This window comes from Urocampus carinirostris, chromosome 14 (genome assembly GCF_059441175.1).
Source record: "Urocampus carinirostris isolate Australia breed hairy pipefish chromosome 14, RoL_Ucar_1.0, whole genome shotgun sequence".
NCBI classification, from domain to species: Eukaryota; Metazoa; Chordata; class Actinopteri; order Syngnathiformes; family Syngnathidae; genus Urocampus; species Urocampus carinirostris.
This window is the reverse complement of record NC_142362.1, coordinates 4,579,514-4,840,163: the sequence shown is the minus strand read 5'-3', so window position 1 is coordinate 4,840,163 and position 260,650 is coordinate 4,579,514. Positions and strand designations below refer to the sequence as shown.

At 41.1% G+C, this 260,650-nt stretch overlaps 18 protein-coding genes and 1 pseudogene across 18 annotated transcripts; 3 read left to right on the top strand and 16 right to left on the bottom strand.

Annotated features, from left to right (window-relative positions):
* Positions 1-34,339: 34,339 nt before the first annotated feature.
* Positions 34,340-65,932, bottom strand: pgap1 (post-GPI attachment to proteins inositol deacylase 1). The gene is made up of 26 exons (XM_088352456.1): positions 65,645-65,932; positions 60,782-60,935; positions 60,512-60,687; positions 58,219-58,390; positions 57,996-58,156; positions 56,863-56,915; positions 56,733-56,799; positions 56,561-56,666; positions 55,205-55,263; positions 53,688-53,771; positions 53,565-53,614; positions 53,422-53,473; positions 50,275-50,352; positions 48,255-48,330; positions 48,115-48,188; positions 48,000-48,051; positions 47,858-47,927; positions 47,680-47,785; positions 43,684-43,722; positions 42,572-42,756; positions 41,391-41,621; positions 38,962-39,097; positions 37,826-37,876; positions 37,568-37,749; positions 35,730-35,834; positions 34,340-35,652 (listed from the first exon to the last, which is right to left on the bottom strand). The coding sequence occupies exons 1-26, from the start codon at positions 65,834-65,836 to the stop codon at positions 35,514-35,516; spliced, it is 2,850 nt and encodes a 949-aa protein (XP_088208582.1). The 5' UTR covers positions 65,837-65,932; the 3' UTR covers positions 34,340-35,513.
* Positions 65,933-66,052: 120 nt separating this feature from the next.
* Positions 66,053-105,646, top strand: wdr75 (WD repeat domain 75). Its single transcript, XM_088352454.1, has 22 exons — positions 66,053-66,178; positions 66,343-66,462; positions 69,292-69,421; positions 70,499-70,564; positions 70,695-70,785; positions 76,098-76,222; positions 79,040-79,110; positions 79,197-79,313; positions 79,389-79,477; positions 81,034-81,189; positions 82,681-82,740; positions 83,374-83,489; positions 84,210-84,385; positions 86,225-86,382; positions 87,916-88,096; positions 95,111-95,205; positions 96,455-96,550; positions 97,800-97,969; positions 98,043-98,102; positions 100,734-100,880; positions 101,143-101,234; positions 105,339-105,646. The coding sequence occupies exons 2-22, from the start codon at positions 66,377-66,379 to the stop codon at positions 105,568-105,570; spliced, it is 2,514 nt and encodes an 837-aa protein (XP_088208580.1). The 5' UTR covers positions 66,053-66,178; positions 66,343-66,376; the 3' UTR covers positions 105,571-105,646.
* A 12,935-nt stretch (positions 105,647-118,581) lies between these two features.
* Positions 118,582-141,803, bottom strand: slc40a1 (solute carrier family 40 member 1). The gene is made up of 8 exons (XM_088352465.1): positions 141,457-141,803; positions 141,300-141,367; positions 137,414-137,573; positions 134,473-134,588; positions 127,894-128,020; positions 127,531-127,779; positions 126,148-126,780; positions 118,582-125,515 (listed from the first exon to the last, which is right to left on the bottom strand). Exons 1-8 carry the CDS (start codon positions 141,488-141,490, stop codon positions 125,205-125,207), a joined length of 1,698 nt encoding a protein of 565 aa, XP_088208591.1. The 5' UTR covers positions 141,491-141,803; the 3' UTR covers positions 118,582-125,204.
* Positions 141,804-155,480: 13,677 nt separating this feature from the next.
* cops8 (COP9 signalosome subunit 8) lies at positions 155,481-171,498 on the top strand. The gene is made up of 7 exons (XM_088353042.1): positions 155,481-155,631; positions 156,891-156,961; positions 157,035-157,083; positions 157,474-157,606; positions 168,736-168,843; positions 168,909-168,971; positions 171,372-171,498. Exons 1-7 carry the CDS (start codon positions 155,560-155,562, stop codon positions 171,449-171,451), a joined length of 576 nt encoding a protein of 191 aa, XP_088209168.1. The 5' UTR covers positions 155,481-155,559; the 3' UTR covers positions 171,452-171,498.
* trim63b (tripartite motif containing 63b) lies at positions 161,751-163,169 on the top strand. Its single transcript, XM_088353041.1, has one exon. It carries the CDS (start codon positions 161,852-161,854, stop codon positions 162,887-162,889), a length of 1,038 nt encoding a protein of 345 aa, XP_088209167.1. The 5' UTR covers positions 161,751-161,851; the 3' UTR covers positions 162,890-163,169.
* Positions 171,499-184,461: 12,963 nt separating the features above from the next.
* col6a3 (collagen, type VI, alpha 3) lies at positions 184,462-259,862 on the bottom strand. The gene is made up of 43 exons (XM_088353493.1): positions 259,696-259,862; positions 246,897-246,981; positions 239,635-240,228; positions 237,798-238,421; positions 235,689-236,279; positions 208,952-209,563; positions 207,255-207,875; positions 205,199-205,795; positions 203,486-204,097; positions 202,657-202,991; positions 202,506-202,584; positions 202,240-202,385; positions 201,859-201,951; positions 201,736-201,789; positions 201,557-201,628; positions 201,453-201,479; positions 201,325-201,369; positions 201,192-201,245; positions 201,048-201,110; positions 200,867-200,932; positions 200,080-200,133; positions 199,975-200,010; positions 199,839-199,901; positions 198,302-198,364; positions 198,129-198,191; positions 197,837-197,899; positions 197,706-197,756; positions 196,505-196,540; positions 196,208-196,270; positions 195,911-195,973; positions 195,798-195,830; positions 195,678-195,714; positions 194,679-194,690; positions 194,111-194,604; positions 193,813-193,915; positions 193,006-193,707; positions 191,987-192,092; positions 191,852-191,907; positions 191,447-191,713; positions 189,693-189,773; positions 187,303-187,362; positions 187,038-187,223; positions 184,462-185,144 (listed from the first exon to the last, which is right to left on the bottom strand). The coding sequence occupies exons 2-43, from the start codon at positions 246,979-246,981 to the stop codon at positions 185,104-185,106; spliced, it is 8,103 nt and encodes a 2,700-aa protein (XP_088209619.1). The 5' UTR covers positions 259,696-259,862; the 3' UTR covers positions 184,462-185,103.
* LOC148352515 (5S ribosomal RNA) lies at positions 195,006-195,115 on the bottom strand (annotated as a pseudogene).
* On the bottom strand, positions 209,915-211,192 carry LOC148352514 (collagen alpha-3(VI) chain-like). Its single transcript, XM_088353472.1, has 2 exons — positions 210,673-211,192; positions 209,915-210,555 (listed from the first exon to the last, which is right to left on the bottom strand). Exons 1-2 carry the CDS (start codon positions 211,190-211,192, stop codon positions 209,915-209,917), a joined length of 1,161 nt encoding a protein of 386 aa, XP_088209598.1.
* Positions 211,324-212,574, bottom strand: LOC148352513 (collagen alpha-3(VI) chain-like). The gene is made up of 2 exons (XM_088353471.1): positions 212,055-212,574; positions 211,324-211,943 (listed from the first exon to the last, which is right to left on the bottom strand). The coding sequence occupies exons 1-2, from the start codon at positions 212,572-212,574 to the stop codon at positions 211,324-211,326; spliced, it is 1,140 nt and encodes a 379-aa protein (XP_088209597.1).
* Positions 212,694-213,955, bottom strand: LOC148352512 (collagen alpha-3(VI) chain-like). The gene is made up of 2 exons (XM_088353470.1): positions 213,436-213,955; positions 212,694-213,322 (listed from the first exon to the last, which is right to left on the bottom strand). The coding sequence occupies exons 1-2, from the start codon at positions 213,953-213,955 to the stop codon at positions 212,694-212,696; spliced, it is 1,149 nt and encodes a 382-aa protein (XP_088209596.1).
* LOC148352511 (collagen alpha-3(VI) chain-like) lies at positions 214,075-215,351 on the bottom strand. Its single transcript, XM_088353469.1, has 2 exons — positions 214,817-215,351; positions 214,075-214,703 (listed from the first exon to the last, which is right to left on the bottom strand). Exons 1-2 carry the CDS (start codon positions 215,334-215,336, stop codon positions 214,075-214,077), a joined length of 1,149 nt encoding a protein of 382 aa, XP_088209595.1. The 5' UTR covers positions 215,337-215,351.
* On the bottom strand, positions 215,456-216,715 carry LOC148352510 (collagen alpha-3(VI) chain-like). The gene is made up of 2 exons (XM_088353468.1): positions 216,196-216,715; positions 215,456-216,084 (listed from the first exon to the last, which is right to left on the bottom strand). Exons 1-2 carry the CDS (start codon positions 216,713-216,715, stop codon positions 215,456-215,458), a joined length of 1,149 nt encoding a protein of 382 aa, XP_088209594.1.
* On the bottom strand, positions 216,830-218,157 carry LOC148352509 (collagen alpha-3(VI) chain-like). Its single transcript, XM_088353467.1, has 2 exons — positions 217,578-218,157; positions 216,830-217,464 (listed from the first exon to the last, which is right to left on the bottom strand). The coding sequence occupies exons 1-2, from the start codon at positions 218,095-218,097 to the stop codon at positions 216,830-216,832; spliced, it is 1,155 nt and encodes a 384-aa protein (XP_088209593.1). The 5' UTR covers positions 218,098-218,157.
* LOC148352508 (collagen alpha-3(VI) chain-like) lies at positions 218,217-219,478 on the bottom strand. The gene is made up of 2 exons (XM_088353466.1): positions 218,959-219,478; positions 218,217-218,845 (listed from the first exon to the last, which is right to left on the bottom strand). The coding sequence occupies exons 1-2, from the start codon at positions 219,476-219,478 to the stop codon at positions 218,217-218,219; spliced, it is 1,149 nt and encodes a 382-aa protein (XP_088209592.1).
* LOC148352507 (collagen alpha-3(VI) chain-like) lies at positions 219,598-220,919 on the bottom strand. Its single transcript, XM_088353465.1, has 2 exons — positions 220,340-220,919; positions 219,598-220,226 (listed from the first exon to the last, which is right to left on the bottom strand). Exons 1-2 carry the CDS (start codon positions 220,857-220,859, stop codon positions 219,598-219,600), a joined length of 1,149 nt encoding a protein of 382 aa, XP_088209591.1. The 5' UTR covers positions 220,860-220,919.
* LOC148352506 (collagen alpha-3(VI) chain-like) lies at positions 220,979-223,693 on the bottom strand (the record flags this gene model as incomplete). Its single annotated transcript, XM_088353464.1, has 4 exons — positions 220,979-221,607; positions 221,721-222,308; positions 222,395-222,988; positions 223,102-223,693. Coding segments are annotated over 4 exons (2,403 nt in total), but the record flags the coding sequence as incomplete, so codon positions are not given.
* On the bottom strand, positions 223,741-225,002 carry LOC148352505 (collagen alpha-3(VI) chain-like). Its single transcript, XM_088353463.1, has 2 exons — positions 224,483-225,002; positions 223,741-224,369 (listed from the first exon to the last, which is right to left on the bottom strand). The coding sequence occupies exons 1-2, from the start codon at positions 225,000-225,002 to the stop codon at positions 223,741-223,743; spliced, it is 1,149 nt and encodes a 382-aa protein (XP_088209589.1).
* On the bottom strand, positions 225,134-226,353 carry LOC148352504 (collagen alpha-3(VI) chain-like). Its single transcript, XM_088353462.1, has 2 exons — positions 225,834-226,353; positions 225,134-225,753 (listed from the first exon to the last, which is right to left on the bottom strand). The coding sequence occupies exons 1-2, from the start codon at positions 226,351-226,353 to the stop codon at positions 225,134-225,136; spliced, it is 1,140 nt and encodes a 379-aa protein (XP_088209588.1).
* Positions 227,210-235,612, bottom strand: LOC148352503 (collagen alpha-3(VI) chain-like). The gene is made up of 6 exons (XM_088353461.1): positions 235,608-235,612; positions 235,019-235,560; positions 232,224-232,767; positions 229,085-229,707; positions 227,919-228,497; positions 227,210-227,835 (listed from the first exon to the last, which is right to left on the bottom strand). Exons 1-6 carry the CDS (start codon positions 235,610-235,612, stop codon positions 227,210-227,212), a joined length of 2,919 nt encoding a protein of 972 aa, XP_088209587.1.
* Positions 259,863-260,650: the final 788 nt, after the last annotated feature.

Genomic DNA, 260,650 nt, shown 5'->3' with positions numbered 1-260,650 from the left:
CCTCTTATTCTTTTTTTTTATTTATTAGAGCGCCACTAGTGGTGGAAGTGAACAACTACAGTTTCTATTGCACAATTGTTTTTTTAAGTAATGTGGAATTCTTTGAGGAAATTGGTGGAGGGACGACGTTTCGAGAATAGTCTAATCCAAGTACTTAGTAACGATAATAATGACATTTCGATTGATCCACTCACCCCCATGTTCAGCATTTGGTTCTGTTCAATTAGAAAGTATCACATTTTTGTCACGAATCTCTTTATAGATTGTAAACATTTTTTTTCAGTTTTTGTTTTTCAAAATAAAGTGGCTGCATCTCAAATACTGGTGCAGTTCAAAATTTGGAAAATAAAGTAAATTTTACTGTTAGCATATTGACGTATTTGCTTTAAATAAAAACAGTGAACAAATAACGACAAAGAAATCCGGCTCGAAGGACCAAAAATAGTGTCAGGTTTTTTACCTGAATATGGGAATAAAACGCACGATGAGACGCCGATTTCAGCTACCAGTTTCCGAATGAGCTTCCTGAGACCGCAGACGACAAAACAAAAACATTTTGTGTCGGGGCCAAATCTTTGTGGAGCACCTTGTTTTTGTTCTGCGGGGAGGAACTCCCTTCATTCATATTTTACATGCTAATGTCTTTCGGGGCTCGGAGGGCCATTAGCTGCTAGCGTTGATGCCGTGCCATCCCCTTGTTTCTTCTGAAGCACTTACACGCCGACGGGTGCCCCTCCTGAACCTATTTACTCTGCAGTACATTTGTCAAATGCAAAAAATTGGAAAAAAAATCCCGTTTCCCACTAGTCCTTTGTCTGGCAAGGACTGAAAAAAATAATGGCTTTTTACTAACTGTGATTTTAAATCACCAATTGGAACAATGCAAGGACTGGATAACAACTCAATGACAGAGAGAGCGAAAGAAAGAGCGAGAGCGAGAGCGGGAGCAAGAGCAAGAGCAAGAGCAAGAGCAAGGGCAAGGGCAAGGGCAAGAGCAAGAGCAAAAACATCGACAGAGAGAGCGAAAGAAAGAGCAAGAGCAAGAGCAAGAGCAAGAGCAAGAGCAAGAGCAAGAGCAAGAGCAAGAGCAAGAGCAAGGGCAAGGGCAAGAGCAAGGGCAAGGGCAAGGGCAAGGGCAAGGGCAAGGACAAAAACATCGACAGAGAGAGCGAAAGAAAGAGCAAGAGCAAGAGCAAGCGCAAGAGCAAGAGCAAGAGCAAGAGCAAGAGCAAGAGCAAGAGCAAGAGCAAGGGCAAGGGCAAGGGCAAGGGCAAGGACAAAAACATCGACAGAGAGAGCGAAAGAAAGAGCAAGAGCAAGAGCAAGAGCAAGAGCAAGAGCAAGAGCAAGAGCAAGGGCAAGGGCAAGGGCAAGGGCAATGGCAAGGACAAAAACATCGACAGAGAGAGCGAAAGAAAGAGCAAGAGAAAGAGAAAGAGAAAGAGAAAGAGAAAGAAAAAGAAAAAGAGCAAGAGCTAGAGCAAGAGCATCGACAGAGAGAGCGAAAGAAAGAGAAAGAGAAAGAGAAAGAACAAGAACAAGAACAAGAACAAGAACAAGAACAAGAACAAGAGCAAGAGAAACAGAAAGAGAAAGAGCAAAAGGAAGAGCTAGAGCAAGCGCATCGACAGAGAGAGCAAAAGAAAAAGCAAGAGCAAGAGCAAGAGCAAGAGCAAGAGAAAGAGAAAGAGAAAGAGAAAGAAAGAAAGCATGAATGAAAGAACATATGAAGACTTTAATTCGAACATTATAAAATAAAAACAGGACAAAAACAATGACTCAACAACAAAATAATGTTAATTTAAAGACAGACAGACAGAAAGAAAGTCTATCTCGTCCTGTTTGATATTGGTCTCCAGTGTCTGGTATCGTTCCCGTCTATCTCGTCCTGTTTCATATCGGACTCCAGTATCCGACTCCAGTATCCGGTATCGATCCCATCGGTCATGTCCTGTCTAAAACCCTGCTACAATCGCCCAGTCTTGTACCTTGCTACAATCTCCAGTATCGGGTATCGTTCCAGACTATCTCGTCCTGTCTTATATCGGACTCCAGTCTCCAAGGTCTGGTGTCGAGCCCGAGTGTCTCGTCCTGTGTGATATGTCTTCAGTCTCCTGTGTCTGATATCAATCCTGTCTATCCTTTCCTGTCCGGTATCGACCCCGTCAGTCCGGTATCTGCTCGTTAAACTAGTATTGATCCCGTCTGTCTTGTCCTGTCTGATACCTTGCTACAATCTCCGATATCTGGTATCGATTCCGCCTAACTCATCCTGTCCGATGTTTTTCACCAGTCTCCTGAATCTGATATCAATCTTGTCTGTCCCGTTCTGTCCGGTATCGACCCCATCTGTCCGGTATCTGCTCGTGTAACTAGTATCGATCCCGTCTGTCTCGTCCTGTCTGATACCTTGCTACAATCTCCGATATCTGGTATCGATTCCGCCTGACTCATCCTGTCCGATGTTTTTCACGGGTCTCCTGTATCTGATATCAATCTTGTCTGTCCCGTCCTGTCCGGTATCAACCCCATCTGTCCGGTATCTGCTCGTGTAACTAGTATCGATCCCGTCTGTCTCGTCCTGTCTGATACCTTGCTACAATCTCCAGTGTCGGTTATCCTTCCTGTCTGTCTCGTCCTCTTTGATATCGGTCTCCAGTATCCAGTGTCTGGTATTGTTCCTGTCTATCTCGTCCTGTTTGACGTTGGACTCCAGTCTCCAGTGTCTGGTATCGATCCCGGCTGTCTGGTCCTGTCTGATACCTTGCTACAATCTCCAGTCTCGTGTATCATCCTTGTCTATCTTGTCCTGTTTGATATCGGTCTCCAGTATCCAGTGTCTGGTATTGTTCCTGTCTATCTCGTCCTGTTTGATATTGGACTCCAGTCTCCAGTGTCTGGTATCGATCCCGGCTGTCTGGTCCTGTCTGATACCTCGCTACAATCTCCAGTATCGGGTATCGTTCCTGTCTATCTCGTCCTGTTTGATATTGGACTCCAGTCTCCAGTGTTTGGTATCGATCCCGTCTGTCTCGTCCTGTCTGACACCTTGCTACAATCTCCAGTATCGGGTATCATCCATGTCCATCTTGTCCTGTTTGATATCGAACTCCAGTCTTTAGTACCTGATATCGATCCCGCCTGTCCGATATCTTTCGCCAGTCTTCAGTATCCTGTACCGATCCCGTCTAGCTCGTCCTGTCCGTTATCTTGCTCCAGTCTCCTGTATCTGCTTTCAATCCTGTCTGTCCCGTCCTGTCTGGTATCAAGCTTGTGTGAGAAACGTTACGCGTCTGGGTCCTCCTCCTGTTCTGTTTCTGACATGTTCCTTCAGTGTTGTTCTAAATGTGAGGGGTGTGCTCACTTTTGTGACATCAATATTTCGACATACATAGGTACCTATTCACCCACGTGTAGTTTGCACGTGTTTTTTACGGAACAGCTAGCATTAGCCATTAATGAGCCTAAACGGGCAGCCGGCACCCATTTCCATGCCAGGGAGTGTGTGGGCGTGGCGGTGGCGGCAGTGGAGGCGTCTTCCTGCTCGCCCATCTGGAGATTTGGCAAACTCACCGATCTTCTTCTGTTTTTGCGCCTTTTATTTGAAGGTTGCATCGCTCGGAGCAGGGGTCTCAGGACCGCGGCCCGGGGGCTGATTGTGGCCCCCAGGATGATAGTTTGAGGCCCCTGCCTTGAGATGAAGGTTAAAGGGACAGTGTGTATTGTTTGCCCACGAGATGCCACTGTATTCTGTGGTGCCGTTGGAAACGAGTGCTAAAGCTCGACAGAAGAAGACAAAATACGGGGACTCAGAGTGACCGGAACACACCTTATTCATTTTGAAAAGAGAAATAAGAAGACAGCAGAGAAATAAAAGAAAAAAAAACAAAAAAGAGAGAGAAAAATGAGAAAAAAGGAATAATAAAAGAAAAAAAAATAAAGAGAAAAAAAGAGAAAAAAAACGAGTGCTAAAGCACGACAGAAGAAGACAAAATACGAGGACTCAGAGTGACCAGAACACACCTTATTCTTTAGAAAAGAAGAGAAATAATATGAAAAAAAGCAGAGAAATAAAAGAAAAAAAGGACAAAAAAGAAAGAGAAAAATGAGAAAAAAGGAATAATAAAAGAAAAAAAATAAAGAGAAAAAAAAGAGAAAAAAAACGAGTGCTAAAGCACGACAGAAGAAGACAAAATACGAGGACTCAGAGTGACCGGAACACACCTTATTCATTTTGAAAAGAGAAATAAGAAGACAGCAGAGAAATAAAAGAAAAAAAAACAAAAAAGAGAGAGAAAAATGAGAAAAAAGGAATAATAAAAGAAAAAAAAATAAAGAGAAAAAAAGAGAAAAAAAACGAGTGCTAAAGCACGACAGAAGAAGACAAAATACGAGGACTCAGAGTGACCAGAACACACCTTATTCTTTAGAAAAGAAGAGAAATAATATGAAAAAAAGCAGAGAAATAAAAGAAAAAAAGGACAAAAAAGAAAGAGAAAAATGAGAAAAAAGGAATAATAAAAGAAAAAAAATAAAGAGAAAAAAAAGAGAAAAAAAACGAGTGCTAAAGCACGACAGAAGAAGACAAAATACGAGGACTCAGAGTGACCAGAACACACCTTATTCTTTTTGAAAAGAAGAGAAATAAGAAGAAAAAAAGCAGAGAAATAAAAGAATCCCTCGCCTTCCATACTTGTTAATGTTAGCAAACATTGTAGAGTCCTGTGATTCTGACTTTTTCCACGGTTTTCTTCTCTAGCCACTCATGTTAGGCACTTGGTTGTAAGCTATGGCTCGCTGCTGTTTTTGTTAGCTGTAACTGCTTGGTCCTTCAGAATCGCTCGCCTTCCATACTTGTCAATATCAGCAAATATTGTAGAGTGCTGTGATTCAGATTTTTTTTTCCCCAGTTTTCCTCTCCAGCCACTCATGTAAATCACTTGGCTTCAAGGCTATGGTCCACTGCGAACCGCTATTGTCATTGTTGGATGATCTTTCTTCGTCCTTCAGAATCCCTTGCCTTCAGCAAACATTTTAGGGAGTCCCGTGATTCAGACTTTTTTTTCCTCGTTTTTCTTCTCTAGCCACTCATGTTAGGAACTTGGCTGTAGGCTATGGCTCGCTGCTGTTTTTGTTAGCTGTAACTGCTTCGTTCCTTCAGAATCCCTCTCCCTCCATACTTGTTAATGCCAGCAAACATTGTAGGGTCTAGTGATTCCGTTTTTTTCCCCGGTTTTCCTCTCTAGCCACTCATGTTAGGAACCTGGCTGTGGGCTATGGCTCGCTGCTGTTTTCACTAAATGCAACAGCTTCGTCCTTCAGAATCCCTCGCCTTCCATACTTGTTAATGTCAGCAAATATTGTAGAGTCTAGTGATTCCGTTTTTTTCCCCGGTTTTCCTCTCTAGCCACTTATGTTAGGAACTTGGCTGTAGGCTATGGCTCGCTGCTGTTTTTGTTAGCTGTAACTGCTTCATCCTTCAGAATCGCTCACCTTCCATACTTGTTAATGCCAGCAAATATTGTAGAGTCTAGTGATTCTGTTTTTTCCCCCGGTTTTCCTCTCTAGCCACTCATGTTAGGATCTTGGCTGTAGGCTATGGCGCACTGCTGTTTTTATCAGCTGTAACTGCTTCGTCCTTCGATGTCACTCGCTTTCTAGAGCTGGTGGTTAGCGCAAGTCGACAAGTACTGTGAATCAGGAATCTTCAACTTTTTTAACCACTGTTTCTTTTTCTAGCCACTTTTATAAAAAGGTGTATCCTATTTTATCTATTATCCCCACCTTTCTTCCTTCAGTGTTACTCACCTTCCAGAGCTGGTGACGCTAGCAAACGTCACTGAGTCTCGTGGTTGGGGCATCCTCCACTTTCTTCCTCTGTTTCCTTCTCTAGCCCTCTCATGTTAGCCAGTTTTGTGAAAACTTAAATCGTTTTTTTTAATCTATTATCAATTTCTATGTGTAATCTCACAATGTTGTTGATAAAAAAGTAATATTTTAGTTGCATTGAGTTGATGGAGGCCAAAATGTTCCTTATTAAAATTAAAGCTACAGAGCTGCTGATGGGACATAAAATGCTACTCATAATTATCCTGATTAGGGTTTATGATCTATAAATGTACGAAAGGATTTTCACACGTTCCCAAAACGTGCACGGAAACGGAAAAAAAACCAGCAAGTCAATCATGATCCCGTGTTATTTTCGATTGTTCTCAGTTATTTTCGATTGTTCTCAGCTTAGGGATGCTGCTGGAAAAGTGAATTTCCCTTCGGGGATGAATAAAGTATCTATCTATCTATCTATCTATCTATCTATGATTTTTTTCGCCACCTTCCCCCTCGATCCTCGCAGCGTCTGCGTTAGCTAGCTAGCTAGCTACGTGTCGCTAACGCGTGGGCTGTCGCTAATTTGTGCAGAGTGGGAGAAAGATTTTTTGGTGTGTCGCTAAAATGTATTTTAAGATTTTAAAGCCAAGAAACAGGATATCGAAAATAAACAGGACAAAGTAGACGGGAACGAAAACTGGAAACCGATGGGACGGACAGGGTGGATATCAAAACAGGATATCGAAAATAAACAGGACCAACTGGACGGGAACGAAAACTGGAAAACAATGTTAAAGAACGGGACAGACAGGGTTGATATCAAAACAGGATATCAAAATTAAACAGGACAAACTAGACAGGAACGAAAACTGGAAACCAATGTTAAAGAACGGGACAGACAGGATTGATATCAAAACAGGATATCAAAATTAAACAGGACAAACTAGACGGGAACGAAAACTGGAAACCGATGTTAAACAACGGGACAGAAAGGTGTGATATCAAAACAGGAAATCGAAAATAAACAGGACAAACTAGGCGGGAACGAAAACTGGAAATAGATGCTAAACAACGGGACGGACAGGATTGATGTCAAAACTGGTATCAGAAGTAAACAGGACAAACTAGACGGGAACAAAAACTGGAACCGATCTTAAACAACGGGACAGACAAGGTTGATATCAAAACAGGATACCAAAAATAAACAGGACAAACTAGACGGGAACGAAAACTGGAAACCGATGTTAAACAACGGGACAGAAAGGAATGATATCAAAACAGGAAATCGAAAATAAACAGGACAAACTAGGCGGGAACGAAAACTGGAAACCGATGTCAAACAACGGGACGGACAGGATTGATATCAAAACAGGATATTGAAAATAAATAGGACAAACTAGACAGGAATGAAAACGGGAAACCGATGTTAAACAACGGGACGGAAAGGATTGATATTAAAACTAGATATAAGAAGTAAACAGGACAGACTAGACGGGAACGAAACTGGAGATCGATATTAAAGAACGATACAGACAGGATTGATATCAAAACAGGAAATCGAAAGTAAACAGGACAAAGTAGACGGGAACGAAAACTGGAAACTGATGGGACATACAGGTTTGATATCAAAACAGGATATCGAAAATAAACAGGACAAACTAGGCGGGAACGAAGACTGGAAACCGATGTCAAACAACGGGACGGACAGGATTGATATCAAAACAGGATATCGAAAATAAACAGGACAAACTAGACAGGAACGAAAACGGGAAACTAATGTTAAAGAACGGGACAGACAGGATTGATATCAAAACAGGATATCGAAATTAAACAGGACAAACTAGACGGGAACGAAAACTGGAAACCGATGTTAGACAACGGAACAGACAGGGTTGATATCAAAACAGGATATCGAAATTAAACAGGACAAACTAGACGGGAACGAAAACTGGAAACCAATGCTAAACAACGGGACGGACAGGATTGATGTCAAAACTGGTATCAGAAGTAAACAGGACAAACTAGACGGGAACGAAAACTGGAACCGATCTTAAACAACGGGACAGACAAGGTTGATATCAAAACAGGATACCAAAAATAAACAGGACAAACTAGACGGGAACGAAAACTGGAATCCGATGTTAAACAACGGGACAGAAAGGAAATGATATCAAAACAGGAAATCGAAAATAAACAGGACAAACTAGGCGGGAACGAAAACTGGAAACCGATGTCAAACAACGGGACGGACAGGATTGATATCAAAACAGGATATCGAAAATAAACAGGACAAACTAGACAGGAATGAAAACGGGAAACCGATGTTAAACAACGGGACAGACAGGATTGATATCAAAACAGGATATCAAAATTAAACAGGAAAAACTTGACAGGAATGAAAACTGTAAACCGATGTTAAACAACGGGACAGACAGGATTGATATCGAAACAGGATATCGAAAATAAACAGGACAAATTAGACGGGAACGAAAACTGGAAAGGATAATAAACAGGACAAAACTAGACCGGAACAAAACTGGACACCGATATTGAACAGGACAAAATAAACAGGAATAATACCAGACAGGAAATACAAACAGGGAACAGAATTGAGTCAAAACCCACGTCTTGCAGGGCAGAGGTTCGTTGATGGACTGACCAAGGAAGAGTGAGAACACTGAGCTTAAATAGACAAAAAGACAATTTTTCAATGAGCCTCAGCTGGCGCCACACGGGCGGGGCCAATTGGCCGCCATGGCAACCGTGACATCATATTTTTTTTCTTAACTACATGACTATTATTACACACAAACCTACTCAAGTAAATGTAACTGGAAATAACATGTGAAAGGGCAGCAGACCAATAAAAACAGATTGTCCGGGGTTGCTAGGCGCTATTTTCATCAGTGCACGCTATGATTAATGCGTAGCAGTAGGACGGCCCCGCATTCAATATTCAATATGCATCTTGGAATTTGCTCAGCCTCCTGTCTTTGCTTTTTTTTGCAGTTATCAATTATTTGATTTAGCAGTTTTGTTCCTTTTTTTACTTAAAACACACCCAAAGCATGATGCTTCCACCCCCATGCTTCACAGTAGGGATGGTGCTCATCAGATTGTACTCTTCATTTTTCTTCCTCCAAACACTCTTTGTGGAATTATGACCCAAAAGTACTATTTTTTGTCTCATCTCTCATCTACAAAACTCTCTCCCATGACTCCTCTCCATCTCCATCTCTCATTTTTTGTCTTTTTTTCCGTTTCACTCACCCCTCTTTTTCACACTTGTTTAATTCTTTCTTTTTCTTACACTCTCTCTTGTTTCTTTGATTATATCTATCTCTTTTACATTTTCTCTCTCTCTCTCTGTCTCTCTCTCTCTCTCTCTCTCTTTATCTACCTATATTTCTCTCTCTCTTTTTTATCCAACTATCTCTCCCCCTCTCTCTTTTTATATATACCTATCTTTCCCTCTCTCTCTCTCCCTCTCATTATCTACCTCTGTCTCTCTCGCTCTGTCTACCTATTTCTCTCTCTCTCTCTCTCTATCTCTCTGTTCCGCTCTCTTTACCTCTCTTTCTGTTTCTCTCTCTTTCTTTACCTGTCTCTCTCCCTCTCTTTATCTACCTATCTTTTTACCTCTCTCTCTCTCTTGTACTCTCTCTCAGTTCACTTTTCTTACTTTTTTCTGTCCCTCACTTTTTTCTTACTTTCTTTTTCTCTCTTTATCATTTTATGTCTTTCTCTTTCTCTCTCTTTCTCTTTCCGGTTCTCTCTGTTGTTCTATTTCTACCAATAATCTACCAATCAGGGCCTTGTGAGTGTTTTTTTCTCCTCTCACTCTCTTGTTTCTCACTTTTTCTCATTTTCTCATGTTCTCTCTCTTTTTTTCTCTTTCTATTTCTTTTTTTTCTCTCTCTTTTTCTCTCTCTCTCTCTTTCTCACCTTTTCTCACTCTCTGTTGTTCCCTCTTTTGTTCCCTCTCTGTTTTTCATTTTCTCTCTCTCTCTCTCTCTCTCTCTCTCTCTGGTTCTGTCTCTTGTTCTCTCTCCCTCACTTTCATATTTTTCTCTCTCTCAGGACAAAGGTCTCCATGGCAACCAAAACAAACAAAACGCCAGACACGCCATCTTGGTTTTTGCACGCATTTCGATATTTCCTCGTAGAAGTATAAAAATATAAATCTAATACTCAAATCTATTTGATTAACTCTGTCTCGCTGTCTCTCTCTCTGTCTCTCTCTTTCTCTCTACCTATCTCTCTCTTCATCTACCTATCACTCTCTCTTTATCTACCTCTCTCCAGGCTCTCTCCCTCTCTCTCTCTCTCGCTCTCTGTCTTTCTCCCCCTCTCTCTCTTTATTTACCTCTGTGTCTCTCTCCCAGCCCCTCTCTTTTTATCTACCTTTCTCTCTTTCTCTCTCTTTATCTACCTATCTCTTTTCTCTCTCTCTCTGTCTCTCTCTATCTAATGCTCTCTCTGCCTCTCTCTCTTTATCTACCTCTCTCCCCATCTCTTTCTCTCTCTCTCTTTCTCTCTCTTCCTGTCTCTCCCTCTCCATCTCTCTCTGTCTCTCTGTCTCTCTCTGTCCCCCTCTTTCTCTCTGTAACTCTCTTTCTCTCAACCTAATTCTCTCTCTCTTCATATACATATCTCTCTTTTTATCTACCTCCCTCCCCCCTCTCTCTCTTTTTCTCTTTGTCTCTCTCTTAATCTTCCTATCTCTCTCTCTCTCTCTCTCTCTCTCTCTCTCTTTTATGTCTACCTATATCCATATCTCTTTTTTATCTACCTCCCTCCCCCCTACCACTCTTTATCTAGCAATCTCTCCCTCTCTCTCTTTATTTACCTTTGTGTCTCTCTCCCACCCCTTCTCTCTTTATCTACCTTTCTCTCTTTCTCTCTCTTTATCCACCTATCTCTTTTCTCTCTCTCTTTCTCTCTCTATCTAACACTCTCTCTACCTCTCTCTTTCTTTATCTACCTCTCTCCCCATCGTTTTCTCTCTTTCTCTCTCTCTCTCATCTCTCTCTGTCTCACTGTCTCTCTCTGTCCCCCTCTTTCTCTCTGTAACTCTCTTTCTCTCAGCCTAAATCTCTCTCTCTTTTTATCTACCTCTTTCCCCCTCTCTCTCTTTTTCTCTTTGTCTCTCTCTTAATCTACCTATCTCTCTCTCTCTCTTTTTTGTATACCTATATCCATCTCTCTTTTTTATCTACCTCCCTCCCCCCTCCCACTCTTTATCTACCAATCCCTCCCTCTCTCTCTCTTTATTTACCTCTGTCCCTCTCGATTTCTGTCTACCTATCTCTCTGTCTCTGTTTCTCTCTCTTAACCTCTCTCTCCCTCTCTTTTTTGTTTTTCTTTCTCTCTCTACCTATCTCTCGCCCTCCCTCTTGCTTCATCTACCTATCTCTCTCTCTATCTACCTATCTCTCTCTCTCTGTTTTCTCTTTCTTTCAACCTCCCTGTTTTTCTCTCTCCTCCTCATTTTCTTTCTTTGTTTTTTACTCTAGTTCTTTTACTCCCTTTCTTTCACTCCCTCTTCACTATGCTTGTTCTCACTGTCTCTTTAATCTACAAATTCCAGCTCCCGTAAGCATCTCTTCCCTACCATGTAGTTCTAGAGTCTAGACATTTTCTTTCTAGACAAACAAAAACAAACCCACGAGATCTGATGCCGAGCAAGCCGCGATTGGCAAAGAGAGAATTTGGCTGAGAAACCGACTCGACCGATTGGTCCGTACGGTCGATCGTCCAATCGGACGGCAAGAAAGGACGAGCGCTATTAATCTCCGTATGAGAGATCGCCATGACGACGGGCAACCTGTCCGGACCCAGACCGGCCGGTCTGGTGCATCAAGACTCCTTCCGTGCCAACTGTGCCATCCCGTCTGATAAGTCGCCCTTCTGTTCAAAAGGGAAGAAGGTGCCAGAGACTATTTTGGTCTGGTTCATTCCCAGGGGTCTGATACTCAATTCCCCTGGGGGCCAAGGCCGAAAACAGTCCTTTACGCCTTAACGCGGAAAAAACTGAAATGTTGATTATTGGTCCAGCTCACTGTCGTCAGTTGTTTTCAAACACTACCCTGAACCTAGACAAATGTGATATCACCCATAGTGACTCGGTCAAAAATCTAGGTGTTATATTTGATCCTGTAAGATTCTGTCCCAATCAGATGCAGAGGTTTTAATTCATGCGTTTATTACTTCTCGGCTTGATTACTGTAATGTATTGCTTTCTGGTCTCCCGATGTCTAGCATTAAAAGTTTGCAGCTGGTTCAGAAGGTAGAAGCTAGACTTTTCACTAAGACCAAAAAGTTTGAGCATATTACTCCTGTATTGGCCAACTTGCACTGGCTCCCAGTCCACTTAAGATGTGACTTTAAGGTTCTCTTATTAACATATAAATGTTTGCATGGACTTGCACCCTCTTATCTCTCCGATTTGATTTCCCCCTATGTTCCTGCACGGAGTCTGCGCTCGGAAAATGCCGGTCTACTCGTGACTCCGAGAGCCAAGAAGTCTGCGGTATGAGCGTTCTCCATCCGGGCCCCGGTGTTATGGAACGCCCTGCCTCCGGAGATAAGATCTGCAACCTCAACGGAAGTTTTAAAATCGAGGCTTAAGACACACTACTATTCCAAAGCGTATGATTGATGCCCACCTCATATTCTGTTTTGTCCTGTCTTTTTCCGACGCCTGCCTGGTGGTGATACGAAGGAGAAGAGATGAGTCAGCGGACCAGTGTTTGACCTGATGCATGTGAACGCCTGCAATGGACCAGCTGGCAGAGATGGGAAGCTGCGTGGTGGCCGTCATAGACTTTCTGGACTGGTTTGCAGGCTGGGGGCGTCGCTGCTGTCATGCACTTTCCGGACACATTTTCAACATGTTACCTAGTGTTTACTATGTTTGTGTACTGTAATGCGAAATATAATTCACCCTGGTCAATCCTGGAAGGGGGATTACCACATGTGAGGTCCTTTCTCAAGGTTTCTCTTTTCTCCTCACACTGAGGTTTTTGAGTTTGTCCTTGCCCGCATGCTGGTTTAAGATCAGGTCATTGTGTCATTTTGTAACTGTAATCCTGTGCAGTCCTTTGAGACATTTTTGTGATTAAGGGCTATATAAATAAATTTCACTTGACTTGACTACTACTATGCTACAACCACAGTACTACTCTGGTACTACTATGCTACAACCATTGTACTACTATGCTACAACCACAGTACTACAATGGTACTATAATGCTACATCCACAGTACTACTATTGTACTATAATAATACAACCACAGTACTACTATGGTACTACTATGCTACAACCACAGTACTATTATGGTACGACTATGCTACAACCACAGTACTACAATGGTACTATAATGCTACAACCACAGTACTACTATGGTACGACTATGCTATAACTATGGTACTACTATGCTACGACTATGCTACAGCCACAGTACTACTATGGTACGACTATGCTACAACTACAGTACTACTATGGTACTACTATGCTAAAACCACAGTACTACTATGGTACTACTATGCTACAACCACAGTACTACTATGGTACTACTATGCGACAACCATTGTACTACTATGCTACAACCACAGTACTACAATGGTACTATAATGCTACATCCACAGTACTACTATTGTACTATAATAATACAACCACAGTACTACTATGGTACTACTATGCTACAACCACAGTACTATTATGGTACGACTATGCTACAACTGCAGTACTACTATGGTACTACTATGGTACAACCACAGTACTACTATGGTACGACTATGCTACAACCACAGTACTACTATGCTACAACCACAGTACTATTATGGTGCTACTATGCTACAACCACTGTACTACTATGGTACTACTATGCTACAACCACAGTACTACAATGGTACCATAATGCTACTTCCACAGTACTACTATTGTACTATAATAATACAACCACAGTACTACTATGGTACTACTATGCTACTACCACAGTACTACTATGGTACTACTATGGTACAACCACAGTACTACTATGGTACGACTATGCTACAACCACAGTACTACTATGCTACAACCACAGTACTATTATGGTGCTACTATGCTACAACCACTGTACTACTATGGTACTACTATGCTACAACCACAGTACTACAATGGTACCATAATGCTACTTCCACAGTACTACTATTGTACTATAATAATACAACCACAGTACTACTATGGTACTACTATGGTACAACCACAGTACTACTATGGTACGACTATGCTACAACCACAGTACTACTATGCTACAACCACAGTACTATTATGGTGCTACTATGCTACAACCACTGTACTACTATGGTACTACTATGCTACAACCACAGTACTACAATGGTACCATAATGCTACTTCCACAGTACTACTATTGTACTATAATAATACAACCACAGTACTACTATGGTACTACTATGCTACTACCACAGTACTACTATGGTACTACTATGCTACAACCATTGTACTACTATGCTACAACCACAGTACTACAATGGTACTATAATGCTACAACCACAGTACTACTATGGTACGACTATGCTATAACTATGGTACTACTATGCTACGACTATGCTACAGCCACAGTACTACTATGGTACGACTATGCTACAACTACAGTACTACTATGGTACTACTATGCTAAAACCACAGTACTACTATGGTACTACTATGCTACAACCACAGTACTACTATGGTACTACTATGCGACAACCATTGTACTACTATGCTACAACCACAGTACTACAATGGTACTATAATGCTACATCCACAGTACTACTATTGTACTGCGCATGGATACATGCTTGCGGCTCGTAGCTCTCCAGCTAACCTTCTATTTATTGCTGTTCTCTTGTCTTTTTTGCTTTCACTTTTGGACACATGTGTGGCTAAAACCACTTACAGTAGGGACGAACTTATTCGGTTGGGTGAGCGTCTAAATTTCGACTTTTCGGGCACTTTTTATACCGCTCATGATATACCGGCACAGTTTCTGAGCTCCTTGAACTCCTTCCTGAAGCAGTTGCGTCCTTTCCTAAATACACTGGCTCGATTGACTCACTCACGAATGAGTTCAATACCACCCTGACTAGTGTGATGGATACCATAGCGCCCTTAAAACTAAAATCACGTCCTAAAAGACGCACACCTTGGTTTACTGATGAAACTAGAACCCTTAAAAAAGAATGCAGGAAATGGGAGAGAAAATGGCGCGCTACCAAGCTTGAGGTTTTCCATCAAACCTGGTGTGATAGCTTGTTAAAGTATAAAGCGGCCCTTGCCTCTGCAAAATCGGCCTACCTTTCGAAGGTGATTGCGTCTCAAAAGAACAACCCCAAAGCCCTTTTTGACACTGTAGCATCGCTTACAAGGCAACAGACTACCGCTGATAGTTCGACACACTCTGCTCAGGACTTAATGGTCTTCTTCACTAAAAAGATTCAATGCATACAGGAAGAAATTGCTAAAGATACTATTAGTACCACTCATATTAAAGAACTGAAACTTACAGATGCACGACAGGGTGGCTGCCCAGGGAAAATGGCCGGTTTTAGTGAACTGCCACTTGATGATCTCAAACAAGTGGTGACTGCGGCCAAACCGACAACTTGCCAGTTCGACCCGCTCCCAGGTTCACTTATTAAAAGTCTTTTTAGCGTCATTGGGCCTTCAGTTCTAAATATTATAAATACATCACTCTCCTCAGGTGTAGTTCCAGCAGCTTTTAAGTCCGCCGTTATTAAACCCACACTAAAACGACCCAACCTTGATCCAGAAATCTTAAGTAATTACAGACCTGTGTCAAACCTACCTTTCCTCTCTAAAGTACTCGAAAGAGTAGTGGCACAGCAGCTGAATGCTTTCATATCTGAGAACAACCTTTTTGAATCGATGCAATCAGGATTCAGGGCTAACCACTCTACTGAGACAGCGCTGATCAAGGTAACAAATGATCTCCTAATGTCAATGGATTCTGGCGCTTCATCACTTTTGCTGCTGCTGGATCTTAGTGCTGCTTTTGACACAGTGCGCCACAATATCCTACTAGAACGGTTGGAAAAATGGATTGGTCTCTCAGGAACCGTCCTCTCGTGGTTCAGATCCTACCTCTCAGATAGGACGCACTGTGTGAAATATGGTGAAACGACATCTGAGCCCTTTAATGTTACCTGCGGTGTTCCGCAGGGTTCTGTGCTCGGCCCCCTACTTTTCAACATTTACATGCTTCCATTAGGTGATATTATCCGCAAGTACAATATCAGCTTCCACTGCTACGCAGACGACACTCAACTATATCTTCCGTTGGAGGAATCTTCCACACTAAACTGTGGAAATTTGGAGGCCTGTCTCACTGAGATAAAAGAGTGGATGTCACTCAATTTCTTGCGTCTTAACCCTGAAAAGACCGAAATGTTAGTCATTGGTCCTTCTAAATGCCGTGACTTCTTCTCAAAAACTGCTGTGAACCTTGACAAATGTCACATCACACAGAGTGACTCAGTTAAAAATTTAGGTGTCATATTTGACCCTGATCTATCATTTGAGATGCATGTAAAGCAAATTACTAGAACTGCCTTCTTCCATCTTCGCAACATTGCTAAAATCCGTTCAATACTGTCTCAGTCTGATGCGGAAACAATAATTCATGCATTTGTTACCTCCCGTCTCGACTACTGTAATGCACTACTTTCCGGTCTCCCGAAGTCCAGAATCAAGTCTCTTCAGCTAGTACAAAATGCCGCAGCGAGGCTTTTAACTAGGACAAAAAAGTACGATCACATAACACCGATTTTGGCTAACCTGCATTGGCTCCCAGTTAGCCAAAGATGTGACTTCAAAGTTCTCTTAGTACTGTACAAAATCATACATGGACTTGCTCCCTCTTATCTTTCAGATCTGATCTGCCGCTATGTCCCGGTCCGAAGCCTGCGATCTGAGAGTGCCGGTCTTCTGGTGATCCCGAGAGCAAAGAAGTCTTCTGCTGGTTCGAGAGCGTTCTCCATCCGGGCACCGGTGCTGTGGAATGCTCTTCCCCCTGAGATCCGATCTGCAACCTCAGTGGAAATGTTTAAATCTAAACTTAAAACTCACCTCTACTCTATTGCATACGAATAACCTACTCCTCTTGTCGGTTGACAATAGTCTGTGTAATATAGTGTAACAATCTGTGAAGCCCTTTGAGACTCTTCGTGATTTAGGGCTATACAAAAATAAATGACTTGACTTGACTTGACTACAACCACAGTACTACTATGGTACTACTATGCTACAACCACAGTACTATTATGGTACGACTATGCTACAACTGCAGTACTACTATGGTACTACTATGGTACAACCACAGTACTACTATGGTACTACTATGGTACAACCACAGTACTACTATGGTACGACTATGCTACAACCACAGTACTACTATGCTACAACCACAGTACTATTATGGTGCTACTATGCTACAACCACTGTACTACTATGGTACTACTATGCTACAACCACAGTACTACAATGGTACCATAATGCTACTTCCACAGTACTACTATTGTACTATAATAATACAACCACAGTACTACTATGGTACTACTATGCTACTACCACAGTACTACTATGGTACTACTATGCTACAACCATTGTACTACTATGCTACAACCACAGTACTACAATGGTACTATAATGCTACAACCACAGTACTACTATGGTACGACTATGCTATAACTATGGTACTACTATGCTACGACTATGCTACAGCCACAGTACTACTATGGTACGACTATGCTACAACTACAGTACTACTATGGTACTACTATGCTAAAACCACAGTACTACTATGGTACTACTATGCTACAACCACAGTACTACTATGGTACTACTATGCGACAACCATTGTACTACTATGCTACAACCACAGTACTACAATGGTACTATAATGCTACATCCACAGTACTACTATTGTACTATAATAATACAACCACAGTACTACTATGGTACTACTATGCTACAACCACAGTACTATTATGGTACGACTATGCTACAACTGCAGTACTACTATGGTACTACTATGGTACAACCACAGTACTACTATGGTACGACTATGCTACAACCACAGTACTACTATGCTACAACCACAGTACTATTATGGTGCTACTATGCTACAACCACTGTACTACTATGGTACTACTATGCTACAACCACAGTACTACAATGGTACCATAATGCTACTTCCACAGTACTACTATTGTACTATAATAATACAACCACAGTACTACTATGGTACTACTATGCTACTACCACAGTACTACTATGGTACTACTATGGTACAACCACAGTACTACTATGGTACGACTATGCTACAACCACAGTACTACTATGCTACAACCACAGTACTATTATGGTGCTACTATGCTACAACCACTGTACTACTATGGTACTACTATGCTACAACCACAGTACTACAATGGTACCATAATGCTACTTCCACAGTACTACTATTGTACTATAATAATACAACCACAGTACTACTATGGTACTACTATGGTACAACCACAGTACTACTATGGTACGACTATGCTACAACCACAGTACTACTATGCTACAACCACAGTACTATTATGGTGCTACTATGCTACAACCACTGTACTACTATGGTACTACTATGCTACAACCACAGTACTACAATGGTACCATAATGCTACTTCCACAGTACTACTATTGTACTATAATAATACAACCACAGTACTACTATGGTACTACTATGCTACTACCACAGTACTACTATGGTACTACTATGCTACAACCATTGTACTACTATGCTACAACCACAGTACTACAATGGTACTATAATGCTACAACCACAGTACTACTATGGTACGACTATGCTATAACTATGGTACTACTATGCTACGACTATGCTACAGCCACAGTACTACTATGGTACGACTATGCTACAACTACAGTACTACTATGGTACTACTATGCTAAAACCACAGTACTACTATGGTACTACTATGCTACAACCACAGTACTACTATGGTACTACTATGCGACAACCATTGTACTACTATGCTACAACCACAGTACTACAATGGTACTATAATGCTACATCCACAGTACTACTATTGTACTATAATAATACAACCACAGTACTACTATGGTACTACTATGCTACAACCACAGTACTATTATGGTACGACTATGCTACAACTGCAGTACTACTATGGTACTACTATGGTACAACCACAGTACTACTATGGTACTACTATGGTACAACCACAGTACTACTATGGTACGACTATGCTACAACCACAGTACTACTATGCTACAACCACAGTACTATTATGGTGCTACTATGCTACAACCACTGTACTACTATGGTACTACTATGCTACAACCACAGTACTACAATGGTACCATAATGCTACTTCCACAGTACTACTATTGTACTATAATAATACAACCACAGTACTACTATGGTACTACTATGCTACTACCACAGTACTACTATGGTACTACTATGCTACAACCATTGTACTACTATGCTACAACCACAGTACTACAATGGTACTATAATGCTACAACCACAGTACTACTATGGTACGACTATGCTATAACTATGGTACTACTATGCTACGACTATGCTACAGCCACAGTACTACTATGGTACGACTATGCTACAACTACAGTACTACTATGGTACTACTATGCTAAAACCACAGTACTACTATGGTACTACTATGCTACAACCACAGTACTACTATGGTACTACTATGCGACAACCATTGTACTACTATGCTACAACCACAGTACTACTATGGTACTACTATGCTACAACCACAGTACTACTATGGTACTACTATGCGACAACCATTGTACTACTATGCTACAACCACAGTACTACAATGGTACTATAATGCTACATCCACAGTACTACTATTATACTATAATAATACAACCACAGTACTACTATGGTACTACTATGCTACAACCACAGTACTACTATGGTACTACTATGCTACAACCACAGTACTACTATGGTACTACTAAGCTACAACCATTGTACTACTATGCTACAACCACAGAAAATGCTACAACTACAGTACTACTATGGTACTACTATGCTACAACCACAGTACTACTATAGTACTACTATGCTACAACCACAGTACTACTATGGTAATACTATGCTACAACCATTGTACTACTATGTTACAACCACAGTACTACAATGGTACTATAATGCTACAACCACAGTGCTACTATTGTACTATAATAATACAACCACAGTACTACTATGGTACTACTATGCTACAACCACAGTACTACTATGGTACTACTATGCTACAACCACAGTACTACTATGGTACTACTATGCTACAACCACAGTACTACTATGGTACTACTATGCTACAACCACAGTACTATTATGGTACGACTATGCTACAACTGCAGTACTACTATGGTACTACTATGGTACAACCACAGTACTACTATGGTACTACTATGCTACAACCACAGTACTACTATGGTACTACTAAGCTACAACCATTGTACTACTATGCTACAACCACAGTACTACTATGGTACTACTATGCGACAACCATTGTACTACTATGCTACAACCACAGTACTACAATGGTACTATAATGCTACATCCACAGTACTACTATTGTACTATAATAACACAACCACAGTACTACTATGGTACTACTATGCTACAACCACAGTACTACTATGGTACTACTAAGCTACAACTATTGTACTACTATGCTACAACCACAGAAAATGCTACAACTACAGTACTACTATGGTACTACTATGCTACAACCACAGTACTACTATAGTACTACTATGCTACAACCACAGTACTACTATGGTAATACTATGCTACAACCATTGTACTACTATGCTACAACCACAGTACTACTATGGTACTATAATGCTACAACCACAGCACTACTATGGTACTACTATGCTACAACCACAGTACTATTATGGTACGACTATGCTACAACTGCAGTACTACTATGGTACTACTATGGTACAACCACAGTACTACTATGGTACTAGTATGCTACAACCACAGTACTACTATGCTACAACCACAGTACTATTATGGTGCTACTATGCTACAACTACGCATCAGCTATGGTACCACTATTCTACAACTATGCTACAACAATGCTAGTAGTATACTACAACTATGCTACTACTATGCTACCACTGTGCTAGTACTATGCCAGTACTACACAACTACTACCATCATACAACTTGACTACTATGCGATTATTTCGAGTTGACCCAAATGGCAATGGCCCGGGCTACCACGATGTCTACGAGGGGCCACCTGTTGCCCACGGACCCCAATTTGGTGACCCTCGGAGTACCGTTCCTGATAACCAATCAAACGGGGCCGTGTTATCCGTGACAATTTTTCTATTCTTTGTTGAGGGGCCCTCCATTTTGTTTTGGTGAGGGGCCCCCGTTTACTCGCAGTGTACAAAAGAGGTGAGGGGCCCCCTTTAAATCCATGTTTACAACAGAAGGCGCTTTGTGGAGATCATCCATGCCACTGAGAGGGGCAACAGAGATAATTGTGTCTAGAAATAGATCTATTATCCCCCCTCTTTAAAAAAACCTTAAAGTGACAGCATGTGTTATAGAGTGACCTCTAGTGGTGTTTGAAATACTTCATTTGTTTGAAAGAAGCACTTTTCATTAAACTACTATGCAAAAAAACATATGTGATATCTCAATGACCGTTTTTTTTCTCAGTTTCCTTCTCTAGCCACTTGGTTGCAGATTGGGGCCCTCCGCAGGCCGACATAGTTATCGCTTCTATCTTCAGTGTGACTGTCGTGCGAACGAATGTTGTCAACGTGTGCAAGTCAGGCATTGTCTGCATTTTTTCCACTGTTTCTTTCTCTAGCCACTCATGTCACAAAGCTTGTTTCGTGCTTCAGTTTGATACTCTTTTTCCACTGCTTTCTTTTCTAGCCACTCATGTTGGCTACTCTTTCGTGCTAGAGTCTTGTACATTTTTCCACTGTATCCTTCTCTAGCCGCTCATGTTAGCCACTTGGTCGCAGGCTATGGCTTGCTGCTAGCCACTATTGTTAGCAGTCCTATGTAAATAAAGCTTCTTTCGTGCTAGAGTCTTCTACATTTTTCCACTGTTTCTTTCTCTAGCCACTCATGTTAGCCACTTGGCTGCAGGCTATGTCTCAAAGCGCTCGACTATTGTTATTGTTACCTGCTCTGTGTGAACAAAGCTTGTTTCGTGTTTCAGTTTTTAACCTTTTTTTCCCACTGCTTTTCTTTTCTAGCCACTCATGTTGGCTACTCAACTTGCCGCTAGTCGCTACCTTTTTTCCACTGTATCCTTCTCTAGCCGCTCATGTTAGCCACATGGTCGCGGGCTATGGCTCGCCGCTAGCCACTATTGTTAGCTGTTCTACGTAAATAAAGCTTCTTTCGTGCAAAGGTTTTATACATTTTTCTACTGTATCCTTCTCTAGTCATTCATGATAGCTATTTGGCTACAGGCTATCGCTCGTCACTTACCGCTATTGCTAGCTGCTTGATGTAAATACATCTTGTTTGTCTCCATAGTTTTATATTTTTTTCTACCGTTTCCTTCTCTAGTCACTCATGTTAGCTATTTAGCTACAGGCTGTTGCTCGTCACTGGTCGCTATTGTTAGCTGCTCCATGTTAATAAAGCTTGTTTGTCTCGACAGTTTTATACTTTTTTTCCACTGCTTTCTTTTCTAGCCACTCATGTTGGCTACTCAACTTGCCGCTAGTCGCTACCTTATTTCATACTTGTTTTTTTACACTGCTTCCTTCTCTAGCCGCTCATGTTAGCAACTTGGTCGCAGGCTATGGCTTGCTGCTAGCCACTATTGTTAGCAGTCCTATGTAAATAAAGCTTCTTTCGTGCTAGAGTCTTCTACATTTTTCCACTGTTTCTTTCTCTAGCCACTCATTTTAGCCACTTGGCTGCAGGCTATGTCTCAAAGCGCTCGACTATTGTTATTGTTACCTGCTCTGTGTGAACAAAGCTTGTTTCGTGTTTCAGTTTTTAAACTTTTTTTCCCACTGCTTTTCTTTGCTAGCCACTCATGTTGGCTACTCAACTTGCCGCTAGTCGCTACCTTTTTTCCACTGTATCCTTCTCTAGCCGCTCATGTTAGCCACATGGTCGCAGGCTATGGCTCGCCGCTAGCCACTATTGTTAGCTGTTCTACGTAAATAAAGCTTCTTTCGTGCAAAGGTTTTATACATTTTTCTACTGTATCCTTCTCTAGTCATTCATGTTAGCTATTTGGCTACAGGCTATCGCTCGTCACTTACCGCTATTGCTAGCTGCTCCATGTAAATACATCTTGTTTGTCTCCATAGTTTTATATTTTTTTCTACTGTTTCCTTCTCTAGTCACTCATGTTAGCTATTTAGCTACAGGCTGTTGCTCGTCACTGGTCGCTATTGTTAGCTGCTCCATGTTAATAAAGCTTGTTTGTCTCGACAGTTTTATACTTTTTTTCTACTGTACCCTTCTCTAGTCATTCATGTTAGCTATCTAGCCACATGCTGTGGCTCGCCACTGGCCGCTATTGTTAGCTGCTTCATGTAAACAAGCTTGTTTGTTCCATCAGTTTTAGACCTTTTTTCCACTGTATCCTTCTCTAGTCACTCATGTTAGCTATTTAGCTGCAGGCTATGGCTGGCCACTGGTCGCTATTGTTAGCTGCTCCATGTAAATAAATCTTGTTTTATATTTTTTTCTACTGTTTCCTTCTCTAGTCACTCATGTTAGCTATTTAGTTACAGGCTGTGGCTCGTAACTTGCCGCTATTGTTAGCTGCTCCATGTAAATACATCTTGTTTGTCTCCATAGTTTTATATTTTTTTCTACCGTTTCCTTTTCTAGCCACTCATGTTAGTTACTTAGCTGCAGGCTGTTGCTCGCCACTGGCCGCTATTGTTACCTGCTCCATGCAAATAACGCTTGTTTGTCTCGACAGTTTTATACTTTTTTCTACTGTATCCTTCTCTAGTCACTCATGGTAGTTACTTAGCTGCAGGCTATGGCTGGCCACTGGCCACTATTATTAGCTGTTCTATGTAAACAAAGCTTTTTTCTTCTGACCGTTTTAGACATTTTTTCCCACTGTATCCTTCTCTAGTCACTCATGGTATCTATTAAGCTACAGGCTGTAGCTCGCCACTGGCTGCTATTGTTAGCGGCTCCATGTAAATAAAGCCTGTTTGTCTCCACAGTTTTATACTTTTTTTCTACTGTGTCCTTCTCTAGCCGCTCATGTTAGCCATTTGGCTGAAGGGTAGGTGTTACCACTTGCAGCTATCATTAGCTGCTCCATGTTAATAAAGCTTGTTTGTCTTGACAGTTGTATACTTTTTTATCTACTGTATCCTTCTCTAGTCACTCATGCTTTTTAGCTACAGGCTATGGCTCGTAACTTGCCGCTATTGTTAGCTGCTCCATGTAAATACATCTTGTTTGTCTCCATAGTTTTATATTTTTTTCTACTGTTTCCTTCTCTAGTCACTCATGTTAGCTTATTTAGCGACGGGCTTTGGCTTGCGCTAGGCAATTCTTGATGAAATTTCAAATTTCTTTTCACACGACGTAGACGATTTACCTTTATCCGGTCGAAATGTTTTCCCGAAAGCATCTCTGTCGGGTCGGATAAACGTTCCCAGGGATTTGCCGACGTTAGCGTGCGTCACACGACTAGCGTCAGCGTCTTACAATCGCACTTCTATGCGAGAAGCGCTAGCCGGGCCGCACGGATGCTCATTAGGGCGAATATAAGTCCCCCTCCTCCTCCCCGACCACCCCGGAACCCGGTGCAGCCATCCGAGAGCGACTGTGAGTCCAATCTAGGCCGACACGGGGCAATCTGTTTATGTTTCGGGCCCGGGTGGCCGACAAGAAACCGCTCGGCTAGAGCTATTCATCGAAACACCCATGCTAATTGTAGAACCCAAAACACAGTTTGGGTTTGCCAGTTTTCCTGTCTGGAAACGGGCAAGGATTTCAGGCGAAAACTACGCAGGTTCCCTCTACTGTATTTTAAGCGCGGTGTTTTGAAGTCAATGTCAGAACGAGATCGAGTAAATGAAAGCAAGTGTGTCTGAGAGCTGGAGTTTTTCCGCCAGGAGAGAGGGAGACTAAAGAGGCGGCAGGGGGCAATGGAGGAAATCACTTCTTTTATTAATTATTATTATTGTGTTATTTTTTTATCACTAAGACATTAAAATATAGAGAGACAAGTGTGGTTTACTATAATTATCGCCAGCACTGTTAGACGACGTCAATGTTGCCACGCAAGTTTCCCTCTTTTTTTGAGAGAAGCGGCTCTTTTGGCTCAGGTCACTCAAAAGAGCCAGTTCTTTCGGCTCTCAGATTGTTTTTGTTGCTTTCATCCATTTATAACCGATGAGTGTGCAGAAAAGGACTTAAGTAAGACAAAAAAAAGAAAAGAAAGAAGTGGAAAAAGAAGCCAAGGAAAATAAAAAAAGAGAAAAAGGAAAGAAAAAATGATAAATAGAAAAAAGGAAAAGCAGGAATAATAGAAGAGAAGAAAAAAGTGGAAAAAGAGACCAAAGAAAATTAAAAATGAGAAAAAATGAGAAAAAAAGATAAATAGAAAAAGGGAAAAACAGGAAAAATAGAAGAAGAAAAAAGTAAAAAAAAGAAACCAAAGAAAATTTTAAAAAGAGAATTAAAGGAAAAAAAAGATAGATAGAAAAAAGGACAAGCAAGAAATATGGAAGAAAAGAAAAAGTGAAAAATGAAACCGAAGAAAATTAAGAAAAAGAGAAAAAAGAAAAAAAAAGATAAGAAGCAGGAAAAATAGAAGAAAAAAGAAGAAAGCGAGAAAAGAGAAGTAAAAAAAGAGAATATAAAGTGACAAATAAAAGACATGTAAGAAACTGGAGGACAAAATAAGAAAAATGCAAAAAAAAGAAGTAAAAAGCTAGGAAAAAGTAACAAAGAAAAACTAAGAAAACTAAGAGAAAACTGGAGTTACCAGGAATTCAGAAAAATGTAACTTGATTCAGGTTTTGCCAAGAATTTGATTGCCGGGGTTGCTTACTGTTTTCTCTCTTCCTTCATCCTTCTTTTGCTTTTTCCTTCTCTATTTCCTCCTCCTTTCCTCTCTTTTTGTCACTTTTTTTCCTCTTCATTCCTTCCTTATTTCTTTTTCTCTTCTTTCTTTCTGTATTTCTCGCTTTAATCTTTCTCACATCCTTTCTTCTTTATCTCTTCCTTTTGTCCTTTCTTTCATTTACTTTCCTCTTGTCCTTTCTTTCTTTCTCTCTGCCTTTTGTCCTGTCTTTTTTCTCTCTTCCTTCAGTCCTGTCTTTTTTTTAGTTCTCTCCTGCTCTTTTTCTCTTTTTTCCTCTTAATTCCTTTTTCTCTTTCTTCTTTCTGTATTTCTCTCTTGCTTTGATCTTTCTAACTTCCTTCTCTTTTCCTTCCTTCCTTCCTTCTTTCTTTCTCTCTTCTTTTTGTCCTTTCATTCATTTTCTTTTCCTCTCGCCCTTTCTTTCATTTTCTTTTCCTCTCGCCCTTTCTTTCATTTTCTTTTCCTCTCGTCCATTCTTTCTTTCTTTCTCTCTTCCTTTGCCCTGTCCTTCTCTCTTTCTTTTGTCCTGTCCTGTCGGATGACCTGGATGAAGTGGCTGGGGATCGGGAGGTCTGGGCTTCCCTGCTGAGGCTAGATAATGGAAATGTATCATTTTGTAAACAATACCACGCGGTAACGATAAACAGCAGTGACAAACATCTCATTTGCACGACTCGGCTTATAAATAATTGAAAAAGTGCCTCCTCCGTCTTTCCTGCTCTAATTGAGTATCAATAATTCAGCCGGCGGCGTCGATACGTGTTTTGCTTTATTTAAATTCGATGCCGACTTATTTCCTCAATCACTTCACTCGTAAGGACTGGAAATCTGGAGACAATTTTGAGTGTCACAAACTAACTCCGAGGGTCTTAAAGGAAGGCTGAGTCAACGTGAGCAAGTGAGAAAAAGGAAGTGACACTGTGATGTTCCAAGGCCAAGTGCATAGAAAAAGGGAAAGAAATGAGACAAGAATGTGGGGACGGTGACATTGGGTCGAATATAGATTAGAAGAAAAAGACAGAGCGATAGAAAGAGAGAGGGGGGAAAAGAAAAAGAGAGCAAAATATAGAGAGAAATAGAGATACCAAAAAAGATAGGGGAAAGAAAAAGAGATACAGGGATAGAAGAAGGGGAAGAGAAGGTCGGTGTGGAGAACGGGTGTCAAATTTTAGCTCAGGTGGGTTAGGGCATGGTAGAAAAAGAGAGAAAGAAGGGGGAGAGTGAAAAAGAGAGAAAAAAAAGAAGAAAAAGAGAAAACGGGAAGGGTGAAAGACGGAGAACAGAGAGAGTGAGAAAGAGAAGGCAAGAAAGAGAACAAAAGCAAGAGAGTCAGAAAGAGAAAGAAAAAGGAGAGTGAAAAAGAAAATGGAAGTAGATTACCACTTGTGCTTTAACGGATACATGCTAACAAGTTATGCTAACAGCTACATGCTAACAAGTCATGCTAAAAGCTACAATGCTAACGTGTCCTGCTAACAGCTGCATGCTAACTGCTACATGCTAATGCAAACAGCTACATGCTAACAAGTTATGCTAACAGCTACATACTAACGGCTTATGCTAACTACTACATGCTAACTGCTACATGTTAATGTGTCATCCACACGTTAGCATCTATCATTTGCTCATGGGTTCCTTTCATGTGGGACAGTGACCGACTTGGGCCACCCCTAGAAACTTCCTTGGTTACCACGGCGACCCATTGAAATAAATGGGCCACATGCATTCATTTTAAATGGGCCTGTACAAAATGTTATTACACGGTGTAATAACAGTGACTATGTTATCACTATGACTGATTTTTAGACTGTCCCTGAAGGCATCATCTTGTTGCTATCGACATATCAGCGACAACATGCTAACAGCTTCATGCTAACGGGTTATACTAACTGCTACATGCTAACTGCTACAAGCTAACACGTGGATGACGTGTTAGCATCTACCATTTGCTCATGGTTACCTTTCGTGTGGGAAAGTGACCCACTTGGGCCACCCCTGGAAACTTCCCTGGTTACCGCGGCGACCCATTGAAATAAATGGGCCCCATGCATTCATTTGTGGGCCCGTTCAAAATGTGATTACACAGTGTAATAACAGTGTTATTACTATGTTATAACTACGGCTGTGATTTCTAGACCGTCCCTGAAGGCATCACCTTATTGCTATCGACGTGTCAACGACTACATGCTAACAGCTTCATGCTAACTGTTACATTAACTTCCAGATCTCACAATTACCGAGGAAATCGTCTAGTTTATATACTATTTTATTATGACTTACTTTTTGAATTCATATTAGATGTTTGTATGTGCAAAGACACTCTGTAGCTAAAGTAGCTAAAGTGGCCCCGATAGTAAGCTAGCCCTAGCGCAGGAAGCTAGAAGGCGCCATGAATAGAAGTCATTAACGTGACATGTCCACAAACAAGGACGTCTTTCCGACTGCTAAATGAGTTTCGGGATGGAGTTCAAAGTCGGGGCCGGGGGGGCCCCCGAGTTTATTGTTGGTGTTGCGTTCACGGACCATCGACTTCAGGGCGGAAATTTGGCGACGATTAAAATTTGCCTTCTCGAGTGTGACAAGTGTCTGTCTGAAAAGCAACGATTGGAAAAATCAAATGTTTGTTTATAAGTGGGGGTTTTACGTTTGGGTGAGGAATTGTCGCCCCCTATCGGGAGAGAAAGGTATTTCGCAGGTTTTACAAACAAAGGCAGATTTTCGAGGACAGGAATTAAACATCTATGTTGTTGTTTCATACACTTATTTTGCAAAAAACGGATTGTCAAACATAAGATAAAGAAATAAATATATAAATAAAATGTAAAAGGAGAAAGGGAGAAAGAAAGAAAAAAGAAGGAAAAAAAGAAAAATGAAAGAAGGAATAGGGAACAAGAAAAAAACAAAGAAGGGAAAAAAAGAAAAACAACGAAAACAGAGTATGAAGAAAAAGAAAGCAGGAAGAAAGAAAAACAAAAGAAGAAAAAAGAGAAGGGCGGAAAAAGGAACAAGAAAAAACAAAGGGAAAAAAGAAAAACAATGAAAACAAAGAAAGAAGAAAGGAAAAGCAGGAAATAAAGAAAGAAAAATGAAAGAAGGAAAAAGAGAAGGGAGGAAAAAGAACAAGAAAAAACAAAGGGAAAAACAGAAAAACAACAAAAACAAAGAAAGAAAAAGAAAGGAGAAAATAATAAAAGAAAAATGAAAGAAGGAAAAAGAAAAAGGAAGAAAAGGGAACAAGTAAAAAACAAATAAGGGGGAAAAACACAACAAAAACAAAGAAGAAAGAAAAGGAAAGCAGAAAATGAAGAAAATTGAAAGAAGGAAAAGGAGAAGGGAGGAAAAAGGAACAAGAAAAAACAAAGAAGGGAAAAAAAGAAAAACAATGAAAACAAAGAAAGAAGAAAGAAAAAGAAAGCAGGAAATAAAAGAAAAATGAAAGAAGGAAAAAGAGAAGGGAGGAAAAAGGAACAAGAAAAAACAAAGGGAAAAAAACAAACACAATGAAAACAAAGAAAGAAGAAAGAAAAAGAAAGCAGGAAATAAAGAAACAAAAACAAAAGGAAAAAGAGAAGGGAGGAAAAAGAGCAAGAAAAAACAAAAAAGGGAAAAAAAGAAAAACAACGAAAACAAAGAAAGAAGAAAGAAAAAGAAAGCAGGAAGGAAAGAAACAAAAACGAAAGAAGGAAAAAGAGAAGGGAGAAGAAAGTAACAAGAGAAAAAAAAGAAGGGAAAAAAGAAAAACAAAGAAAACAAAGAAAGAAGAAAGAAAAAAGAAAGCAGGAAATAAAGAAAAAAAACAAAAGAAGGAAAAAGAGAAGGGAGGAAAAGAACAAGAAAAAACAAAGAAGGAAAAAAAAGAAAAACAAAGAAAGAAGAAAGAAAAAGAAAGGAGGAAATAAAGAAAGGAAAAATGAAAGAAGGAAAAAGAAAAGGGAGAAAAAGGAACAAGAAAAAAACAAAGAAGGGAAAAAAAGGAAAAACAATGAAAACAAAGAAAGAAGAAAGAAAAAGAAAGCAGGAAATAAAAAAAATGAAAGAAGGAAAAAAGAGAAGGGAGGAAAAAGGAACAAGAAAAAACAAAGAAGGGAAAAAACAAACACAATGAAAACAAAGAAAGAAGAAAGAAAAAGAAAGCAGGAAATAAAAGAAAAACGAAAGAAGGAAAAAGAGAAGGAAGGAAAAAGAGCAAGAAAAAACAAAGAAGGGAAAAAAGAAAAACAACGAAAACAAAGAAAGAAGAAAGAAAAAGAAAGCAGGAAGGAAAGAAACAAAAACGAAAGAAGGAAAAAGAGAAGGGAGAAGAAAGTAACAAGAGAAAACAAAGAAGGGAAAAAAAGAAAAACAACGAAAACAAAGAAGAAAAAGAAAGCAGGAAATAAAGAAAGAAAAATGAAAGAAGGAAAAAGAGAAGGGGGGAAAAAGGAACAAGAAAAAACAAAGAAGGGGGAAAAAGAAAAAGAACAAAAAGAAAGAAGAAAGAAAAAGAAAGCGGGAAATAAAGAAAGAAAAATGAAAGAAAGAAAAAGAAAAGGGAGAAAAAGGAACAAGAAAAAACAAAGAAGGGGGAAAAAGAAAAACAAAGAAAACAAAGAAAGAAGAAAAAGAAAGAAGGAAACAAAGAAAAATGAAAGAAGGAAATCAATCAATGTCTAGATAGATGGATAGATGGATGGATGGATACTTTCTTCATGCCCGTACAGAAATTCACACTTCCAGCAGTATCCTTGTGTTGAAAAATAAAAGAATAAAATAAAAGATATAGAATACAAAAATACCCAATATAACGTGTTGATATAGAGTATTTAAATAGTGCTACGGAAAATACACACTGTCATAAAAATAGGGTAATATGCAAATGTGGGGGTGGGCTTTAATGTAAGCTTTTACTCCCCCGGGTGGAGTTCAAAAGCCTCATGGCATGAGAAGGGAATGATTTCCCTGGGAAGGGAACAAGATAGGAGGAAAATAAAGAAGAAAAGGAAGATAGAAAGACAGACGTAGATAAATATTATATGAAAATATATTATCAAACTTTGAATAGATCACCACCCGGTGGTCAGTCCTCGTCACTGACAATTAGCGACTGAAGATTTTCCTAAAGGAAGAAAAACATATTTAGTTAGACAAATAACACTTCCCTTTTTTTTTTCTTCTTTTTATTCAACATCAGCTTCAAGTTATTTCCCTGTGGGTTCTTAAAGGGCATCACCATTTTTTCTTATTTAATTCACAAAACTCACAAAATGTGTCACCGACAAACACCATTGCACAAAAAAATACACCCCAACTGTTGGCCTTTCACTTTGCTTTAAGCACTTCCTGGTTTCTAAAGCTCAATTGACACAATCGGCAGAAATTGAATAAAAAAAATTTTTAAAACACCATATTTAGTACTACCCGATAAAACATGACGATAAAAACCACTTCACACAGGCACTGATACGGAAAACGGGAAAAAAGTTGGCACAACATCGTTACAGCGTGAGTTAACTCATTGGAAATTCGTCTTATTATTACGTCGTTGTCCAAAGAGGCACTTGAAAATAAATTCAGTGGAATGACCTTTTACGATCGACGTCGGAATGGGCCAAATGACGGTATTTTTCATAGATGGTCGTTTAAAAAACATTGAAAAATCATTGGATTTCCTCTATTTCGTTACGACAGTCCCTCGGCTGGATTTAGCAAATGTTTTTGCTAACGTAGCCGCTAGTCGCATTAGCGAATCGCGTGGCTTTGGGGGCTAGCCTTGCCTTACAAAGCCAATATAACGATATTAAAACCATGAAGGAATTTAATAAGATTGTGAAATACTTGAGTTATATTTTTTCTGTTTTGGCACTCCCTGGCCTAGATTTAGCACATTTTTTTAGCTGGTGTAGCTGCTAGCCACATTAGCAATTAAAATCACAATGATGGCTACCTTGGCTTTAACTAATTAGACGATATAACTATTTAAATCGTAAAGGATTTAAAGAAGATTAAAAAATATTTATATTCTGTTCTTATGGACCTGGATTTAGCGCATGATTTCTAGCATAGCAGCTAACCACATTAGCTATTAACATCACTATGGTGGCTATCTTTGCTTTAGCTAGTTAGGTATAATAATGATAAATAATCCAAAAAATTGTTAGATTGTCTCTATTCTGAAGTACCAGGCCTGGATTTTGCGTTTTTTGTTTTGTTTATTAGCTAGCGTAGCCGCTAGCCATATTAGCAATTAAAATCACAACGTAGCTATCTTAGCTTTAGCTAATTAGGCAATATAACAATAAAATTGTGAAGGACTTAACTAAGATCTTAAAATTAAAAGAAATATATATATATTCCCTAGCTGGACACATTAGCGGCTGGGCACATTAGCGCATAACCTCACATTGGTGGCTAGCCTAATTTTAGCTAATTGGGTGACAAAATGATATCAAAATCAGTAAGGAGTTAAATAAGATCTCAAAATAATGTAAAAACTGTTAGATCATTTCTATTCGGTTCCAGTTGTCCCTGTCCTGGATTAAGCGTGTATTTTTGCTAACATCGCTGCTAGCCACATTAGCAATAAATGTTGGGCGAAACAAAAATATGAAAATCGTGAAGGATTTTTTTTAAAATGTAAAAAAAAATAATAATTATATTGTCTCTATTGTGTTCCGTAAGTACCAGGCCTGGATTTAAAGCAAATGTTTTGCTAACGTCGCCGCTAGCCAGATTAGCAAATTCAAATCCCACTGGTGGCTATCTTGGTTTTAGCTAATTAGCCGATACAGCCATATAAAAATCGTGAAGGACTTAAAGAAGATCTGAAAATAATTGACTGAAATGGTTAGCGATCATTTGTATTCTGTTGCCTGAATTAAGCGCATCATTTAGCTGACATAGCCGCTAGCCACATTAGCGAATAACAGCACTTTGGTGGCTAGCTTTGCTTTAGCTAACTGGACGATATAACACTATTACAATCATGAAAGCTTTAAATAAGATCGTGAAAATTATTTCATAATTGTTACATCGTCTCTATTCCGTTTTGGCAGTCCCTGGCCTGGATTTAGCGCTTGCTGGTGTAGCCGGTAGTGACATTAGCAATTAACATTGCGACGGTGGCTAATTTGGGTTTAGCTAATTAGGCGATAAAACTATATTAAAAGTGTGAAAGAATCTTAAATAAAATCGTTACATTGCCTCTGTTCTGCTTCAGCAGTCTCTGGCTTTATTTAGCAAATATTTTAGCTAACATAGCCACATTAGCGAATAGGGTTGCTTTGGTGGCTAGCCTCGTTTTAGCTAAATGGGGGTGAATAACAATATTCAAATCGTGAAGAACCTCAATAAAATTGTAAAAATATATTACTTAAATAAAATCGTCTTTATTCTGTTCCGGCAGTCCCTGGCCTGGATGAAGAGCATCTTTATGCTAACCTAGCCGCTAGCAACAGTAGCGAATAACATCGCGTTGGTAGCTAATTTCGCTGACACTAACAGTCACTGTCAACAGAAGAAGAAGAAAAGTAAAAATCCAGGAATGTTTTCAGTTCGAAGAGCATTCATTCAAAGTCTGAAGGCATCTGGTGTCCACAGACAGAGGTCATCTGATGGAGGTTTTCTCTTGAAACAGACATTGGCTCCTTTTTTCTTGATTTGAAATATAAGTTTTTCTAACGCTCGTACACGCAAAGAAATACTTTACTGCATGAAGTCGAGTGCAGGTCGACTTTTAGTCGGAATGCATGACGATTGGCAACGAAGGAGGCCGGGCGTCAACAGTCTATCGGTAAAGGCAGTGTAGGACTTTCAACAGTGAACGGGATCACAACAAAAAAACTGAAAAATCAAATATATATATTGCCAAGTACTGTAATCCCTCTTTATCGCGGTTAATGGGGACCAAAAACCCCTGCAGTATGCCAAAATACGCAAAGTAGTCCCCCCAATTATTAATACGCGCTCTGTTGGCCCCATTTTGCAGATAGTCGAGAAGGGATAATGGATCACGGCCACACGAGTGCTGCTCATCTTAGGTAGGAAACACCCGGAGGGAGCCAGCGCAAATGACACAAATTTACTTTCACGGCCCCTGCTTGCAGCAATAGCTGAGCAGGAATAATGGGTCGCTGCCACACGGGTGCTGTTCATTTTAGGCAGGAAAGACTGGAGGGGAACGAGCCGGCCACATAACACAAATTTGCTTACAAGGCCCCTGACCTGGGATAATGGATCGCGGCTGCATGGGTGCCACTGATTTTAGGTGCAAAGAACGGGGAAAATGGAGCAGCCACATATGAAACAAATTTTCTCTCTCCTGCCCTCAACAATAATCCATTGGGGATAACTGATTACCGCCAATTAGGTTCATTAGGCGCATCACAATGACACGCTTCAACGGCCCAAACTGAAAAATATGCAGCCTGCAGCTCACTGTCAGCGAGTCAACCAGGGATAATGGATCACAGGGTGGCAGTAGCTTAGGGGGTAAACCGCTTGACTTGGGACCAAGAGGTTACAGGTTCAGTTCCCGGCTCCTCCTAATGCCCTGATAAGCAGGTAAGCCGCAAATGGTGAGTTAGTGTGAATGGGTAAGAGTGAAGTACATTGTAAATCGCCACGGGAGGCCTTTAAGGACTTGAACACAGTCCATTTATATTTATCGCAGCCAGAAATGTGCATTTAATATTAGGTGGTCCGCAACAGCACAGCTCCTGACTAAAGGGCCTTGCTCTCATAGTCAATTGGGGATAACGGTCCACAGTCAAAACAGTGCAGTTGATTTTAGGCAGTTCATATTGGTCTGCTTCAGCAATGAACCAAACTCAAGAATAACGGCGCTCTGCCAGCCCCTGCCCTAAGCAATGGATAACCAGGCATAATGGATCGCGGTCAAAACAGTTCAGTTCGTTTTAGGCAGGGCACAAAGGTAAGTCCCCCATAAAGGTGCTTGATGTCGGTTCCTGTTTGCAGTAGTTTGAGTTCGGGGATATTGGATCACGGCTGCACAAGTGTAGTTCATTTCTGACGGAAATACAGTAGCAGCAAAAAAAGAGCAAACAGACCTGACAAAAATGCACTTTGCCGGTCCCCGCTCTCAGCGGTGCGCCCTGTGTGGTGTTAAACACAAAAATGGAACCAGCTACGGAGACTGCTCCTTTAAAACATGCGCCCTAAGGTTGTGAAAATACAGTAGTTTGATTTTTGTCTGTCTGTGTTGCTGCACGGTTTGTGTTTAAATCGGAAATATTTGACTTCTACTGCCGTTCTAAACCAAAATATGTATATTTCTTTTCTTAAAATGACTTAAAAATAATCTTCTTGGTTTAAAGTCGGCCGATAATACGTTACGATATCGACGATCCGATTTCCTTATTCCGTCTTTGGCATTTTTGCGAGGCGCCACTGGCGATTGGCCGAGTAATGCGAAAAAAAAGAAAAAAATACAAAGTGTTGGGCGATACGAGAAGCAAGGCTCGTTTAAAAATAAAGAAATGTAATAAAATAAGCTAGCGTCAGAGGAAGCAACATAACGCTAACGGGATAAAAGCGCCCAATAGGAAGTACGTCACTCTGTAGAGGTGCAGTGGGCAGAAGATCACCATGGCAACCGAAAGGGGAAGCGGTAGAAAGGACGTGAGGTGGAGAAGTTTGCTAGAGGGAAACACAAAACAGGAAAAATGTTGGTAGAATACAGGAGCGCGAGTGGGTTTGCCGGAAGGTGCTGCCACCTGTTGGTGAGGATCTGAGCGTTGCAGTTGGTGAGTTGCAAGTAGACTATGCACACAGGTACGAAAAAGGGCCAGTAGGGGTCCGGATCCAGACGAGCGGTGTAGCTGTAAAATTGAAAGGAAAAATAAATGGGATGATGAAGACTGTAACAAAAATGGTTTATTTTGAAAATGTTTTGCAATAAGCAATTATTTTTCATAGTTTTTTTTCTTCCGAAAAATACCAGCAGATTTTAATTATTTGGATATTACACATGTATTTTTAAAGAAACGATATTTTTTCACTTGAATTTCACTAAAATTCTTATATCAAAATATAAAATATAATTAAGTAAAATAATTATACCTCCAAGGGAAACTAATCAGATATTTTTGCTGATTTTTTAGGATTTTCAAAACATAAAATTAATAAAAAATGTCATTCGAACAACAGTTAAAAAACGTATTTTGAGTTTGTTTTATTTAAATAATCCTAGTTTGTAGTGATACAAATATAAGAAAAGTATTATCTCATTAAAAGTCTACAAATTAAGGAACATAGAGGAAAAAGTAGCAAATTAAGTAGAATAAAGATTTCTCTTAGTAAAATGTGTTAAATAAAAAAAAAAATCAGATAATTTTGCTGATTTTTAGTACTTGCCCAGGACACACCACAGGAAATGGGGCCCCTACGACCCATCTGGTTAAGGGAGCCAACCAACCACCAAAATACAAAATACAAAAAGTCTAGTCAAGTCATGTTTCATACACCATCCCCTGATCTAAAAAGAAAATCCTGATTATTAAACTATTCATCATTGAATATTTATTTCCCTCCAAATAAAATTTTCATTTTATTGATTTAATTTAGCAGGTTTTTTTATTCTAACATTTTTAAATTCTAAAAAAAATATTATTTCACTAAAATCCTTAAAATGAACAAAATGTGAAAACAGTAAAAAAAAAGTAGTATGATAAGAAAATAATTGGAAGTGACATGCTGTATTTAGGCAATTGTTCGTGGGTGTTGCAGCACTTTGCTCTGAAAATGCTGGTCTACTAGTGATCCCAAGAGCCAAGAAGAAATCCACAGGTTGGAGAGCGTTCTCCATTCGGACCCAGGGGCTGTGGAATGCTCTTCCCCCTGAGATTCCATCTGCAACCTCACTGGAACTGTTTAAATCTAGGCTTAAAACACACTTCTATTCTATAGCATATGAATAACCTAAATTTTATGTTGACAATATCTGTGTATTAATTATTAATGCAACATCCATTCCAGCCTGGTCATCCTGGAAGGGGGGATTTACCTCACGTGCGGTCCCTTCTTAAGGTTTCTTCATTTTCCTCATGTTGAGGTTTTTGAGTTTTTCCTTGCCCTCATTTAGGTTTGAGATCAGGGGATGGTGTCATAATAGTTTGTAATAATAGTCTGTGGTCTGTGCAGCCCTTTGAGACTCTTTGTGATTAAGGGCGTCACAAATAAACATGACTTGACTTGAGGTTTTGGAGTTTTCCCTTGCCCTCATGTAGGTTCTAGATCAGGGGATGGTATAATATTAGTCTGTGGTTTGCAATAGTCTGTGCAGCTTTTGAGTCTCCTTGTGATTAAGAGCATCACAAATAAACATCACTTGACTTGAGGTTTTTGAGTTTTCCCTTGCCCTCATGTAGGTTCTAGATCAGGAGATGGTGTCATAATAGTCTGTGGTTTGCATGTCACCAAAGCAGAGGCTACAATGATGATTTCAGCCAGGAGATGGCGTCAGCGAGTGATCCATTTCCAAATTGCGGAGACCATTTTGAGCAACCCACTTTGAACTGGAAAAGCAGGTTAACATTAAATGAATATTTGCTACCTCATGTTGTGGCTCCAGTAGGCGAGCGAGGGCGAGCTGAGGATGAGCGGCACGGCGAATAGCGCCGAAAGACACAGATGGATCTGCAGATCGTCTCGGACTTCCCGTAGAGCGAACTCAGACAGCAGCGGAGCGCCATTACATTCTCTGGCCTCTGAATCATTCTTGTGCTTCGGGGGTGCCTGTCATTTGCACAAAAAGTCCGGGACTTGGAAATGTTGTGTGGGAGGTGAGTGATGAGCATCATGTTTCACGTACCAGATTGAGAATATGACTCAAGGACCTTTCTGTCATCTGGAGTCTCAGGACCTGGATATACAATCGTAAAAGCGGTCAATTTGATGCTTTGTTTTATCTACTCAACTATATTTATACTGTAATCCTTCGTTTATCTCAATTAACGGGGACCAAAAACCCCGCAATATGCGAAAATACGCAAAGTAGCCTTATTTTTAACATGCACTCTGACAGCTCCTGCTCACAGCAATAGTTTACCGGGGATAATGTATCACAACCGCACAGGTGATGTTCATTTCGGGCAGGAAGAACAAAAAAAGTAAAAGCAAAGTTTATCTCTCGGAAATAGTAGACTGGGCATAATGGATCATTTTAAGCAGGCCACAATGGCACGCTTTAAAACAGAGAAAAACAAATGCATTCTTGGGGATAATAGATTGCAGCGACCACCATGCTTTTAATTTAAAGCAGTCCAGAACGATTTACCCAAAATTGAATGAATTAAACTTACGATTCGTATCAAGTAGTAAGCCTGGCACCGTCACGGTTGCCATGGCGCCCAATTGGCCCCAGCTCCAGCTCGTTGACAGATTGGCTTCCCGTCTATTTAAGCTCAGTGCCTTCACTCAACCTTTGTCAGTCCGTCAACGAACCTCTGCCCCGCAAGACGTGGGTATTGACTCGGTCCTGTTTCCTGTTGGTATTTTCTGTCCAGTATTGTTCCCGTTTGTTTTGTCCTGTTTAATATCGGTTCCCAGTCTCGTCCCCGTCTAGTTTGTCCGGTTTAATTTAGATATCCTGTTTTGATATCAATCCTGTCTGTCCCGTCCTGTCCGGTATCGACCCCATTTGTCCGATATCTACTCTGACAGTTGGTAACGATCTCGTCGGCCTCTGGCTTCCTGTCATTCCACGCCAGACTGCTACCTAACGTGCATGACTCCCCATTTACCGTAAAATAAAAGGCATGTGCGAGAAACGTCACGCATTTGGGTCCTAATCCTGTTCCGATTCATTACGAGCACGTATTTAAAATCTCAAATTGCACCTTTCTTTTTCTCTTTCACATTCCAGCCAGTGTTTCCCATTTTCGGCCCCCTAGATTTTCCTTTCGATGCGTCCCCGATATATATGTTAAAATGCATTCTCTGACTCACTCTGTACAAATGAATGAGGAAGGCGATCGTGATCGACAGCGCTCCGCAGGTGTTCCAGCCCAAGATGGTCAACAACATCATGATGAAGATCCTCATCCTCAGGCCGATAGTGCCGCAATTTCTTGAGACGGACGATCTGAATCAGGGGTATAGGGCTCATTTTATCTCGGGGGCCACATGGTAGAAAAAAACACTCATGTATTAAAAAAAGGGGTGCCTTAACTGTAGAGCAGGGGATCTCACAATTAGGATTCAGGAGTGTAAGACTCATTTAATCAATACAACATAATATCGAGTTTCTTTGGGTCTTTTATGTTATTGGAGTCACTAGTGATAGAATTATAAGTTAGGAATGCCATTTTTTCCCTTTGTGGAGCATGATGCAGTTTTCCTGTTTTTATTGTGAATATGTCTTCCCTGGAAGGAAAAAATGGAATAAGGGTTGCTTCACCTTCAGCCTACTCCCTTTATGCATTGTACAGCTGTTTTTGTGCAAATAGTTTGTTTCCTTTTGTCAAGTATGATTGATGTTTTCTGTGCCGTGCCTGAATAAAATGCCCCAAACAAATAGCGTGCAGATAGACATGCACACACCACACCTGAGTGCAATTGTATTGCCTTAAACGGCCAATCTGTGACTTATTGTAAGTGAAGTAAAATTGGGATGTCATTTCAAATGTTCTCTGGTTGATGAACAGTAGTCAGGAAATAAGAGCTAAAGTGGGTGGTTTGCAAGTAGCACCGGGATTTGGCGACACCCAGTGGCCATATGTAAAACTGAAGGTCAATGTCGGACACAAGGCTGCTTGTTTTTCCTCGTGTGCTTCTTTCAGCAATGCCCCACCGGCCACATAACATAATGTGGCAGGCCCCAATTATCCCACAGACAATTAGTTCGACACTAATTGCGATTTTAAAGACCAGTGTTGCAATGTGAAAAGAAAATTACATTGTCTGAGTTTTGTTTTTTCTTAAGTACTTAAACCTTGGATGCATGACGGACCATTACCTACACTCTTCCATGAGTGAGGTTGAAAATTAGTGGAGAGAAAAACAAAAATGCTAATGGAATGTCATAAACATGTTTTATGAGGAATACCTGGAATATGACAATATTAAGTTTTGTCATACAGGCCCATTAGGCTAATGCTGACTGTGGACCGTAAAAGAAAACCTACTATTGGCTGAGAAAAGTGTCAATCAACGGGTCAGACCCTCACTAACATATTGGGAATAATTTTACGAGTCTGTTTTTTTTTAAAGGGGAGTTTTGAAGCGAAACAAATGGATTACTCCAAGGAACGTCCAACAAAGCAGAAATGCTTTTAGGCGGATTTTTTTTTTTTAATCTGTCGTCATAATCGTGTGTCTAGGAGTAAATATTTTACACGGATGGATTCTCTGTATTGTCCCGGCTGTAACAAAGCCTTTTTTGCGTATGGATATCATGACGGCCAGGGGACGTAATTGGTGAGTTACACCAGCTTTACAGTTTTCTGGTATGTTGTTTCAGACTGAACATGTTTCTGTGATAGGTATATTTTGAAATATTTTGAAGGGTTTAAGCTTTCCAAAGATATGTGGCATGACGTATTTCAGAGACTGGTGACATCGTACAGACACCACTCTGTTTATCGAAACATTAGGGCACAGGTGTCAAACAGGCAGCCCGCGGGCCAGATCAGGCCCGCTAAGGCATTGAATCCGGCCCGCGAGACAACACTCAGAGAAGCGCAAGAGAAAAACGAGCTGCAGGTAGAAAAATGTCAACTTGATGTTGCCAAAGTTAGGTGCCTTGAACAAAGACACTGTACTTGTATTTCTTTTTCTCTCTCTCTCTTCTCCACCCCTTTTCTCCCACTCTCTGTCTCTGACTCTTTCACTCTCTGTTTCTCTTCCTTTGTTGCTCTGTCTTTTTCTCTCTCTGTGTCTTTTTAACTTCTTTTGCTCTAACTTTCTTTTTTCCTTTTCTCTCTTTTTTCTGTCTCTCTTCCTACCCTTCACGCTTTCTTTTCTCTTTTCTCTCCTTCTGTCTTTCTATTTCTTTCTTCCTCTCCCTTTTTTCCCCCTTTCTCATGACTTTTTATCTCAATTGTTTCTCATGCTCTCTCCCTCTCTCTCTTTTTCTTTCTTTGTCCTGCCCTCTCTCCTTTTTCCTCCCTCTTTTTCTTTCTCTTTAATCTACTAGTCCGGCCCCCGACAGAATGTTTGTTCTATCGTGTGGCCCCCGAGTTAAAATGAGTTTGACACCCCTGCATTAGGGAGTTAAAGATTTTATATTAATTTTCTCAAATATCGACACCCTCATTAAAAAATTAAAGCCATTTTACATACTTGCCTATTTTTTTCAAAATATTTCTTCCATAAGGTCGTTTTTCATTTCAATGTCGCACTCTTGGGTTTCCATAAAACCATGAAACAGTGCGTACCTGTGCAGGACGGCCAAAATCAAGGAAAAAATGCGGGTGCTGACTCGAAGAGTGGCGCTTCCCCAGTAGGCCACGGATGCGCCCATCACGTAGAGCAGCGGGTGCAGGAGGTAAGGCCACTCGGCGCACGGCACCGTGCCGTCGTAACGCACCTCATCGGGGAAAATTGGCGGAGACACGTCCATCATGGGGAGGCAAAGCAGCGACCAGGTATTTTTCACCCAGCTACAACTGTCGAGGAGAGGAGACCAGGTTAAAGCAATGGTGTGTTTAATATAATATAATAATAATTTCCTTGTATTGTCATTCTGTGTAACAATGTACACAGAACGAAATGTCGATTGCACCTGACCCGTTGTAGCGAGCCGATGCAGCCGCAGCCAACAGAGGGCGCCGCCGACCACTTTTTAAGTCTTAGGAATGACTCGGCCGGGGCGCGAACCACCGACCTCCCAGTCTCAAAGCGGGCGCCTTACCATCTAGGCTACTAATTCACCACCAAAGGGTGTTGTAGCTTAAAATGGAGCTAAAGTATGTACATTTGAAGAGGACACACTATGGAAACTCGAATGATCCACTCAGATAGATAGATACTTTATTCATTCCCGTAGGAAAATTCACACTTCCAGCAGTATTCTTTTGTTGTGTATTAACAGATTAACAGGATGGCCTCGGGGTGCTGTGTTGTAGTTTAGCCACAGCGGAGTGGATGACGTCACACGCTAGGCCAAAAGTTCGACGTCCCTGCAGCAGATGGAAATCTTTGTGCCCAGGGTTACACCACCTCGCGTTTACATAGATAGCGAGTCCGCCTCCTCTCCGCTTCACGCAGGCTTTTGTGTCTCTGTCCCTAACAGCGCTGAAGCCGGGTAGCTCCAGATTGCTCCGGGTTCACCCGACTTGGCGACCATTGCATGAATGGCTTAGCTGTGTGTAGCAAGTCGCTGTTGAGTGCTAAAAACAGCATCGGGTCAAGCTAAATTTGCAAAAATCCTCCTTCGGGCTTCTGTAATAGTAAGATGGCGGCCAGAAATGTCAGCTTCTTCAAGTTGTGTAACAGAATTACACATTTCTAAACACATGTGTTTGTGCACATTATTTAAATCTATATTGTTTAATTGAAATGAATCATGTAGTGTAGCACCACAAGGGGTCACTATATAACACACAATAGGGCTTACCTAAAAAGGATGTGCAGGATGTAAACAGAGAGGTTGACAACATGTGGTTGGAGGCCTTTGCGGAGCACGGAGCTCATGGAGGCCGCTCTCCGCGATTTGCAGATTAAGGACAGTTGACCACCGCAGGCCAGGAGAAGAGTCACGGTTGTGTAGACTGGCACCATGGGCAGAAAAAAGCGAAGGATCTGTTCGAAGAAATCGAGAGAAAACAATTAGCGGCAGATGGAAGCTCAGATTTACTTTGATTTTTTAGCTTTTATTTTATAGTGAAGCAATGAGGTAGGTGAAAGTATGCAAAATTGACCAAATGTAGGGTGGGAAAAATAATTGTGTTGCATATTACTTTCTGTTATATTAAAAATAAAATATATATATAAATAATAAATAAATTGATTTTAAGCATGAACTATATATCTAAAAATATATAATGTAAACATATAATGTAAAATATATAAGAGCATAAAAAAATAAATACCGGTCGGTAAAAATACAACTTAAATATGGATAACCTTTTATATGAAATCAGCTGAAATCAAATAAACAATAAAAGTAAAAAAAGACATTAATAAAAATACAAAGATATGATTAAAAAAATAATTGTATAAATAAATAATAAATAAATAGATTTTAAGTATGAACTATATATCTAAAAAAATATAAGCATAAAAAAAAAATACTGGTAAGTAAAACTACAAAATGAATATGGAAAGCAGATATTTTACTAAGTCATATTTTATATGAAATCAGCTGAAATAAAAAAAACAATAAAAGGAAAAAGTTACATTGATAAAAATACAAAAATATGATTAGAATTTTTTTTTTAAATAAATAAATAGATTTTAAGTATGAACTATGTAAATATATAATATAAAATTAATATATATAAAATGAATATGTATATAAAAGTATAAATCATAAAAAATAAATACTAGAAGGTAAAAACACAAAATGAATATGGATAACAGATATTTTACTAAATCATCTTTAATATGAAATCCACTGAAATCACATAAACATTAAAAGTAAAAAAAAAAAAGGAAAGGTAAAAAAAAAACATTGATGAAAATACAAAAATATGATTAAAAAAAAAAAATAATATTAAAAAAACCTACCTGTCCTAATACTTTGGGTAATGATGTCCTCACAGATACCTGAAAAATAAAAACATAGATTAGAGCTCAATTGTAAATAAAAACTTTATGGAAAGTCTCAAAGTGATTTTTTTTTTAATTCAAGAAAAAAAGGAAAAAGTATTAATTGCAATTACATTTACTATGCAGGTAAAACAATTTTTTTTTTAGAATAATTAAAAAAAAAAGCATTCAAATTATTAAGAGATGATGGATTTGGAATTTCTGGTCTAATCCATCATTTTAGAAATAGAAATATGGGTGAATAACGTGCTGAATTTGTTGGATATTCCAGTAAATCGATTTTTCACTGGCATAAAAAAATATTGACACGATCGGTCTCCATAAACAAAATATCAATGATTCCCTAATTCATTACAAATTTACCCTATAATTTATGTACTGTAAAATTCGGACTATAAACCGCTAATTATTCTCAAGTCTTTAACCCTGCGGTTTACGCAATGATGCTGCTAATTTATGCATTTTATTAACCGCCGCCAGAGGGCGCCCGAGCATTTATGGTAAGAGTGAGACTCGTGGAATATATGTGTCGAGGACGACACAAGTTTATTGTACTTTCACGTTTGTGCATGGATAAAACTAGCATGAACCTCATCATGGAAAAAGGGAAGGTTAACGACCATATTGGGAATCATTTTACGAGTCTGTTTATTTGTAAACAGTTATAATGTGGCGAAACCAGCGGATTACAAGTACTGTATTTTCCGCACTATAAGGCGCACCGGGTAATAGGGCGCACCCCGAAAAAATATTTTTTGGTCCTATATTTCACATACATAAGGCGCACCGGATTATAAGGCACTACAATGGGAACGTCGACAAAACAGTCAGCTAGTTCAGTCCAACTTATTACCCCCTTAACATTCCCAAAGCTTGCAAAGAAGCAAATACGTGTCGTCGACACGTGCGGATGCGGTGTCCGAACGATGTCACTCAAATGCATCGTTCCAAATATCATTCGGAAGGTTAAAGTCTTGGGATTCAAGAAATGCCAACCATTCCTTAGTTTCTATTTTCTTTTTCGCTCGCAACTTTACTGTGTATATGACACTTGGAATTGAGTTTAATTTAAAAAAAGACCCATCACAGAAACATCGAAATCACTCTGAAACAAGATACTGGGAAAATTTATAGCCGGAGTAGCTCACCGAAGTCGTTGTGTTCAATAATAATGTGCAACCATGGTCCTCTTACATCCATGAGTGTAGTAAATCCAGGAGAGTAAAATATTTACAAATACAGTAAAGAAAAGTAAAATACTGTTTTTTCTATGCCGTCAACCCAACATGCTATTCACATTCATCTTTTTCGGCCAATTGCAGGCTTTGTTTTGCCCCTTTAGCCTATGCCAGCCTGTAAATGATTAAAAGGATCCGCCCTCTTTACCTCCGAATAACTTTAGCCAATAGTAATCGATTCAACTGATGATTGACACATCTTTTTCGGCCAATTGCAGGCTTTGTTTCGCCCCTTTAGCCTATGCCAGGCTGTAAATGATAAAAAGGATCTGCCCCCTTTACCTCCGAATAACTTTAGCCAATAGTGATCGATTCAAATGATGATTGACACATTGGTTAGCCAATGAAACGCCGGTATATAAATCCCAGCATACACTGCGGACTACTCGCGCTCGGGGGAAAATCTAGTCGGCGGCTGCTTGGATTAGTTGCAAGACTTTGTGACTTAATATTGATCCATAAATAAGGCGCACTGTATTATAAGGCGCATGGTCAGCTTTTGAAAAAAATAAAGGCTTTTGGGTGCGCCTTATAGTGCGGAAAATACAGTAAGCAAAGTCCAACAACGCATAAATGTTTAAGCCGGATTTCTATTTATCTGTCAGCATTATCATACGTTTAGGGATAAATATTTTACACAGTTGATGGAACGAAGCCATTTTCGCGGACATTCGAAGAAATTGGAGACGGCCTGGAGACGTAATGGTAAGTTACGTGACCTTTAATGTTTTCGGGTATCTTGTTTCAGACTGATCGTGACGAGTATATTTTGAATCCCAAGACTTTGCACTTTCCAATGGAAAACTCACGTAAAAGTTGCAGGATGTGCAACCTGTCCATTAGCAGAGATCATTTTACCTGTGGAAAGTGATGGGTTCTAGGGACTCGGATGCTCAAAAATCTATGGGTCCCAACCAATGTTCCCTGTAATTTTCCAGGGTCTGAGCGTTCACACAAAGTCGGTGAGCAACACTTGAAACAACAGGGAGCAACCATAATCCCAAGTGTGGCAAGATAATTAATCATCAAACATGTCCAAAACTTGACATCAAGTTACATTTTTTTCACACTTTTTTTACACTTCTTTTTTTTCTCAGCTTTTCACTACTTTTTCATTTTGGTATTTTTTTATTTTTTGTTCTATTCCCCGCTTCTTTTAAGTCATTTTGTGCATAATTTTACATAATATTTCGTCATGTGGGGCAGCACGGCGGCGCAGTGGTTAGCCCGTGTGCGGCACAGTTCTGAGGTCGTGGGAACCTCCTGCGAGGGTTCAAATCAAGCTACCAGCCTTACTGTGCGGAGTTTGTATGTTCTCCCCGTGCTTGCGTGGGTTTCCTCCGGGCACTCCGGTTTCCTCCCACATTCCAAAGACATGCATTTCAGGTGAATTGGCCGGACAAAATTGTCCCTAGGTGTGACTGAGCGAGTGAGTTGTCTGTCCACGTGTGCCCTGCGATTGGCTGGCAACCAGTTCAGGGTGTCCCCTGCCCACTGCCCGGAGATGGGCTCCAGCCCCCCCGCGACCCCAATAAGGATAAGCAGTGCAGCTAATGAGATGAGAGATGAGATTTGGTCATGCTGGGACTAAAGAAGCAAAAACAACCTGAAGAGCCGTTTAGGACCCGAAAGAGCCGGTTACTTTTAGTGAGCCGAGCCGAAGAAGCCGGTTATCAACTTCTTTCTTACTTCGACTCGACTTCAAAATACCGCATTTAGGACACAACGTCAGGGAAACTCGTGTATTTTTACCTTAATGCATTGTAACTTTGACTTAAATCGCTTTTTAATTAGTAATTTTGAGCCCTCATTTTTGTGCGCTGGCTAGATTTTCTTGTGCGCTGAGAATGTGCGAGCAGTGCGCAATTGCGTACGCGCGCAACTTAGAGGGAACACTGGTCCCAACAGAGATCTACGGGTCCCCAAAATTTTGTGTTATCGAGGTTGAAATTGTAAATCGGTGACAAATATATAATAAAAATCTATATATTCATTCAGTTTTAATCATCAAATTATGAATTCATTTTCTGCATCAAATTATTGTTGGTAATATACCGATTAAAGGGATAACCACAAACCTGTCTTTTTTTTTCATTTTCTCCTTTTATACTTCCTTTTTTTCTTAACTTCTTTATACAACATAATCATTCGTCATATAAGGCATCAAAACAAGTGAGCCGTTTGAGAGCCAGCTCTCTTGAATGAGTTGAGCCGAAAAAGCCGGTTCTCTAAAAAGAGACGGACTTCCTTTCACTACACAACTCGAGATCGGGGTGCAGATGAAAACTCGAACCGCGAGACCAAAACAACAATGGCGGATCAGCGTGATGAAAAGTTTGGAGTGCGGTAAATCTTTGTTTAAAAAAAATGTAATCGGGTAATAATGACAATTTGGTGTCAAAAAAGTTGCGTCCCGGGGACGCAGGTTGATTTGAGACTATGCGTCCCCAGCAAAAACGATGCGTCTAGGACCCTAGGACGCGGGCAAACCAGAACACTGGGGATGTGCAACCTGTCCATTAGTACATTCGTTAATTCATTAAGTGTGGAAAAAAACTCATCAAAACTGTAATTTGATCTGATCTCAAGTTTTGGACATGCAGGATTGATGTTGCTCACTATTGTTCCAAGCGATGCTCACAAACTGTGTGTGAACGCTCAGACCTGTGGAAGCATAGAGGGAACGTAAATCCCCATTGAAATTTGAGCTATTCACCTTATATCGACAGTTGGGAGCCGTGTGGAGCTGCAGGACAACATTGGACTCGTTGTCAGGACGATTGGTGTGGAGCACCCCTGAGATTTCCGTCACTGACGGGACACTTAAGAACCCAAAAACTGTCAAACATGAACATGGACTTCAATTTGTCATGATAAAAGGAAGGAGCACCAACCTGGCTGTGGTTAAAAAATCTTCCAGGAACCATGGTACCCTCATTCTGTAGACATCGCGTGGTCCACCGACTGACCCGTTAAAAAAAAAACAGGTACCTTTATTTTGTCCTCACTCTAAAAACTTAAAAAATCGTATCTTACCCTTTTGCACCTTACACTGACTCGCAATGTTAATTCTGAAAGCCTGATAGACCTAAAAACAATAAACACAAAAGATGTCGCAACGGCAAAATGAAATCCAAGGAATATGTCTTACCTCATGAAAATCTTGCAGCTCGACGGTATGGAACAATCCACTAGAGGTCACTGCGACCTCACTTGATGTCAAACCTGAAGAAAAACAATGAGAATGAATTGTCAAACTAAAATTGCATCAGGTTTACTAACAAAACTCACCTAAAGACATAACGTGTGGCACGGAGAGTGAAAGAGCGAGGGATTGCTGTCTTTGCCATTCGCATTCCACGGTGAACTGAAAAGCAAAAATGGGATTCAATCAAGATCAACAACTAAGCAGAGAAGAAAGAGAGAGAGAGAGAGAGAGAGAGAGAGAGAGAGAAAGAGAGAGAGAGTACAAGAAAGAGAAAGAGAAAAATAAAGAGAGAGAGACACTTTATTCATTGAAAATTAAAATAATAAAATAAAAGGAATAGGAATACAAAAATACCCACTATAACGTGTTGATATAGAGTATTTAAATAGTGTTACGGAAAATACACACTGTAATAAAAATAGGATAATGTGCAAATGTGGGTTTGGGGTTTTAATGTGGGCTTTTACTCCTTTGGGTGGAGTTCAAGAGCCTCATGGCATGAGGCTTATTATTATGGCATTATTATTCCGCTATGATTTGTATAATCCAAGAATCTGTTAGATACCCTTTGGATGAGAAATCCTTAGAATTTCATTTCATCAAAATTAAATATTCAACAATTTCTATTTGCTTTAACGATAGACAAACAGATTTTATTTTGATGTGATTGGAAAATAAACATTTTGTTGATATTCTTTCTGAAAAGTTATGGCCACCATTTTTTTAATCATTACGAACTTTTGGCCTAGCGTGTGACGTCATCCACTCCGCTGTGGCTAAACTACAACACAGCACCCCGTGGCCATCCTGTTAATAAACAACAAAAGGATACTTCTGGAAGTGTGAATTTCCCTACGGGGATGAATAAAGTATCTATAAATCTATCTATCTATCTATCTAACTGCGGTATATCATGGATAATTCATTACATCCACTACACAGCATCCCCTCCAACAGAAGAGCAGCTTCAGCAACAGACTGCTATCACAGTCTTGTTCCACGGACAGACTGAGGAGATCATTTCTTCCTCATGCCATGAGGCTCTTTAACTCCACCCGGGGGAGTAAAAGCCCACATTAAACCCCACCCCCACATTTGCATATTACCCTATCTTTATTACAGTGTGTATTTTCCGTAGCACTATTTAAATACTCTGGTCAGCCCCCATGTTTTTTTAATATTTCTTTAATTTGTTTGAACATAGTATATTAGAGTTTTCTGGGTTTCTTTGAGGTTTTCTGGAAGGGATTCCCACATAAAATGTATATTTAATATGTATTCTACAAATATGTTTTCAACAATAGAAAATATTAGTTTCTGTCTAATTTTTCCTTCAACAAAAACTTTTCTTTTTTAAAAACTGTCTAGCTGGCCTCTAGGGCGGCGATAAAGAGAAATATAACTTATTGGCTGCAGGCTATGGCTCACTGCTAGCTGCTATTGTTAGCTGTTCCTGCTTCATCCTTCAGTATTTCTCGCCTCCCACAGCTGAGTCCCTTGAATTAGGTTGTTGTCATCTTTTACTTTTTACCCACTGTTTTCTTCTCTAGCCTCTCTTGTTAGCCACTTGGTTGCATACTATGGCTTGCCAGTAGCCGCTAAAATATTAAGTATATATATATAAAATAATTATATATATATTCAGGCATCCCGGCGACCCTTCTGAGGATGAGCGGTGCACATAATGGATGGATAGATATTCAGTCATCCGGCGCTTGTCATACTTTTTTTCATTGTTTCCTTCTCTTGGCTCTTACGTTAGCCACTTTGTTGCTGGCTCGGCGCTACCTGCTATAAAGCCGCTGAATTTATTGTGGCATGATTTCAGAGTCACTCGCCTCCCATAACTGTGTCTTGTCATTCTTTGACTTATTTCCCCAGTTTCCTTCTCTAGCCACCCATGTTAGCCACTTGGTTCCAGACTATGGCTTGCCAGTAGCGGCTATACTTATTGTTGGCTGCTTTGTTAAATATTCAACAATTTCCATTTGCTTCAATTAGATTTTTACTGAACTGAGACTTTGGAATCCATGGTTTGAAACGGAAACTTTCAGTGTGTATCAAATGAATCGATTATTCCGCACAATGATCGCTGGTTCCCACCTGTTTGCTGTTAAGGTTCGAGGCCGAAACCACCAGGTGAGTGTACTTTGTCAAGTCAGCAATATCCAATGTCAACACCTGAATATGACAACAGACAAAGCATATAAAAATCAGTCCCAGTTAAAGGGATGCGCACATTCTAAAACATGCTAAATGTGACAAAATAGTACACGTTTTTTGCATGATATCTCTATGTATCTCATCAGTATATTCCAAATATTTTCCAAGATAATGCAGACCATCACATTTTTGACAGTCACCGTATTGGTTACGTGTTAGTCGAATAGGTTTTGAGTGTTTTAAGCAAAGTTTTGGTAGTTTTTCTTGAGAATGCCTTGGTGTTGTGTCGCAGGTGGGTGCAGTAATGGTACAACAAAAGGTAAGCAGCCAAAATGGGGCTAACCCACAGAGAGCTGACAGGGGCTAACCCAGCTGGGACACGGCAGGCCAACCGGCTGATAAAGAGTGCTAACCGGAACCGATCAGCAGAAAAACGGGAGGCTGGCCAACTGAAAACATGCAGTAAGCGGCCAGTCTATCAAGGAACCAACAACAAAAAATGGCTACGGCAGAAACCACAAAAACAGCAGTAAATATACCATGATGATTACGGCAGGCCAGCCGAATGCTAAAGAGGGCTAACCGGGCCCGCTTGGCAGAAAATCGAAAGACTAGCCAACCAAAAATATCCAGTAAACAGCCAGGCTATCAGGGAACCTACAACAAAAAACAGCTATGGCAACAAACACGAACCCAGTCGGGAAAAAGCAATGGGCAGAGCAGGCTAGCCAGCTAGCCGACTGCTCGCGGGGCTAACCTGGACCAAACGAAACTGAAAGAATTCGGCAGCCCAGACGCTAAGCCCGGGGAGCTATCTGGACAATATTATACCAAATGCAAGACACGCGGCGAAAAACACAAAGGACAAGTCACAATTGCCTGGAACGCACGCTTTACATGATGGCAGGTAAACTTAGCTCATACAGCTATTGGTGATTGAATCACACAACTCGGACAAAACAGTCAACAGTTCCCCAGCGACACGGTAAGCAAAGTTCAAAATTTTCTAGGCAAATATTAGCTCTCCGCAATCACTATTTACTACAATCTGCATCCGTTGATCAACGGGATCCGCCATTGTTATGAGTTTTTATTTTCATCCGGTGACGTCACAGCTCTAGATGGGTCAACTTTGGGACTACGGTTCCCTTGTCCCCTGGCGCGTGGAAAAATTTGCAACATATCTGCAGGACTGTGGGGAGAATCAATAAATGTTCTGTGACTAATTTAATAAAATGGTCTTTTATGATGCCTCTAAGACAGGGGTGTCAAACTCATTTGAACTCGGGGGCCACACGATAGAACAAACATTCTGTCGGGGGCCGGACTAGTAGATTAAAGAGAAAGAAAAAGAGAGATAAAGAAATAAGAGAAAGAGGGAGGGAAAAGGAGAGAAGGTGGGACAAAGAAAGAAAAAGAGAGAGAGGGAGAGAGCATGAGAAACAAAAGAGATAAAAAGTTGTGAGAGAGGGGGAAAAGAAAGGGAGAGGAAGAAAGAAATCCAAAGAGAAATAGAAAGACAGAAGGAGAAAAAAGAGAAAAGAAAGCACAAAGGGGTAGGAAGAGAGAAAGAGTAAAGGAAAAAAGGAAGTTAGAGCAAAATAAGTTTAAAAGACACATAGAGAGAAAGAGACAAAGAATAGAATAGAATAGAATAGAATATACCTTTATTGTCATTGTTACAAAATGGGTTAACATATTGTGACAACGAAATTGGGCATGACACTCCAGTTTTACACATTCATAGTGAGGTATGAGCGAAGAAGATAAAGGAACAGAGAAGATAAGGTTAGAAAACAAGGGGGATAAGGCTATAGTTATCATTTACATGGTATTTACACAAGAAATGTCAGCATGTGGGATGTTACATACAGTGTTATCATGATACCGTTGGTATCGTAAGGGTTGTGCAATATTGCATTTGGTGCAAAGAGCAATAAAGGAAGATAAAAAAAGACACAGAGAGTGAAAGAGACAGAGACAGAGAGTGGGAGAAAAAGCGTGAAAAAGAGAGAGAGAGATACAGAGAGTGGGAGAAAAAGGGTGGAAGAGAGAGAGAGAGACAGAGAGAGAGAGAGAGAGAGAGAAAAAAAGAAATACAAGTACAGTTACAAAAAGGAAGTTTGAGCAAAATAAGTTTAAAAGACACATAGAGAGAAAGAGACAAAGAGCAATAAAGGAAGATAAAAAGAGACACAAAGAGTGAAAGAGACAGAGACAGAGAGTGGGAGAAAAAGGGTGGAAAAGAGAGAGAGAGATACAGAGAGTGGGAGAAAAAGGGTGAAAAAGAGAGAGAGAGAGAGATCCAGAGAGTGGGAGAAAAAGGGTGGAAAAGAGAGAGAGAGAGAGACAGAGAGAGAGAAAAAAAAAATACAAGTACAGTTACAAAAAGGAAGTTCGAGCAAAATAAGTTTAAAAGACACATAGAGAGAAAGAGACAAAGAGCAATAAAGGAAGATAAAACGAGACACAAAGAGTGAAAGAGACAGAGACAGAGAGTGGGACAAAAAGGGTGGTAAAGAGAGAGAGAGATAGATAGATACAGAGAGTGGGAGAAAAAGGGTGGAAAAGAGAGAGAGAGAGATACAGAGAGTGGGAGAAAAAGGGTGGAAAAGAGAGAGAGAGAGACAGAGAGAGAGAGAGAGAAAAAAAAAATACAAGTACAGTTACAAAAAGGAAGTTCGAGCAAAATAAGTTTAAAAGACACATAGAGAGAAGGAGACAAAGAGCAATAAAGGAAGATAAAAAGAGACACAAAGAGCGAAAGAGACAGAGACAGAGAGTGGGAGAAAAAGGGTGAAAAAGAGAGAGAGAGAGATACAGAGAGTGGGAGAAAAGGGGTGGAAAAGAGAGAGAGAGAGAGAGACAGAGAGAGAGAGAAAAAAAAAAGAAAGTACAGTGTCTTTGTTGGAGGCACCTGGCTTTGGCAACATCAAATTGACATATTTCAACCTGCAGCTCATTTTTCTTTTGCGCTTCTTTGAGTGTTGTCTCGCGGGCCGGATTCAATCCCTTAGCGGGCCTGATCTGGCCCGCAGGACGCCTGTTTGACACCTGTGCTCTAAGACAACAATGACACTGACTGACCTTATACGGAGGAAGCAGCTCAGTCCCCTTGGACAAATCCACCATGTGCACACTGTGGAAAGAAACATTTCTACTATGCTACAAGACAGTGACACTATTACAAGTGGAATATTTTAGCGCTTGGAGTGTGCACGTACTCTTACCATGAAGAACCGTTATGCTGCAAGCAGCCGTATAACCAGCTCGTCATTTCCTAGATAACAGAAACAGAGATTAGATTTCCTTATGATCCATGACGATGGTGATAGCAACAATATCAAACGTACTAAATTGCTGCTCCGACAGTAGAAATGACTGTAAACTTTCCGGCGACTTGAAAGGGCGAACACAAAGTATTTGATCTCTTCTACCTGAAAGCAGAGCGGTAAAAAAAAACTCATAGTTAAACAGAGAATATCGAATGTAATGAAAGCAAGGAACGAGGAAGGAAGCAAGCAAGGAAACAAGTAATTAAAGAAACAAGGATGGGAATAAGTGAGGAAACAAGGAAGGGACCAAGCAAAGAAGCAAGAAAACAATCTAGAAGAGAGAAAGCAAAAAAGGAAAGGGGGCAAGATAAGAAAAAATAAAGAAGACTAAGTAAAGGGGACACGGGAGGAATAAAGCAAAGGAGCAAGTAATTAAGGAAAAAAAGTGGTGAAAAAAGAAAAGAAGCAAACAAGGAAGGAAACAATCAAGAACGCAAGAAAAAAAGGAAGAGAAAAAAGCAAGAAAAGAATGAAGCAAAGTAGCAAAGAAGACAGGAAAAAGCAAGGAAGCAAAGAAAAAAACAAACAACAAGCCAGGAAGGAAACAAGGAAGTAAGGAAACGAAGAAGGAAAAAAGGAAGGAAGAAAGCAAGGAAACAAGTAATTAAGGAAACTAGGAAGGAAAGAAGTGAGGAAACAAAGAAGGGACTAAGCAAAGAAGCAAGAAAACAATCTAGAAGAAAGAAAGCAAAAAAGGAAAGGGGGCAAGGTAAGAAAAGATAAAGAAAACTAGGTAAATGGGACACGGGAGGAATAAAGCAAAGAATCAAGTAAATAAGGAAATAAAGAAAAAAAATTAAGGAAAAAAGAAAAGAAGCAAACAAGGAAGGAAACAATCAATAAAGCCAGAAAAAGGGAATAGAAAGATGCAAGCAAAGTAGCAAAGAAGACAGGAAAAACAAACCAGGAAGGAAACAAGGAAGTAAGAAAACAAAGAAGGAAAAAGAAAGGAAGAAAGCAGGGAATTGAGGACACAATAAATGAAGGAAGCAGGCAAGAAGGGGAAACAAGCGAGCAACAGGGAAGTAAGCAAGGAAGGGAGCAAGCAAGGCAGAAAGGAAGGAAACAATGAAGCAAAAAAAACATGGAAGGATCCAGCAAATAAGTAAGCAAGAACTGATGAAGAAACAAGGTAGGAAACAAAAAAGAAAGCAAGACAAAATATAGAATCATGCAACGAATAAGGCAAAGTAGGAAAGAAGACAGGAAAAAAAGCACGGAAGCAGAGAAGAAAACAAACAACAAGCCAGGAAGGAAACAAGGAAGTATGGAAACCAAAAGGAAAAAAGGAAGGAAGAAAGCAAGGAATGGAGGACACAATCAATGAAGAAAACAGGCAAGAAGGGAAACAAGCTAGCAACATGGAAGTAGCCAGAAAGCAAGGAAGGAACCAGCAAATATGGAAACAAGAACTGAGGAAGCAATCAAGGAAGGAAACAAACAAGGATAGAAACAAGGAAAGAAACAAAGAAGCAATCAAGGACGCAAGAAAGGAGGCAAGGAAGGAAACAAGCCTGGAAGGAAACTCGTAGTACTTTTGTGGTGCTGAATGCCAGCCGCAAAGTGTTGACTTCACTCCATGCCTCGGGAACATCTGAAAGCACACAAAAAGGCTTCAATTTGTTACAAACGCAAGTGATAAATATGGAGTAAACAGTTAATGGCCTGCATTCATATAAGCTTAACCAGTCACTGAGGACCTCCAAAGCGCTTTACAATACACTTCACACTTTACCCATTCACACACACACACACTCACACCGATAGCAGAGTTAGCCGTGCAAGGCTACCACCTACATATGGTAACGTGGAGCTACCCGGAGCTATCCAGAGCTACCCGGCTTCAGCGATGTTAGGGACAGAGACACAAAAGCCTGCGGGAAGCGGAGAGGAGGCGGACTCGCTATCTACGTGAACAGGAGCTGGTGTAACCCTGGGCACAAAGATTTCCATCTGCTGCAGGGACGTCGAACTTTTGGCCTAACATGTGATGTTATCTACTCCGCTGTTGCTAAACTAAAACACAGCACCCCGAGGCCATTCTGTTAATCTGTTAATAATCAACACAAGGATACTGCTGGAAGTGTGAATTTCCCTACGGGGATGAATAAAGTACCGATCTATCTATCTCTATCCATCTATCATTAGGAGTTCAGTGTCTTGCCCAAGGACACTTCGACATTGGACTTGGAGGAGTTAAACAATATAGGAGTATACAGTGTTCTCGTTTGCCCGCGTCCTAGACGCATCATTTTAGTCTCAAATCAACGTGCGTCCCCGGGACACAACCTTTTTGCCACAAAATTGTCATTACCCGATTACTTTTTTCAACAAAGATTTACCGCACTCCAAACTTTTCGTCAGGTAGATCCGCCATTGTTGTTTTGGTCTCGCGGTTCGAGTTTTCGTCTGCACGCCGATCTCGGCCAACGAGATCTCGTTGTGTAGTGAAAGGAAGTCCGTCTTTTTTTAGAGAACCGGCTTTTTTGGCTCAACTCATAAAAAAGAGCCGGCTCTCCAACGGCTCACTTGCTTTGATGATTGATATTACGAATTATGTTGTATAAAGAAGTTAAGAAAAAAAGGAAGTATAAAAGGAGAACATTAAAAAAGACAGGTTTGTGGTTATCCCTTTAATCGGTATATTACCAACAATAATTTGATGCAGAAAATGAATTCATAATTTGATGATTAAAACGGAATGAATATATAGATTTATATGATATATTTGTCGCCGATTTACGATTTCAACCCCGATAACACTACATTTTGGGGAGCCATAGATCTCTGTTGGGACCCATAGATTTTTGAGCATGCGATTCCCCGGGACCCATCACTTTTCACAGCTAAAATGAACACCGAGTATATAAAATATATACATATTTATGTACCTTGCATGGAGGTGGAGACATCCTGATTGTCTCCCAACATCCGAACAGGATGTCTGATGAAGTGATGGTTGAGCACAGCGTGCCTCTTAGCTCGGTTATTTGTGAACTAAAAAAACAATAAAATACTTAAAATAATAACATTGAAAATGAAATTAAAACAGTAATGACGGACTTGTCTTGTTTCAGGATCAAGAAGGTCGAAGAAAGCCCTGAGGGTAACCAGAACAAGCTCCCTGCACCTAAGAAAATAGATGTCTTTTTGAAATGAAGTGTGTTAAATGGTTTTGTAAATATATTTTTACCAGACAATGGAGAGGTGGTCAGTGGAAACCCAGGTCCTTGGAACAGCAGTGGCCTTTTGGGGGAGGAAGACCAAAGGGGAAAAAGAAACTGGTCAAAAAATTTGACGAATATTGGTATTGGCTTTTTTATTTTTTGGACATTAAGAGTATTTAGGCTCAGATATAGCCAAGCCTTTCCCTCCCCCTCTCCTGCCTTCTGTCTGACACGCTATCCACCCCGTGCCTACTGTTAGGAATTAATACATTAAAATGTACCGTTTACCAAGTTGTTCGAATTAGTTGTCTGACTCCATTAACCAAACACCACCTAACCATGTGCGCTATTTTTGGGAGAAGATGGACAAGAATAGCCGACATTTTCACACGGGGGCAGATTTATTTTCTTAAAGTATTTAACTAAGTGAACTCCATCGAATTAGCCAAATTAGTGTCGCTCGGGTCTTCGTCGAGCCTCCTCTTTCGATTCTCCCTCGATCTTCTCCCGGCCCGCGCCTTTTTCCGCCAGCTGGTGCGCCAACTCCTCCCATGGGCGGGCCAGAGACTCCCCACGTGGGCTCCACCTCGTCGCCTCGATGTCTGGAACCCGAGCGTTCCTGCGTCACGAAGGCCCCTCTTGCGTCGGGAAGGGCTGATTATCATATCAGCCCTATCAGCGCAATGACCTGCCCCACAGCTCAGCCAGTGAATATCTTTTGCATTTAAAAGTAATTTGTATTTGATCGTACAAAATCCCTTATAGTCAAATGTATAAAATTCTTCAATACTGATTGGATAACCAAACAGGGGCGGAGCCATTAGGCAGTAAAAATAAGGTTAGAGCGAAGTGAACAGTGGCAGTTCAACTATCTCCTGAGTCCCGATATGCCTGTGAGCCAAGACTGCTGATAATATCAGTAGTAAACTTTTTTTAGGGAAGCACGTTAATTTAATGTGTGGTCTGTCGAGTCAAGATTGTCGAGAAACATGGCAAAAAACATCAAGCCTTTGCGAGCGCATTAGCTTTTCCCGGACCTCGAAACGCAACATTAAAATTGAAGCATTTTCCCAGATTTCAAGCACCCGTACAAAACCTGTTTCCAGTATTCCGGATGATTACAGTCTGTGTTCCCGTGATTGCGCAACAATCCACTCACCACCAATGACAATTTGCTGGGGTCTCCCGGAGCGTGAGGGAGGGAGACCAGACCGGATCGGACTTGGTAATCTCGACACCCGCCTCCGATGGACAATACGGTGACGTTCCTCAGCTCGTATGCTTGCTTCACCCACTTTCTCCTCAGCGAAGAATAGAAATCTGGGATAGGAACAGACTAGAATTAACAATCCACGTGACTCCATCGACTGCATTCGGGTTACCTTGAAGGTACTGGTCCAATACTAGAACGGGAGCCACGTGAGGGGACGCCTGGGTGACGATGAGCCGGACCAGGTCGGGCTTGAAGTTGGGCAAGGTGAAGAGGGCCCGGGCTACCACCCCGCCCATGGAGTGGCCTACCAGGACCACGCTGTCGGGGGGTGTCTTCAGGTGCTTAAGATAAGGAGGGGAGGATGTCGATATATAGTGACACCTATTGGTATATATATTGTTCAAATAAAACACCATTGATTCAAATAATAAGTTTGTACATGTACTAGCTCATAAACCTGGTTTTAGGTTTGGAAATTTCAGTTAAATAACTTCAAGGAGCTGACATGATTGGCCGTTATCTTGTTACTACGGAAGCCCATTTGGCCAAACTAGCTTGTCAAAGTGGTGCTTTTAGTATAAATCGGCCACTGAGGGCACACAGCTGAGCCCTGCATGTGATGGTCGCTGAGTCCCATGATTCAGACTTTTTTTTTTTAAAAACCTTTTTTCTACTGTTTTGTTCTCTAGTCACTTAACTGAAAGCCGTTTTTAGTGTTAGCAGCTCCTGCTTTGTCTTTCAATCTCATTCATTTCCACCGATAAGTCTCATGATTCGGACATGTAGCGCTTGGCAGCTTCAACTTTTTTACCCACCGTTTCCTTCTTTAGCCATTTATGTTACTCTCTTGGCTGCAGGCGATGGCTAGCTGCTATTGTTAGCTGTTTCTGCTTCATCCTTCAGTATCTCTCGCCTCCCATAGCTGAGTCCCTTGATTTAGGTACTTGTCATCTTCGACTTTTTTCCCCACTGTTTTCTTCTCTAGCCTTTCTTGTTAGCCACTTGGTTACATACTATGGCTTGCCAGTAGCCGCTAAAACATATAATATTTATATATATATATATATATATATATATATATATATATATAATTATGGGCAGCACGGCGGCGCAGTGGTTAGCGCGTGTGCGGCACAGTTCTGAGGTCGTGGGAACCTCCTGCGTGGGTTCAAATCCAGCTACCGGCCTTACTGTGTGGAGTTTGTATGTTCTCCCCGTGCTTGCGTGGGTTTCCTCCGGGCACTCCGGTTTCCTCCCACATTCCAAAGACATGCATTTCAGGTGAATTGGCCGGTCCAAATTGTCCCTAGGTGTGACTGAGCGAGTGAGTTGTCTGTCCACGTGTGCCCTGCGATTGGCTGGCAACCAGTTCAGGGTGTCCCCTGCCCACTGCCCGGAGATGGCTGGGATGGGCTCCAGCCCCCCCGCGACCCTAATAAGGATAAGCGGTACAGCTGATGAGATATAATAATTATATATATATTCAGGCATCCCCGCGACCCTACTGAGGATGAGCGGTGCACATAATGGTGGGGATAGATATTCAGGCATCCGGCGCTTGTCATACTTTTTTTCATAGTTTCCTTCTCTTGCCTCTTATGTTAGCCACTTTGTTGCTGGCTCTGCGCTAGCTACTATATAGCCACTGTATTTATTTTGGCTTGATTTCAGTGTCACTCGCCTCCCATAACTGTGTCTTGTCATTCTTTGACTTAATTCCCCACAGTTTCCTTCTCTAGCCACTCATGTTAACCACTTGTTTACAGACTATGGCTTGGCGCTAGCTGCTGCATAGCTGCTGTATTTATTGTGGCTTGCTTTCAGTGTCACTCGCCTCCCATAGCTGTGTCTTGTCATTCTTTCACTTTTTGCCCAAAGTTTCCTTCTCTAGTCACTCATGTAAGTCACTTGGACTATGGCTTGCCAGTAGCCGTCATATTTATTGCTGGCTGATTTGTGTAGATAAAGCTTGCTTGGTCCTTCAGAGTCGCGTCTTCAGCTTATTCCCGAGATTAGGGCATCTGCCCCCTGTCACCTTCAACTTTTTTTTCATTTCCTTCTCTAGCCACTCACGTTACCATTTTGGTTGCATACTCTGGTTTGCCGCCAGCTACACTATTTATAGTTTGCTGTTTTGTGTGAATAATATTATTGTGTAAATAATAATATTGCTTGTTCCTTCAGTATCACTCGCCTCCTGCAGCCGAGTTCTCTGATTCATGGACCTGGTGTTGTCATATTCATTTTTTGTTCCACTGTTTCCTTTTCTAGCCACTCATGTTATCCACTTGGATGCAGGCTTCGGCTCACCGCTAACCATTATCTTTATGGTTATCAGTGTCTCCTTTTTCCTTGTGGTTAAAAGTTACATTGTTACTATAAATCACGGTCTTTGCCTACTTTATTTCAACCATGATGCTAAAATAAAAACACAGGAAAAATGTAAGGGATTCAAGCACCACCTTGTAAAGCCTCAGGATGGCCTTGATGCTCTCGTGCAGGAACTGTGTTTGCTTCCGTAAACTGCCTCCATACAGGGCCACCAGTTCTTTGTTGAAGTCCACGCTGAACACGTTGAAATGAAGACCGCCCTCGACATTTTCTGCCTTCCTCAAGGCCACCGAGCCCAGGGAACGCACTTCCCATAGACGATAACAAAATGTCAACTCTGTAAACATCCCTTCGAGCCTGGAGATGGAGTCAAGTTGAAACGGATCAATGACAGCTCTTACCTTGCTTGTAGCTTCCAGCATTTCCATGCAGGAAGACAACGGGGGCGCCAGAGAGCTGAAGCTCTCGGGTCTCCTGAGCATATTCGCCCTCGCCGTAAAGATAAAGGCCGTAGGTCGGGTACAATCTGCTCACATGGCGACTTAATGGCACAGGCTGAAAAACATAAAACAGCAAAGTTGTGCATCACTAAAGTCATACTACAGTATTTTAGACAAATTTTTTGTTCCTTTGTCATTTGAATTGCAATCCCATCGCTTTAAAATTTAAGAGGACAGTGTACATTATTTGGCAGCATCAATTGGGGAACGGATACTCAATTACTGTAATCCCTTGTTTATTGCATTTGATGGGGACCTCCCCAAGGATATAGCATTTCGTTTTTGATATACGGTCTACAAGTCCCCACTCGCAAGAATAGACACCTAGGGATAACGGATCACAGCTGCATAGATGCAGTTTGTTTTAGGCGAAAAGAATGGAAAAAAAGAGAAGCCACGCATGAAACAAATATGCTCTCAGCAAGAGTTGACTGAGGATAGAGGACCACGGCCAAAACAATGCAGTTAATTTTAGGCTGGCCACAATGGCAAGCTTTAAAGGCCTGAATCGAAAAAATAAGTGCTCTGCCAGCCCCTGGTCTTTGTAATGGTCGACCTGGGATAATGGATCATGGCCGCGAACGTGCATTTCATACTAGATGGGCCAAAAGTGCTTTTTGTCCCTGCTCGCACCAATATAGGATTGGGGATAATGGATTGCAGCCACGTGAGTGCAGTTCAGGAGAAGAGCTGCCAATCCAGACAAAAGTCTGCTTTATCTGGTCCTTGTTGCAGCTAGATGTGATTAAGGATAATGTATCGCAATTGCACAAGAGCAGTACATTTTTGAGTGGACAAAACAGCAAAAAAAGAGCTTTAGAAGCCACTGTTCGGCGGAATTTGCGATCAGGATAATGGACCCTGTGACACATTGAGATCGCAAAGTACAAAGAGCGAAGTAGCGAGGGATTACAGTACTTCAAATGGTTGCAATATTTTATTTTACCACTGGATGGCACTACTTGTGACAAACTTTACTTTGAAGTGCTGAAAAAATAAGTATTAGCTTGTTTATGAATAATGCACCTTTTAAATGTAATGGTGGGTTTTAATGCAAACTGGAAAGTCGTTGTTTTCTTAAAGCAAGCTATGCGTTAGATTTCTGAAAACTGAAGCTTCACCATGACCTAAAGTTGATTGCACTTTACTAATGAATGCTATTTTACTTGTTTTTCTTGTCACGCGACACCTGAAAGAAGAACCAGAGAGAGTGCAGTTACTTAACAAGAAAAACTCCAACCAAACTAGCTTGACAAGTTTTTTTTTTGTTTTTTGGAGAAGAAAAGTTGTTCTCCTTGATAAAAGAAATTAAATGCCAAAGTTCATGAGTGATCAAGTTTCTTGTCACCGTTGGTCGCAGTTTAAAATGTAGGTCACCAACCTTTTTAAAGCTGGGGGCTACTTTTTTGTTACTGGTTAGAGCAAAGGAGAACCAGTTTGATATAGCAACTTATCGTATTACTATGTTATGTCATGACCGGGTTATAATTATTAATAATTAGGTTAAAATGGTCTTAGGCAACCAATAATTCATCTGCCTTGTATACGTGATTATCATAGATAATTTGTTTAATTTTCTTAATTTGGGAGTAATGATCATTTACTGAAAGACAAGTCAAAGATTTGCTAGCAGCATAATTGTGCAAAAATAAGAATAAAGACGAAAATATTAATATGGATTTTGCTACCTGGCATGTTGGTGAACTTGGATCTAACACAATCCCGGCATAAAAATCCTGTTTATATCCTTGAATACATAGTAGGTTAATGTGCCAATTCTAGATCTTTTGCACAAATGTGAGGGGGCTTCATTGCTATGAAAACACAGCTTTGACGTGTTCATTGAGACCCAGGCTTCTTGTTTGATGTACATTTATCAGGGTTCCTACAAATTAAATTCAATATTTTTCATTGCCTTTGAAAAAATTTTTTAAGACTGAGTCAGCGAAGAAATCAAAACACAATTGAAATGTTATTGCAACATCCATTTTGGCCTGGTCATCGTGAAAGGGGGACTACCTCATGAGCGGTCCCTTCTCATGGTTTTTTCATTTTCCTCATGTTGAGGTTTTGAGTTTATCCTTGCCCTCATTTCGGTTTTAGATCAGGGGATGTGTCATAATTGTCTGTGGTTTGCAATAATCTGTGGTCTGTACAGCCCTTGAGACTCCTTGTGATTAAGGGCGTCACAAATAAACATGACTTGAAACAAATAAAGCAAAAACCATTGTAAAAAAAAAAAAAAAGAATGTTTACAGTACTTTATGGATCCTCAGTCAGATGACTACTAATTTGAAAAACCATTTCTGAAAAAGCTTTCTGAATGTAGCAGTTTTCTGCTACATTCAGAAAGCTTTTTTTTATCATGATGCATAAAAAAATGACTTTTTGCTTCAGTGGAAAAACATAACTGTGCTTTATTCATGACCAATTTGTAGCATCATAAAAACACATGCTTGGATGTGGACGATTGATAAATTCTACTAAATCTAGGTGCTTACATTTTTAGGTCTTTCGAAAATGGAATTGAAGACATTTTAATGCCAATTTAGGCCTTATTTTTAAAAGACTTTTCAAGGATCTTAGGAGGTAATACTTATAATTGCATGTGGCTGCTAATGTCCTCAAATACAGTGTTTTTCAACCAGTGTGCCGGGGCACCCTAGTGTGCCATGAGACCTTATCTAGTGTGCCGCTGGAATTTGCCCAATTTTATCTTTCCCAAAAATCAGGCCATTATTCAGTATTTTTGCACTCTTCAGATGAGGAACTGAAATAGTCATCCATATCAGTAGGTGACAGTAGATTTTTATATATTTTTTAATTTACTAATTATCTGCTCATGCGGTAGCACAGTACATTTAATAACATAATTTGTTTAACTAAGTGGTTTAAGATTGCACTGTAAAAAATAAAAACATAAATAAAGCAGATCGTTCTTTTTCAAGTATTATTTTCATCTTTTTATATACTAATTCTCTGCATATGAGGTAGTGAAATATTTGAGATAACTTCATTTTCAAACATTTTCAACAGACGGTGTGCCTCGAACTTTTTTATAAATAAAAGTGTACCTTGGTTCAAAAAGGCTGGAAAAACACTGCTCTAATAGATATAATTTAGGCCAGTCTACAACCATACATTTTCTATACCGCTTATCTTTCTAAGCTTGTGGGAAAGTCTACAACCAAAACCTTGCAAATACTGACAAACTTTCCTAAGATTCTTCTTTTTATCTTCAATTCTAATTCTAATTAAAATGGCATGGTGCTTTATGGCTATGAAAACACAGCTTGTAATCTTTTTTCATTCCGAATTAGCTCACTACATTTTTTTCCAATGGAAGTTATGTTATGTTTATTTGAATAGCCCTTAATCACAAGGAGTTTCAAGGGGCTGTACAGACTAGAGACTATTATAACACCATCCCCTGATCTAAAACCTACACGAGGGCAAGGAAAAACTCAAAAACCTCAACATGAGGAAAATGAAGAAACCCTGAGAAGGGACTGCAAATGACATAAACCCCTTCAAAATATGAAGGGAAACAAGTTTAAATATTCAAAAATTATACTAACTTTTGTTGGCTACTACATAAGATAAGTTTTTTTTCATTTAATATACAGAAAATGTAAGGCTTCTTTTTATGCATTTAGTATTACTGTCACGACCAGAACAGAAGTAGGACCCAGATGCGTAACGTCACTCACAATTTTATTGAATTATAGAGGAAAGGCAGTGCCAGCGATCCAGTGCTCGCCGGCCGCGGGAAGCAAGCAGCTCACGGGATCAAAGCGTGTTCCGAAAGCGGAAATAGATCTTCCGGAGCGGGAGATCGTAGCGTAGTTAGAAGGAAAAACAGGTCGTTAGCCGGGACGGGAGATCAGAACGTGGTCGGGGTCAAAAAACGGGTCGTTTGTCGGGACGGGAGATTAAACGTGGTCGGGGTCAAAAAACGGGTTGTAGCAGAAGACAAACGGGGATGACCCATTTTCCCCCTAAATGTATGACAAAATTCTATTTTTTTTGGTGTGTTTTAGAATAGTCTTAATTTTCAATGATTAAATTACATAATGGGCAGCGCGGCGGCGCAGTGGTTAGCGCGTGTGCAGGCACAGTTCTAAGGTCTTGGAAACCTCCTGTGTGGGTTCAAATCCAGCTACCGGACTTCCTGTGCGGAGTTTGTATGTTCTCCCCGTGCTTGCGTGGGTTTCCTCTGGGCACTCCAGTTTCCTCCCACATCCCAAAAACATGCATGTCAGGTTAATTGGCTGGTCAAAATTGTCCTTAGGTGTGAATGAGCGAGCAAGTTGTCTGTCCCTGTGTGCCCTGCGATTGGCTGGCAACAAATTCAGGGTGTCCCCTTCCCACTGCCTGATGATTGCTTGGATGGGCTCCAGCACCCCCGCGATCCTACTGAGGATAAGCGGTGCAGCTAATGAGATGCGAAATTACATAACATTGATTACAACGAGATAAGACAAGGCACTCTAGGATACACATGCAATAAAGACTTAAGAGAAAAATGAGGTACAAAAAGAATATTAAATAGAAGATTAAGGATATTTTTATAACAATATCTATTGCTTTACTATGGAGTTTCCAGGAGATGGTTTATTACAATTTATTATGATTTATTAATTGGAAGACATGGAATGGCGGCCTGTTGTTGTTTACACGTAAATGTTCAAAATCCCCCTACATAATTGACTCATGACTTTGACTAGTAGCTTTAGTAATCGTTAGTAAAAGTTAATTACCTACCCGGTATTCAGGATACTGGTACATAAAGGTCATACTGCATCGGTTCTCCTCGAAGCCAGTAAGCCACTCTCTCAGGCCGAGAGCCACCAGCCCGATACCGAAGCCATAAAAGAGTAGCGTGGCAAACTTCATGGCTCTTCCCCACTTTCTTGACAAGTTGCATATTTTCGCCAGCCGCTTGTCAGTTGTCATGTTGCCGGCTCGACTGCACCCGGCGCCGGGTTGACGTGCAGGAAAGCCGCTGAATGACACGGAAAGCAACTGGCACCATGACGACGGCTAGCACCTGCGAAGTCGCTTCCGGGGTGGGAGCGTCACTTCCGCTGTTTGGCGGAAGTGATAGAGAAGACGTTTCTTGCTCCCCCTCAAAAGCTACTTTTATTGTATTTATTTTTTTCTAAATGTTGTTACATTGTTGACACAAGACGCTTGTTTTTTCTGTATGCTGATATAATATTTTCGCCCACCCATATCCACCAATTGTTACTAAAGAGATTTAATTTAGAGATTGAATTTTGGGCCTGAAATCACAAGGTAAAATTATGGTCTGAACTTACGTTTGCGTGGCACCAAATATATGTAGTTCAAACATATGTTAATTAATTAATCCTATGACAAATTATGGTATACAGCATAAAATACAGTATTGTACTGTATTTTGTTTTTGTGTCAATTTTGTCCCTTGTCTTCTTCCATAGTTGACGGGGTCAAAGTTGAACTTCAAACGAAAACATGGTGGAACACGCTGATGTCCGCGTGGTTAGACGCGGAGGGTGTAAAATCAACTTTCGAGCCCCGGTGATCACGCGTGATTCCAAGTAAGTGCATTTTTGATTTATTTTGTGTGTTTAACTGCTCCACACGGGAAGTTGAACAACTTTTGCGTTTGTCAACTCATTTGCGGTATAGCCCTGATGCTAGCCAGCTAGCTTAGTTTGGGGATCTCATGTAGAACACAAACAACAATAAGTGTTTGATTACATTAAAAGTCATGATCTCATTTGCATGAATGACCAATTCGTAGACCGTAAGTCAGTGGCATTAACTATGTTCCCACTAAACTTTGTTTTGGAACATTAAAATCCGATTGATCCCAGGAATACGACACAAATCCGTTATGAGATGTGGATCAATAGATGGAAATGTATGGCGGCGGTTAGAAACCTATGGTAATATCTAACGCATTCCGGTATCCCAGGTAAAAATGTTAAAAGTGTACATATAACACTAAGGTTAGCAATTCGGTTGCTTTCTTTTTATTGATCATGGCAAGCTTTGTTTCTATGCCTACATTATTGCTTCTTCCTTTTAGCATAACTGCAAGCCGTGAGACCCTTAAAGTTTTTGTAAGTGATTTTGAATTGAATAGAAAGGCATTGTTGGAGGTAATTCAGCCAATAACAAATCAGCATATTCATGATCCAGTGATACAAGCCAGTTGCAGACCTGCATGTTATATGAAGCCTACCAATAGCACACAGGCATCTTCAGGTTCACACTGCAGAGATTAACCTAAATTCCGATTTTTTTGGGGTGTTATCTGATGTTTTCGTGAACGTGTTGACATTTCCAACTTATCTTGACTTGTCTGAGACTTGAATGAGACTTGATCTTCCTGTGTGAACGCCACAAGGGTCACGCATTTGCAGAAGAGGACACGTGACGTCAATCATAATGCACTCATATTTGCGGAAGTACTCATGGATGTTAATAGTGGAGCGTTGTCCCCCTAAATATTAATTCAATCCAAAAACTTGCTTTCCCCCATTGAATGCTATCCGTGTGGTGGGATTTTAATGTAAATCCTATATTGTTTTCTACCATTAGAGTAAAACCTAAAATAAATCAAACTAGTCAAGTCATATTTATTTGTAGCCCTTAATCACAAAGAGTCTCAAAGGGCTGCACAGACCAAAGATTATTGCAAACCACAGACTATTACACCATCCCCTGATCTGAAACCTACACGAGGGCAAGGAAAAACTCAAAAACTAAACAAATAATGAAAATATAAATACAGTTTGTGCTTTACATCCAAACTTAAACTTTGTTTTCCATTAACAATATTCTCCGTCAAAACAATACAACTTCAAAAGGGGAAAACAATGGGAATATAAATAAAATTTGTGCTTTTCACATTGGGATTTTGTGTATCCTCATATTCTTTTTAACCTATTGTATCTTCTGCTCTGCATTCAGTTTTTTCAGCTGACTATGATGTTTTGTCATGTAGTGCCGTTTTGCATTAAATTCCTTAATTGCGACCACATTAGCTCCACAAAGAAGACATACGGGTTTACCTGCAAAGTCAGTAAACAGATATTCTACCTCTGATCGGTTTTGAAAGGCTCCGTTTTCCGATTCTACTCTTTGCCCGGCCATTGTGAGGGTTAAGCATCCGTGTAATTCACAGCAACAGAAACGTCACCCTGCTTTTCTCCGTTTAGCCCATCGTTACAATGTGATCGATAAAAGCTCGTTCCCGGGCGTCCCGTCTCTGCTTCCTGAGACTCCTTTGCACATCTGTTCTCCTCTGCACTATCGTACTCCAGTGTTATTGTTATTGTATAGTGACTTGTTTACCTGACAGCCCATTTTGCACATCTGGTTAGCTGCTCCTCTTGCACTCTTTGCACTACTGTATAATACTATACATAGCTATAATTATTTAGTATATTATTCGTACTTCAATACTCCAACTCAATACAACATTTTATTTATATCTGTACATTCAAGGAAACTGTGTGGGTCAGATGTATCGACATTTCGTTCTGTATACGCGTGTACAAGAATGACAATAAAGTATATCTGAATCTGAATCTTAAAGTGGCTGCGCTCGTCAGGCTACAGCTAACTCGATTGATGCGGGAACATTTCCAGGAAGTCTTGTCAGCAACTGAAGCGCTGCATTGTGGTATCTATAGTCTGAGAGTTCTCAGGGTTCCATAGAGCTGGGCCATTATAGTAGAAGTATATAAAATGATTTCACAGGCTGGATATAGTTGTATATACAATTGCCGGATGCCGTGAGTTTGACTTATATGCACTAGACTAGAGGACACTATCGCATTAAGAATGAACTCGAGCGACATGTTGTGAATCCGTGATGTGATGTTACAAGTGTTCATCTTCCATGAACGTGTGATTTAATGGCACACCGTGGTTTCGTCGGCCGTGGTTGTTGATTTCCTCCCGTCTGGTTGAAGGCAGAATAGTGAGACCTGCCGCTTTTCGATAATGCACAGTCCGCAGAAAGGCATCTCGACATTTCACCCAGCATTCACATTCTAAAAGATGAGACCACATATGAAAGTGGCCTTGGTCTGGTGTGAGAAAAGCGGATTTTTTCCGATGAGGCAGACTTTAAATTGTACACGTTTCTTGCTCTTGCAAAATACTTTGTTGTGGATGACAAATAATGGGGAAAATGCCGTTTCGAAAACATAGTATTACACATCGTAATGTGAAAACGTCTTAAGGTAGGGGTGATGTAAATCTTTGGTCTACTTTATTTTGTTGGGTAGTGTGTGATCACAGATTTGCTCCATTATCCCTGGTCTTCACCATATAACCTCATCAGTGGACTCAACCATTTGGCAAATGGTAGCACCAAACTCCAATAAATCTCTACCTGTGTTTCCCCACAGGTTCCTCCTGTGCCCCTCTGGAGAATGCGTGAAGGTGTACAGCACGTCTACCGAAGAATGCATTCGTGACTTGCAGGGTCACACTGATCTGGTTACTGGGGTGCTGCTCAACCCTTCCAATCACCTGCAGGTTATTATAGTTCCTTCATACTTTTTTTGTAGTTTATCGTATTCTTTGTACTTTTCACTACATTTTCTTACTTTTAGTTGTTTACAGTTTTTTTTCAGTACCTTAAATTGCACTGTTATTCTTTTCATTGTTAGCAGAACTGTTTAATACCTTTTAGCATAATTTTTATACTTTTTAGTATTTTTTTGGGTGGTTTTACATTCTTTATAGTACTTTTAACTGCTTTATTCTTTGCAGTATTTTTTAGCACGTTTCAGTACTTCTATTATTTGCAGATTTTCTTTCAATACATTTCTTATATTTTGGTTTTCAACCTAAACTGCCTTGCTTGGTTGAAGGATAGTGGCAAGAAAAATATTTCGTAAGGTATGAAAAACATGCTGAGGGTAGGTAGAGAATGACTGCCCTCTAAAGTGTAGTACATTATATATTTCAACAATTTATTACATTTTGATTGATTATGTATAGCTCAGGTAGCTGCTACGTGCTTAAAGTGACTAGGGCAAAAACAGTCCACTATGTTAATGTGTTTTTATTTTATTTTTCTCAATATAACATCCTGTTTTAATAAAAAAAATATCAGTAATTGTAAAAGTCCCCAGGAGCAGGATTTTAAATAATCGTAAGAGTAGGAAAACAGTTATCATGCATCCCTAATTATTTTTCAGAGTTGAGTTGTCAAGTTTAAAACTTGAGATTGTAGTAGAATAAGGAAAATAACACACTCTGAGTCGGAGATTTAGGTTTTTGACAACCCTTCCATCAGAGGGTGCTTCCAGAATCTGCTCGGGGAGGAAAAAACACGCTCTGCCTATGGCTAGGGGCTCATTTATTGGAAAACACAAGAATGAAACAACACATCTGATTGGCCTAAGCGAGATCACATAAATTCATGAAAGAATCTGATTGGTTTAGACAGGACTCGCATGTTTAAATGCAGTTTATAATGTTGGTCGCTAGATGGCGTGCAAGTATAATAAATGAGCAATAAAAAGATAAGAGTATATAAAGGTATGAGTATAAAAAGCACATTTAAACCATAAATTCCCTTGCAGTGTAACTACGTTTTTGTTGCAGGTGTATTCAAGCTCTAAAGATGGCACTGTCCGGCTTTGGGACTTTGCAGATGGAATCCTCATTAAGGTAATTAAGTATTTTTATTAGTCCATTTTTGGGGAGCACACTTCTAAAGGACGTACTCTGAAATGGACCCATACGTTGTATGTTTTAGATGACATTCTTTCAACTCCGAATCATTTCTGATCTCTCCTAGTCTTACTTTGTGGGACATCCAATCCACGCCATTTATGCCTCGGAACATCACCAAGGAGTCGTCTTCATTGTTATTCCGGATAAAAGAGTCGGTAGGCAACATGTCATGATATTCACTAGATTTCTTTTACAACAATAACAAAAAATAATCAAAGAATACAGTGGAACCTCGGTTCTCGACCATAATCCGTTCCAGAACCCTGTTCGAAAACTGATTTGTTCAATAACCGAAATCGTTTTTCCCATTAAAAGTAATGTAAAATCGTTTTAATCCGTTCCAACACCCTGAATGTTTACCATGAACGTAAACATGAAGCTAACCCAGGCTAATCGTACGTTCGCGTTAGCGTAATCTTCGGAAGATTACGCTAATATAAACGTGTAAAAATTTAAAAAAAGGATTATGAATAGGATTTCTTACCTCTGTGGTGGACGGTGGGGAGAGAAAAATCCTCAAAAGTTTTTCAACCTCTTCCAAAACTTGCGGCAGTTGCTTGCTTATAGCGCCAACTTTCTTAGCCGCATCACTCGATTTCACAGCCTCCTTATTCTTTAGTATCGTACTGATCGTAGATTTAGCCATGCTGTATTCACTAGCAAGATCGGAAATTCATACACCTCTTTCATATTTATTTCATATTTATTATTATGTCTTTCTTAAAGGCAATAGTTGGACGAACAACTTGTCTTTTTTCACCTGTCCTGCTTGCACCGACCTTCTTCGGAGGCATAATTAGGGGCTAAAACACCCGTACGCCGTAAAGCATCGCACCCTAGCGTACCGGCGTTCGAACTCCGACTTTTTGACAGAACAGCAAAGCAAGAATTTCTCGAAATTTTTGGTCGAACACCGATTTGTTCGAACTGAGAGGCGTTCGAAAACCGAGGTTCCACTGTATACAGTAGACCCCGGGATGCGATGCCCCTGCCTTTCGACGTTTTCACTTTAAGGTGTGGGAAAAGAAGTTTTTTGTGCCCCTCTTTATGGCATTTTCCTCACTGTACGACATCAACAAATTGTTTTTTGTACGGTAAAACTACAAAAAACTACCCTAAAAATTCAAACTTTGCAGTCTTTGCGCGCATTTGGTTTCTAAGATACCTGTGTTGGTATTTATGAGCATCATTGTTATAGATGAGGCTCTTGTGTAACATTTTTTTCACTAACAGGATAATCTAATTTATTTTTTTCCTACGTTAGAAAGCCAGTGTTACTGACAGTTTGGTACAAATCAGCATGTTGTTGACATAAGTCTATGACAGAGTGTGCTGTCTTTTTGTTCACACGGCTCTCATTCAAGCTTTTCCTCATGTTGAGGTTTTGAGTTTTTCCTTGCCCTCATGTAGGTTTTAGATCAGGGGATGGTGTCATAATAGTCTGGTTTGCAATCATCTGTGGTCTGTGCAGCCCTTTGATAAAGGGCTATACAAATAAACATGACTTGACTTGACTAACACGGCAGCCATATACAAATAACACAAACTAATGCGGTGCGTGCGTGCTGACGTCTCACAATAAAGTCCTAGAGTAAGAGCCCTATAAAATTCACAATACTTAACATCTCATTTGGGGAAACTACTGTAGGATCCTTTTTCAGCGGTTCCTGTGTCTTTAAACACTACTTGCTCCAAAACTCCAGCTTTCTCCTCATTGAGAGAAGTCTTGTCAGCTATCATAGACAGACAGAGATAGAGAGAGGTGGAGGATACAGATCGAAGGAGAGAAGGGAGGGAGTGAGACGGGAAGAGAGAGGGATTGGATAGTCACTTTATATTGTCTTACTGTTGACTTTAGTTGTGAACAAAATATTTGAAGTTCAGTTGCTTATTTCTACTTGACCAGTTTGTAAAAGTTTTATTTATTTTACACTGCAGTGTTGAACACACTTTATATTGTTGCACCGTTTTCCTTGGGCTGCGTAAAAATACTTGAGGTATACCAGCATATGTCTACTTGAGCAGTTGTCTGACTAGAACTAGCGATTCATAAAGTTACAATTTTTAAACAAAAATACATGAAGTATAGTAGGCTATGTCTACTTGACCAGTTGTCTCAGGTTGTGAGAGATACATTTAATTTATTAAACTCACTTTATTATTGTTTACTGCTGTTTTTATTTAATTATGCTGCTTATGTTGGTTGAACTTCCAAGTGTAGGATAAATCTGTTTTTGGTGAGGTGCCATAAATATTACAACGTTCCATAACACAACTACCTGTCCTTCTCCATTCAACTGACTCAAATATTGCTCAGAAAATTTCAAATTCTTTGACATACAACTATTTTATTTTAATCCAACAGAAATAGTTACTTTCCCTGGTAATTTATTACTTGTAGAGTAATTCTGTTTTTATTTCAGTTACTATCTGGAAGAAGTAGTGAGTAACATTAAATAATAAACATATTAAATTAACGTGCCCAATATGGTTTTGGCTGAACTATTTCCTAGAATGCCTATCTCTCTTGCTTCAGATCAGAATCTCGAGTGCTTTGTGAAAACTTTGGCAAGTCGTCCATTTTTTGTTCTCCATTTATAAGGTATGGGTACAATGACCTACAGTGATGCTAAAGGGAGAAGCAAAAACATGAAAACCATGGAGACAAAGCCTGCCATTATCAAGAAAGAAGAAGGCGCACTCTTGTTAAGTTGTATGCCCAGTAGACAAATGAGACTATTATTAAAAACAGTGAGGCAATTAAAGGGAGTCTTCTAAGGGTATGGCAATCCCAAGTGAAAGTGTTCATTTTTAATCCCCCATCAAGTCAAGTTGAATCATGTAATATAAGACCCTGATCTAAAACTTACATCAGGGCAAGGAAAGAAACAAAACTTCAGAATGAGCAGACCATGCACAGATATCAATATCAAACATAGGTAATAACACGGTACAATTGACAGCTTCCTGAGGTCAATATCATACACAAGCTGTTGAAGAGGAATGTGTTTTAAGCCTAAGCAAAATAATTTCCGTCTTATAATATTTTTATAAAGGTTATTGGGGGTTCAAATACATTGGAATCCGGTGCTTGTTATCTTTGACGTTTTTTTTCTCCACTGTTTCTTTCTCTAGCCACTCATGTTAGCCACTATGCCCCTGCTCTACAGAAGTATTACTTTGTGATCCTACCTCAGAATGGATTAACTTGGTGTTCCAGGGGTCTGATGCAATGTTCCCTCTAGGCTGTGCGCAATCGCGCACTGCCCGCACATTCTCAGCGCACAAGAAAAACTAGCCAGCGCAAAGTTCCCTCTAAGCTGCGTGTGTGCGCAATTGCGCACCACCCAGAGCTTTTCCGCGCACATGAAAATCTAGCCAGCTCACAAAAATCAGGGCTCCAAATTGCTAATTAAGAAGCGAATTAAGTCAAAGTTACAGTGCATTAAGGTAAAAATACACGGGTTCCCCTGACGCTGTGTTCTAAATGCGGTATTTTGAAGTCAAGGTCGAAGTAGAACAAAGTTAAGTAAAGTCAGTAGAGTCTTTCGAGAACCGGCTTCTTCGGCTCGGCTCACTAAAAGGAACCGGCTCTTTCGGGTCCTAAACAGCTCTTTAGGTCGTTTTTGCTTCTTTTATCCCTATATGACCAAATATTATGTAAAATTATGCACAAAATGAGTTAAAGGAATAGGGGAATAGAACAAAAAAGAAAAAAAATACCAAAATGAAAAAGGAGTGAAAAGCTGAGAAAAAAACAAAACAAGAGGAAGAGAAAAAAGAAGGAAAAATTCAGAAAAAAGCCAGAAAAAAAGAAAAGAAAGAAAGGAAAAAAGTAAATAGAGAACAAAAAGAAAAAAAGTAACAGCTATAAAACATAAACACAATGAGATTTTTTTTTTAAATGAATTTTAAAAAAATATAGAAATATATAGTGAATCTTGTTGCCAACATTGTACTTCCACTCAAACATGTGATTAAATACAGTTCTGTATCTTGCAACCGACTCAATAAGCCTCCAAAATGTTCGTATTATGCGAGAAAATATACCAGGAAAAAAAAGAAATGGAAATCTTGTGAAAGAATTGTAAAAACAAATGACGTTTCGAGGCCATTTGCAATAGTACATTTGTGAATTCATTCAAAAGTGAAAAATAATTTTGCATTGCCGGAAACTCAGCAAAATCTAACTTGATGTCAAGTTTTGGACGTGTTTGATCATGACTAAGTTGCCACACTCGGGATTGCCGTTGCTCACTGTCGTTTCAAGCGTTGCTCACCGACTTTGTGTGAACGCTCAGACCCCTGGAAAATTACCAGGAACATTGGTCTGCTGTAGAGCTAAGATTTATGGCCCGAGCCCGAACCCGAACCCGAGGCAATTTCGGGCCGGGTCGGGCCTGAAATGTCAGTCATACGGTCGGGTCGGGTCGGGTTCGGTCCTGCTTTTTTTTTTTTTTTTTTTTTTTTTTTAAATTAATTCATAATGTGTTAAATGTTCATTAAAAATATATACTTAAACTATGTATGGATACTAGACCAAGGAATACTTGTTATAAAATAAATAATTTGGATAAAACGGAGAAGGAGCTGTAATTGCTTTTAACGGAGCCAGAGCATGCTCTGTGCACGTGACGTGACGTGAATGCTGTCCTCTTAATAATCTTCCCCTCCGCAAATTCGCGTGATTTTGGCCTGGTATCCCCGATATGGAGTCGGACCAACAAGAAGTTAAGGATAAACTCAAAAGAGGAGAACTGACGAGGAAAACGCACTCTGGTAAGAGTCAAGTGTGGAGCAATTTCAAATTGATATTAGAAAATGATACACAGACTTGCGTTGGCTTCGCTGAGTGTCAATGTGGCAATTTGCTCGCATACGATAGCAAAAAGACTGGGACCTCGACGCTGATCAGACATTTAAAAAGCTGTCCTGGCAAAAGTAATGAACGTCAGAGTAATGATCAAGTCGTCAAAATGACGGACGCCCTTAAATGTTTTCGCTACCTCGAAAAAAAACCCGTCAATGACAGATTGTCGCTTAATGTGACATCTGCAGTGCAGACACAGAAATATAAAAGATGTAAATGTTTATACAGTTTTATTTAACTTAGGCCTAGATGTTGTAACAAAAGGCAGAGTTTAATTTGTTATCATAAATCACCCCTCCTTATAAATAAAATATGTAATTTCGGGCCCCTCGGGCCGGGCCAGCAAATCCAGTTAATTAGTCGGGCTCGGTCCGGGTCGGGTTTATTACCCCTCGGGCCTGCGTCGGGCTCGGGTGCTTTTTTTGGGCCCGATCTTACCTCTAGTCTGCTGTATCTTAAATGTATATTTGGGTATTTACCACTCTGTCCCCGCTAGGTGGTGCCAAAGAACAATCAGTTATACTAAGTGTGCTTTTTTTTCCTTTTTGTGAAAGAGGTAACGAGGTAAAAGGTTACAATTTGTGTGTGTGTGTGTAGAGCTTTTCGAGCTGGTGGCTATGGAACTGCCGCAGAGCGGAGAACAAAAAGTCTACGGCCTGGAACTTTTGGCCGTTCTCCCAGATGTCAGCACCAGTCCGGAATCCATTGCCATTGGCAGAGGGGTGCGTAGGCGCTTTCTCAGAGTTTTTTTTCCCCTCTTTTTTTTTTCTTCTTTTTTTTAACGGTGTAAAAGCGTTTCCAAGTGTGTCAATGGAGTCTTTGTTTTATTGTGTAAAACCGAGACTGTCCGAACAATTGCTACTTTAAATAGTTGATGGATACAAGCGGCTATTTTCTATTTTATTTCTTTAGTTTGTGTTGTTTAAAAGCATACATGTTAAGTTAGAAATTCAGTAGACTCTCAAAATGAGGAGAGAAGACATCAATGGATTTCGAGCTTGTAAGGAGATCAAGGAGAGAAGCTTTCAGATAGGAAAATAATAATAATAATAATAATAATTTCCTTGTATTGTCATTCTGTGTAACAATGTACACAGAACGAAATGTCGATTGCACCTGGCCCGTTGTAGCGAGCCGATGCAGCCGCAGCCAACAGAGGGCGCCGCCGACCACTTTTTAAGTCTTAGGAATGACTCGGCCGGGGCGCGAACCACCGACCTCCCCCGTTCATTGAATCGACAAGGTTATAAAAATAATGTTTGGGAACCTTCTGCGTGGGTTCAAATCCAGCTCCAGATTTCCTGTGCGGAGTTTGTATGTTCTCCCCGTGCTTGCGTGGGTTTCCTCCGGGCACTCCGGTTTCCTCCCACATTCCAAAAACATGCATTTCAGGTGAATTGGCCGGTCCAAATTGTCCCTAGGTGTGAATGAGCGAGCGAGTTGTCTGTCCCCGTGTGCCCTGCGATTGGCTGGCAACCAGTTCAGGGTGTCCCCTGCCCACTGCCCGATGATTGCTAGGATGGGCTCCAGCACCCCCGCGACCCTACTGAGTACAAGCGGTGTAGCTACTGAGATGAGATTGGGTGAGGAAATCAAAGAACAGCAACATGATTGGCCGATAGCGACAATGATGTAATAGTCGAAACAACGAACTGGCATCCAATAGAATCTTTGCATTTGTCCAAAATTGCTAATAATTCAATTCCCAGTGTGTAATATATTGCAACCCTTTGTGTTATAAAAATCTTGTATTCATTTTAAATAACACTACCGATTTAAATGATAAGCATGCATCTCACAATCATTTTAGAATTCTATCACACCAAATATAAAAATTAGAATAGTCTGCCATCTTCCTTCTACGGAAGCCCAAATGACCATTTTACTTGTTCCAGTGGTCGAGCTGGCAACATGCAATGAAAATATGCAACATGGTAGCTTCTTCCAGTGGTTCTTTTTTTTTATTTATTTTTTTTAAGGCCACTTACCACACTGAACCCTACATGTGAGAACGGCATCTTCAACACACGCACACACACAGTTTCCTTCTCTAGTCATTTTGCTGGATACTATGGCTCACTGCTATTGTTAGCGACTCCTGCTATGTCCCTCAGTATCACTCGCCTTCCACAGCTGGTCGTGTAGGCAAACCTCACTGAGTTCTGGGTCCCTGTTTTGGGCTCAAACCAGTTTTGGTCCTGAACCCAGACTTGGTCCTACTTCTTATCAAAGTTACATTCTTGCCCTTCTTTTCTGCTCTAGAAATACGAGTTGAAATCTTTTTATGTAGTGGGGTGGGTGGGTTGTTAAGATACCTGAACCACTAGGGTTGTAAGGGCACCATTTCCTGTGGTCTATCTTGGGCAAGTACAGCCTGATGGCACCCATCCCTCTTCAGGCACACAAAGTAGTCACCCAAACACACCCTTCCTCCTCCTGAGTCCTCACAAACAAAATTGGATTAGGACTCGGGTTGGTTCGAGCTATACTACTTGCAGGTTAGATTTTTTTTTTTTTAGGCCCCATCAGTTCTTAGTTTTAGGCGGCTTCTGCCTTTTCCCCACTGTTTCCTTCTCTAGCCACTTATGTTAGCCGCTTTGCTGTAGGTTAAAGCTTGCCTCTGCTTGTTAGTTTTTGTTAAACTTAAGTAGCTTCTTTGCTAGCTGGTAAAGTTACCCACTGACACCACCTCGGGCCAACCTCAACTCTTCACTCTTCTCAGCTGCTCCAGGTTTATCCAACTCGCTCAGTCTTTTATTGTCGCTAACAGGGATTCACACTAGCTTTTATGTCCTGTCTCTAACTGACGTACACTAGGATATGTATACCTGAGCAGTTGTCTGACTAGAAATTGTGATTTATTCAGTTTTTACAATTTATTTTTGTTGTGAAGTATCGTAGGCTATGTCTACTTGACCAGTTGCCTCAGGTTGTGAGAGATAAATGTAATTACTTAAACTCTCTTTACATTGTTTACTGCTGATTTTTATTTCATTATGCTGTTAATGTTTGTTGAACTTCAAGTGTTTGATAAATCTGTTTCTGGTGAGGTGCAATAAATATTGCAAGGTTCAATAACACAACTACCTGTCTGTTTTTCTCCATTCAACTGACTCAAATATTGCTCAGAAAATTTCAAATTCTTTGACATACAACATCTTATTTTTTTAATGTGACGAACGTCACTTTTTCCCCTACTGTTTCCTTCTCTAGCCACTTCTGTTAGCCTCTTATGTCCTGTCGCTAACTGAATTTCACACAAGAAAATATGGAAGTAGGTTTTTAAATTTTGCCAAGTACGATCCTCCAGCCTTCCGTAGGGTGTCTTCTTCGAATGCACACAATCTCGCTCCATTCTAAGCTACAACCACTTTTAATGGTGAATTATTACTCACTGTCACTTTAATTTGCATTTTGGATATGTAACCGTTTTCAATGGAGAATTTTCAGTACACGCTACAAGAAATGATGTTCCGGGGCCTCAAATTGCGCCCAAGCAGCAGTTTGAACTCCACTGATCTGAATATTTGTTGTTACAGGGAGAATATATCGCTTCAGTCAAAGATTTCCACCTAAGTGTGTATTTCTTCAAGGAAAATACTGTCTTCAGGTGAGCTTCAGAACAGTTTTTGTGTTTCTTTTTGAAACGGTGTCGTGAGTCAAGACCACCTTTGGTGACTCAATTGTTTTCCAAAGTTTTCCCCTGAATCGCGAAAAGAAAAAGGGAGCTAAAAACAGCTTCACGTGCGTCGCCTGTCACCCCAAAGAAGACGTCATTTCTACAGGACATCAGGATGGAAAAATCCGCTTATGGTAAGTCGGGCAGGACAAAATCTATGAAATGTGAATTTAGATTGTGTGTTTTTTTTTTTTTTTGTGTTTATTTAGGAGAAACTTCAAGGACCAGAAGGAGTACACACATACTACACTACACTGGCACCACGGTGCCGTCAGTTCGCTGTGCTACACTCCCGAAGGCATGACTTCTTTATTTTGTATTAGCGATGCACGATAACTGAATTTTTAATCCCCGCTTTCAGAGACCGACACAGATGTATTTGTATTTTTTTGACCTCGAGAAAAAAAAGAGAAAATACACTCACATTAGCATGCTAAACTACAACACAGCACCCCGAGGCCATCCTGTTATTAAACAACAAAAGGATACTAATGGAAGTGTGAATTTCCCTACTATCTCTCTCCCTATCTATCTCTCTATATCTCTCTCTATATATCTCTATCTCTCTTTATATCTCTTTCTCTATATCTCTCTATATCTCTATATTTCTCTATCTCTCTATATCTCTCTGTCTATATATCTATCTATATCTCTCTATCCCTCTATATATCTCTATACCTCTATCTCTCTTTATATCTCTTTCTCTATATTTCTCTATATTTCTATATCTCTCTATGTCTATATATCTATCTATATCTCTCTATCCCTCTCTATATATCTCTATACCTCTATCTCTCTTTATATCTCTTTCTCTATAGATCTCTATATTTCTCTATATATCTATATCTCTGTCTATATATCTATCTCTCTCTATATCCCTTTCTCTATCTCTTTTTCTCTTTCTCGCTCTCTTTATCTCTATTACTCTATCTTTCTCTCATTAAAAGGTAGAAAGGCACAACCACGTTTTTCTGCTACTATTCTATATAATTGCTAAAGCTTCCAAGCCTGTAGCTTTATAAATTATTTAGATACTTTAGTTTGTATGTGTGTTTTCCAGCTTAATTGATTGTTTATTATGACCCCTAAAAACGTAATATCTGATACAGTGTCTATTGCAGCACCATCTATTTTTACTTCTAAATCTTGATTTGCCTTGCGATTACCAAAGAATATTACTTTGGTTTTATTTAAATTTAAAGATAATTTATTTTTATCCATCCATACTTTTAGGTTAGTTAATTCACGATTAATACAGGTTACCAAATCGATATAGTTATCATTTGAATAGAAAGTGTTACTGTCGTCTGCAAATATTACTTTTTTCAATCGTTTTGAAACTTTAAAAATATCGTTAATATATAAATTAAATAACTTTGGACCCAGGATAGAACCCTGTGGTACTCCGCAACAGATGTCCAAGTATTCAGATGACAACTCTCCCATTTTTACATACTGCTTCCTCCCCGTCAAATAACTGAATCCATTACAAAGCCACGCCCCTGATGCCTGATCTTTCCAGGTTTTTTTAATAGTATATTATGATTAATGGTATCAAATGCTTTTATTAAGTCAATAAATACCGCGGCTGCGCATCTCTTTTTCTATGCTATAAGGAACATAAATCCTACAATCTTGCAAACAAGTAATATCCACAGATTGAATATTACAGCCTTGCATCAAGTGACTAATTATCATGGTTTGCCAATAACTGTGATGTCGTGTATGGCTGTCATCAGCCCATTAATTATAGTGCATTCCTACTTTTTTATTTTATAGAAAATTGTGTGAACCTGCTTTGTTGACTAAGTGTTTCAGGATATTTCAAATAGAATTGTATTATTTTGATGCCAGGTACAAACCTACTTAGTGTAGGTGAAGAGTCAGTGCTGGTCCAGTGGAAACACGGTCAGAACCAGCGAGACTTTCTTCCCCGACTCGGTGCCGCCATCACGCACGTCACCGTATCACCCGACGGCATGCTTTTCGTCACCTCGCACAGAGATAACAGTAAGGCGATTTTCTTTTATGGCACCTTAGTCGAAATAATCAAATATCATACTTAATCTGACGGCGGACCGTAAGATTGTCGCGACTGTTCAATGGCACCAGTCACTGAAATCGGTCACGCCACGTATCATTGGACAGCTTCAACTCTTGGGATTCAAGATATGATGGCTTTTTCAAGATGTACGGATTTAAAAATCTGCCTATAAGCATTCTTCATGGTTTTTTTTCGCTCCATTTAAAAATAAACAGACTCGCCAGATGATTTCCAATATGGCTGTTAGCCTCTACCCTTTGAATTGACACCACCAGCCAATTACAGGCTTGTTTTCACAATCCACAGCCCACATTAGCCTATAATGACCTGTATTCATTAAACGGACACTGACTCTTTTAGCTGTGAATATTTTAACCAGTAGTAACCAAATCCAATGATGATTCACACATTGGTTAGCCAAGGACATTTCCAACATAAATGTATGTATATTTAGAGGGTGAATTCAAATCAGAGCCAAAAATAAATGTGCGTAAGTGCAACTTGGGATCCATTTTTTCCCTCTGATTTTGACGTGCATGTGTGTAAATCAGTAATCGACTTCTGGAAAGAGAAGTCAAACATTTACAACTCTTTCACAATGTCTTAAATTTGCTCAGAGTAAAATATATGATTGCAGAGGTTTTAGAGCTGTAAACTGGTAGTCTCCGGTCGGCCACTATTGGAAATGCCTAAAAAAAAACTAAGAAAAATGTGTAAAATGTTTAGTTTTTCAGATTTGGATCAAATTTGACCTGGGACCGGGTAAGGCTTCAAGCTATCGGCTCACCTATTTTCCAGAGAAGATGCCCATGCTACCCTCATTGCAAAATAAAAATTCAGGCGAGAATAAAAACCCTCAATTTCAGTGTCCCAACTTGGATTACTCTATTATAGTAGCACTTGCAGTGATTATTTCAGTTTGGGACAAAACTTCTGAGTGTTACTATCAATAAAGAGCAAAACCATCCACATTCTTAACAGTTCAAGAACAGCATTCCGTTTACTTTGAGTAAGTCTTGAATTGATATTTTAGGTAAATTTTACAGGAACGACAAAATAAAAAGCAAAAAAAAAAAAAAGGATTTGGTAAGGACATTCCTGACTTTTTAATCGAGAGTAGGGATTTCTAGGGAAAAAAATTCTCTGTTGTTTTATTATTTTATTTATTTTAAATATTTTTATTTAAAAAAAACAGAGGCACTATTTAACTTTGAGAAAGATTCTTGATTTCCAGACTTTAATCTGCCACTTTTAAACCTGGTTTTGTACCTTGCGGCTATATTTTGCAAGAGAAGGAAAAAGCAGTTCACATCATAATAAACTCCTTTTTTCGGCATGTAAAATTACCAAATGTAAACTACTTTTATTGCTTTTTTTAGGTTTGCAGGTCACATCTCTAGATTTACACTAAACAAATAAAAGACGAAGCAGTAATTATGTACTGTTTTTTTTCCCAGAAATCACGATCATCAAGAGCTGCGTTAAAGTGTCAGCCATCATCCAGGGCCTGGTCAAAGGTGAGTTATGACTTCAGGAACTCACTGACACCCTAGCTCGAACGGATCTTTGACAACTATGGCAGCCTAGTTAGAATGAATCTTTTATGTCCATAAGTGTCAATTGCCACCTTGCTAGAATGCATATTCAATGTCAATAGCTGTCTGTGACGTCTATACCTGTCCATGGCAACCTAACTGAAATACATCTTTTATGAAATGAAATGTCTGTCTGTTGAAGCCTTTGCTCAAATGGACTTTTGACATCTATGGCTTTCTAGCTATAATAGAGCTATAATGGAGCTATAATGGATCTTTGACATCGATAGGCTTCCATGGCAACCTATCTTAAATAGATTTCTGGTGTCTATACCTGTGGAAGACTAGCTAGAATGGATGTTTGACGGTCTTCTATGGCAGCTTACTGTATTTTCACAACCATAGGGCGCACCGTGTGAAAAGGTGCGGTCCCGTAGCTGGTTCTATTTCTGTTTTTAACTACACAGGGCGCACTGCGAGATAGGGTGCGGGTGCCCTCTGCTGCGGCTGCTGTTGTGCCCAAAAATGAAATTTGTGGCAGCCTAGCTGGAATGAATCTTTGAAATCTATATCTGTCTGGAAGCCAATGAACTTCTTTTTTTTGTCTATGTGCAGGGGATTGTGTGACCACAGACTTGATGGTGGACCCTCGCACCAAAGCCCTGGTCCTCAACGGGAAGCCGGGACACTTGCAGTTTTATTCCCTCCAAAGAGATAAGCTGCTTTTCAATGTGAGCATTTAGATCGGTGGCTCTCCCATTGGATTCCCCCCCACACACACACATTTCTTTTCAATTATCGTGAATTAATTAACTTTAAAGTGTGGATATAAATAAATAAATTATCTTAAATAAAACCAAAGTAATATTCTTTGGTAATCGCAGGGCAAATCAAGATTTAGAAGTCAAAATGGATGGTGCTGCAATAGACGCTGTATCAGAAATTACGTTTTCAGGGGTCATAAATTATAACTTAAGGGGCTGTCGTAAATTCAAAGTCCCAAAGGTGAGAACCACCAGGAAAAGTATGTGTGTGTCTGTGTGGAGTCAAACTTTGGAATAATTTACAAGACGAGATCAAACAATGTCCAACTATTCATGTGTTAAAATTTAAATACAAAAAAACATTACTGGTGGAATACAGAGATGAAGAAAATGGGGTTTGAGTGATACGATAGATTGGGAATAGTGCGTCTAGAACTATGGTTACCTTTGTGTTATTGTTGCTATTGTTATATCATAACTGTTATTATTAATATTATTACTATTGTTGTTATCATTTGTGTATTTAATAAGGAAGATAAAGGGTTAGGGAAAATAAGCATTGGCTTCTGACTAACCCTTTTCGAACATATGTAACATTATTTTGTTGTTGAGTTATTGTTTTTGTTCTGTTATTTTAATGTTCGAATAAAGTTTTCATTCATTCATTCAATTATTTACTTGGTGCAGTTGGACATCGTGCAGCAAGAGCACATCCACGAGTCGGGATTGCAGCAATTCGACGTGGTGAAGGCCGCCTTCGATGCCTCCGGGGAGCGGCTGGCCACGGTGGAACAGAGGAAACGCAAGGCGGAAGAACTGGAGATCTATTTAAAACTTTGGAGATACGACGCAGAGACGCAAAGGTATGTCGCTAATTGCTATGCGGGTAAAATTGACGTGTGCTTTGATGCTCAAACCCTGCTGATGGTTATAACTATTCAAAAAATGGGCTTGACAATGGGACTTCGCGGTTCGACGTTGGCGGCTTCATAGCTTCCCGGTCTGTAATGGTTTTTTGGGGGGGATTTTTTTTTGTTTGTTTGTTTTTTTGAAGGGGCGTCGCTACTTCGCAGATTTTCAGTTTTTGCGGGGTTTTTCGGCAGAACGTCAGCGGACGCGCTGGATGGGACGGGACAGGGGGGGGCTGGGGGCGCGGCGGGGGTCACTCCCGGGCCGCGCGACGGAGCGAGTTCGGCGGACGCGGCGTTACACGGCGCGACGCGAGAAAAGGCAGCGGGCGTGATCGGGCTACCCCCCGTAACTGGGGGGAGCCCGCTCGTCCGACGACCCCAGTAGCGCGGCGCGACGACAGGCGGCCGTCCGCGCGGGGCAAGCGAAAGGCGGCGGACGTGCGCGGGACCCCCGTAACTGTGTCAGTGTCGTGCGTATCGCGCCCGAAAGTACCCGCGCCGCGGGTTAGGGGCTAGCTCGTGGGAGCGACCGAACGGCACCCGCGGTGCGGCGCAAATAAAAACCCTGTCGTGAATTTGTCTCCGATCGCCCCGGGCGGACGTAAAATCGCCCAGCTGTACGACTCTTAGCGGTGGTTCACTCGGCTCGTGCGTCGATGAAGAACGCAGCTAGCTGCGAGAACTAATGTGATTTGTAGCTGCGATTGGCTGGCAACCAGTTCAGGGTGTCCCCTGCCCACTTCCCGGAGATGGCTGGGATGGGCTCCAGCCCCCCCCCCGCGACACTAATAAGGATAAGAGGTGCAGATAATGAGATGAGATTTTTTGAAGGGGCGTCGCTACTTCGCAGATTTTCACTTTTACCGGGTGGTTTTATGTTAAAGTTAAAACTTATATGAACTCTATGTTGGCAGAATTAAACAAATAAAAACAAGCATTAAGGTAAATAAAATGTATTAGCATTGGTGATGGCCCAAACGCCACTCGCCCCGGCTGGGCTCCCGGCCACACTGCGCGCCCCCGTGTGTCTAGTTAACTTTTAGTCACACAGGAAACAGATATACACCGGAAATGCAACTTCAAAATAAAAGAGTACAAAACTGATAAACGTACAAGACACGCAATTAGACTGATTATTGAACCGTTACTTCATGTGTGTGTGTGTGTGAAAGATTGTTTTTATATTTAGGAATATAAAAACAAGTTATATTCACAGTGAATTCTGAGAAATGTTACAACCAAAACGACCACCCTATCATTTTGCTCCCCATTAACCGGGTCTAAAAAATAATATTTAAAAATGTTTGGTTTTTTTGGGGGGGGAAGGGTCGTCGCTACTTTGCAGATTTTTACTTTTTGCGGGTGCTTTTGTTCCCCATTAACCGGGTCTAAAAAAATAATAATTAAAAAAAAAAAGTATTTTTTTTTTTTTTTTTTTTTTTTTTTTTTTTTTTTTAAGGGTCGTCGCTACTTCGCAGATTTTCACTTTTTGCGGGTGGTTTTGTTCCCCATTAACCGGGTCTAAAAATAATAATAAACATATATATATATATATATATATATATATATATATACATATATATATATTTATTTATTTATTTTTTTAAAATTTTATTTTATATATATATATATTTATTTATTTTTTTTAAGGTGCGCCGCTACTTCGCGGATTTTCACTTATCGCGGGTGGTTTTGGTCCCCATTAACTGCGATAACCGAGGTCTTACTGTATTTTAATTTCGTGGAGGAATAATGCCTGCAATGCTTATATCGGGTGAATTTATTTCCCAGTTTTGTGCTGGACACCACCATCACATCCCCCCACGAGGCCGAGATGACTTCCATGTGCTTCTCTCCCCCCGATGCTGACCACCAAAGCGCCGGCGCGCTAGTTTCTGCCAGTAAAGACGGAAACTTCAAAGTCTGGGAGCAGACGCCGTCCACGGAAGGTGAGACCGACTTAACAATGTACTAGGTGTTTTAAGAAGGTTACCGGGTTTATAGGGATTAGTTTTTTCCCCCACTCTTGTCAGACAGGGGCGGGGTCACAGTTTTGACCTGGCTTTTAGGTCAGCTCCCTTTATAATTCTAAATTTCTTGACCTTCTATTATTAAAAATGCACATATACATGATAGTTTATGTGTATTTTCTTATAATCCAAATCAGTATTGTTTTATTCAAACAAATTCAGTTTTTTACCACTAGGAGTAATGATACTCTATGTCCCTTATATATGTTTTTCAAGTTTTACCTATTTTTCATTTAGATTGCTGTAAAATTAAGAAAAATGACACTTAAAATGGGCAACAATCTGATAGTGGAACAAGATTTGTCCACCCTTTTTGGCAAAACAAGAAAATATAATTATAATCAACATAATGATGTGCAATTTTCTACTTTATTTGATTTAAAAAAACTGTCAATGCAGTCTTAAACGGATTCATCAAACAAAATAGGTTATTGAATATATTTCCCTGTACTCCCTCCATGAACAGTTAATTGGTGTAAAAGAAGGAAAATCATAGTTATCTGTTCTCAAAGTTTCTTCATTTTCCTCATGTTGAGGTTTTTGAGTTTTTTCTTGCCCTCATGTAGGGTTTAGATCAGGCGGTGGTGTCATAATAGTCTGTGGTTTGCAATAGTCAGTGGTCTGTGCAGCCCTTTGAGACTCCTTGTGATTAAGGGCGTCACAAATAAACATGACTTGACTTGACTTGAGGTTTTTGAGTTTTTCCTTGCCCTCATGTTGGTTTTAGATCAGGGGATGGTGTCATATTAGTCTGTGGTTTGCAGTAATCTGTGGTCTGTGCAGCCCTTTGAGACTCTTTGTGTTTAAGGGCATCACAAATAAACATGACTTGACTGAGGTTTTGAGTTTTTCCTTGCCCTCATGTGGATTTTAGATCAGGGGATGTTGTCATAATAGTCTGTGGTTTGCAATAATCCGTGGTCTGTGCAGCCCTTTGAGACTCCTTGTGATTAAGGGCGTCACAAATAAACATGACTTGACTTGAAGTTTTTGAGTTTTTCCTTGCCCTCATGTTGGTTTTAGATCAGGGGATGGTGTCATATTAGTCTGTGGTTTGCAATAATCTGTGGTCTGTGCCGCCCTTTGAGACTCTTTGTGATTAAGGGCGTCACAAATAAACATGACTTGAAAGGTTTTTGAGTTTTTCCTTGCCCTCATGTTGGTTTTAGATCAGGGGATGGTGTCATAATAGTCTGTGGTTTTCAATAATCTGTGGTCTGTGCAGCCCTTTGAGACTCTTTGTGATTAAGGGCGTCACAAATTAACATGACTTGACTTGATTTGACACGAATCTGACTTTAAAGGAGAGGAAAGGAATACATTGTTAATCATGAACAGATTTAAAAAAAAAAAAAAAAAAAAAATTTTTTTTTTTTTTTTCAAAAATTTGGAGTGCGCATTGTACATGAATAAATACGGTAATTTTCTTTCTCTGTGTTTACGTCCCTTCAGATGAAAGCCCCTCTTGGTCGTGCGACTTTGTGGGCTCTTACCGGCAAATGGCGCCAGGGTGCTGCTGCTTCTCTACCGACGGCTCCCTGCTGGCTGTCGGCTTCCAGGCTGTGGTGACGCTTTGGAGCCCGACCACTTGGGAGCTCCTCACCACCTTTTCGCAGCCGCCCGGTGATCTCAGGTCAGCGCTAAATTAAGAATGTAGAGAGAGAAATTCCTCGGTTATGGCGGTTCATGGGGAACAGGACCACCTGTGAAAAGTGAAAATCTGGGAAGTAGCGTCACACCTTTATTAAAGTTCCTAAGGCTCCATATGACGTTGTTACCGACTGAGAGCATATGACTGGGACAAAATAACTATAGACCTACGAATAATGCCACAAAACACAGATTTGCAGTTGAACTGATGGTTTTATTGTCGTTATACAAATGTACAACAAAAAAGGAGAGCCTCTTCTTTCAGTGTTCGAAAGATGTTGAATCCAGCTGGCTAGCTAACCACAACTCAAGCCAGGTCCCCACGATGATTCAAAGACAAAAGTCACAAATATAGCGGTTTTTACTCAAGTTGTAGCTCCAGGTAATCCGTTTCACGGGTAATGGATCTGGCCTTAGTGACAAACTGGCTCGGCAGGGGTGGCTTAAGAGAGTTGTTAGCTTAGCGGTAGCAGTGTTATAATAATAATCCAGCGCCAAGTGGTGATGACCGTTTCTTTACGCTCTTCAAATTCAAATAAGGATTTTTTTTTCCCAATGCAACGAGCTGCTAAAAGGTTTCAGGGGCCATGCTCTGCAGTTTGTTTTGCACCCGCCCTGCTCTTTGACTGACGGCATACAACAGCCTATCACAGTCGCTCACACAGACAGTCATGCCCACCCAACACACAAAGCCCTCCCTAACCTTCCCCTGTGATAGCATTTTCTGTGTGCTGTCTATCAGAACACAATGGAAAATACACTGATATCAATGACACATAAGATATTTTTTTTTTTTTAAAGGTGTAAACCAGCAATAACCAACGCTCGAAATGGCGACAGGCCTCTGTATATTTTGGTAAGCACAGAAAATGTTTGCGCTAAAAATTAAAAAGCAAAAAATGTTTTTGGAAAGAATGCTAAGGTGAGGCGAGGCATGGGAAGCTGGCTTTCACTCGGGTGCACATGAGAAGGAAGGAGCTGGAAAACAAGAGCGCCGCTAAGCTTATACGATCAAGACAGTTTCTCAGACGATTTATTAGCTACAATTTAGCCAATCTTTGCATGCTAACACTTCAGAGCTAACTTCCTATACTTGAGCCATAGGTAAAAACATACTTAGTCAGGCACTCATCCTGTTTGTCCCTGAAGTTTATAGCACAAAGCTATCTGCAAGGATCATTTGATATACGACTTTTTTTAAATTTTGGTGTTGCTTTTTCGGTCTTTTGGCCAAGTGACAGCCCCTAAATTTGGTATATATCATTTTTGGGGGGTAAATGTATTATCCATTTATGTTATTCATGTTTTATATTGTAAAGTGCTGAATAATAATGGAGAGAGAAGCCTGTTCCAGATTTTCAAAGTTAAAAGGGTTTGCCTTGCTGTTTTTATACCGAATGGGCACTTTTTATGTTATCTCACCTGGAACTTGTACTATAACTTTTGCTTTGCTAGCAGTAGTGTCATGGGAATCGCATAAGCCTCCCTGAGACCACATTATTGCTCAAGGACCCATGTTCTTCCTCATTTTTGTCTTCATTTTATTGTGTTTCCTCTATTTAAGTTTCCTGTCATGGGTTAAGTTCATGTTTTGTTTGGTTTTTATTTTAAAAATGAACTGAATGGATTTTTTGGTGCGTGTGGCATCAAACTATTGTCACTGCATTGATAGAATGGAGGGCAGCACGGTGGAGCAGTGGTTAGCGTGTGCGGCACAGTTCTGAGGTCGTGAGATCGAACCCCCTGTGTGGAGTTTGCATGTTCTCCGTGTGCTTGCGTGGGTTTCCTCCGGGCACTCCGGTTTCCTCCCGCATTCCAAAAACATGCATGTCAGTTTAGGTGGCTCCGAATAAGTTGTCTGTCCCTATGTGCCCTGCGACTGGCTGGGAACCAGTTCGGGGTGTCTCATGCCTAATGCGCGAAGATAGCTGGGTAAGGCTCCAGCACCCCCGGGACCCTACTGAGGACAAGCGGTGCAGATAATGGATGGATTGGTGATAGAATGGAATGAACGTTGTCATCAATCAAAATGGAGTGTATTGTTATTATAGAATATATATCAACATCGGTTCTTAATGTAGATGGTAGTGTGCCCGCTTTGAGACTGGGAGGTCGCTGGTTCGCGCCTCGGCCGAGACTTACCTAATTGGTATAATGGCGGCGGCCTCTGTTGGCTGCGGCTGCATCGACCCGCTACAACGGGTCAGGTGTATCGACATTTCGTTCTGTGTACATTGTTACAAAGAATGACAATACAAAAAAAATTATTATTATTATTTAAATTGTTTTGTAAAAAAAAAAAAGTGCAACAAAAACAGCCCTCAAAACTGGATACATTCATTATAATATCTGTTGTCCATTTTGAAAGCTTAAAAAATCCATCTAAGGTGCCCCTAAAATAATTTAACCTGAAAAGGGAATGTGATGTAAAAAAAATAAAATGAAACTGGGTTCCTATTTTTTATTTATTTGGACCAAAAAGGGTTACATTGTTTTAAATCATTTTCCCCAAAAATGAGATTGTTTAACAAAATAAATAAAATTACCATTTAGGCTTATACTGTATAAAAAACACAACTGGATCATTTTAATAAAAAGGTTGTACCCTTTAAAAGCTTTTCAATTATTTTCCTCTGGAAGTTGCCCCTTAAATATGATTGCATTTGTGTAAAACAACCCAACTTTAGAGAACCCAAAGTGGGTTCCTAATCTATTCCTTTGTTTGTTTATATATCATTTGCTTATTATAGTGACAAAGAAATGGTCTTCATGTTTTTTTTCTTGCAAGTCGCTCTGAAAATTATTTTGGTAAACATTATTGCCTCAAGGAAAAGAAAAACAGATTTAACAAAAAAATAATCTTTATACACTAAAAATATTAATAGAATGATAATGTTTTAATACAAAAACACGGTTAAAAAATTTGTTTAAAAACTAAATATTTGTAGAAAAAAAATGTCCCTTCTCAAGGTTTCTTCATTTTCCTCATGTTGAGGTTTTTGAGTTTTTCCTTGCCTTCATGTAGGTTTTAGATCAGGGGATGGTGTCATAATAGTCTGTGGTTTGCAATAGTCTGTGGTCTGTGCAGCCCTTTGAGACTTTCCCTTCTCAAAGTTTCTTTATTTACCTTATGTTAAGGTTTTTGAGTTTTTTGTTGCCCTCATGTAGGTTTTAGATCAGGGGATGATGTCATAATAGTCCGTAGTTTGCAATAATCTGGGGTCTGTCCAGCCCTTTGAGACTGTCCCTTCTCAAGGTTTGTTCATTTTCCTCATGTTGAGGTTTTTGAGTTTTTCCTTGCCTTCATGTAGGTTTTAGATCAGGGGATGGTGTAAAAATAGTATGTGGTCAGTGCAGCCCTTTTAGACTCCTTGTCATTATGGGTGTCACAAATAAACATGACTTGACTTAAACCAATCCAATCAAATGTAGTCTTGTTAGAGCAAAGGAAGAAAAAAAACCCAAAGTGGGTTCTTATTTATTAATTGTCTGCTTATTTTAGTGGCAAAGCTGGTCTACAACTTTTTTCTTTAATGTGTAATATTTGACCACTAGATGGGACTGGGTTGTCTGGTGCGAGGACAACGTGGCGGCATGATGTCGGACAAACATAGCGGTAACTTAAGTGAGGATTCCACTGATTTCTTTCTCTTTTTATTTTTAGAAAAATAAAATTATAGTTTGTGTATTTTTGCCTAGTATTGTGCGGCATTAGCTCAGGAGGTGGCGCGCTCTTCTTGGGATCAAGAGGTTGCAGGTTCGATTCCTGGCTTCTCTGTTATATGTCAAAGTGTCCTTGGGCAAAACACTGAACCCCTAATGCCCTGATAGCAGGTAGTTGCCTTGCATGGCTGACGCTGCTATCGGTTACTTCGTGTGTAAAAGGGAAAAGTGTGAAGCACATTATAAAGACTTGAAAAGCGCTATATATATTTACATTACATCAACAATTTTACTACTGAATGTACCGTAAATTCCGGACTATAGAGCGCACCTGATTTTATACCGCGCCCACCGCATTTTAAGAGGAAAAGCGATTTTGTACTTACACAAGCCGCTCCTGTATATAAGCCGCATGCGCCCACATTAAAAAATGTAACACAAACACAAAATTAACACAAACCCGACTTTAAGTCCCGCGATTGAAACTAAATGTCCTTAAAGTACACAGTCAAAAATCACACCCGGGAAAATGAACGGAAAATGATACTGGTACGTAAGGTTTGATGCAGACCTGCAGAGTCCGGTTCCAGTTGAAAGTAATCCAAGGAAAAAAGTGTATATTTCCAAAGGTAAGGGTGGGAAAAATATACATCCACTATTGTCCGCCGCGTCCGCAAACAGGTCTTTACCGGTCTTCACTTCCCGTCACCCCGCGTTTGTTCCGCCCCTCCTTTTTATTCGCCCGTGCAAAACATATCAGAATAAGTGTCTAAAATAAATACAAATAAATACATTACAAAAATATACAGTTGCAAATACATATTATACATGGGTTATACATCTCTACAAAGAAAGACGGTACACTGAGAGAGTTTTTAAAGCTTTAATAATAATGTAACTTTCATCCAAAACGGTGCCTGTGACAGGGCAGTTAATGGTAGCAACACGCTCGCAACACAGTAAATGGGTCTGTTAAAAACACATACCGTACTTGTAAAAATCACGGTAAACCGTCCTCATCTTCCTTCTTAGAACTGAAGCCATCAAAGTCGTCTTCCTCAGTGTCAGAAAGAAACTTTGTCATATAGACCTTTTGTGCTCGGGCGCCGCTTGCGGCCGTTAGAAAAATTACATAAATTGGCCGCATCACTGAATAAGCCGCAGGGTTGAAAGGTTGGGAAAAAAGTAGCGGCTTATAGTCCGGAAGTTTTTTTTGTACCACGAGGAGCCATAAATATTACACACAGTCCCTTTAAACTTGCCTCAGTATTTGCATGTATTGGTGTAAAAGAACACAAAAAAGAAAACTAATTTGCCGATTTTGGTCTAAAGCATTCCAGAAGGTTGCAATTGCTCACTCACGGTGCATTCACTGACCATTCTCAATGTAGGAATTGTTAAAAATGAATGGAAGCTTGGTGCATGAAGACTGACTTTTATTTAGAAGTTCTTGCACTTTTACTTGGTACACAAAACCTTCTTTTTCCCCAACTCACCTCGAATAATAATGGAGCTGGTGTCGTTTGAATAGAGGGTAGAAAAAAAATCCTAATAATTTGAGCTGTTTTGACAGCTGCCAGCGGCGCTTGACCTCAAAGCTGATGGCTTGCGAAACTCCCAGAGAAAAAAAAATGCCGAGCTCAGCTGCGTGATCCTCGAAGGCCCTCGAAAGATGTAAATGAAAGCGACACCTCGACTTAGGAATCGAATCGGTTCCAGCAGCGACGCCGTACAATGAAACGGTTGTCCTTCATCTTTGACTGGTTTCCACGGTTTCATTCTCTAGCCACTTATGTTGCTGATTTCTGTGATTTAGGTTCCTGACTTTTGACAAGTTTTCCTTTGGTCTTGAAATTGTTTACCGACTGAGTTGCTTTTCCCAGTACCTGCTAATTTTACTACTTGCACCAGCTCTGACCAACTCCAGCTATTGCTCTTTTCAGCCGCTCCGGGTGTGTTATGCATGCTCCGTCTTTTGTTGTTGCTGTAGCTTTTTCAATCAATCAATCCACTTTATTAGTCCCCAAGAGGCAATTAAAAGGCACACAGAGTAGCATATAACACCCACCCACATACAGACGCTGCCCTACTTACAAACATTCCGGACGATCGTTCATAAGTTGAATTTGTTCGTAAAGTTTCAGTGCTATATTTTGTATAAGTATATTTAAGACTTGTATAAGTAACTTGTATTGTTTTGTACTATAAAATAAACATATTATAAGATAATATGCTCTATAAAGATACATAAAGTGAAGTTAAACTTACTTTTGGAAGATGGGCTTCAAGAGTTAGGCGACTTCCTCCTCCGTGGTAAAAAGTGGCTGAGAAAAAGCGCTCCGACCATTTTCTCAACCGCATCAAGCTTTCTTATTCCACTTTCATTTCAAAAGAAACTGTTCGCCTCTTCTTTACACTTGACACCAACCATATTGAACGGATGCATGAGATATTAAACAATAAAAATGTCAAAGTTCTTACTGCACTGGAGACACAGTATGGAATGTTTACACACAAACTAGGAAGAAGAGGATTTCTTCTTCTGGGTGCATGCTGGGTGACCTCTCACAGCGCCACATGCCGGTAGTGGCAGAAAGAAGCACTACAGTACTACTACTATAGTCGGAAAACGGTGCACACGATACAAAATCTAACTTACAGCATGTTCAACTGTAAAATGCTGAAGTCCTTACAATAAATAAAATGTTTAAAAGTGAATAAAATGTATAAAAGGTACCCATATAAATGAGTTGAAACACTTTTGGGGCAGAACACTAGGGGGCAGGGGGCTTCGAGTTCAGGTGCTGAACAGCCCTTGGGATGAAGCCAGTCTTTCTCCTTTGAGTCCTGCTGCCGGGGCAGCAAAGTCTGTCTTAACGGCAGCCAATCAAACTCCGTGAACGGGATTTGTGCTGGGTCCTGAGGAATTCTGCCGGCTGATTCGGGGGTTTGTTGCTCACACAGGGTTGCGAGAGCTCTTAGAGGCGGGTCTATTATTTTGAAGGAGACTTATTTTTTCCGTGATTGACAACAACCAAAAGTGGATGTCTGTTGGTTTTAAAATGACCACTGAAGTGTGGGATTAGAACTACACACCTTGAGTAAATACGTTTAAGCCTACTTTACAATGTCTACTGAAACAATGCCTGGAAAATCAAACCATAGTAATATTCAAACTCGTAATTGTGGGTGTTCCAACTTTGCGTGTTTAGACATATCAGAAGGAAGGGGAGAGAAGCTAACATTGTGAAATGTCTGGAACTATGTTTTTTTTTTGTTTAATAAAGGGAAAAAACCTTTAAACAACTTGTTTTTTTTCTTCTTCTCCTTCTAGGAATATTTGTTTTGGCCGAGGAAGCTGCTCCAAATACATGCTGGCAACGACGGGGGACAACCTGCTCTGCTGTTGGAATCTTCTCACATGCTCACGTAAAGCGCTAATTATAATAATACAGTAGAATCGCTAAAATCCCCTAAATTTTGGGTGGGGTGCTTGTAAATGCTTGAAATTGCTACCACGTTTCTCAACAAGTCAGCGGAATAGTGCCGACACTGCTCTTGTGTGGTTTGGTTTTACCGTCGCATTTCTTCTTCCCCTGTCGATAACTGCGGCTGTCATTAGTTTGTATGGCATTGTCCAATGAAGCGTCGTCGCCCCCTATGTGTCATGCCCAAAAGTACATTTCAGATAGATTGGATTGACTCTTCTTTTATTTTATTTTATTTAATTTATTTAATTATTAATACATTTTAATTTAATGTTTAATTATTATTATTTTTTATTTTATTTATTTTATTTATTTTATTTATTTTATTTATTTTATTTATTTTATTTATTTTATTTATTTATTTTATTTATTTATTTTATTTTTATTTTATATTTATTTTATTTTATTTCTTTTATTGGTACTAGAGAAATTGGAAATTGGCTTTAAAAGTCCTTAAAATGTGCTTGAATTTTTCTATTAAAAATTTTTACGAACCCTTTCAAAATCTATATGTGAGAAACCATTGTTAATTAGCTCCAAACCTTTGATACTCAAGATGGAAACATTAAAATAAAAAATAGTTAATGGTATTAATGTACCTTTGTGTAATATACATGTATAACATTATAAATAAATATGCATGTATGGTAAAAATGAAATTTTGACTTTTGTTGTGATGGGACTCGAGCTGGTAGAGTGGAGTATCGGGTGGATGCAAAGAAGGGGAGGAGACAACTGATTTTCTGAACTTCAATTTGCGAGAATTGTAATGAAGACTTCTTTGCTTTAATCGCCTCCTTATTTTTAATTACAGTCCCGATAGTCGATCGGTAACAGCCATGTAACTTAGTGAGGGTAGCCAATCGCATGCCTTCTTCGTATTGATTATCACAAGCTTCGTTTTTGCGGTTATCTTGTTTTTGCTTTTCTCTTTAGCGTCACTGAAAGCCATGGAACTCATTTTGATAATGACAGGACAAAAAAAAAATAAGTGGGACACAAGGTTTTGAGTTGAAAAAAGAGAGTCATCGTGGGAGGTAGTTCTGTTTATAGCATATGAGCATTTTCATGAGGCCATGTATCTTGGAGATGTGTTTTATGTTTTGGGACACGCAAAATAATTGGTCTACTGTGTTTAGTGACATGAGGTACTCATCTTGTATTAATGAGGGTTTTCTTGGGGGGGTTAGTGGAGTGGAAGACCTCCATGGACGTCAGCTTGCTGTTGTCGGACCCGCTTTCGGAGAACATGGCCGCCTTCTGCAGCTTGGATGGCTGCACTGACTGTAATGTACCAATATTCAGATTCCCTCTTCATTTGTTTATAGAACTACACCAGGGGTCGGGAACTTTTTCGACCCAAAGAGCCATTATACGAAAAAAAACCTAAAGTAAAACGGTCTCCCTCCTGCATTTACTTAAGATCGCTGAGGTTTGTTTTTTTCATAGGTAACAGTTTCAAAACAAGGTGCAAGCAGAGTTGTTTTGTAATGATGTCAGAAAATACCGCAAACGAGGATACTGTGTGATTTACCTTTTGGTGCTGTGTGCATAGCTCCGCCCAACACGAACGCTCACCCGGGTCTTTCTGGGTGTTTACAGTTTGCTCTGTGGGTTTTCCTCAGCTTAAGTATCTCAATAGTGAATAGCCAATGTTTTTCGAGCTTCCATACAAAACCATAGGTGTCAAACATGCAGCCTACCGACCCAATTAGGCTCGCCAGGGCTTTTGATCCGGCCTGTGAGACAATGCCAGGAGAAGTACATGAGAAAAATGAGCTGTACTTTGAAATATGTCCACTTGATTTTATTAAAGCCTGGCCAAGATTCTCTTAAACAGTCATTCATTCTCTCTCTCTCCCACCTAGAGCTATTTTTCTCTCATTCTCGTTCTCTCTTTCTTTCTCTCTCTCTTTCTCTCTTTCTTTCTCTCTCTCTTTCTCTCTCTCTCTTTCTTTTCAACTACAGCTTACAGTCAAGGTGTCACACCAACAGACCCTGTTTTGGCTGTACATTGCTGAGGAATCCTTCATATGGAAGCTTATTAAATAACATTTCTGATTAAAAAAAAACCCAGAACAAACTGTAAACACCAGCCAAGCACACAGAGCAATTTGATTGGGTGAGTACTAAGGGGTTAGCGGATCCCTTTACACATAGCACGCTCCTTTCTCACACACGCCCGCCTCACAGAATGGAGACACATTGACAAACTTTTAGTTTGCTGTTTTTTGTGACATTTGTATTAAAGAACTCTGCTTGCACCATATTTTGAAACCATTGTCTACGAGGGGAATGCTCAAAAAAAGCCTCAACACAAATTGCTTTTGTTAAAAGAGCAGGTTCTGCCGTTTTTGCGGAATTCTGTCTTAAAACATATGGTGTGTATAAATGACAATTTTTATTTGCTTATATGGCTCTTTGGGCCATAAAGGTTTCCAACCCCTCGGCCTAGTATGTGGACCGAGCCCCTAGTCCGCTCCCCCCTGCTCTATGTCTTGTATATTTTTCTAATCCATTTGACATTTTCTCCAGTGTTTGTGTTCAAACCGAGCGAACCGCGTCCAGTTTTTTGCCACAAGGCCTTGTGCCCGGGTCGGGTGCGGCATGCCGTTTTTGCCCCGAGGGCCGCCTTGCAGGACAGCTGCCAGGAAAGCTGCCAATGGCTCAACCGCTCCCAACTTTATTTCCTCAGCCAAAGCCTGGTGAGATACATCTTCTCCTTTTTCCTTTTTTTTCCCCCGAACGTCCTCGATTGACCTCCACACTCTTCCGCAGGAACTGATGACGTTCGTCACCAAGGCGGAGGAGAAGCAGCTGATGGCTTCTAATAAACAGGTAGGGAATATGGCCTTTTATCACTCGTCGTAAACAGTTCATTGCGTTTTAGGACCGCCTGAACTCTTTTAGGTCATGCTATGGAAAAACATGTGGTCTTTTTTCATATCCGATTTGAAAATGTATATTTATTCACTCGTAAATAGGATCATTGGAGTTTTTTGTTGCGAAAAAAAGAAATATTTAAAATACATTTTGATTGGAGCTATACTACAGAATTATAATTTTTATTGTTATTATTTCATTTTGTCAAGGTTAAAACTTGAGATTGTATTAGGATAAAGAAAAGAACCCACTCTGAGTCGGAGATTAGGTTTTTGATAGCCCATCCATCAGAGGCGCGTGCTTCCAAGATCGGCTCAGGAAGCAATCACACACTGTTAATGGCTAGACTCATTAATAAAAAAAACACAGGCATAAAACAACATATCTGGCTTAAGCGAGATCACATGAACACATGAAAGAATCTGATTGGTTTAGATGGAAATGACATGTGTAAATGAAGTGCATAAGAGGGTGTGCAAACATAATAAGCGAGAAGGAAAGTGAAACTTTGTAAGACAAAAGGTACAATGCGTCTCTGTGAAGTCAAAGGAGTAAAAAAAGGGAGGCAAGCTCGTGTTTTTTGTCATTTAAAATCAAATACTTTTTTGGTTTATGAAATTTTTACAATGTGAAAACAATTGATATTTGCCTTTTTCGCCTCCTGGAATGGAAATGGATGAGTTCCGGAGACAGTGAGCCTTGGAGTCTAGTTTTTCACACATTTGAAAGCAGAAACGCTTTACTTACACGCAACCTGAGTACAGGAAAGGGTCAACGGGAATTTATATGCCAGCCTGATGACATGATAGGTTTCTGAGAGGAGCATATATTACAAAAGCACCTTTTTTCATTTCTTTTTTCTTTTTTTCTTATATTTCTTTTCTTTCTTTTCTTTTTTCTTTTCTTTGTTTTTCTTTTTCTATTCTATTTTCTTTAAATTTATTTTTTTATTTTTCTTTTTTTTGTTTTTCTTTTCTTTCTTTTTTCTTTTGTTTTTTCTATTTTTTTCTTTTAAATTTCTTTTGTCTTTTCCTTTTTTCTTTTTCTATTCTTTTTTCTTTAAATTTCTTTTTTTCTTTTTCTTCTTTTTGTTTTTCTTTTCTTTCTTTTTTCATTTGTTTTTTCTATTTTTTCTTTTAAATTTCTTTTGTCTTTTCCTTTTTTCTATTCTTTTTTCTTTTAAATTGAATTTTTTTTTCTATTATTTTTCTGTTTTCTCTTTTCCTTTTCCTTGTTCCTGTTTCTGTTTTCCCGTCCCTGCCTCTGTTTTCCTTTTCCTTTTCTGTTTTCTTCCTTTTTAGTATTTTTCATCTATTTTTTATTTTTATTCCTGCTTTCTCTTTCTGTTTTCTTCGTATTATTGATATTTTTCTAGCCTTTTACTTTTGTCTTTGTCTTGTCTTTTTTCCTGTTTTAGTTTGATTTTTACGGCAAAAAGTCTATGGATTTATATATATTTTTTATTTTATTTTTACTATATTGCCAAACAGTTGCTTATTAAGTAAGTTTTCATTTCAATATTTATTGATACGTGTATTTTCGATGAAGCCAATTTATTTTAATGGAATCATTTTATTTATCTGTTTATTTATTGATTAATCTGTGGGTCCGTGCAGCCCTTTGAGACTCTTTGTGATTAAGGGCGTCACAAATAAACATGACTTGACTTGAGGTTTTTGAGTTTTCCCTTGCCCTCATGTAGGTTTTAGATCAGGGGATGGTCTAATAATAGTCTGTAGTTTGCAAAAATCTGTGCTTTGTGCAGCCCTTTGAGACTCCTTCTGATTAAGGACATCACAAATAGACTTGACTTGAGGTTTTGAGTTTTCCCTTGCCCTCATGTAGGTTTTAGATCAGGGGATGGTCTAATAATAGTCTGTAGTTTGCAAAAATCTGTGCTTTGTGCAGCCCTTTGAGACTCCTTCTGATTAAGGACATCACAAATAGACTTGACTTGAGGTTTTGAGTTTTCCCTTGCCCTCATGTAGGTTTTAGATCAGGGGATGGTGTCATAATAGTCTGAAGTTTGCTATAATCTATGGTCTGTGCAGCCCTTTGAGACTCTTTGCGATTAAGGGCGAGACAAATCAACATAACTTGAAATGAGGTTTTTGAGTTTTCCCTTGCCCCCATGTAGGTTTTAGATCAGGGGATGGTGTCATAATAGTCTGTGGTTTGCAATAATCCGTGGTCTGTGAAGCCCTTTGAGACTCCTTCTGATTAAGGGCAATACAAATAAACATAACTAAAAAAAAACTGTCAATGCAGTCTTGAACGGATTCATCAAACAAAATAGGTTATTGAATATATTTCCCTGTACTACCTCCATGTAAAGCTAATTGGTGTAAAAGAAGGAAAATCATAGTTATCTGTTCTCAAAGTTTCTTCATTTTCCTCATGTTGAGGTTTTTGAGTTTTCCCTTGCCCTCATGTAGGTTTTAGATCAGGGGATGCTGTCACAATAGTCTGTAGTTTGCAATCGTGTTTGATCTGTGCAGCCCTTTGAGACTCTTTGTGATTAAGGGGTACACAAATTAACACGACTTGACTTTAACATCAACGATGGCTCTCCCTCTCCTCGATCAGCTCGCCATCGACGAGACGGTCGCCATGACGCCCTTCCATCTGTTGCTGAGTCAGCGTCGCCAAGGAGACGATAACCCGGACCAATCGGATCGTCCCGATTCCTCGACCCGGGTGCAGCTTCCGCAAGGCTCCGCTGCCGTTAAGGAGGTCGGTTTTTATATTGAAGGGACGGTGGGTGATATTTAGTGCCCCCTAGTGGTACAAAAAAAACTTTTAGTAAAAAAAATATATATTTGAACAATAGGTAAAAATACATGAACTTTTGTAACAAAGTGAATTCTATAGAGTGGAGAAAACTGTAGAGCCCGCCATGTTAATCTGGCATCTTGCTGCTACGCTGTTTTTTCTTGGCATTGTTTTTTCGGACATTACATAAAATGTCTCTTTTTTTTTTTTCTGGTACGGACAGCTCCTCCAAAGCCCCGGCCACGTCCTCCCCGCCGCCGCCTTCCTCTGCTCCGTCTTCGTCCAGTCGCTGCTCGTTCCTTTGACTGATTCCGGGTCAGTTCTTGTTTTTTCTCATTTTTTGTGTTTTGTTATTCAAATACTCCGTTAACAAATCAAACGATCGTTGATGTTGTACTTTTCTTCTTTACAATGTGTATTGTCTTTAAATAGTGAAATGAGAAATCAATTCCTTACCTCACACAGAACCCTAACCCAGGGGTGTCAAACTCATTTGAACTCAGGGGCCACACGATAAAACAAACCTGCTCTCGGGGGCAGGACGAGTAGATTAGAGGGAAAGAAAAAGAGAAAGAGAGCGCGTGAGAGGGAAAGCGTGTGTGAGAGACAGAGAATGACAGAGAGAGAGGGAGGAGAGAAAGAGAGAAAGAGAGAGAGAATGAATGACAGAGAGAGAGAGAATGAATGACAGTTAGAGAGGGAGAGAATGAATGATAGTTAGAGAGAGAGAGAGAATGAATGACAGTTAGAGAGAGAGAGAGAGAATGACAGTTAGAGAGAGAGAATGAATGACAGTTAGAGAGAGAGAGAGAATGAATGACAGTTAGAGAGAGAAAGAGAATGAATGATAGTTAGAGAGAGAGAGAGAGAGAGAGAGAGAGAGAATGAATGACAGAGAGGGAGAGAGAGAATGAATGACAGTTAGAGAGAGAGAGAGAATGAATGACAGTTAAAGAGAATGAATGACACAGAGAGAGAGAGAGAGAGAGAGAATGAATGACAGAGAGGGAGAGAGAGAATGAATGACAGTTAGAGAGAGAGAGAGAGAATGACAGTTAGAGAGAGAGAATGAATGACAGTTAGAGAGAGAGAGAGAATGAATGACAGTTAGAGAGAGAAAGAGAATGAATGATAGTTAGAGAGAGAGAGAGAGAGAGAGAGAGAGAGAATGAATGACAGAGAGGGAGAGAGAGAATGAATGACAGTTAGAGAGAGAGAGAGAATGAATGACAGTTAGAGAGAATGAATGACACAGAGAGAGAGAGAGAGAGAGAGAGAATAAAATAAATGACAGTAAGAGAGAGAGAGAATGAATGACAGTTAGAGAGAGAGAGAGAGAATGAATGACAGTTAAAGAGAATGAATGACACAGAGAGAGAGAGAGAGAGAGAGAGAATAAAATAAATGACAGTAAGAGAGAGAGAATGAATGACAGTTAGAGAGAGAGAGAGAGAATGAATGACAGTTAGAGAGAGAGAGAGAGAGAATGAATGACAGAGAGAGAATGAATGACAGTTAGAGAGGGAGAGAGAGAGAATGAATGACAGTTGGGGAGAGAGAGAGAGAATGAATGACGGAGAGAGAGAGAATGAATGACAGTTAGAGAGGGAGAGAGAGAGAATGAATGACAGTTGGGGAGAGAGAGAGAGAGAGAATGAATGACAGTTAGAGAGAGAGAGAGAATGAATGACAGAGAGAGAGAGAGAGAGAGAGAGAATGACAGAGAGAGAGAATTAATGACAGTTAGAGAGAGAGAGAGAGAGAATGAATGATAGTTAGAGAGAGAGAGAATGAATGACAGAGAGGGAGAGAGAGAGAATGAATGACAGTTAGAGAGAGAGAGAGAATGAATGACAGTTAGAGAGAGAGAATGAATGACAGTTAGAGAGAGAGAGAATAGAATAAATGACAGTAAGAGAGAGAGAATGAATGACAGTTAGAGAGAGAGAGAATGAATGACAGTTGGAGAGAGAGAGTGTGAGAGAGAGAGAATGAATGACAGAGAGAGAGAGAGAGAGAGAGAGAGAGAATGAATGACAGAGAGAGAGAGAATGAATGACAGTTAGAGAGGGAGAGGGAGAGAATGAATGACAGTTGGGGAGAGAGAGAGAGAGAATGAATGACAGTTAGAGAGAGAGAGAGAGAGAGAGAGAGAATGAATGACAGAGAGAGAGAGAATGAATGACAGTTAGAGAGGGAGAGGGAGAGAATGAATGACAGTTGGGGAGAGAGAGAGAGAGAATGAATGATAGTTAGAGAGAGAGAGAATGAATGACAGAGAGGGAGAGAGAGAGAATGAATGACAGTTAGAGAGAGAGAGAGAATGAATGACAGTTAGAGAGAGAGAATGAATGACAGTTAGAGAGAGAGAGAATAGAATAAATGACAGTAAGAGAGAGAGAATGAATGACAGTTAGAGAGAGAGAGAATGAATGACAGTTGGAGAGAGAGAGAGAGAGTGTGAGAGAGAGAGAATGAATGACAGAGAGAGAGAGAGAGAGAGAGAATGAATGACAGAGAGAGAGAGAATGAATGACAGTTAGAGAGGGAGAGGGAGAGAATGAATGACAGTTGGGGAGAGAGAGAGAGAGAATGAATGACAGTTAGAGAGAGAGAGAGAGAGAGAGAGAGAGAGAGAGAGAGAGAATGAATGACAGAGAGAGAGAGAATGAATGACAGTTAGAGAGGGAGAGGGAGAGAATGAATGACAGTTGGGGAGAGAGAGAGAGAGAATGAATGATAGTTAGAGAGAGAGAGAGAGAGAATGAATCACAGTTAGAGAGAGAGAGAGAATGAATGACAGAGGGAAAAAAAGCAAAATAAGGTAAAAAGACGGAGAGCAAAAGAGACCAAGAGGAACAAAGAAAGAAATAGAGACCAAGAAAGTGAAAGTGAAAGAGAAAGAGTCAGTGAGAGAAAAGGGGAGGAAAAGAGAGAGAGTGAAAGAAATACAAGTAACAGCGTCTTTGTTCGAGGCACCTGGCCTTGGCAAAATCAAGTGGACATATTTCAACCCGCATCTCATTTTTCTCCTGCGCTTCTCTGAGCGTTGTCTCGCGGGTTTGATACCCCCGCCCTAACCTGAATGACTTTACATAATGTTATTTTTTTGTCTTTCGGGACAATTCAGTTGTTTTTCACTTTTTTCATTAGTACAATTTTAGGTTGATTTTGTGTTTGTTTTTTGGGGGGGAGTGGTGGAGACGGGGCTCTCCCCCCCCTCCCCGTTTTACCTATTTTTGGGGGTTCTTTTCTTTTTGGTATTCTGACGTTTTTCTGTTGTTGTTTTTGGTCTTTTTTTTTTATATTTTTGTGTTATTTGTCTCATCTTTGGGTCGTTTTTCAGTAGTTGTGTTTTTGGGTGGTTATTCAGTTTGTCAGCCTTTTTTTAGGTTTGGATTTGGTTTTGTGTTGTTTTTTAGTCTTTTAATGGGATTTTTGGGGCGGTTTTGTGTTGTTGGGGTTTTTTTTTCCCATGTTTTACCATTTTTGTTTTTCCTTTGGTTGCTTTTTGGTATTTTCTGATGTTATTAAAATATTTGTTTATTTGGGTCTTTTTCAATCTTTTTATTTTTTGGGCGAGTATTTTTTTGGTGGGGTTTTTTGGATGTATTTGTGGTTCTTTTTCCGTTTCACCGTTTTTGAGTCGCTTTTGTTTTTTTCTGATGTCTTTTTGTTGTTTTCCTGGTCTTTTTCAAGTTTTCCGTTTTATGGGTCTTTTTGGGGTCATTTTCATTTTAAGCAGTTTTTCTGTCTTTAAGTCGTGATTTGTTTTTGTTTTTAAAATTGTTTTCTGCGTGATTTTTGTTATTGATTTTGTTCAATTTCTGGTTTGTTTTTCAGTCGTTTCTGGTTGTTTTGGGGGTCTTGAAGTTTTGTGGTCTTTTTTCACGTTTTGCTTTTGTCACTGTTTTTTGGGTCATTTTGAGGGCTTTTAGGATTGTTTTTTGCACATGTTCTTCTAGTTTTTTTTAGTCACATTTTTTTGTTTGTTTTTCAGTCATTTTGGTTGTTATTCTGTCTTTTTTTGTTGGTCTTTGATGGTTTTTGGGTTGTTTTTTTGAGTCACCTTTTGGTCGTATTTCAATTGTTGTCTGTCATTTATAGGATTATTGGTTTTTGTGTGGTTTTATAGTTGTTTTTTGGTCGTTTTGGTGTCTTTTTTTCAGGAGATTTCTGAGTTTTCATTGTTTTTCGGGTCGTTTTTTTATTGTTAGGGTTGTTTTTTCAGCTCTTTTTTGTGTCTTTTTGAGTTGTTTACCGTGTGTTTTTTTCTCATTAAAGTGACATTTTCTGGTCGTTTTTCCTTGCTTGTTTTTTTTTTTTGTTTTGTTTTTTTTTCAAAATAAACCCCGTTTTATCTTTCCAAAACGGCAGAGTCATGGTAGTGTCCCTTTCCGTTGTTTTTCTGCCCTCCAGTAAACCGCAAGTCGTCGAGGAGGAAATGGAGAGCGAAAAAGAGGAAGAGGACTCTTCTTCTTCTGACGAGGAAAGCGAAAACGCAAAGAGGGCGGAAAGCAGGATGCCCTTCATGATCCCCGCCGACCGCGAAGTCTCCGACACGGCGGCCATGACCAAAGCGCAAGCCAGAGAACTGAGGCGGGTCAAAAAAATGGATCGCGGGTGGTTGAGTGGCCTCTTGGACCCTTGAGCAAAATGGAGATGAGATTCTGCAAAATGATTTTTATTAGGATTTTTTTACAATAAATGTGTGTGTCACAACATGACTTGAAGCCTGATTACTAAAAAAAGAAAAAAAATCAGTGAAAGGATAATTGCAGCAGTTTCCCACCAGTTGTCGCTCCAGTTTCATAGGTAATGGATCTGCATTGGTGAGATACAGGCCATAGCAGTAGATCAGACTTTCAGCCAGGCTATTGCTTTCTGTCTGACGCCGCTTCAGTTGATTCCCAGACACGATAACAATCCACAGAGCACCCCCTGCCATTTCTTTAAGATTTTCTTACTTTCCTAATCGTCCAATTTAATTAATGAATTTACAGTGGGACCTCGCTACTTCGCGGTTCCACGTTCGCAGGTTCAGCTCTTCGCGGGTCTAAAAAATAATGATAATTAAATAAAATATATATTTTTTATTTTATTTTTTTAAAGGGGCGTCGCTAATTTGTGGTTCCACGTTCGCAGGTTAAGAGCTTCGTAGGTCTAAAAAATAATGATAAAGCATTTTGTAGGGGCATCGCTACTTCGCTGACTTTTCGCGGGTGGTCTTGGTCCCCATTAACCGCGATAACCGAGGAATTACTGTATTTTCAATGTACTGAGCCGCTAAACGCTAGCAATCGCTAAGCTTCCCAGTTTTGATTAGCAGTATGCATCAGCCTATCACAGTCGTGCACACAGACTGTCACACCCACCCAACATTGACCGCCATCCCTAATCAATCCTCGCTGTCTGCAGAACACAATGCACAATTCGTTGATATCAATGACAATAATTTCAATTCAAAATCCGCAAAGAAGATGAACGGTGAAGGATTTTATACATTTGACTGTAAGGGATTTTGTACAATCAAATACAAATTACATTTAATGCAAAAGATTTTCACTGAGTGAGCTTCAGGTCACGCCGTTCCTAATGCTAAATGAATTGTTTAGTTCTGTTGATAACAGGACTCTGACTCAGAAGGCCAGACGCACAAGGACAGACATCACGACGCTCTTCTCAGAGATGGTGGGGCCACGTGGGGCCTTTTCTCTGGCCCGCCCATGGGAGGAGCCGGGGCGCCGGCTTGCGGAAAAAGGCGTGGGCCAGGAGAACTTCAAAAGTTCGAGAGGGACAATCAAAAGAAGAGGCTCGATGTAACTCGAGCGACACTAATTCTGCTAATTTGGCTAATTCAATGGAGTTCACTTGGTTAATTTGTTTAAGAAAATAAATCTGCCCCAGTGTAAAAATGTAGGCTATTTTTGTCCATCTTTTCCCAAAAAGAAATGAGCATGCATTGTTAGGTGAATGAAGGTTATGTTTGGTTAATGGAGTCAGATAACCAATTCGAACAATTTGGTAAACGACACATTTGAATAGTTTATTTCCTAACAACGGATAACTGAAGCGCAAAGTAGGGAGGGGCCTCTGTATTTTCTTTTTTTGTTTCATTTATAGAAACACAATTTGGTCATGTTACCTCTCTACCTCTTTCTATTGTGCGCAAGGTATCAAAGAGCTTAGCTATAAGCAGCCAACACTACTTGGTAGCAATATTCTTAACATGTCTGCTCCTCATTACAATAAAATTTAGTTTTCTATAAAAGTGTCCCATGTCATAATAAGCTCGAGCCACTGGAGAACTCGGCCATAATCGGTTCACATTACTTTTTTACCAAGATTTTAAACAGTTTTTAATTTTGATTTGATCAGATTTTCTATTAAAAATAGAAGCACAACTTGGTCGTTTCTCCTCTCTACCTTTCGAGGCACTGAAGAGGTCGACCATAATCACTCGACACTACTTGTTAGAAATATTCTGAAAATGTGTTATTCGTTATAAAATATTTTTATTTATTAATAAAAGTAGGAACACCATTTTGTTGTTAGTCAATATTACTTGTTTATAGTCTAAGCATGTTAGAATATATTTTGTGTTGCTTGAGAATTATTGGCACAACTTGGTCGGTTCTTCTCTCCACCTCTTTAAAATGTGCACCTGTCACTTGAGCAATAAGCCATAATCAGTCAATATTGCTTACAATATTGTTAGAAAGATGATAGTATATTTTGATTTTCTAGAGAACTAGCACAACTTGGTTGTGTCTCCTCTCTACCTCTTTATAATGTGCACCTGTCACTGGAGCAATAAGCCATTATCAGTCAATATTGCTTGTTAGAAAGATTAAGCATTTATGTTCCTTATGAGAATTTATTTTGATTTTCTAGAGAACTAGCACAACTTGGTTGTGTCTCCTCTCTACCTCTTCATAATGTGCCCGAGGCACTGGAGAGCTCAACCATCACCAGTCAACACTATTTGTAAGAAATATTTGGAGCTTTTATGTTTCTCATTAGAATATATTTTGATTTCCTTGAGAAATATTGGAAAAAATTGGTTGTGTCTCCTCTCTACCTCTTTATAATGTACACCTGGCACCGGAGCAAAAAGGTAATTATTTGACAATATTGCTTGTTGAAAAAGATTCTTAGCATTTATGTTTCTTATGAGAATATATATTTTCATTTTTGAGATAACTAGCACAACTTGGTTGTGTGTCCTCTGTACCTCCACATAATATGCGCAAGGCACCGGAGAGCTCAACCATCACGAGTCAACACTACTCGTAAGAAATATTTGGAGCCTTTATGTTTCTCATTAGAATATATTTTGATTTCCTTGAGAATTATTGGAAAAACTTGGTTGTGTCTCCTCTCTACCTCTTTAAAATGTGCACATGAGCAATAACTCACAATCAGTTACTATTGCTTGTTAGAAAGATTCTAAGCATTTGTTTCTTATGAGAATATAGTTTTGATTTTCTAGAGAACTAGCACAACTTGGTTGTGTCTCCTTTCTATCTCTTCATACTGTGCATGAGGCACTGGAGAGCTCAACCATAACCAGTCAACACGACTTGTTAGAAATAATTGGAGCTTTTTATGTTTTTTATTAGAATACATTTTGATTTACCTAAGTAGTAGCACAATTTGGTTGTGTCTCCTTGCTACCTCTCAAAAATGCGCGCACAATCATATTGCATGGCTCAGACGATATACCGTAAGTTTTATAATAGCACGTGCTTCTTCTCGGTATTGCAGAAGCAGGGTTGGGTAGGGTTACTTTAACTGGATTACTTACAATGACTTTTGGATTACTCCGATACCAAATATGCTAATAAAAGACAAAAGAAACTAAATAGGAATCAAATGACTCCATTTTGTGCAGGCTTGGGGAGTAACGGAATACATGGAACGGCAAAAATGATGTTGGCAAGCTGTTTGGATTGATTTTCATTTCGCTTCTGTCGCATTTGATGTTCGTTTTGCCGGAGATCAAAGCCAGGAGAGAAAGCTTACCACGTGTTGTGAGTCATCATTTTATTCCTATTTAGTTTCTTTTGTCTTTTATTAGCATATTTGGTATTGGAGTAATCCAAAAGTCATTGAAAGTAATCAAGTTAAAGTAACCCCACCCAACCCTGCTATCTATCTATTTCTCCCCCTTTCTCTCTGTCTGTCTGTCCGTCTGTATCTAACTATCTATCTAGCTATCTATCCATCCATATTTTTCTCTCTGTCCGTCTGTCTGTCTATCTATCCAGACATCTATCTATATCTATCTAGACATCTATCTATCTAGACATCTATCTATATCTAACTAGACATCTATTTATCTATATCTATCTAGACATCTATCTATATCTAACTAGACATCTATTTATCTATATCTATCTAGACATCTATCTATCTAGACATCTATTTATCTATATCTATCTAGACATCGATCTATCTAGACATCTATTTATCTATATCTATCTAGACATCTATCTATCTAGACATCTATCTATCTATCTAGACATCTATCTATATCTATCTATCTAGACATCTAGACATCTATTTATCTATATCTATCTAGACATCTATCTATCTATTTGGACATCTATCTATCTAGACGTCTATCTATCTATCTAGACATCTATCTATCTAGACATCTATCTATATCTAGGCATCTAGACATCTATTTATCTATATCTATCTAGACATCTATCTAGACATCTATTTATCTATCTAGACATCTATCTATCTATCTAGACATCTATCTATTTGGACATCTATCTATCTAGACATCTATCTATCTAGACATCTATCTATATCTAGGCATCTAGACATCTATTTATCTATATCTATCTAGACATCTATCTAGACATCTATTTATCTATCTAGACATCTATCTATTTGGACATCTGTCTATCTAGACATCTATCTATCTAGACATCTATCTATCTAGACATCTATCTGTCTAGACATATATGTATCTATCTAGACATCTATCTAGACATCTATCTAGACATCTATCTGGGTTGGGTAGGGTAGAGTTACTTTAACTGGATTACTTTAAATGACTTTTGGATGACTCCAATACCAAATATGCTCATAAAAGACAAGATAACCTAAATATGAATCAAATGATGACTCACAACACGTGGTAAGCTTTCTCTCCTGGCTTTGATCTCTTTGATCTCCGGCAAAACGAACATCAAATGCGACAGAAGCAAAATGAAAATCAATCCAAACAGCTTTTTGCCGTTCCATGTATTCCGTTACTCCCCAAACCTGCACCAAATTTAGTAATTTTATTCCTATTTAGTTTCTTTTGTCTTTTATTAGCATATGTGGTATTGGAGTCATCCAAAAGTCATTAAAAGTAATCCAGTTAAAGTAACCCTACCCAACCCAGTGCAGAAGTTCAACGTCCAAAGACGAGAAAGCGAGATAAAATTCGATAAAAATGAGAAGAGAAGCCTAGAAAACCCTAACCTTGTTTGCCTCTTCTCTTTATTATAAAGTGGAATTTGTTTCCCTATTCACAAAAGAGGGAAATGGAAAAACGCTGATCGGGGTCAGCTTTTATCAAAACACTTCTAAAAACAACAGAGTCAGCATTTTTGCATCTGTTACTCAAGACAAATACTTGAGGATACCGAGAAGGAACCTATCGCTAAAAAGGACCAGTGTGATCATGCAAATGTGCTTTTAAACTCAATGACTGTCAATCCATTTCAGTCATTTTACAAGAACGACAGAAAATTCTGTCGTAACTTCATTTAACGGCATAATTTAAGGAGGTGCAAGAAAGAATGAGCCACAACGACGATGGCTAAACCAAGTTAGCATTAGCAAGCAGCTAGCTAAGAGTTGTGTCGATTGGAACAGATATACAGTATTTTACCCCTATGTTCCGGTTCAGAGCCTTCGCTCTGAAAATGCCGGTCTACTCGTGATACCAAGAGCCAAGAAGAAATCTGTAGATTCTAGAGCGTAGATTCTAGAATGTTCTTCCCCCCTGAGATTAGATAGATAGATAGATAGATACTTTATTCATTCCCGAAGGGAAATTCACATCTATTCTATAGCTTATGAATGACCTATATTTTATGTTGACAATATCTGTTTTATTTGCCCTCATGTATGTTTTAGATCAGGAGACGGTGTAATAAGTCTTTGGTTTGCATTATCTGTGGTCTGTGAAGCCCTTTGAGACTCTTTGCGATTAAGGGCGCCACAAATAACTAGACTTGACTTGACTAAGGTTTTGAGTTTTTCCTTTCCCTCATGCAGGTTTTAGATCAGGGTATGATGTCATAATAGTCTGTGGTTTGTAATAGTCTTTGATCTGTGCAGCCCTTTGAGACTCTTTGTGATTAAGGGCTAGACAAATAAACATGACTTGAGGTTTTTGAGTTTTTCCTTGCCCTCATGTAGGTTCTAGATCAGGGGATGGTGTCTTAATAGTCTGTGGTTTGCAGTAATCTGTGGTCTGTGCAGCCCTTTGAGACTCGTTGTGACTAAGAGTGTCACAAAAAACATGACTTGACTTGAGGTTTTTGAGTTTTTCCTTGCCCTCATGTAGGTCTGAGATCAGGGGATGGTGTCATAATAGTCTGTGGTTTGTAATAGTCTGTGGTCTGTGCAGCCCTTTGAGACTCCTTGTGATTAAGGGCGTCACAAATAAACATGACTTGAGGTTTTTGAGTTTTCCCTTTCCCTCATGTAGGTTCTAGATCAGGGGATGGTGTCTTAATAGTCTGTGGTTTGCAGTAATCTGTGGTCTGTGCAGCCCTTTGAGACTCGTTGTGACTAAGAGTGTCACAAAAAACATGACTTGACTTGAGGTTTTTGAGTTTTTCCTTGCCCTCATGTAGGTCTGAGATCAGGGGATGGTGTCATAATAGTCTGTGGTTTGTAATAGTCTGTGGTCTGTGCAGCCCTTTGAGACTCCTTGTGATTAAGGGCGTCACAAATAAACATGACTTGAGGTTTTTGAGTTTTCCCTTTCCCTCATGTAGGTTCTAGATCAGGGGATGGTGTCTTAATAGTCTGTGGTTTGCAGTAATCTGTGGTCTGTGCAGCCCTTTGAGACTCGTTGTGACTAAGAGTGTCACAAAAAACATGACTTGACTTGAGGTTTTTGAGTTTTTCCTTGCCTTCATGTAGGTATTAAATCAGGCTCATAATAGTCTGTGGTTTGCAATAGTCTGTGCAGCTCTTAGAGACTCTTTGTGATTAAGGCTGTCACAAATAACTAGACTTGACTTGACTAAGGTTTTGAGTTTTTCCTTGCCCTCATGTAGGTTTGAGATCAGGGGATGGTGTCATAATATTCTGTGGTTTGCAATAATCTGTGTTCTGTGCAGCCCTTTGAGACTCTTTGTGATTTAAGGACATCGCACATAAACGTGACTTAATGCAGTACCATGAGAAAATATTTGCTCCCTTCCTGATTCCTGTGTTTATCTCTCACAAAGGTTTCAGATCCTCAAACCAATTTGTGAAAAAGTCGTTGCCACCTGAACCTAATAGCGAGTTGGGCCACTTTTACAGGGATGACAGATATCAAACGTTTACAGTAATTGGTAATGAGTCTTTAACAACGCTGTGGAAGATTTAGGCCCACTCTTCTTTGCAAAATTGTTTCAAATCGGCCTTATTGTAGGGTGTTCTAGCATGAAGTGTCCATTTAAGGTCACACCACAGCATCTCAATGGGATTTAAATCTAGACTTTAACTTGGCCACTCCAAAACCTTCATTTCTCTCTCTCTCTCTCTCTTTCTCTCTCTCTCTCTCTCTTTCTCTCTCTGTCTCTCTATCTATCTGTCGCTCTGTCTCTCTTTTTCTCTTCCTTCCTTTTTTCCTTTTCTCTCTTTTCTCTTTCTCTCTTCCTACCTTTTGCGCTTTCTTTTCTCTTTTCTTTCCTTCTGTCTTTCTATTTCTCTTTGGATTTCTTTCTTCCTTTCCCTTTCTTTTCCCCCTCTCTCATGACTTTTTATCTTTTGTTTCTTAACCTCTCTCTCTCTCTTTCTCTCTTTTCCTCCCCTTTTCTCCCACTATGTCTGTCTCTTTCACTCTGTGTCTCTCTTTTTCTCTTCCTTTGTTGCTCTTTGTCTCTTTCTCTCTGTGTCTTTTTAACCTCTTTTGCTCTAACTTCCTTTTCTCCTTTTCTATCTTTTCTCTTTCTCTCTTCCTACCCTTCGCGTTTTCTTTTCTCTTTTCTCTCTTTCTGTCTTTCTATTTCTCTTTGGATTTCTTTCTTCCTCTCCCTTTCTTTTCCCCCTCTCTCACGACTTTTTATCTTTTGTTTCTCACGCTTTCTCCCTCTCTCTCTTTTTCTTTCTTTGCCCCGCACTCTCTCTCCTTTTCCCTCCCTCTTTCTCTTATTTCTTTATCTTTTTTTCTTTCTCTTTAATCTACTAGTCCGGCCCCCGGCAGAATGTTTGTTCTATAGTGTGGCCCCCGAGTTGAAATGAGTTGGACACCCCTCCTGTACAGAATCATAAATCTTATCTCGATGTTCCAGATGCTGGTTTTACGATCCCAGTTCCTCGAGATCGGTCATTGTTTCACAAAATGACAAACATTTATGAGGTCATGTTTCTCCGGTTTATCGTTGAATCCGACCCGCGAGACAAGGCTCAGAGAAGCGCAAGAGAAAAACGAGCCGCAGGTTGAAATATATCCACTTGATGTTGCCTCTCACAAACGCTGTACTTGGATTTCTCTCTCTCTCTCTCTCTCTCTGCCTCTCTTTTTCTCTTTCTTTGTTCCTCTTTCTCTCTGTGTCTTTTTACCTTCTTTTGCTCTCTTCCTTTTTCCTTTTTCTCTATTTTTCTCTCCCTTTCTCTCACTTGCTTTCTCCTTCTCTTTCTTTTTCTCCTTCTCTCTTTGTATTTCTCTTTGTATTTCGTACTTTCTCTCTTTTTCCCCTTCTCTATTTCTCATTTCATCTCTTTTGTTTCTCTCACTCTCCCTCTTTCTCTCTCCTTTCTCTTTCTCTGTCTCTCTTCTTCTCTTTCTTTGTTCCTCTTTCTCTCTGTGTCTTTTTACTTTCTTTTGCTCTCTTCCTTTTTCCTTTTGCTCTATTTTCTCTCTTTCTCTCACTTGCTTTCTCCTTCTCTTTCTTTTTCTCCTCTCTTTGTATTTCTCTTTGTATTTCGTACTTTCTCTCTTTTTCCCCTTCTCTATTTCTCATTTCATCTCTTTCGTTTCTCTCACTCTCCCTCTTTCTCTCTCCTTTCACTTTCTCTGTCTCTCTTTTTCTCTTTCTTTGTTCCTCTTTCTCTCTGTCTTTTTACCTTCTTTTGCTCTCTTCCTTTTTTCCTTTTTCTCTATTTTCTCTCCCTTTCTCTCACTTGCTTTCTCCTTCTCTTTCTTTTTCTCCTTCTCTCTTTGTATTTCTCTTTGTATTTCGTACTTTCTCTCTTTTTCCCCTTCTATTTCTCATTTCATCTCTTTCGTTTCTCTCACTCTCCCTCTTTCTCTCTCCTTTCTCTTTCTCTATCTCTCTTTTTCTCTTTCTTTGTTCCTCTTTCTCTCTGTGCCTTTTTACCTTCTTTTGCTCTCTTCCTTCTTCCTTTTTCTCTATTATCTCTCTTTCTCTCACTTGCTTTCTCCTTCTCTTTCTTTTTCTCCTTCTCTCTTTGTATATCTCTTTGTATTTCGTACTTTCTCTCTTTTTCCCCTTCTATTTCTCATTTCATCTCTTTTGTTTCTCTCACTCTCCCTCTTTCCCTCTCCTTTCTCTTTCTCTGTCTCTCTTTTTCTCTTTCTTTGTTCCTCTTTCTCTCTGTGCCTTTTTACCTTCTTTTGCTCTCTTCCTTTTTCCTTTTTCTCTATTTTCTCTCCCTTTCTCTCACTTGCTTTCTCCTTCTCTTTCTTTTTCTCCTTCTCTCTTTGTATTTCTCTTTGTATTTCGTACTTTCTCTCTTTTTCCCCTTCTCTATTTCTCATTTCATCTCTTTTGTTTCTCTCACTCTCCCTCTCTCTTTTCTCTTTCTCTCTTTCTCCCTTTCTCTTTTTCTTTGTCCTACCCTCTCTACTTCTCTCTCCCTCTTTTTCTCCTATTTCTTCCTCCCTTTTTTTTCCCTCTAATCTACTTCTCCGGGCCCCGAGAGAATGTTTGTTCTATCGTGTGGCCCTCGAGTTAAAATGAGTTAGAAAAACATATAATACAAGTAAAATAGTTTTTCTAAGTATGGTCGGTATAATTATTATTAGGTTATAAAGAAAACATTGCTTTGGTGGCTAGCTTTGCTTTAGCCGTTAGCATCACTTCATCAGCTAATGCTTAATCGCTTAGCAGCTATAGGCAGTTTCATCGACATTAACTCCTAGTGCATTTCTTAGCACTAAGCTACTTATTTTATTCTAATACAAAATAAAAAATCGAAAAAAACAGGTCAGTATGAGCGATCTATGATCCTCTATTATATAATATTTAACCTTAAAGCTTTTTAGTTCTGTAGCAGAAGCCCCTTCCTCAGATTTAAGACATATTTTTGCTAACCGTTAGCCACATTAGAAAATGGCTACGAAGATGGTAACTCTGTATTAAGTAATTGCATTGCTTTGGCGGCTGTCTACGCTTTAGCATTTCATGCTAAATAATTTAGCAGCTTGTGACACCCTGTTGACTGCTAGCTGCTAATACTAGTGTATTGGAATTATAAAATGATGATTTGATTGTGAAGGAATATCGTGATTGTGCTAACTGTGCTAAGAAATTGCTTTGCTTTGGTGGCTAGCTATGCTTTGGCGGTTAAAGCTAAATCATTTAGCAACTTATGCCACCTTCTCGACTGCTAGCCGCTAAAATACAGTAAGTGTAATTGCGCTGTAGAACGATCATGTGAAAGAAGATCGTAATTCCGCTAACCGCATTTAGTAATTGCATTGCTTTGGTGGCTAGCTATGCTTTTAGCAGTTAAAGTCAAATAATTTAGCAACTTGTACCACCTTCTTGATTGCTAGCTGCTAATACAATTGTCTTTGCATTTTAGAATGATTATTTGACTGAAGCAAGCTCGTGGTTCTGCTGGCCACATTAACAAACAGCATCGCTTAAGTGGCTAGCTATGCTATACTATCATGTTAATTTAGCAGCTTATGCTACCTCCTTGACTGCTAGCTGCTAATACTAGTGTCATTGCATTATAAAATGATAATTCGATTGGGAAAGACTATCGTGAGTCAACTAGCCTCATTGGAAATTGCATTGCTTTGGTGGCTAGCTACGCTTTACCAGATAAAGCTAAACAATTTAGCAACTTATAAAACCTTCTTGACGGCTAGCTAATAATACAAGCCGGTTCTTTGCATTATAAGACAATTTGGTTGTGAACGAATATCGTGATTCTGCTAGCCTCATTGAGAAATTGCATTGCTTTGGTGGCTAGCTATGCTTTACCAGTTAAAGCTAAACAATTTAGCAACTTATACCACCTTCTTGACTGCTAGCTGATAATACTAGCCGGTTATTTGCATTAGAAGATAATTTGATTGTGAAGGAATATCGCGATTCTGCTAATTGCATAAAGGAATTGCATTGCTTTGGTGGCTAGCTATGCTTTACCAGTTAAAGCTAAACAATTTAGCAACTTATACCACCTTCTTGACTGCTAGCTGATAATACTAGCCGGGTCTTTGCATTTGAAGATAATTTGATTGTGAAGGAAAATTGTGATTCCGCTAGCCGCATTGAGAAATTGCATTGCTTTGGTGGCTAGCTATGCTTTACCAGTTAAAGCTAAACAATTTAGCAACTTATACCACCTTCTTGACTGCTAGCTGATAATACTAGCCGGTTATTTGCATTAGAAGATAATTTGATTGTGAAGGAATATCGCGATTCTGCTAATTGCATAAAGGAATTGCATTGCTTTGGTGGCTAGCTATGCTTTACCAGTTAAAGCTAAACAATTTAGCAACTTATACCACCTTCTTGACTGCTAGCTGATAATACTAGCCGGGTCTTTGCATTTGAAGATAATTTGATTGTGAAGGAAAATTGTGATTCCGCTAGCCGCATTGAGAAATTGCATTGCTTTGGTGGCTAGCTATGCTTTACCAGTTAAAGCTAAACAATTTAGCAACTTATACCACCTTCTTGACTGCTAGCCGATAATACTAGCCGGTTCTTTGCATTATAAGATCATTTGATTGTGAAGGAATATCGCGATTCCGCTAGCTGCATTAGAAATTGCATTGCTTTGGTGGCTAACTACGCTTTAGCAGTCGAATCGAAATGATTTTGCAACTTATACCCCCTTCTTGACTGCTAGCTGATAACACTAGCCAGTTCTTTGCATTATAAGATAATTTGATTGCGAAGGAATATCTTGATTCCGCTAGCCGCATTAGAAATTGCATTGCTTTGGTGGCTAGCTACGCTTTACCAGTCAAAGCTAAATCATTTAGCAACTTATGCCACCTTCTTGACTGCTAGCTGCTAATACTATTGTCATTACATTATAGAATGATAATTTGATTGTGAAGAAATATCATGATTCCACTAGCCGCATTGAGAAATTGCATTGCTTTGGTGGCTAGCTACGCTTTACCAGTCAAAGCTAAATCATTTAGCAACTTATGCCACCTTCTTGACTGCTAGCTGCTAATACTATTGTCATTACATTATAGAATGATAATTTGATTGTGAAGAAATATCATGATTCCACTAGCCGCATTGAGAAATTGCATTGCTTTGGTGGCTAGCTACGCTTTACCAGTCAAAGCTAAATCATTTAGCAACTTATGCCACCTTCTTGACTGCTAGCTGCTAATACTATTGTCATTGCATTATAGAATGATAATTTGATTGTGAAGAAATATCATGATTCCACTAGCCGCATTGAGAAATTGCATTGCTTTGGTGGCTAACCACCTTTACCAGTTAAAGATAAATAATTTAGCAACTTATGCCACTTTCTTGACTGCAAGCTGATAATACTAGCGTTTTTTTGCATTAGAAAATAATTTTATTGTGAAGGAATACCGTGATTCCGCTAACCGCATTAGAAATTGCATTGCTTTGGTGGCTAACTACTCTTTAGCAGTCGAATCTAAATGATTTTGCAACTTATACCACCTTCTTGACTGCTAGCTGCTAATACTAGCCGGTTATTTGCATTAGAAGATAATTTGATTGTGAAGGATTATCGTTATTTTGCTAGCCGCATTGAGAAATTGCATTGCTTTGGTGGCTTACTACGCTTTAGCAGTCGAATCTAAATAATTTAGCAGCTAATGCCACCTTCATGGACCTTAACTACCGATGCTAATGCTAGCACTAAGGACAGTGACACGGCCACGAGCGGCTAATGGTAGTTTTCAATGCCTAACTTTAAGACATTTCGATTAAACAAACTTGTTTTTGACAAAACGTTGGCATTTTTTCACTGCTTTCCAACCAGTCTTTGCAGAGTGGAACCTGCTAAGAAAATGTGAATTTCTGAGGGCATTATATCTTGTTTTATTGTGCCCACCCACCCAATTCCCTAGACATGGAAACAGTCATGTGACATCCAAATCTACTCTCCCAGACTGAAAATCTTAAGCCACTTGGGTCTTTTGAACAGGAACACAAAAAGAAATCCGCGACTGAAGGAATGTGCAAGGCAGACTGTAAAGTCGGGTTCATAAACTACTCTGGACAAGCCCTTGAACCGAAAGTCCTTTATTTTCGATGCCTCTTGCATTACAAACAGTTCCTTCGATTTAGATTCTATGGAGTGATTCAAAAAAACACAGAAAGTGGTTATCATGCACGAAAATCACAAAATATTGATACAAAATATTTTAAAAAGACATTTTTTTTACCCCAACAATTGTATACGTGGACCGAGATGATTGAAGAAAACAATTCCTGAAGACTTTTGTGAAAAAAATCTGGTTAAAATGACAAATTCACCACTAGGGGTCGTTGTAGCGACACACTACGGAAGCCCGAATGGTACAAAATTCCGAATCCAATTTCCATATTTTCTCTATTGAGCAAGGATGAATTTCAACCAGGGACCAGACGTAAAAGCCGAGTGAGCTAGAGACACTCGGAGCAGCTGAAAAGAGCCCAAAGGTGGAGTTGGTCAGAGCTGGTGTAAGTAGCTAACGTTAGCGACTAGCTAAGAAACCTAATCGCGAAAAACAGGAAAAAAATATATTTGTTAAACATCTGGGACCCTGAATCACAGAACTCAGTTGGCTAACTTTAGCAGCTAGCATGATTCGCTACTTAGAAAGCCCTTAAAAGTTGCCAGAGCTCACCAGAAATTGTGAAATTCAAGTGGTTTACGTTAGCGGCTAGCTCGATAAGCTACAAAAAAAAATTGCAATTAAATCTTGCCAAAGCAAGATCAGATTATGAAGCAGCTGGACCCACAATCATGGAATTCAAGCGGCTAACTTTAGCGCCTAGCAGGAGAAACTACTAAAAAGGCCTACATTTGTCAAATGTCAGGACACTGAATCACAGAAGTCAAGCGGCTAACTTTAGCGGCTAGCGCAAATAGCTACCAAAAAATTAAATCTAAAACAAACCAGAAATGATAAAGCAATTGGACTCTGAATCATTGAGTTCAAGCGGCTAACTTCAGCGGCTAGAGAAGGAAACAGTGGAAAACGTGTAAGATAACTGAATGACGGGACTCCACAACATTCACTGGCATGAGCGACTATGGAAGGAGAGTTACAGTAACGGACAGGGGCAGCTAGCAATAGCAAGTGGCTAACATGAGTGGCTAGAGAAGGAAAAAGTGTCAGATCACTGAATCGTGAGACTCGACAAGAGCAACTCGTGGCGAACCGTAGCCTGCAGTCGAGTGGCTAACATGAGTGGCTAAAGAAGGAGAAAGTGGAAGATCACTCGACAACAGCTAACAATAGCAACTGGTGGCGAACCGTAGCCTGAAGGCAAAGTGGCTAACACGAGTGGCTAGAGAAGGAAACAGTGGGGGAAAAGTGGAAGATCACTGAATCATGAGACTCGACAACAGCTAACGATAGCAACTAGTGGCGAACTGCAGCCAAGTGGGTAACATGAGTGGCTAGAGAAGGAAAAAGTGGAAGATCACTCGACAACAGCTAACAATAGCAACTGGTGGCGAACCATAGCCTGAAGGCCAAGTGGCTAACACGAGTGGCTAGAGAAGGAAACAGTGGGGAAAAAGTGGAAGATCACTGAATCATGAGACTCGACAACAGCTAACGATAGCAACTCGTGGCGTACTTCAGCAAAGTGGGTAACATGAGTGGCTAGAGAAGGAAAAAGTGGAAGATCATTCGACACCAGCAAACAATAGCAACTGGTGGCGAACCGTAGCCTGCAGCCAAGTAGCTATCATGAGTGGCTAGAGAAGGAAAAAGTGGAAGATAACCAAATCATGAGAATCAACAAGAGCAACTAGTGGCGAACCGTAGCCTGAAGGCCAAGTGGCTAACACGAGTGGCTAGAGAAGGAAACAGTGGGGGAAAAGTGGAAGATCACTGAATCACGATACGCAACGACAACTAACAATAGCAACTACTGCCAAACGGTAGCCTGCAGCAGCGTAGCTAACAGGAGTGGCTAGAGAAGGAAACAGTGGAAATATATATGATTCTCAAAGGACAAGACTTAGCAACTCTCTTATTTAAGGCTCAGCTTAAAGTAGCCGTCAAGTGCTAACCGCATTGTGCTGACAAGCTAGCATTGCAAAAGTCCTCATCCGGGCTTCCGTAGTTGTAAGATGGCTTATTATTTGAATAATTCATGTTTTATCGAAACAAACAAAGTATTTCCTCACCTCTACAATACACACTGTCGCTTTAAGGAGGCACAACAGACGCTACAACTGGAAACCCAACCTAACTTCTTTCTCGCAGGTGGTATACTTTATATTTTCCGACTCTTTCACCCGGAAACTGCAGTTCTCGCTAAAACCTCAAAATTTCGAGGTACAAATACCTCGTAACCCCCCCCCCCCCCCCGCTACTTTCTAGAAAAACTGCATTATTTCGCCAAGGTAAACACGACCTACATTCACTGAGCTCACGTGGACCGATATCCCCATGTATTTTTGGACTGCAAACCTTTGGACTTGAGAATTTTTTTTTACTTTTGCTCGGACTGACTTTTAGCTATCGCGTAAAGTGCTGAAGTCACGCCGGTCGGAGAGGCAAACGTACGCGGAAACTGCGGTAAAATGACGAGGTTTATTGCGAGATGGCGTGACTGCATAGCTTGGTTTCATTTTCGGAATATCTTCCTTTTGCCTGAATCCTGTCATAAAAGATCATTTGAGTATATAGGATTCAAAAAGAATCCCCGGTTGGGGCAATGTGACTCACTCCATGTTTATTTAAATTGTGTTTTTATGTATGTAGGGTTGGGTAGGGTTACTTTAACTGGATTACTTTTAATGACTTTTGGATGACTCCAATACCAAATATGCTCATAAAACACAAAATTAACTAAATAGGAATAAAATGATGACTCACAACACGTGGTAAGCTTTCTCTCCTGGCTTTGATCTCTTTGATCTCCGGCAAAACCAGGGTTGGGTAGGGTTACTTTAACTGGATTACTTTCAATCACTTTTGGATGACTCCAATACCAAATATGCTCATAAAAGACAAAATAAACTAAATATGAATCAAATGATGACTCGCAACACGTGGTAAGCTTTCTCTCCCGGCTTTGATCTCTGGCAAAACCAGGGTTGGGTAGGGTTACTTTAACTGGATTACTTTCAATGACCTTTGGATGACTCCAATACCAAATATGCTAATAAAAGACAAAAGAAACTAAATATGAATCAAATGATGACTCACAACACGCGGTAAGCTTTCTCTCCTGGCTTTGATCTCTTTGATCTCCGGCAAAACGAACATCAAATGCGACAGAAACAAAATGAAAATAAATCCAAACAGCTTGCCAACATCATTTTTGCCGTTCCATGTATTCCATTACTCCCCAAGCCTGCATAGAATTTATTAATTTTATTCATATTTAGTTTCTTTTGTCTTTTATTAGCATATTTGGTATTGGAGTAATCCAAAAGTAATTAAAGTAATCAAGTTAAAGTAACCCTACCCAACCCTGCCTGTATATATATATATATATATATATATATATATATATATTTATATATATATATATATATATATAAATAAATGAGGGCCAGCACGGTGGAGCAGTGGTTAGCGCATGTGGGCACAGTTTTGAGATTGAACCTTCCTGTGTGGATTTTGCATGTTCTCCCCGTGCTTGCGTGGGTTTCCTCCGGGCACTCCGGTTTCCTACCACATTCCAAAAACATGCATGTCAGGTTGATTGGCTGGTCCAAATTGTCCCTAGGTGAGCGATTGGATGGTTGTCTGTCTCTGTGTGTCGTCTGATTGGCTAGCAAGCGGGTTAGCAAGCTCCAGCACCCCCGCGGCCCTACTGAGGATAAGCGATGCAGATAATGAATGGATGAATGGATGGATATTTAAATGAATAAAATACTGCTGGATTTATGTATTTCACACAAGTCAAATTAAGCATATTTTAGAACTAAAGTGAAGTGTTTTTAATATTTAAATTAAATAATTTTTTTTTTACACTACCCGGTATTGGCTAGAGATGGAAACCGGAGAAAAAGTGGAAAATTCCCGACTAACTGGTCTGGCCAAAGGAAAGGAGAAGTTAAAGAAGAATGGAGAAAAAAAGACAAATGGGAGAAGAAAGAAGGCAAAGAACAAAAAGAAGAAGAACAGGAGAAGATAACGGAGATGGACAAGAAGAATCAGAAAAACAAAGAGTTGGGGACGGAGGTGAAAAGGAAGAAAGACAAGATGAGCTAATGGTTCTGGAATAAAATACTTTGCAATTACACAGTGATGTGAATGAAAAGAAAGAGAAGCAGGAAAAAGGAGGAAGTGACGCTATGGGCAAGTCATAGGGTTCAGCCAAATGCATTGCACAAGTGGCTAGAGATGGAAACCGGAGAAAAAGTGGAAAATTGAGGAACGTATAAAAACTACCATTACTTTTTACTCGCTAAAATGTTTCAGTACACGAAAAATTCTGTGTTCCCGAACGGATTATAATCCAGTACTGAGGTATCACTGTACTTTTCACGTCAAAAAACTAGTCCGGGTCGCTTTACTGCAATACCGCCATCAACCAGAAGATTTTTGTGCATGGAAACGGCAACAAAAGACTCAAAATTGGACTTTTTAAACAAATAATTGAGACCGAAATCAAGAAATCAGTCTGCAATGATTCCTAAAATCCTGCTGGAGGTCCAAAAACAATATTAAGAGTGTTATGGATCAGCAAAAAACCTTAGAACAGGGGTCGGGAACCCTTTTGACTCGAGGAGGCATAAAAAGCAAAATATTAGGTTTTTCCTCACTGTTAAATGTGAACCTGGAGTGCCACGTCCGATTTCGTGGTCACAATATGTAGAACCCATTTTGTAACAATGACAATAAAGGTATATTCTAATTAGGATTTCTTTCTTGGGTGGAAAGACCCTCGTCATATATTTTGAGACCAATTTCAACAAAACCGCAAAATCCGCGCACCAGACCAAAGCTTATTCTTCAGCACATTTTATTTCACTGAGTGACATCTCATCTCATCTCATTAGCCGTACCGCTTATCCTCATTAGGGTCGCGGGGGGCGGGGCTGGAGCCCATCCCAGCCATCTCCAGGCAGTGGGCAGGGGACACCCTGAACTGGTTGCCAGCCAATCGCAGGGCACACAGGGACAGACAACTCATTCGCTCATTCACACCTAGGGACAATTTGGACCGGTCAATTCACCTGAAATGCATATTTTTGGAACGTGGGAGGAAACCCACGCAAGCACGGGGAGAACATACAAACTCCGCACAGGAAGTCTGGAGCTGGATTTGAATATGATAATTAAATAAAATCGATGAAATAATAATACAAGAGCCCGTGTGCCAAATAAATACACCCCTTAAAATGTGTCTCCCTCCCGCAGTTATTTAAGAGTGTTAAGGCCCATTTTGACCGTCATTTTTCTCATAAATAATGGTTTCAAGGTGCAAGCAGAGTTAGTTTAGAAAAATGTCAAAAAATATTGCAAATGATAATCCCGACGTATTTACCCTGGGCGCAGACGGTGTAGGGCGAGAGACAGGCGGGGCTCCATCCCATCCCTAGCGCGAATCAAATTGCTCTGGGTGCTTTGCTAGAGCTTTTGTGTATTTGAAAATAGTTATGTGGCTTTTCATGATAAAGGGTTTCAATAATGAACATAGATGGTTTAATGAGATTCCATTTAAAGGATTCCTTAGCGATGTACAGCCAAAACGAGTTATTTGGGTGTAACATCTTGACTGTAAACTTGTTAAAAATCTGCCCTATATTCACTAAACGGTACCATCATCTGTCTGGTTCGGCTTTACTTGGGCTACAGTAGGATTTGCTCACGAAAATTTGGAACAACACGGAGAAAATTTGCATGGAATCGGTTTTGTATCCGAACCATATGTACTCATGAAAAGAGCCCTATATGGCTACAGAGCCATAGGTTCCCAACCCCTGCCTTGAAGAAGAGTTTAGCAGTCCTGTCAAACACTCTTGTCATTACAAGGTTTTATCAGTCCAATGGTTCTCTAATCCCCCGTCAATCCTCAAGTGGAACCGCACCCTTTTCTTTGATGTTCCGTTTGTCTTTCGTCTTTTGTCTATTGTGATGAGATGACCCAAACAGGAGGGTCTCGAGAAACCAGTTCCCTGATCTTCATTCTAGATGAGTTGCCAACCTTTCGGCTCCCGACTCGAAACTTGGATCGCAAGCTTTCATATTCAACCGGCTGCATAAGAAGATGATTGCAGAAGCTGGGAGTAGACTTGCATACTAGGCGATAGATATATTTGCTAAACTAGCTGGAAATCCCAAAATAGGTCCTGTGTGAAGGCAATTAGACCACGTGGCAAAGCCATTCCCCGCGGTCTGTCTCTACCTTCTTCTCCGACGAGCAGCAGAGAAACGGTCAATGTCAGATGGTGGCAGAAGCTTGGATAAAATCTTGGAGACCTGTAAACTCTGATATATATATAAATGTCGAGCTAGCTGGAAATCCCAAGTAAGTCCTGTGTAAAGGCATTCAGACCCCATTCGAAAGAGATTCCTTGCGGTCCGTCTCTACCTTCTACTACGGCAAGCAGCAGATGAACAGTCATTGTCACGATGGCAGAAGCTTGGATAAAAGCTGGAAGTATATATTTTCTGACTGTGTATACCAAGCAAGCTGGTGATCCCAAGGAAGTCCTTTGCGAAGACAATTAAACCACATTGGAAGGTGGTTCCTCGGTCTCTACCTTCTGCTCTGGCGAACAGCAGAGGAACAGTCGATGTCTGAGACTCTTGAAGGCAAAGTAAAAGTACATGACGTGGCCCATCGCCACGAATGACACAGAGATGATGACCAGCAAGCCGAAGGCCTCCGGGTTGGGAGCTAGGATCACCATGATGAAGTGAAGAAGGTCCAAGAGGTAGTTCATGGAATTCTGGACGCCGTTGATGATGCCACGCTCTGACTCGATCACGTTCTCCTGGATCAGTTGAGTCACCGTTAGGTCAAAGGACCAAAGGCCTGCCCGGGAGGGGGGAGAAGACAGGTCGAAGGTTAGTAAAAAGTCATTTTACGACGACGTGACGGAAATTGCATTGTTATTGGCGTCAAGGGTTGCTGATACACGGTGAAGTCACCAGGCATGGGTGTGAACTAAGTTTTCCAGCATGGGTGACAGTTCAACTCTCAAACACCCACGGATTTATAAACTTGATAAAGCTCTTGAAACTCCTGTCTGTTAACTAAGCCAGCTAACTAGTTTGACAAAGACGACATGGACACCTGGATTCCAAATCTCGGTTAAGCTCTCAAGTGGTGCCAAATTTTTGTCAGCTTTGGATTCACAATCTTGCACCAATTTGTTTGTACAGGAACCATCCAGACCTAGTGGTTTAAGTAAGTTATTTTAAACCGGAAAATAGAACCGCAGGCAAATCACGGTCCAGAGACCATCTCTCAGCTTTGTCTAGTTGGCAAAACTAAAAAATTAGATACCTAACAAAACTGATAGGAGAGAATTACAGCAGAAGTATTGCTTATACCTGACACAGCCTTTTTCTATATTTGTAAAAAATCGTTAAACGGTTTTGCACCCTTTGTATCAAAAACCATATAAATCGGACCACCCAGTGATTAGAACCTGTGCTACTCACCGACTCTCGCAGCGATGACGCCAGCAAACAGCAAACTGACGGATATGTAGGACTTCAGGCTCGGCAGCTCTCGGGTTGGCGCACTGGTGGTGCTCATATTACCCCCAATAATGAAGCTCAAGGGGTCCTCGGCCTGGGGCAGCTCCTTAGCTCCCACCAGGTGGGAGTACACGTCCTGAAACGGTGATACGCTGAGATCCAAAGGACTCCCGGGTGCGAAGACGGAGAAGACACACAGCATGAGGCAGGACAGCTGCGCCACGCCCGAGATGAAGCCGGTCCGGATCAGGCCGCACTTCTTTCGGACCCAGGTGAAGGCCACCGTGCCACATATCCCCGACACGGCTGAGGCGCCCATCAGGAGGCTGAGGACCGAGCCGTTGAGGCCCTGCGTGTAGGCGTAGCCGGTGGTGATGCAGTCGAATCCCAGGACGGTCATGTAAAGGAAGGCCAAAGACATGCCGGCGAAGAAGATGCTCTGGTTGTAGTACGCCGCCCAGCCAGCCTTGAGGGTGCGGAGGGGCTCAGTCACTTGGTAGCAGCAGCCGCGCTCTTTGGGGTCCTCGGTCTTGACGGCTGGCTCTTTCATCAGAGGTTGGGAGGACTCCTCGGGACTTTGGCTTCCCTCGGATTCTGCAAATTAGGGCAGAGCGTTACCATAGAATAGCCATAGATTGCATTATTTAGCGCTGTATTGAGGACTGTACAATGTTCTTCTTTCTGCTGTGGTGCACCCAGCCTACCACACAATGATCCCGTAACTGCAATTATTGTTGGACTTTGATCGAAAGGGTTGGTGCTCCAGTACTTCACAGACTCTCTACCCCACAAACCGAAGCCTTATCAGTTCGCCCACAGGGTACTGATGCCATTAACACTACACCTCATACTGAGACCCCTGGAGAGACGGTAGAGCTATGTCAAGATGCTCTTCCTTGACTTCTTCCTAACAGTGCTCAGGGAAAACAACCCGGGAGAGAAACCCCTGGTGTCCGAGAGAGGCACAGCAGAGAGCATTTTGGGATACGGCATCACAGTGTGGTATGCTATGTGCACGTTAGCAGACAGGAGAACCTTACAAAGAGTCTTCAACACACTCCAGAAAAAGATGGGCTGTTCTCTGCCTAGTCTGGAGGACTGTGTCCAAACAAACTAGTTTGCAGCATATAATTTAGATTTATGACTATATAGATTGAAAGGTAACAGTCATGGTTCTATCATTTCAAAGGTGGTACTGGTTCAAATCTTGAATTGTCTGAGGTTCCACTTTATTACTAACCCCTGTGTCAAGGGTAGGTTGGAGTCCATCCCATCCAACTTGAAGTTATTCAGTCTTTGATCAACCAAAATTGATTCAAATGACTCAAATTTGGTTATCCCTACCTTTCTGGGGGCTGAGTTGTTTGAGCTCCTGCTGGTTCTGCTCCTTCTGTCCGGCCTTCACCGCCAGCGCTGGCGTCTTCTGGTAGACCTTCCACAGTAGCATGTACTCCATCAACATGGAAAAAAGATTCCAGCCCGAGATGAAACCACAGCCGATGAAGTGTGAGCCGAAGGCCATGATCTGGCCCACCAGCATCGGGGCCAGTATGTTGGTCAGTTGGTCAATAATCCGTACCGTTGCGTTCATATCTGATCGAAGAGAGATTCTAGATCTTAGACATTGATGACAAGTCCCGACATCGGTGAAACCGAAAGCGAGGTCCAACGAGGACTAGTTGAAGGTTTTCGAGTGCGCTTACTTACCTGCCAGCTTGCTGCTGTCCTGACCTGCCACTACCACCACCCAGTCCCTCTGGATGGTGATGGACATGGCCGTACTAGCCAAGTTGGCCATGTTAGCAATACTAATCACTAGGATGTAGCAGGCGGTCTGGAAAACACAGAACCAAGCTCATCTGACCTTGACGGTACTTGAAACGTCCTTATCGCACATCGTTGTTCCCAATTGTAAGATCTTTAAGATTGCGTTCATGGTCTATTACAGTTCCTCGCCTAATGCTTAATAGTTTAGAAGCTTATGTTTATGACCCAAACTACAAATACTAACTTTAGTACGGTGGACATTGATGGCAATCGTTGTTGCCAGTGTCTCTGTAAAATAAAACCCGATTGAGGAGGATCATGATTTCGCTAGCCGTATTAGTAATACCATCTCATTGGTGGCTAGCTTAGTCACTAGCGTCACTTTAGCACAGACCTGGGCACTCCGGTCCTGCAGGGCTGTATGTTCTGCATGATTTTTGAGGTTTCTCTGATCCAATACAGGTGATTCCAATCACCAGTATCGTTAACGAGCACTTACTAGCTTGCTAACGAGGTTATAATTTGTATCACCTGAGTTAAAGAAGAGCAAACTTCAAAATCTGGCAGGATGTATGGCCTTCCAGGACCGGAGTGCCCAGGTCAGCTTTAGCAGGTCATTCTGAAAATTTTGCAGATATTTTCAGTCTCACTGTCACAAACTACTAATGATAATGTTAACATTGTGGACATGGATGCTAGCCGCTAAGGCTACTCTCTTTGGGAAGATACTGATGTTAAACAATGCACATTTTGATTAAAAAAATATACATAATTCAATTCAACTCTGTCCAGAAAGTATACAGGAAAAAGACTTTGTTTCCACCCAATTTTGTTTACTCAACATAACAAACCGGAACAACTGCTGCTGTCTGCTGTCTGCTGTCTGGTCAGAATAGCAACAACAAAATACGTCAACAGGCCTGGCCACATTTCAACACGTCTCCTATGACCTCGTAGAACCTGTTGACTTAAGTGTCCCCTCACGGAGACCCTCAGGACTTACCCAACATGTGTAAACACGTTTTGTTCTGTCCCTTTGCTTATGAAAACCAATTACCGTAAATTCTGGACTATAAGCCGCTACTTTTTTCCCCAAACTTTCAACCCTGCGGCTTATTCAGTGACGCGGCCAATTTATGTAATTTCTCTAACGCCCGCCAGCGGCCCTCGAGTACAAAAGGTAAGATTTAGACCGGTGGAATATAAGCGCAGAGGAAGACTGCAACTTCTTGGCTTGTGCATTAATTAAGTTAGCGTAAACAAATGAGTAAATTTTGTGCAGGTTTGGTGAGTAACGGAACACCTGGAACGATAAAAATGATGTTGGCAAGCTGTTTTTTTTCTGTCGCATTTTATGTTAGTTTTGCCGGAGATCAAAGCCAGGAGAGAAAGCTTACCACGTGTTGTGAGTCGTCATTTTATTCATATTTAGTTTCTTTTGTCTTGTATGAGCATATTTGGTATTGGAGTCATCCAAAAGTCATTGAAAGTAATCCAGTTAAAGTAACCCTACCCAACTCTGCCGCTAGCTACACAATATTGGTTTAACTAGTCTTTGCTAACGGTGTTCAATAGTATAGCTGTTTTTCTTGTTGTCTAAAGTTTACTGGTTTCGTCCACTTCTTTTATACCATCAAGTAAACATGGTTATAACTAAACCCAACCTCATTCTTTTACGCTCAAATGAAAGTGGTTTTAGCTAACCGTGACGCTAAATACGCTAAATGCGGTAATAGTCAACTATTCCATGGCAGAGTCCGTTGGCCGCATTTCAGAGACTCTCATATATACCCAAGTCAGTTTATCAGTTAGCGTTTAGCAACAGCTAACCGGGTCATGCACCGAAAGTGTAAAAAACATGGCGTGTTCGGACAAAAAGTTCGTTGTTGGTAGTTATGAGTCGATAACTTCCTTAAAACATGCACGCTTCCATCTCCCTATTGACATGAGTGTAATTCCTTACTTTCCGGTATCAAATCCCAATATCATTTGCATTTAAATGTAATTTGTATTTGATCATACAAAATCCCTTATAGTCCAATGTATGAAATCCTTCACTCTGAACACGGAAGTTGGACTTCCGTGGCGAGCGATGGCGGTGTTGGGAAAGGAAAAAAACAGGTCAGTACCCGGGATAGGAGAGCAAAAACGTGATCGTATCGGAAACAAGTCGAAAGCCAGGAGAGGAGAGTAATTGTGTCATTGTAATCCTGTGCAGTCCTTTGAGACATTTTTGTGATTAAGGGCGTCATAAATAAATTTGACTTAACTTGACTAGACATGGTCGAGATCCAAAACGGATCGTTATCCGGGGCGGGAGAACAGACGTGGTCTAGCTCAACACAGATCGTAACGGGAGACGAACAGGAGCAAAAAACAGGACAAGCGAAAAAGGGCCTGCCGTGTAAAAACAGAGATTCGCAGACGGACTGACAAAATGGCACTGACAGGGAGCCAATTTGTCAACAAGCTGTAGCTGGCGCCACACGGGCGGGGCCAATTGGGCGCCATGGCAACCGTGACACAGAGACTACTTTTTGATGAATCATTGTTATCCCGGACGTCATGTGGAGATCACTAGCTGTTAGCATGTAGCAACAGACGGAGGAGTGTCAAACCATTCATGTCTATCAGTTCGGAATTGTTAGTTATAAGTCTGTAACTTTATTAATACACTCGAAAAAATATGGTTAGAGTAAACTTCAACTTCATTTATGGTCATGTCAAGTCAAGTCAAGTCAAATTTATTTATATAGCCCTTAATCACAAAAATGTCTCAAAGGACTGCAAGTTAATAAGTTAGTTAATAAGTAGTTCTGTTCAGCTATTCCACGGCAGAGTCCATTGACCACTTTTCAAAGACTCTTGTACAAAACACGGACGTCACGTGAAAATCGATATCAGTTTATCACTTAGCGCTAACAACGGCTAACCGGGTCACACAGTGGAGGCACATAAAACTTAACATGTTCGTATAATAAGTTTGTTACTGGTATTTATGAGTCAGCAACTTCATTAAAACTCAAAGAGACGGGGTGCTGACACATCCTTTTATCTCCTCTTATTTAGATGCGTGTAATTCCTTGCTCTCTGGTCTAAAATCTCCAAACAAATGTGCTTACAGGACAAGCCTGAGTTTCTTTATACGTAGCAATAAACGTGGTTATAGTCAACTATTCCAGGGCAGAGTCCATTGAACACTTTTTAAATAGTTTCGGATTTAACGAAGGCATCGTGTGGAAATTGATCAGTTAGCACGTAGCAACGGCTAACCGCACTGGCGGTGCGTACAACTTCTCATGTCCTTACGATAAGTTCGATAATCGGAGTTATAAGTGAGTTCAAACATAAGACACGGAGGTGCCGACGCATGCTTTATCCCTTCTCGTTTCGATGAGTGTAATTCCTTGCTCTCCGGTCTAAAATCTTAAATAATGTGGTTATAATCAACCGTGACTTCATTTATAAGCGCGAAAAATGTGTTTGAAGTCAACTTGTCACGAGACCAGACCAGATCTGAGGCAGGAGGCAAGAAGGATGAACTTAATTGCGTAACGACCAGTTACTTTTATTTAGCAAAATAAAAGTTGTCCAACACTCAGGGACAAAACAAAACAAAAACAGGCTTACAGGGAAACAGGAACTCAGACTAGGAAAACTCACAAAACAGGCTTTTACTCAGAACGGGCGAACACAGGTTTCCTCAAGTCAAACAGAACAGATTAATGCAGAACAGAAAACGCAATGAACCAGCCACCGGCAATACCCAAAACCCCCCTAAAGAAGCACACACGCAAATTAGGCGATCTGCTACAGCCAATGCCACGGCGACCATGCTGGACATGACACAACTGGTCCACGGCAAAGTCCATCGACCACCTTTTAAAGACTCTCGTATAAAACATGTACGTCACGTGAAAATCTATAGCGGTTTATCAGTTAGCTCGTAGCAACGGCTAACTGATAAACCGCCATAGATCATCTAAAATCTTAAATAATGTGGTTATAATCAACCCTGACTTCATTTATAAGCACAAAAAATGTCTTCAAAGTCAACTGTTCCACGGCAAAGTCCATCGACCACCTTTCAAAGACTCTCATATAAAACACGTACGTCACGTGAAAATCTATAGCGGTTTATCAGTTAGCTCGTAGCAACAGCTAACTGGGTCATGGACAGGACGTGCATTAAACGTCTCATGTCCTTACAATCAGTTCTATTCTTGGAGTTATGAGTCAGTTTAAACATAAAACACAACATTTCTTGTTGAGATCAGTGAAATTCCTTGCTCTCTGGTCCCAAATGATAAATGTGGTTACAATCAACTGTGATTTCCTTTATACCAGGGATCTTTACCATGGTGCCCGCGGGCACCAGGGTGACCCCTAAGGACAGTGTATACTAGGCAAGCCTTTTTCGACCCTGACTCCCACCTTTCCCGTTTTTGCTCCCGTCTGTCTCCGGCCTGTTTTGATCCTGACCACGTCTGCTCTCCCGTCCCAGCTTACGACCTCTTTTTGTCCCCGACTACGTCTACTCTTCCGTTCTGGCTTGCGACTCGTTTCCGACCACGCTTTGCTCTCCCAGTCTTGGCTACCGACCAGTTTTTCCATCCCTGACACCGCCATCGCTCGCTACTTCCATGTTCGGGTCACAGTCCAAATCCGAGAGCGACTTGCTTCCCGCGTCCAGCGAAAACCAGATAATGGGCGCAACCCTTCCTCTTTCTTTCAATAAAACTTGTGATAAACGTCACAATTGGGTTCTGTTTCCGTTCTGGTCCTGACAGTTACTGAAAAAAATAACACTGAATTTTTTTTGCTAGTTACCAACAGTGTTGGGCGTGTTACTTTTAAAAAGTAATTAGTAATAGTAACTCACTACTTCTTCTGAAAAAGGAACTGAGTTAGTAACTGAGTTACTCTATCGTAAAAGTAACAACTCACAAGCGAAAGTAACTACAGCAGTGTTACGTTAATCCCAACACTGCTTATCAAGCGAAATTTTGGCCTCCTTTCTAGCTAGCAACCTAGCTTCGATTTAACCTTTCTGTCTGGCTTTTTTGGATGGATTTTAACGCTTTTAGCTAGCTATTGAGCTCCCTTTTAGTTTTTTACCTATTTCTAGCTAACTATCAAGAGATCCCTTTCTAGTTATTTAATTTGAAGCTGTTATTTTACAAATGCATATCAAAGTATTTGCTGTTTGCGTTAATTAGTAACAAAAACTAGCTTTCAGCTTGAAAAACGTTTGAGACTCCTGCTTCTTATATATACATGGTTATATAATCCAAAAGTACCGTATTTTCCGCACTATAAGGCGCACCTAAAAGTCTTAATTTTTTTCAAATGCTGACCATGCGCCTTATAATACAGTGCGCCTTATATATGGATCAATATTAAGTCGCAAAGTCTTGCAACTAATGCTAGCAGCCGCCGACTAGATTTTTCCCCGAAGGCGAAGTCGTCCGCGGTGTATGCTGGGATTTATATACCGGCGTTTCTTTGGCTAACCAATGTGTCAATCATCATTTGAATCGATCAGTATTGGCTAAAATTATTCGGAGTTAAAGGGGGCGGATCCTTTTTATCATTTACAGGCTCGCATAGGCTAAAGGGGCAAAACAAACCCTGCAATTGGCCGAAAAAGATGTGTCAATCATCAGTTGAATCGATCACTATTGGCTAAAGCGATTCGGAGGTAAAGGGGGCGGATCCTTTTTATCATTTACAGGCTTGCATAGGCTAAAGGGACAAAACAAAGCCTGCGATTGGCCGAAAAAGATGAATGTGAATAGCATGTTGGGTAGAACTACGGCATAGAGTAAACAGTATTTTACTATTCTGTACTGTATTTGTAAATATTTTACTCTCCTGGATTTACTACACTCACGGATATAAGAGGACCATGGTTGCACATTATTATTGAACGCAACGACTTCGGTGAGCTACTCCGGCTATATATTTTCCCAAAATCTTGTTTCAGAGTGATATCGATGTTTCTGTGATGGGTCTTTTTTTTAACTTAAACTCAATTCCAAGTGTTTATTGTCATATGCACAGTAAAGTTGCGAGCGAAAAAGAAAATAGAAACTAAGGAATGATTGGCATTTCTTGAATCCCAAGACTTTAACCTTCCGAATGATATTTGGAACGATGCATTTGAGTGACATCGTACGGACACTGTTTCTGTGTATGTCTGAGACACGTATTTGCTTCTTTGCAAGCCTCCGGAATGTTAAGGGGGTAATAAGTTGGACTGAATCATCTGACTGTTTTGTCCACATTCCCATTGTAGCGCCTTATAATCCGGTGCGCCCTATAGTGCGGAAAATATGGTAATTGAAAGTAATCAAGTTAAAGTAACCCTACCCAACCCTGGTTATAGTCAACTATTCGACAGCAGAGCCCGTCGAAGACTTATCAGACTCTGATAAATAACACGGACGTTACGTAGAAATCCATATCAGTTAGCACGTAGCGACGGCCGAAGGCTAAAGTTCAAGCTAAAAACCTTACCAGCAGCCATCCGTCGTAGACCTCAGTGAGCTGTTCTTTGAATCGGAAAACCAACATCAGGAGGATCCCGCATAGCATGACGCAGCTATTCTGGACGATCAGAGACATCTGGGCCACTGCGGTGCACCAAAACATAATGTGAATGAATGAATGAATGAATGAATGAATGAAAACTTTATTTATAACAATAGCAACAATAACACAAAGTTAACCATAGTTCTAGACCAGGGGTGTCAAACTCATTTGAACTCGGCGGGCCACACGATAGAACAAACATTCTGTCGGGGGCCGGACTAGTAGATTAAAGAGAAAGAAAAAGAGAGATAAAGACATAAGAGAAAGAGGGAGGGAAAAAGAGAGAGGGCGGGAGTGTGAGAAACAAAAGAGGTAAAAAGTCGTGAGAGAGGGGGAAAAGAAAGGGAGAGGAAGAAAAAAAATCCAAAGAGAAAAAGAGACAGAAGGAGAGAAAAGAGAAAAGAAAGCGTGATGGGTAGTAAGAGAGAAAGAGAAGAGAGAAAAGGAAAAAAGAAAGTTAGAGCAAAGGTAGTTAAAAAAACACAGAGAGAGAAAAGGACAAAGAGCAACAAAGGAAGAGAAAAAGAGAGACACAGAGAGTGAAAGAGACAGAGACAGAGAGTGGGAGAAAAGTGGTGGAAAAGAGAGAGAGAGAGAGAGAGAGAGGGAGAGAAATAAATACAAATACAGTGTCTTTGTTCGAGGCACCTAGCTTTGGCAACATCAAGTTGACATATTTCAACTTGCAGCTCGTTTTTCTCTTGCGCTTCTCTGAGTGTTGTGTCGCGGGCCGGATTCAATCCCTCAGCGGGCCTGATATGGCCCGTGGGCCGCCTGTTTGACACCCGTGTTCTAGACGCACTATTCCCAATCTCTCGAATCACTCATACCCGATTTTCTTCATTTCTGTATTCCGCCAGTAATGTTTTTTATATTTAAATTTGAAGACGTGAATAGTTGGACATTGTTTGATCTGGTCTTGTAAATCGTTCCAAAGTTTGACTCCACACACAGACACACACATCCTTTTCCTGGTGGTTCTCACCTTTGGGATTATGAATTCACGACAGCCCCTTAAATTATAATTTCCCTCTTTCCGAATGAATAATTTATGGATGTTTTTTGGCACTATGTTTTTGTTGACCTTCAATAGCAGTTGTGCAGTGAAAATTTTTACTAAAACATATCATTTTAATCATTTGGACTGCAGGAATAAAATACGAGTATGATCTTGATATCCTACCCTGTGTATGGTTCTAATTGCACGATTTTGGAGAATAAAAAGGGGCTGGAGTCAACTTTTGGAATGATTGCCCCAGACTTCTGCACAATATGTTAAGTATGGCAGAACTAGAGAACAATATCATAAATACAATGCATTATAGTTTAAAAGGAATTTGGCTTTATCAATTATTTAAATGCTTTTAGATACTTTAGTTTGTATGTGTCTGATGTGTGTTTTCCAGCTTAATTTATTGTCTATTATGACCCCTAAATCATAATTTCTGATACAGTGTCTATTACAGCACCATCTATTTTTACTTCTAAATCTTGATTTACCTTGCGATTCCCAAAGAATATTACTTTGGGTTTATTTAAAAGAATTTATTTATATCCATCCATACTTTTATGTTAATTAAGTCACGATGAATGCAGGTTACCAAATCAATATAGATATCGTTTGAATAGAAAAAGTTAGGGTTGTCTGCAAATATTACTATTTTCAATAGTTTTGAAACATGAAAGATATCGTTAATATACAGGGTTGGGTAGGGTTACTTTAAGTGGATTACTTTCAATGACTTTTGGATTACTCCAATACCAAATATGCTAATAAAAGACAAAAGAAACTAAATATGAATAAAATGACTCCATTTTGTGCAGGCTTGGGGAGTAACGGAATACATGGAACGGCAAAATGCTGTTTGGATTTATTTTCATTTTGTTTCTGTCGCATTTGATGTTCGTTTTGCCGGAGATCAAAGAGATCAAAGCCAGGAGAGAAAGCTTACCACGTGTTGTGAGTCATCATTTGATTTATATTTAGTTTCTTTTGTCTTTTAACAGCATATTTGGTATTGGAGTCATCCAACAGTCATTGAAAGTAATCCAGTTAAAGTAACCCTACCCAACCCTGCTATCTATCTATCTATCTATCTATCTATCTATCTATCTTGTCATGGCCAGCATGGTCGCCGTAACGACCGTCTGGCCCCGCCCCCTGGGCACCAGCTAAAGCAGATCAGCTAATTTGGGTGTGTGCTACTTAAGGGTGGGTTGTGGGTTTTGCGGGTGCTGGCTCATTGCATTTTCTGCTTGCATCTCCCGTTCTGTTTTGCTCTGTCCTGTTTTGTTTGAGTCGGAAGAAACCTGTGTTTGCACGTTTGTTTGTTAAAGCCTGTTTTTCTGTCTTGTCCCTGAGTTTTGGACGACTTTTATTTTGGTAAATAAAAGTTTTGATCGTCAACGCAATTGAGTTCTCCCTTCCTGCCTCCTGCCTCCGTTCTGGTCCGGTCCCCTCGTGACATATCTATCTATCTATCTATCTATCTATCTATCTATCTATCACTTTATCTATCTATCTGGGTTGGGTAGGGTTACTTTAACTTGATTACTTTCATTACTTTTGGATTACTCCAATACCAAATATACTCATAAAAGACAAAAGAAACTAAATATGAATCAAATGACTCAATTTTGTGCAGGCTTGGGGAGTAACGGAATACATGGAACGGCAAAAATGATGTTGGCAAGCCGTTTGGATTTATTTTCATTTTGTTTCTGTTGCATTTTATGTTCGTTTTGCCGGAGATCAAAGCCAGGAGCGAAAGCTTACCACGTGTTGGGAGTCATCATTTGATTCATGTATAGTTTCTTTTGTCTTGTATTAGTGATTGTTAGCCAAGTGGAAGATCCAAAATCCCACCTTTGAGTCTGGGATTGCGGTCCACCCAGTCGCCGATGATGGCACCCAGTAGGAGGACGGAACCGGCGACCACCAGCCCGTAAACGGCCGTCAGGAGCAGGCTGTTGCTGTACAGTTCTACCAGGAAGACTGCTACCGCAAAGTTCCACATACGGTCGCCCTGAAAGTGGAACAGAATCATGCTTTACTTCACAGGTGTCAAACAGGCGGCCCGCGGGCCAGATCAAGCCCGCTAAGCGATTGAATCCAGCCCGCGACACAACACTCAGAGAAGCGCAAGAGAAAAACAAGCTGCAGGTTGAAAAATGTCAACTTGATGTTGCCAAAGCCAGCTACCTCGAACAAAGACACTGTACTTGTATTTATTTCTCTCTCTCTTTCTTTTCCACCCCTTTTTCCCACTCTGTCTCTGTCTCTTTCACTCTCTGTGTCTCTCTTTTTCTCTTCCTTTGTTGCTCTTTGTCTCTTTCTCTCTCTCTCTCTGTCTTTTTAATTTGTTTTGCTCTAACTTCCTTTTTTCCTTTTCTCTCTTTTCTCTTCCTACCCTTCGCGCTTTCTTTTCTCTTTTCTCTCCTTCTGTCTTTCTATCTCTCTTTGGATTTCTTTCTTCCTCTCCCTTTCTTTACCCCTCTCTCCCGACTTCTCTTTTTATCTCTTTTCTTTCTCACGCTCTCTCCCTCTCTCTTTTTCTTTGTCCCGCCCTCTCTCTTATTTTCCCTACCTCTTTCTCTTATTTCTTTATCTCTCTTTTTCTTTCTTTTTAATCTACTAGTCAGGGCCCCCGACAGAATGTTTCACCCCTGCTTTACTTGGATATTTTGCAGAAAAAGCTATAGATACAATTTTCAGGGTTCCCGCCGATTCTTGAAAAGTCTTAAAAGACATTGAGTGCATTGTTCTATCATGATTGCTGATTCAGGACAACTGTGATTGCCCAATTGGCGCCAATAGCCCTGAGAGCTGATTGGTTCAGAGACTCTTTTTAAACCCCCGGCTTCTAAGAGGAAGCTGTCAGACCGTTTGCGAACCTATGCTCCCAGCTAGGCAAGCTCCTTCTGACATTTTCCTGCCCGGTTTTCTCCTGCCTGATACCTGTTGCCGACCTGTTTCTGGACCCGTTTCTGCCCTGCTCTTGCGTCCCGGCCATCGACCTGTTTTGCCCTGCTTCCTGCCTGATACCTGTTGCCGACCTCCTTTCTGAACTTGATACCGCCCTTGCTCTCCCGTCCTGGCTATTGACCAGTATCCCTGCTGCCTACGACTACCCCTGCCCGAGACAGAAGTGCCACTCCAGCCACCTTCTACCCGTGTCCATCGATCATCGGATCGCGGAACCAAGCACTGCTCTCTCTCCCTTTCTCAATAAAACTAAGTAAACGAACGCTACCGGGTCCTGTCTCCGTTTCTGGCTTGTGACACATTCTAAAAATAAGGCCTTCATTTGAATTACAATGCCTTAAATTCAAGTTTCAAAACACATGAATATTATTTACATCTGAACTAAAAAGATTTAGTAACATTTATAAATTGTCCTTTTTAATAATTCATCGGTTTACTTTAGTGGCAAGATGGCGTGACCACAATAACGGAACTATCAAAACGGTGATGTGGTTTCAGTCGGGCCTTTTAGAGCCGACGCACTTCTCTCTGCTTAGCGTCGTCTGCACCGAAGGCAAATCTGTGAATATCCTCCTTTGCAGTTTTTTGTGACATTATTACAAAATTACTCTGCTTGCACCTAGTTTCAAAACCATTATTTATGAAAAAAATGAAAGTCATAATGAGCCTCAACGAAAATATATATCTTTTTTTTAAATGAGCTTAGAATTTAAAATCACTTGGAGAATAGAGAAAGCTCCCGAACCTGGGGATTTCTTCTTGGCTCTTGGGATCACTACAGAAATATTATCCCAGAATTAAAACAAAAACATGACTACAGAAATACCGAAGAAATATGACAAAAACAATAAGGGGAATATAACAAAAAAACACAAAACTATTTCTCAAATACTGCTTTGGAAATACATCAAAAAATACGTCTACAGAAATACTACAAAATATCACTGCATAATACTATAATTCAAAAAACTCCCAGAAAAATATGACTACAGAAGTATTAAAACAGAAATACAGAAAAAATACAACTAGAGCGATACTACAAAAATTCTACTATGGGAATACGACACAAATACTACTAAAATAACACCAAAGATATAATAAAGATGTACATCAAATATTCGACAATAGAAATACTACAAAATACAACAGAAATAGTCCAAAAACACGAAAGAATAATAGTAGAGTATTACCACAAAAACACCAAAATCATTAAAGTACTGTAATACTACAAAGAATACTAGACATACAACAAAAAATATACTATCACAATACAACAAAAATAATACAGAAATACTAAGAATTTACTACTATGGAAAAAAGGATCTTTCGGCTTCTAAAAGCTTGGTGGCCCCTTTTCTATTCAATTATTTCTTCGAGGGAAGCAGTTTTTGTATCACTGAAACACTGAAAAAGTACCCTAAGAAATAAAAAAATGTAATACAGGTATTATAATCGTAAAAATTCAATATTTCAATAATTTAATGGGGCGGCAGTGGCTCAGGAGGTAAGGTGCTCGTCTGGGGATCAAGAGATCGCAATTCGAATCCCGGCTCGTCCGTGTTACATGTCGAAGTGTCCTTGGGTAAGACACTGAACCCCTAATGCCCCCAATAAGCAGGTTAGCGCCTTACATGGCTGCACGGCCGCTATTGGGAAATGTGAAGCACACTGTAAAGTGCTTTGGGAAGTCTTGACTTGAAAAGCGCTATATAAATGCAAATCAATAAAATATTATATAATTTTTGAATTTAAAGATATATTTTCAAAAATTAAGATAATTTATTGAATGTGTAAGGTGAAAAAAATGTCCCCTTTTTTAGGAGAATGAAAAAAAACAGGATATTTGAAAATTGATTTAGATTCTGGCCCATTACAACTGTTTCTAAAAAAAATACACCCTGGTAATAACATAGTAACAACATACTATTTTTTTGTGGAAAAAAACAAAACTATTAAAATTGTACAAATAAGTGTTTATACTAAGATATGATTATTATTTTACATATACATTTATTTAGCAGTAGTATATAGATCTCTATGTTTAAGACGAAAATTGGTTTGATTAAGAAATAAGTGGAAATTGAATACGTCCCAGAACGGATTATTGACTTTACCATGATTTCTTAAAGGAAAAATGATTTCGCATTCCGACCAATTGAGACCTCGTATACTTAGATATTAATATCATTTTTAATACATTTATTTAGCAGTAGTATATAGATCTCTATGTTTAAGACGAAATTGGTTTGATTAAGAAATAAGTGGAAATTAAAAACGTACCAGAACGGATTATTGACTTTACCATGATTTCTTAAAGGAAAAATGATTTCGCATTCCGACCAATTCAGACCTCGTATACTTAGATATTAATATCATTTTTAATACATTTATTTAGCAGTAGTATATAGATCTCTATGTTTAAGACGAAATTGGTTTGATTAAGAAATAAGTGGAAATTGAATACGTCCCAGAACGGATTATTGACTTTACCATGATTTCTTAAAGGAAAAATGATTTCACATTCCAACCAATTGAGACCTCGTATACTTAGATATTAATATCATTTTTAATACATTTATTTAGCAGTAGTATATAGATCTCTATGTTTAAGACGAAATTGGTTTGATTAAGAAATAAGTGGAAATTAAAAACGTACCAGAACGGATTATTGACTTTACCATGATTTCTTAAAGGAAAAATGATTTCGCATTCCGACCAATTCAGACCTCGTAGTTAACCCTCGTGAAATGTTAATGTTTTTACTCACCCATGTTGAAAGTGCATGTCCCAAATAGATTAAAAATTTGGCCGAGGTAAAGAAATCGTGAACATTTTCTGCAAAAGGGGGGCAGGGAAAGAAAGAAAATAGTGAGATACATAAGGCCGAGAGAAAAACAATCGCTCCAATGTAATAAGCAACTTACCACAGCAAGTCTTCTTTGTTGGGGGATTTTCCATTTTGCAAGTAAAAATAGGAAGATTATTATTGTTAATAATAATTTTTGTGGTCCTTTTTTCTTGTTCTGACGTTTGCAAGCTCTGCAACAATGACGCCCCCAACCCTAAAAAAGAAGCAAAATAACAAGGCAAAGAGCGTCGTTTTCCCTCGTTGTCCTCCTCTCCAAACTTAGCCAACACTGTAGCTGAAGTCGGAGAGAAAAGCTGAAGTTTAGGGGGCGATCAAGGAAAAGAAACCCCGAAATTTGTTGTCGTTTTTTTGTGTTGTGGTCCAAAAAAACGTCACTGTGCTATAAGCGCCTCTCTTACTCGGCTGGTGTGTTTATGTCCGCCTCGGATTTAAGAGGACTCAAACGCGAGGGCCCGCCCCCTTTTGCTGGGGTCTGTGTCACGTGACGCTTTCGTCTGCAGCTCACGTGATATTACCGTGACGGTGCTGTTCTTGAAATGAGAGTTTCTAAAAAAATTTTAATTATTTGAATGAATTGTTTTTATTACTTTTCCATGGAGGGTTCAAAAATGCACTTCTTACTTATAATTCACTCAATGCAGTTTATATACAATTTCAAGTTCCTGTTTTTTTTTCTACCATTTTAAATAACAACAGTTGTTTTTCAAAATAAAAGCTATGTTTATAGTTTTATCGTTAACTTTTATTGATAGTCATTTGAAACATCTAATCTATCAATCTGTTGTTATTTATTTTGTTGTATTTATCGTATTTTACTTTGTATTTATTATTTGTATTTATTTGCATTATTATTTGTATTTTTTTATTTTGAAAAAATATTAGAAATAATGTTTGTAAGACTCTGTATTCTTTAAAAATGAGATGTTTTCAAAGGTTCATATTTTAAAAATATTTATGTTGTATTATTGTCACGAGACGTGGTGGCGAGGAAGGTGACCGGACCAGAACGGAGGCATGAAGGGAGAACTCAAATGCGTTGACGATCCATAGGTTTTATTTAATAAAATAAAAGTCGCCCAATACTCCGAGGCAAAACAGAACAATACAGAGTTCCTCCGGCACGAACTCAACAGGACAAGGCATAACAGACTAAAACAGGACAAGGCATAACAGACCGGGATTGTGAATAATGAGTATTAATGAACCCGCGACCGCAGAGCCCACCATGCAGCCTTAAATACAGACCCACCATTAGTGGAACTGCTTTCAGCTGTTGCCCAGGGGGCGGGGCAGACTGGTCACCAAGGCGACCGTGACAGAGCCCCCCTCTTAAGGGACAGCTCCCGAGGTCCCAAAAAGAAAAAAATTACAACCTCACGCCCCGGAATGTTGACGCTCGCGATTGGGGCAACCCCGCTCCCTCCTCCGAACCCGCAGGAACGGGGAGAGGCAGGCGCCATCTGCGTCGGGCGGATCGGAATCGGCGCTCGGCAGGGAGGGGGTCTGGTGGGCAAACTGGACAGGGGACAACAGACAGGCAGAACCGACGAGAACAGGACAGGAAAATCAGAACAGGTAAAATCAGAAGAGTCGCACTCAGGACAGACCGATTCAGAAGAGTCGCACTCAGGACAGACAGATTCAGAAGTGGTGATTCAGACAGGACAGGCGGAATCAGAACAGACAAGACATGAGAGAGTCAAAATCAGAACCGGCAAAACAGGAGCAGCTGAGTCGGACTGGCACGCAGGCAGCGGAGTCGGACTGGCACGCAGGCAGCGGAGTCGGACTGGCACGCAGCGCAGTCGGACTGGCGGGCAGCGGAGTCGGACTGGCGGGCAGCGGAGTCGGACTGGCGGGCAGCGGAGTCGGACTGGCGGGCAGCGGAGTCGGACTGGCGGGCAGCGGAGTCGGACTGGCACGCAGCGGAGTCGGACTGGCACGCAGCGGAGTCGGACTGGCACGCAGCGGAGTCGGACTGGCGGGCAGCGGAGTCGGACTGGCGGGCAGCGGAGTCGGACTGGCGGGCAGCGGAGTCGGACTGGCGGGCAGCGGAGTCGGACTGGCGGGCAGCGGAGTCGGAGTGGCGGGCAGCGGAGTCGGACTGGCACGCAGCGGAGTCGGACTGGCACGCAGCGGAGTCGGACTGGCACGCAGCGGAGTCGGACTGGCACGCAGCGGAGTCGGACTGGCAGGCAGCGGAGTCGGACTGGCACGCAGGGGAGTCGGACTGGCACGCAGGGGAGTCGGACTGGCACGCAGGGGAATCGGACTGGCACGCAGGGGAGTCGGACTGGCACGCAGCGGAGTCGGACTGGCAGGCAGCGGAGTCGGACTGGCAGGCAGCGGAGTCGGACTCGGCCCGACGGGCAGCGGAGTCGGCCCGACGGGCAGCGGAGTCGGAGTCGGATTTGCACGCAGGGGAGAGGGAATAGCAGGCAATCGGCACGGGAGTCGGGCAGGCAGGCGTCAATTCTTCCTGGGACCCCATTCGAGGCACAGCAAGGGCCACGACGGGCGGGGCCGTGGTTCGAACGGGCAGGGAAGGCCAACTCAGTAGGCGCCTGCCAAACTGCGCTCTCCAGCTCTCCCAAAGTCGCGCTGGGATCGTTCGCTGAGTTCAATTGTTGGCGGGTTCATTCTGTCACGAGACGTGGTGGCGTGGAAGATGACCGGACCAGAACGGAAGCAGGAGGCATGAAGGGAGAACTCAAATGCGTTGACGATCCATAGGTTTTATTTAATAAAATAAAAGTCGCCCAATACTCCGAGGCAAAACAGAACAATACAGAGTTCCTCCGGCACGAACTCAACAGGACAAGGCATAACAGACTAAAACAGGACAAGGCATAACAGACCGGGATTGTGAATAATGAGTATTAATGAACCCGCGACCGCAGAGCGCACCATGCAGCCTTAAATACAGACCCACCATTAGTGGAACTGCTTTCAGCTGTTGCCCAGGGGGCGGGGCAGACTGGTCACCAAGGCGACCGTGACAATTATTTAATTTCATGTATTAAAAATGAATGATTATTATTCTAATGATTTACAAATAATTATAGAATATATTTTATGATTTTGAAGTTATAGAAACATTACCTAAAAATATCTTTTTTATTTTTTATATTCATTCAAAATTGTTTTTCATTTATTTATTGTCCCGAATCGATAAAAATATATTTATTGTATCCTTTTTTATTGATTATAATGAAGCAGATTTTTAAAAATTTCAAATTACATTTAAAAATAATGCTTAAATAACTTAAAATGATTTTTTAAATTTTGAATCCTCTCCTTTTTTTGCAAGAATAGATTTTGGAGTAAAAAAACAAAAATAAAAAAGAACAACATATCTATATCTAATTATTTGAATACACATTTTTTAAATAATGCATTTATTTTTCTTCCTTTATATATATATATATATATATATATATATATATATATATATATATATATATATATATATATATATATCTCATCTCATCTCCTCATTAGGGTCGCGGGGGGGCTGGAGCCCATCCCAGCAATCATCGGGCAGTGGGCAGGGGACACCCTGAGCTGGTTGCCAGCCAATCGCAGGGCACACAGGGACAGACAACTCATTCGCTCATTCACACCTATGGACAATTTGGACCGGCCAATTCACCTGAAATGCATGTTTTTGGAATGTGGGAGGAAACCGGAGTGCCCGGAGGAAACCCACGGGGAGAACATACAAACTCCGCACAGGAAGTCTGGAGCTGGATTTGAACTCACGACAGGTTCCCATGACATGAACTGTCGTGATTACCTAACCGGAGTCACCTGAGGTAATCAGCTGGTGTGCTGGAACGCGATCTCTTGATTGGTGGAAGTCTACTACATAAGCTGTCAGCGTCCAGAGATGGACGTTCGAGTGTCTTCCTCATTTCCTGAGTGAACCTCCAACATTCAAGGTACCACAAGCCCATGTATATTCCAAGTCTGATTCTCGTTGCCTGACCCTTGTCTGTTAAAAGTTTACGATTACTCTTCCGCCCCGGCCACCGACTTACCTGCTACGTTTCGCCACGCGTTTTCACCACGGAGTTGCCATATCGTCCCAAGAGGCTTTCCACTGCCAAGGCTCGACGTCCCAAGCCTGCTCCACCGAATCTTGTCACAATAAATCCTTTAACTGACGCTATTGGATCCGAGTCCTTGTTCTGTTCCATGACAGAACACTCGAACCAAAGCATGGATCCAGCGACAGTTCGTCCCACCTCTGAGAGATGCGGAAATGCCGAACAGGAATCCGCGCTACAGCGCCTACAACACACCGAAGGCGCAATACAACAGATCGTCCACGACGTATCCACACTAGTCCGGCAAGTACGACGTCACCAAGAATTTTTTGAACAGTGCGAAGCTCCCCCGGCTACACGAGCACAAGATCCAGTTCCGCCCCTTTCTGATCAGGTCGGCAGTGTTGAACCACGAGTAGGTTCGCCAGAGAGATTCAGTGGAGAGCCCGCCCAGGTCCGCCCCTTTCTTATAAATTGCCGACTAATTTTTGATCTACAACCGCGAGCCTTTGTGAACGAAAAGGCGAAGGTGGCTTTTGTGATAAATCATCTGACTGGCAGAGCCCGCCTTTGGGGAACGGCAGAATACGAACGGGGGGCGACAGCATGCACCTCTTTTAATTTGCTAAGCCAGGAGATGATTAAAGTTTTTGATTCTGGAGCCTCATCAGTCGATGCTGCTCGTTCAATCTTGAACATTCGCCAGGGGAGACGCTCCATTGCCGACTATGCCATTGACTTTCGCACACTAGCAGCCCAGAGTCACTGGAACGAAGAGGCGCTGGTCGACGCCTACCTCCATAGCTTGTCCGGTTATATCAAAGACGAATTGGTTTCCCACGCTCCTCCGGTAACTCTTGACAATGCTATCGAACTGACCGCCCGGATCGACCGTAGGGTTCAGGCAAGACGCAGAGAGAGAGAAGATCCCAGCCAACCCATCACCCGGCTAAGTCAAGACATTAGTAAGATACCGAACCCCCCAACCAATTCTACCGCACCTCATGAGATGATGGAGGTGGACCGCACCTTTCTCTCCGTCGAAGAACGCCAGCGAAGGCGTACTGAACGGCTATGTTATTACTGCGGCGGCCAGGGACATAGGGTGGTCAATTGCCCGTTAAAAGCCAACGCTCGTCGGATATAGGGGACATCCGATTGAGCTCAGCTTTAGTATCGTCCCCCAAGACTGATAGACCTGTTCTCCGGGCAAATCTCATTATTTCCGGTACATCTCAACCCTTCCATGCCCTCATCGATTCTGGTGCTGAAACAAATATCCTGGATTTGTCACTCGCACACAAGATGGGGATACCTGTTGAAACCCTTCCTAACCCGGTATCAGCTCGGGCTTTGGATGGCCGCCTATTAGGCACCGTATCTCAAATAACGGAACCCATTGAACTACAGTTGTCTGGAAATCACAGAGAGAAGATCCGATTTCACTTACTCCACTCCCCTAACCAACCCCTTGTCCTGGGTCATCCTTGGTTGGTGCAACACAACCCCCATTTCGACTGGCGCACTGGGTCGATACTTGAATGGGGCATGGACTGTCACCAAACCTGTCTGCAAGCCGCTCCTTACCCAAATCATCCTGTTTCCACGAGGGCTCCACCCAATCTGTCCAAGGTCCCAGCCTGTTACCACCACCTACAGGAGGTCTTCAGTAAAGCTAAGGCCTCTTCCTTGCCCCCTCATAGGCCTTATGACTGCGCAATTGATCTCCTGCCGGGGTCTGCTCCTCCTCGGGGCCGCCTCTACTCCTTGTCCGTTCCCGAGAGGAAGGCCATGGAGGAATACATTTCCGATGCCTTGGCGGCTGGTATCATTCGACCCTCCTCTTCTCCTGCTGGGGCGGGGTTCTTTTTTGTGGGAAAAAAGGACGGGTCACTCCGGCCCTGTATAGATTATCGGGGCCTTAATGAAATCACGGTTAAGAATCGCTATCCCTTGCCGCTGCTTGCCTCTGCTTTTGAGCTTCTACAGGGGGCCACGGTCTTCACTAAACTTGATCTGCGCAACGCCTACCACTTAGTCCGAATCCGGGAGGGTGATGAGTGGAAGACGGCATTCAACACACCCAACGGTCACTACGAGTATCTGGTAATGCCGTTCGGATTAACCAATGCTCCAGCTGTTTTCCAATCTTTGGTAAATGACATTTTACGAGATGTGCTTAATCGTTTTGTTTTTGTGTATCTGGACGATATCTTGATTTTCTCAAAGTCCCTCGATGAACACCGAAAACATGTCCAGCTGGTTCTCCGTCGTCTCCTAGAGAACTCTTTATTTGTTAAGGCAGAGAAGTGCGAGTTTCACGCCAAGACAGTCTCGTTCCTGGGCTACATCGTGGCGGAGGGGACCCTTCAGATGGATCCTGCCAAGGTATCAGCAGTCACCTCTTGGCCTGTCCCTGAGTCTCGGAAAAAGCTCCAACAATTCCTTGGTTTTGCCAATTTCTACCGGAGGTTCATCAGGAACTACAGTTCGGTGGCAGCTCCCCTCACGCTTCTTACCAGTCCTAGAGAGCCATTTCGGTGGTCTTCCGAGGCTAATGCAGCTTTCAACCGTCTAAAAACCCATTTCTCTACGGCCCCCATACTCCAGGTACCGGACCCTGCACGCCAACTGGTAGTGGAGGTGGACGCCTCAGATGTGGGAGTGGGTGCTGTCCTGTCCCAGCGGTCGGACAAGGACCAGAAGATGCACCCGTGCGCCTTCTTTTCCCGGCGGTTGTCCCCGGCCGAACGCAACTACGACGTGGGGGATCGTGAGTTGTTGGCCGTCAAGCTAGCCCTGGAGGAATGGCGGCATTGGTTGGAGGGGGTAACGGTGCCGTTCATAGTTTGGACTGACCACAAGAACTTAGAATATATTAGATCGGCCAAGCGGCTCAATCCTCGCCAGTCACGTTGGGCCCTGTTTTTCACCCGCTTTAACTTCACTCTGTCCTACAGACCCGGATCTCGAAATGTGAAACCCGACGCGCTCTCCTGACAATTCCAGAATTCCAATGACACACCTCAGGGTCCCGCAACGGTCCTTCCAGCTTCCTGTATGGTGGCAGCAGTCTCCTGGGATATCGAGTCCCGAGTCAGAGAGGCGATACCCGATCAGGCGGGCCCCAGCTCCTGTCCCGAGGGTCGACTATTCGTCTCCGAACCCTTACGGTCCGAGGTCCTCCAATGGGGGCACAATTCTCACTTTTCTTGCCATCCGGGGTCGGCTCGGACTCACAGTTTCTTGTCCCGACGCTTCTGGTGGCCTACCATGGCCAAGGACGTTAGGGAATATGTCTCCGCCTGTCAAGTGTGCGCCCAGAACAAAACATCCCACCAACGTCCGGCCGGTCTGTTACATCCACTTCCGGTTCCCCGCCGCCCATGGTCCCACATCTCCTTGGACTTTGTGACGGGGTTGCCAGTATCCGAGGGGATGACGACTGTACTAACTATCGTGGACCGATTCAGTAAGATGGTCCATTTCGTGGCACTACCGAAGCTCCCCTCCGCCAAGGAAACTGCAATGATAGTCCAGCAGCATGTGTTCCGCCTCCATGGCATCCCTCTGGACATTGTTTCTGACCGTGGTCCCCAGTTCTCATCCGCGTTTTGGAAGGAGTTTTGTCGTCTGTTGGGTGCCTCTGTCAGCCTCTCATCAGGGTTCCACCCTCAATCCAATGGGCAGTCTGAACGAGTGAACCAAGATTTGGAAACGGCACTTCGCTGCATGGTCTCTAGCGAACCGTTGTCCTGGGCTCGGCAATTGGCATGGGTGGAATATGCTCACAATTCCTTGGTTAGCTCATCCACTGGAATGTCCCCCTTTCAGTGTGTGTATGGGTACCAACCCCCTATGTTCCCTAGTCAAGAAGAGGAAGTAAACTGCCCGTCAGCTACGGCGAATGCACGTCGCTGTCGGCGAACTTGGGCTCGTGCTCGGGCCACACTCCTTCGGGCTAGCAAGACTCATGCCGTTGGAGCTAATCGACGGAGGAGTCCTGCTCCGAAGTACCAGGTGGGCCAGAAGGTGTGGCTAGCATCAGCTGATCTTCCACTGAAGGTTGAGTCGAGGAAACTGGCTCCTCGGTATCTTGGCCCATTTCCTATAGTAAAAATTATCAACTCCTCAGCAGTCCGTCTCCGTCTACCAAGATCTATGAGAGTGCACCCCACGTTTCATGTTTCCCGAATCAAGCCCGTCAGCCAGAGTCCGTTGGCACCCATTCCACCTCCTCCCCCAGCTCCACGCTCCTTGGACGGGGAGCCTATCTATACAGTGCGCCGCCTGCTCCGCTCCCGACGCAGGGGTCGGGGCTTCCAGTACTTGGTCGATTGGGAGGGATATGGTCCGGAGGAGAGATCATGGATTCCCAGCAGGCAGATCCTGGACCGATCTCTTGTGGCAGAATTCCATCAACTGCATCCTGACCAACCAGCACCACGCCGTGGTCGTCGTCGTAGGTCTGACGCTGCTGCTCTTCCACCGGCAGACCCACCCGCTACCACCCCTTCAGATGCGGACGAAGGGGCCTCTATCCACTCGGAAGAATTCTGAGGGTTCATCGGACGACCTCTGGGCCCTCCAATTTTGGATTATTGGTGATGTATTTTGGGTTTTGGGTGATTATTTGTAGCTGGCCTGTGAAATTTTTTTTTTTTTCTCTTCCCTTGGATTACCGGTGTTGCCATGTGACGTGTTTGGATTTATTTTTATTTTTCCCTGGGGGACTTCTGGAGCCGTCCCTTGAGGGGGGGGTTCTGTCGTGATTACCTAACCGGAGTCACCTGAGGTAATCAGCTGGTGTGCTGGAACGCGATCTCTTGATTGGTGGAAGTCTACTACATAAGCTGTCAGCGTCCAGAGATGGACGTTCGAGTGTCTTCCTCATTTCCTGAGTGAACCTCCAACATTCAAGGTACCACAAGCCCATGTATATTCCAAGTCTGATTCTCGTTGCCTGACCCTTGTCTGTTAAAAGTTTACGATTACTCTTCCGCCCCGGCCACCGACTTACCTGCTACGTTTCGCCACGCGTTTTCACCACGGAGTTGCCATATCGTCCCAAGAGGCTTTCCACTGCCAAGGCTCGACGTCCCAAGCCTGCTCCACCGAATCTTGTCACAATAAAGCCTTTAACTGACGCTATTGGATCCGAGTCCTTGTTCTGTTCCATGACATGAACTGTGCCGCACAAGCGCTAACCACTGTGCCGCCGTGCTGCCCATATATATATATGTATGTGTATATATATATATATGTATATATATATATATATATATATATACGACCTGATTCTTTTTATTTTTACACGTTCATGTTAGCATAATCTTTCGTACGGAAGATTACGATAACGCGGACGTACGAGTAGCCCTGGTTAGCTTTATGTTTACGTTAAGCCTTCAAGGTAAACATTCAGGGTGTTGGAACGGATTAAAACGATTTACATTATTTCTAATGGGAAAAAGGATTTCGGTGATCGAACAAATCGGTTTTCGAACAGGGTTCTGGAACGGATTATGATCGAGAACCGAGGTTCCACTGTATATCTTGAGTTCCTATTCTTCTATCGTCTCTTCTTAGATTCTTTTTATTTTTTTTTCGTTTATTTTGGGGGAGTGGGGGGGGACGCTCGAGATAACACATTTGATCGATTGCTCCTCCAGGTTGGTTTTTCTTCTTCTCTTTCTGGGACAGGCAACCGATCGAGTCCAGGCATGCCGGGTCTCAGAAAAAGGACAAGTTTAACCGGGTCAAGCAAGCTATTAGTGGCCGGGGGGGTCACGTTCCACGACCCCCCCTCCTCGTTCTGCTTTTGTGTGCTTGTCAAAAACACACCCACGCACCCTTAGGGTCAATGTGAGAGGATTAGAAGCTGTCAATCAAAATCTCCTGCACCAGAAAAACAACGAGTTTCCGTAGTATTTTTGGAGTATTATAGTGGTTTTATTGTTGGAGCATTTCTGTAGTTTTGTTTTTGTACTATCTTTGTAGTATTTCTGAGGTAGTTTTTTTGGAGTAGTTCTGTTATAATTTTGTAGTATTTCCATAATAGAATTTCGTGGTATGCATCTTTCTTATTTCGTAGTATTTCTCACGAGGGAGACCCGGACCAGAACGGAGGCAGGAAGGGAGAACTCAATTGCGTAGACGATCAAAACTTTTATTTAGTAAAATAAAAGTCGTCTAAAACTCAGGGAACAGACAGAACAAATAGGCTTTAACTAAAAACGTGCAAACACAGGTTTCTTCCGACTCAAACAAAACAGGACAGAGCAAAACAGAACGGGAGATGCAGACAGAAAATGCAAATCAGAAAATGCAATGAGCCAGCACCCGCAAAACCCCAAACCCACCCTTAAGTAGCACATACGCAAATTAGCTGATCTACTGCAGCCGTGCCCAGGGGGCGGGGCCAGCCGGTCGCCACGGCGACCATGCTGGACACGACAGTATTACTGTCATATTTTTGTAGTATGTCCGTCGCAATATTTTTAGGGTATATCTTTTTAGTCCTTGTGTTGTATTTCTACAGTCATTTTTTTCAATGTTTATGTAATGATTTTGTCGTATTACTGTGGTTTTGTTTTTGTAATATTTCTGTGGTTTTACTGTAGTTTTGTTTATGTACTATCTTTGCAGTATTTCTGCAGTACTATTTTGTACTTTTTTTTGAATGGTAGTATTTTTGGAGTAGTTCTGTAATATTTTTGTAGTATTTCCATAGTAGAATTTTGTAGGATATATCTTTCGTATTTTGTAGTATTTCTGTAGTTGTATTTTTGTAGTATTTCCATGGTAGAATTTTGTAGGATATATCTTTCGTATTTTGCAGTATTACTGTAGTTGTATATTTGTTGTATGTTGGAATATTTCTTTAGTACTTTTGTAATATAGCTGTAGTTTTTCTGTTGTGACATTTCTGTAGTATTTTGATATTATAGAATTAATGTAGTATTATTTTTGTTATATATTTTCTACAGTATATTTTCTTTTCAGAAAGAAAGCAAAATTATATATCAAGTCTCTGTTTCAAGCACTAAATTCGATAGTTTTTTTTAGTAATTGTGTAATATTTTTGTAATATTATTTCTGTGGTATTTTTTTTTTATAGTATTACTGAAGCATTATTGTTGTAGTATTTCTCCAGTGGTAATTGTGTAGTATTTTTGTAGTATTATTTCTTTAGTATTTTTATATTATAGTATCATTGTAGTATTATTTTGTAATATTTCTCTGGCTTTTTTTTCAGAAAGAAAGAAATTATATATTAGGTTTCCATTTCAAACACTAAATGTAATAGTTGTGTAGTAATTGTGTAGTATTTTGGTAGTATTTCTGTAATAGGATTTTTGTTGTGGACATACAAAGTGAAAATGGTGATCAAGTAACCAAATATCATTTCTTATTCGTACTTTATTTACTGGCAGCACGGCGGAGCAGTGGTTAGCGTGTGTGCGGCACAGTTCTAAGGTCGTGGGTTCAAATCCAGCTCCCGGCCTTACTGTGCGGAGTTTGTATGTTCTCCCCGTGCTCGCGTGGGTTTCCTCCGGGCACTCCGGTTTCCTCCCACATTCCAAAGACATGGATTTCAGGTGAATCGGCCGGTCCAAATTGTCCCTAGGTGTGACTGAGCGAGTGAGTTGTCTGTCCCCTGCCCACTGCCCGATGATTGCTGGGATGGGCTCCAGCACCCCCGCGACCCTCCTGAGGATAAGCGGTGCAGCTGATGAGATGAGATGAGACTTTATTTACTATTATATACACGGTCATCATATTTCGGCCATTTTGGTTGGTGAGCCGTGTTAAAAAAAGCCGGAGGGCCGCACGCGGTCCTCAGGCTGTAGTTTGCCCACCCCTGACCAGCATTTGCGACATACCCCGTCCTTGAAACGGGCCTGGCAACCGAATAAACACAATAAAGGTCATCGTGCGTCGGCTTTTATTTGGCCGTATCTTTCCCTGAAGCGAGATGGCAAACATTTAACAGATGTTTGTGATCGATGCCTGCGTATTTTGCTTTCACAGCTGCGTTTGTTGCCTGCTGCAACGTGGAGGTCGATATTGGGCAAAAGAACCTGCCCCCCAAAAAAAAAGAAAGGTTTCTTCTGTTTTAAATATTGGACACCTGTGTAGCGAATTTGGGTGGTAAATCAATTATTCTAACAAACAATTTATTGACCAATTGAATCAAAGAGTTTATTCTTTTCCGCATACATTTTTAGATCATTATGTCAGGAAAATGGATGAAAAACCTTGTTTTGTCATGATGACTGATTAATTCCACCTGTGCCCACTATTTTGGCGCCACCTGGTGCTGGCTTCCTGATTGGTTCCCCATCCTGCTTAAACTCAGTTCTTTCACTCGCCTGTTGTCAGTCCGTCAGCGAACCTCCAGCCGTATCATACAAATACACAGATTTCAACGATTGGAAGTCTACATTGCATTATTATAACATTAATTGAGTGTAATTAAATTGCTAAGTGGGCTATGAATTCTTTTGTGATTTTGGGTGATTATTATGATTTTTACATAATTTTACTTTCTCTCTTTTTCCAACTTTCTCTCTGTCTGTACCTCTGTCTCTCTTGCTTTATCTCTTCTTCTTTTACTCTCTCTTTTCACTCTTTTTTTAATTTTACTGTCTGTCGTTGGCTTTCTTCCTCTTTCTTTTTCTCTTTCTCTTCCTCTCTTTCTTTCCTGTCTTTCTTGCTTCCCTCTCCCCCCGCTTTTTCCCTCCCTCTATTTATCTATAACTCTGTCTCCCTTTATTGTCTCATCTCATCTCATCTCATTAGCTGTACCGCTTATCCCTATTAGGGTCGCGGGGGGGCTGGAGCTCATCCCAGCCATTTCTGGGCAGTGGGCAGGGGACACCCTGAACTGGTTGCCAGCCAATCGCAGGGCACACGGGGACAGACAACTCACTCGCTCAGTCACACCTAGGGACAATTTGGACCGGCCAATTCCCCTGAAATGCATGTCTTTGGAATGTGGGAGGAAACCGGAGTGCCCGGAGGAAACCCACGCAAGCACGGGGAGAACATACAAACTCCGCACAGTGAGGCCGGTAGCTGGATTTGAACCCTCGCAGGAGGTTCCCAAGACCTTAGAACTGTGCCGCACACTCGCTAACCACTGTGCCGCCGTGCTATCCTCCCTTTATTCTGTCTTTCTTTTTCTCTCTCTTTTTCACTCTACTTCTTTCTTCTCTCTCTTCCTTCCTTCTCTCTCTTTCTTACTCTCTTTCCACTCTCCCTCTCTCTCTCTTTCTATAGCCCTTTTTCTACTTCTTTTTCTCTTTCTCACTCACTTTTTTCTCTTTTTTTCTTTCTGTCTATCCTTTTCTCTCTTCTTCTCTGTAATTTTCTCTCTTCCTCTCTGTCATTTCTTTCTCTCGCTCTCTCTCTTTCTTTCTTTTTCTATCTCTTGATTCTTTCGCTCTCTTTTCTCTTTATTTCTCGATGACTGTATTTTCTCTTTCTTTTTCTCTCTCTTTTCTGAACCCCTTAAAAACAGTCAACTATTATGAACAATAACAATAGTACAATAGAAAGTATTTGTTTGTTTGATAAAAAGTTGCATCTCAGAAAATACGTTTTATAAAGATATACTATAATAAAAATGGACGAACTGCATTTCTACTTTGAGCATTTGTGAAACATTCTGGTTGGGTTTTAATCGCATTTTAGATTATTTTGAAAGACTTGAAAGACACTTTGATTACTTCTGTTTGACTTATTTTTCCCTTTAAACGCAGTTTTAGAATATGCATTAATATATTTTGAAACAGTTTGTTTACATCTCGCCCTCAACTCAAGTACCGGTACTTTCGGTTTCCTGTGACGTCACTCGTTTAATTAAAATATATATTTTTTAAAGTATCAATAAGACAAACCAGTAAACAGTATTTAGAACCAGATTAGACGTGGAAGTTTTGGGATGAAAATGTTATAAAAAAACTACAAATAAAAATACTGTATTAGTACCTGTTTTCAGTTCGCCCTCGTATCAAATACTTCTGGTTTCTGGCTTCCGCTTCCGGGTCATGTCTGTCGTATCTTCTGGTTCAATTTCTCGCCAAAAGCGAGGATAAAACCTCATTATGCCCTCCGCTGTAATGATGGAAGAAAGTTATGACAAATTATTAGAGCAATGCGAAGCTCAAGAGCTCGAGGTAAGTTACACACATATACGTGTTCATCCTGTTTTTTGTGCTTCTCCATGCTGATGCTTCTGTAAAGGTATCTGTTCTGGTGCTCTTCATATAAAGCCATTAAAGCCCACTTCCCGACCAGTATGAAGTGGATAACTTTAAAAGTAAAATTTGGTTGATGGTTTTATTTTAATTGTATTCAGTTTCTTGTTGATTAAAACACAACATTATATTCGCTTAACAGGGGTACCGATGCGTGAACCATTGCAGCCGCCAACCACCAGGGGGCGTACGCACGGATTTGTGCCTTTAAAATAATCCTGTCCAGTCCTTCCCTGTTGTAGCAGAAATATCCTCTCAACATTTATCAAATTAGATTCATCTAAGTAAATATATTACTTTAAAGTCTTTTAACATAATGTAAAATGTGACTTAAAACCCCAAATAAAAATGTATCCTTACAAACAAATATAAATACTTGGTCACTCATCAATCCATTGCTTTGCACTTATAACATGACTTGACTTATTTTTTTTTTTTTTAATAACCTTGTCCTATTTTTTGTTGGTTAACTTGTTACTATGAATAATCAAATTAATGAAAATCCTAGAAACACTTAAGATAAAATCAATGATCGCCAAATTAGCAGTTTGATAACGTTCACCTCCAAATCGTGTTGTTAAAGAAAATAATTGTCTCTATCTTCATTGATTATGACATAGTGTTCATTGTTTACAAGATAAGAAAATGCACTGACTCAATGATAAACGTGTAGTAATAGACTTTAAAGAGAAAAACAAGATTAAAAGGAATGTCAGGATGAATAGGCAAATATTTACACGGTAGTACTTTTGTTGGCCTGGAGCGGGATGGGCGCCACCAGGCTGTACTTGCCCAAGACACACTACAGGAAACGGTGCCCTTGCGACTTGTGTGGTAAGGGATATAAACAAACAGTGCTTAGAGACAAGTCTATATTTTAGGTGCATCAACACAATAGTGCAATGACATTTAGCAGTTAGATATTTTGAAAATGTAAATCTAGAAATAAACTATAAATTAATTATTTATATATAATATATATGCACGGTCCTGTGTGCTTGTTTAGGCTGGGGCCTGGGGAAAAAACGGTCTCTGAGCCCTTTTTTCTTTGTTGTTAGGGAATGTCCTCCTGAATGGGCAGAGGGCAACCCACAATTTTCTGGGCTGTGTTGATGACTCCCTGCATGGTTCTCCCGGTTTTCTTCCTTATAATTTCATGTGCTTATTTGTTCAAACAGGCACCAGGAGGCATTACGACCCCTCAAGTTTACGCGCAACTTTTGGCCCTTTATTTATTACATAATGATATGTAAGTTACACTTACAATTAAGGAATACATCTTGAATACATATTTTTCAATATATTGTCCCTTTTTTACACAGGAACAACGCCAGGTATCTGTGGAAGAGAATTCCTCAGGCAATAAAATCTGTAAGAAATTTCATCTCGATTGACATCCATTTTTTTAAATACAGTATAGTGGGAAAGAACTACTTATTTAATACATGAAGCATTTTTTTCATGCATGAGTTCCCTTCTTCTGTTTTTACTTCCATCATTCTTTCTAATAGTCACCTTCGAATACAAGTTTTAGTTTTTTGCTAAATGTGGTTATATATTGTTTCTTACATTATGTAATAATTAAATGATATTATTATGACAGTTAGACACCATTCTTATTTGGAATGAAACATTTAAGTTAATCATAAACAAAGGTTTCATCATTTTTGTTAAAAGAGTGAACAAAGGTGTACCAAAATCAACATTTAGAGGGAACACGGAAAGCTCGTTTGGATTTTAATTAATATGTGCTTATTGTAGGCAAATCCCGAATTAGCAGCCATTTGGACAGTCGGACAGCACATTTGGCAACGAGATTTCCCCGGCATCTACACGTCTATTGCGGCTTATCAGTGGTCTGAAAATATTCTCCCAGTCATGGAGGCCCTTCAAGGTACGTCTTGCTTTTATATCACAAAACGTATAGAAAGTTTTAAACTGGCACATTATAAATTCATCTGGATCTAAATAGCTATTTTAAGCAGACATATAATGTATATGGCAAAGTGTAGAGGCTAGCAGAAGAAGCTACTAAAAAGACGAATTAATGATTGAAAGACGCTGAAGCACGGAACTCGGTAACGTGAGCGGCTAGAGAAGGTAACAGTGGAAACAATTGCAAGATAACAAGCATCAGGTGCTGGAATAATGGAACCCCATGACGTTTGCTTGCATGAACAGCTTTGGCTCCGAAGGACAAAGTGGGAACAGCTCACTATTACAGTAGTGGGTAGTGGCGACGATTAGTGTCTTACATGAGTTCTAGATTAGGAAACTGTGGGAAAATGAGTGACAATGAGGAACAAAGCAGCAGCAGTTAAAAGTAGCGGCTAGCGGCAACCCAAAACCTGTAGCCAAGTGGCCAACACGCATGGCTAGAGAAGAAAACAGTGGCAAAATGCGTGGAAGATGCTTGAAGGACGGATCTGGGCGAGCATTAGGGCTTAGCTGTTTGCGATGAGGGGCTGTAAGTGTGAGACACACAACTGGGACAAGCTACTTTGGCAAAATCATCATTTGGCCTTCTTTAGTAGCAAGATGAGCATGTTTCCTTTTAAGTTGTGTAATTTCAGTTTTTAAACCTAAAATTGTTTAGAAAATCATGTTTACAGGATAGTACATGTGTTTTCCTTATTAATTGAATCAAAGATGTCGTTTTATAATACACACTGGGGCTTGAGTAAGTCCATGTTTACATAGTGTAGATATGTAACGCGGTATTCAACTCGCCACCAGGTGGCACCATTTAAACACTTATAGTCACGTTATAGTGATAAAACCTATTTAAATTCAGTTTAGAAAACCCAACAGCAGTGGGTGTAATTTCTCATGCAGACAAAACATAAAAAAACTGATTATTTTATATTTTACCCCCCTTTTATCTGTTTGTTCATCCCTTATTTTGGAACCTGTGCATCATGCGGCTTTGCCCTTGTGCAAGGGTTTTAATAATAGCACCTCCGTCATGTTTACGGTGCGGCCTCATGTTGATGGGCCAGAGGTGTACAGTCTGTCACAAGACACTTCGTGGAACTGGCCGGAGGATAATTGCCGCCTGGACGCGTTGACACACGTGAAGCAGACGTTGGCGCTCGGGCAAGAAACAAATCGGCTGTAACCGACCTCATGTTTGTTTGTTTTTGTTTTTTTCAAATGTTGATGGTGGAAGGTGACACCAAGCATTGAACCCACTAAATAGAAATCATTACTCAACGTTCATGTCTGGTTCTAGCTTGACCGGAGAAGCCGATCCCATAATTGCAAACACAAAATACGATTTCGGGAAGGATTGGTTTACAGAAAATGAATCTGTATTGGATAGTGTAGAGAAATATTATCACTTTCGAGGAGCAGGGTTAGTACAGGTGCTCGAAATCTTTGAAAATGCTTGAATTTTAATGTCGCGTTTTCAAGAATTGAAAAGTGCTTGAAATTTGTGTGAAGTGCTTGTAAATGCTCAAAATTATTGCAGTGTTTCTTAGTCTGCTTAAAAATGACACCTACGTTGCTCTCTGTTGGATTCGCTTTGGCATTGCACTTCTTCCCTTGTGATTAATGTTAGCTGGTATTAGTTTGTATGGGTTTGTCCTGTGAAGCGTCATCGCCCCCTACGGGCCGTGCTCAAGAGGACACATGCCTTCTACAACCAAACAGGACACTATCGAATGTGTTTTACTGTCGTGCAAGAATTACGTATCAACTAAGGACATTTATTAATTGCCATGCAAAAAATGAAGGTAGCATTTTCCAGTGGTAAATTGTAAAAGAAGGAACTTCCTGCAACTGAAAATGTAAGCTGCAGATTAAATTTTTTGTCTCAAAAACAGATATATTCACAATTTACTCAAGATCTAGAAATCATACGTCTTGATAAATGCACAAGCAAGATTAAAAATCGCATATGGCAGATATATTTGTGGCCCTGCAAAATGCATGATTCACACACGATTTATTATTTTATGGTACTGGAGAAAAATGAAAAAAAAATGGCTCTGTAAAAGTGCTTAAATTTTGCCATGGAAAAAGGTGAAAGAACTCTGAAAAACATCATCGATGGTCTAACACAGGTTCGAGGACACACTTTCCTTTTGAAACTAGATCGAACAAAACATGAAAGATGAATTGCAGGATATGTGCACTAAAATCTGGTTCAAATGCAACTAAACATGCTCAAAAGCAAAACAATGCAGCATATGTTGTGATACTAACTCCAACTGTTGTTGTTTTTAATTGTAAGGAAATAGAAAATGGGTTAAATAAAGGAAGGGATGCATAATGCTCAATTGGGTATCTTATATATTAAACATTTATTGCATTTCTTTTTTTTCTTTTTTTTTTGCCGAGAACATTCACAAATACTAGCTACCTACACCCTTAAGGTTTCTTCTTATTTTCAGGAGAGTCAAAACATGACAACATAAACCACAAATGTTGTTTTATTTTTGAAATTCTTAATTTGGTATTGCTGCCAACGGTTTCGTCCAAATCATAAAGCAAAAGGCATTATGAGATATTTTATAAAATGATAATTCACCAATGTTTTCGTTGTCAAAAAAGAAATGAAAAGTGACCTAGAACTCTTTTATTTAGCTGTTTCCTTCTCTAGTCCTGAGTCTATGGTTTGGTGCCAGCAGCTGTTGTGATTGCTAGCTGGCCCATATAGCAGCTTCTTCTGCTAGTTAGCCACTTCTACCAGCTCTGACATACTCATGCTATTTAGTATTTTCAGCAGCTCCGGCTGGGCACAGTCTTTTGTTTTCGATTGCATGGATATATACTAGATCAGGCATCTTGAACTTTTTGTACTAATTAGCGCAAAGGGCACTTAGTTTGATATGTATTTCAGAAATAACAACTTATCATGGTATTATGTCATCACTGGGTTAATTAATGAATTAGGGTTGAACTGACTCAGTCAACCACTAAACATCATTTTACTAGAAAATCTCAATGACCCAGCACTTGAGCTATTTTCAGACATGGTCCTGCGGGCACTTCAGTTCTCTCTAGGGGGCACCCAGTAGGAGACCCCTGTACTAGATTCATAGTAGATTTTATCTTTGCTCTAGCAAGAAAATATGGAATTAGGATTCGTACGATGACTTCCACGAATGCACATGCTTCAACTTATTCCAAGTTACAAGGACCTCAAGTGGTGATTTTTTACATACTGTCACTTCATTTTAGTTCTGTATTTTTCAAAATTGGTTATCAGTTGGACCAGGGATCTCAAACTCAATTTACCTAGGAGCCACTGGGCCTGGAAACCAAATCGGGATTTTACACAGGAAAATCTTTGATTAAAACATTCCACTGTTTTCATATCTCTTGAGAAGAATTCTACTAAAAATAAGACTTGAAGATAAAACAAAAAACATTAATACCTAATGTGTGAGTATATTAATCGTTAATTAAAAAAGACATAATTCGCGTGGACCGCAATTTCTTACAAGGGTAGTGGGCCTCAAACTTGCTTTTGAGACCCCTACTTTAGACCAACAGTTGTTTTGATCACTGGGATTGCCTGCTTCAGAGACAATATTGTATATTATGGAGAAAATCCTAAAATATCCTTCAGTTTTTTTCAACGGCTATAGTATCAATATTTATTGGGGCTTCCCCGGGTAAAAGCACAATAAAAAACTGCAAGTTTTCCATATTTCTCCATTGATTCACTGTAATTAACACAAATGTTTATAAAACAAATGAGGGTCATCACAGTGGCGGAACAAACCAGACTTGGAATAGCAGGTGCTTGTTTGCCTCCCTTTTACGTCAGTCACATGCGGCGTGTTTATTCCTCCGTTTGTCCACCATGTCCACCGTTCTCTTGGGCTGCCGAGCACGACAAACTGGGACATGTGACACATGCCGCGAGCAGGGGGGTGGGGACATTTCTGTGAAAAGTTTCCCGGGCCATCGAACGAGCAAGCGGGCAGGAATGTGTGCTTCGGTTGGTCGGATCGGATGTCAGCAGCTGTAAGGGAGGCGGTATAAAGGACGGTGCCGCTCATCCTTCAGCCAGAATCCATCGATAAGCCCCGTAGTAGCAGCACGCGCTAAAGATAACAGAGGAAGTGGTTACTCGGTTTGAAAAGTCAAAAATAAACCTAAAGAAGTCGGACAATAACCTTTCGTCATGGACCTCCAGAGGACCGGATCTCTGGTTCGCCCTCCGAGCCCAATGGACAGCCTGGAGAAGCAACTGAGCTGCCCCATCTGCTTGGACATGTTTACCAAGCCCGTGGTCATACTACCGTGCCAGCATAACCTGTGCCGAAGCTGCGCCAGTGACCTCTACGACTCGCGCAACCCCTACCGCTTCTCGGGCGGCGTCTTTCGCTGTCCGACCTGCCGCTTCGAAGTAGTGCTGGACCGCCACGGCGTCCACGGGCTCCAGAGGAACCTGCTGGTGGAGAACATCATCGACATCTACAAACAGCAGCAGGAAGTCAGCGGGAACAACAACACGGAAACTTCCCTCAAACCTAAAGAGTCCAAGGAGCCCATGTGCCAGGAGCACGAAGACGAAAGAATCAACATTTATTGCAAAACCTGCCAGATGCCCACCTGCTCCATGTGCAAAGTCTTCGGCCAGCACAAAGACTGCGAAGTGGCGCCATTGGAGAGTGTTTACCAGACCCAAAAGACCGAATTGAGCAACGCCATCGACAACTTGGTGGGAAGCAACAGTCGGCTGCAGTCGCTGCTTATCCAGATGGAAGACGCCTGCCGCGCCGTGCAGGATAACGCCCAGCGCGCCAAGCAAGGGCTGTCGGAGCGCTTCGACCTTCTTTACGCCGTCCTGGAGGAGCGCAAAACCATCCTCCTGGAGCAGATCAGCAAAGAACAAGACGAGAAGGTGGCAGCACTGCGGGCTTTATCCCAGCGCTACGGCGAGCGTCTTCAGGCTAGCACTGACCTCACCGACTCGGCCGTCAGGGCGCTGGAGCAAAGCGGCGCAGCAGAGTTCCTGGTGGCTGCCAAGGGCCTCATCACGCAGACCAAAGACACAGCCAAAGACTGCTTGGGGGAAGAGCGTCCCGAGCCGGGTTTCGAGAAGATGGATCACTTCGCCGTCTCCACCGAACACGTGGAGGCCGTGTTAGCCAGGATGGACTTCGGCTCTGACGAAGAAGACGATTTTGACGATGCAGAGGAGGAAGAAGAAGAATGATAAAGGAAGACGCGATGATGGACTTGTGAAAATGTTTTGAGGAGAGTAGGGCGGGAACTGGCGGATGTTAGCAATGTGGGCTAGCCAGTACTTTCAGTGCAATATTCGACATCGAATACATAACTTTCCTTTTTATACTTTTGTACTTCTGAACCACTTGAATGTCGAAGTTAAGATGGAGGTCACAGAATGTGGAAGATGTGTTGATTTGATTTTTAGTTGCAAAATTCACTTTGTTGAGCTTTTCTGGACTTTGAATGGAACCTGAAATAAAGCTGCATGACACCACCTGTCGAACCGTCTTTATTGTCGCTAATTTGAGAAGCCACCGTTGTTCTTTTCGAAGCGCTTCTCTCCTCCGTCCGCATTTATAAATAAAAGCGGCGCTATGTCCTGTGACCGCGTTGCCTTTGCCGGTGAAGAGCGACGACTATTTTTAAGAGGTGAGAAGGGCGAGAAGCGATAGCCCACTCAGAATAGACGGCCAGAGAAGGGCAGGCTGAGGCCCGCTCCCCCCCACCTTCTCGACAAAACCCCGCTCGTGCGCTCGGTCTTGGTTTCTCGGCGCGCTTGTGCGCAGTTGCCGTTCTCCGGGTGGATAAAAATAGACGTCTGCTCGGGGACTGGGTTACAGAAAAGGCCCTTGAGTTGACCCGCTTGGCTTAGGGGCTCACTCCTCCTCACCGCTTGCCAATGTGCACCCTTAAAATGGATCCAATGTTTGTCCCCTCTTGGTGCGAAGAAGGACCTGCTTCCAAAAAACAGATGTCAAGACAGTGTCTAATAATAAGACTGGACAACCAAGGATGCGACCTCAATACGTTCTGCAGTCAGGGTCATCAAGTAAAATTTCTGTATAGTGGGTGATAGAAACCTATGGTAATGGTAAATGGTCTGCATTTCTATAGCGCTTTTCAAGTCAATGAAGACCTCCCAAAGCGCTTTACAATGTGCTTCACACTTACCCATTCACACAAACCCTCACACACCAATAGGGAGTCAGCCATGCAAGGCAACTACCTGCTCATTGGGGGCTTTAGGGATTCATTGTCTTGCCAAAGGACACTTCGACATATAACACGGAGGAGCCGGGAATCGAACCTGCGACCTCTTGATCCAGAGACGAGCGCTTGTTTTTGCTCCCTTCCTTTAGGATCCATCGCAAAGTTGGAAAAAAAATTACAGTATTGTATTGCTGAAAGCGATCTGGAACTAAATGAAGCGAGGCATTGTGGGAAGCAGTTCAACCAATAGCATAGGAGGTAAAAGGAACAGATTACAAGAAGCAACGTCCAACAAAGCAGACGTTTTTAGGCGGATTTCAATTTTTTGTTATTATCGTGTGTTTTGGAATAAATATTTTACATGGTTGGATTCTATGGATTGTTTTTTGATGCTGAAATTTTAAAGAAGTTAAAGATTCCAAACCCCCAGTACTTCATATAAAAACATTAAAATAACAACAGTATAGAGTGAGAACTATTTATATGTAATATGTAATTGAATAACTATCAATAAATATACATGTAAAAGATCAAATAATGTGTATTTACCTTATGTTATCATGTGCCTTGAATTGGTACAGTGGAGTAACTGGTGGACGCAGAGAAGGAGGGGCTAGATTCAAATTTCAACTGATTTAGAACAATTTCACTTGCAAGAATTGTCATGCCCTTAAAATATCCTTTCGTCAGAGACCAAAACCGTCCACATACTCCAAACAGTTTTCAATTTACTTTGGGTACCTATTAAATTGGGATTTTAGGTGAAATTTTTAATTGCTTGCTTATCTTTAATAGTCTTGATAAATTACGGCTATTCCCACTTCGCTATTTGTATATTTTTGGATTATTACAAGCTTTTTTTCCTCTGTTAATTTTTGGTTCCCTTTGCATCACTGCAAGTCTTAGGATCCATAGTGAATAAATGCATGATAAAAAAAAAATCTAAGAATATAATATAGCATTAAATTGCCAAATCTTGAATAAGCATGCAAGATTTTGAACTGAATGAAGAGAAATGCATTGTGGGAGGTAGTACAGCCAATAGCATGCCATCATTTTCATGATTTTGTGATCCAAAACAATAGCAGATCTACCTTTTATATGACATAGACAGATAGCAGACAGTCATAACTAAGTTTTTAAATTTTAAATGACGGCACACGAGAGAATATATTTTTCATGTTGTTTGCTGGGGGAAATGCTATAACGAGGGGCTAAAAAAACATCAGATTCTACAAATAATGTGAAAACCATGCAAGGCAGGGACGCCCTATCTTGTGGCTTACTCCAATTTAAAAAATAAACAAAAAAACAAGAAATGCTAGCAGTAGTATCAGCAGTTAAGGCATCAACGGATGCTAGCAGCTTAAGTGTAGCTATTCATTTAAGTGATGCTATTTGCTAATGTGGCTAGCTGTTACCAGACATGCGCACTTAATCCAGGCTAGGGACTTCCCCAACAGAATAGAGGCTTAGATATTTCATACCCTAACATTTCTTTTAGATCACTTAATTTTAAATTATTTCAGTTATGATTGTGTATTGCTCATATTATCCTGTTTATGATATTGCCTTTTAGGACTGCACAATGTATTACGATCTTTCAGTCAAGTATTGCAATTTCGATGCCATCTTGATTTTAAAAGAAAAGTGCATTTTCTGTGCTAGTTATGTTTTTGGGTGGGTACTTGGATGCATGACTTACCTGTACATACACTCGGCCAGAAGTGGGGTATGAGTGTGAGAAAAAAAAAATACTCAGGGCATCATGTTATCAATATGTTTTATGAGGAATACCTTGACTATAACAGTATTACAACAGTATTCCAGCTTTATACTTTTTAAGATATTTGAAGGTGATCCCACCTATGTATCCAAGGAATAATAGCGAGAGGCTGGTAGACTGTTAAGAAGCTGGATTTCACCAGTCACAGGTCCTTTTGGAGTATCCAAATGGCCACTTTTGGAAAATCCAAGACATTCCCTTAGAAAAACGTTCAAAATACTAATTTAATTTTAATTTAATTTTTCAGATTGTGATCAACTTTTACTTTGGATCAAGTAGGGCTTAATGTTATTGCCCAAGCTAAGTTGTTGATGCTGCATTCATCTGCAGGCATCCATCCATGAACTGCACCGCTTATCCTCAGTAGGGTCACGGGGGTGCCGGAGCCCATCCCGCCTATCTTTGGGCAGGGTGAACTGGTTGCAAGCTAGTTATAGGGTACACAGAGACAGACAACTTAGTCTCTTATTTACACCTAGGGACAATTTTGGACTGGCCAATTAACCCGACATGCATATATTTAGAATATGGGAGGAACCGGAGTGTCCGGAGGAAACCCACGCAAGCATGGGGAGAACATGCAAACTCTGCACAGGAAGGCTAGTAGCTGGATCTGATCCTTTGACCTCAGAACTGTGCCGCAAACGCGCAAACCACTCAGCCGCCGTGCCGCCCGTCTGGATCATGTGATTGCAAAAAAAAAATCAGTTTTCGTTGTGTTCCAACTAAGATTACTCAATGTTAGTTGGACTTGCAGTGATTATTTCAGTTGAGGACAAAACGTCAGAGTGTAACCTTTCAAAAGAGACAAAAACCGTCCACATACTCCAAACAGTTTTCAATTTACTTTGGGTACCCATTAAATTGGGATTTTAGGTGAATTTTACTGGAATTGTGAATTGGGTTGAATTTAAACAGTGCCCTCTTTTGGGGAGCTTTTTTAGGGTTGATGTCTATAAATCGCTGAAAAAAACCTCCGCAGTGTCTTGCGATTACATCACATCGCAATATCCATTAGATTTCAGTCAATCGTGCTGCCCTATTGCCCATTATAAGTTAGCACTAAGCTATTCCGTATGTATTCATTAGGGAGTTGCAGGAAGATAGTTAGGAAAACAAATCTTGCAACGTCTCTTCCCAGCTGTCTCTTTTTATCCGACGACGTCATTGTCACGTCCACAAACGGGGGCGAGAGTGTTGATACACATAAGCCAGGTTGCTAGGATGCGGAAAATGCAAGGCCGCAACCCCGAGGCGTCAATTTTGCCCCGTGGCCCGGTCGGCCTCCACTCTTATCTTCCCAAACAACTGAAAGAAAAAGAGTTGCCTAAATCCGACTCAGAGTGGGGAACTGGAGGCTTGTGGGCTTCAAGTGGTAAACCCCTTAAAAGTAAAATGTTATATAAAGCGCTCTTGTGGGAGCTATAGACCCTTTTAGCGCCTACATCACGCGTGATGTCACCGTCAAAGCTGGAGGCAACATAATACTTCCGTTGGTTAGAAGACAGAGCAAAAGAACGCTGTTGTAGCTGCTAGTTGTACCGTTAATATATAAATTAAATAACTTTGGACCCAGGATAGAACCCTGTGGTACTCCACAACAGATGTCCAAGTATTCAGATGACAACTCTCCCATTTTTACATACTGCTTCCTCCCCTGTCAAATAACTTTGAATCCATTGCAAAGCCACACCCCTGATGCCTGATCTTTCCAGGTTTTTTAATAGTATATTATGATTAATGGTATCAAATTATTTTATTAAGTCAATAAATACCCCGGCTGCGTATCTCTCTATGCCATAAGGAACATAAATCCTACAATCTCGCTAACATGTAATATCCACAGATTGAATATTACAGCCTTGCATCAAGTGACTACCGTGAATTCCGGACTATAGAGCGCACCTGATTATAAGCTGCACCCACCACATTTTAGGAGGAAAACTGATTTTGTACTTACACAAGCCGCACCTGTATATAAGCCACATCCGCCCACATTAAAAAAAATGTAACACAAACAGAACTTTAAGTCCCGCGATTGAAACTGAATGTCCTTCATTAAAGGACACAGTCCAAAAATCACAGCCGGCAAAATGAACGGAAAATGATACCGGTATTTAAGGTTTGATGCAGACCTGCAGAGTCCGGGTCCCATTGAAAGTAATCCAACATATCTATGTGATTGACTCAAAACACAGTATTTACTTGTTTTCGGACATTGCAAAACGGAATTCTGACCAAGCGTTGAATACTTTACAGGTGCCAGAATCAGGAAAGAAATTGTACTCTAATCCAGGGTTTCCCTAAACACAATTGTACTACCAAACTTGGGATGAATGAGTATCAATATCAGTGATTGGTATCGGGGTTAATACCAACCCAATAAACGCAACAGTGGCTACTGACGTCCTTTTTTCTACCGTATTTGATCGAAATCTAGGAACTAAAAAGTCTGAAGAATAGAAAGCTGCCATTGATTTCAGGGTAAACAATATATGGGGATTTATAGCATTTGAAAATCTTTGTTGGGGCAGGGAATTTATTGCACCACTGGTATCAACATTTGATATTTTCAAAGTGGTTCTTGCTAGCCTTTGCCAATAGGAGTGGCTAGAGAAGGAAACATTGGGAATAAGGCACTGGATACCTGAGTAATGGGACTAGGTGACATGAAAATCTATAGAAAGCGAGTGACACCAAGGGACCAAGCAGCCAGCCATACCCTGCACCCAGTTAACTTTTATAAGTGGTTAGAGAAGGAAACAATGGAAAAAAAGTGGAAGATGCTTGAATGAGAGCGATGAATAAAGAAAAACATTTGTGAATGACAAAAAAAAAAATGACAGAGAGATCGTTGCAAGCTGGAAAACAAAGACACCATGATGCGTGAAGGGGGAATAAACCGCAACTAGTAATTATTTTCTAATGGAAATATTGTCTCAGTGCAATTAAATTGTCATGATTTCATATTTCCCCTTTTCATGTCATCCACGAGTGATGTGAGGCTGCCAGATGTTTTTTTTGTCCACTGATGTCATTGTTTTTTTTCCTCAAAGAGAGTACGCGACAAAGGGCCTACGCGCTGGTGGCGCAAGCGTACACGTCCATCAGCGCTGAAGATTTTGCCTCTTTCGTGGGCTACTCGGTGGATGAGGCCGTCAAAGGTGAGTCCCGCACCCATTAAACCTCGTGGAGCGTGTCTTTGATGGAACGGACTGTGTTTGTAAAGGAGTGGTGACGCAAGGCTGGCAAGCTGACCCCACTACCAGGATGGTGATGCCCAAAAAGCCAGGTAGGGGGCACTGTTTCACGCTTCAACCAGATAATGCCTGTAGACTTCTGATTTTGGTAGAATAATATTTATATCACATGGAAACATTCATCTATCTATCTATCTCTCTATATATCTTCATCTCTCTATATAGCTTTATCTCTATGTATCTCTATCTTTCTATAAATCTTTATCTCTATATATCTCTATCAAATGTGTGTGTAGTAGTAAAATAATTAGAATAGAAATATTTAAACATTTGTTTAATTTATTCACTGGAAAAAAAATTCAAAGTTACTGTTAAAATATGTGTCAAGGTTAAAACTTAAGATCGTATTAATAAATAAAGAAACACACTTTGAGTCTGAGGTTAAGTTGGGCAGCCCTTTCATCCATCATTAGGTTATTATGTAGAGTATTGTTATGCCAACGGCGTTCCTCCGATTTATTCTACTCTAGTCTTGTTATTTACATATTCTTTCTTTTAAAACTATTCTATATAATTACCTTTTATTCTTTTAAATCTATTATTTTATCATTATTGAGTGTTTGCGTGTCCAATGATTTCTTGTATAGATCATGTTTATACTGGCTGAATAAATAAATAAATAAATAAATAAATAAATACAATAAGTGGCTAGAGAAGGAAACAATGGAAATAAAATTACGTTTCCCCACCTTTTAATTTATTCTTACATATTTTATTTTTGATTTATTTTTATAATATACCGATATAAATATTTTGTGTACTATTCTCGTTTTGTTCACCATTATTTATAGATATTTTTCTTTTGAATGATACTACAAATATACAAAGAAAATACTACAGAAATACTACAAAATTTTACTATAAGAAGACTAGATCAAGGAAGGTTTCATTGTAATCTGTGCAGTCCTTTGAGAGATTTTGTGATCAAAGGCGCCACAAAGTAATGAGAATTGACTTGACTAATAGAAAAATACAATGCAGAAGTACTACTAAAATTAAATTACAGTAATACTACAAAATACTACAGAAATCCGACTTCAGAAATACTACAAAAATACTGTAAAAATATAATTATAGCAATATGACAAAACTAAATATCAAATAAAGTGATTAAGGTGGGGGCATACAATATTTTGCTCTCATTGGGAGTGTTTCAAAACCAATTTGATGAGACTAATATTATGAAAAACAGATATAAAAAGAAATATAACGTGTAGATGTCTGCATGTATATGTATTCGTAAATGAAAGACTCGGAAATCTCCACATTTTTACCACTATCTACAGCAGGGGTGTCAAACTCATTTAAACTCGGCCACACGATAGAACAAACATTCTGTCGGGGGCCGGACGAGTAAATTAAAGAGAAAGAAAAAGATATAAAGAAATAAGAGAAAGAGGGAGGGAAAAGGAGAGAGGGCGGGACAAAGAAAAAAAAGAGAGAGAGGGAGAGAGCGTGAGAAACAAAAGATAAAAAGTCGTGAGAGAGGGGGGAAAAGAAAGGGAGAGGAAGAAAGAAATCCAAAGAGAAATGAAAGACAGAAGGAGAGAAAAGAAAGCAAAAAGGTATGATGAGAGAAAGAGAAAAGGAAAAAAGGAAGTTGGAGCAAAAGAGGTTAAAAGACACAGAGAGAGAAAGAGCAACAAAGGATGAGAAAAAGAGAGACACAGAGAGTGAAAAAGACAGAGACAGAGTGGGAGAAAAGGGGTGAGAGAGGGAGAGAGAGAAACAAAAGATGGAAAAGTCGTGAGAGAGGGGGAAAAGAAAGGGAGAGGAAGAAAGAAATCCAAAGATAAATAGAAAGACAGAAGGAGAGAAAAGAGAAAAGCGCGAAGGGTAGGAAGAGAGAAAGAGAAAAGAGAGAAAAGGAAAGAAGGAAGTTGGAGCAAAAGAGGTTAAAAGACACACACACAGAGAGAGAGAAAGAGAGAATACAAGTACAGTGTCTTTATGAGAGGCACCTTGCTTTGGCAACATCAAGCTGACATATTCCAACCTGCAGCTTGTTTTTCTCTTGCGCTTCTCCGAGTGTTGTCTCGCGGGCCGGATTCAATCCCTTAGCGGGCCTGATCTGGCCCGCGGGACGCCTGATTGACACCTGTGATCAACAGGATAATCTCACGTTGTCCCAGTTTTTTCCTTCTCCATAAAAGAACTTTCACGTGTCTCGATTTCTGCGAAGTCATAAAAAAAACACATCTGCCGCACACATGTCGAACATGACACAAGCTCCGCCCCCTTTCCTCATGATACCGCAAATCACCTGTAAAGAAATTTGAACTTAAAGTGACGTAGCACTTAAGTCGAACGTGACACGGGTCGCGGCACGCGGCGGCCATGTTGGGGGGGGGGTCAAAACCTTCGCACGGATGCCCCCCCTGACCCCGAACCCCCTGCCCCTCTCCGATATGTGTCTGCTGTCATGTGCACAGAGGCTCCCCCCGTTTCCTCGGTCCCCAACGAGCAGCAACTGGCCAGGCTGACAGACTACGTGGCTTTCCTGGAGAACTGATCGGCGCTTCCTACGCTTTATCAATAAAAACCTACACAAAGCAAAAATCTCTGGTGTGAGTTTTTATGATGTCACATGAACAGTCACGTTACTTTAAAAAAAAGGAATTACCGTAAATTCCCGACTATAAGCCGCTACTTTTTTCCCCCAAATGTTCAGCCCTGCGGCTTATTCAGTGAAGCGGCCAACTTATGGAATTTTTCTAACGGCCACCAGCGGCGTTGGAGTATAAAACGTATGATTAAGACCAGTAGAATATGTGCGCCAAGAAAGACTGCAACCTCTACGTACAAGCATTAATCGTTTGTAAGGTTAAAGTACGTTCCAATAATGAGGAAGACGCCCTTGATGGCGATAGTTATGAGGAGGAAGTTGAGGACGATCTTCCGTGAATTTCACAATTACGGGATGCTTTCTTTTAACAGGCTTGTTTGATACATTGCGAGCGTGATCCTACTAGCGTGTTGGTACCTTTCAAAGGCACGGTTTGGGATGAAAGTTATATTATTATTATTAAAGCTTTGAAAACTCGGTGTACCGTCTTTCTTTGTAAATATGTGTAACCATGTATAATATGTATTTGCAACTGTATATTTTTGTAATGTATTTATTTTAGAGATTTATTCTGTTATGTGTTCTACGGACGAATCAAAAAGAAGGGGCGGAGCACACGCGGGCTGATGGGAATTGGGGTAAAGCTGAGTTACCGGTCGGTCTGTTGTCGCAGCGGACAATAGTGGATATATATTTTTCCCACCCATAACTTTGGAAATATACATTTTGTTTCCTTGGATTACTTTCAACGGGACCGGGACTTTACAAGTCTGCATCATACGTTAATCATTATTTATGATGCCAACTGTGACTCTGGAATCGTGTACTATCTATGCAGTTACAACCCTTAAAAAGGGCTAGGACCTTAGCTTGGCCTTTTGGCTGAGAGTAAGTGTCCCGGCTCCTAGGCTTTGTAGCGTATTATGAACTGACTGATAACGGATAATGGATAATGAATAACGAAGATAGATCAATAACCCTTAAAAACCCCAAACCCCCCCCTTAAAAACCCCAAACCCCCGTGGAGCTTACAGCCTGGTCTGGGTTAAACTTGTGATTGTGTCACAAGTTTTAATGCGGGCGCACGCGGCTTATACATGGGTGTGGCTTGTGTAAGAACAAAAGTAGCAAATCACCTGAAAAATGGTGGGTGCGGCTTATAGGTGCACTCTATAATCCGGAATTTACGGTAGTTATAGTTATTCATTACTTCTTTCCAAAAGCAACTGAATTAGGAACTGAATTACTATGTAGTTAAAGTAACTGTTTACCAGGGAAAGTAACAGTTTACGTTACTTTAAAGATAAGTCGTCTGTCAAAGATTTTAGATAGATAGATAGATACTTTATTCATCCCCGTAGGGAAATTCACACTTCCAGCAGGACCCTTGTGTTGAAAAATAATAAAATAAAAGCTGTAGAATACAAAAATACCCAATATAACGTCTTGATATAGTGTATTTAAATAGTGCTACAGAAAATACACACTGTAATAAAAATAGGGTAATATGCAAATGTAGGGGTTGGGGTTTAACGTGAGCTTTTACTCCCCCGGGTGGAGTTAAAGAGCCTCATGGCATTAGGAAGAAATGATCATTTTTTAAATTTTGAAATTTTCTGAGCAATTACAAAAAGCTGCAGTGATGCCTTTGACTGGAGTTTATTTGTAGAGATAGGAATTCTGACTCTTTTTTATAGAAGCGGCTTTTTGACCCGCCTTACTTATTATTATTATTATTATTTATTTATTTTTGCTTAATCCCAACATTACCTATTTTTATGCACGGAATAAATTTAAAAGGGGGAAGAATAAAGAAAAAAGACTCGGAAAAATACAACAACAAAAGGAAAAAAACGAATAAAAAACAATCAACTTTACATTTTTTGTATTTTTACTGAAAAACACAGGAAGTATACAGACGCTCCACATTTGAGTTTTTTTCGGGATATCGAAAATACTTGGACATTGCTGTGAGTTATTTTGTATTGTGTGCACCTTTTTTCCGAGTACAGGACATTACTGTAGTGCTTTTTTCTGCCGCTACCGGCGTGTGGCGCTGTGAGAGGTCACCCAGCATCCACCCCGAAGAAGAACTCCACTTCCTCTTCCTAGATTGTGTGAAAACATTCTATACTGTCTATACTATGTCTATACTAGCTCCAGCAAACTTTGACATTTCTATTGTTTAATATCTCGTGCATCCATTCAATGTGGTTGGTGTAAAGTGTAAAGAAGAGGCGAACTGTTTCTTTTAAAATAAGAGTGGAATAATTCACTTACAGGATCAGTAAACGATAACAATAGTGCCTTGTGGTAATCCATAGCCTGCAACCAAGTGGCTAACATGAGTGGCTAGAGAAAGAAACAGTGGACAAAACATCAAAGATAATAAGCACCAGATTCCTGAATCAGGGAACTCGTCGTTCACTTGCAGGATCAGTAAACAATAACATTAGTGCCTTGTGGTAATCTATAGCCTGCAACCAAGTGGCTTACATGAGTGGCTAGAGAAAAAAACAGTGAAAAAAAGCATCAAAGATAACAAGCACCAGATTCCTGAATCAGGAAACACTCCTCTCACTTGCGGGAGCAGTTAACGGCAACATTAGCGCCTTGTGGTAGGCCATGGCCTGCAACCAAGTGGCTAACATGAGTGGCTAGAGAAAGAAACAGTGGACAAAACATCAAAGATAATAAGCACCAGATTCCTGAATCAGGGAACTCATCGTTCACTTGCAGGATCAGTAAACAATAACATTAGTGCCTTGTGGTAATCTATAGCCTGCAACCAAGTGGCTTACATGAGTGGCTAGAGAAAGAAACAGTGAAAAAAAGCATCAAAGATAACAAGCTCCAGATTCCTGAATCAGGAAACACTCCTCTCACTTGCGGGAGCAGTTAACGGCAACATTAGCGCCTTGTGGTAGGCCATGGCCTGCAACCAAGTGGCTAACGAGTGGCTAGAGAAAGAAACCGTGGAAAAAAATGCCAAAGATAACAAGCACCAGATTCCTGAATCAGGAAACTCCTCTCACTTTCGGGAGCAGTTAACGGCAACATTAGCGCCTTGTTGTAAGCCATGTCCTGCAACCAGTGGCTAACAAGTGGCTAGAGAAAGAAACGGTGGAAAAAAGGAATCGGAAGATGCCTGAATGACGGCGGGACCTGGACTCCATCGCTTTTGAGGCTCAGCTATGGGCGGTAAGTGGCCTTTTATGTAATATGTACACATACAAGGTATCGACACGGGTAATGACATTTGACATATGCACACGGCAACAGCACACAACAATATACGGAGACAGAATTTTGGCACTCCTGGACTCCCATAGTTTCCAACTGACATAACTAACCTTTTCAATTCTTCAGGGCTTTGAGACTTTCCCGCTTGACTGACACTCAATTTTGTCGCGCTCAGCAATTTCTCCTTTTTCTTTCCTTAACTTTCCAGCGCCGTGTTTGCTTTGGAACTTTGCCCTTTCTCCCGTTTCCATCGACATATCTCGACATCTGCGGAGCCTTTCTATACATAGTCGGGAGATGTGCATGTGTACCGAGTCATGTTTATGGTCTGGCTCTGACAGCGCACATGCTAGCTTGCGCCAGCGTGAGAAGTTACCCGACCCCCCTGTCGGCCTTGGGACTAAATTGGCTTTTTCGGGACACGTGTACGCCGGCTGGATAAACATACTGCGGGGGTATGATTTGAATAATGTATTTTTCTTAAAACCCCAGTGTGTATGATGTAGTGCAGGGGTCTCCAACGTGGGGCTCGCGGGTACTAGCGTGGCCCCTAAGCACTGCTGTGGTGCCTGAGGAACCTTTCTGAAAATAGCTGGGTCATTGTGGTATCCTAATAATCATGACAAATAATTAAAAACAAATCATTGTGATAAATGACACCGACAAATTTGGTGTTCGCCACTTTGCTACTGCTGCTCGGCAACATTGGTGGTTATTGTAGTGGTTGACTTAGACTATTTAACGATATTTCCAATAATTAACCTGGTAATAACAAGAGGTTATATTAGAAATGCATTACAATTTGAAACCGGATAACGGCTAGGGTTACAGCTAGATTTAGAGCTAGGGTTTTAAACCGATTTTAGGGTTCTATACTATGGTTGGGGCTAGAAACTAAGGTTTAGGCTCTTATTCTTTTGATCGGCGTTGGATTTCATCTTTTAACGGTGAAATGGGAAAAAAAAACATGGAAATTTTGTCAGGAACCAGGACAGGATCAGGACCCAGGACAGGATCAGGACCCAAACGCGTGACGTTCTCACACAAGCCTTTTATTTTACGGGTGCCCTTTGCGCTAATTTGGGAATTAATTATCAAAAAGTACCGTTTACCTATTTGTTTGAATCAGTTATCTGACTCTACTAACCAAACTCAACCTACATTCACTCAACAATTTATGCACGCTCGTTTCTTGAGTGAAAATGAACAGGAAAGCCGACATTTTCACACTGGGGCAGATTGGGGTGGCAGTAGCTCAGGAGGTAGAGCGCTCGTCTTGGGATCAAGAGATCCCAGTTCGAATCCCAGCTCGTCTGTGTTACATGTCGAAGTGTCCTTGGGTAAGACACTGAACCCCTAATACCCCCAACAAGCAGGTTAGCGCCTTACATGGCTGCAAGGCCGCTATTGGGAAATGTGGAGCACATTGTAAAGGGCTTTGGGAAGTCATTGATTTGAAAAGCGCTATATACAGTATATATAAATGCAGATCATTTATTTTCCCTAACAGAAGAACTAAGTGTACTCAGGAGACGGCAGAAGAAGTGAAGTTGAAGTCTGTGTGAAGCCTTCTTCTGAATTCTTTTAGATTTTTCTTCTTGGCCCACGTCTCCCCGCAAGATGGCATCTCGGCTCCTCCCATGGGCGTGCCAAGGAATTGTTTGCGGCCATCGTTCTCACAACACGGCGCCTTGATGTCTGGCTTTTCAAAACAACGCCTGCCGTCCTCCGTCAGAGTGCTGTTATCAAAATTCCTTAGACAAAATATGAATTTCGAACAGCCTGACCTTGTACATTGAACTAAAGCCCACTCAGTGAAAATCTCTTTTGCGTTAGTCAATCGTATAAAATCCTTTATAGTCAAAATGTACAAAATCCTTTAGCTAATTAGTAACAAAAGTAGCTCTCAGCTGGAAAGGTGTTGGAGACTCCTAATTGAATGATCCCTAGTTCTGAATATATAGCACTCATTTAAAGCCCTAGTGTTTAATATTTGACCACTAGATGGCACTGGTGTCTAATGAAATCTAGTGCCACAGCTAGCAACAAGACGACATGACTTTTAGGTAGGAATTCCACACTGTAAAAGAAATACTAAGTTCTCAGCCTTTGACTTTATCTCGCTTCAAAATAAAGCAGCTGTAGACTATTATAATTGTCACAAGTCAACATATTCTCTTATTTTGTAGATTAAAAAAAAAAATGGGTAGACGTTTTTAAACCGTAGAAGTAAAGATGTGATTTCAAAATGTCACCAGTCACTAAAATTCGTCATGCCACAAATCATTGGAAGCCTTAAACTTTTGGGATTCGGGACACAATGACCATTTCAAAATATACTCATTCAAGAAACATCGAGATTAGTGTGGAACAAGATACCTGAAAACTAAAAAGCTGGCCTAGCTCTCCAAGGAGGTTCCCTGGCAGTCAGCAAATGAAATGATTATCTGCAAACAGGGCCACATGACATTCACGACCAGGGTAGGGTAGGGTTACTTTAACTGGATTACTTTTGGATGACTCCAATACCAAATATGCTCATAAAAGACAAAAGAAGCTAAATATGGATAAAATGATGACTCACAACACGTGGTAAGCTTTCTCTGCTGGCTTTGATCTCTTTGATCTCCTGCAAAACTAACATAAAATGCGACAGAAACAAAATAAAAGAAATCCAAACAGCTTGCCAACATCATTTTTGCCGTTCCATGTATTCCGTTACTCCCCAAGCCTGCACAAAATTTAGTCATTTTTTGAGAATGTGGCTATTTTCAAAGAATATGCTATCAAGAGCCACTACCAGACAAAACATGCTGACTACAAAAAGATAACTAGAAACAATGTGAAAAGGTAGAGCGACCGGAAGCTGTCTTAACGGCACAGCGGCGCTTTTTCACGAGACCCTGTGAGTCAAATGAAAATGCTACAAAGGTGAGCTACGGGGTTGCTACACGGAACCTATGACAGAGGGTGAATTTTTTTAAAGACTGTTCAAATAGTCGACCCTAACACGTTTTCGCCTTACCAAATCTGGCCCGCCGCTTTCTGAAAAGTTTGGACACCCCTGGTTTAAAACAAGGAAGTATTCATCCAATTGCACATAAAACATGTAGGGACTATTCACCGGTCGACTTTCACTTTAGGGCAGCATGCCGGTGCAGTGGATAGCGCGTGTGCGGCACAGTTCTCAGGTCATGAGATCGAACCTCCTCTGTGGAGTTTGCATGTTCTCCCCGTGCTTCCCCAAAACATGCATGTCAGGTTAATTGGCCAGTTCAAAATGTCCCTAGGTGGGAATGAGCGAGTGAGTTGTCTGTCTCTATGTGCCCTGTGATTGGCTGGCAACCAGTTGAGGGTGTCCCCTGCCCACTGCCCGAAGATAGCTGGGATGGGCTCCAGCACCCCCGAGACCCTACTGAGGATAAGCGGTGCAGATAATTGATGGATGGACTTTCACTTTAAGAAGAACAACTGCAGGATACGCAACCGCGTTCGAGTTCAAGGACGAGGTCGTCTGAAAGACGAGCCCCGTTTCCAAGTCGCGTTAGCGCGCCGTTTATATCGCTAGCGGGTAACCCGACGCACTCCCACAAATTGACAACTTATTATTGGATGGAAATCCGGACGGGCAAAGTTGAGAATGTTTTTGATTCGAAACTTGTGTCCGGAATAACTTTGTGGATTTCCTGCTGGTTTAAGTCGATAGGTGTTGCTTTCAAGATGGCCGCCGTGGTGTTTCAAAAGTGAATAGTGATAAGACGTCGTTGGCAAAAAGGAACTATTGTGCAAAAAATAATTATTATTAGATTATTGATTAAATGACCGCTGAAACATTTATGTAATATTACAAAAATATGAAATATCTACATCTAGAAATAGTTAGATATCGCTAGACTTTATTGTCCTATTATTTATCTATTTTTACCCGCTTTTGTGGTCTCTTCTGCCCTCTGCATCCACCCAGTACTCAACTGTACCAGCTCCCCCCAAAAAAAAAAAAAAGAAATAGATGCAGCTTAAATGGTGTCATTTTTAAACATGAATAGAAAAATTTAAATATTTAAAATTGATTTAAAGTCAGGTTATCAAAATTAAATTAAATAAAAGGACAGAACGGCACGCAATTAAATTTTTGGTTGATGAGAAAAAAAGGTACATTTGTTCTTCTCTTAAAAATATGATCTCACTGGTTTGTTACAATATTTTACGTATAATTTATTTTGTGTGTAAAAAAAAAAACCTACAAAAATGATTAAGACAGCAATGACATTCCCATTTTTAATATTTATAAAATATTGTCAGGGCCAGAATGGAAACAGGACCCACTCACGTTACGTTTCCCTCAGTTTTATTGGGAAGAAAGGAAAGGATTGCACACACTATCCAGGGATTGCTGGACGCGGGAAGCAGGTCGCTCTGAACGCGGAAGTGGGACTTGCGTGGCGAGCGATGGCGGTGTCGGAAACGGAAAAAACAGGTCAGTAGAAGAGCAAAAAACGTGGTCTGGATCGGAAACAAGTCGAAAGCCAGGGGAGGAGAGTATACGTGGTAGAGAACAAAACAGATCGTTATTCGGGACGGGAGAACAGACGTGGTCGAGATCAAAACAGGTCGTAATTCGGGATGGGAGAACAGACGTGGTCGAGATCAAAACAGATCGTAGCGGGAGACAAACAGAAGGAAAAAACGGGACAGGCGAAAAAAGGGCTTGCCATGTAAAAACAGATTCGCAGACGGACCGACAAAAGGGGACTGACAGGAGAGTTTAATTACTGACAGGGAGCCAATCTGTCAACAAGCTGCAGCTGGCGCCACACGGGCGGGGCGCCCTGGCAACCGTGACAAATACAAAAGAACCGAGGTAAATAATAGGTATAGTTTTGTAATAATACAATTAATTACACCCATTTATTCAAATAGCATAAATTGGAAAAATTGTAAAATTAGCTGAGATGCAAAAATATTTTCAGAAGCACAGATAACAAAGCTAATATCAGAGAGAGAGAGATAACTTGATAGAGAGAGAGAGCGACAGTAAGAATGGTTTTAAATACTAAAACTTAAGAAATTGCATTTAAATACATGAACTGTCTAACAATAGAAAAAAATGATCCAGAATAGATAACTGGGAATCAATAATGATTTTAAATATTTAAAAGCACAAATGAAAAACTAATCCTAAATCCAAATACTAAATCAAAATTCAATATATGTGTAAGTTGAAAAAAACTTTTGAAAGCGAAAAAAATGGTGTAAAAACAAACAAATTAATCCATGACTATTTTATATAGAAAAAAATGACAGAAATAGTCGCGTCTTAGTGACGTCACCAATAGAAGAGAGGAAAAAAAAACGCTCCACTGTTTCATTCGCTGAACGTATAGTGACTTTACTTCCAGCAGAGGACAGCATTGCGTAGTTATTTGTGAACACTCGTCAAAGCTGACATTTATTAGTTCTAAATATTTTTGACATTTAATACAGGCCTAAGAACTATTACAAACATTTACAAAATTTGCTCCCTAAGTGCTAAAAAAAAATCCGCCCAAAACCCTCAACAACTAAAACAACAATAACAACAACAATGAATAGCTACAAAGAGTGGGTACTACGTAAAAAACACTAAATAAAAAAAAGTCTTGAGAAAAAAAGTTTTGATGAATATTCCTGTAAAATTAAATAAAAATAAATAAATAAATAACGTTTTTTTTTGGGGGGGGGGGTGACTTCCGGTCTGCGTTTCAAGGCGCCAATTTAGGAAAAAAAATGTCTGCTTTCATCGAACTTCATAGAAATGTTATCCACTGCCATCCATCAAGCAAAAACGCCGTACGTGCCTCGTTTTCATATATTATTAAAATGACTTTAGATATTAATGATTATTTTTGTCAATCTTATGAATAATCTGAAGTTCATATGTTTAACCCACTTGGGTCATGGCTCAAAATGATCCGCCATTATTGATTAAAACATAAAAATCCCCGTAATTATATTTTATTTATCTTTAATTGTTATGCCTTTTCCTAGATTGGGCCTAATTTTTTTTTGTTATTGTTCATATTTTAATGTAAGCTGTACAAAGATATAGAGCTAAAGTTAATTAGCTAATGCCTTCCAAACGCCTGCTAGCCAAAATAAAACATTAAAAAAATAATATATTGTAGGCACTACAAACACATAACTTAAGAAATACAAGAAAACTAAAACTAAAAGGACATAACACAACTACAACAGAAATATTAAAAATACTACTAAGGAAATACTACAAATATTACTAAGGAAAGAATAAAAACATACAAATGTAACACATACAGTAATACAACAGTAATAAAAATGCGACTAGAGTAATACTACCGAACTAAATATCACATTTATTGCTTAAAACAGGGACTTGATTTAATATTTTCTTCAATTGTTGGAATTTCAAACCCATTTTGATGAGAACAATCTTATTAAAAACAAATAAATAATAAATATAAAATATAATTTTATACATAAATAAAAGAGTTGCCCACCTCCTGGTCTGATGGGAACGAAAACCAGTGCCACAGAGCAAGATGCCAGACAAACATGGCGGCGACCAATAGGTAGGGAATCCAATATGAAAAAGAAATGTAAATTTCTCCACCCATGATATTTTTTAAAAATTAACATTGGTATGATGATTCATGTGTTTTTGTTGAGTATATTTTAAACAATACAAGTTTTTTTTTTACCACTAGGAGGCCCCTAATATCACACACTGTCCCTTTAAAGTGATCCCCCTGACTTGGCAGATTTATAGATGTTAATTGAACAGGGACCAGTACAGGAAATGAGGATTTTATTGCAGTAATATTTCAAGAATCCCCCGAGTTGGAACATCTGGAAAAAACGTTAAGCTACCCCCCCAAAAAAACAGAAAAAAATAAATGAGAGCGACACATCCGCTTCTCACTTGGCAGGACATATTTGCTGGGATTCAAAATGTTTTTTTTCCAAGTATGATAAAAGGTCACCTATGTGTATTATCCATTTTCTTCTACAGTTGAACCCCGGGATGTAGCCTCCCCGCCTTACGCCATTATCACTTTACGGCATTTTCCCCACGATATGAAATCAACAACAAATGTTTTTGCTTTCCTATCAAACTCAAATTTTGCGATATTCACATGTACAACCAGATATCTGTTTGCTATCGGTTGACGTCATATAAAAAGCTGGTCTTCTATTGGTTCGAAAATGCCAATATGCTATTGGCTGCACTACCTCCCACGATTTTATTTTTTTCATTCCATTCAGAATCTAGGGTGTTTGGTAAAAAAAAAATGTATTTTTTTGGTATTGTATTCATTAGCTATGCATCCCGAAACCTGCAATAATGCTAAAGGGAGAAGCAAAAACATGATAACCATGAAAACAAAGCTTGCTGTTAACAAGAAAGAGAAAAGAAGCCCATGACAATCATTGCATAGGAAAATATTTTATTTTAACCCGTTTTTGTGGTCTCTTCTGCCCTCTGCATCCACCCAGTACTCCACTGTACCAGCTCCAATCACGACACATCAAAGGTAAATAATATCGGAATTTTCTTACATGTATATGTATTTACAATGTTATTCAATCATGCCCACATATAAGTCTTACTTACTATGAAGTAATTAACAGTTTTAATGTTTTTGTCTAGTGTACCAGGTGTTCGCATTACCATAGTATTCAATCCCCCACTTTATGTTGACTATCTTTTTTTGCACTATGATGACTATTTTTGCACCAAATGCATATGTTGACCATTTTTTGCACTATGATGACTATTTTTGCACCAAATGCATATCGCACAAACCCTACGATACCAACTGTATGTAACATCCTATATGCCGACATTTCTTGTGTAAATATCGTGTAAATTATAACTACAACCTTATCCTCCTTGTTTTACAACCTATCTTCTCTGTTCCTTTATCTTCTTGGGTTTTTTACCTCACTGTGAATGTGTGAAACTGGAGTGTCATGCCCAATTTCGTTGTCACAATATGTTAACCCATTTTGTAACAACTACAATAGAGGTATATTCTATTCAAAAGATAACTAATCAAAAAGATATAATCCTTTTTCTACAATTTCCCAATTTATCCCCAGATCTGTAAAAAGAACTAGTACAAAAATGTGGACTTTACACGAATTGTACAGCTGCTTTGAAATAGTTGACAATGCTTGAATTTTAATGTTTTGTCTGAAAAGTGTGTGCATTTTTTATCAAGTGATTGTAAATGCTTGAAATTGCTGCCATGTCTCTTGGCAGTCTGAATCAGTAGACCATTAAATGAAGACAAATAGAACAATCCTGCTTTGAAACGTTGCCAACACTGCTCTCTGGTGATTTCGCTTTGCCATTGCATTCGGCATTCTTTTCATTCGGAATTCAATTAACTCTAAACAATAACCGAAATAACAGAAAATGAAATAGGCACCGCAAACGCGGACTTTCTAAAGATGTCCTTGGCCCTGTTAGTTATTTTAATGGCTTGCACGGTGTTTTGGAAAAATCCTGTTTCCTCTTACCATTGCAAAATAAATGTTGAGCTTTCTGCACCTATTCAAACTACAGCTGGGCATGTTGTTTTTGTCAACTGTGACTCGCAACTCAACATACAAATCTTCCCTTGCTCTATTCAAACTCTTACTTCTATTTCTGCTGTTTCGGCTCAAAAATGCGCACACATCCACTGGAAAAGGATCTACACGGGGAGAGATTTGTTTAAAAAACGTTTACACACGTCATGTTCAGTTTCATAAATATATTCACGATTTACTCAAGAAGTGAACAATCACACGCTTTTATAAACGCACACACATTTAAATCATAGATATATTTGTGGACCTGAAAAAGATGCGAGAAGAATGTGATCATTATTCAGGAGAACTCAGAGACTTTAAATGGTAAATGGTCTGCATTTCGATAGCGCTTTTCAAGTCAATGAAGACCTCCCAAAGCGCTTTACAATGTGCTTCACCCATTCACACACACACACACTCTCACACACCAATAGGGAGTCAGCCATGCTTATTGGGGCATTAAGGGTTCAGTGTCGAGGACATTTCGACATATAGCAAGGAAGAGCTGGGAATCGAACCTGCGACCTCTTGATCCCAAGACGAGCTCTCTACCTCCTGAGCTAAGGCCTAATTTCTTTTTTGAATGGAACTTGTCATGATTACTGATGCGAGGCACCCGAGTCTGCTCCTTTGGCGCCAACTGCCTCGGACGCTGATTGGCTGCTTATCTCTTTTTAAACCCCCGTCTTCCTGTCACCCGTTGTCGGTCCGTCTGCAAACCTCAGCCCACGCTAGGCAAGCCCTTTCGACCCTGACTCTATCCTGTCCTGAATCCTGTTTGATTTCCGGCTCCGACCTCTGTTCTAAACTCGATTATGTTTCTGCTTCACCGTCCCGGCCATCGACCTGTTCTTCCCCCGCTCTCGACACTGCCTTCGCTCGCCATGGAAGTGCCACTTCCGCGTTCCGAGCGATCTGCTACCCTTGACCGACGATCACCGGATCGTGGGTGCAAGCCTTTTCCTCCTCCTAAATAAAGCTGAGAAAAAACGAACGCAAGTGGGTCCTGTCTCTGTTTCTGGTCTCTGACAGTACTGGAGAAATTGGCTTTAGAATTCCTTAAAAAGTGCTTGAATTTAGCCATGAAACTGAAGTAAACGACACAATAAAAGACCGACTGAATGGAAATCAATTTTATTGCCACCGCAACAAAGTTCACGATTCACTTTCGGGCGTGTGTCTAAATGGAAAATGTTAAGAAGACCTTATCAACCTCTCGAATGATTTTAGGGACACATAACCAACTTCAAGATTTATTAGAAACTCTTTTTCTAATTTTGTGCTATGGTCGGAATGAAAAACGAGTTTCCATAAATGAAACAAAAACAGCTCAACAAATACATTCTAGCTTAAAATCTCTAGTTTGTTTGAGGCAGTGGACAAAGAAGTGCACTTTACGGTTTTTGTATTCAATATAGAGTGTCAACATCTCGCGTGTTGCACAGTGAAAAATTAAATGCATCTCAATCTACTTTCTTGACCAAATGCACATCGTAACCATCTGCAAAAACAAACATTTGAAGTAGCACCAGTAGATAAAACAAAAACAAGAAAATAACAATTCATGCGGCAACAACGTTGCTTTTCATTTGTGACGGGGACTTTTCTTTTCTTTCTTGAATGACCTGCTTACGAATTTAGGACGGGGTCAAGTCAATTTTCTGTTGAATCCAGTGCAGCGTCCATTCGTACAGGATGACCAGTGTGGATTGTTGTCTTCAAAACACAGGTGAAGGCTGGCCACGGACGCGATCCGTCTCCTATGTGCTCAGCGACGCCATCACGCCTTGCTTGACGGCAGCTGCGATCCGGACAAATGGAGAAAGGTCAGATGGGTTTTGAAGGGACAGTGTGTAACGATTCACCGCTATTGCAATGGGGCTAAAGCGGGAGCTCGAAAGATACTTTTTGGATGAATTCAGAACCTTACTTCCATGTATTCATTGGTTAAGCAAGGAAAAATTTAAACGAGTGACCAGTGTTCATTTTAGCTGTGAAAAGTGAAGGGTCCCGGGGACTGGCATGCTCAAAAATCTATGGGTCCCAACAGAGATCTATGGCTCCCCAAAATATTACTGTTATCGAAGTTGAAATTGTAAATGGGTGACAAATAAATATATTCATTTAGTTTTAATCATCAAATTATTAATTCATTCTCTGCATCAAATTATTGTTGGTAATATACAGGGTTGGGTAGGGTTACTTTAACTCGATTACTTTCAATTACTTTTGGATGACTCCAATACCAAATATGCTAATAAAAGACAAAAGAAACTAAATATGAATCAAATGACAAAATTTTGTGCAGGCTCGGGGAGTAACGGAATACATGGAACGGCAAAAATGATGTTGGCAAGCTGTTTGGATTGATTTTCATTTTGTTTCTGTCGCATTTTGTGTTCGTTTTGCCGGAGATCAAAGAGATCAAAGCCAGGAGAGAAAGCTTACCACGTTTTGTTAGTCATAATTTTATTCATATTTAGTTTCTTTTGTCTTTTACTAGCATATTTGGTATTGGAGTAATCCAAAAGTAATTGAAAGTACTCCAGATAAAGTAACCCTACCCAACCCTGGTAATATAATGATTAAAGGGATAACCACAAACCTGTCTTTTTTTCATTTTCTCCTTTTATACTTCCTTTGTTTCTTAACTTCTTTATACAACATAATCATTCGTAATATAATGCATCAAAGCAAGTGAGCCGTTTGAGATACCGGCTCTCTTGAATGAGTTGAGCCGAAAAAGCCGGTTCTCTAAAAAGAACACAACTCGACAACGGCATGTAGACGAAAACTCGAACCGTGAGACCAAAACAACATCTGCCGGATCTGCCTGACAAAAAGTTCGGAGTGCGGTAAATCTTTGTTTAAAAAAAAATGTAATCGGGTTATAATGACAATTTTGTGTCAAAAAAGTTGCGTCCCGGGGACACACGTTGATTTGAGATGATGCGTCCCCAGCAAAAATGATGCGTCTAAGACGTAGGTACGCGGGCAAACGAAAACACTGAGTGACATGAAACTTTCTGTTAATCCCTGCCAGTTACACCAAAAAAATGAGTCAGCTAGACACACCCGATTGAGCTGAAGAGTGAATGAATGAATGAATGAAAACTCGAACATTAAAATAAAAACAAAACAAAAACAATAACTCAACAACAAAATAATGTTACATAATATGTTCGAAAAGGGGTAGTCAGAAGCAGATGCTTATTTTCCCTACCCCTTCATCTTTCCTATCAAATACACCAATAATAATAACAACAGTAGTAATAATATTAATCATAACAGTTATGGTATAACAATAGCTACAATAACAACAAAGTTAACCATAGTTCTAGACGCACTATTCCCAATCTCTCGTATCACTCATACCCCATTTTCTTCATCTGTATTCCGCCAGTAATGCTTTTTTTTGTATTAAAATTCTAACAAGTGAATAGTTTCCTGGTGGTTCTCACCTTTGGGATTATGAATTTACTACAGCCCCTTAAATTATAATTTCTTGGTGCATGATTTTGTGCGACCATAACAATATTCTGGTTAGTCACATTGTGCTGCTATTATTTTGAACAGCACTGTAGTTTCTGTAGAAATTGCATTGAAACAATCTACCTAGAGACATTTTCCTCCGCAAGAACATTGCGAGTGAGTTTGTTCCCTTTGGTATTACGTGTGAAAATGTGGCGGTTACCTGCTTTCCCACAAGCCTTGGCGCACTGTTCGTGCGTATCGAAGCGATTCTGGTTTCCGCCGCATCCTCCGTACCAGAATCGGGCACAACTCTTGCTAGGCGCGTCATAGTGCCACTTGAGGACAAACTTGGCGCACGTGCCCTCCTCCTTGGGTAGCGAGCAGATATCCACGGCTGTGGAGGATACTGTGGATGAGTCGAAGAGAGGCATTGTGGGAAATTGAAGGTGAAATGTGACATCAGTGGAGATTCTGGGGGCTCTAACCTGGAGCCGGGTGGAGCTCCTCTTGGTCCAATTGTTGTTTCTGAGGCTCAGGATCTGGAACTAAGACCCCCAAAATATTAGAACTGCTTTCATGACACTTTACTTGTTCCAATATTTTTATACTACTGATGTTTCAAGGCACATTATGTAATATTTGATTATTAGATGGCACTGTCTCATGCGAACGAAAACCAGTGCCAAATGAGCACAGCGTAGCAGCAAGATGCAGGACAAACATGGCGGTGACAATTAGGTATGGATCCTGCTATGTACAAAAAATAAAATTCTATCAACTTATGGATATTTATAAAAATTAACATTGGTATGATGGTTCATATAATTTTGCCTATTATTCAAATCAATGTTTTTTTTTTTTTTTTTTTTACCACTAGGAGTCACTATATTAAACACTGTCCTTTTAAGGTCAGAGATGCTCGTTGTGTCACTTACGATCTAACAATCGTAACCCACTTATATTCAGGGCTTTGTATTTGGTGGGACACGCTGCCATCTAATGGTCGAATGCAGCATGTCATCATGAACATCAATGTTGCTCATGCAGACAGTAGCAAATTAGAGAACTCCAAATTTTGTTTATAAAGGCATTTCTCTATTTCAAATTGGGAAGGAACAAATTGGAGACTTCCAGTTTTGTCAAAGAAAATACTTTTGTGAAATCAAAATGAAGTATTTGACAAATTGAAGACCTCCAAGCTTTGTAAAAGAAAGGCATTTTTATTACATTTTCTGGGAGTAACAAATTGGAGACGTTTACATTTTGTAAATTAAAAGTATTTTTCAATTAAGGTTCACACAGTAAAATATAGGTATAGGTATATAGGTAATATAATAAAGGTATTTCTATTATATTTCTGGAAGTAACTCATTCAATACTTCAAAAAATTGAAAACAAAGGTATTTTCCAAATTAAAATTCAGACTGTAACAAATTAAAGACCAGATTATTTTTCATTATAATTTGGGCGGCAACAATTTGGAGACATCCAAATTTTTGTTATAGAACTGTAAGGGAAATTTTGGTCTAAGTGTGCCTTTTTTACTATATTCTATATTTTACACCCAATATATCTTTATACGTTTATATATTTCTGTATTGTACTCAAAACCAGTTAAGTTTTCAAGTTGTTCTCATGAGCAAGCACCTTCAAAGTCAGGACAATAATTGTCTCTAATAAAAAGCTTCAATGGTAGACTATCTGTTATCAAACAGGTATACGGAACTCCCTTGCTAACCGTCTTCAACTCGAAGGCCGCTGGGTATGTTCTGTCCTGGGAGAGTTTGACTCCCAAATTCCAAGCTGAGCTTGCTTCATTTATTATATTTACACGCTATCTAGTGACCAAAATTATACTCTGCATTTCCTGTCTGAACCAATCGGAAACCTTATCGTGTCCTCCAATCAGAATCCACAAGACCGTATAAAAAAGAGGGGCACACCTCAGTTTGAGGAAGTAATTCATTTAAATAGAAGAACACAATTTTTCCTTGTTTCAATGTGTTTGCTTTACTTTAATAAAGAGTTTCTCAAATCATCTGGACATCGTTTTCAACCTGACAAGGACTTTTTTAAAGAAAGCTATTTTTTATTACATCTTATGTAGTGATCAATTGGAGAACCACAAATGTAATTAATGAAATGTATTTTATTAAAATCTAAGCTATAAAAAATGGACACTTACAAATGTTGATTATTATATATATTTGAATATTCTTGCTGTAAAAAAATAAAATCTCCAAAATATTTGGTGGGTAAACAATTTTTGTTTTGGAAGTAGCCTGCATCCTGGAAAACTGTGAGCACCCCCGAGCTAGATGTTAAATTGAAATCTTAAAATATGATTTAATTGTCATGATTAATGATGTGACTCAGCTGTGCCCGCTCTTTTGGCGCCAACTGCCGCTGGTTCTGATTGGCTCCCGATCAGTATTTGAACCCAGTCCTGTCTGTGTCCTGTTGTCAGTCCGTCAACGAACCCGCAAGACGTGGGTTTCGACTCAGTCCTGTTCCTGTTGGTATTTCCTGTCCGGTATTGTTCCCGTTTATTTTGTCCTGTTTAATTATTTTCGATATCCTGTTTCATTATCTTTCTTGTCTGTCCTGTCCTGTCCGTTATCGACCCCATCTGTCCGACATGAACTCAGGCAAATCGTATCGATCTCTTCGTCCTCTGGCTTCCTATCATCTCACGCCAGACTGCTGCCCAACGTGCATGACTCCCCATTTCCCGTAAAATAAAGGCTTGTGTGAGAAACGTCACGCGATTGGGTTCTGATCCTGTTCTGGTTCATGACATTAATTATTGCGTGCATTATTCATTCATATTTAATAATGGAAATCTATCCATCCTAGCAACAAGACTCCTACTCACCTGTTTGTGGTTTGTCCAGTGGGGTGTTTACTGGAGCTGTGATAACCTGGCTACTGATGATTGGTCGCTGTGCTGCTGTTTCTGTCGGTGACACAAAAAAACTGTTTTTCTTTTGCATCGTCTATTTCAGATTTTCAGTATTTGTGTGACTGTACTGATCAATATCTTAAAAATAAACCCTATTAGGGATGGACCTAAAGGACAATTTAGGTCCGAAATCAAAAACCTGAAAATGTATAACGCTTGGCCATAAAAACCCAACACCGAAATTAATTACAAAGGAGAAAACAAAAAACTTTTGCACTGACTTGCTAAAAAGGTTCATGACAAACGAGAAATCACAATTATAATAATAATCAAAGTCCCCTTACACATAGCTTAGTACGTGTTTACGAATTAAAACTGCTCAGCCGTAGTAAGTAAGCTCTGTAGCGTTAGCATTTACATATTAGCCAAAGTATGGCTAGCAGCTAACGAAGCGGAGGGAATGTCTTTTTTTGTATAACCTTGATAAAACTTCCTTTTTGATGGTGTTCTGCATCTCGTTGTGTGCAAAAATAAGCACAAACCCGTCCCTTAGTGAAAGCTAGCTTTGCCAGGCTTGCCTAACCTTAGATGAGGCCTCTTTTTTTCTTTTCTTTTTTTACAGAAAACTTTTTTTCAGTTTTGTATTCATTTTGGCTCAAACAATTTTAGGTGAGTGATAAGTTTATTCTGTTTTTAATACAAGACACTTTCAAAGGAGTTTGCATAGGATACCAGTTCACTATTTTGACTGTGATACCTCACTCTTGTTTGTTACTATTTGCAACGTTTACATCATTGTCACTATTAGCTTATCATGTTGCTGTGCTCTGAATACCAAACGCTATAGGGCAGATCTGCTTTCGTAACCTAGGGAATTTAATGATAATGATTTATACATATACTGTACATTGTTCCAAGGACAGACTGAGGAGATCATTTCTTCCTCATGCCATGAGGCTCTTTAACTCCACCCGGGGGAGTAAAATCCCACATTAAACCCCCACATTTGCATGTTACTCTATTTTTATTACAGTGTGTATTTTCCGTAGTCATATTTAAATACTCGATATCAACACGTTATATTGGGTATTCTTGTATTCTGTATCTTTATTATTTTATTTTCAACACACAGATACTGCTGGAAGTGTGAATTTCCCTACCGAATGAATAAAGTATCTATCTATCTATCTATCTATCTATCTATCTATCTATCTATCTATCTATCTATCTATCTATCTATCTATCTATCTATCTATCTATCTATCTATCTATCTATCTATCTATCTATCTATCATCTATCATCTTTGGTAACTATCTATCATCTTTGGTATCTATGGTATCTCTCTCTCTCTCTCTCTCTCTCTCTCTCTCTCTCTCTATATATATATATATATATATATATATATATATATATATATATATATTAATATATATATATATATTAATATATATATATATATATTAATATATATATATATATATTAATATATATGGGGGGCGCGGCCTCAAGGTGTCTACGTAAGACACATTGGCCTGAAATGGTTCAAACTGGATAAAGTGTGATAGAGTGCTTTAAGATAATAAGATACGCCAAAGCAAGGACAAGTCACAGCAACCAAGCAGTTCAGCACAATATCTGAGAGGCCCTGATCTAACAGTAGGATACTACAGTATATAACTAGCATGATACAAGTATGAAGATGTATTGAGTAAGTATGGGGACTTACTGGTGGTGACAACACCCTTGTGCGTGGCGAGAACATGGCCGTCTGCGCCGTGGCCCGTGACTACGGCGTGGTACGTCTGCCCGCTCTCCAATCGGTCCACGGACAGCTCTGTTGCCGACACGTTGGTCTTGACGGCTAGGGCGTGGTCGCGCAGGCGCGTCACCGTCACTTGGAAATAGACGAAGTTTTTGGGGTCCGGGTTGGTCCAACGTAACTTGAAGCTGTTCTGGGTCACGTTCGAAACGTGAAGTTCTTCTGCATCAGACTCTGAACAAAACATTAAAGTTGGAAAGTGGGACTTCATAAAGAATCACAATATTTTGGCTGTGTATTACGAATGCTCGATATTTGTGCATTATCAAACCGATAATGGCCAAATATATAGTCAATGTTATTGGCTTTTACCTTTGTGCTTTACTGGATGAGATTCTTGCTGTTTTTCATGAAGTTTTGTTTGGCTTCTGTAAATGAAAAGATGGAAAGCATGAAGCCAAAAGCAAAACATTTCAAAGAACAAGAGAGCTAACAAAACTAACTCACTGGGATTGTCGTGTTGGAGTAGTGAAAGGGTTTTTTAGGGGCTGGTCGCTCTGGAACCACTTGCAGTTTTTGGACACTTCGGGGGACATGAAGAAAGCGTTTTCGACTGTAATTGCAAGACACACATAATTAAATAGGGTTACAGGGAGAATACATAAAGTTATGTAACAAATTGTGTAGCAATACAAAGCATGTTAAAAATTCCCGGAACACCTCCTAAGGGAGGCATCCAGGAGCCATCACTAGCAGATGCCCGAGACACCTTAAGTGGATACCCTCTACAAGGTGCAGTAGCAACTCTACACTGAGTTACAGCCGGAAGGTCAACCTTCCGGTGGGGCGGAATACCTCCCAAGGCAGGCATCCCTATCAGATGTTCGAGCCACCTCAACTATTTCCTCTCAACATGGAGGAGTAGTGCTTTTACACTTAGTTCCTCCTGAATGCCCGAACTTCGCAACCTATTTCTAAGGGAGATTCTGGACACCCTGCAAAAGAATCCGGTTGTATCTTCGTTTTTGTTCTTTGTTTACAACCCACAGTTTGTTACCAAAGGTAAGGGTAGGACCTTGATCAACTGGTAAATTGAGGGCCTTGCCTTCCAGCTCCTTCTTCATCATGATGGACCGGCACAGGGTCCTCCTAATGGCAGACGCTGCACTGATCAGTCTGTCTTTCTCCTACTCCATCCTTTCTTAACTTGTAAACGAGGACCCAAAATAAACAACCTCCTCCACCTGGGGCAGGATTTCATCCCTGATTCAGATGGGGTCTGCCACCCTTTTCAGGTTAAGGGTCATGGTCTCGCACTTGGAGGTGCCGGTTTTCACCCAGTATCAATAACCTATATTTTATGTTGACAATTTAAGAGGATAGTGTCATGATAGTCTGTAGTTTGCAATAGTCTTTGATCTGTGCAGCCCTTTGAGACTCTTTGTGATTAAGGGCCTCACAAATAAACATGACTTGACTTGACTAATCTCATCATTGAGCGAAAATATAATAAATCCCAAACTTACTGCTGATGTATTTGGGCAACATCTGGCCAAAGGTGAGCACATGCTTGTCGTAAAACTGCGTGATGACTTCTAGCCTCTTAAAAAAGACGTCGGAAGGCTCGCTTGCCATTTGTGCCAGGACACGGTTGTCTTCGGCGCTCAGCCTGTCGCCGACGCCAAAGATGACCACAAAGTAGCCTCTGCACTTGATCTCGGTAGCCACGCGAACCAAACGTTCCTCGTCCTCTGCCACGCCGCCCGTGATGAAGAGCATCAAAACCTTCCGGGGACGCTGCAGCGGTGCCTTCTCAAACACATTCTCCACGGTCCAGTCCATGGCAGCTGACAGGGAGCGCCCACCTTCCAGTTGGGGTGTCTTGTCCAGCAGGAATTTGACCACGCTCTCTGACGACTTGTGCTCTGTCAGGCCGATGTCCACGTGTACCGGGGACTTGGTCTGGTTGTTGATGAACTGGTAGGGAGCTTGCTGGAGGACGGCCACTCTGGCGTGGTGGGCAGAACTATCCGGACTGGGGGACACTTGAAGATGATCCACCATGTGTGCGATGTAGCGTTTGATTTCGGTGAAGGAGTCGGGATATGTGGTTTCTGAACTGTCAATCAGGAAGCTCATGTCAATGTCCACATCTGTCGTGAAAGATCTACGGTCTCGACCCGGTGATGGAGGGATGTAGTCGCATATTTGGTCTGGGGCGCAGATGTCTACAAAAGAAAAACAGGTAGTGATACCAGAAGAATACTTAACTGTTAGATTAATGCCAACACACTAGAAAAAAGCCATAGAAAGGCTAACACTACATGACTTACCAAAACAGATATGACAGTTCATGACTTTTGTCATGACTGATTCAAACTGGGAGCTTCCTGGGTTGGGCAAGACAATGACCTGGGCCAGTGCCGTGTTGTTCACCTTTCAGAAGGAAAAAAAATCAACAGAGGTAGATAATTGTGAAAAAAATTGGTCGTGAAGAACTTTTATTATTTAGAATTGTCAGCGGATTGTTGGATTGTCACTTGGTTCTATTTTATTTGGCTATGGTAGTCTGGTGATATTTTTTGCCGTATTGCCCACCCCAACTCAAAGTTAACAGGACATCAGCGTTACCTGCAAGGCTCTAGCGAGCGCCCTATCGTCATTCTTGACCAGGAACACGGTGGCGATGCCGGCGTCGTGGAGGCGCATGGCGGCATTGGTTACAGCCTGCGTGTTGCCCACTGAGCCACCAACAAAGAAGACAGCCACCTTCCTCACCAGGAAGCCGCTTCGCACCCTCTTGAAGGTGTTATGCGCCACAAAGCTCATGGCCGTCTCCAGGCTGCGCCGCTTGTTGGTCTGTAGCGTCTGCAGACCCTCTACCCTCCGCAGGAGCTCTCGCTTCTTCACGCCGTCGGCAAAGCGCACTTCGGTTGTCACCTCGCTGTTGTAGAGCGCCAGGGCCACGCGGGCTCCTCTTGGGCAGTTGCTCTCCGACACGGTAATGCCGCGCAGCAGCTGTAAGACCGACTCGCGCATTCCATTGAAGGCTTGACGCCCCACATCGGTAGACGCGTCCAACACGAAGGCCAGCTCGGTCGGGTACAGGGGGCACTCCAGCTTGCCTGAGGAAGTCCATGGACTATCACTCTCTCCTGGTATGAACGCTTTGTTGAAAACGTCGGAGTTTAGTACTTACCGTAGCAGCATGCTGTTGATAAAAGGGACAACGATGAGTGGACCAAGATAAAACAGAAAATGTACAGGCCATGCTTTAATGGTATTTATATCCAAGGCAATATATGGGTATGTTGACATAATGGAAATGGAATATTGCTAGTAGTCTGATTACGTAAAGCTACGTATTAAGGTCTTAGTCCGACTGCGAGTTTTCCGATTGCGATAGTTGGGTTATTTATTTCTTCATTTTATTTGGTACTCTTATGGAAATTCATTTTCATCGACTGTATCTGAGGGAAGTGGGGGTCAGTCAGTGCTGTCGCAGCAGAGCATGCACCAAATAACCGATTTACAGCACCTGGTGTTCCCAGACAGTCTCCCATCCAAGTACTAACCAGGCCCGACCCTGCTTAGCTTCCCGAGAAGGGGCGTTCTTAGGGTGGTATGGCCGTAAACAAGTCTTTCAATCTACGATGACTTGTACATGTATGCGCACAAGATGGCTTATGCAAATGTACAGTTTCACTCATCTGGAATATTTTTATGTTATATATATATATTTGAATCCATCTCAGGGAGGATGCCATTTTGCCACACAGGTTTTTAGGGCCCATATCAGGTTCGCCTTGAAAAACTAGTCTGGTTTTCATCCACCTAATTGAACTTGAAGACACATGCTAGAAAAATCTCAAATGAAAAAAAGAACACATTCATTCGGTTTTTATGCTAAAAGGGGCCTCAAGTATCCTGGAATAAAATTAGCATTTTGAGAAGAGTTTTACAAAAACCAAAGACCACATAAAGGCTCGTTATACATTTTCATTGACGTCACTTCCCATAAACCTTTAACCCTCTTGCATTCCTATAAATTTTTAGAAGCAAAATGTCTACCACCTGTGAGATAAATTCTATGGATTTTGTTGCTTCCCTTGTATTCCCAATTTGAACCAGAATGATGTCATGTTGGTAGGGATTCGCAATAAGAATATCGGAAAGTGTTTAAAAAGATCGAACTTACGACAGTTGTCTCTGATCTTCTTGACGAGGTCGCATTGCTAGAACCAAAACACATGATTTCATTTTTCTAACGTTTTTCTTTTCAGGCTGACCAATTTAGCTTTTGAAAAGTCATACGAACCACCACTCCTGGTCCTCTGGGTCCTTTTTGACCCTATAGCACAATAAAAACAAAATGTCAATGTTCATTTTTGAATGACATCACTCCTGCGGGACGCGGCGAGTGTCGCTTACGTAAGGTCCCGAATAGCCGACTTCTCCTTTCTGTCCCGGAGTTCCGGCATTTCCGGAGACACCCTGACAGGAAATAGATTGCAGCTTGTGATTGTCACCACTGCAAGCTCGCTAATCCTAAAACCCTCTTTGATCTTAAATCCCTAAACCCAGGTCTTATATGACCATTTCAAACTCTTAAGTAGTATGATACCCTCATCCTGAACTGTACTTTGAAACTCCTGATGTCACAAATTAGACCAATAATGAATATTTTGTGGTCGTTAAAGTGTTCTGGGGCACAAAACAGCAGTTTACCCTCTGTCCACGGTTTCCTTGAGGGCCTGGTCCACCTTTGGTTCCTGCGTTACCAGCGTCTCCCTGCAAGGTTGAAGAAAAAAAAAAGACTTTAACGCTTCAACCTAGAGCAGCTGTAGAAACATTTATGATGGTATATAGCGGACGTTTTTTACGTTTCACGATGTGAATCAAAGCGTGGCTGCCACACAAGTATGTTAAACAGTACGGGAACGTCATTTTTGCTGTATAGTTCCACTTAACTATTCTACTTTAGAAATCTGAAAATATCCTTTTCAGACCCAGCATTTTGCTTACCTTTGACCCTGGGAAACCTGGGAAGCCTTCGTCACCCTAGAGATATAAAAGAAAACTGTTAGGATGATGTCCTATTAAATCAGATCATATACAATATGCAGTATTCCCTGTTTTCCTCATCTCATCTCATAGCTGCACTGCTTATCCTCAGTAGGGTCGCGGGGGTGCTGGAGCCCATCCCAGCAATCATCGGGCAGTGGGCAGGGGACACCCTGAACTGGTTGCCAGCCAATCGCAGGGCACACAGGGACAGACAACTCGCTCATTCACACCTAGGGACAATTTGGACCGGTCAATCCACCTGAAATGCATGTCTTTGGAATGTGGGGGGAAACCGGAGTGCCCGGAGGAAACCCACGCAAGCACGGGGAGAACATACAAACTCCGCACAGGTAGGCTGTTAGCTGGATTTGAACCCTCACAGGAGGTTCCCAAGACCTTAGAACTGTGCCGCACACGCGCTGACCACTGCGCCGCAGTACTGCCCTCCCTGTTTTCCTATGCCAAAATATTTTATGGTTCAAAGCACTTAGGGACTTGTAGTACAGAGAAGAAGAATAAACATGAACACCGGCTAATTCATTTATAAATCTATTTTCTATTGGTTGATTTCCCTGGGACATTTCCATTTTTCTGCCCCTCGTAGAAAATGCCACAGTTGTATTCATCCGTCAATTTAGGCTTCTCTTATCACATAAAACAAAATAATTAACATTGACACATTAAGAATACAGTTATTCTTTAGATTGCTCTTTAATAAACCTTGCTGGACGATTTCAATCATGAACAAACCAAAATTAATTTCGGAGATACCTTTTCTTCGTGTTTCCATTTTTTTTTCTGCCACATTTGTATCCATCCGTGTTTAGTGTAAGTCTTTGCTTCTGGCAAGCCACGTACAAACCCATCTTGTCAATAGACAGGATGTAGCAATGGAGTGAGAAGTAAGCAAGCACTGTACTATGTTGATTCTGGTGAGTGACACGGATGAAGAAGGCAGTTCTTCGATTGGTTTGAGTGTAAAGGCGCTTGTAAAAGTCATGCAATGTACTTATTTATCTGTCAAACCTATTAATAGAATTCCGCAATGCACAGAGAAACCAAAAGTGGAACCACGAAATGGCGATGGAATACTGTACAACAACAAAGGTATCCATGAGTTTGAGTAGAACAGAAGCTAGTTGTCAAAAAATGGACTTGCCCTTCTCCCTTTGTTCCCTGAGATTCCAAAGCCATCTCTGCCGTCTTCACCCTTTGAAGAAAACAAACATCCATGAGATCTGCTCGCAATCATTCACCAATGTTACAAATACAAGATCAAAACCATCTTACAGGCTCTCCGCGGAGTCCCGGGGGTCCTTCCACACCCTTAATCCCGGGATCTCCAGGCTCTCCCTACGCAAAGACATAACACAAATGAACAGAAGCAAATAACTCAACTGAACCACAATATATTATTAGGTTGCGTCTGGGGCGTGTTTTTCTTTTTTTTTTTTTTTTACTGCAGTTTTTTTTCCAATCGATTACGTGTGTGTGTCGAGTAACACGATTGCGTGTTTAAAGATTAAATGAAGTCTTTGTGGACGCGAACTAAAGACAGGCTAGCATTGCTTCCAGTCCGTACCTTGCGACCGACGCCTCCTCGTCTTCCTTTTTCTCCCGCTGTACCTGGGCTCCCACCAGGACCCTACAAAGGAAAATTACCCCATCGGTGACTGATTTGCTTATAAATATGAAGTAGATCCAAAAACAAAGACTTGTTATGCCTCTGTACCAAGTGTATACCACTTGACTCACCCTGGGTCCAGGATTTCCGTCTTCACCTCTGGGTCCCGGTGCACCGTTTGGTCCAGTTGGACCCTAGTGACATAACAGCAAATTAACATTCATTTATTCATTTTCTAGCCGCTTAGCCTTGTTAGGGGTATGAGGGAGCTGGAGCCCATCCCAGCTGACTTTGGACTGTGGTCTGGATACACCTTGGACTGGTTGCCAGCCAATGAATGAATGAATGAATTAAACATTAAAATAAAAACAGAACAAAAACAATAACTCAACAACAAAATAATGTTACATACCTTGTTCGAAAAGGGGTAGTAAGAAGCAGATGCTTATTTTACCTACCCCTTCATCTTCTCTATTAAATACACCAATGGTAATAACAATAGTAATAATAGTAATAATAACAGTTATAATATAACAATAACAACAAAGTTAACCATAGTTGTAGACGCACTATTCCAAATCTCTCATATCACTCATAACCCATTTTCTTCATCTCTGTATTCCGCCAGTAATGTTTTTTTTGTATTTAAATTTGAACAAGTGAATAGTTGGACATTGGTTGATCTCATCCTGTAAATTGTTCCAAAGTTTGACTCCACACACAGACACACACATACTTTTCCTGGTTTTTCTCACCTTTGTGGATTATGAATTTACTACATAATACCACATAATTGCTGGGCACACAGAGACAGACAGCCATTCACTCACTAGTAGGGACAATTTTGACTGGCAAAAGGTCTGCCGTGCATGGGAAGAAACCGCAATGCCCGGAGAAAACCCACAAAGGCACAGCGAGAACATGCAAACTCCACATAGAACGGCCAGTCATTGGAATCTAATCAACGACTTCTGAACTAAAAGGCAGACATGCTAATCAGTCAGTGACCATGCCGCCACAAATTAGCACTGATTGAAAATGTCCAGGATTCCACTATATGTTTAACTAGGACTGAATTTCTGATTTCAATAAGGGGTCTTTGAGACTTTATTCGTCAGTCTATTTACAGCAGACATGGTTGTCAAAACCCTTGCTTATCTTTGACCCGCAACTTCACTGAGGGAACGACCAAAGGGATTTCACCTTAACCGGTTGAATTTCATACGCCCTTTGACTGTTTAGTTTTTCGAGTTCTGTTAGCCATCGTTAGCCAATTCGTTTTTCAGAGTGCAGTTAAGTTTAAATGAAAATGACAGCTTGATCTATTTCTAACATGGGCCTTTGACATATTTGCTACGTCCTGTTACCAAAATTTGCGGTTGGTGTTGGTAACTAAATGTTTTTATTAGAAATTCACCCAAAACATCTGCTTCAAAACAGTTGTTTTTTTATTTCCTGCTAATTTCTTCACTATTGCCCTTAAACTGTTTTATGTCTTCTGCTACAACAGATGTCCACTTAGTTTTGTGTTGACACATTCTTTCTCAAAATTCCCAAAAGAAATTCAAGCAAAAATGGGCACTTCAAAAGATGAATTCCAGACTGTCTGTTCGGGTCCTGCATGCGCCATAGAGACTTTTTCGGAACATCCTGTTCCAGAAGACTTACTCTTGATCCCCCGATTCCAGGTTCTCCTCTCACACCATCAACTCCAGGTGGTCCCGCATTACCCTTAATGGGAAAAGGCGGCAAATTACTATGACTTGACATCATCGCTGTTGCGTGAGATCATGTGTGGACTTACAGCTTGTCCCGGTGCGCCCCGTCTCCCGTCCGATCCCTAATAAAAACAACCGGGTAAATCCAAAGAGGCCATATGCTAAGACAGATAAATGGTAGAACATGCTACCCGTCTTCCTGGTTCTCCAGGTGCTCCCTTGTTTCCGTCTTCGCCGGGCTCGCCCTACCGTTTGAAATTCAGAGTTGTGAAAATAGATTTTTAAATGTATATTTGTCATACAGTAGACCCCTGGGATACTAAATTAAACAGTTCTAAGATGGGGAATGTAAAGTTTCTTATACTTAGAAGATTAATTTGCTTTAATCGGCTCCTCGTTTTTAGTCACGATCGTTGATTGATTATGGCCATGTTACTTAGTGAGTTTATCAATTTGTGCGCCTTCTTCATTTTTATTCAATATCTCAAGCTCTATTTCCATGGTTATCTTGTTTTTGCTTCTTCTGTGAAACTGGAGTGTCATGTCCAGTTTCGTTGTCACAATATGTTCAACCCATTTTGTAACAATGATAAAGGTATATTCTATTCGATTCTATTCGATTCTATTTGATTCTATTCTATTCCTCTAGCATTACTGCAAGAGCAAATAATTACTGTACGAAAAATATGGTATTGTATCAACACTATTCTGATCTGAATGAAGGAAGAGAAAGGTATTGAGGGAGGTTGTTCAGCCAGGAGCATATCAGCATTTTCATGATGTCGTGACGCAAACCAAGAGCAGATCAGCATTTTTTTATGACGCTGACCAATAGCAGCGTTTTTGGACATGCAAAAAAAACTTGTTGATGTTGGATAGTGAGGAAAATGCCATGAAGTAAATATATCGAAAAGTGGGGTTGCCGTATCCTGGGTGTCTACTGTAGTTTTATTATTTGTATCAAAGTAAATACAATACCGCTAGTCCAGCATCACCAGGGTCTCCTTTTGGTCCAGGTCGTCCATTATCTCTTCCACTAGTTCCCTTGTTAAGACAGGAATAATAAAAAATGAATACCCAACTTTTTTCAATTTTTATCAAATAAACCTAAAAGCTTATTTGAATGTTTCACTTTAAAACACATATTAACAAAACTCACAGGATCTCCCCTGATTCCTATTTCTCCTCGATCTCCTGCTTGGCCTTTCATGCCTTTGGGGCCCTAAAAAATTCCGAAGACAAATAGTTAAATGGGAAAATATTGTTTAAGATGGAGTTTGGGGGTAGGGGGTCCGTCACTCACTCTTCTGCCAGAATGTCCTCGGCCTCCTGAGGGCCCGGCCACTCCACTTTTTCCCTGAAAACAGCCCAGCAAATTAAATTAACTTCAACGTAGTCCTCTTTTCATGCAGTTTCATTTTAAAGAATAATTTTACCTCTTCGCCATTTATACCGTCCAGTCCAATTTCACCAGATTCACCCTGCAAGACGTGAACATTTTGTTTAACATTTTTCAAATCGCTCAAACCGGATTGTGAGAATCTGATAAGAAGAATTACGTCACCTTTTCTCCAGAGTATCCTCGGGAACCCTGATTAAAAGATGTCAGAAATGTAAAATAGCAAAAAATATTCGCCCATAATGTGTACTTTGAATCATGTACTTTACCTTGAATCCTCTCTGACCAGGACATCCCTGGAAACCTTGGGTTCCGTTCACACCAGGGGGTCCTCGCTCTCCCTGTTAAAAACGAAAATAAAGACATTAGTCGATGAAAATTAAATTCATGAGTCGAGTCACTTGTAAGAGTTTGTAAATAAAGGGGGCCTCAAAAACTGTAAGCTTACCGGTCCACCTTCGTCACCAGGATGTCCTTGGCTTCCCGGTCCACCTGAAACACCCTGTAAAAAAAACTCTGTTATTAGGAGTTTACTTTCTTTATTTTACACTGGACTGTGACCAAAAACTACCTTGACTCCTGAAACTCCAATAGAACCCCGGTCTCCTCTTGTGCCGGTACATTTGCATGGCACTCCGCAGCACTCCCGTTCTGCAATATTGTCCTAATTAACATAAGGAAAAACATTTTGTGAGTCAAATACAGCCTTTCTTGTTCTTTGCTTTTTCCTGGCTGAGGGTAGGGTTTTTTTTAACTCCTTGAATCAAACTATAGGTTTTGCATCCCCAGGTATATGGTAATTTCACTTTGCAATCTCCACCACAGAATGGATTAATGTCATATCACAGGAGTCTATTATATATTTTAACATATTCTAACTCTGGAAGTACCCTGGTTTGTTCATGTGATGGCTTTTATATTCCTAGCATAGCAGTTCAAATTTTCTACCTACCAGTTCCTCCATTAGCTCATAGTCCAAGTCCAGGACATTTAGTCGAAGCGGTCTGGTGTACCTAAAGCCACGGCCAAATTCCAACAAAGCTGCTTCTTCAAACCTTGGCACCCGTTCCAAACCGACCAGGATCAGGCTGTTGACTCCTGGTCGGAGATGGAATATTTATCGTCAGTAATTACACCAAAGCATTGTTAAATCAAAGGACTTTTGATTTTAAAAAAGTCATGTCTCATTTGGTATAGAAATCGAAGTGTAGTGGTCACCTGATTGCCGGAGCTCGTCAATACGCCTTTTCATTTCAGCGTAAGGTGCATCGATACCATCAGTCAGATGAATAACAACCTGGAATGAAACGATTGAGTTCAAGTATTATTACATTTAATCTGATTGGAAACCAAGGCCTCATAAACTCACCTTGACCGTCTCGTCCTGTCTGTTCCTGAACCGGTCATTGTAAGCAGAAATGGTCTTGCCGGTAAGAACGAAGGGGCCTCGAGTGCGCAGGCCTCTAAAGGCTTCCAAGAGTTTGTCGGCATTGTCAGAGAAGTCCACCTGGATCGGTTGCCCGGTAGAGTCGACAGCGAGCATGCCGATTTGAATAGATGGAATCTGTCCTGACGAACAGCTGATTGTGGATATTTTGGTGATCCTCTGCAGGATGGCAGCCATCTTGTTCAGCAGGTTGGTCTGGGTACTGAAGATGTTTTGGGAAGACACGTCGAAGCCCACTAACACTTCAAGGTTGCAGGCTATAATAGAGAATTAGTTGTATTGTGGTTTACTGAGGACTGAAATATTTGTTTTACTTTACAGTAGAACCCATGATAAAGAGACCCTGTTTTAAGAGGTCTTCACTTTACGGTGTGGAATAACATGTTTTCTCAGCTCTTCTTTATGGCATTTTCACCACGAGATCAACACCAAATGATTTTGCATGCCCAAAACTAGAAACTCTGTGGTTTTCTTGTGTATGATGAGTTTTATCACTAGGATTCCTGTTATTGGTTTGCATCAGGGTAACAGGAAAATGTCAAAATGCTATTGCCTGAACTACCTGCCACAATTTTTTTTTTCCAGTTCAGAATACTGCATACTCTGAAAGACTTTGTGAGTAGGTGATACAATAGGCTTCTATCTATGATAATCTCACTTTTCTATAAATACTTCAGAACTCCTTAAGGTGTATCCCAGGGTTCTACTGTATTTTGTAATAATGACTAAATAATGCCGGAACATCTCTTACGTCTGGGTGCTTCAGTGACACCAACACACAGCTTTCCCTTCACTTCGTCATCTAACGTCCCCAGGATCTGTTCATTGAGCTCGGACAGCTCCTGGATGGTTCTGGCTCTGGCCACGGTGGAGGAGTCACTGGCGATAGCCTCTAGATCATTTCCTGTGTTGCCCACGCCAACGGCAAAGACCCTCACACCGTTTTTCTTCAGGCCGAGTACCGCTGATTTGCCGTCATCAGATGACGGTCCTCCCGTGACGACCATGAGGATCTGAGGAGTGCCTTCATCTTTCCTACTTCCCTTTTCTCGAGAAAAGTGAACATTTTGAATGTGTCGAATGGCGGCACCCATGTTGGCCCTACGTCCGCCTTTGTAATCCGTCTGTTCGATAGCAGTAACAATGTCCGGTTTGTTATTGTGGGAGTTGAGGTAGAAGACATCCGACACATCCGTGCCGTAATGCGCCAATCCAATCCTTAGGTTGTCTCTGTCTGTGTAGAACAGATCTACAAGTTCCGCAACAAACATTATCACTTTATTGAAATTATCTCTTCCGAAGTTGATGGAGCTGTCCACCAAAAACACAATATCAGCCTTTTTGGGTGCGGGCAGGCCTTGTGCTGTAAGATAAAAGAAGGGAAAGAAGTGGCTCATTAGTTATTCTATAATAAAAAAAGACACATAATACAGTGGTCTCTCTACATTCGAGCTACTCTAGTGACGAGAAATTCGAGACATGAGATGTCTGTCCAGCAAAAATCTTGCCTGACATATAAGAGAATTCCAAGTTACGAAAATTTCATGATGCTACCAATAGAGGGACAAGTGCTCGAGACCGCTTACCGCAGTTACCAGATCGTCCCTCAAATCAGACCTGATTAATGCTTTGCATCTCCGTTTTATGTTTTTTTTCTGACCCTAGCCATTATTTCTCGAAAAGGAAATGGAAAGCTATTTTCTGATGAAAAGAAGAAAATAATATACCAAGATGAGCATGGTTGTTGTGTGAGTGATATAGTAAATGCTTACGTAGAATCAACCATCTATCATGCTCCCTCACTCCTCTACCACCACCACACATACAACTTGTTAGCAACCACCAACATGCTCATAATAAACTCACATTTTATTTTGTTAATATCTTATTTATCTTATAATTGGACTTCTATGGGGCAGCACGGCGGCGCAGTGGTTAGCACATGTGCGCCACAGTTCTGAGGTCATGAGATCGAACCTCCTGTGTGGAGTTTGCATGTTCTCCCCGTGCTTAAGTGGGTTTTCTCCGGGCACTCCGGTTTCCTCCCGCATTACAAAAACATGCTTGTCAGGTTAATTGGCCGGTCCAAATTGTCCCTAAGTGTAGATGTGTGAGCGAGTTGTCTGTCCCTGTGTGCCCTGCGACTGGCTGGCAACCAGTTGAGGGTGTCCCCTGCCCACTGCCCGAAGATAGCTGGGATGGGCTCCAGCACCCCCGCGACCCTACTGAGGATAAGCGGTGCAGATAATGGATGGATGGATGGATGGATGTACTTCTATGTTCAATTACTATTTGTGTTTTTAGTTATCAGGAAGGTTTGTTTTACTGTAAATTAGGGTTAACTTGGATGGTTTTGGGAGGCCGGAAATATTTAATTGGTTGTCAGTTATTTTTTATGTGAAAAATTTGTTCCAAACCGATTTCGTATGTAGAGTGCCCTCTGTATTTAGTTAACATCACTCACTTGGTGTCTCGTCAGGCTCGGGATAATCGGGTAAGGCCCCTCTCAATCTTGCAACGAATGCATCGTTAATTCCTGGCAGGCTAGGGAACGTCGGAACTTGAAGGACATCTTCTGGCGACCTCGCAATTTGTGTGAGCTGCCTTGAATCTGCTCCACTTGCTCCAATACCGATACAGTTGACCTTGGATCCCTTCAGCAAGGGCCCGTAAATAGAAACGTCCTGTGGAGACCGTCCGCCTGTGAGAACCACCAGATGCTGGGAGGCCTCCAACGGACGAACACCAGCCGAGGGCTTCAACTCGTTCTGAATGACGTATTCTATAGCATCAGCTAGGTTGGAGGAGCGTCCACCCATTTGACGGAGTTTTCGAACAGCCGCGATCACGTCCGGTTTGTTGTTGTGAGAATTGAGCGAGAACTCGGGTTTGACTTGGTCGGCGTATTGGACCAGGGCCACGCGCACTTGATCGGGCCGGACGTCGAATTGACGGACCAGGTTCAAGATGAAGTCGCGAATGTGAGCGATGCCGGTGACGCCCGTGTTGTCAGAACCGTCGATGAGGAAAATGATGTCCTTGCGCCCCACGTCTTGAATATCTGCAAGGGAAAACACAAAATACGTTTTTGTCATTTACAATATCGCAGAGGCGTATGTTCCATAATTAACCTCCATCCATCCATTATCTGCACCGCTTATCCTCAGTAGGGTTGCGGGGGTGCTGGAGCCCATCCCAGCTATCTTCGGGCAGTGGGCAGGGGACACCCTGAACTGGTTGCTAGCCAGTCGCAGGGCACACAGGGACAGACAACTCACTCGCTCATTCACACCTAGGGACAATTTGGACCGGCCAATTAACCTGACATGCATGTTTTTGTAATGCGGGAGGAAACCGGAGTGCCCGGAGAAAACCCACTTAAGCACGGGGAGAACATGCAAACTCCACACAGGAGGTCCGATCTCAAGACCTCAGAACTGTGCTGCACACTCGCTAACCACTGCACCGCCTTGCTGCCCCAAAATTATCCTATGATAGCCAAAATCAGGGAAGTAGAAACCTATTTTTTTACATATATTATTACATCATAGGTTTGACATAAGCTAGAAATTGCAAAATAATTTGCATGTAAAAACCTTGAATTAAGCAAGCTCTTTTACGTATGTGTAGAGCAGAGGTCTCTAACCTTTTTCAAGCTGAGAGCTACTCTTACTCATAACTGCAAAGGGCACCCAGTTTGTAATCAATTTCTAAAATACCAACTTAACTAGATGGCTTACTAAATAGCTAAACAGTAACTTGATAGTTTGCTAGAAAGGTAACCAGGTAAAAAAACTAAGAGGGAGCTTGGTAGCTAGCTAAAAGAGTAAAAAGCCATTCAGTTGAGAATCTCGTGTTCTTCTTTAAAACTTCAATACTGCTAAGTGTGTACTGTATTCATTCACTATGTTAGCCAAGGTTTACAGATATGTCAAAAGCAAAAACATGATAACTGGAGAAAAAGCTTGAGAAATTAAATATCGAGAGGGCACAAAAAATGCTATCCTTACTAAGTTTCATGGCTGTATCCCATCAACTATTATTAAAACTTAGAAGGGCAGTACAGCAAGAAACTCTAGAACAGACGTTAAATCTTCACAACTGGAAGATTCAAAATCAGACTTAATTTGAATCTGCTGTCTCTTCCACCTCTGCATCTGCCCGCTACTCCACTTGACCAGCTTAAGTTAAGATACAATTGATTTTTCCTCCACATCTATCTTTTATGTTATTTAAACATCAACACATGTTTTACTTATAAGTCCTACTGACTGAATACTATTTTGGTATTTTAATATTTTTATTTGGTGATCTAAGAGTTCAGAAATCTCGTCGCCACATTTTTTTATACGGGAATTTCACTTTGAGGTTCTCAATTCAGCTCTTATTAATGTTGTACAGACAGAGACGATTTGGAAAGACTGTTCGGCCAATGAGAATGCAGAACAGTCAACGCGTAATGCTTAACAATGAAGGGTTCAGTATATTAGAGAAAAGTCAATAAATCACTGATATATTACCTAAGACGGGATCTGGAGGGCGATAGCTATCGATGATATCGGTGGCGGATATTGTCCTGACTGAATCAATAAGCTGCTGCTCCACGTCCGGAAGCTGCTGGAAACTTTGGACTGTGTACACAAGTTCAGGCTTCAAGGATATTTTCCTCAGCTCGTTGGGGTCCGAATTCCTCGAACCGATGGCGATAGGCGCAACGTGGCTTCTCTTGAGTTGGTCAGCCGGACTGGTAACGTCATCCGTAGAGCTTCCACCAGTCACTAAAATCAAGAACTGAGGCACTCCGTCTTCGATGCGGCTTCCCGCCGATCTCTGGTAGATGTTTCGAGAGACCCACTCGAGAGCTCGACCCGTGTTCAGACGATTTCCTCCCCTGCTCCGGAGTTGGCTTACCGCCTGTCGGACTTCGCTTTGGGTGGAATGTTCGTTGAGGAGAAACTCCACCTTGGCGTCGTCACTGTACTGTACGACGGAAACTCGGACTTTATCGAGTCCGACGTTGAGCCTCTCCACGACTCTTCTGATCATTTCACGGATGGAAGGGAAGTCATTTCGAGCTGTACTCGAGCCGTCGATGAGAAATACGACATCTCTCTTTCCTTCACCTGTGCTTGGTACGATTTCTGTCAAAAAGAAAAGGAAATCAGGTGTATTTGGTGGTATAGTTAGCAACATGAGCTAAATGACGAAACAGTAAACCCCTGGGATAGGGCGACCCAGATTCCAATGTTTTCTCTTTTTAGTTTACAGCTTTTCTCAACATACGATACCAACAACAAATATTTCATGTGTCCAAAAACTTGCGGTGTTCTTGCGTATAATGAGTCTCTAAGATGCCCTTCTTCGATGGGTTCAATTCCATCCCTACCCTCAATAAGTTGCATGTTTGTCACCAATCAATGATTGAATTAGAATTTCGAATTTACTTTTATTGTCATTCTTTGTAACCATGCACACAGAACGAAATATCGATACACCTGACCCGTACAGTTAAAGTGTAGCAAGCCGATGCAGCCGCAGCCAAACAAGGCGCCGCCATTTTAGACCTAACTGCTGTCTTGGGAGTCATTAGGTGACCAAACCCCCCAATTCCAACCCTTAATGCCGAGCGCCAAGCAGGGAGGCAATGAGTACCAATGTTGTAAGTCTTAGGTATGACTCGGCCGAGGCTTGAACCAGCGACCTCCCAGTCTCGGAGCGGGCCCCCTACCATATAGGCTACCGAGCTGGTGATTGGAACGATTATTAAAGATAAGGACGTGATTAATGCAAGGAATCCTTTTAAGGGCATGACAGTCCTCACTACTAGAAATTTAAAATCGTTTTTTTTTAATCTGCAGTTGCTGTCTTCTCCTCTACTCTGCATCCATCTGCTAGTCCACTCAACCAGTTGAAGTCACGTCACACTAAAGTTAGAACAAATTTCAGTGCTCCTTTTACATGTATATTTGTTTTTAACTGTATTTAATATCTATTACACATGAGTAGTACTATACCATTTTGTATTTTGAATATTTTTATTTGGAATACTAGGGGGTCAGAAGGTATGAGCTACGCATGACCAGAGATTTCTACACCCCTCTATATGGCGATTTCACTTTGAGATCCCCACCGTAGAACGGATTTATATCGTATCCCAGTGGTCTACTGTACATGAAAACTTGACGTCATTACAGTGCAGCATAGGAATGATATCTACCTTGAATAACTGGGAATTGCGGGACCATTCTGGCAATGTCATCGTCAGATAACTCTGTAAGCCTGTTGATTACGTTTCCTTGGACTGTCTCCAAACTTGGAAGATCGTCAACCGTAAAGGCAAAGTTGGGTATGTAGGACAAAATTTGAAGTTCTGTAGTTCTCATGTCCCTGGTTCCAATGCTGAACGGAATAACTCTGGATTGCTTGAGAGTCGTAGCGGGGCGATTGATGTCATCTGTTGGCGACCCGCCGGAGACAACAAGCAAAAACTGGGGTACGCCTTCTTGTCTCCTGCTACCTCGTGCAGTTGTCAGCATATCCTCACGGACAAAGTCTAAAGCCTGTCCAAGATTACGTTGTCTTCCTCCCCGCTGTCTTAAACCATTGACGGCATTTAACACATCTTCTTTGGTTCTATGAGTATTTAGATACATGTCAGCCTGTGCATAATCTCCATACTGGACCACGCCGATTCTGATTTTATTTTCTCCCACGTTCAGATTTTCCACGACCCTCCGGAGGAATTGCTGGATGATAGGGAAATCTCTTCCGATGTTGTCGGATCCGTCGATGACAAAGACGATGTCCCTCCGTGGTCCTTGTGACTCAGCTACGGGGAGAGAAAATTATTTTTTAGTTTCTTTATTTTGCTACTTGGGTGGTTGTTCTAGATCATTTCAGTGGGAGAAGTCAATCAACAACAAGCACTGGAAAACCACAAAAATCATAAATTAAAACGCACCACATTTTCTGCGTTAAATAGGCATATGACAACAATGGGCAATTCGCATGGAACATGAAATAAAACTTTATATTAGAACCTGCATATCTTCAAAAATGATTCATTTTGATGATACACCAGAAGTAGAATCTTGACTGAAGTAAGAGAGGAGGTATGGGGAGGTAAATTTTTGTAACATTGGTAAAGAACGAATACATAATGGTACTTAAATCAATTACTTCAATTATTTATGTGCATGAAAGAGCTGTAGAATGCTGACAAAAACTTACTTGGGATAAAGCTCTCGATTAATGTTACCGTTGGTGTCGTGGACACAACACTGAGCACCCTGTTCGTTTCAGAAGGAAGGTTGTCGAATTCAGGAACAAAAACAACAGATCTGAAATCGTGGGATATTTTGGACAATTCAGCCCGATCAGAGTTTCTGTTCCCGATGGCAAAGATCAGCACTCCCATCTGTTTGAGAGCAGACGCTGGCCCATCCACACTGTCAAAAGACCTTCCGCCGCTTAGTAATATTAGAACCTGTGGGACTCCTTCAAGACGTCTGCTGCCGGCAGAGGCCGTAAAGACATTATCCTTCAAGTACTGGAGAGCTGCTCCGGTATTGAGTTGTCTACCACCCTTGTGTCTCAACCCTTTGACAAGGTTAAGGACGTCAACCTTCTTTTTGTATGTGTTTAGATAGAACTGGACTGCTGCATCTCTGCTATACTGAACCAGGGAGACACGATCTTTGTCGTCATCCACACTCAGCGTCTTAACAACTCTTTGGACAAAGTCTATCATGGATGGGAATGTGTTTCTCGTGGCCTCAGAACCATCCAACAAGAAAACAATGTCCTTGCCCGGCTTGTCCACTGTGTTGAATAATACATGAAACATTTACAGACCTCAATTTAAAAAAGCAATGTTGGCACAAGATCGTTAAAACGTTAGTTAACAACTAATACGTTTGAGATAGAGATCTTGCTTACCAGTCACTGTTGGTTCTATGGGCGTGGCTCTTAATACCCTGCTTAGTACAGATGAGATCTGGTCTTGGACACTGGGGAGATCAGTAAGGTCTGACACTACTAGAGTATAACCAGAGTCATTGGTGATCTTTCTCAGCTCATTGCTGTCAGAGTTCTGTGTTCCAATGCTGATTGTAAAGATGCCCTGTTGTTTGAGAGCAGAGGCTGGAGCATCCACGCTGTCAAAAGACCGACCTCCATTTAGCAAGATCAAGATCTGCGGAACACCTTGTGGGCGCCTACTCCCTGCGGAGTCTGTAAAGACATTGTCCCGCACAAAACTGAGGGCGGCCCCTGTGTTGAGGGGTCTGCCTCCTTTGTGTCTGAGCCCTCTGACTGCATTCAAAACATCTTCTCTTGTGGTAAACGTGTTTAGATAGAAATTGGCCCCTGGTTCTCTGCTGTACTGTACCACAGAGACATGATCTTTGTTTGCGCCCACATTGATTTTCTCCACCATTTGCTCAACAAAATTGCGCATGGCGGGGAAGCCATTCCTGGTTCCATCAGAACCATCCAGAAGGAATACTATATCCCTTTTCTCTTTAGCTGATAAAAAGACGTAAGGAAAAAATACAACGACTTAAGCAATCAGTTAAAGACGACAGCAAGTCAAGTTAATAGTTCTGGGTCCGTACCAATTACTGGTAGAGTTTCTGATGTGACGTCAACCACCACAGCCTCCACAGAGGATTGAACCTGTTCCTGGATAGTAGGGAGGTCAGTGAAATCAGACACAGACAGAGCGTATCTGGGATCGTGGGTGATTTTTTGCAGCTCTCTGCTATCAGAGCTCTTGGTCCCAATAGCAAAGATCTGCACTCCCAATTGTTTGAGATCAAAAGCTGGCCTATCCACACTGTCAAAGGACCTTCCCCCGCTAAGTAGGATGAGGACCTGAGGGACTCCTTCAAGACGTCTGCTGCCAGCAGAAGCTTTAAAGACGTTATCACTCAAGTACTGGAGAGCTGCTCCTGTGTTGAGGGGCCTTCCACCCTTGTGCCTCAACCCCCTGACGACGTCAAGGATTTCTCCCTTTGTTGTGAATGTGTTCAGGTAGAATTGGACATTTGCGTCTCTGCTATACTGAACCAGGGAGACACGATCTTTGTCATCATCCACACTCAACGTCTCGATGATTCTTTGGACAAAGTCCCTCATAGCTGAGAATGAGTATCTAGTGGCATCAGAACCATCCAACAAGAAAACCACATCCCTGCCCTTCTTGTCCACTGCAGTCAACAAAAGATTAGACAATTTCAGACCTCATGTCTACCATTTAAATAAACTAAATTTAGAACACATCTTTTTAGATATTAATGTGAGATTGAGATCTTCCTTACCAGTCATTGTTGGTGTCATGGGTGTGGCTCTCAATACCATTCTTAGTACAGATGACAGCTGGTCTTGGACACTGGGCAGATCAGTGAGCTCAAACACTTCTAGGGCATAACTAGGATCATCAGATATCTTTTTCAGCTCACTGCTGTCAGAGTTCCGTGTTCCAATGCTGATTGTTCGGACGCCCTGCTGTTTTAGATCAGAGGCTGGCGCATCCACGCTGTCAAAAGACCGACCTCCATTTAACAAGATCAAGATCTGCGAAACACCTTGTGAGCGCCTACTCCCCGAGGAGTCTGTAAAGACATTGTCTCGCACAAAACGCAGGGCGGCCCCTGTGTTGAGGGGTCTGCCTCCTTTGTGTCTGATGCCTCTGACTGCATTCACAATATCCTCTCTTGTGGTAAATGTGTTCAAGAAGAAACTGGCCTCTGGTTCTCTGCTGTACTGCACCAAAGACACATGGTCTTTGTCTGCGCCCACATTGAGTTTCTCTAACACTTGCTCAACAAAATTGCGCATGGCGGGGAAGCCATTCCTGGTTCCATCGGAACCATCCAGAAGGAAAACAATATCCTTTTTGAATTCAGCTAAGGAAAGACAAGAGGACAAATGATAAAGAAATTTGCTGAGAAGTCATATTAGTGGGACATAGCTAAGGGTTTTGAGTCCGTACCAATTACTGGTGGAGTTTCAGTTGTGACGTCAACCACCACTGATTCCACAGCAGACTGAAGCTGTTGCTCAACAGTGGGAAGTTCAGTGAAATTATTCACAGATAGAGCATATCTGGGGTCGTGGGTAATTTTCTCCAGCTCTGTGCTATCGGAGGTCCTGGTGCCAATGGCAAATGTTAGCACTCCCAACTGTTTGAGAGCAGATGCTGGCCTATCCACACTATCAAAAGACTTTGAGCCACTTAACAAAATTAGGATCTGAGGGACCCCATCAAGACGTCTGCTACCAGCAGGAGCTGTGAAAACATTATCCCTCAAGTACTGGAGTGCTGCTCCAGTATTAAGTGGTCTTCCACCCTTGTGCCTCATACCCCTGACAATGTCAAGGACATCTCCCTTTGTTTTGTACGTGTTCAGGTAAAACTGGACAGTTGCATCCCTGCTATACTGTACCAGGGAGACACGATCTTTGTCGTTATCCACATTTAGCATCGCTATGACTTTTTGGACAAAGTCCCTCATTGCTGGGAATGAGTATCTTGTGTTGTCAGAAGCATCCAACAAGAAAACAACATCCTTGCCCGGCTTATCCACTACGGTGAACAAAACATGAGACATTTTAGACTCAAAGTCCAACATTTATAAAATTAATGTTAGCACTCGTTTGTTAACATAGTAATGTGTTCAAGATGAGGATTTTCCTTACCAGTCGCTGTTGGTGTTATGGGTGTGGCTTTTACTACTTTGCTTAGTACAGAAATGAACTGGTTTTGGACACTCGGTAGATCAGTGAGCTCAGACACTTCTAGGGCATGACTAAGATCGTCAGAGATCTTTTTTAGCTCACTACTGTCAGAGTTCTGTGTTCCAATGCTGATTGTTCGCACGCCCTGCTGTTTTAAAGCAGAGGCTGGCGCATCCACGCTGTCAAAAGACCGACCTCCATTTAACAAGATCAAGATCTGCGGAACACCTTGTGAGCGCCTGCTCCCTGAGGAGTCTGTAAAGACATTGTCCCGCACAAAACGGAGGGCAGCCCCTGTGTTGAGGGGTCTTCCTCCTCGGTGTCTGAGCCCTCTGACTGCATTCACAACTTCTTCTTTTGTGGTAAACGTATTCAAGAAGAAACTGGCCTCTGGTTCTCTGCTGTACTGCACCACAGATACGTGGTCTTTGTTTGCACCCACAGTAAGCTTCTCCAACACTTGCTCAACAAAATTGCGCATGGCGGGGAAGCCATTCCTGGTTCCATCTGAACCATCCAGAAGGAATACAATGTCCTTTTTGGCTTCAGCTAAGGAAAGACAAGAGGATAAATGATAAAGAAACTTGCTGACAAATCGTATTAGTGGGACATAACTAAGAGTTTTGGGTCCGTACCGATTACTGGTGGAGTTTCAGTTGTGACGTCAACCACCACTGATTCCACAGCCGACTGAAGCTGTTGCTCAACAGTGGGGAGTTCAGTGAAATTATTCACAGATAGAGCATATCTGGGATCGTGGGTAATTTTCTCCAGCTCTGTGCTATCGGAGTTCCTGGTGCCAATGGCATATGTTAGCACTCCCAACTGTTTGAGAGCAGATGCTGGCCTATCCACACTATCAAAAGACTTTGAGCCACTTAACAAAATTAGGATCTGAGGGACCCCATCAAGACGTCTGCTACCAGCAGGAGCTGTGAAAACATTATCCCTCAAGTACTGCAGTGCTGCTCCAGTATTAAGGGGTCTTCCACCCTTGTGCCTCATACCCCTGACAATGTCAAGGACATCTCCCTTTGTTTTGTACGTGTTCAGGTAGAACTGGACAGCTGCATCTCTGCTATACTGTACCAGGGAGACACGATCTTTGTCGTGATCCACATTCAGCATCGCTATGACTTTTTGGACAAAGTCTTTCATAGCTGGGAATGAGTATCTTGTGTTGTCAGAAGCATCCAACAAGAAAACAACATCCTTGCCCGGCTTATCTACTGGGGTGAACAAAACATGAGACATTTCAGAATCAAAGTCTAACATTTGTATAACAAATTTTAGCACTCGTTTGATAACATCATGATTTGTTCAAGATAAGGATCTTCCTTACCAGTCGCTGTTGGTGTTATGGGTGTGGCTTTTACTACTTTGCTTAATACAGAAATAAACTGGTTTTGGACACTGGGTAGATCAGTGAGCTCAGACACTTCTAGGGCATAACTAGGATCATCAGATATCTTTTTCAGCTCACTGCTGTCAGAGTTCTGTGTTCCAATGCTGATTGTTCGGACGCCCTGCTGTTTTAATGCAGAGGCTGGCGCATCCACGCTGTCAAAAGACCGACCTCCATTTAACAAGATCAAGATCTGCGGAACACCTTGTGAGCGCCTACTGCCTGAGGAGTCTGTAAAGACATTGTCTCTCACAAAACGCAGGGCGGCCCCTGTGTTGAGCGGTCTGCCTCCTCGGTGTCTGAGCCCTCTGACTGCATTCACAACATCCTCTCTTGTGGTAAACGTGTTCAAAAAGAAATTGGCCTCTGGTTCTCTGCTGTACTGCACCACAGATACATGGTCTTTGTTTGCGCCCACATTAAGCTTCTCCAACACTTGCTCAACAAAATTGAGCATGGTGGGGAAGCCATTCCTGGTTCCGTCTGAACCATCCAGAAGGAATACAATGTCCTTTTTGGCTTCAGCTAAGGAAAGACAAGAGGACAAATGATAAAGACATTTGCTGAGAAGTCATATTAGTGGGACATAGCTAAAGGTTTTGGGTCCGTACCAATTACTGGTGGAGTTTCAGTTGGGACGTCAACCACCACTGATTCCACAGCAGACTGAAGCTGTTGCTCAACAGTGGGAAGTTCAGTGAAATTATTCACGGATAGAGCATATCTGGGGTCGTGGGTAATTTTCTCCAGCTCTGTGCTATCGGAGTTCCTGGTGCCAATGGCATATGTTAGCACTCCCAACTGTTTGAGAGCAGATGCTGGCCTATCCACACTATCAAAAGACTTTGAGCCACTTAACAAAATTAGGATCTGAGGGACCCCATCAAGACGTCTGCTACCAGCAGGAGCTGTGAAAACATTATCCCTCAAGTACTGGAGTGCTGCTCCAGTATTAAGGGGTCTTCCACCCTTGTGCCTCATACCCCTGACAACGTCAAGGACTTCTCCCTTTGTTTTGTACGTGTTCAGGTAGAACTGGACAGCTGCATCTCTGCTATACTGTACCAGGGAGACACGATCTTTGTCGTTATCCACATTCAGCATCGCTATGACTTTTTGGACAAAGTCTTTCATAGCTGGGAATGAGTATCTTGTGTTGTCAGAAGCATCCAACAAGAAAACAACATCCTTGCCCGGCTTGTCCACTGCAGTGAACAAAACATGAGACAATTTCAGACCTCATGTCTACAATTTGAATAAACTCATTTCAGAAGACATCTGTTTACATATTAATCTGAGATTGAGATCTTGCTTACCAGTCATTGTTGGTGTCATGGGTGTGGCTCTCAATACCCTGCTTAGTACAGATGACAGCTGGTCTTGGACACTGGGCAGATCAGTGAGCTCAGACACTTCTAGGGCATGACTAGGATCATCAGAGATCTTTTTCAGCTCACTGCTGTCAGAGTTCTGTGTTCCAATGCTGATTGTTAGGATTCCCTGTTGTTTTAAAGCAGAGGCTGGCGCATCCACGCTGTCAAAAGACCGACCTCCATTTAGCAAGATCAAGATCTGCGGAACACCTTGTGAGCGCCTACTCCCTGAGGAGTCTGTAAAGACATTGTCCCTTACAAAACGGAGGGCAGCCCCTGTGTTGAGGGGTCTGCCTCCTCTGTGTCGGAGCCCTCTGACTGCATTCACAACATCCTCTCTTGTGGTAAACGTGTTCAAAAAGAAATTGGCCTCTGGTTCTCTGCTGTACTGCACCACAGATACATGGTCTTTGTTTGCACCCACATTAAGCTTCTCCAACACTTGCTCAACAAAATTGCGCATGGCGGGGAAGCCATTCCTGGTTCCATCGGAACCATCCAGAAGGAATACAATATCCTTTTTGGCTTCAGCTAAGGAAGGACAAGAGGACATATGATAAAATAACTTGCTGACAAGTCATATTATTGGGACATAGCTTAAGAGTTTTGGGTCCATACCGATTACTGTTGGAGCTTCAGTTGTGACGTCAACCACCACTGATTCCACAGCCGACTGAAACTGTTGCTCAACAGTGGGGAGTTCAGTGAAATTATTCACGGATATTGCATATCTGGGGTCGTGGGTAATTTTCTCCAGCTCTCTGCTATCGAAAATCCTGGTGGCAATGGCAAATGTCTTCACTCCCAACTGTTTTAGAGCAGAAGCTGGCCTTTCCACACTGTCAGAGGACTTTGAGCCACTGAGCAGAATTAGGATCTGAGGGACTCCATCAAGACGTCTGCTACCAGCAGGAGCTGTGAAAACATTGTCCTTCAAGTACTGGAGTGCTGCTCCGGTATTAAGGGGTCTTCCACCCTTGTGCCTCATACCCCTGACAATGTCAAGGACATCTCCCTTTGTTTTGTACGTGTTCAGGTAGAACTGGACAGTTGCATCTCTGCTATACTGTACCAGGGAGACACGATCTTTGTCGTTATCCACATTCATCATCTCTATGGCTTTATGGACAAAGTCCCTCATAGCTGGGAATGCGTATCTTGTGGTGTCAGAAGAATCCAACAAGAAAACAACATCCTTGCCCGGCTTATCCACTGCGGTGAACAAAACATGACACATTTCAGGATCAAAGTCCAACATTTGTATAACTAATGTTAGAACATGTTTGTTAACGTAGTGATGTGTTCAAGATAAGGATCTTCCTTACCAGTCGCTGTTGGTGTTATGGGTGTGGCTTTTACTACTTTGCTTAATACAGACATGAACTGGTTTTGGACATTGGGTAGATCGGTGAGCTCAGACACTTCTAGGGCATGACTAGGATAGTCAGATATCTTTTTCAGCTCACTGCTGTCAGAGTTCTGTGTTCCAATGCTGATTGTTAGGACGCCCTGCTGTTTTAGAGCAGAGGCTGGCGCATCCACGCTGTCAAAAGACCGACCTCCATTTAGCAAGGTGAGGATCTGCGGAACACCTTGTGAGCGCCTACTCCCTGAGGAGTCTGTAAAGACATTGTCCCTTACAAAACGGAGGGCAGCCCCTGTGTTGAGGGGTCTGCCTCCTCTGTGTTGGAGCCCTCTGACTGCATTCACAACATCCTCTCTTGTGGTAAACGTGTTCAAAAAGAAATTGGCCTCTGGTTCTCTGCTGTACTGCACCACAGATACATGGTCTTTGTTTGCACCCACATTAAGCTTCTCCAACACTTGCTCAACAAAATTGCGCATGGCGGGGAAGCCATTCCTGGTTCCATCGGAACCATCCAGAAGGAATACAATGTCCTTTTTGGCTTCAGCTAAGGAAAGACAAGAGGACAAATGATAAAGAAACTTGCTGATAAGTCATATTAGTGGGACATAGCTAAGGGTTTTGGGTCTGTACCGATTACTGGTGGAGTTTCAGTTGTGACGTCAACCACCACTGATTCCACAGCAGACTGAAGCTGTTGCTCAACAGTGGGAAGTTCAGTGAAATTATTCACGGATAGAGCATATCTGGGGTCGTGGGTAATTTTCTCCAGCTCTGTGCTATCGGAGTTTCTGGTGCCAATGACATATGTTATCACTCCCAACTGTTTGAGAGCAGAAGCTGGCTTATCCACACTGTCAGAGGACTTTGAGCCACTTAGCAAAATTAGGATCTGAGGGACCCCATCAAGACGTCTGCTACCAGCAGGAGCTGTGAAAACATTGTCCTTCAAGTACTGGAGTGCTGCTCCAGTATTAAGGGGACTTCCACCCTTGTGCCTCATACCCCTGACAATGTCAAGGACTTCTCCCTTTGTTTTGTACGTGTCTAGGTAGAACTGGACAGTTGCATCGCTGCTATACTGTACCAGGGAGACACGATCTTTGTCATTATTCACATTCAGCATCGCTATGACTTTTTGGACAAAGTCTTTCATAGCTGGGAATGAGTATCTTGTGGTGTCAGAAGCATCCAACAAGAAAACAACATCCTTCCCCGGGTTATCCACTGCAGTGAACAAAACATGAGACAATTCAGAATCAAAGTCTAACATTTGTATAACTAATGTTAGAACATGTTTGTTAACGTAGTGATGTGTTCAAGATGAGGATCTTCCTTACCAGTCGCTGTTGGTGTTATGGGTGTTGCTTTTACTACTTTGCTTAATACAGAAATGAACTGGTTTTGGACACTGGGTAGATCAGTGAGCTCAGACACTTCTAGGGCATGACTAGGATCGTCAGAGATCTGTTTCAGCTCACTGCTGTCAGAGTTCTGTGTTCCAATGCTGATTGTTAGGACGCCCTGCTGTTTTAGAGCAGAGGCTGGCGCATCCACGCTGTCAAAAGACCGACCTCCATTTAGCAAGATCAGGATCTGCGGAACACCTTGTGAGCGCCTACTCCCTGAGGAATCTGTAAAGACATTGTCCCGCACAAAACGCAGGGCGGCCCCTGTGTTGAGGGGTCTGCCTCCTCGGTGTCTGAGCCCTCTGACTGCATTAACAACATCCTCTCTTGTGGTAAACGTGTTCAAATAGAAATTGGCCTCTGGTTCTCTGCTGTACTGCACCACAGATACATGGTCTTTGTTTGCGCCCACATTAAGCTTCTCCAACACTTGCTCAACAAAATTGCGCATGGCGGGGAAGCCAATCCTGGTTCCATCTGAACCATCCAGAAGGAATACAATGTCCTTTTTGGCTTCAGCTAAGGAAAGACAAGAGGACAAATGATAAAGAAACTTGCTGACAAGTCGCATTAGTGGGACATAACTAAGAGTTTTGGGTCCGTACCGATTACTGGTGGATTTTCAGTTGTGACGTCAACCACCACTGATTCCACAGCCGACTGAAGCTGTTGCTCAACAGTGGGGAGTTCAGTGAAATTATTCACAGATAGAGCATATCTGGGGTCGTGGGTAATTTTCTCCAGCTCTGTGCTATCGGAGTTCCTGGTGCCAATGGCATATGTTAGCACTCCCAACTGTTTGAGAGCAGATGCTGGCCTATCCACACTATCAAAAGACTTTGAGCCACTTAACAAAATTAGGATCTGAGGGACCCCATCAAGACGTCTGCTACCAGCAGGAGCTGTGAAAACATTATCCCTCAAGTACTGGAGTGCTGCTCCAGTATTAAGGGGTCTTCCACCCTTGTGCCTCATACCCCTGACAATGTCAAGGACTTCTCCCTTTGTTTTGTACGTGTTCAGGTAGAACTGGACAGCTGCATCTCTGCTAAACTGTACCAGGGAGACACGATCTTTGTCGTTATCCACATTCAGCAACGCTATGACTTTTTGGACAAAGTCTTTCATAGCTGGGAATGAGTATCTTGTGTTGTCAGAAGCATCCAACAAGAAAACAACATCCTTGCCCGGCTTATCTACTGGGGTGAACAAAACATGAGACATTTCAGAATCAAAGTCTAACATTTTTATAACAAATTTTAGCACTCGTTTGATAACATCATGATTTGTTCAAGATAAGGATCTTCCTTACCAGTCGCTGTTGGTGTTATGGGTGTGGCTTTTACTACTTTGCTTAATACAGAAATAAACTGGTTTTGGACAATGGGTAGATCAGTGAGCTCAGACACTTCTAGGGCATAACTAGGATCATCAGATATCTTTTTCAGCTCACTGCTGTCAGAGTTCTGTGTCCCAATGCTGATTGTTCGGACGCCCTGCTGTTTTAAAGCAGAGGCTGGCGCATCCACGCTGTCAAAAGACCGACCTCCATTTAACAAGATCAAGATCTGCGGAACACCTTGTGAGCGCCTACTCCCCGAGGAGTCTGTAAAGACATTGTCCCGCACAAAACGCAGGGCGGCCCCTGTGTTGAGGGGTCTGCCTCCTCGGTGTCTGAGCCCTCTGACTGCATTCACAACATCCTCTCTTGTGGTAAACGTGTTCAAAAAGAAATTGGCCTCTGGTTCTCTGCTGTACTGTACCACAGAGACATGGTCTTTGTTTGCGCCCACATTAAGCTTCTCCAACACTTGCTCAACAAAATTGAGCATGGCGGGGAAGCCATTCCTGGTTCCGTCTGAACCATCCAGAAGGAATACAATGTCCTTTTTGGCTTCAGCTAAGGAAAGACAAGAGGACAAATGATAAAGACATTTGCTGAGAAGTCATATTAGTGGGACATAGCTAAAGGTTTTGGGTCCGTACCAATTACTGGTGGAGTTTCAGTTGTGACGTCAACCACCACTGATTCCACAGCAGACTGAAGCTGTTGCTCAACAGTGGGGAGTTCAGTGAAATTATTCACGGATATTGCATATCTGGGGTCGTGGGTAATTTTCTCCAGCTCTGTGCTATCGGAGTTTCTGGTGCCAATGACATATGTTATCACTCCCAACTGTTTTAGAGCAGAAGCTGGCCTTTCCACACTGTCAGAGGACTTTGAGCCACTGAGCAGAATTAGGATCTGAGGGACTCCATCAAGACGTCTGCTACCAGCAGGAGCTGTGAAAACATTGTCCTTCAAGTACTGGAGTGCTGCTCCGGTATTAAGGGGTCTTCCACCCTTGTGCCTCATACCCCTGACAATGTCAAGGACATCTCCCTTTGTTTTGTACGTGTTCAGGTAGAACTGGACAGTTGCATCTCTGCTATACTGTACCAGGGAGACACGATCTTTGTCGTTATCCACATTCATCATCTCTATGGCTTTATGGACAAAGTCCCTCATAGCTGGGAATGCGTATCTTGTGGTGTCAGAAGCATCCAACAAGAAAACAACATCCTTGCCCGGCTTGTCCACTGCGGTGAACAAAACATGAGACATTTCAGAATCAAAGTCTAACGTTTGTATAACTAATGTTAGAACATGTTTGTTAACGTAGTGATGTGTTCAAGATAAGGATCTTCCTTACCAGTCGCTGTTGGTGTTATGGGTGTTGCTTTTACTACTTTGCTTAATACAGAAATGAACTGGTTTTTGACACTGGGTAGATCAGTGAGCTCAGACACTTCTAGGGCATGACTAGGATCGTCAGAGATCTTTTTCAGCTCACTGCTGTTAGAGTTCTGTGTTCCAATGCTGATTGTTCGCACGCCCTGCTGTTTTAAAGCAGAGGCTGGCGCATCCACGCTGTCAAAAGACCGACCTCCATTTAGCAAGATCAGGATCTGCGGAACACCTTGTGAGCGCCTGCTCCCTGAGGAGTCTGTAAAGACATTGTCCCTTACAAAACGGAGGGCAGCCCCTGTGTTGAGGGGTCTGCCTCCTCGGTGTCTGAGCCTTTTGATTGCATTCACAACATCTTCTTCTGTGCTAAACGTGTTCAAGAAGAAACTGGCCTCTGGTTCTCTGCTGTACTGCACCACAGATACATGGTCTTTGTTTGCGCCCACATTAAGCTTCTCCACCACTTGCTCAACAAAATTGCGTATGGCTGGGAAGCCATTCCTGGTTCCATCGGAACCATCCAGAAGGAATACAATGTCCTTTTTGGCTTCAGCTAAGGAAAGACAATAGGACAATTGATAAAGAAACTTGCTGATAAGTCATATTAGTGGGACATAGCTAAGGGTTTTGGGTCTGTACCGATTACTGGTGGAGTTTCAGTTGTGACGTCAACCACCACTGATTCCACAGCAGACTGAAGCTGTTGCTCAACAGTGGGAAGTTCAGTGAAATTATTCACGGATAGAGCATATCTGGGGTCGTGGGTAATTTTCTCCAGCTCTGTGCTATCGGAGTTCCTGGTGCCAATGGCATATGTCAGCACTCCCAACTGTTTGAGAGCAGAAGCTGGCCTATCCACACTGTCAAAGGACTTTGAGCCACTTAGCAAAATTAGTATCTGTGGGACCCCATCAAGACGTCTGCTACCGGCAGTCGCTGTGAAAACATTATCCTTCAAGTACTGGAGTGCAGCTCCAGTATTAAGGGGTCTTCCACCCTTGTGCCTCATACCCCTGACAATGTCAAGGACTTCTCCCTTTGTTTTGTACGTGTTCAGGTAGAACTGGACAGCTGCATCTCTGCTATACTGTACCAGGGAGACACGATCTTTGTCATTATCCACATTTAGCAACGCTATGACTTTTTGGACAAAGTCTTTCATAGCTGGGAATGAGTATCTTGTACTGTCAGAAGCATCCAACAAGAAAACAACATCCTTCCCCGGCTTATCCACTGCAGTGAACAAAACATGAGACAATTCAGAATCAAAGTCTAACATTTGTATAACTAATGTTAGAACATGTTTGTTAACGTAGTGATGTGTTCAAGATAAGGATCTTCCTTACCAGTCGCTGTTGGTGTTATGGGTGTGGGTTTTACTACTTTGCTTAATACAGAAATGAACTGGTTTTTGACACTGGGTAGATCAGTGAGCTCAGACACTTCTAGGGCATGACTAGGATTGTCAGAGATCTTTTTCAGCTCCCTGCTGTCAGAGTTCTGTGTTCCAATGCTGATTGTTCGGACGCCCTGCTGTTTTAAAGCAGAGGCTGGCGCATCCACGCTGTCAAAAGACCGACCTCCATTTAGCAAGGTGAGGATCTGCGGAACACCTTGTGAGCGCCTACTCCCTGAGGAGTCTGTAAAGACATTGTCCTGCACAAAACGGAGGGCAGCCCCTGTGTTGAGGGGTCTGCCTCCTCGGTGTCTGAGCCCTCTGACTGCATTCACAACATCTTCTTTTGTGCTAAACGTGTTCAAGAAGAAACTGGCCTCTGGTTCTCTGCTGTACTGCACCACAGATACATGGTCTTTGTTTGCGCCCACATTAAGCTTCTCCACCACTTGCTCAACAAAATTGCGTATGGCTGGGAAGCCATTCCTGGTTCCATCGGAACCATCCAGAAGGAATACAATGTCCTTTTTGGCTTCAGCTAAGGAAAGACAAGAGGACAATTGATAAAGAAACTTGCTGATAAGTCATATTAGTGGGACATAGCTAAGGGTTTTGGGTCCGTACCGATTACTGGTGGAGTTTCAGTTGTGACGTCAACCACCACTGATTCCACAGCCGACTGAAGCTGTTGCTCAACAGTGGGAAGTTCGGTGAAATTATTCACGGATAGAGCATATCTGGGGTCGTGGGTAATTTTCTCCAGCTCTGTGCTATCGGAGCTCCTGGTGCCAATGGCATATGTTAGCACTCCCAACTGTTTGAGAGCAGAAGCTGGCCTATCCACACTGTCAGAGGACTTTGAGCCACTGAGCAAAATTAGGATCTGAGGGACTCCATCAAGACGTCTGCTACCAGCAGGAGCTGTGAAAACATTGTCCTTCAAGTACTGGAGTGCTGCTCCAGTATTAAGGGGTCTTCCACCCTTGTGCCTCATACCCCTGACAATGTCAAGGACTTCTCCCTTTGTTTTGTACGTGTTCAGGTAAAACTGGACAGTTGCATCTCTGCTATACTGTACCAGGGAGACACGATCTTTGTCATTATCCACATTCAGCAACGCGATGACTTTTTCGACAAAGTCTTTCATAGCTGGGAATGAGTATCTTGTGGTGTCAGAAGCATCCAACAAGAAAACAACATCCTTGCCCGGCTTGTCCACTGCGGTGAACAAAACATGACACATTTCAGAATCAAAGTCTAATATTTGTATAACTTATGTTAGCACACGTTTGTTAACATAGTGATGTGTTCAAGATGAGGATTTTCCTTACCAGTAGCTGTTGGTGTAATGGGTGTGGCTTTTACTACTTTGCTTAATACAGAAATGAACTGGTTTTGGACACTGGGTAGATCAGTGAGCTCAGACACTTCTAGGGCATGACTAGGATCGTCAGAGATCTTTTTCAGCTCACTGCTGTCAGAGTTCTGTGTTCCAATGCTGATTGTTAGGACGCCCTGCTGTTTTAGAGCAGAGGCTGGCGCATCCACGCTGTCAAAAGACCGACCTCCATTTAGCAAGGTGAGGATCTGCGGAACACCTTGTGAGCGCCTACTCCCTGAGGAGTCTGTAAAGACATTGTCCCGCACAAAACGCAGGGCGGCCCCTGTGTTGAGGGGTCTGCCTCCTCGGTGTCTGAGCCTTTTGATTGCATTCACAACATCTTCTTTTGTGCTAAACGTGTTCAAGAAGAAACTGGCCTCTGGTTCTCTGCTGTACTGCACCACAGATACATGGTCTTTGTTTGCGCCCACATTAAGCTTCTCCAACACTTGCTCAACAAAATTGCGCATGGCGGGGAAGCCATTCCTGGTTCCATCTGAACCATCCAGAAGGAATACAATGTCCTTTTTGGCTTCGGCTAAAGAAAGACGGCAGGACAAACAAAGGTAAATTTTGTGAAACAGTCACACTTGCTGCCAAGTCAAATTAATACTTCCAAGACCATACCCAGTACTTGTGGAGTTTCCGTAGTGACGTCAACCACTACAGCCTTCACAGAGGCCTGAAGCTCTTCCTGGACAGTGGGGAGGTCAGTGAAATCAGACACAAACAGTGCGTATCTAGGTTCATGGGCTATTTCTTGCAGCTCCACACTGTTTGAGGTTCTGGTGCCGATGGGAAATATCAGTACCCCCATCTCTTTCAGAGCAGAAGTTGGCTCACCCACATTGTCAAAAGACCTTCCCCCACTGAGCAAGATTAAGACCTGAGGGACTGCCTCGAGACGTCTGCTGCCAGCAGTGGCTGTGAAAACATTGTCTCTCAAGTACTGGATGGCTGCTCCGGTGTTGAGGGGGTTTCCACCCTTGTGCCTCAACCCTCTGACAATGTCAATTATTTCACCCTTTTTTGTGTATGTGTTCAAGTAGAACTCGACTGTTGCATCTCTGCTATACTGCACCAGTGAGACCTGATCTTTGTTGTCATCAAGACTCAGCTTCTCTACGACTCTTTGAACAAAGAGTTTCATATCTGGGAATGAGTTTCTTGTGGCATCAGAACCATCCAACAAGAAAACAACATCCCTGCCCGGCGTATCCGCTGTGATCACAAAAATAATATATATTTTTAGACGCCAACATTTACATTTCATTTTTTTCTAGGCTGGAAAACTTCCTTACCAGTCTCTGCGGTTTTCACTGAAGCGGCCCTTTGCACTCTGTTCAAGACGACATAGAGCTGTTCTTGAACTTTTTGCAAGCCAGTAAAGTCAAATACATCTAAAGCGTAGCTTGGGTCATGGGATATCTTCCGCAACTCGTTCTTGTCAGAGCTCCTTAATCCAATGCTGATTGTATAAATGCCTTGCTGTTTGAGAGCAGTGGCTGCTGCATCAACACTATCAAAAGACCGCCTGCTATTGAGCAGGATTAGAACCTGGGGGATACCACGCACTTGTCTACTTCCTTTGGAGTCTGTAAAAATGTTTGTCCTGACAAATTCGAGGGCGGCCCCTGTGTTGAGAGGTCTGCCTCCTTTGTGATTGAGCCCTTTTACTACATTTACAATATCTTCTTTCGTATTGTATGAGTTCAGATAGAAGTTGGCCTCTGCATCTCTGCTGTACTGGACCACAGAGACACGGTCTCCGTCTTCTTTTACATTGAATGTCTCCACCACTCTCTCAATAAAATCCCGCATGGCGGGAAAACCATTCCTTGTTCCATCTGAGCCATCGAGAAGGAATACAATGTCCCTTTTGGTGTCTGTCACAACTAAATGAAACAAAAAACAAGCTTTAAACAACAGTCCCTATGAATGGTGTGTTTGATCTGTTTCATGACCTTATACAGTGCATCTTTTTTAATTTCTCTCTACTCTTTGGTTATAGAATGTTGCCTTTACATATGAGGTTCGACCTTCGTGTCTTTGTCAAATGGCAGCTTTTTTCCTATTATTATTGCGGATATTTACATAAATTGCTGCGTCACTTTTAGAGCACTATTTCACTCAAACTAATCGGATAACTGCAGTCCTTTTCCTGGGCATTGTTTGCCGCAGTCCAAATTAATCGTTTACACAACTTGTGACAAACCAATAACCCCTTTATTCTGGGGGGTAACCACGAACCTTTGACATTAAATAAAACGAATCAAGTGGCGTGCTTGTTTGCAGTCACTAAGTGTGCTCCATTACCATGTCCTGTTTGTTTATGCGTTGTGATCACACGTGGCTCGAGAGAAACATAGACATACAAAATATCTGGATGGATACAACAGTTGCATCTACTATGTGTGGACTGACGGAATTTAAAACAGAAAGTAAAAATGAGGCTTTTTTAACAAGTAAGACGGAGTTTTCTTGTTTTGTTTGTCTGCGCACTACAATTTCAACAGTGCTTTCCGAGATGAGGGAAATTGTGCTGGCAAACCGATTCCCTTTGTTACGACGTGGTACATATATTTCTTACTTTGCGGAAATTTACCCAACACAAGTGGTTATGGAATGTATTTACCACAAAGATCGAGGGACTATTGTTAAACCCGAAATTTATATTTCAACCAAAAGGGAACTTACCAACACCAGATTCGGGTATGTTGTTACCGGATAAAACCGCAGACAGTAAACGTTGGGTCACAGCAGGAAAGTCGGATTTCGTATCGATATAATATGCCTTTTCAGCAGTGTTTGATATTTTCTCCATTTCTTGTTTATCGGCATTATTTATTCCAATACTATAGAGATTAATGCCAGCATTTCTCAGGCCATCCAGTGACTCGGCAACATTGTCATCCGACTTTTTACCACTTAAGACAATCATCGTTTGAGGGACTCCTTGTTGAGCTCTGCTTCCAGCTGATTCTGTAAACATATATTTTCTCGAGTATTCAAGGGCTGCACCTGTGTTTACAGTTGAGCCTCCCCGTAGTTTCACATTGCTCAGCTGAGACAATAGATCATTTTTATTTCTGTTTGAGTTTAAGGCAAAGTCTGCCGTGGCCTGTTTGCTATATTGGATGAGAGCAACTTGTACATTTTCTGGCCCAATTTCTACTGCTTGAACAAATTGTTTCACAAAGTCCAAAACAGGTCCTTCATTTGCTTGCATATCATCCGATCCAGCAAGTACAAATACAATGTCAGCAGGGCCCCCAAGCTCTAATTGTGTAACTGTTGAAGTACCTGAAATTACACACAAATTCTAATGAAAACAGACCGTTTCATTTTAGCTAATTGTATTCTAAAACACACGACAAAAATCTTACCGACAGCGGGCGTATAGCCGTCTGTATCCGCAAAATCTTTCATCATGGTTTTTATCGGTTCATGAACACTTGGCAGATTTGCGAATCTCGCGATTGAAAAATACTGTGTCGGCGTAAATGAAAGACTTTGCATTTCTAATGCGTCTGCATTGTTTGTTCCAATCGAGAATGTCTTTATTCCAATCTCTCTGAGGGATTGTGCTGGTCCTCTTACATCGTCCTTGGATCTGCCGCCACTAAAGACAAACAAATACTGAGGAACCGAAGATCCTCGGCGGCCTCCGACCGAAGCTGCGAAGACATTGTCTCTGACAAATTCCAGCGCTTTGCCAAGGTAGAGCGGTCTGCCATACTTATGTCCGATACTGCGTATAGAATTCAGCACATCTGACTTTGATGAATATGAGTTCAAGTAGAAATTGACAGTGGAATTGCGGCTGTACTGAACTACAGCCATCTGGTCTCTGTCATCAAGGCTCAATGTTTCCGCCATTTGTTCAATAAATTGACGTATGGCTTCAAAACCGTTTCGGGAGTCGTATGAGCCATCAATCAAGAACACTACATCATTCCTTGGTTCTGTAGTAAAGAGGGCAATGCAAAACAAGTCAGCTGTTACAAGCAATCCTTGGTTTGAAAAATAAGTCATTTCGCAACATCAGTCATGCGTACAGAGTTACCCCTCCCTTCCACCTAGCTGGATCCGATCATCCCTGTCTGTCCCTCACCTCTAAATACAACTTTTACCGTAGAAAAACATGTAAAAAAGAACAAAGCGAACATGGCCTGATGGAGCTCTCAGCTTGCTGGTATGTGTTTGAGAAGCCTAACTTACAGGAGGACACTGACACTGAACTTCCTTGAATAAAAAAAGTATGCACAATGCCATTGGGTGTTTCCAAACCATGCTGGCTAAATGGCAGCAGGCAGAAGAACTTTAAAAGGAGTATTATCCGCACATCCCTGAAAATCATAGACGGGTAGGTGGGGACAGTAGGTGTTTCGTCATGCTGGGTGATGCTTCTTGGGATATGGTGGATGTATACATTAAAATACTGCATGCAGGGGTACGACAGCCAGAATGGTATGTACGTATGTAGGTAACTAACTATGGTATAAAATGGCTTTTGAAAATATGAAAGGGAAGGCGTCAGAAATGTTCTTACCTGATACAGTGACATGGTTTGATACTGTCTGTCGTGGGACTCTTTGTACAAAGGAAACTAGCTGCTGATAGATTCTTCCGACATCGTCAAACTGCCGCAGAGCAAAGGCATATGACGGTACATATGCGACAGTTTGCAGCTCAAGAAGATCAGAGTTTTTGTTCCCGATGCAGAAGGCAACAATTTTGTCCTGTTTAAGAGCAGCAGCGGCGCTCGTAACGTCATCTTGAGATCCACCTCCGCTCAACAGAATCAAAATCTGAGGCACACCGTCTTGGTGCCGACTCCCAGAGGACTCTTTGAAAGTTTTGGTCCTCACATATTCTAGAGCTGCTCCGGTCTTAAGAGGTCCTCCACCTTTGTGTTTCAGCTGATCAACAGCTCTAAGAACATCTTGTAAATTGGTGTAGGTCTTAAAATTAAAGTGCATCTTTGGGTCTCTGCTGTACTGGACAACAGAGACTTGGTCACCAGTCACACCAACGGTGAGCGTTTGAATGATTTGTTTAATGAAACTTTTAATTGCCGGGAAGTCTGTCAAAGTTTTATCTGAACCATCCACCAGAAACACAATGTCTCTCTGTGGGGAATCTTGTTCCACTAGAAAAGAAAAATGGTTAAACCTTGTTAATGACCAAAAAACACATCTCAAAGTCGAATACATAGTTGTTCTAGCTAGGTATGCAGTGATTTGATTGAGCGGAAGAAAGTGATTCACTAGAAAACAAGAATGGCGGGAGCTTCCTGTGTAAAGAGAATCAAAGCGTGATGGCCTATCATCGGATATAAGTTTGGTGTCAATGATGCAGTAATCATTGGCTCAAGAAAGAGCTTCTGAACGAAGGCTAATGTGGCATGGTCAAGAAAAGGATCTGCAAAAAGTGAAACTGGTGAGCCACACAACAAATGGGGTATGTGTGGAAAAACAAGTAAGGCAAGAGCATCCTGTGTGAAACAGAACAAAATGTGAGTGACTCTGGAAAGGACCTTCATCAGATCCAAATATGATTTCAATGATGCAATAATCATTGGCTCAAGGAAGAGCTTCTGAAAAGGGACAATGTGGAATTGTCAAGAGAAGGCTCTGCAAAAAAGGAAAAATGGTGAGCCCGCCAGAAACAGGGTAACTAAGTTTCTCTGAACACGTGGAAAAACATGAAGCATTATGAAACTGACTGACAACTGATCCAGATGTTGGATCCAGTTTCACTGACGTTTGAAGAAAATGATTATAGTGTGGTGCCTCAGTTTTCGAACGCCTCCGAACTCAACGTCCTCTTTCCTCAGTCAAAATTTTCCAGAAAACTAAATTTTTTGAAATATTATATTTAATGTATGTTTAGGATTAAATTCCTGGTTTGAGGTTCGTTTGCTTTGAAAACAAAGTGGATTACTCATATAAGCAAAAACGTATTATTCAGTTTCTTATGGGAAAAATAATGACAACTCTCGATTAAATCAGAAGTCAACCTCAAATTTGGATAGGATTTACTCCCAAAGCAAAACTCAACCAAAATGTACTCTACAAGGAAGGAAAATATGTCACTCAAATGTATGTAAATTGTAGAAAATGTGTTTATATTACATGATAATTATTTTTTAATACATTTATAGATCAGTATTATATTTTTCTCAATATTTAGGACTACATTGTAGGTTGGGAAAAGCATACTTTTCATTTGGGCCAGAATGAATTAATGAGTTTACCATTTATTTGCTACAGGAATGATCAATTCAGACCTCAACCAAATAAGACCTCAACTGTCAACCCGGGATGGACTAATTTGGTGAGCTAATCCCGGCCAATACGCATATCAGGAAGGAGGAAAAATGATGCCATTCCACGTCACCCCAAAGATATGTAAGTAGTACAAAATGTGCTTGTATTAAAATGATATTTTGAATACATTTATCAGTACAGACGCTTCTCGACCTACGAAAGAGATGGTTCGTAAATTGAATTTGTTCGAAAATTGCTTCAGTGCCATATTTTGTATGTTTAAGGTTTATCAGTGTCTGAAACTCATGACAAAACGTTACCGGACACATCTGAAAAGTTTCCTACCCCATTTTTCACAACTTGAAACATAATAAGACAACTCATCGCAAAAAACCCATTGTTGCAAAGTATTAAGTATTGTTAATCAGAATATATAACAGAACAACACTTTAAAATTAAGTGTATTATAAATCTACTTATAACATTTATTGCATGTATATGACATCGCTGTTTTCCATCTGCCATTAGTTTCTACCTGTATTGACTCATCTTTATTCATGCAATGTTTGCTACAAGCCACGTGAACTCCTCATTCCACGATGCTTTTAATGTACGTTTACGTTTTGTAGCGTCATACATTATGTTAGCTTCTTTTGAATATTTCTTCTGGGGCTGAGGTTTTGGCTCGATTCCGAAGCACTTCTCCATTTTTCTTGTGTTCTCTGTGCGTCTACTTTGGAACATGCAAATACACGACCTTATAAGGCTCGGGAAAGTCTGGAAGCACGAAGTTATTCGATGCAGTCTTCTGATTGGCTGCCAAGTATGAAATGAAATGATCTGCATTTCTATAGCGCTTTTCAAGTCAATGACTTCCCAAAACGCTTTACAATGTGCTCCACATTTCCCAATAGCGGCCGTGCAGCCATGTAAGGCGCTAACCTGCTTATTGGGTGTATTAGGGGTTCAGTGTCTTACCCAAGGACACTTCGACATGTAACACGGAGGAGCCGGGATTCGAACTGCGATCTCTTGATCCGAAGACGAGCGCTCTACCTCCTGAGCCACTGCCGCCCGAGTAGGAAAATGGCCAAACGAAACGAAATTTCCAAACCGAACGAAGATTTGGAAATTGGAATAAAGCAAACGTTTGATTTGAAGTTGTCGGCCATCCGGGCGGAAACGTTTTGTAAGTAGTACGCCCGACGTAAAAAATGCACGCCCTGGGCGTCCGGGCAGACGTTATTTCAGACACTGGGTTTATATAAGTATGTTTAAGGCTTGTATAAGTAACCTGTATTGGTTTGTCCAACCAATTTAAGTTCAAAAACCGAGGCACCGCTGTGAATGTAAAAGGGGAAAATGGAGAGGCAGTTCTTACCTACAGGAACTTCTAGCGCTTTTCCCACCTGAACAAACGACACTATATCTTGTTGGATGGATAAAAGCTCGCCAAAAACAGGCACATTAAAAACATAAACAGAAGAGGAGGCTATATCTTCAAGCTCCTCTCGTTTAGCGTTTTTCAATCCGATCGCAAAAGACAGGAAACCAAGTCGACGGATGTCAACCGCAGCTTTCGAAACGTCATCATCGGATGCGCCCGCCGTCAACAAAAATATAATCTGAGGGACTCCTTGGAGAACTCTGCTCTGGGAGGCGGCGTTCAAAATGAACTCCCGCGCAAATTCCAGAGCAGCTCCGGTGTTCCTCAGGTTCCCTCCTTTATGCCGAAGACTTCGGACGGCATGAATGAGCTTTTTTTTGGAAGGGTGGGCCGTCAAGTTGAAGTAAACGCTAGCGTCGTCGCTATACTGTAGGACGGCCACTCGGATCTTATCGTCTCCGACGTCCAGCTCTTCTACCGTTCTCCTGATGAACTCCCGAATGGCCGGGAGTCCGTTTCTCGAGTCCTCAGAACCGTCCAGAAGGAAGACTATGTCTCTTTTGTTGTGGACTGCATCTTGTGTGAATACATGGAAAGACCGTTCATGGACTAGGAAGGTCCGGCAGAGAACGAAAGGTGGACCTCTAGTAAGTCCAGTTTAAAAAAATGTATCGTGATGTGGGTAAAGAACGCTATGGTCTGAAAGCTAAGGCTCGGATGATAATTTTGATATAGAAGACATTTATAGAAGACCAGGGGTCGGGAACCTTTTTGACCCAAAGAGCCATAATCATGCTGAGGTTTTTGAGTTTTTCCTTGCCCGCATGTTGGTTTAAGATCCGGTTAATTGTGTCATTGTAATCCTGTGCAGTCCTTTGAGACATTTTTGGGATTAAGGGCTATATAAATAAATTTGAATTGAACCCAGTCCTAGCTGTCCCCTTTTGTCAGTCCGTCTGCGAACCTCAGTTATCCCTAGGCAAGCCTTTTTCGACCCTGACTCCCACCTGTTTTTTGCTCCCGTCCGTCACCCGGCTTTGACCCATTTTTGATCCTGACCACTTCTACTCTCCCGTCCCGGCTTTCAACCTCTTTTTGTCCCCGACCACGTCTACTCTCCTTTTCTGTCTTACGACTCGCTTCTGACCCCGACCACGTTTTTTGCTCTCCTGTCCCGGCTACTGACCCGTTTTTCCGTTCCCGACACCGCCATCGCTCGCCACAGAAGATCCACTTCCGCGTTCAGAGCGACCTGCTTCCCGCGTCCAGCAATCACCGGATCATGGGCGCAACCCTTTCTCTTTCTTCCAATAAAACTTGCAAGAAACGCAACGCAAGTGGGTCCTGTCTCCGTCTGGTCGCTGACAATTAGTGTATATTTTAAGAGAAAATCTAACAAAACCACCAAACCCACTCTCCAGACAAAATCTAATTCCTCTGCATATTTTATTTCACTGTGTGTCATTTGATGATTTGATCAAATATATTAAATCATATAAATACCTGTGTCACATATCAATATAAATACACCACCTGAAATTTGTCTCCCTCCCTCAGTTACATAAGAGTGTTGAGGCTCATTTTGGTCCTAAAGAATGGTTTCAAAACAAGGTGCAAGCAAATTCCTCTCATAAAAATGTCACAAAATACTGCAAACGATCAGGAAATGGTCGTATTTACCCTCGGCGCAGACTGCACTAAGCGAGAGAAGAAGGGAGTGCCTTGTGCTGTGTGCAGTCCATCTCTACTGCCCACCCAATCAAATTGCTCTCAGTGGTTTGCTAGTGTTTTTGAGTATTTGCAGTTTGTTCTTGGAGTTTTCTCATAGGAATCGCAATAGTGAACATACATAGCTTAATGAGATTTCATTTAAAGGGTCTCCCAAATTTGGAACTCCATAGATACATTTCTAATAGTCAAAATTTATCTCGGAGCCATGTTTCTCAAGAAAAGAGCCATATATGGCTCACGAGCCATAGGTTCCCGACCGCTGCAGTAGACCCTCAGGATTTGGCGTTTCCGCCTTTTGACGTTTTCACTTAGTGGTGTGGAACATCTTTTTGGAATCTTCCTTATGGCATTTTCCTGTCTGCAATTGGTCGACGTCATATAAAATGCTGGTCTGCTATTGGTTTGCGTCAGGGCTTCATTAAAATGCTGATATGCTATTGGCTAAACTCCCTCCTCCAATGTCTTTCTCTTTCTTCATACAGTTCAGTTCAATTTTGTTTTTGTTTGCTTGCTAAACACTCAACACTTTGGCTCCCAGTGATGCTCGGGTGAAGTGAAACCCAAAACTAGCCAAGAACAATATAATATTATATATATATATATTACGATTATCAAGAAAAATGAAAAAGGCAGATGAATCGCTACACTCGCTTAGCGGCATGGCCTTATCCAATCGAGGATCAGGACTATTATTGAACCCTGGATGAGATTTAACAAGGAAATCTAAGGGAATCTGACGTCTTCTCCCTCCTCTGCATTCACCTGCTACTCCATTGTACCAGCTCAACACACGTGACATCAAAGGTAATTGAATTTTATAATTTTTTATTTCCCTGTATATTTATGAATTATGTTTAATCTTATGCACATGTATTACGCATAACTATATATATTATTTTGACATTTTCATGTTATCTGGTGTACTGGGCATTACCATAGATTTTTATCCTGATATATATATATAGTATATGTATATAATTTCACCTTGCAATCCCCACCTCAGACAGGATTTGTCGTCTCCAGGTGGGTCTACTGTATCAAGATAATCCGCTAGATCATTGGACTTATGACGCAAATTTTAAGACGAGATTCTTACCCATTAAATCAGGTGTTGTGGATTCCGGGGCATCGTTATCTGCGTTCAGTGCAGCAACCAGTTTAGCCTGAATTGAGGGCAACTCCATAAAATATTGGACCTTGTATATAAAACCAGGTTCAAAGGCAACCAATTCCAAGTCTGAAAAGTCAGCATCGCCCACTCCAACTCCCAGAGACACAATCTCGTGGTCCTTAAGAGCAAGAGCCGGGCTGGTGACATCATCGGAGGACGGGTCGGAAACCAGAAGAATCAAAATCTGCGGCACGCCTTCCAACCTCCGACTGCCGGAGGAGGAAGTAAAGACGCTGTGTCTCACAAACTGGAGTGCCGCCCCCACGTTAAGGCGTCTCCCTCCGCCACCGTGACTCAAACTATCAATGGCGTTGGTAACGTCACTCGCGGTCTTGTGGGAGTTCAGGTAAAAATCGACGTCGGGTTTTTCGGCAAACTGAACCACAGACACTCTGTCTCGGTCTTCGCCGACACTGAGTCGTTTGACTACGTTCTTAAGGAAGAGTTTTATGTCTGTGAACCCGTTCCTGGTGTTTTCAGAACCATCCAGTAGGAACACAACATCTCTTTTTACAGCATGACCTTGTACTATGAAAGGGAGACATGAGGTTTTCAAGAAGCTATTAGGAGAACCGCAGAAGCTTTTTCGTCTTACCTTGCCGCAGTACGATGTCGAGCTCGGCGACGGGAAGTGCCACGTAGGTGTTCAGTTTTTGCGGCACCGTGTCCAGTTCGCTGAATTCGTTGACTCTGAAGGCGAAGGAAGGGTTGTGCGAAATGTCCTCGATCTGTCTCTGGTCTGCATCTTTGACGCCGACACCGAACGGCACAACGCCCTCGGTCTTCAGCACACCGGCAGGTTCCTTCACGTTGTCTCTGGATCGACCTCCGGTCAGAACGATCAGGAACTGGGGAACGTTCCGCGTCCTGCGACCCCCGTATTGCTCGGACAAGATCGTGTCCCGCATGAACTTGAGAGCCGAGCCCGTGTTGAGACTGCGACCTCCGGCCAGAGCCATTTGACTGACGGCTCTCACCACCTCGTCTTTGGTTTGGAAGGTGTTTAGGTAGAAGGTCGGCGTCGCTCTCTCGCTGTGCTGAACCACTGAGACTCTCACTCTGTCGGCTCCGATGTCGAGCGGTTCAATGACTCTGAGAATGAAATCCCGGACGTAGGCAAAGTCTGACCGAACAGAGTCGGTACCATCAATCAGGAAGGCAACGTCCCTTTCAGATCCAGGAGCTGCTGTGGAAACAAGTCATACGACACATTGAGTAACACAAATAAACCTCTTCATTTTAATATTCATCCATCCATCTAATATCTGCACCGCTTATCCTCAGTAGGGTCGCGGGGGTGCTGGAGCCCATCCCAGCTGTCTTCGGGCAGTGGGCAGGGGACACCCTGAACCGGTTGCCAGACAGTTGCAGTGCACACAGAGACAGACAACTCACTCGCTCATTCACACCTAGGGACAATTTGGACCGGCCAATTTACCTGACATGCATGTTTTTTAGAATGTGGGAGGAAACCGGAGTGCCCGGAGAAAACCCACTCAAGCACGGGGACAACATGCAAACTCTACACAGGAGGTTCGATCTCATGACCTCAGAACTGTGCCGCACACGCGCTAATCACTGCGCCGCTGTGCTGCCCCTTTTTATATTTGTTATGTACATTATTTAGTGGTAGTCGGCCCAAATCACCCTTTCTTCCTCCTCCCGTGCCCTCACATATAAAATGTGAAATTTCAAACCGAATTAATTTGTCGGGCTCGGGCTGTGCCAAACTTTAATACCCGCGGGTCGGGTTGGGCTGGATTTTCTAGTCCCCTATCTTAGCTTTACAGTAAACCTTCGAGATAGGGTATCCCCGCTATAAGATATTTTCACTTTACAGTGTGGAATAAGATATTGTTTTGGCCCCTCTTCACGGCATTTTCCCCCAACAACAAATTGTTTTGTGGGCTCAAACATTTTAAATTCAAACATTAAAGTTTTCATGCATATGACGATTTAAGATGCCTTTTGTCTATCGGTCAAAGTTATAAAATACTGGTCTGCTATTGGTTTGTGTCACAGCATCATGGAAGTGCCAATATGCTATTGGATGAACTCCCACAATACCTTTCTTCATGCGGTTCAGATTCTCGTTTTCGAGTCAAGTCCTGTTTATTTGTATAGCCCTTAATCAAAAAGAGTCTCAAAGGGCTTCAAAGACCACAGACCACTGTGATATAATACTGTATTTTTTGTGCGGTCTTTATTTGCTATGACATCCATGATAATGAAGATTTTGATAAATAAATACGAAGAGGGCACAGAAATCGCGACACTTGTTGCATGGCCGTAACCAATTGATGATCGGAACTATTATTAAAGATAAGTAAGCAATTAAAGCGAGGAAATCTTCTAAGGGCATGACATCCCTTGCAATTTAAAGTTTTAAAATCTGTCTTATTCTACCGTAGAATCCACCTCCCCCTGCATCCAGCTGCTACTCTACTGTACCAGCTCAAGTCACCAAAGGTAAATAAAATGTACTTTTTCCTATACTTGTTTATAATGATATTGAAATTATATGCATGTATGTGACACAAAAGTAGAACTTACTCTTATTTGTACTTAAATGTTTTATCTGGAGTATCGAAGTTCAGAGGGCATTGACTAATTAGCATAAGTTGCTATCCCCTGCTATATGGCAATTTCGCCTCGCCCTGTTATATGCCTGACGTCTACTGTTAGTCAGACATGGGAAACTCACCAGGTTCTTCAGGGACGGTTGACAAATCCGTATCACCAACCACCGTGATCAACTTGGGCATGATCTGTTCCGCCATTGCCGGCAAGTACGAGAAACTGGACTCGTGGTAAGCCAAGTCCGGAACGAAGGCGACCGATTGGAGCACGTTCTGGTCCGCTTGACCGGAACTGACCACAAAGGTCAGAACGCCACCGAGAGCCAGTTTATCAGCAACACTCTTCATCTCATCTTGAGTGGGACCACCGGTGATGAGAACCAAGACCTGCTGGACTCCTTGCCTTTTGCGAGAGCCCGTTCCCGTGGTGAACATGTTGCGGAGGGCGTATTCCATAGCCGTACCGGTATTCAAGACCGAACCTCCCGTCAGCTGGAGTTGCGAGATCCGATCCACCACGTCTTGCCTGTCGCGGGCCGTGTTGAGGTAAAATTCGATTTTGGGCCGCTCGGCAAACTGCATGAGGCCGATTTGGACTCTGTCGGGGCTGATATCCAGTTGGTTGACCACGTTAATCATGAAGTCTCGCACGTATGGGAAGTTGTTCCCCCCGATGTAGTTGGAACCGTCCACCAAGAAGACGATGTCTCTGACCACTCTGTGAGTCTGCACTGTTGTAATCTCCACCACTAAAGAAGCAGAAAAATGGGATACAATTTAATAAACTATGTACAGACGCTCCACTACTTATGACTATTCGACTTACGAAAAACGGTAGATCTGACATTTTTTGGGGGATGACGAAAAATATCCAGACATTGCTGTTAGTTAGATTTTGTATCGTGAACCTTTTTCCGAGTACAGGACATTACTGTAGTGCTTCTTTCCACCACTAGCGGCGTGCGGTGGCGCTGTGAGAGGTCACCCAGCATCCACCCCAAAGAAGAAATCTGGCTTCTACTTCGTAGTTCGTGTGTAAACATTCTATACTATGTCTATACTGTATCTCCAGCGCGCTAAGAACTTTTTTGAAACGAAAGAGGAATAGGAAAGCTTGATGCGGTTGAGAAAATGGTTGGATGACTTTTATTTGTTCACTCTACCACGGAGGAGGACCTCTTGAAGCCCATCTTCCAAAAGTAAGTTAAACTCAACTTTATTTATTCTTTATAGAGCATATTTTATTAAATGTTTATTTTTTTAGTACAAAACATTACAGTTTACTAATACAAGCCTTAAACATAATTATATAAACCATAAAACTACAAAATATTGCACTTAAGCAACTTATGAACAAATTCAACTTACGAACGATCATCCGTAACCTAACTTGTTCGTAAGTAGTCTGTATTGCTTTAAGTGGTGTGACTGAAACCTAGAATGGTTTTATGTTTATTTCTTCTCTATGGGAACCGCTTTTTTTTTACATTGAAAATCGACCTGTTTTTCCCTGTTACCTGCGTGATACCTGTTTTCGACCTCTTTTCTGGACTCGTTACTGCCCACTACCTGTTTTCTCGCTGTCTACGACTACCCTTGCTCGACACGGAAGTGCCACTTCCGCGTTCCTGACATCAGTTACCCGTGACCGACGTTCATCAGAACGTGGAAGCAAGCACTGCTCTCTTTCTCAATAAAACTGAGTAAAACGAACGCTTTTGGGTCCTGTCTCCGTTTCTGGATTGTGACAGAGTCATCAACACAGCATAAGATCAGTCGTCCTCTGCCCAGTCCGGAGGACATTGCGAAAACACTTTAAAGGACTTCCACAACTGCTTTGACCTGTTCCCAAAGTCTTCCTAACTTGGAGTTCCACGTCTAATCTTGTTGTAAACATTGTATACTACAGTACGTTGTTATCGATGACCGTAAAGACACTTCTTTTGGGAGACAAATGCCTACCTGGTTCAGTGGGCTCCTCAGTCACCACGCTACCAGCTAATGTCGAAAGCGCTTCAATGATCAGCTTGGGGCTACGGAGGAGGACCCGGAAGTCCCTCATCATAAAGACCAGATCTTCGTTCAAGGCAATCCCCTTCAGCTCCTGCTCATCAGCCGCCTTGGACCCTGCGGCTAAAGTTAGCACGCCCATTCGCTGCAGAGCTCTGGCCGGACCGGTCACATCGTCGTTGGACTTTTTCGTGGTCATCAGGAGCACCAGCTGAGGCACGCCTCGATCCAGGCGGCTGCCCTTGTCGGGCCGCAGCATGTCAGTCCTCACAAAGTCCAAAGCGGCACCGATGTTGACCGCCTGGCCCTGTCTGGGTTTGATCCGACCCAAAGCGGCCATCAGATCGTCTCTGGTTCCGTAAGAGTTGAGCTCGATCTCCATCCGGGGGGCGTTGCTGAACTGGGCCAAACCCACTTGAACGCCGTCCGGGCCGATGGGCATGGTGTCGACGAAACGCCGGATGAACTCGCGGACTGAGTTGATGACGGTGGCGCCCATTGTGCTGTCCAGGAGGAAAATGATGTCTCGTTGACCAACAGCCAAGACTAAAGAGGAGAGAACTTTGATTAACTGGAAACTCAAATGGGAAGGCAACTTCTCAGAAGGTCGCATACGTATGCTTAGCACAATTGCTAAATACAGCATACTGAGACCGCGCCTCACGACGGGGTTTAATTTATGAAGTGGAATAAGGTGTTTTTTCATCATTTATGACATTTTCCACACTACGAAATTGTGCAAAATAACAAAATTAGAACTCTGGTGTTTGTGCGTACATAGAGTTACATCACTGAGATGCCTGTCTGCAATTGTTGGACATTGTATAAAATGCTGGCCTGCTTGTTGAATGCGTCACGGCATCATGAAAGTGCTTGTATGTTATGTGTCCCTTCTCAAGGTTTCTTAATTTTCCTCATGTTGAGGTTTTTGAGTTTTTCCTTGCCCTCATGTAGGTTTTAGATCAGGGGATGGTGTCATAATAGTCCGTTGTTTGCAATAACCTGTGCAGCCCTTTGAGACTCTTTGTGATTAAGGGCGTCACAAATAGAAATGACTTGACTTGACTATTTTAATCTTTCATATTGCCCCCCATACCCCCTTTCTCAGCCTTCACCTGCTACTCTACCGTACCCGCTCAAGTCACTTCTCACCAGAGCTAAAACAGATGTACTTATGTATTCATAATGTTATTTAATCATATACATATGTATGACACAGTAGTAGTACTTACTATATACCATTTTCTTATTTTCATGTTCTTATCTGGGTTGCCATAGTTTGGAACACATTATATAATTAGCATAGGTTTTTGTCCCCGCTATAAAGCTTTTTCACCTTGCAATCCCATCATAGGATGGATTAATGTTGTATCTGGGGTCTACCTTACTAGTTTCTTGACAACCACAAAATGTTTTGATACACTTGACACTGAAGTCAATGCTGTATTTATGTTATAATTATAATGATCTGACCACTTTATAAGTTTCAACGAGTTTTTAAAGGTTTGTTTTTGTTGCCGGTGGCACTTGATTATTCCGGTTAAAATGATTGGCTTAATACTTACTCTGTATATGATTCCAATGTTAAATGACCATGATTGTTATCCATGAATTTGCAAATGTTTCATTTTATAACAGAAAAAGTACAGGATGCCACCTCAGAACCACAGTTACAGAAACGTGACCTACCTTCTGAGAACTCGTTCTGTACTATAATGGTGCGCTGGACCACACCCTGAACCAACGGCGTCAGCTGGTCACCCGCGCTCGCCAACGTTCTGAAATCGGGGGCCGACAGGACAAACGACCTATCGGTAGCGACCGCTTCCAAATCTGCGGTGGCGCTGTTACCGATGTCCACACCGAATGTGACGACTCCGGCCCTCTTAAGGGCCCGGTCGCCAGCACCGGTATCGTCAGTGGACGGCCCGGCACTGATAACCACCACCATCTGGGGCACGCCCTCTTCCGCCCTGCCCCCTGCCGATTGGACCAAAAGGCTCTGGGCCACTTCCTCCAAGGCCAGGCCCAAGTTGGACTGGAGACTCCCCGAGTATGTAAGTTCCTTCACGGCTCCCAGGACGGAGGCTTTGCTCTCGTAACTACTGAGATAGAACTTAATCTCCGGGTTGGCGTGGTACAGGGCTAAGGCCACCCGAACCGCCTCCCTGCCCACATCGAGGCTCTCAACGATTCTCAAAGCCAAATCACGCACGTATGGAAAGTTTGCTGCTCCGACGTTCTGAGATCCGTCAATTAAGAGAACAAGGTCTGCCGAATCTTGTGCTTTAAGGGGGGGAGAGAGAGAGAGAGAGAGAGACAAACAGAACAAAATGGAACTCGTGAAAGGGTTAAGGGTGGAAAAGTGGGGAAAGGATGTTGGGTGTGGAAACACGTTCAGTGTAAACAAGTCATTGCAGAAACATCATGCTGCATGTCGGCTGAACCGAGGAGATTTGCCCGAGTGATTACGAAAGACCACTTTGGAGTCCTGGTTCGTTCTTAAACATAGGAACTCGCTATAACAGTATTTTTTATCCATATGAATTTAAAACATTTGGCTTTGACAATAAAAGACAAGAAACCAGATGCAACCCTGTTCCTCCGTCCAAAATTCCAAAGCTGGTTTCAAGGAAGGCCAAATTTGTCACACCTTTCACATGGCCTCTACTATTACTACGTTTGTTGATATGTGGGCGATAATCCAATTGGAAACAGAATATTGGATGAGGGAAACAAGCAATTAAATTACTCAAATGCGTATCAAGTAATTGGAAAATAAATTGCAATATTTGCAGTTGGACTAAATCTTTAATCAGGTTACTGTTCATGTTTACATGGTTTTACATAATCGGAATTCTGGTGATTAGGAAATTATGTAATGTGTATTCGAAATTAGTGTTACAATTGTTTATTTTCAGCTTCCTTATAATGAAAAATGTATATTGCCTATATTGTTTTTTTTACTATTATTGCGCAATCTTGTTGCTGTTCTTTGATACCCACACCCTTTAGGGTTGATCTGCTTTTTGTAGCCCATGATATTTTAATAAAAAAAGGCTCAAGGGAGAACTTTTAAAACAAGTTGGATTATTAAATATTGAGGGTGTGTACATTCTCCTTCTGTTCTCTTTGCTAGGTGAAAATCCATTGAGGTCTTCTCTCCTTATTTTGAGTGTCTAGTAAACGACAATTTCCAACTTGTTTATTGCCTGAGTGCAAACTTAGAAGTTAGCTTGTTGACTGAAAGCCATGGAAACCAGGGCATCTGAAAACCAAGGTCGCACTGCAAATCTTATGTGACCCTAAACTCATAATCATATTTTCACGTCAAAACTTAAAACTTAATTTTTGGGTTTTTAACAAATTTCAATACGTGTTTCTTGGACAAACTCCACGGTGTCAGCCTCCAATACAGTCTCGTGTTACAGACCTTAGATCAAGTGACCAGTGATGATCCGTTGGCTCATCCATTTGAGTGCAGAAGATTGTACTGTTTTTATGTATATTGGTACATCAGCACAGCCTAGAAAATCATGGGCTGCTCTCTGCCGGGTCTGGAGGATAGCTTATCTATCCTACTATTCTTTTTTTTTCTTTTAAAAGTCTTTTATTACATCTTTATCCTCGAGTGCCACATATAATCTTGTAAACGACTGATAATACATCAAAATCAATGACAATAGACTACAGTACTCGAGTCTATATTTCTTTGGTTTGATGCCAATTTTGGGGCCCAATTGATTCACTCATAGTACTTGTTCTGCAGGGTAAGGATGGAGACCAGGCGGATTCATCACTGTCTTAGATACACAACATTTTTTTTCAAACAAACATAAACAACACACAGATACATTTAGACATTAAACGTTTACAAGAGAAGTGATGGTAAATGGTTAGGAATTGTTAAAAGATCACTGATTGGTGTAAATGCTGTGGTCATAGAAATTATTGTGGGTTTTTTTTAACCTCATCCATTATTTTTGCATCTAACCCTTTAGAAAGCCCATTTTTTTCAGGGATTTAGTAAGATCTGATAAAATTGGTAGATTTTAGCATGAAGAATATTGTAATGTAACACATAGGTTATTAATAGAATTGCTAATTACAGTGTGCAGGCGATACGAAGAACGTGTCAACGACTTTATATCGTTATCAATTATTACCTAATTTACAAATATTCCAACAGGTTCATTCTTTCTGGCTTTTTCCGGATCTAACAAGACACGCAAGGTATGTAGTACGGCTTGGGAAGTTCCCTATTAAGGGGTAGACCACATGATGTGTTACAATCATGTTAATTTCTGACAAACGTTATCGATGATATGCTGGGAGAGCAGCAAATTGGACGAGAGAGTGTAAATGGGTGAGGCCGTTTCGCCCGCATGCGTACGTAAACATGAGTGTCTGTTTCTTCCCAAGGACACGTGACTGTGCCCTGATCTAATGATCTAACCATTTTTCAAATCAAATTGACTTAATTGAGTTAATTAAAATGACCATTTGTGTGCGTAAATCAAGCTTGAGTGTCTGTTGTCTTTGTTGTTCTGGATGACACAAGGCCAGAGGACCTATGTTCACGCGTTGATTCAATGAATGAATTCTGTTTCAAACCTTTCTGACTTAGTTTAGTGCATTCAAATGATCTCTTCTGTTTGGCTATGATCCCTGAGGCGTAAATCCATCTGGATAATCTGTTGTCTTTGTTGTTCTGGATTTGAACGGTTCAACGACAGAAGCCTTTTTTAAGCATGAAGGAATTAATTTAGTGCATTTAAATGGTCTTTTGTGGTTGCCTCTCCTCCCGCATACGTAAACTAATGTTGAGTGTCTTTCGTCTTTGTTGTTCTGGATTGAAAAAGGCCTAAGGACTCTTGTTTGTGTGTCAATTCAATGACAAAAGCACATTTCACACTTCTACTCTAGAGCATATGAATAACCTATATTTTATGTTGATAAATGTGTATTATTTGCCCTCATGTAGGTTTTAGATCAGGGGATGGTGTCATATTAGTCTGTGGTTTGCAATAGTCTGTGATCTGTGCAGTCCTTTGAGACTCTTTGTGATTAAGGGCCTCACAAATAAACTTGACTTGAGTACGGAGCTGATTTAGTGCATAGAAAAGATCTTTTGTGTTTGGCTCTTATCCGCCATGTTTAATTCAAGCTTGAGTGTTTTTGTCTTTGTTGTTCTGGATTGAACAAGGTCCAAGGACCCTTTGCCTCAAATCAATGAAAGACACATATTTTAAACCAGAAGGACTTAATTTTGTGCATTTAAATGCTCTTTTGTGTTTCCTCCCGCATGCATCTATCAAGCCAGAGTGTCTATTGTTCTGCTGTTCTGGATTGTTTGTGCGTCAATTCATGGAAAAGAGCAAACTTTAAACCCGAAAGACTTTGTGCTTTGTTATGTTTGGTTCTCAAAAACATGCATTTGAGGTGATTTTCTACACATAACCATAACAGTGATGTTAATTTTGTGTCTGAAAGAAGGCAAAGTGTATCTGATTGTGTTAATGACCAAGTCCGCCGTATGTGCATCGGAGTCCCTCCGGCACATGCGGTCACATTAGTAAGATAGCGGAGGACCGTCCCATTTCATTACCTGTTCCCTCTTCTAGCCCCGGGGGCTTCGTTCGGAACCCCCCCCCCCCCCCCCCTGATTGTCCTATAGCCTCGCAAAACCCCACCACTAAATCCTAGCTCCTTCGCTAGCCCGGCTTCCGGAGTCAGCCTTCAGATGGGTGCGGATCAGGAAGTCAAGGCCCAGGCCAGTCCGGGTGCCCCCGCCGCGATACGACATAACCTGGACGTGCCTCAGGACCCCCTTCGTGGTCGGGTAGGTCTTGAGGTGGAACTCGGTTTGCGGCTCGGTGCTGTACTGCACTAGAGCGAATTTGAATCTCCCCCCGCCGACCTGGTCCAACGCTTGGATTGTACTGTATAGAAAATGTCTGACATGCTCAAAGTTCTCCTTTCCCATACTCCACGACGAATCCACTAGAAAGTAAAAATCAGCCGCCAAACAGTGGGCGCAATCTTCTAAAAGAAGAAAAAAAATATGTTGTGTTATACTCAAGTAGGCCTACGTTAGAAAGAAAGCATATTTCGGAAGCTTATCGTGGGGGGTATCGTATTATTATACACAGATGTGTGGTATTCGTGCAATTTAACGGTAATGTAGGAGATTATAAACACTTCACGGGTGGTTTTCTTAGTTTTTTTTTAAATAGTAGGGAAGTAACAGGCTAAGGTAAGCATGCCCAAAGTCTCAATCGGGGGCCGGTTACGGCCCGTGACCACATTTTACTGGCCCATAAAATTAACATAATGTGGCCAGTAATATTGGCCGCAATATCAGTATCACCATTTCACCAGATGATGGCAGTAGCCCTTTGGCCACCCTGCCCTTGGCTTTCTGTGAGATTTTTATCCCACCCCATTTCCAACATAGCTCTGTTTAAATAAAAAAAGGAAAGTTGACTGTGAGGGCCGCCGCTTCCCGGACAAATGGAAATTGCCAAGAGACGGTGGCTGTTGTCAAAGAATCTAATACTGCCAGACGAAACATGCTGACTACAAAAAGCTAACTAGGAACAAACGCTGTGAAAAGGTAAAGCGACCGGAAATTGTTTTAACGGCACAGCAGTGTTTTTTCACGAGACCCTGCGGGTCAAACGAAATTGCTACTATGGCGAGCTATGAGGTTGCGACGCTGATCCTTTCACGGAGGGTGAATTTATTAAAGAATGTCAAGCTGAGTAGTCGGCCCTAACACATTTTCATCTGACCAAATCTTCTCTGCTTTCTGAAAAGTTTGGAAACTCCTGAGCTAAGGAAACTGCACAAGATGGATTACTTGTCATAATACAATAACTCCAACTTTCACTGGTTCTTCCTGTAGGAGGCGCATTGAAACCTCAAATTTTCAATCAATGGAATCAACTTATTCTAAAATCGAGTTAAACCTTCTGACAGAAACACACTTTAGCCATTGTGGAACTGTCTTTTCCACGTTTTCCGATTGTACAAACTCTCTATCCCGAGTTTCCGAATACTCCTAAAATGGCGTTTCCCAAGCAAGCCGAAGAACTTTCTTAATCATTTTTGGTCTTTGTGAAACTCTTTCCTGGGCGTACTCTTGATGATCTTGACTTTCAGTCACGTAAACCTGTAAAAGTTAACTTTTCGTTACTTTACTTTTTACTTACAGTCCTGTGCTTGGAGTTGGGGAAGGAATCCTACGAGCAGGACCCCGACAAGGGCGCAGAGCGGTATCACCCGATGCCTCGCCATCTTGGAAAGAGAAAAGTGAGAGAAAATGGAATTTAGTTTTGTTGACAACCAGTGTCCCGTGAGACTTTGTCTAGTGTACCGAAGAAGATTTCCCAATTGTATCCTTGCAAAAGATGGATTCTCACAGGTTCTTGAAATCCTATAAAATGATCGAATTTTAATGTCTTGTTTTCAATGTTTGAAAAATGCATGAATTTTAGGCGAAGTGCTTGTAAATGCTTGAAATTGTTGCCAGATTTCTCAGGTTAGGTGTTGGGCTAAGGCAGGGGTGTCAAACTCATTTGAACTTGGGGGCCACACGATAGAACAAACATTCTATCGGCAGTAGCTCAGGAGGTAGAGCGCTCGTCTTGAGATCAAGGGATCCCAGTTCGAATCCCGGCTCGTCCGTGTTACATGTCGAAGTGTCCTTGGGTAAGACACTGAACCCCTAATACCCGCAATAAGCAGGTTAGCGCCTTACATGGCTGCAAGGCCGCTATTGGAAAATGTGGAGCACATTGTAAAGCGTTTTGGGAAGTCATTGACTTGAAAAGCGCTATATAAATGCAGATCATTTCATTTTCATTTAATTTCATTCTGTCGGGGGCCGGACTAGTAGATTAAAGAGAAAGAAAAAGAGAGATAAAGAAACAAGAGAAAGAGGGAGGGAAAAGGAGAGAGGGCGGGACAAAGAAAGAGAGAGAGGGAGAGAGCGTGAGAAACAAAAGAGATAAAAAGTCATGAGAGAGAGAGGGGGAAAAGAAAGGGAGAGGAAGAAAGAAATCCAAAGAGAAATAGAAAGACAGAATAAGAGACAAGAAAAAAGAGAGCGCGAAGGGTTTGAAGAGAGAAAAAGTAGGTTAGAGCAAGATAAGTTAAAAAGACACAGATAAAGAGACAAAGAGCAACAAAGGAAGAGAAAAAGAGAGACACGGAGAGTAAAAGAGAGAGACAGGGGTGGAAAAGAAAGAGAGAGAGAAAGAAATACAAGTACAGTGTCTTTGTTTGAGGCACCTGGCTTTGGCAACATCAAGTTGACATATTTCAACCTGCAGCTTGTTTTTCTCTTGCGCTTCTCTGAGTGTTGTCTCGCGGGCTGGATTCAATCCCTTAGCGGGCCTGATTTGGCCCGCGGGCCGCCTGTTTGACGCCTGTGGGCTAGTGTTTGGAGATAGAGTTTGGGCTTTGAAAAAGGGTTTTAAACATTTTATGGTTCTAAAATAGGATTAAGGCCAGGGTTAGAAACTAAGGCTCCCTATAAGGGTCTTAAACTGAATTTAGACTTTGGAAATGGGGTTGGGGTAGACTTACACCTAGAAATAGGTGTAGGTTTAGGGTTAGGGACTAGGGTTTGAGCTGCATGTTAGGGTTCTAAACTGAATGTAGGAGTTTCAAAATAGGTAAAAAGCTAGGGTTACAGTTTGAAACAGGGCTAGGGTAAGGAACTAGGGTTTGAGCGACAGGGTTCTAAACTGAATGTAGGGGTTCCAAAATGGGGATAAAGCTGGGGTTACGGTTTGAAACAGGGTTATGGTGAGGGTTACAGCTAGTTTTAGAATAGAATAGAATAGAATATACCTTTATTTTCATGGTTACAACATGGGTTGAATATATTGTGACCACGAAATTGGACGTGGCACTCCAGTGTCACATTTTACAGTGAGGACAAAGAAAACAAAGAGATAAAGGTACAAGAAGATCTTTGTACTGTCCTTGTTGCATAGGCTTTGTTTTCCTCCGAAGGGGGGTGTATTAGGGGGTGAGGGACAGACAGAGATGGCCGGATCCAACTAGATGTTTGATATTACTGTACACACGGTCCAGTGTTTTTTTTTTCCCTAATTGGTTGTAGGTGTTGGGTTAGAGGCTAGGGTTAGGGTTGCAAGTTAGCTTTTTAAACGGATTTTAGGTTTCCCCAAAAATGTTGAGGCTAGAGTTAGGGCTTGAAACTAAGGTTTTGTCTTCAGTTCTTTTGATCAGCGCTGGATTTCTTTAAACGGTACTGGAAAAATGAGAAAACTGGCTTTGAAAGTCCTTAAAAAGTGCTTGATTTTGGCCATGCAAAGGTCTTCAGAAAATGCCATTTATCAAAAATATTCCAATTTGGATGTTCCATTTTTTATTGGGATCGCTTTCACTAGGTCTGTAGGTTACCTGTATATAATAAACTTTCAAATTTTGGATTCCAGTAGTCCCTCGCTGAAACACGGGTTGCCTTTCATGGTTTTTCGGTTTTCATCGTGCATTGTGTTCTGCATTCTGATTGGCTAAACAGTCCTAATGAAGGTAGGTATTGGTAAACATAAATACAACATACCCTAAGCCCATCTTTATAGATTTTTTTAAATTTTTTGTGCTCCAAAATATAGGAAATTAAAACTTCTTTGTGTGTTTGTGCGTCTGCTATTAGTTGATGTCTTAAAAAAATGCTGGTCTGCTATTGGTTTAGTTTACGGCATCATGAAAATGCTGACATGCTCTTGGCTGAACTACCTCCTACAATGTCTTTCTCCTCATTCAGTTTAGAATCTCAGGCGTTCCTAAAGTGAGTTGGTGGTACAATACTCTACAGGTATATTATGTACTGTATCTATTTGCTATCTGTCCCAAGGTTTCCAGTCATGCTGAAGGAGGCAGCTGAAACAACCACGGAAAGGAAGCTTGAGATTTGCAGGACATTCGAAGAAGCCACACAAATTACTACCCTCATCAAGTTCTGTGCATCCACCTGCGAACTCCACCGTACCAGTTCAAGTCACCTCAGACCAAAGGTAAATAGAATTAATTTATTTTATTTCATGTATATTTTTTGGAATGCATTATATACACATTTATGACAAGTACATATTACTACCTATGTACTATTTTGTTGTTTCAATGTTTTATATGGGGTGCAGGGGCACATTCCAGGATCACTCTCGCTTAGCTATTCTTTACCGTCATGTCGTTGTTGCAAATATAGAAAAACCAAACAATGCAAACTCCCAAAATGATGCTCAAACCGCGCATACCAGAACCTTCTCACGACGTGGGGCAAAAACACAGACCACTCGTCTGCCGGGGAAGAAAAATACATGTCTGCAAAAATATAACTCGGCGGGGATGTAACGTACGCGTTACGTAACACTTTGACAAGGTTACATGACTGGGAGTAGGTCTAGGACATGGGTGGGAAAACTACGGCACATAGGCTTTTTTATCCGGCTCGCCAAACAAAAATGGTCCAAATATACTCACAACATTGATGATACGTAAAAAAGTACTCCTAATTTCAAAAGTTTTGGGTGCCTACTTTGTCCCTGTTGTCTTTTTGTGTGTCTAAAACAAAAATACTTCAACAGAAATTTTATAAAATTCCTGAAAAACTAAGTATCTATCTAGCGACCTAGTATATTATTTTGCTTTTATTCTGAAAAGAAAAAACTACTGTAGAAATACTACAAAAACAACCTCTTACAGTAGTACTATATTACAAACGTACTATTGCAGAAATATAACAACAGAAATACTACAAAAAATACAACTACAGTAATATTACAAACATGCTACAAACATTCTTTCTTCATATGTTTGACATGCAAAGCAATGGAAATTACGCTTCAATAAAGCGCAGATGCATGAGAAGTGGAGAACAGTCCTAACCAATGTTCCCTGTCATTTTCCTTACGGGTCTGAGCGTTCACCCAAAGTCGGTGAGCAACGCTTGAAACAACAGTGAGCAACGGCGATCCCAAGTGTGGCAACTAAGTCATTATCAAACGTGTCCAAAACTTGACATCACGTTACATTTTGCTGAGTTTCCGGCAATGCAAAAAATGTTTTCACTTTTGAATGAATTGACTCATGTATTATTGCAAAAATTGTACGGCCTACAAACGTCATTTGTTTTTACAACAATTCTTTCACAAGATTTTCATTTCTTTTTTCTTTTTATTTTAATTTAATTAGCCTCATCCGAGATATTTTTTTCTCATTTTCCTTTATTTTATTTATTTTTAAAGCAATATGTATTGTACAATATTTAATGATATAGATTATTTATTTATATTTATTGTATTTTTTGGGCACTTTTCAAAAATTTATTCATGTTTTTATATTATTATTTAGCTGTTATATATTTGTATTTAATCCGGCTCATTTAAAATAGCTTTTTCCTCTTTTTCCTACATTTTATTATGAATATAGTTTCATATATGCAGGTGTTAAATACGTATAAGTATTATATGAATCATTTTGTAAATATAGGTAACCATGTATTTATACTCAAACCAGCTCATTTTAAATAGTTTTCCCATATTTTAGTTTGTACATTTTTATATTTATATGTATTATATATTAGACATTTTATTGAAAAATATATATTTGTTATATATGACACGTACGGACCCAAATGCAGGACACAAGGAGACGTAAAAATGGGATGTGTTTGAACCACAGCAGGGGGCGTTTATCAGCGTTGGGTAAAACATTTTCTTTCTATTAAGAATGACGTGAGCAATGTGGGTGGGTGGTCTTGCAGGAAGCCCACCTCGACACTTCCTTTCTAATCGTTCCAACCTGGACAATCTTGCATCTCTATTCCTTTTGGAACGAGGGTGGGAAATTATTTGGAGTGGGGGGCCTAGGGGGCCAATCCTGAAGACCTATTTATGTATAAATATACAAGCGGACATGTATTTATTAGATTTTCTTTTAAATTGGTTTTGAAATTAAACTCACATAGTTGGTCCCCGTTTCAAACACTAAATTTGATATCGAAGTATAATTGTAGGAATTTTGGTGGTATTACTGTAGTATTTTTAAAGGGTTTCCATAATCCATTTTTTGTAAAATTTCTGTAGTATTTTATAGGATTTCCATAGTCATATTTTTTTATAGTATTTCCATAGTCGTATTATTGTACTATTTATAGTATTTCCATAGTAGGATGTTCTTAGTATATCGGTAGTATTTTTGTGGTATTTCTGCAGTTGAATTTTTTGTGTAGTATTTTTATAATATTTCCATAGTCATATTATTGTACTATTCATAGTATTTCCATAGTAAGATGCTCTTAGTATATTTGTAGTATTTTTGTGGTATTTCTGCAGTTGAATTTTTGTTGTTTTTGTGTAGTATTTTTATAGTATTTCCATAGTTGTATTATTGTATTATTTATAGTATTTCCATAGTAGGATGTTCCTTGTATATCTGTAGTATTTTTGTAGTATTTCTACAGTTGGATTTTTGTTGTTTTTGTGTAGTATTTTTATAGTATTTCCATAGTTGTATTATTGTATTATTTATAGTATTTCCATAGTAGGATGTTCCTTGTATATCTGTAGTATTTTTGTAGTATTTCTACAGTTGGATTTTTGTTGTTTTTGTGTAGGATTCTTATAGTATTTCCATAGTAGGATGCTCTTAGTATATCTGTAGTATTTTTGTGGTATTTCTGCATTTGAATTTTTGTTGTTTTTGTGTAGTATTATTATAGTATTTCCATAGAATCCAAATTATGTCTGTCCAATTGTCTCGTACTCACCAGAACAAAGCACAAACCCAGACTACAACCCAAACACGAAACCCGACCGGCGCCAAATCAACTCCGAGCACATGGAAACTCCCGCTCCCCGTCGCCCCCTACTGACACGAAAACCCTAAAAAATAACACAATATACTCCCAGACTGGAGTCCGACCTCGCCGCCGGAGGATGCGAGGAGGTTCCGTGATAAAGTCGTAAAGCCCGGGGGGGAGTTCTCCGCACATCTGCTTGTTGTTAGTCCGTCTGAGCAGATGTGCCACGGGTGCCCGTCCCGGGTCGTCGGGGTCCGCCGATCTCGTCGCCACGACAACTGACATGACCATCTTTCTCGAAACTGTGATTTGCACCTACCCACAATTACGGATAACCATAAAAAACAGAGGAGCTATCGGGACCTTCCAAGTTTCCACACATCTGCGCCGCATCACGGAAAAAAGAGAAAAAAATGAGAGAGTGGAAGAGCTATTAAACATGCTGATTTATGACTTATTTCTTCAAATCCTTTGTTAGGAGTTCCTTTGCCAGCAACAATACGACAAAGGGGGTAGGGGGCACTAAATTATGTGAACGCAAACTCGTGTTCTTCTTTCTATGTCTTACACTTACAAGATTTAGATTTGTTAGATAGAATTCCGTTCTGAGGTGACCAATGCCTTTTAAAAGCCCTGGTACCCTGGATAAAAACTTTAAAATGACAAAAAAAAAAAAAAAGAAATATGACATTTGGTTTGACGTAACCGGAGATGGTCGATTGGAGTAACGGGTGGATGCAGAGCAGACGGTGACAGTGGATTATAAATGAAATGGAATTTAACCAACCTTACTTTTTATAATAATCATGATCATTGATTGGTTGCAACCATGCAACTTAGCAAGGGTAGAAGTTTTCCTTTTTCGTATTTCTTAATAAGCTCAACCTTTGTCTGCATCATTACAAGCCTTGGACTCAGATAAATACGATACAAAAAAACGTATAGTATCGCCGACTTGCAAAGTCTTTGCAAAGCACACGAGATTGTGAACTTAAGGAAGGGAAAGGCATTGTGGGAGGTAGTTTAGCCGATAGCATATTGGCATTTTCATGATGCTGTGACGAAAAACAATGGGAGACTTAACATTTCATAGGACGTCGCAGTGGGGCATTCTCGAAACATGATTTTACATATGCACAAACAAGTGAGTCGACAATACAATACAGTATTTTTGTACATTCCTGTATTTATTCGCTATGGGTCCTAAGCAAAGACATGATAACCATGAAAATGAAGCTGGCAATTAACAAAAAATATGATGAAGACAGGAATTACTACCCTCGCCAAGTTGTACGGGACTATTATTAAGAATAAGGAGGTAGTTAAAGCAAAAAAGTCTTCTATGGGCATGATAATCCTTGCAGGTGGTAACTCTAAAATATTTCTATATTTTAATCTACAGTCCTCTCCTTCCTTCTGCGTCCACCCGCTACTCCACTTTACCAGCTCACGTCACATCACACCAAAGGTAAATCAAATCTCATTTTCCCTCTACATGTATATTTATTCACAGTGTGATTTATGTTCATGTTTATTACACATCAGTAGTCCTCACTGTATCCTCTTTTGTTATTTTAACGCTTTTATCCAGGGTACCAGGAGTTCCCAAAGCATTAGCCAGTTAGCATAGATTTCGAACCCCCACTTTACACCCATTTTACTTTTAAATTTTCACACCAGAACAGATTCATATTGTATCCCAAGGTAGGCAGGGGTTGGCAAACCAGAATGTTGAAATATATGACCCCGGGCCCCAAACCAACCCCCGTCCCCCATGTTTGTATCCGAAAAAAATTAAAAGCTTTATAAGCTTTATAAGGAATGAAACGCATACTGTATGAATATCTATATTTGTTTGTAAAGTTAAGAACGTTTGTGTTATGGTTTTCCTACTACAGAAACCATTTCATTTTCCATTATCAAGCATTTATGAAGAAGTGCCTCTAGAATGGCCTTTTGCCGACAGAGGTGAGTAGAGTCGCTAAAAATGTTACTCAAGTAAAAGTACTGTTACTTCAGATTAATATGACTCGAGTCGAAGTAAAAAGTACTCATTCAAATAATTACTCGAGTTAAAGTACAAAAGTACTTGTACGTGTAAAAACTACTCAAGTACTGAGTAACTGTTATCATGTTTTATTTACATTTAATTTAAGAATAGATTAAAATAATCCAGGTAAATTCAAGTACTTTAATATAGAATAAATTAAACTCTGCTCACAAGTGCCACCTGGTGGTCATTTGGGTTACTGGTTAAATCTAAAAACATGATTAATGCGCGAAGGTTACGAGAGAATATTGCGTGAAGCTCAGCATTTCTAAACTCTAACTACTATATATAGGCTATATATGTAAACATATAACGGGGACTTAGCAGGGACCGACACACTTGAGGGGATTAAGTTAACGGCTTCAATGTAACCTAATGTCGCGGAGTAAGAGTACAGTTTCTTCACAAATCTGCTCGAGTCAAAGTAAAAAGTGTAGTGATTTAAAAATACTCCTGGAAGTGCAAAACGACTTAACACGTACTCGAGTAAATGTAACTGTCAGGACCAGGACGGAAACAGGACCCACTCGCGTAACGTTACTCACAGTTTTATTGGGAAGAAGGGAAAAGATTGCATACACGATCCGGAGATCGCTGGTGGCGGGGAGCAGGTTGTGCAGACGCGGAAGTAGCATTTCCGTGGCGAGCAATGGCGGTGTTGGGAATGGAAAAAATGGGTCAGTAGCCGGAATAGAAGAGCGTGATCGGGATCAGAAACAAGTCGAAAGCCAGGAGAGGAGAGTAGATGTGGTCGAGATCAAAAACAGGTCGTTATTCGGGACGGGAGAGCAGACGTGGTCAAGATCAAAACAGATTGTTGCAGGAGACAAACAGGAGCAAAAAAAAACAGACAGGCGAAAAAGAGCTTGCCGTGTAAAAACAGATTCGCAGACGGACCGACAAAAGAGGACTGACAAGACCGAGTTTAAATACTGACAGGGAGCCAATCTGTCAACAAGCTGCAGCTGGCGCCACACGGGCGGGGCCAATGGGACACTGCAGTGCTACAGGGCAACGTTAAATCGATGAAAAATGCACCTTAGCAGGGACCGACACACTTGAGGGGATTAAGATAACGGCTTCAATGTAGCCTAATGTCAACAGTTTCTCCACAAATCTGCTCAAGTCAAAGTAAAACTTGTAGTGATTTATAAATACTCCTGGAAGTGCAAAACGTCTCAAAACATACTCGAGTAAATGTAACAGAGTAAATGTACTCTGTTACTACCCACCTCTGGTTGCCGACCCCCGGATTGAGGGTGGGGTTAGAACTTAGATTTGGGGCGTTAGGGTTCTATATTATTTTAAAGAAGCAGTAAAGATATTTGGTTATATAAAAGAAAACCTTTTCCCACGCCCAAAAAAGCCATTGCCTGAGGTGAACGAGAACATTAGCTTCTCGGTGTCCCAGGATTGATCTCATCTCCTCACGTAGCCCCTGGTGGCCACATGCAGAAGGACCAGTAGATTGACAGAGCGCACCTGCTCCTCCCCCCCCAAAAACAACCGGACCCTTATCTCATCCCAAATCCCTGACGCCCACTCCACTTGGAATCCGTCCTCACTCTCCTCCCCCCTCTTTTCCGTCCAAACACCACTCATCTGGCGAGTTGCGTGGAAAAAACACCATCTTTTCCATTCTCTTGCTTTCCAGATAAATGAGAGAGGTTTAAGCTACCGCTTCAGTGGAAAGATCTCACGCATCCGAAGAAGAGAGTGAATAGGTGTAAGTGAGACCTTGTCTACTGGGCTCCAGGAAACAAACCAAATTTATCGTTGCAAAAATCATTATTCCGAAGCTTTACTTTCTTCCAGTAATTAGTAACTGTAATATTCATCCATATGAGTAGCTGTCAAGTCAAGTCATGTTTATTTGTGACACACAGACTACAGACTATTGTGACACCATCCACTGATCTAAGACCTACATGAGGGCAAGGAAAAACTCAAAAACCTCAAATCAAGTCATGCCATATTTATTTGTTAGGCCCTTAATCACAAGGAGTCTCAAAGGGCTGCACAGACCACAGATTATTGCAAACAACAGACTATTATGACACCACCCCCTGATCTAAGACCTACATGAGGGCAAGGGAAAACTCAAAAACCTCAAGTCAAGTCAAGCCATGTTTATTTGTATAGCTATTAATCACAAGGAGTCTCAAAGGGCTGCACAGACTACAGACTATTATGACACTATCCCCTGATTTAAAACTTACATGAGGGCAAGGAAAAACTCAAAAACCTGAAGTCATGTTAATTTGTGACGCCCTTAATCACAATGTGTGCCCTGGCTCAAAATAGACTAGAACCAATACAAGTGGAGGATTGCGGAGGATATGATTTTTATTTATGTTTATTTATTTTATGGTGTCCTTTTTATTTTAGGCAAATTGGTTTTACATTTTTTTCTTTTAATTACTTATTATCTTTTAGACGTCGCGAAAAAAGTTTTTTTTTTTTTTTCAAATTTCAATTTAAAACCTAATCAAGAACATGTTTTCGACAGAACCTTGGCGTCTATTCACCGACTTTTCACCATCCTTTAAAAGCCTTGCTAGAAAAACGTTCGTCTCTTTTTATTGTCTTTTTAAAGTCTTTTCTTCCGTCTGTCCAATGTCTTTTCAACGTCTTTTTAGAACAACATTAGCGTCTTTTCACGGTCTTTTCTTCCGTCTCTTCTGCCTTTTATTCAACCGAACTTTGGCGCCTTTTTAAACGCCTTTTTCACGTCTTTTTATATATATATATATATATTATATATATATATATATATATATATATATATATATATATATATATATATATATATATATTCTATTCTATTCTATTCTATTTTTACCTTCTTTTCTATGTCTTTTCAACGTCTTTCAAGCAGATTTTTTGAAGAATATTAGCCTCTTTTTGTTGTCTTTTCTTCCGTCTTTTCAATGTCGTTTCAAGGTCTTTTCAATAGAACTTCGAGGTACTTTTTTTTGTCTTTTTCAATGTCTTTTCAAGATCTCTATGCCCTCGTTTTACTGTCTTTCTAACACAACCTCAGCAACTCTTTAATGTCTTTTCAAGATCGTTTCAAGGTCTTTTCAATAGAACTTGAGGTATTTTTTGTGTCTTTTTAACGTCCTTTGACCAGGTTCCAATGGATTTGAATGTCTTTTCAATGTCTTTTCAATGTCTTTTCAATGTCGTTTCAAGGTCGTTAAACCAAGGTCTATTTTGTGGTCCTTTTAGTGTCTTTTTAATAACTTTTTAAGATCTCTTTGCCCTCTTTTTACTGTCCTTCCAACAGAATCCCAGCAAATTTTTAACGTCTTTTCAACATCTTTTCAACATCTTTTCAACATCGTTTCAAGGTCTTTTTGATAAACTTGAGGTCTTTTTTGTGTCTTTTCAAGATCGCTCTGCCCTTGTTTTACTGTCTTTCCAACAGAACCTCCGCAAACTTTCAATGTTTTTTAACGTCTTTTTACCATCTTTTTAACGTCTTTTTAACGTCTTTTTAACGTCTTTTTAACGTCTTTTCAACGTCTTTTCAACGTCTTTTATTGAGTTGTTTTTTTTAACGTCTTCAAGATCTCTTTGCCCTCTTTTTAATGTCTTTCCAACAGAAACTCAGCAAATTTCTCTCCAACGCCTTCGCATCTTTTGAACATCTTTTCGACCTCTTTTCAACCAGTCTCTGGTGAGTGCAAGGGCTCACAAAAACGACCCGCTCAATTTTTATGAATTACAATTTTAAAATCGTTTTCCAAATGACTTAATGGGTTGTGCTTCTTGTTGAAAATGAGGTGCATCATTTGAAAAGATGAACAGAATATTTCCTTAAAGGCCTATAGGGGGATAAAATCCAATTGTGCATTGTACTCCACAAAGAAAAAGAAACAAAGAACAATGACAGTTGGATAATTGGCAGCGAGAGGGAGAGAAGCCCATCTCCTTCGAGTCCTCACTAATAAAATATGAAATTTGGGGTTTGCTTCAGGCTCAGTCCTGCAGATCAAGTGAACGGGACTCGGGCTGGGTCGGGCTTTAATACCGCGTGGGCTGGCATCAGGTCGGAATGGATTTTTCTATGCCCAATCCTACCTCTAGGGGGATCGATGGAAAGTAGTTTTATGCTTGTGCCCGCTGTTTCCTGCTTGTATAACATGAATATGGCGAAAGTAAGAATTAGAATGTTTCAAATTCAGTCCAAACTCCCAACTAAGATGAAAAAAGTCACATGCAAATGGTGAAAGTAAGAATTAGAACGTTTCAAATACAGTCCAAACCCCCAAAACAATGACATAAGAAACATGAAAATGGTGAAAGTAAGAATTAGAAAATTCAAATACAGTCCAAACCCCCAAAAAGATGAAAAAAGAAACATGAAAACGGTGAAAGTAAGAATTAGAATCTTTCAAACACAGTCCAAACCCCCATAAAGATGAAAAAAGAAACATGAAAATGGTGAAAGTAAGAATTATAATCTTTCAAATACAGTCCAAACTCCCAAAAAGATGAAAAAAGAAACATGAAAATGGTGAAAGTAAGAATTAGAATCTTTCAAACACAGTCCAAACCCCCATAAAGATGAAAAAAGAAGAGTTTATTCAAGTGCATCTAGAAAATTCTGTTACTTGCACATGCAACACAAGCATCTTGACAAAGGCTGCAATGAAGACTTAAGCCAGAAGATGGCATCAGTGAGTAGAAAATGTCAAAATTCCGACAGCACCTTTAATGTCACATAAATATCTCCATTATATTTATTCATTTCATTTCTTAAATCTACATTCAATAACTTAAATATCTAATTATCTACTTCAACATTTTATGTATTCATATATTATGATTTTAGTGTTTAAAAAATCGAAACAAGCACTGATTTTTATTTCTCCAGCATTAGGGGTGAAAAAAAACTAAAAATGTCTTCTCCTGCTGCAGCATTTCCAAAATTGGAGCTACTAGATCAAATCCACCATTTTTTTAAATTTCAATTTTATTTCACCGTTTTCCTCTTTAGTCAACAGTCGCCAGGTGAGCCAAACTGACTAGCCTGTGATTATAACGCGCATCTTAGCACACGCACGTGCCGAGGTGGAAAAACAGCAAAAAAACGAGACGCTTCCAAAAAAAACTTTACCTTGAGCGAACGCAGCTGCCGCTCACTCGATCCGCTTCTCCGGTTGAAGGAAAAAAAATACAGTTCTTAGTTGACAGCAAGCGGACTTGTGCTCATCATCCACCTCCGATAAGGTCCGAAAGGAAGGACGGGGATCGAAGAAGGCGAGCGGTCACCCTCTCGGTCTGGACCCAGAAGAGCTGTGGCGCCGACTTCCAGGCTGGGACGGGAGAAATTTCCAAAGTCTTGGAATTCTGCCGCCCGGTTTCGGTTCCGCCCTCCCACTTCTCTCCGGAGGAAGATGAAGGGAAGGAGGGGGGGTCAAGATGGAGAGGGGGGACCAAATGAAAAGCAGACACGGCCCTGTTTGGTCTGGATCCGAAGGAGCTGGGATGACGTCGCCACCGAACGTCTCTGAAAACTTCCAAACCGCCGAACATAAATTAGTTTGTTAGCGTTTTATCCGAGTAAACAACGGTTGGAGAAAACTAAACGATTTGATTTAAAATTCTCACTCTCATGCGATGAACTATCTTGATTTCGTCCATTACAGTACACCCTCCCTTTAACGCGGTTCACTTTTCACAATCTTACTTCGTTTATTAGGTAAACCAACATAGTTTAGTTGCAGGCGATCATGAATGAATGAAAACTTTATTCGAACATTAAAATAAAAACAGAACAAAAACAATAACTCAACAACAAAATGGGGTAGTATGAAGCAAATGCTTATACTCCCTACCCCTTCATCTTCCCTATTAAATACACAGATTATATAACAACAATTGTAATAATATTAGTAATAACCGTTATGATATAAGAATAGCAACAATAACACAAAGTTAACCATAGTTCTAGACGCACTATTCCCAATCCCTCGTATCACTCATACCCCATTTTCTTCATCTCTGTATTCCGCCAGGAATGTTTTTTTTTGTATTTAAATTTTAACATGTGAATAGTTGGACATTGTTTG

Excerpts from the sequence above, each read along its gene's own strand:
- LOC148352509 (XM_088353467.1), bottom strand. The coding sequence starts at position 218,097 with ATGCGCAATTTTGTTGAGCAAGTGTTGGAGAAGCTTAATGTGGGTGCA. Across the intron at positions 217,465-217,577 it reads CATAACACCAACAGCGACTG|TGGATAAGCCGGGCAAGGAT; the intron begins GTAAGGAAGATC and ends TGTTCACCGCAG.
- LOC148352507 (XM_088353465.1), bottom strand. The coding sequence starts at position 220,859 with ATGCTCAATTTTGTTGAGCAAGTGTTGGAGAAGCTTAATGTGGGCGCA. Across the intron at positions 220,227-220,339 it reads CATAACACCAACAGCGACTG|TAGATAAGCCGGGCAAGGAT; the intron begins GTAAGGAAGATC and ends TGTTCACCCCAG.
- trim63b (XM_088353041.1), top strand. The coding sequence starts at position 161,852 with ATGGACCTCCAGAGGACCGGATCTCTGGTTCGCCCTCCGAGCCCAATG.
- col6a3 (XM_088353493.1), bottom strand. The coding sequence starts at position 246,981 with ATGGCGAGGCATCGGGTGATACCGCTCTGCGCCCTTGTCGGGGTCCTG. Across the intron at positions 204,098-205,198 it reads CGAGCCTGACGAGACACCAA|CACAAGGCCTGCCCGCACCC; the intron begins GTGAGTGATGTT and ends TTTATCTTACAG. Across the intron at positions 191,714-191,851 it reads TCATCCAGTAAAGCACAAAG|AGTCTGATGCAGAAGAACTT; the intron begins GTAAAAGCCAAT and ends TGTTTTGTTCAG.
- LOC148352503 (XM_088353461.1), bottom strand. Across the intron at positions 232,768-235,018 it reads CACAACACCTGATTTAATGG|ATGCAGTCCACAACAAAAGA; the intron begins GTAAGAATCTCG and ends TATTCACACAAG. Across the intron at positions 227,836-227,918 it reads CGGCTATACGCCCGCTGTCG|GTACTTCAACAGTTACACAA; the intron begins GTAAGATTTTTG and ends GTGTAATTTCAG.
- LOC148352513 (XM_088353471.1), bottom strand. The coding sequence starts at position 212,574 with ATGCGCAATTTTGTTGAGCAAGTGTTAGAGAAACTCAATGTGGGCGCA. Across the intron at positions 211,944-212,054 it reads CATGACACCAACAATGACTG|TGGACAAGAAGGGCAGGGAT; the intron begins GTAAGGAAGATC and ends TGTTGACTGCAG.
- wdr75 (XM_088352454.1), top strand. The coding sequence starts at position 66,377 with ATGGTGGAACACGCTGATGTCCGCGTGGTTAGACGCGGAGGGTGTAAA. Across the intron at positions 66,463-69,291 it reads GTGATCACGCGTGATTCCAA|GTTCCTCCTGTGCCCCTCTG; the intron begins GTAAGTGCATTT and ends GTTTCCCCACAG. Across the intron at positions 86,383-87,915 it reads GCAGACGCCGTCCACGGAAG|ATGAAAGCCCCTCTTGGTCG; the intron begins GTGAGACCGACT and ends ACGTCCCTTCAG.
- cops8 (XM_088353042.1), top strand. The coding sequence starts at position 155,560 with ATGCCCTCCGCTGTAATGATGGAAGAAAGTTATGACAAATTATTAGAG. Across the intron at positions 155,632-156,890 it reads GCGAAGCTCAAGAGCTCGAG|GCACCAGGAGGCATTACGAC; the intron begins GTAAGTTACACA and ends TTGTTCAAACAG. Across the intron at positions 168,972-171,371 it reads GGTGATGCCCAAAAAGCCAG|AGGCTCCCCCCGTTTCCTCG; the intron begins GTAGGGGGCACT and ends TCATGTGCACAG.
- LOC148352505 (XM_088353463.1), bottom strand. The coding sequence starts at position 225,002 with ATGCGCAATTTTGTTGAGCAAGTGTTGGAGAAGCTTAATGTGGGCGCA. Across the intron at positions 224,370-224,482 it reads CATTACACCAACAGCTACTG|TGGACAAGCCGGGCAAGGAT; the intron begins GTAAGGAAAATC and ends TGTTCACCGCAG.
- LOC148352511 (XM_088353469.1), bottom strand. The coding sequence starts at position 215,336 with ATGCTCAATTTTGTTGAGCAAGTGTTGGAGAAGCTTAATGTGGGCGCA. Across the intron at positions 214,704-214,816 it reads CATAACACCAACAGCGACTG|TAGATAAGCCGGGCAAGGAT; the intron begins GTAAGGAAGATC and ends TGTTCACCCCAG.
- LOC148352512 (XM_088353470.1), bottom strand. The coding sequence starts at position 213,955 with ATGCGCAATTTTGTTGAGCAAGTGTTGGAGAAGCTTACTGTGGGTGCA. Across the intron at positions 213,323-213,435 it reads CATAACACCAACAGCGACTG|TGGATAAGCCGGGCAAGGAT; the intron begins GTAAGGAAAATC and ends TGTTCACCGTAG.
- LOC148352504 (XM_088353462.1), bottom strand. The coding sequence starts at position 226,353 with ATGCGGGATTTTATTGAGAGAGTGGTGGAGACATTCAATGTAAAAGAA. Across the intron at positions 225,754-225,833 it reads AGTGAAAACCGCAGAGACTG|CGGATACGCCGGGCAGGGAT; the intron begins GTAAGGAAGTTT and ends TTGTGATCACAG.
- LOC148352510 (XM_088353468.1), bottom strand. The coding sequence starts at position 216,715 with ATGCGCAATTTTGTTGAGCAAGTGTTGGAGAAGCTTAATGTGGGTGCA. Across the intron at positions 216,085-216,195 it reads CATGACACCAACAATGACTG|TGGACAAGCCGGGCAAGGAT; the intron begins GTAAGCAAGATC and ends TGTTCACTGCAG.
- LOC148352514 (XM_088353472.1), bottom strand. The coding sequence starts at position 211,192 with ATGCGCAATTTTGTTGAGCAAATGGTGGAGAAAATCAATGTGGGCGCA. Across the intron at positions 210,556-210,672 it reads CATAGAACCAACAGTGACTG|TGGACAAGCCGGGCAAGGAC; the intron begins GTAAGCAAGATC and ends TATTCAACACAG.
- LOC148352508 (XM_088353466.1), bottom strand. The coding sequence starts at position 219,478 with ATGCGCAATTTTGTTGAGCAAGTGTTGGAGAAGCTTAATGTGGGCGCA. Across the intron at positions 218,846-218,958 it reads CATAACACCAACAGCGACTG|TGGATAACCCGGGGAAGGAT; the intron begins GTAAGGAAGATC and ends TGTTCACTGCAG.
- pgap1 (XM_088352456.1), bottom strand. The coding sequence starts at position 65,836 with ATGACAACTGACAAGCGGCTGGCGAAAATATGCAACTTGTCAAGAAAG. Across the intron at positions 60,936-65,644 it reads ACCAGTATCCTGAATACCGG|CCTGTGCCATTAAGTCGCCA; the intron begins GTAGGTAATTAA and ends TATGTTTTTCAG. Across the intron at positions 53,772-55,204 it reads TGGCATTCAGCACCACAAAA|GTAGAAGAGATCAAATACTT; the intron begins GTACTACGAGTT and ends CTCTGCTTTCAG.
- slc40a1 (XM_088352465.1), bottom strand. The coding sequence starts at position 141,490 with ATGGAAAATCCCCCAACAAAGAAGACTTGCTGTG. Across the intron at positions 134,589-137,413 it reads CCGCAATCCCAGACTCAAAG|TGGCCCAGATGTCTCTGATC; the intron begins GTGGGATTTTGG and ends GGTGCACCGCAG. Across the intron at positions 125,516-126,147 it reads CGTCATCGCTGCGAGAGTCG|GCCTTTGGTCCTTTGACCTA; the intron begins GTGAGTAGCACA and ends CCTCCCGGGCAG.